We start from the raw sequence: 228,278 nt of genomic DNA on the forward strand, positions 1-228,278 counted from the left end.
AGAATGGCGCAGGGAGGTCGCAAAACTATTCAGATATAACAAAAAAATTAAAAAATAAGAAAGAAAAAAATCACAGCATGGTTAGAGACCAAAAGCCCGAGGGAAGCAGCAGGGCTGTTTGGCAGTACAGCATTTCCCTGCAGTTTGACATGCAGCAAGGCTGCTCTGTGCAAGCCCAGCCTTGGTGACACAGCCAGGGACTGCAGGCTCTGCCTGGGGCTGCCTGCTCCCTGCTCCCAGGCCTTGCCAGTGTTTACTTGGCCTGTGGATCCTTTGGAATCCAATGTCATGGGCATTTCAAGTGTACCAGTTGCTGCTGTAGCCTGCTGCCAGCTGATAGATGCTTTATGCCACTAACAGTGCCTGAGGAGGAGAATTGCTAAAAAGCAGTGGGAATATTTACTTTCTCCTGCTAATGCAAGTAGCAAGCAGAGGATTTCAAAACCCTTGTAACCTGTGTGTAGTCAGCTGTAGACCAAGCCTGGCTGGGGGCAAACAGAAACCACGGGATACAGCGCCATGGGGACAAACAGCCAGAGCACAACAAATGCTCAGGGCAGAGTGCTCAAAGACAGGCTGCAGCTCAAACACTGCACTGCCTGCAGGGAGTGACCGCGGAAGGGATGTGAGCCAGCAGGCTCATTGTCTTGGAAAAGCAGAAAGGAAGGAAAAAGAAAGGAAAACAAAGCCAATTAACTGTGAGCTGATTGCCCATTCCTCATCCCTGTTCTCCAGGACAAGACCTATAGCCTCTCTATGTGCATATATGCAGGCATATGTGTAAATCTGCAAACACACGCTCCCCCTGCAACTGGAAACCTTGCAGATTGCTGGGTACACTGCACAATGCACATCTGAAAGGTTAAATTGATTAAATCAACACACATCTCAGTGACTCCCGTTCTCTCTGACTGCAGCTCGCAGCCTCACACCCATCACTACCACAGCTTCTCAATCAAGCCAGCCCAGAGCCCTCTCTGCTGCCTCCACTCCCACGCTCCCACCAACAATAGAAACACAGAGCCACTGTGGAGGAGTAAATACTTGATATTATTTGTCTTGACACTTGGGGAAGCACTGGAAAGTTCAGCTACCTTGCTATTTCACAGCGCCCTGTTACCACCCATTGTCAAACTTCCTCCTCCTGTTTGTTTTACAATTGCTCATCCCTTGGGGGAGCAGCAGGAAGGAGACTGGGCACATGGAGCAGAGAGCTGCAATTTCACTGAGAAATAATAGCAACCCACCAAAATGTACTGATTGCATGGATGCATCAGCGCAAATAAGACAAGAAACATTCCCAATTGTGTTATTTCCAAATTGCTCCCTGCCAGTCCCTGTGCCTGTGATTAACCACGTCAGACTCAGCAGGCTGGGCTCAGCACTCCGTCCTTCTCCTGCTCATTAATTTCAGCAGCCATTCCCAGGGTGTGAAAGGGCAGCAAGTTGTGTTTGTTTGCTAAAAGGCTGTAAAGCTCCGTGGATGGCGTGCCCAGGACAGAAGGACACTGAGTCACACTGAACAGTCTGTTCCTGGGGCTGCACAGCAGCTCCTGTGTGCTCACCATGTCCCACACTCGCTGTGTGGATGCTGCACGTCCCCCATCCCCTCCTGCACCTGCTCCTCTTTGCCTTCTCTTAGCTCACATGCAAAAGTAAGGTACCTAAACTGGCCAAACAGGATCATTCAATTACTTCAGCTGAAAAGATTTTTTGGAGGTCTCTAGTCCCACCTCCAGCTCAGAGTAGAGCCAGCTTCATATTTAGGGGAGGTTGCTGTAAGCCTGAGCCTGGGTATTTGAGTGTCCCCAGGGATGAAGGTCCCACTGCCTCTATGGGTCCCATTTTCAATATTTAACCATTGGGAAATTTTTTAACCCCAAAGTTAGAGTACAAGTCTGCTACTGCTCATTTAGACAAAGCACTGAACAGGTTAAAAAAGCTCCTCTATTGATTGTGCTCTGTTTTTCCTTGTGGCAAAATAGGAGATGAAGAGTTAGAGCTGCACATAAGACGCGAGCTGAGCTCTCAGGCAGTGTTATTATCTCCCTACCATCAGTGCAGCCGTCCCAGCTTTTCAGCAGCCAAGGGGAGAGACCAATCACAGGATTTATCATGTCAGATTCTACTCTCCCATCAGACTGGATAGCTGAAAACCTCACCCCAATGCTTTTCTTTCTGGAAGCAGTTTTGCCTGCAGAGGCACCTGCTGAACACTCACACTGTGCCTTGCACTAGCAGGGCACACTCCTCCCACCAGCAGAGTGGCACGATAAATGTGTCCTTTCCAACAATATTTTATTTGAAAATATTGAAGAAAAATAATTACTCATGCTCCCCATCAGAAAGGCAAAAAATTAGAGTGGTGAATGATATTGTAGCAGTGCCTGTAATTAAGGAACTGCCAGCATTTTAATTATAAACTAATATCTTCTGTGGCTGACAATCCAGCTGTTCAGCAGGCACGATAAAAGTGAGATTGCCAGTTCCAGAGTTACAGACCAGCAATTAAAGTTTTAGGGATGTTTTCTGTACTTCTTGCTTATTAAGATGTGTTCCTTGCTTGTTAAAGACTTTGGGGAAATTTCAGTAAAGTCCTTACGTATATGAGTAGTGAGCTTTCCTGTCACTTTCAATGATTCCTCTGTCACAACTTTGGGTGGGGACACCCAGAGGCCAGCAAGTGTCTCACCAGGCTTTCACCCTAAAGCCAGCTCAGTGCTGCTTTAACATTTTCTACCTTCAAATCATTGGTCCAGCTATTGCCCAGGGTGACCAAGGAGCTTAGCTGAGCCCTTTTTAGAGGGTACTTCAAACACCAGTGGGGATTTATTTAGTTATTACATAAAATTTAGAACTACATTTTAAGCACTGAAACATCATTAAGCTTAATAAGGCTAAGAAGTCAGCATTTTGCAATATTAAAAATACTAAAAACAGGGTGAAGCTCTTCCCTTCCCCAGCTTCTGCTTCTGACCCTCTGCAGAACAAAACTGTCCTTCACTTTATGTTGTTCTTTATTCAGGAATTCAAAGTGTTAGGATGCAGATGTGGAGTCTCTCTGAGCTGACCTAAAAACCCTGAAAGGATTCCCAGTCTCCAAGCCCAGGGGCAGGTCAGGGGGGCAGAGAAGCCACCAGCTCATGGCCCAGAGGCCACCAGTGATGGGCCCTGAGTGTGCAGGCACCACACAGCAGGATTTTGCTGGCTGCTCCCAGGACACAGGGTTAGAGCAGGAGGTGCTCATGGCAGCTGGTGTTACCTGCCTGCAAGGCAGGAGTGTGCAGCCCCCTCCACCTCCTGACACCCAGCAATATGAGCTGTGCTGGCTCACAGGAGGGACAGAACCCCAGCCAGGGCAGCCCAGCCCCCTGCTCATCTCCCTGCCTTTTCCAGCAAGGTCTCAGTGAGGATCAGCATGCAGGCTTTTCCCTCATCCCTTGCCTGGGGGCACCCTGGGATGCTCACACTTCCCACAGACACGTTCACTGCCTGGAAAATCACCCACACTGGCACACACTTCTGAGAGCACATTTCCATCCTGCAGGCCTGGCTCAAGGGAAAGGGCCCCACAGAGCTTAGCAGAGGCAACCCTTGGGACTAGAAACCTGCTGAACAAGACAGGCTGTGTCTTAATTACATGGAATCAATATTCCCAGCATCACCAACGGGAAAATAAAGATGTGAAGCCTGTCAGGCAGTGAGTTTCCCACAATGCACCCAGTGCAGGGGTCCCTCAGATGGATGAGGCCCCTGCTGTCACCCACAGCCTCTCCCTTGGGGCATCACACCCCCCAGTGACCCCCACATCTGGCTGGGTGGCAAGAGAAGAGCTGTGATTAGGCAAGGGCAAGGTATCAACAGCTACAAGAGCTGCTGGGCAGAAAGTTCCAGCATCCAGCTCCTTCCCACTCCTCCAGACCCTGCAACTCTGCTTCCTCCAGCACTGCTGCCTTCCAGCCTGATGTGCCTGCCCTCCCTGGGCACTGAATCCCCCTCCCCTCTGGCAGTCCCTCCTAAAACAGCAGGAACAAAGCTGTGTTTTGTGCTCAGCCTCCACAGCCACATGGGCAGATGCTTTCCACAGTATCTCTGGTTTCCCAAGGGAAATGCAATCTCTCCAGGGAAGATTCCTGGAAAAGTGGTAAACACTTTGGTAGAGCTACCTTTACAAAGAGAGGATAAAATGCATACATTCTAGACAAAACCAGAAATTGTTCCAGTATCATCAACAGTAAATGTTTTGCTCCTGCATAAAAGCTCTAGGTAGTTCTGTCACATACATGAAAAGAATGATGCTGCAAGTTCTATGGACATAATCCCCACATTTCTTAGTGTATTACACTGTGAGGACATTAAGCTCAGGCACAAACACTTAACAGTAATGCAATCCCAGCCTTCCCCCTTTGCAGTGAGTCTGTTCTCTACTAGACTTGAATGTCACACCAGCAAAGCTTGACAAAAGATCTGCAAAACTTCATTATAAGGTTTTAATAATATGAAAATTAAATTCCATGGCAAATGCTAGGGCTGACCAGTGTTCTGAGATGTAGTTATGCAAAATCTGCTGCCAGTTCAAATTAACATATCTCATAACTAGCCCTGGCATAAGAAGTGATCAGCTGAGTGATGAACAAGCCCCAGTTTCTGTCCTTGCTCCTGACCTGCCTCAAGGCTAATCCTCCCTCCTTCACCACAGCTCCAAAACTGGTGGAAAAGGTGTCAAATCATGGTTCAGCAGGTTTCAGAAGGAAACAAAAGTATTTTTGCTATAGCTTAAATGTCATTAGTGCCTGCTAGAATCTTGCATTTGAAATGCATTTGGTGCCTGCATTCCTCTGTGGAAGGGATACAGAATCTTTCTGCCCCAGAAGAGCCCAGCTCTGGGCCCTGGGGTTATCTTTGGACAGCAGGTAACCTCACATGTATCTGTCATCCCTGTGAAGGAGTAAACTGGAAGATTTGTGAGGTACTGGGTGCTATAACAGACCCCTGCACATTTGGTGTTGGGGCTCTCCAGCATAGAAAATCATACTTAAAAACCTGAAGTTTAGAAAAATGCTTTGAAATGTTCAAAACAGGTACTTTGCATTTGTCTTCTAACCAGAAAAAAACCCTTGGACCCTGAAGCTGCATCTTGAAAAGACTGATGGCAAACTCTGAAGTCATTCATTTGTTCTGCACATACAGCTCCTTAGGCATCACAAGGTTCTTACCTATTTACTTCCAGCTCTTTGTTCAGGTCCCTTATCTCCTATTTTTAAAATAAAAATAACCAAGAATCAATCCTGTGAAATGGCTTGTTTTCTCTCTGCTTGTGTCTGTGCTGTCTGCACAGGGCTGCCTTGCACATTGCCTTGCCCTTGGCCACCTTCTCTCCACTCACATCTCAGCAGCATTTGGAGCAGAGCTCTTCCAGCATCATTCCCCAGCAGGAGGCAGAGATCCTCAGCTGCCAGTGATCCACCTGCTGCAGCCTGGCAGGCTCCTGTACTTGCTGAGTAATGACCCCCAGTCCTGAGTGTAAAAGAGCAGTAAAAAAACAGGAGAAAGATCGCTGCTCTTTGCTCATGCTAATTATGGATGGCACTTTTAAACACAGCACAGTGTTAATGTCAGGAAAGCACATTTCTGTCCTGTAGCTTCCTTTACTTATTCAGCACTCTTCTTAGGATACAGGAGAGAGCAACTCCTACATGCAATTTATATATATCTGTAGATATGTGCGAGAAATTTTTATTAAAAAGAGGATGACAGTTGCCACAGGAAATTATGAATACATGCATATATACATTCACTGAAATATGTACCCTGAGCCTTTGAGACCTTTCAATTTCTTCAAGGAAATCCTATTTAAAGAAGTGTGATGCTCCCCTGTTAGATCTCACTGAAACCAAGAGCTCAGCAGCACAAAAGGGGGTGAACCTGAGTCTTCCTCAAGAGTTCTGATATAAGAGAGCATGTAACAAAAAAACACATAAAGAGAACATTTTGTGACTTGGATATGTGAATAAGTTGTCTCCAAGTCAACCATAGCACAGCTACTCTAATAAATATGCATTTACCCTCCCATTACTGCAAGGTAGGACATGTGGGGGGTGACTCCTTTCTGTGACAACTGTGTGCATCAGCTGTCCTCTACAAGAGAGGAGAGTGGGGCTGCACACCATCCTCACTCTCATGCAGCTAACAAAGATATGAGGTAGCTCCACCTGAGATCCAGTCACTGACTCACAAATTACACTGAAAACCTTGGGCTTTTGTGCTCTTCTAAAACTCCTATAATTGCTACATGAAAAAAAAAATCAGTTTGGTGTCAGATGGTTCAATCAATCTGGCCCCGGGAAAACACAAAACAATAACTTTTGTGCAAGCTGCAGAGCAGAGTCCTTATTAAAAAACTACATCAAAACCTGTGTCCAGTCCAGCCTATTCAGGTCAGTGCTCTTGTTCTAACCATGCTCATACACCAGAGAGTCCTGATGGATTGGAGCTGTAGGAGGTAGAGCAGCAGATTGGAGAGGTTAGATGTATTTCTTTGTTAATGGAGCTGATGCTGTTCAAGGCTCCCATGAAAATTCAGCATGAAGATCTTCCTAAGCTCAGGGCCTTCATGATAATTCAGCCTTTAAGCAGATACAAAGAAAATTTTTCTCTGCCTCTTTCTGAATATATCCATCTCCTCAGAAGCAAGGGAAAGACTGTTATATAGAACTTGATAAAATTCCTGAGACAGCTCATTAATTCCAGTCACTTCAGCAGTGACTTCTCTGCCACTTGTGGCACTCAAAGAAGTTATAGATTGCCTTAGTAATAACAAATCCTATTCATTAGCCATGTCTCTGCACTTGCATATTAATATTGTCTGGCCTTGTTAAATTTAGAAGCCTATTCTCTTTAATCTGTTTTTAACAGGCATTTTTTCCCTAAGGTTAGTCATGAAATAATTGATCATGATAGTCATCCCACCTCCAGAAAGCTTGTGAAATTCCTTAAATGGCCTCTTATTGCTGCTGGGGAGCTGGGGCAGGCCACCTACCTCTGTAGGTACTGTGATTTTCCCCCTATTTTATGGGAAATTTAGAATTTTTTTGTACTGTACACTCTCTTCTCCACTCTATGGAGACATAACCAGCAGAACTTCTATCTCCATTACGTGTGTGCATCTAGACAGGATCCAGTGGTGAGAATGGGAAATACAACCAGTGCAAGTGGTGGGTGTGAAGGACTTTGCAGAACCCCTTATCCTGCCTAGAACTCCACACAGCACTGCCCAAGCAAGCACCACTCCTCACACAATCACAGGATGGCTTGGGTTGGAAGGGACTCTAAAACTCATCCAGCTTCAACTTCCCTGCCTTAGGCAGGCACACCTTTTACCAGATCAGGTTGATCAAAGTCACTCCCAACCTGGTCTGGAACAATTCCAGGGATGGGGCAGCCACAACTATCTCTACTCTCTACTCAAAAGCAGAAAGAATGGCAGCAGTAGCAGGTAAGTCGGTACCAAAGTCTCTTCTACAGGGTAAAGAGAGCTGTGTTCACTTATTTGTCTAAAATGAGAGCTGGTTGAAACCTCTCAGCTGTGTTCTACTGAGCAAGGCTTTTCATGTAGACAGAATTTTGAAGGACTTTGGAAAGAGGTGTGTTGAAGAGAATATTACTTTCTTAAAAACAAAAAACTTAAAGCTTTGGGGGTTTCTTATTATGCCTCTTGTGCTGTTAACTGCCTTAGGAACAGTGTTATACCATGAGATAGGAAATGGGATTTTCCATCTCTTTTATCAGCTTCTAAGATTAGTAGCTTTACAAGAATCTGGTAATTCCAGAAATCGATCAAAAATATTTCCCTCTTGCACTTTAGATTAGACATACAGAAAAAAAGGCTTTTTTTACTTTGAGGATAGAGGTGCACTAGAACAGAAAAGCTGGGATGCCCAAATAGCAAAATATTCAGGCAAAGTTGACACACAAAAACCTAGCTCTATTTTGAGATAATTTGACCATTCTGACAAGACTGTAGGAAAAGAACTGAAGACAGAAGCATTACAGGGGAACTCTCAATTATCAAGTGGCAGCCAAAACCTCCCCCTGTTACTGGCAGTGCACCACAAACCAGGAGCAGCTCAAAGCCATGGCTGCTGCTAAGCTCCTGATTGTTGGTGTGGCAGTGTTTTCAATATTTATTATACTGAGGAGTTCCTGATGAACTCTTGCTGCTGTTTATAGCACAAGCCCAGGTATAGCTCATTTTCCAAGAATAACTTTGGCAAGATATCAGTATCTGTTGCAGCCTTTTGACAGCTTATAAATATGGTTGAAAGTGCAGTCGAGCAGTTTCAGACAGCAGAGCAAGTAATTTCCCAGAGTTATCCACTAGGGCAGAACCCTCCCCTCTGAGCACCTGTGCAGAAGGGAGCATTCCCACTGCTCAAGTCCCTGCAGAGGATTTGCATGAGAAAAAAAAGCACTTTTTTCCCTTAAGAAAAAAAAAAAAATTCAGTTTTTGTCTCCTCTACAGCCTTTAGTGATTTTCTGCCTGCTAAAAATACACCAAAAATCCCAGTGTTCCTACGCAGCACAATTGTGACTGTCAAGCTGAGTCCCCAGGAGCCCACAGCTGTGTGCTGGAGCATTGATGGTGAGCACTTGAGCTTTTAATTCTGCAGTGTTAGTGACTCACCTTTTGTCTTCTGGCAACACAGCCATGACAAAAGTCCCTTTCCTGCTCTTTTGGGAGTCTCTGCCCACCCTCAGTACCTGTGCTGGATGCTTGATTCACTCAATTCAGATTCTATTAATCAGGTCCTCTGTGTTTTCTGGACCTGGCCCCTCATGGGGCTGCACAGACAGCTCTGGGACAGCAGAGCAAGGCACAACATCATTTTAATAATTTTAATAATTTAAACCATCTAAATCAGTGCTGACTTCAGCGCCAGAACAGCTGAACCTGCAGCCAGCAAATTTCACCACTAGGTTGATGCAAGACTGACATAAATGTAATCACAAGTGTGATTCATCACTTTTAGAAGCTGCTTTGCTGTGTTTTTCAAGAATCATGATGCTCTCTCAGACAAATTTTCCAAGAAATCAATTACCAGCTAGCTATTGCATTTATCAGAACAGGTTTCCAGTGATGCACATGAGCATCACCTTGCTGAGGCCATGGCAAGCACCAAGCCCACCTACACAAGCCAGGCAAGCAGCCTGTCTCCTATGAGGATGGATGGCAAAACATGAGCCTTGTACAGCTGACAGACATTTATGGAGGATAATTATGGGGACTGCAAGTATATCAGCTACCTTGACAGGTTAATGGTTTATTTTTAATTAGATGCACAGGCACAGGGGTGACTGCAAATAATTTGCTTGTGTCTTTACCAGGGCAGGTCCCCAGATGTACTTCATTCTGTGCCAGAGAGCAGTCCAAGTATGGGGAAGCTCTTCAAGCAAAATAAAGGCTGGGAACACCATCTGTGAAGTAAAGCTTAGCCCAAAAAACTTGTTTGCAAAAAACTACCCAGTTTCTGGTGGTGTCCAGCTTGACTCAAGCCCACACATATCTGGAAGCAAGGTGGATGTGTACAAAGCAGTTGGTGCTACAGGGTTTGGGTACATGGCTGCAGCAGGGAGACAAGCACAGATACCTGGGGAAGGGGATGATTCTGCTGGGGATGGAGGTGGTTTGAACAGGAGATTTATTATTGCCTCACATACTATTTCCAGAGTTAAAAAAAAAAACCAAACATAAATGCTCTTTTGCTTTTGACCTCAGATATGAATACCTCATAGAATTACCTTGTCATTGTATGGAATACATTTTTAACAACCACCTAGAACTGGAGGTCTGGTTTGCTTTATCAAACTTTCAAGGTCACTGAGGAGTGAGTTTATGAGGATCCAACAGAAGCTGCAGGTGTCAATGTACATGAAATGATGGCATCTGTAATGTGACATGAGGCCTTTCCATACAGGAATATTTTTAATCTTAACTCCTTATTTAAAAATCCCTTTTGCACACCCATCTGGTTTTCCTATCCTTCATACCCATCAGCTACACTTCACCAAAATTCAATCCATTTCCAAGAAAGTTGGACAATGGAGCAGTTTCCACTCCAAGCACTGCAGCTGCATTACCCAATCCTCATCCCCATGCTCCACATCCCCAGGAACTTCTCCTTTGCTGTCTGCAATGAATGTAACTGAGTAAAAAAGAGCAGTGAGTTTTAAATTGGTATTTAATCCCTTGTTTCTAGGAGTAGGATGCAAAGTTGGCTGCATTTCCAGAATGGATGCTGACTCAATGAGTTTTTCCAGTGTCCTGTAACAATCCCATTGGCAAACATCAATCCCTGCACAGGCACCACGAGTGCCTGGACACGTGTGAGTGCAAAACCTCACGGTTCCAGCTTCTCTTTTTTAACCTAAATGAGGATAAGGAAGCATGGCATGGAAAATCCCAGTTTTGCTGAGATTTAAGGCAAGAAAATCCCCTTCATCCCCCTGCTTGCCTCCAGCAGTCTCAACAAGAAACTGAGCTAATTTGTTTAGTGTCAGCTGTCCTCGCTCAGAAAGAAAATATTCTTTCAAGGCATACAATTACTACACATGGCACTCATAAACAATGCCATGTTTAGCAATTTGTAGCATGGAACATTGAAAGGAATTTTCTCTGGTGGAGTTTGACAATTTTGTAAAAAAAAAAATTATTTCTGTAAGCTGCAAATAGTCTTTAATGGAAACAGATTTAAATAAAAACTATAGTTCCTTCACACTGTGTTGTAAATCACAAGGGAAACATAATTCATTTGCAGTAGTTTTCAACAAGAAAACTTGGCAGTCTTTCAACAAGTTTCATAATTGCTCTATTTTAAACTTCATCCTGAAAAAGCTCAAGATAGCTTTTAGTTTTATTGAAAGGTTAATTTCACACCTACAGAAAAATATCAGCTTTCCATTAGATCTAACAGTGTTAAATGCAAAAATTACAGTCCTTTCCCTATGAATGTGTAAAGTTTGTTGAATTTTTAACCCACCCTGATTTTCCATTCTTTCCTGGTGAAGCCAAGGCATAACAGGCACGGGAATGCCTGGAGCACCAACACCAACAGCTCCTAATCCCAAATCAGCCCTGGGTGAGAGCTGCAGGACATCAGCAGCTCAGTGATTTGGGTGCAGCTCCACACCTGAAGAACACCCAGCACAGAAGGCAAAAGGGAACATTTCCTTATGAGAAAGTTTCAACAACACAAATTCTTCACAAATCTATGCCAAGGCATCTCAAAAAGCACCACAGCATCTCTGGGCTCTCCTTATTGCTGGGAAAGTACAAACAAGGAGGAGGTAAAGAAGAAATTTGCTCATTTTCCTTCCCATCAGTTGTATTTTCTGTGGGAGTGAAGCATGCCATTGGGAGCCAGCCTGATGCAATGCCCAACTCCCACTGGAGGGGTAAGATTGGGGCACAAACAATGAAATACTTCTGGCAACATCCCCTGCCACCAGAGTACAGTCCATCACTCATTCCGGGTGGGGCAATGCTTCCCTGGACCCTACCCTGAAGAGCCAGGGGAATCCCAAAAGGACACTTATCATCTAGGGCTGTGTACCTTGTAATTATTTTGTGGCCCAGCCTGAACTTCAGCCTGCCATGACTTGAGACAGCCCCTGCAAAGGCGATGCTTTTGCTGTTTTGTGTCTGGCAAGCCGCACTTCCCCAAAACCAGCACTTCCCCCTCTGCTTCTCAGATCCCAGTTTCCCAGCAATGAAACCCAGAGAGCACTGGCAGCAGTAGTTTCAGCTAGCTGTGATGGGTACAGACACCTCCTGGCTCCCAGAACCATCACTCCTCCATGCAACAAGTGCATGTGTGAGCGTGAGCGTGCGCAGCGCTGGAGGGGGCGGGTGCAGGCAGGGAGGAGAGAGTTTGTGCAGCCCTGTGCACAGGGAATGCCATTAGGGAATGGGTTTTGCCTCCAAGAAAACCATGATTCAGTCACTACCTTATGGGGGGGAAGTCACACTGAATTTCATTTAAGTATTTTAAAAATTCAGTCACACCAGGAATGACTTGTCAAGGGAAGAGGAAGAGGGAGGGGATCAATTTATCCCAGTGAATGTTGGTACCATGGCTCTGTGCAAGGCGTGTTTATCATTGCACAGTGCTCCCTGTCATTGCTAGGGGCTCCTGCCTGAGGAACAAGGGACAGAGGGACTGTTCCCAGGGCTCAGGGACCTGCAGAGCTGCCAGCCCCCCATCGGACTGAGGTGCAGCACAGGGCATGACACACCCAGCTGGGATCAGCTGTTCCCTGGCTGATCCCATTAATCACTGTTTGCAGACAAAGGATTAATGGAACAGAAGAAACAGGTTTATTGACTGAGTCACACCCCTGGCTGTGCTGCTCTGTGGCAGGGAGCTGCAGGGAGGCAGGGTGGCACAGCTCAGACACAAGCAGTGAAGCACCTTCTCCTCCAAAGCACCTTCTCCAAGTCCAACTTGTTCAGAAACAGCTCTTGGGTTTGTGGCAGTTTGGGGAAGTTTTGTTTCAAGCCTTAGAACCATAGCCCCAATGAAATAGCTGAGGGCATCCCGTGCCCCAGAGCTGGGCTTGAAGCCAGTTAAATGCTCCTCCCTGCAGCAGCAAAGCAAACCTCAGCATGGCAGAGAAAGCCAGGCCTGCAAACAGCTCAGTCTGAATTCATCACCACCAAGGGGATATAGAAAACAGCTTGGAGAAGCAGCTTTCAGCCAGGTGTGGAGGCTGGGAGCAGCCAGTTCCTCCTAAGATGTGCTCTGGGAGAGCTGGGACCTTGCCTTGTAAAGGCTGGGATGGCTGGGAAGTGAGGCACAGCCCTGATAAGAGCCAGGCAAGGCCGTGATAAAATAATTTGGTTTCTTTAGCTGCTTGCATCCTTTTTGAAAAAGGGCTATAATTTCTCTCCACAATTAGGAGAATGAATAACTTCGATGTCTTGGCTTCTGTTGTCTAGAAACAGCAAGAGAAATGTAGCTTAAAGAAGAAGTCTTTTCAAAAGTAAGGCTTCTTTTCAACATTTGCAAGTTATCAGGATTGCCAGGACCCTGGTAGTGGGTGAGCCATCCTGCAGGAGATGGATGGGCAATCGCTGAACAAAAGCTCCTGCAGTTTGGCTGAGTTAGTGGAAAGTTGAAAAAAAATAATAAAATTCAGTCAATACTGAGGGCAGCTCTGAAAGTGGCAGGTGAGCACCATCCCTCATCCCAAAGGCAGATAACCTTTATATTCCTCTCTGGTATTCAGTCTCTAGCCTTTAGAATTGCTGCTCTTCTAATCTTCCTTGTGTAAATCATCACACTTCCCCTTTTTATGATATTCTAATTAAGAAAACTGTGATAACAGTAACTAATTATGTCCATAACACATTTTGAAGTGCTCTCTCCGCCTGTCAACACTCAAAATGGGAGTCTAAACTTTGGCAAGGGTCCCAGAGCCAAAAAAGGGTCTCGAGCAAGATGCCACTAACCTCCTGTCATTAATCTCAGATAAAGAAGTTCCTATGAACAACCAGCAATTCCCTTGCCATCAGACTCTGGGATCCTTGTTCATCTTTTCTGCTACAGCTCAGTTACATTCTTCTAATCACTCACCCCAAAGCATGCAGTCATGGTCATTTTACTCTCTGATTTTCCTGAATAAGTGTGAGCTGTGTGGAAGGACTGAGAATTAGGATGGACTACAGAGCAGTGTTTTATCTTTTGGGAGATTCTGAGCTGTGTCAATCCTTTAAAGGAACCAAACTACTAACAGAGCAGGGGAATTGAAGAGCTTCCCCAAGTACACACAAACCTGTCATGTTTTGTCACCTCAGTGCTTTAGTTTAACATCACAGAGCTGCTCAGTGCAGGCACCAGAGCAAACACAGCCTGGGGAGCCCCTCTTGCTGTGGCCAGAAAGGAGAGCTTCCCAGAGCCCCAGGAGAAGGCAGGACAAGGATTTTCAAGGTTGAGGGAATGCAACTTCATTTTAGGATCACGCGACAGCGAAGTTCTTGAGCCATTTAAAATGTTGAGAAAGCAAACACACACCTCTAAATTTCAGAAGTTCCAGCAATTAGCAGGGATTCTCACACCTGCTTTACTGGGACTTTACCAGAGAGGTGGGGATCAAAACACCTCGTGGGAGCCATCACCGACCAGCCTCCTCTATCTGCAATTCCTCCTTGTCTTCCTCCACCAGCAGCAAGCTGGAGCTGTGACTTCAGCCTCTCCCCGACCAGTCTAAACTGGGACATCTGTCCCTGTTTCCAGTGCCTCCCTTCCCCACCACAAAGCACTGCTGGCAGCTGGGGCCCTGCAGGCATCTCTGCCTCCTGAGGGATCTCTGTGTTTGCAATGATGGCAAACACACTGCTGGGTGGCAAACAGGGCTTCAAGTTCCTCTGTAGCATCTCTGGCTAAAGATGTTGATACCAGCTCCCTCCTTGGTTAAATTCCTGAGAAAATAATTTAGCACACTAGATTTCATATGGTTGAAAGAGATGTAAACTGTTTGAATGCCACAGCCCCGGGCTGTACCTGCAACATCAAAGGAAGCCCATTTTGATAAAAGGTGAAATCTGCAGGTATCTGGCTCTCTAGACGGTGGGGAGTGCCTCTCTAGGGAGTTTTAATATTTTGGCCATGTCAGACCTGTGAATTGCAGCTTTTTGCAGTGAGTAAATTGATTATGTAGATTCATGTGGTCTGTAGGATCCGTGATGTGCACAGAAGGTGACATAAATACACATTACAGTGCCAGCAGCTTGTTTTATCTCAGTGCCTGGCAGGTTACAACTGACATTGGAGAGAACAGTGATGAGCAGCCACTTTGTGAGCCCTCCCTGCAAAAGGCAATTGCATCCTGCAGTGGGACTGGTGGGACAGACCTCCAAAGCTCCCAGCTAATGTTTTTATTGGGGATTGGAGCAGCTCTACACTGTGGACTCAGAGAGCAGCTGGTAAAGTGCATCATATTCTCCTGTGCTCACTGCAGTTAGGGATGAGTTATTGGTCATTTCTTTTGGATAAACTTGTCTGTGTAACACAGCAGAGTCCTATCTCCCATTTAGAGAGCAAAATGTATTAAAAGGACTAGGACTGGATAATAAGCCTATCAGCCATGCTAATCTCATTTATGTTATAAGGGTTAAAACCCACACAGCTATTGCCAAGCCCATGGGTGCAATTCAGTGTGTGAGAAACAGCAAGTGTGAACTCAGAACAGCCCCAGGGCAGCTCAGCCAGGGGCTGCAGGTGCTCCCCACATCTTCCATAACACTTGCAGAACACCCTCCTGCCCTTCTGTGACATACAAGGCACCACAAAGAGCTGCAGACTCAGAATCCAAAACAGCCTGGCTGGCCATGCTTGGATGGGGCCAATCCAGACATCTCCATCATCCCATTACTCTGGATGCTGTTCTGTGTCTGCACACTGAAATCTTTGCCCAGGCTGCAGCATTTGTGTGTAAAGTGGAGACAACACTGGGATGGAGGCTGACCAACACAGGCTTGCAAAGCAACAGGGGAAATACATCAGCACTGCAAAAATTATAGAATCATTCAAGTTGAAAAAAACTCCTGAGATCATCAAGTCCAACAATTAACTCAGCACTGCCAAGCCCACCAGCAAACCATGTCCCCGAGTGCCACATCTACATGTCCTTTAAATTCCTTCAGGGATGGTGACTCCACCACTTCCCTGGGGAGTCTGCTCCCACACTCCAACCCTTCTGGTGAAGATACATTTCCTAATACCCAACCTAAACCTCCCCTGGTATAACTTGAGGCTGTTTCCTCTTGCCCAGTCACTTTTCACCTGAGAGAAGATGCTGACCCCCCCCATCAGGCTACAGCCTCCTTCCAGAGAGTTTTGAAGAGCAATAATGTTTCCCCTGAGCCTCCTTTTCTCCAGGCTCAACAAGGATTAGTTATTTCCTGTTGATGCTGCTTCCCACACACAGTCATCTGTCATGGGAGGTTTTTTATTTCTTTGATTCTATACCATGGCAAAGCAAAAATAAAAATGTCCTCTGCTCAAGGAGTTTATAGCAGCAGTGCTGGTGCTGGGCTTCCCCTGGGAAGATGGAAATTCTGGGGGTTAAACCATGGCTGGGCTCACAGGGATGGTTTGGCACAGCCAGCATGCTGCAAAGGTTGATTTGTTTCTACACAACACACCCAGAGGGGTTTCACATTCTGATCCCAGCAACAAGAACAGGAAAAAGACTCTGTGGAGTCTCTCTCAGGGTAATTTTGCACTAGAATGCAAGAATCTCCTAAAATAGTGTTGGTGGTGGGGGGAGCAGTGGCCTAACTGGGAAAAGTGAAGGAATAATTAAAAGAAAAAAAATCTAGGCTTCAAAAGAAATGTACTTAATGATTAAAAGAAGCTAAAAAAAAAAGAATTGTTTTCTCCTGCTAAAAAACTAACTAACCAACCAAAAAAAATGCTTCAGAACTCTTTCATTTCACAAACAGAAATTATTGTCATACCTCTAGTGCTCTCTACTTCTTCTAATGAACTAGAATTTTGTAGAATGAGACAACTCTCACTTAATAGAAAAGCAAAATGTTTGGGGATAATTAATTTCTGGGAGTTTTAACCATACAATGGGACACAACACAGCATCTGCTCCTTTGGCAAACTAGTCCCTCACATTTGTTTTGCTATATCAACAGCTTTATTCATTATTAAGGATTATTCACATGCCAAGGAGAGATTGGCATCTCTGAGAGATGCTCACAAAATTTCCGTGAGTTTTAGCACATGCCTCCTTATTCAGTTTACACCAGAAATATGGCACCCACCATCCTCTTGTCCTTAAAAATATTTCTCTCATTCATCAGCGCATGGTTTAGATCAAAACCAGAAGGCAGGAACAATTCCAGTCAATGATCTGTGAGCTGTCCCTTGTCTGAAGCATACACATCCAGAAGCGATGAGTTGTTGATCACTTGGATTGAACAAAAAACAAAAACAACCAAACAACCCTGAAAACTCTTTTAAATTAGCTGCTTATTGAGAAATAGATCTAATTTGCAGCTCAGCACCTGACTGTGTCAGCTCCACACTGACTGCTGCTCCCACCTTGCTGGTGGGTGGCAATCTGCCCAGACTGGTGCTGCTGTGCTGATCCCAGCCTGGCCCAGGCTGTGCACAGACTGAGGTGTGTCCCCAGCATTGTGCACAGAGGGGCACAGAACAGGCAGAAAGGTTATCAAACATCCATAAAACCTGTCCCTGGTCTACAGTGAACTGTGCTTGAAATGCTGGTGTTTTCTGACACAGGGCTCTTGAACTCTTCTGTCACATCCAGAGGAAGTCCAGCTCCTCTGTACACAAACCTCTGCCTGCTGCTTCTTCAGGGCAGGGACACTGAGGTTTTGCCCAGCCACCATCCCCATGCTGGCCAAAAGACAAGACAGCACCACTTTCCATAGGAGAACTTGGCCAAAAACAGAGCAGAAGATTTAACTCTTCTCAAGGTGAGAAGCAACTGAGCTCCATAAAAGCCAGAACTGATTCAGAACAGGCAATGAGAGACCCTCCATCAGCAAAGCACAGGGCTGACCCTTTTCACACAAGGTCCCAGAAGGTGTTAACTGCCATAATCCTCTCAAGGATTCTTTTTAAGCCACAATTTCACAGATCTCTTAAAACCATATAAGTAATTTCACGATTATAAGCCGCACTGAGTATAAGCCGCACTTCTGGGTTTCAGCAACTTTTTGGTTTTTTGTCCATATATAAGCCGCACCTGATTATAAGCCGCATGTTACAATACAGAGTGTGATAAAAGGTATCTGATCTGTCACCATCTGTTGAGGGTGGGGACAGTGAGCCTTATCTCAACTGCAGATATTCTGCTAATGGGCCATCCATTGAAACCAGGCAGGGCATTGTTCTTTATCTTTTCACAACCCATCCTTCCTCCAGCCAGTCATTTTCTGCTCATGGCCATTGAGTCCCACTGTGTGACTGATAAAATTACTGCATCTCGTTGAAAGTTGCTCCAGCCAGGGGGAAGAGCCCAACATTTCTTACCAAGATAAAACAGAGGTTTTGGGACACTAAGGGAGCCCCTTTCTCCACTGGACTCCAGAGGAAAACCGGATTTCTCCACATCCCCACTGGAGTTCCAGAGGGAAACTGCACCTTGTACAGGAGCACTGCTCCAACTGAGCCACATCTGTCACTGCAGGAGGATGCAGCCACCATGGGATGGGACTGCTGCCAACACCCTGCCTGACGGGTGTCAGGTTGTACTCTGACTGTGTCAGGGTTTGGGGTTTGTTTCTTTGTAGTGCTGTATTTCTATTTTAATTTCCCTAGTAAAGAACTGTTATTCCTAATTCCCATATCTTTGCCTGAAAGCCCCTTGATTTCCAAATTATAATAATTTGGAGGGAGGGGGTTTACATTCTCCATTTCAAAGAGAAGCACCTGCCTTTCTTAGCAGACACCTGTCCTCCAAACTAAAACAGCAACTTTTCATTCTTTGTCCACATATAAGCCGCACCTGATTATAAGCCGCACTTTGGGTTTGGACCAAAATTTTAGTCAAAATGGTGCAGCTTATAATCGTGAAATTACTGTACTTGAATATTTTCATGCATATAAAGGTCTGCTTCACTACCCTTGTAGGATAAGCCCAGTAACCAATAACCCCTGTATGAAAAGTGTATCTGCTGGCTGCATCCCATTCCCATGGATTCTGTGCTGTCTCAGGCATCTATTGAGTGGCCACAGCTCCAAGCTCAGCAAATTGAGCCAAGTTGCATCAGCTGTGCAATAATGTGCTCATCTGCCCAGTGCAGCAGCTCAGCAGCTGCTCTACAGCCAATTGAGATGTCTCTGCCTCTGGCAGAGGAAAAAAAAAAACCCTACAAAGCCACTGTTTGTGAGTTACAGCCCAAGCACACAGTTATGCCAGGCTCTAAGTTAAATCACTGCAGGCAAGGGTGATCTTCTCCCCCTGCACATACATTGCCACATCCTCTCACTCTACTTACAGGATGCTCTGTTTGCATCCCTCAGCCCCAGGATGTTCCTTTTACCAGGTGTCACCCTTCAGCAAGCACACTCTCCTTTTCATTGGGTCAAGCACAGGAATTAACATTTATAAGCTTTCTCAGCCTTGGACACCTAAAGTATCTTTCCATGACTGCACAGGGAACCAAAGCCTTCTCCAATTTGGATCACAGCCAGCTGTAGCATGGTGGTTTTTTCATTAGACTGGCTTAAAGTCTGCATTCAACCCTGCAGGCAGGACTGCCAAGAGCTGAGACCCAGGGCAGAGCAGAAAAGATGCACATGCTGTTAGGGCTGTAGGGGAAATTTCTGTGTTGATCACCACTTACTGCTTTGCCTACCAGCTGTTTGCATACTCAGAGAAGTCTCCTTTTTGGAGCAGTGCTACAATATTTGCACACATGCTTTATGTTATAAGCAGCTTTTGGCATTTTCTAGAAGACATCTTAAATGAGTTCTTTGAAGACACAATATTGCAAAGGCAATGCTATTCATGTTTATATCAGGAATCATTTACCCTTCAGAGGAAAATATGTTACAAAGTCAAGGAAAAAAGTCATATATAAGGTGGGGGTAGAATCTGTTGTGCATGAGACACAGATTTCTGCAGTGATTTGTCTGTAGTGATTTAATTTAGCAAAATATGTTGTAGTCAAGTGTTTAAATTAGAAACCTGCTCTGAGCTGAGGAACTTTGATTAGACAAAGAGAACACTAATCACTTGGAGCACTCCATGCAAGGGGCAAGCAGCCACTCAGAATCCCTAATTTGTAACTTATTTATTCACTGCAGAGCCCACACACCTTATTGGTTTAGATGTTCTGCTTCATGCCAAATGACTAAACACTCCTCACGTGAGCAGACTGTCACTTACAGGTCATTTATCTTTCAAAGAAGCAACAGAGCAATCTTGTCCTCTCTGCTTGGAGCTCTCTTGAGACACAGGCATTGCAAGGTGGCTCCATTTCAATGTGAATCATTTGAGAACCTGCTGTGGACAAGTTCAACCCGGCAGAAAGTTGTAAAGGTGTTTTTCCATATGCAAACTGTGATTGTTATTTTGTGCTGTGAAAGAACTGACACATCACCATGCATGGTGACCATGTGAGAGCTGCTTCTAGAGACTGTGAGAACCCAACCACAGACCTCTGTTTCTGTCACAGAATGGTTTGGGTTCACTTTCCACTAAATCACATTGCTTCAGCCCCCATCCAGCCTGGTCCTAAACACTTTCAGGGGTGGAGCATCCACATCTCTGGGCAGCCTGTACCAGCACCTCATCACAGGAAAGAACTTCTTCCTGATATCCAGCCCAAACCTACTCTCAGTTTAAAGCCATCCTGCACTTCTTTCTCAAAGATAATTGCCCACAGTCTTATCTGGGAGGAAGAGGAGAAATGAAAAGCTGCAAACACCTTCCTGTGAGGCTGCACAGATACTGCTGTTATCTTTGTGGCAGTTTTTAGTGGCATCAGCAGCACAGCTGAAATCAGTCCTGTCTGGGATCAGCAGACAGATCTTTGCCTGTTGTCTTTGCTGGTACATTAGCACTTCTCACATTAATTCATCAAATTAAGAGCCCTGCAGTAAAGCAAAGAAAACTTGTTGGAGGGAAAAAAAAAGCTTGTTAAATATTCCCTACAATTTTGTTTTGGGTACTTCAACCATCAGCATCCCCACCCTGTGGTGCTGGAGTCAGTCTCTGGGACAAAGTCTGTGTGTGGGGAGTCATGGAACAGTTTAGGTTGGAAGAGACCTCTACCCTCATTGAATCCAACCTCTAACCCAGCACTGCCACATTCACCATAAACCATGTCCCTAAATGCCACATTCATGTGTTTTTTGAACACTCTCAGGAGTGGAAACTCCACCACTGCCCTGGGGAGCCTGCTCTAATGCCTGACCATCCTTCCAGTGAGGAAACATTTCCTAATAGCCAGGCTGAACCTCCTCTGGAACAACTTCAGGTTGTTTCCTCTTGTCCTGTCTCTTGTTATGTGGGAGAAGAGAGTGACCCTTCCCTGACTACAGCCTGTTTCAGGGAGTTGTAGAGACCAACAAGATCTCCCCTGAGCCTCCTTTCATCCCCCCAGCTTCTCCTCACCAAGCCTGTGCTCCAGACCCTTCCCAGCTCCATTCCCTTCTCTGGACACACTCCAGCCCCTCAATGCCCTTCTTGTGGTGGAGAGCCCAAAATGAAGCCAGGATTTGAGGCGTGCCCTCACCAGGGCTGGGGACAAGGGCACAGTCACTGCCCTGGTCCCACTGGCCACATGAGCACTGTGAAATCTCCCCACAATCAGTGATCCCAGACAGGGCTGTGCCCTCCCTGAAACCAGGATCACACAGGGCACCCCCAGGACATCTGCTCTTGTAAAGATCAACCCTTTGGAGCTTTGGACCTGTATTTCCAGACAGTCCCAGCCTTCCTTGCATCCCCAGGGAACCATTAGCTAATGAATAATTGAAGTAGATGATTTTGGAGCAGTGTCTCAGAGCTAGCACCACGTGAGCATTTGGCTCCTGCCACATGCAGCTGGGGGAGGGCTGGGGTGTGTGTCTGGAGAAGGAGCTGATGACTTTTCCATGGTAATTACCTTCAGCAAGGCACAGTCAGAGCACAGCAGTGTGTCACAGGCAAAATGGCAAAGCAGCAAGGCTCTGCTATCACCATGGCCCCCCTCCCTCCAAACTAATGGGCTAGATTACAGTGGAGGAGCTTCTGAGGAGAAAAAAAAAATACAGTATATTTTAAAAAAGTCGTGTATGCCAGGAAAGTCCCAAACCCTCATGAAATATTTGGTGCCCTTTGAATTCTAACTAGCAGGAAAGGAGAGAATGGAAGCATTAAGTTATGAATTAAACTGGTTTTGTACTCTTTGCACTCTCACTGGTAGTAGAGCAGTACTCAGCTCATAGATATTAAAAAAAAGAAAAAAAAATGTTTTTCAAGGATCCTCCACCACAGATGCCAGTCACAGCTGCCCGTGGTGGGTGACAGCCCTGCTCTCATTAGCATCAATACCAGAGACAAGAGCAACGACAATTCTGAGCATAGTTTAAAAGAGAGCCTGCTAAAGGTGGGGAGAGCAGTACTTGCAAGCTGGGGAAAAGCTTTGTGAGAAACAGCAGCAGGGAGGGACCAGGATGGCTCCTGGCAGAGGAAGGCACTGTCACACCAGCACAATGACTGCCTGCTCCCTTTAGCAGCATTTTAATGCCAAAGGGCTTTTAACAAAGCCTCTCTCCAAGGCACTTAAAGCTGCTAGGATGTCACAGGATGAGAAGGAGGATCTTTTAATGCATTAATAAATAGAGGGATTAAAAAACCCAAACCCCATAAGACTATGCATAAGCCCCAGTTTTTCAACAGAAAAGGATTTGTACTGCTCACTGTAGTCATAAGTGGCCTGGAAAGCCATTTAGAAGCAAAACAAAGTTTTTGAGTGAGGTAAGTCAGAATAGTGAAAGCTGGAAGAGATTTTCTATGTGTATATGCACGTATAGATATTTTGTACATAGCAAATGCATGTTAGTAGCTATATATTGTACATATTACATATGTATTATAGCTTGTGTACAGATAAGTCAAAATATATTACATATATTTTTAATCAATATATTTTATATACAAGCGCAGGTCTACATAAACAAATACCCCACCTCATTTTCTGCCACCTTTCCCTGGGCACCAGGCTCCAGGGCAGATGTGGAGGGAGGCAGCACAGCATCTCGTGGGGATCCATAGGAGTTCATCAACAGAAGCATCTTAGCACAAGTTAAACACATCCCTTAAAAGCAAAGCAAGTGCCAAAGCACCAGTCTGGGCTCCCAAACCTTCCTGCTCTCTCTCCCCTGGGGCAGCCCCAGCACATGAGGCAGGCAGGGACAGCCACCACACTGCCAAAGAGACCCTGAGCACAGAGCTCACTCTTGAGTCACTGCAGAGACCTGAGAGGTTTCAGCCATCCTTACACAATTGCTTCATGCATTCACTTATTAGCTGAAGTTCAAGCTCTCCCATTACATTAACAAACTGACTGCGTGCTCCAATCGATCTCAAGGCACCTCCTGGTCCCTGTTAGCTCCTGGCACTCATCAGGATGCACACATCTCACCAGGAATCTTGTTAGGAAGTAATTGTCAACAGCAAAATGCTCCCAGGTTGCAGCACTGCACACAGACAGAACAAGTGGCTTCAGCCCAAGGGGACAGTCCTGCCTTTCCTAAGCTGTTGCTGCTTACATAAAAAAAAAAAAGAAGAAAGAAACAGGACATGCCTGGACCTTTCTAAGGCTACCAGGATGCAAGTTTTGTGCTAAATACAGCTATACAACTCACTAGGTCATGGACACCAACAACCTCCCATTTCCAATTAACAGCAGCAGTCATTCTCTGGTAACATTAACACATCTCTAGGAGGTATTTCACATACCTGTAAGGCAGGACAAAACATCTCTCCATCTGCTCAGCCTGGGAAGGCCAACACCCTGACATCTCTCCCAAGAGCTCTGTAAAAAAAGGGTGTTTTCCTTTGATCAGAATTTCTGAGCTGGTTTGAAATATGTAGCAGCTGAGAGCTCCCAGTTAAATGTCTGAGGAAGAGATGCTAAACATTTCTCAGGGCTAGAAAAAAAGAGAGAACCAGAACTAAAACAGGATGAGGGGCAGCAGAGGTGTCCAGATCATGGCTGCCACCCATAAAAGCTACAAGCCAGTTTCCTTAGGAGTTCTTTGCCAATGTATTAGATCCAACAACATAAGGAAAATGGTCACTTGAAATTTCAAAAGTCTCCAGTCTCTCTTAGCCTTCTTTCAAGTCCAAAGCCCCTGTCCTGCTACATCCATGGTCTCTTTGCTCCCACAGAGGAGGTGAATCCCCCCAGAGCCTGCAACAGGCAGCACAGAGCTGCCTCTGCTGTAATCCCAGCTAGAGCCTGCTTGTCCCAGGGCATCAGCACACTCCAAACACCCCCAGCCCTGCACCCCCAGCCCCACTTTGCACCCACACACTGCCCAGGCTGTGGGGCAGCCCCTTGGGGACAGCTCAGAGCACCACTGCTCCCCAGCCAGTCCAGCATCCTGGACACAACACAGGCCTGGCAGCTTCTGGATAAATTTAGTTCCATGTAGAAGAACTTTACTTTTGGCCTTTGTCATCCTGTAACAGGGATAAGAAATCTGCAATTCTTCCACAATCTCAAGGGCTGGAACAGGTATTGGAGAAGAATTAAAGATTTCTTTAATTTGCTGTGCTTACCCACTCTTTCCTTCTCATATACTTGAGCACTCCCAGCATTGCTTGGCCTCAGGCTGCATTCAGCAGAAGGCTTTAGGTGCTCATTAATTAATGCTTAATTTGTGTGGGCCTTTGCTTACAATTCTTATGCAAATCCTTATCAAATCGTGTTCTGTTTTCAGCTGAGCTGGATCCAAGCCCTAAAAGAGGAAAGACAAATTGTGCAGGTAATAAAGCCTTTCTTGTCCTCAGAGGCTTTGCAGTAACCTTGGGTCATGTGTACTACAAGTATAAATTTAGAGGAGAAATAAAGAGTGCCTTAATGATTGAGTCTTGCAGAATGTACAAGAGCTGTTGTTGGAAAGCAACTACCAATAAACACTCACTGATTGTTGGTTATTAATGTAATGTCTTTATATAAATGCTTCTTCCACTAGAAAGAAGATAGATCTTTACCAGAGGAGAAAAAATTAGCTTTTTCTGTATAATTTAATCACTGTGTATGTTGCCTGGTACTAACACAGCATTTGATAAAGCCACATCTAGTATGATCTGTTTTTAATTTGTACTCTTTATTACAGTTTGTTGTAGCTGCCTAATTAAAATTTGTCAGGAAGTAATCAGCCTTATTTCTGCAGTGAGATCAGTTTAATAAGAAAGCAATTTTGCAATTTGGTTTTATTAATTAATTAGGCAAAACCCTATGTAAACCACATAGTGGTGTATAAACCCAGGGATGCCATGACAGCAGCTACAGTGTCCCAAGAAAAAAGGAATATTTACCTGTGGATATTCTATCCCCAGTGTGGTTTTTGACCCTGCCAGCTTCAGAGAAAGAAGCTGTCATATCATACTTAACCTGAATGTGCCTGCTAGTGCACATTCTTCAAACAAACCTCAAAAGAGTATTATGTGGGGATGGAGGCAGAAGAACTAGATCAAGAAAAATTCACCAGCAAATGCAGGACATGGGTCAGCATCTGTACATGGACTTCCTTCAACAGTCCCAGGTGTCAAAGTAAAGATGTCAAAGTGAACAAATCTCACTCTCCTGGGAAAGTAAACCAAAGAAAGAGTGGGAAGACTGTCTGGGCAACCACTGGAGCAGGAGGAAGGGTCTCAGGGTTGGGTTGTAGATTTTTCTGCTTGTCCCTGCTCTAAGAATATTCGGACTGCCCAGCTTCATTTCCAAACTCAAGCAACTGGCATCCACCAGTCAAAGCTGCCCTTCCAGAGAGCTCCTTTTTCAGTTGTAACATTCACTAATGCTTAACAAGGCTTCCAGTCACCACATGCAGCAAAACAAGACTCAGCAAAATCAGCTCCCTGATGCTTGTTCTCCTTTGCTCCAGTGATGCTTGAGTGCCCAGAGGCCAACCAGCCTCTGTGTGGGAGAGTTTGTGGGAGTGGAAGAGACCCTGGTATCCTGTACATCGTTTATTGATCATTTCAGGACAGTCAGTTTTGCCCACTGATGAGCTGCTGCATCTGTTTGGGCTGCTGGTTTTACTGGAGGAGTGGAAACATGATGTCCCTCCACCTGAGGGGTCCTGCCCTCTCCCTGATTCCAGCAGCAGCTTCCCAGGAGCATGTGCCATGTTTGTGTTTCTCTACACATCAAGATCCAGAAGGTAGCAAGCAGCCAAGAAAGCAGGATCATAGGAAGGGGAGCAAAAGGAAGAGGAAATCACAACTGGAAATTGGTGCCTTGGTTCCAGGGGTGGTGCCATGGATGTCAGAAATGTGAGGGCTCACAGTGCTATGAGTGAGAGACACCTTGGGCATTGGGGTCCTGCCTGCACAGAGGCCCTCAGGGCTCCAGGTGCTGTTTGAGACTCAGGAGATCTTTGACAAACAATCACACACTCATTTTTCATAAGCCCAAATTTGCATTTTGGCCCAGAGACTGTTGAACAGTATTTGCAGGTTACCTTTGCTGGATGAGGACTCAGTTCTAGGGATGTAAACTCTTATAGAGGGGGGAGGAAATAGCAGGTGAGCAAAGAGAGGAGACAGCTTCACTGAAACCTTGTAAACACTGCAGTAAAAGTCAATGCAGGATTAAAAACTGTCAATTCACAAAGCCATAAACCACTGCCTCTTCTACATCTATATTACCTGACTGAGCTTGAAACAAAGAGATTTTATTTTTTCAAGAGACGTTTCAGAGCACTCCTTTGAGGCTCACAAATTATCACACTTTGCAGAGAATACAGTTCTGGGACAAAGCTTTTCCTCTGCTCTGTGTGAGCTCCTAAGGAGTTGTACCACATAGCATCTTTCCAACACTCCTGGAGAAGGTTTTCCTGCCATGTAGCCACAATTAAACTACTTTCTCTGCAGACTACAAGGCAAAATTCTACCTCTCTCTGCAGAGATCTCCTACAACAACCACTTGAGTGGATGAGGCTGCTGAGAAGCTTTCATGGGAAGGACACGTGGCAGCACTGAGGTGGGGTGTGCATCACACAGGTACTGTCAAAGTGTGTGCACTCAGGATGAGTTTAAACTTACATGAAAAAGTTACACAACACTTCCTCTGAGGGACGAAGAGACAAGGAAAATGTCTGAGACTGCAGGGCTCCCTCAGGATCCAGACTCCAGTGCCCCAGATATGAGGTCTCACTGAAGGTACAGTAATAGCAAGACTGTTAAAATGTACTTTTCTTCCCTGAAAGACTTATAAAAAAATGTACATACAGTGTGCATGGCCCTGGGCTCCCAGAAGAAAGTTCAGCATGCAAAGCCCTGCCCTGACTCACCTCCTCAAAGGCAGTGCACTGGGATGGAGAGTTCCCCTGCAATCTGCAGTGCCCCTCAGAGATTAACTAAAGCCAGATTTTAAAAACTTTCTAAATTCAGCAGGCCAAAGAGTTAAGGCCAGACACAAAGTAAGAAGTCATGGGGAGAAGCTGTAGGTGTGCTAATTAAAGTATGAGAGTGACCCTGCCTTCCTGAGCTGGTATTTGGAAATGGAAGCTGAAGATCTGAGGCTGAAATTCTCCCTCATTTCTCCTCTGGCAGTCATCTGAAAGCTCATGGAACTGCAGAGATGATTCAGACTTTTCAGAACAGAACTTAAAGCTTAGATCCAAGGTCTACAGAAGCTCCCAAGGTTCACACCTGAGCACTCTCAGGGCACAAATCTCAACACAGCCCCAAGCACAGGGTCAGGTCTTGACTGCCTGCTCTTCATGCACTTGCACTTCTGAGGGTATCAGATGTGACAGGATGTTCCCACTTGCTGAGGCAGAGGAGCCTGCAGATTTCATCAGCTCAGCTGCTGCTCACCTCTCAGCACTCGCTGGGCTCTGCTCTGAGAAATCAATGATGAACTCTTTGCTTCCAACAGGAGTAAACCAGGAACAAAACAAAGCACAACAGGAGCCTTTTAAGCAAGCTCACAGGCAGCTCCCTGAGGATGCAGCCAGACATGCTGTCTGCACCAGATCAGCTTCAAAGCAATAGCTGAGAGTGCTCAGGGCAGCCACAAATAGTCTGAGTTATAAAAGAGCATTTTCCATAGTCAAGGTGCAAACTTCTGCCTGCTCGTAACTACAGGAAGGTGCTGGGGCTCTTCCAAGTATTTCCTTCTGCTTTCAGCATCAGGTGGAACTTACGAGGACTGATGCAGATCAAGCCCTGCACATCCCATTCACTTTGTTCAGAAACTCTTGCAGAAACCATCACAGTGCCCCAGCTGCTGTGAGGAGCCCAGTGCAGGCTGGAATCCAGCTCCAGCTCTGCTACGTGTGCTCACAAGGCATTTGGGTTATTGGTGCCTCTGATTCCCTCCCTACCATTTGAATATCTTTGCTATTGAATTGTTCAGAAATTGCTCCTTTGAATTTTCACTGTGCTTAGCACAAGGGGCCTTTGATCCAAGCCAGGGACTCAGGATGTTGCTCACAAGGCACTGAATTGGGATAAAAAGAGTTTGCACATGATGACAGAGTGATTTGATCTGATAAAAGACTCTTAAGTAATTTGTTCAAGTCATGCAAGATTTAGAAACATTTCAGCAATAGCAAAAACTCTGCTAAAACCTTAGAAATTTCAAAGAGCTTTTTCTTAATTGGCTTCACAATATTTTTTCCTTTCAGTCTCTTTTTTTTTTTTTGTGAGAGAGGGATATTAGGAAATTTATGCTTCCAGTATCACCAGTGGCTCCCAAGCAATCTATTCAGGGCTGAGCTGTGTTTTCTTTGCCTGAGTAATGGGAAACCTGCCTAGAGACTCACATTCAGTCCATCTTCCTACCCCAGAGAAGGAGCATCAGCTGATATTTTAGGCTTTCACAAATCTGGGCAAAAAACAAGGGGTCAGGGAAAGAGACTGAGTAACACCAGGGCCAGTATCAGTGTTAAACTGTGATACCAAGGTGGGTGATCTCACCCCTGGGAGGCTTGATGGGCACCCCATGGGAGCAGTGATCCTCAGAGCACTGGGATGTGCTGGAGGGACGTGTCCCTGAGCACACAGACAGACACAAATGCTGTGTGCTGGCTTTGGCCCCTCTTGCCCCTGGCTGGATGCTGCCTGTTCTTGCAACCCACCACCACAGAAGGGGCTTTGCTGTAAGAGGTTTTATTTGTAGTGGGACCAGTTGTGAATGTTCAGCCTCCAGACAAGGCTGTGTCCTGGCTGAGGTCCAAACCCAGCACCTTACCTGCTGAGCTTCATTTCAAAACCCACCATATCCATTTACATTTCTTCTCTCAGCTCCATCTCACACTGCAGAGTCCTTCTTTCTCCCAACAATTGGCTGCTGGTCTTCTACTGTAGTATTTCCTTCACAACAAAATCCATTACAAAACATTGTCTTAGCTCCTGAAAACACTAAGAGGTTTTTATATCAAAGAGTTAAATCTCATTACTCAGCTGGCATTAATTTCCCTCTTTTAACACTAGAGGGTTTGATCCCTTCCTGTTAAAAATTCATGCACCAAAGCTAAATTATTATTTTCTTCTCCTTTCCAGCTAAGGAAGAAGGAAAATTTTAAAAGGGTCCAACATTTTTCTGGCTCATTCATCCTGGTAGAGTCTTATTGAATCCTTACAGAGGCTGTTCTGATCCTGGGGTGTGACTGCTTTTTGTGTCCCACAGGGATGTCACAGTAGCATAAATGTTGGCTCTGAGCCAGGACTTTGTAGATAGGAATTGAATCAAATATTAGGATGATGAGCATTTAATACTGAGGCTCTGGCCCTAATCAACATCCCTCAGTTCCAACACAAATAATTTATTGACTACCCTTTTTTCCACCATCCCTGGTCTGGACCACCTCTTATCTGGTTTCTGCTTTCGACAATTTCATGGAACAGCAGATTCAGCTGCCTGGCATGTTTGGGTCATTCCTCTGCTCATACACTGCCAAGGATGCCCTGCAAATTCTGGACTTGAAATTCCTTCCATTGTGATCTCTAAGAACAGTTGGAGGAGGAAATAGAAGTAAACAAATGCTCCCTTCAGCAGAGTTTATGGTGGGAACCACACAGACTAAAATCAATTTTTACCTGGGGCAGCAGCAGATTTGTGGTCATTGGCCATTGTGAAACCAGGACTGGTAATGACCTGGGAGTGCCCAGGGAGCTGGGCAGCCCTGCCCCGAGGGATGGGGCTGCACATTTTGGCAGCTGTGTCTCCATCTTCTCCCACACTATCTCAGGGAGGGATGGAGAGGTCTGGGGGAGCATGGGCTGCCTGTCCCTGGCATTAAACTGGGCTGGGGGTGCCCCCAGATGTTGACTGGTCCTGGACCCAGCAGGAGCCAGACACTCCCTCCCCAAAGCACAGATTAGGGGACACAACTCCCTGAGCACCAACCACTCTCCAAGAGAGGAGTAAGTTCAGCCAGGTTTGGACACAACTTTATTCCATTTACAAGGGAGCAGCACAGGGTATCCAGGCACACAGTGGTATCTCTGTGTGTAGCTCACTCATGCTTTCCTCAAATGTTTCCAGGCCATTTCTTCTTTAAAATCACAGATCATTTCGTGGTTTTCACATTTTTGATCTCCTGCAGCAGGTCAGACATTAGAGTGAGACTGACTAACAAGATCATGAAATCTTCAAAATTAATTTTGCTCTCTGACTCCTCATCCAAGGAAGAAATTATTTCCTGGTATTTTGGTTTGTTTTCTTGACCCTATGGAGGATTTTAAATTAAAAAAAAAAAAAAAAAAAGAAAGAAAGAAAGCGAGCATGAAATTCCTTTTTTATTGCATCATTAAGGGGGAAAAAAAGACATATACCTATGTAAATATTAATTTTATTTTTCCATTCAGATTGTTAAGTCCACATTCCTATATTCATATTAGTTTTTCAAAAGGTATCCAAAGAAATTCAAACAGAAATATTATTGCAATCGGGCAGGAGAACAAGCAGTCCTCAAAGTTTCCATCAGAATCCAGAATATATCTTTTAAAAGACACCTAATCATGACTGAAAATCTGACAATGATGATGATTTAGCTGGTAACTGCTAGGAAAAAAAGGGAGCCCTGTGTCTTGATAAAACTGGGAGGAAGAAACAACCAACCGACCGATCATTTTAAATTTAATATTCAAATATATACAAATACATATTGTGAAGGTCTCAGGAAGTGTTGATTTTACAGGCATTACTTTAGTACTGCTACTCTTGGTGCTCTTGGGCATTCCTGTTTGAATGGATTATTAAAATTCTGTAATGTATCTATTATTTATATTTCTTTATTAAAAAAAACATGTTAGAGTTTCAGAGTAGTTTTTTTAGCTTAATAATTTCCAAACTATCTCAGGATCCCCAGCTTAATTACTTCCAGTGGTATTTTCAATTCTTTTTCAATAAAGTGCCTGGTTTCTAACTTGGTGCCAATTTCCCCTCCCCAACCAGTCATGTGATTCTGATATTTTTGAAAGTAAAGGTATTACCTCTTTAATTTACTTTTTTGAGCTTTTGTATTAGTCCTATATAGCTTTTCCTACCACTTGGTAATTTTTAATTTTTTTTAATTTTTTTTTTTTTTTTTAAATTTAGGGATGGGAAAAAAGCCCTGCAGGAAGTTTACAGCCACAAGTGCTGCTATGGTGGTTTTTCACCACACCCAGCCAGGTGAGTCAGGGTTTTCTGTTCCTGTCTCCCAGATCCCCACCAGTGAGTGCAGTGAGCACAGCCCTGTGGCACAGGGCTGGCCCTCAGTGCCAGCTCAGTGCTCTGGCAAACCACCAAACACCTCATTAAATGCCATGGGTTTCTTCTGTTCAGAAATCCAGCCTTTTGTCATGATCTAAGGGTTTTAATTTGGTTGTTTTTTTTTTTTTTTTCTTTAAAAAATCCAAGCACATCAGCTGTGATTTATTGCTGTCCCCCTCCTTTGGCCCTGTGTTAGACACAGGCTCAACATAAAGTCACAGAACATGTTTGTACCAAGTCCCTAAAGCCTCACTTGGGACTAGCCCATGGACTGATACCTGCCAAGCTGAGCTGTCATTCCTGCACCCAAGGTGCCCAGCCAGGGCTGTCCCAGTGCCACCCACTCAGCAGATCCCCTCACCTGTATGAAATTCCCAAACTGGGACTGCAGTAAGCTCTTGGTTTCAGCTTTGCTGAGCTTGCTCTCTTGGTCAGCATAGTTGTTATACACCAAGGCTGCTGTAGCAAAAGCCTTTTCAAGGTCTGAGCCTTTTCTTAGAGCTGGAGGGAGGAAAAGTTTATTCAAAAAAAAAAAAAAAAAAGCTTTTGAGATATAATTGAAAGAAATTGTTAGAACCATCCTGGGTAGGTGGAAATCTGTGTAGTTTCATTAAAGTTAATGAGACTGAAACTGTTTATACCCACAGAGGATCTGGCCCAGATTTTATTTGGAGTGGGCCAGCAACATGCCTCATATCCCATGCAATCACACCCTGAAGGAAGCTTTTCTTCAGACTGGGGCTGTGACACAGCAGGGGCTTGAGACCCATCTGGGCTACCCTGACCCTGCCACACCGTGGGGACAGGCATGGTGACCATCTCCTGGATGCACCTGGATTCCCAGAGACCTGCATCAGGGAAATCCTGGCCCATTTGGAAGCCTGGCTGCACAGGAACATCTGTGTCTGAGCATCAGCGCTGCATCCAGCGTTATGGCATTCTTGGGATTTGGGATTTCATTCCCCCGACTCGTGCATGACTCTGCATGCTCACAAGCCTCTGTTAGCAGAGGTTCCACAGATGATTTATGTTGGGATTTTTTAGGAAAAGGCAAGCACAAGAGATGTGACAACACTGGAGCACATGGCACAGGGACCCATGACACCCTCTTGACTTGCATCAGCTGAGGATCTGCACAGCCCCTGCAAGCCCTGTGGCATTGCCAGAACCTTCTGTGTGTGGGCTGTGAAAGACCTGAACCCCTGAGGGCAATGAAGGAGTCCCCTTACCTTTTATTTGATTTACCTTTTATTGACGCCAGTTGCTTGGCTATGGGTACGCTGGTGGTGAGAAAGCAGAGAGGCACAATTATCACTCGGTAAATTGTGTTGGGTGTTTCATTTCTCCATGAATGAGCTTGCTCATTTCTGTTTTATTTAATCACCCAGGAACTCAGGGCTTCCCAAGGGAGAGTGTCTTTCCTTCACAGTGGAAAGGAAAATGGCCTCTACAAGCAGCACAAGAACATACAGCTTCTAATCCCTCACCCAAGTGAACAGCCTGGAGTAGTTACTAAAGCTGATTATTAATTTTAAGTGAGGGACATTGCAACACACTTCATGTAATTTCTTCATGAGCATGAAAGATGTCCCAGAGGTTTCTCAGTTTTATACCCATTCCCAGGAAAGTAGAGAGGGATCTGCCATCCCCTCCTCAATGCTGTCAGTTTGGAGCAGGCACACAGCTTTTATTTCCAGCAGGACTCACATTTGTGAGAAGCCCCTCCCTGCTTTCAATCAATACCCCAAACCTGCTTACCTTGTGCTGAATTGCTAGAAACTAATTACAGAGTACATGATAGAGACAAACACACCCAGATAATGAGTTCCAAGACAAATGGCAGATCACCCAGATGCCAGAACAAAGCCATGACTTACCCCTTGGGCATGCCTGCAGCAGCTGTGGGGCTTTTTTTGGTGGAAGCAGGAGCTGGCTGGCTGACTGAGTACTGCTTGGTACTGGGAACACTTGTTCTGCAGCCACACATCTCCAGGCCAGGCTGTTTGTGATCTCCAGGCAACTGAGTAATAGCAAGCAGGTGGATTGAGGCTCTGCCCCGTGGAAGCAGCCTGCTTGTAGCCATGCCTATCAATAATGCAAACACTGCCTGGGAGCCCTGGAGCCAGTTAAATACACCAGTCTACAGCAGCCCCTGGAAGGCACTGCTGGGCTGGCAAGGAGTGGGGCTTGTATTTTACAGGGGAATTTGACAGAAACCAGCCAAACTCATAAAGGAACCTGGATCCTCTTAGACCTGTGGGGATGTAACTGCATCAGGAATAACTTCAACGCTGCAGCCATTCATCTATACAAATTATAATTGTAATGAGAAACTTTCCTGGTGTGGGATAATGCAACTTGCCCCAAGCTATAAAATGAGTTATTCCTACATCCAGAGTTGGAACCCAAGTGTTTCCTATTGCCTGATCCAGCATTTACCCTAGGTGAGCACACTCCTACTCTAATATTTATCCCATTTCCCTATCACAGTGCAAAGAGACCTGCTCTGCCTCCAAACCACTTCCAAAAGCAGCATCCAGCACGGAGCCTCTGCTGTGGTTCCCAGCCCAAGAGAGAGCGCCTGCTTCCAAAAGCAGCACGGAGCCATATGGCAGAGCAGTCGCACATTAGCAGAACTGGAAGGGCTCCAATGAACTTTGTTATTTATTGGCATGGATATGGCTATTAGAAAACACAGCTTGTCACACTGCCTATCTCCATGCACGGGCTCCTCTCTGCGGATCCCTTGCCCAGAGGTGTCTAGACAGGATAACTTCAACTTCAAAGACCAAGCAGCCACTTTAATTCCAGGGTGGTCTGTTAATAGGTAGTGACTTCAACTACCTCATCCAGGTGATCATTCCTGGTGAAAGGATACAATACTGATGCTAAAACTATCCATGATGAGACTTTATGTAACGGGACACACAAAGGAGACTGCAACAGATGGCCTAGAGAATTAAAATGTTTTCCTCATTTAGTAGAAGCTAAATTACTGAAGGCTAATGAATAAGGATGTTCACCACCTTACCGTTCCTGGATTTTAATTATCTTAAAAAGCATGAGAAAAGAGAACCTTTAATTTTCCATCTAAGAGTGTCATTACTCAAACAATTCAGAGCCTTTTTCTGAGAGGTTTAAGCTGTCTTAGATCTCTGGTGCATTCTTTAGGACTGGCTCATGAATAAAACAGAGCCTGTAATTGCAATGACGAAGCCAAAACACATATAATCAATGCTCATTATTCCATCAATTAACACACTAAAATTAAACAAGAATTCAGGCTTAGTAATCTGCCATCAGCTAAAAAAAAAAAAGGAAAAAAAAAAAAAGAGAGAGAGTCTTGATATCATGTTGAAGTGATAATTCCCTTTCACATCTGTTGAACCATACAAGGAGCCATGAAAAGCTTCACATTCCAGTTAATATGTGGAATGGAGATGTTTGGTCTTAGTGTCCAAGGTAAAAAATGGGAGTGAGAAACAGACCCAGTTGTCTGTTTATCAGTGGCAGGCAGTACTGTGAGTGGGCTGGCAAACCCAGCCCTCTGTGTTTTGGGATCTTTCCACCATAGATCAGATTTCAGCTCGCAGTTGTTTTAATCCCACCGACTTTGGAGAGCCTGAGCTCTAGAACAGGTGATTTGCTTTGCTGGGGTAGTAGCAAGTTCAAACAAACCTGGGTTCATTATCCCTCTAAGATTCACTAATTAGCAGGAGCGTTTGTGGCTGACAGATAGAGGGTAGCACGAGGATAACCCTTGTCTTTGCAGATGATCAGCTTTGAAGACAGTGAGATTTTGGCTGTGTGTGTTGCTCGAGTATTCTGGTCAGCAAGGTGTGTGTGGAGCCAGGCCATCTGCTCTGTAGCTATTTTGGTACACACTATTCATGTTTGAAATATCCAGGTGCCTTTATTGGTCAATTTTTAGCATGTTTCACACGTTAACAATCCTGTCTGCACAAAATACGCAACCTGCCACTTCAAACTGCAAAATCTTTACAGGCAGTTCACTTAAAATAATTGCCACTGCAAAAAGTCACACCCTCTGCTTCACTTTTGGAATTCTCCTGGAGTTTTCCCCTCCTTTGGTAAGGAAAGGCTTTTTCCATGCCAGGAAGGCTGATGGTGTGAAATGTGTGTGTGACAGAGCCCTGACTCTTTTAAAGATGACCCTGGGTGGGGCAGGATCCAGGATACAGCACCAGGGAATACCTGAAACAGGAGAGCCACTCACACCTCCTGCCCTCTCAGGCTTCGTTTCACCAAACCGTTCTGGAGCTGCAGGAGAAGAACTGCTTATTTGCACCCAGGAAACAGCTTGAATTTTTCACCCAGAGGAGCTGTGGCTGTCCCATTGCTGGAAGTGTCCAAGGCCAGGTTGGACAGGGCTCTGAGCCTGGTCTAGTGGAAGGTGTCCCTGCCCACAACAGGGGGATGGAACCAGATCATCTTTAATCCTGAAAATACCATTGCCAAGGAATTTTCCCTCTGATATATGTTTTATTATGGGACATTTAGATTTCAGAAAGGCGGCTATATTCTTAAAAATCTAAAATCTCAATAATGGGGGAACACAAAAGTATAAGAACAGAAACAAAATACAACAAACAAGATGCCTCCCTGCTGAACTATTAAAATTTCATATCAGAATGCTAAGGCCTCCATAAGAAGGATAGATGGCATTGACAAATGATGGGATAATCAGCACCAGATATTAACAGTAAAATAAAAATTATCGCTGAAGTTAGAGAATTCCAAAAGGAAAAACTCTTGAGTTTAGCAGAAGTAGAGAATAAAAAGAAATCCTAAAAAAGAATATTAAGTTAGGGAGAGCAGGAGCTAAGTAGACCATCCATTCACATACATAAGGAATTTTGACTCAAATCTATCTTATAACTAATGGACAAAGGACTAAATGCTTGTGACATGATATGGCATAATATGAAAAGAACTTTTTCAGAAGAGGATTAAATCATATGTGGCAGTTTTTACTTCTTAATCTGCCATATTAACCATGAAACTGGAGGTATTGTCAGGAGCAGACCATAGGGAGGTGCAGTGCACATTGGTGCCACTTCCTCTTTCATCAGTACTCACAGTTTCAGCCAAAATTGATTCAGGGCTATGTCTTGGATTGCTCTTTCAATTTAAGAAATGATTGACCTAATCAGGCCAGGCAATTGCAACATGAATTCATGCAACAAGAGCACAAACTTTCTCCCAATCTTAGCCATCACTGAGGTTCTGTTATGTGCAGCTCAATAGCCACACTGAAGGAGATTTGGTCACCAGGAAAAATATGACACACAAAAACCCCAACCCCATCTGGCCAGGGCAGAGCCCTGGGGGCTGTGTTTGACTCATCTTTGTCTCCATGTGCTGGGCAGGAGGTGAAGCAGGCTGCAGAGCCAGTGGAACCCAGAATTACCCTCCCTGTTCTCTTCAGCCCCTTCCCATGGAGAGCATTGGTGCTTCAGCTCTGCATCCCCTCCCCAGCCAAGAGCAAAGGGGAAAACCCCAAACCAGCAGGTGAATGTGCCCGTTCCTTGGCCTCTGAGGCACCTGCAGAGAAAGTCCTGTGCCTCTCCCTCCCCACACACTCACCAGATGTACCTGCCTCTCCCCCATAGCTTCACACTTGATAATGCAAACATGCTGCTACCTTGGGTAGCTGAGAAATGGGCTATAAAGAGAAACACATGGGAAAACAGGAGGGACAGCACAGAAGATCAAGGAACATGTTTTTTCTCTCCCAGGCTGACCTAGTTATTTAACTAACTGGCAGAGATACTAATGATGAAGTAAGGAAGCAACGAGGCTGCCAGCAGCAGTTTCATAAAGGATGCTCGAGTTTACTTCACTATTTGTCTTAAATCCAGGTAACATCAAACACAGTCTTTTTCATCAGTTGCTAAACACTTGGCTATGCAGTCACCATCCCCAGCTGAAATAAACTTTAAATTTCTCCCCAACTGCAAAAGGATGTAATAAGACTCAAATACCGAGGAAGAATTCAAATGCATTTTCTTACATAACACAGACATGTGTATGCATCATTTTTGTTTTCACTTTTGCTGCTGCCATACTTTATTAATCTGAGAAGCTGTGGATGAAGAGATTTTTCTTCCCTCCTAATTCAGAGTGAAGATTACAGTCCCTGAAGGGTAACAACCAGCTCAGCTGCTCTGTACAGCAGCAGGGAGCTGAGGTACCTGTGAAGATCTGACCAGCTGGGTAAAGAAAGGGCAAATCTTCCATGAAAACATGTGCCTCTTACACTGCTTTTTGTTAACTCTTCCACCAGTTCTGCCCTTCCTGAGAAAACCTTAGGCCTGGAATTACACAAATAGTACCCAAAATGCAGGAATAAAACAAAGAAAAACTCATTTCCATCTTTCACCATTGGATAGAAAAGTTTAGGAATGAGACCCTGTTGATTTGGGGGGAAAAGTTCATGAAGAGAAAGCTAGTTGACACAAAAACTACTTGTAGTGGAGAATCTTAGATATGGGAGCTTCGTTTGGGATATTCCTCATCAATTAATAGAAAGGGAATTTAAAAGAACAACAATAACAACAACAACAACAAAAAGGAATAGAAGCAGGACTATGTGGGAGAGGGTATGCAAACCACACATCCCATCACACCCTTTGCCACACACACAAATTTCATTTTCTCCTGACTTGCTGAATTCTAACTTTCTTCCAAGCTTAGAAGAAAACCAACCAACCAAAAAAACCCACCTCCCCAAAACAAGCACACAAAACCCCAAACAAACAAACAACCCCAAATCTCAAAAAAATTACTCAAACCAAAAATCCCCAAATGAATTAACCAAGAGCCAAAACAACATTTTTCATTAACCCAGAAAATTGTATTTTGCCCTCATTTGGAATAGGAGAACATTTAGATATTCCAGTTTGTTTTCTCTACAACTCACACACAGCTTTGCAGCAATTCTCAGAACTCAACACTCTATTGGGCTAGTCCTACTGACAGTGGAAAGAGAGGTAAAGAGGGAGGCAGGTATTAAACTGCACACTTTTAATTTTTTTTTAAAAACTTGTGATACTGACCTTTAATGACAGGTATCTGCAGAAGTGTTGTACTCCACTGTACATTAAAACAACCCCCATAAAAGTGTTGGAAAACAGCAAGAACATGACCAATAAGGTCAGGCATAGGAATAGTTATTTTTGTTTAATAGTTATCTTCGTTATTTGGCAGTGACATTCCAATATTAACATACTCTGAAAACATGCATTGTATGCAATAACTTTATTAGGGTCAAATAGATATCACAATATAGATTCATCCACTGAGTAGCCATAAATTGGTTACAACAATCATAGAAGAGACTAGGCTGTTTTAAGCTAAGATGCTTTCAACATTACAGCTCATACAATAAGATTATATACTGATACACTTTGATCTAGAAATGCAGATGATCAGTTTTGATTAGTACATTGTGCTTCAGGCTTTTGTTTGTGTCAATGCATCCCATATGCTGTAGTGAGGGAGGGTTGAATTTCCCAGGGAGGAATCCAAACAGGCTACAAGTCTGGCTCAGGCTCCTTTAGGATGAGTTCCTCTGAGCCTGGATTATTTGGTCAGTCCAGTTACATTCTCCATTAGCACCAAGCTAGCGCTCAGAGCAGCAATCTAACAGAGGGATATCTAACAATCTTGAAACAGCACGGACAGAAAGGTTTTCTTCTCATAAGAGGGCATAAAGGAATATTCATGCTTTGTAAGGTCACAATACGTGCGGTTTTCATGTTGCTGTATCAAGCAACAGGGCGTTTTCACATGATTTTGTGTACTGATATCTGCACCTCTGTTATCTTAGTTAAATAAATACCTCTGTAAACATATAACACAGTTACTTGGTCCTTATTCTCCACAGCTCACGTTAAAAGATTCACAAAACATCCATAGAAATAGTGATTTATAGAAGGAATACTTAGCTGAGTTAAATGGAATAAACATTGGTCAGGTACCATATATACTACTGAATGCCATTTCAAGGAAAAACAGTTTAGTTACAAAGCATTCAGAACTTGGGTAAGCCATATATTCAACTCTGCAAAATATATAAAAGATGCATACTTCTTTTAAACAGACATTTAACAAAATGTAGTGGCAGAAGTCGAGAAGTTCCATTTACACAGTCCAGACATTTGGTAGTATGAAACTGCTTATCCATGCACTAAATTACAAATGGATGACTCAGTTAACTGAAATAATAGTAAAATCTTCTGAAACAAAAATGTATAACCAAAACAAACGCTCTGAAGAGTCACAGACAGGCAGTTTTGAAAATTTAGGTGCAATGTTACATGCATGGATATACAGAATAATCTGTAGAAATGATGGTAAAACACTTTCGTTTTTCACCAAAATGCAGAAGGAAATTCAATTATATTATGCATATTAAATACTACAGACTTGAGGCTACAAAAAGCTTCTACCATCTTAACACATACAAAACTACCATAAAGTTATCTCTACAGTACGTACTACAACAGCAACTCCAGGTCACTGGCGAGGAGCACATCCCCTGTGTCTGGCTAGTCAGGGAAAGAAAGGCCAACTCCAGCCCCCTGGCCACCTCCCATCTGCCAAAGGAGGTGGGCTTAGACCTTCAATGGACATTAAACACCGTGTTGTAGCATTAATTTATGTAGAACCCTTAGAAAGCTGGCGCCACTGAAACTTGAGACCTGTTAAACTCTCTACTTGTGAGGGATGCAAGAGCTTGAGCTGCATGAACCCTAAATTTGATTAGCGAAGGAGGTTGGCCCGCTCTGCCCATAGCTCTGGGGCTGGCCATATTCACCCACCTGGCCATAGGAGCCTGGCTGGTTGTAGCCACCAGCTGGCCCATAGCTGTCTTGGTTGTAGCCACCTTGGTTGTAACCGCCGGGCTGCTTCTCCATGGTGTCCGCGGCGTGCCGCTGGCCTGAGGAATGCCAGCCCGTCTCCTTAAACACAAACCAAATGTTGCCTGCCCAGAGGATAAAGTTCAAGTAGCCAAAGACCTGGGGGGAAGAAGAGGAGCTTGTCACCAGCAGCCACAGTCTCACAGTTCAACCTGATGTTACAGATCTGCAGAAGGCAAAGCTGCTCCCAACCCCTCCTTCCCAAGGACAAGAGGAAATGGCCTCAAGCTGTGCAAGAGGAGGCTCAGATTGGTTATTATAAAAAAATCTCTTCCCTGAAACTATTGCCAAGCACTGGAACAGGCTGCCCAGGAAGTGGTGGGGTCACCATCTGTGGGTAAGAGTAGATGTGGCACTTGGGGACATGGTTTAGTGCTGGACTTGGCAGTGCTTGGACTGTTTAGTGGTTGGACTCCATAATCTTAGAGATCTTTTCCAACCTAAATGATTCTATGATTCTCCCAAAACCCGCTGGAAAATTTTCTCAGCATTGGAGCAATTTCCCAAATTCACTTCCCTTAACTATTGCTCACAAGGTATCTGCATTGCTTTTTGCTTCCAAAAAGAGGTAGAGTTTTTAGACCAAAATTTTTTTAAAAAAATATAATCTAGTTTAAAGAAATTGTAGAAAGATAAAATAGAAAGAAACTAATTAAAAAGAGAGATCTTAATTGCTCAGATGGCCTAGAGGGATTCTTTATGTTTGTTTTTTTTTTTTTTTTACATGCTGAAATCCAATTTCATGTTGTTTTTTTTAAGATTTTTAGAGGACTCTGTAAGGCACAAACCTTTCCTTCCTAAAGGAGTACACAGACCCCTTTGCAAAAGAATTTCAGTGAGCAAGTTAAAAGCAGAGGGGCAACCACTGCACTTGGACAGACACTGCCTCTTCCCCATCCCAACCCTGCACACTCATCCTGCTGCTGCTCCATGGCAGAGCTGCTGTGACTCACAGCCTGCCTTTCCCTGCAGCAAGACTGCGCTTCCAACTAAATCATGTCAGATAACTGGTTTACACCAGTCAATTTAGGTCAATACACGGGTTTAAAGATGAAAATACACTGCAAGCTAAGGGTGAACAGCAGCAATCAAAGTCACTTACAACCGAAGTGTTGAGGCTTGACATAACAGGGCTGCGAACAGGCAAGCATTTGTTGGACTGCTGTTTGCAGGCAGACATCAGCAGCAGCACTTCATCAGGGTCAGTTGCAACCTTTACATCTGACAGTCCTTTAGCCCAAGCAGATGAGCTCACTAGCCACAAGAATGAGAAGACCACTGTCACAATGAAATCCTAAAAGACAAATTAGTTAGAAGCATTATACTGGTGTGTCCATTGGAAAGGGAAAAAAAAAAATTAAAAATCACCAGAAAACTGAAAGCTTGTGTCAGAGGAGAGAAATACCAAGAGCTTGTTACTTAGTGGAAGGTTGTGTCACTGTCATCACCCACAGAGCTCATTTTCAGAAGTGCTTGACATGCCTAATGGGGCAGAGCCCCTTAGGTGACATTTGCACCTCTGGCCGTGAGGTAAGATTCCCACTGACATGTGGCTGGTACCCAGGATGCTGAGCTGCCTTGAAAATGCGGCTGTTCACAGCACCAGGCTGATGACTGGATGAATTACAAAATACACCTGCCTGTAAAGAAGCTGGGCTCTCCTGAGGGCTGGGTCTTGCCCTGGGTACTCCTACAGACAGTCAGAGTGGTTTTCCAACAGGAAGTGTTTCTGTCTTAGGGAAAACCTGAAATTGGCTAATCCTCAGGTACCAGATGAGGAGTTTTCTCACCAGCCACAGGTAAGGCCAAATGTCCCTGCTGCATAAGCCATGCAGCCACTAATTACAGTGGGTGAGAAAATAAACAGCAAAACTTGCCAAGCAGAGACTTCTCCCTGGCCTGGTAAAGCACTGGTTCCTAATTCCCATCCACATGAAAAGAGGGGAGAAGGTGTGGTGGTCCCTCCAGGTTCCAGCAGCTCTGCTCTGATCCACTCTGCTGACTTTCCCCTTGAAAGACTCTCAGGAGCATGCACAGGCATAAACTTCTCCTTGTCTTAGCCAGAACAAGTGGCCAAGTGACACTGTTGTTGTGTGGGTTTGGGGGGAAAGGAGGGAGGAGGTGTGATTTTTCAAGCTTTCTTGTGTCTTGCTAAAACAGAAGAGCCTTTCTGCTGTCATATTTCATCCCATCTGTCAGCCCACAACAGATGGCAGAGGTGCCAAAGTCTAACATACCACTAACTGCATCGCTGCGTCTTGATATCCCACCTCCCATGGGGCTGCTTCCCCTTCCCCCCTGCAAAATAAAGGTGTGCATGGAAGGAAGGCAAAGCGCTCATTAAGAACCCGGTGTTTCAGGTTGTTTCCCAAAGAAATAAGCAATGCCTAGGAAGCACCATTGTCATCTACAAGCACACCTGGCATTTGGGGCAGGAGCTCTCGGTGGCACCACGGGTGGAGGGCACGAGCCTCTGCCATGGTGGAAGAGGCACCAGTCAGGACAGCCATGAACAAAGGATGTCTCCACTAATGCAGATGGGATTAAATTAACTGTGCTTGGATGCTTTCCCAAAGGATACATCCTTCTCCTTTAATAATTTGTTTTCTGCAGGCCCATGTCTGCCACCGAGCTCCGAGTTCCTCTGACCTTCATGCTGCCCAAATGGGCTTGGAGAGCTTGCAGCCCACAGCTGACAACTCCCTTAACACCCAAAGAGACTCCATGTGGGCAGAGGCTTATAGCCCAGAGTAATTCTTCTGCTCAGGGAGATTTCCAGCAAAAGAAATTATTGTATCTCACATGTCTTAGCAGTGAATGAGAAACAGATTCCTGGAGGTAACAGCTCAATTGCAAACATTTCCTGAAAATTCCAGCTGGTAGAAACACGGGGTGTCTGCTGAGCTGTGGATGGTGATGGGAGATGCTCTTTATTTGCTGTGGGGTTTGACATGCTATCAACCCAGATGCCAAGCCCCCATGCTGTTTTGGACTGACACAAGAGATGGGGACACAGCAGAGTTTTGGGGACTGATTTTCCAAATGACAAGCGACCCTCTCCCAATGCCACCACACTTGGAGCAAACTAACTCCAGCTCTGTAATCAGCGCACTGGCAGTGCCAATTAAAGAAATGCATATCAGCAGGTAGAAATTTGATGCAAACAGAGACAAACTGACTAAAACTAATGCAACACAGGAAATCAAACTTGCTAAAAAGAATGACACTTTAAAAGAGAGCAAAGTTCTTGAAGCAAGTGACAGCAGCAGGGGTACAGAGCTGCTGTTGAGCTTACAGGCCCTGACCCCATGTTGGTGAGGCTCATTGCACAAATTATTGCATCTGCATGAGCCCCTCAGTCTGACTGCTGCTATAGCCATATCCTGGGCTCTAAGTCCTTCTAGAACATCCCACGGCACTGTGCAGTTGAGGGGATGGCCCTAAAGGCACACAGTATTTCAAGTTATTTCTCAGGTCTTTTTTTCCCCATCACACCTCATGCTCCAACCTTCTCCTGACTTCTTCTGCATCCCTGTGCCAGGGTGTTCACAAAGTCTAAAGCCCTGCCCTCTCTGCTACAAACTCCCCTATTTCAGAGCAGGTCAGAGCCTTGGGAAAAGGGTTCTTGCTCCTGGGGTGCAGCAATCAGCTCTTGTATAGAGGAACTCCCAAAAACTGTAAAGTCTGGCTGGGTACAAGAAACACACCAAACTAGAAGTGCAAGATGGCACAGTGGGACTCAAAGAGGAAACCCTGCAGCCTGTCCACCAGCTGGCCAAGGACACAGCAGAGAAAGGCTAATGGAACACTGGGATATTCTCAGTAGGTGTTCTCATCAAGGCTACATGGCCAGACTCGGGCTCTCAATGGACTTTTTGTCTGCTCTGTACAATGCAAGGAGCAAAATGTACGATTCTATGGCTAGAATCTTGGGTCTTCCTATTTATTTTGAATCTTTGTGAACCTTCAGCTTTGGCTGGAGCTTGAACCTCTCTTGTTTTCAAGTGGGTTTGCATTTCTGGCTGAACATTTTCACAGCTCTGGGTGGAACAGAGTTACAAGATAATGACATGCTGAAAATAAAAGTGAATTTCAAGCTAAGCTGTTCTGTGGCTTAATGTCTATCTAGGGAATTTCTCCTTGGTAATTAAGGCCAGAGTGCCTGCATACTAAAACAAATCTTGCACTTCAGTGTTTAATATCCCTATAGCATGGGCGAGTCTTTTTTTCCTTTGGAACAAAGTAATTTTTTGTAGCTGTCCTCTTAAAGTGGTATCTGCAGATCTCTTCAGTGTATATTGTTCTATGATTACTCTACACTCCTAATTGCCAAGTTTCTCTCTCAGATCTCAGCTGAGATACTTTGCTCTGCCTACAGATGCTTTTGGGAAGGAAGGAAAATAGGAATATATATAGATAGGCAAAAACTGAAATTTAAAATACTCTGAATATACAAGGAAGGACTTTTTAAGATCCCGAAGTATGTGCAAAAAAAAAAAAATCTTGCTGCCTTTTTCAAGTTGAAACTTGTTATTACTGAGTTTGCCAAAAATGCCTACTTGGAACAATTTTATATATTTTACATTTTAGCATAGAACTGTGAATGCCTTTTCTTTTCATAATAATTGAAATATTTCTCCTTGCTATCAAGCTACATACTGGAAAATTTTGCAAAATGCCCCCCTTTGAAAGGGGCAGTCACTTACAGTCACTTAAGCCTCCTGAGCACAGTTTTGGATTGCCCAGTGCTGGCACAGGCTCACCCAGCCAAGAGCCTCAGTAGAAGCTGCTCTTTCACTCAAAGGGATGTGTTTCATCTGCTCCAGGCTGGTCAGTGCTGCACCAGCCCCTGAAGGCTGTGACACACGTGTCCCTGCGTGCCCTCTGTGCCCTGCTCTCCCTCCCAGCCGAGTCTGGCAGCACAGTCTTGGGCTGGCATGGCTGGAATCAGGAAAAACCTCAGCTCTGGTCTGGCCAGAGCACCCCTGGCATCCCTCCTCCTCCACACAACTGCAGCTGCTGCCCTGTAACTGCCTCCCATGCAGGGCTCGTGCCACAAACCCTTTCCATTCTGAAAACCCTCTCACAGCCCCCGAGGGAGCAACTCCTCAAATGCTGATGTCCATAAACCCTCCTAGTCAGAGCACTGCCAACAGGTTTCATGGCCAGTCACGCAGCAACAGAGGGAGATTTCTTTACCCAGCAGAGGCAAACCACTCAGAGGATCTGCTCTCACAGTCACAACCATCCTGAAAACTGAAGAAGTACCCCATCAGGAGCCAGAGCCCTGGTCCCAGCCGGGAAAGCGGCCAACAGCAGATTGCTGCAGGCTGCAAACGCCTTCCTGCAGTGGCATTTTAGCTCTTTTTTGGTTTGAACCAGGTCCCACCCCAGATTTTCTGCCGAATGAAGCTTTGAAAGAATTACATGGTTCTTGCAATAGTGTAAGGCCTTGCAAGCTTGCTTCTGGCAGGGAAGTGCAGAGCCCTTTGGGAGGTACCAGCACGTACAGCAAGGTCACTCTGGCTTGTGCTTTAAAGGGAGATGACAAGAGCAGGCTGAAACAGCTCTTTGAAATGCAAAGAAATATTCAGGTTCTTCCTAATTTAATTTTTCATCTGTGAAAGACTCAGTCTTTGTTTTATAAATGGCTCTTTATTCTTTTCCTGTCTATTTTATAGATAACTGGGCAGTGGTGAGGAAGTACAACGTTAAATCAAAGAGGTGTCCAAAGAGCAGACCAGGGTGTACTTAACTCATTTGATCTGCAACATATGTAAGGAACCAAATGGCTTTCTGCATAATGTGATTATCCATGGGACTCCAGATGCAAAGGAAAGATCTCATCTTCTTAAGATATAAGCATCTTTATGTACCATAAGAATGAGCTTATCAAGTAATCACTATAAAAATGAAGTATCTCTTTTCAGGGCTATGTCAGTCACCTTTATTGGCTGAATAATTTTATGCTTTTATACTAATTGACTGGAATATTAATAAAGTGATTTACATTTATACATGAATGCATGTGGTTTCTCATGGCCAAGCTATAACTTCCCAGAGACAAAACTGAAGGCACATAGGGCTGTCAACATGTGGATTTTAAAGGGAACACACATGGGGTAAAGAAACCATAGGAAAAATAAGAAGTCTGAGTGATGGGGTCTGATACACATTGACTGTGACTTTTCTCTCTTTTCTGAGATACACATGGAAGCATCCTATCTGTGATCCCCTAAAATTTCAGCACAGCTAGGTTGGTTCTCTCTGCTTGCAAGAAGCTCCAAATATATAGACCTGGAGGAGAGCATCAACACAGGTCCCTGGGCTGGCAGCTCAGGGTGCAGCTGATTTCTGCTCTCATCACAAACCAGCAGTGCCTCCCCAGGTATGTGGTGTCAAACAAGTGGAAACCAGCTTAGGTTGGTTTGGTCTGAGACATGGGGATGTACTGCACCTGGTGGCTTAAAAATCTAAGTCACCACCTCCAATTAATTTCTTTTAAAAGTTTCTGGCTCTTGAGCACTAATCAGTCACTTGAGAAGCTGCCTTGCCCTCTTTGTACCCACCAGGGTGAGATCCCAGCTGCAAACGTGCACCATGTGGGAGTCCACAGTGGAATGAAAATCACAGCTGTGGTTTGCAGATCTCAGAAACACACAGCACATTTCTATGAGGTACTGAATCCCCTGGTGACTGCTCCTTGTTCCTTTAGAAGGTGGGAATCCAAGGCCCTCTCTTAGCTCATCTGTCTGTATGAACTCCCTCAGATGATCCCAGCCAGGGAAGCAGAGGGTGCACAGTGCAAGCACTCACTGCTGCCAGCCCTGTGGGAACGGCTGAGCAACACAACCAGGGCCCTGTGAGACCAAAAGGCAACAGAAATTATTTACTGCATAGTGAATAAACACACCACTGCCATCCAAACAGACAGGGAAGGAGTTAACTGCTTCTCCCACTGGAAATATTTCCTTGCTATCATGCCTCACTCCACACTGAATGCTAAAATATTTTTTTCAGTTAAAGTGATGCTTCATTGAGATCTCAGCACATGCAGTTAATTTTCCTATATCTGTATACACAAAGTAAACTTGAAACATCTGTGACTGAAATTTTCCCTGCAAGTTTCTTGTGACTTAATGGTCATTAAATTCCTTATAATTGTATTTTCTGTACCCAGTCAGGCTTCTGTAATTTGGTAATGCATTGACGGTGTTCTGACTGCCTGTGCAGGGGCTTTTTGAAAAAATATTATAAAATTTCAAGTGAAAGGGGGTTTTTCCTTTCTTGACTTCTGTCATACTCATTTTTCAAATCCTGAAAATTTGTCAGAAGAAAAGGCAGCTCTGAGAGGGTGCTGCTTAAAGGCAGATGTCCTCCCAGACTGAGAAATTATGAAGCCAAGAGGAAGTACAAGGCTTAAAACAGGAATGGTTTTAACTATGAAATTGCGATCAGGCACTGCAGAAGTGAAATGATCATCTCAAACTCTTCACTAAGAGGGAAGAACTGGTGGTCTGGATAAGGTGCCTGGTGATGAGACAGAAGGAGGGCTGCCCTGCCTCTGCACCAACACGTGCTGCAGCACAGATTCCTGCAGCACTTTGCTTGGAAGGAACAATCTCAGGGATGAGACATACTCACACATCTGATCTGATACACGTCAGTTCAGAGCAGCATCTGCCTGGAGCTGGAGGATACACTGCCTGCCTCCTTCACAGAGCACATGACACCCCTTAGGTGAGCTCTGCAGCCCTGAGAAGCTGGTTTTCACTCCAAGTTTTCTTTTTCCTTGACCACTGAATTCCTCCTGACTACAGCTGCCTGCTTTTTTTTCTCTCTGGGGTTCTGCATTTTCCCTACACCTCCACTGCACAGAGGGACTCACACCTGTCCTCAGCTGGCTGTGGTGCTGCAATCATTGCACTGGACAGTGTCCAGGGACACTGTGGATGTGCTCCAGGCAAAAAGGATGTGCTCCAGGCAAAAAAGGTTTTTGGGTTTTTTTTCTAAAAATACCAAATACAACAGAGCTTGCAGTGCATTTGTCTGGGGAAGATGGGACTCTCCTGTCAGGCACACCCTGACCATAAACCTCAGCCCTTCCCAGAACCACTCACCAGCAGGAGCTGCTTTTGCTGTAGGACAAACTCAAAAGTATCTTTATATTCTGAAAAAATTAGGTCATATAGCCTTAGTTTAAATACTGGGAAATTGCAAACAGAGACTTTGGTAAGAGTCAGTAGTTAAATTTAACCTGTAGATTCAATTACAATCCATTACACAGAACAAATTAAGTCAATGTGACACTAATGCTGCAGTGGATTGTGCCATGCATCCTGTGACACACACGACTGCAGCAGGAAAGTCCTGGACAAAGGCAAGTGGCCACACCATAATGTGACATATTAATACTCTTGTTTTTCTTTCCTTTTTCTGTTACTGCAGAGGATGATGTGGTTGGTCAAAAGCAAGAATTATTTTCTGCAAGAAAATTAGGATGGAAAAATTCTGTAACAAATCTCTTGATGAGACAGTTTGAAATGAAGAAGCAAGGTACTTTATTTATTTACTCTTTCTGCAGGGACCCCTTTATTTTGCCTGTTCTTTGTCTCCTCTGTGAGGATTTCCTTACATTTCCTCACCATGCTCCCAAACTAGAGCAGCCTGTCCTTCGAGGACTGCACCCCATGGATGAGTTTTGGGAAGATTATTTGCCTGTGGGAGGGACCCCACAGCAGAGCAGAAAAAGGCTCCTGTCCCTGAGTGAACAGAAAAAGATCTCCAGTGACAAACTGACCAAAACTCCCACCCCTGTCTCCCTGTGCTGTTGGTGGGAAGGAGCGAGAGGCTGCAAGAAAAAAGATGCTTTAAGGGTTTATTTTACTTCTTATTTAATTATTATCCTACTCTGACTCTGTTAATAATTAATGTACTTTATAGCTTTAAATTTGAACCTATTTCGCCCTTAGAGTGTTTTTCTCCCAGTCCTTATCTCAACTCATGAACCCTTTGTTAATTCTCTTTTTCCCCTCTCCTCTGCCCTCCTGTAGCAGAAGATGGTAAGCAAATGACTCTTGTGGGTGCCTGACATTTGGCCAGTGCCAAACCATGGCACTCAAAAACCCCCAGATGAAGAGAATTCATTTCCATTAATATGGAAGGAGAACTTTTTTGGTAAAAGTTCATCAGTTTTGAATTATGCAAACTCAAAAGCTCACATCTCCCTGAAGCAGGAAAATCTTTCCCTCAAACCCCCAAGATGTTAAGTTTACCTTTCTACAGAGAAACCTTTTGCTGGATGTTATTGTAGTTATTTCCTTTAATAGAGTCAGCTTTTCTGCACTGGTGATTTATTTTTTTCCCTGTTACATATTTCTGATATTCTTTATTGATATTTAGCCACTAAAGTCTCAGCAAAATGTCTGGTTTCTGTCAGTCATACACTTTAGAATTCTCTGAAATCCAGATAACGCTTTCCTTACATGGGTCCTTGATAAAGTCCCCCCACCTTCACACCAAGACTTCAGAGAAGTATTTTCTCTCCCTTAGTAACCTTCTCCTTGCAGTCATGGGGTTGTCCATGGAAGGGAGACTGTGCTGCAACTCCACAGCCCACAGATGCAGAGACCTGACCCAAATTCAGGTGGGGGTCAGCACTCAGTGCTTGGAAGCCCAGCAAGACCATGGGGTGAACCAATGCACTGACAGGCAGCAGACACCTGGACCAGAACAGCCCTCACTGCCTTTACAGCCTCCGTTTATGAGAAAATATATGCACAACAGATCTTGCTTTTTATCACAAGCCTTCAGAAATCAATGAAAAGAAAAATAAAAGCATGAACAGTCACAGCTTGATGGGTGCAGATGATTACTGGAAGGCTCATAAACCAGTGTGGAGACACAAACATGCTGGGAGCTCAGTGTCATGCTAAGAAAACAGCCACATAATTCTCCAAAGTAAAATAATTTGGCTTAATCCTGCAGTAATTAGCAATAAGCAATCTCCCTCGCTAGGCTTTGATCAGGGCCATGTTTTCGTCTGTCTGCTAGGACAATGCCTAAGATCTCCTCTTCCTTTTTTCCCCCACCAATGAAGCTCTGCTATCACAGCCATAGGGCTGAGATCCCAATCCTGCTGCCACTCAGCTGCATGCTCATTATTTGTGTGATCATCATCACTGTGGGCAGTGGGAGAGGAACACAGAGTTTCACAAGTACATACAGGACTAAACTCCTCCTGCATACAGCCTCCACTACCTTTGGTGCTAAAATATGAGATCACCATTAAGATAAAAAAGCAGGTGAATGCAGAGATGCTTTGGGCAGCAGGACACCTGGATCTCCCAGACCATGCCAAAACCTCAACAACGAAAAACAAGAGGTGAAGACCTACACCTGAAAACACTGCAAATGCTGGAAACACTTACAATTAAAGGCCCTCTGTTGTTTTCACGGTACTTGTTCTGGAAGAAGATATAAACCACGGTGGCAGCCAGCGAGTAGAGGAAGGCGAAGACCGCGATGGTGACGAAGAACTCTGCCGAAGAGGAGAAGTCCCCTATCAAGGCCAGCGTTTCCCGGCGCTTGCCTTCACAAGTGGGAGCCTCAAAATTCACTTGATGCAACCTGGAAAACATCCCACAGAGCAGCAGGTGAAGTACAGAAAATGGAAGGTGCTGTCTGAATAAAGATGAACGCATTTGCTCTGTCTCATTCCTGGTGAGCACTGATCCCTGTGAATAATTGGCAGCTGTGGGCTGCGCTCCTCAGAACCCCGAGTGCCAAGGTGAGACTGAGCACATGAACACATCTTTTAATCAATCCCAGAGTAAAGTTTATGTTCCAGTGGTTTGGTACAACCCTCTCCATCCTCTCTGGGGTTTTGCCATGGCAACAACTGAAAAAGGATAACATAAGAAACACTTTGATTCTCAAATTCTTACAATCCAGGCAGCAGAAAACAGGTCTTATCCTCTAAGCCCATGGGATACCCATGTTTGGACGTTCACGAATTGCTTGTAAAAAATTGTCTAGTGCAGAGCTACCTGTGGCTGTTAGCCCATAGGGCTGCCAGCCACATAGTGGTTCTACATTAAAGGTTTTTAAAATCAAGCTGCAGCAGAAATACACAACTTGGATCAAAGAAAAAGTCTATGTGCCCTGGTTTAAGCAACCTAACTTCATACTCACACATTGTTTATCAATGACTGAGCTAATAGATTTATAGTTCTGTCTGGAAGCTCCTGCGAGAGCCTTTTTTTCTGTAATAATTTTAATTTATGATTCAATAAAAGAAAGCAAATACATGGAGGGGTCATTTTGGCAGGTCCTGTTGCATGGCCCAGATTCACATGAGTGGGGATGTGGAGCCCAATGAGGGATCTTGTGTTCTGCCCCACACAGGGTGAGTGGAGGGGACAAAACCAGCAGCAATTAAAGAACTGATGATCTGGTGCTGAGAAAGGATTAGGCCTTCTGGGAGACATTCCTCTGCTCAAGGGCAATTAATGTGTGCAACAGCAAACCAATGGCAGCAGCAGCAGCAGCCATAACTATATTTGGCTAAATAAAAAGTTAATTCCCCACAGGAAAACAAAGTACCCACAGCAGAAATCACAGAAGACGGATTAATGGACATTGGAGGATTGGATGACTTTTTGCTTTTGCTGATTAAATGTACCCAAACGTAGGCAGGACCTTTTCATCAGCGGTTGATGAATAACGCCAGTTATTTGCCTCAGAGATTTTATTCCCTGTCACTGTAGTAGTGGTGGGATGAAAACAAAAACCAAGCTTCCCCAGATTGCAGAGATGAGCAGTGGCTGAATCGCCTTTCCTGCACAAAGCCAGCAAAGCCTGATGAAATCTGAACACAAGAGAGATCCTAATGCCCATGATCGGTTTCCTGACTTCACTGTTTCCTGGCATCACCGCACACACACTTTTCATCAGGACTTATTGTTCTTTTCTCAAATTGGGGGATAAAATGAGAAGTAAGATTTCCTAGTGTCTGTCATGCCAATTTTGCAGTCTGGAGAGAAAGTGGTATTGTTTTAACCACTACCACGACAATGGAAAGATTTGAAATGTATGATTTGCATGGTCTAAAAAGGAAGCTTTCTCTGCTTTCTTCTGTACAGCTGTGTATTGGTGTGACTGTCCACTACCTCAGCCCAGTCTCATCATCATTATCCACCAGCCTTTACAAAACGTGGTAAAGCAACTAAAACCATTTTCCTTTTTTATTTCCTGACTGCACCTTAGTTCTGAATCATAAGCCAGAAAAAATATTCATATATTAACACCGCTTGTACCTTCTCAGCAGCGCTTTTGTGACCAGGCACCTGTCAGGGATACTAGATCACAGAAATCTTCTTCCATCAAGTTATTTTTATTCACTTGCTTTTCTTTTTAGATTTCCTTGGTGTCTAAGAGGATGTGCAGTAATTGGTGCCTCTCGTGGCCACCTCACCTCTGTCAAAACAGCCGAGATCTCTGCTGTGCAAAGGGCCCCAAAATAGACCATGATTCAGACCTGGGAAGAGAAGCTGTGACAGGGAAGAGAAGTGAGGGAGCCAAGCCCTGCGGTGGTTGGGGTGGATGCTGACTTCACAGGATACATCTGTAAAGGTTCTTTAAGGCAGGGGAGGATCAGTGACAGAAAATACAGTTTCACTAATCGAAACCTTTTTGATCTGGCATCTGGAACAGTATCTCCAAGAGAAAACTGTTTTTTTCTCCACTGATGTTGCTGAGTCAGCCCTTCTGGGGGCAGGAAGGTTTGGTGATGACTCACAAAACATTAATTGCCTCTGCCTCCCACTTTTGATCTAATTCTACCTGTTCTGTCTCTTACTCACATCTTCTCTTATCTCTCTTTGTTTACACCTCACTTTTTCCTTCAAGTCACCCTTGGCCAGTGTCTTCCTTCTGCTGCTTTTCCAATTTCCAGCACCACTCCTCCATTCAAACTTTGAGTCTCCATTTGCTAAACAAAATCAGGAGCCCCAAGAGTGACCCTTTGCAATCACACCCTTTGCACTTTGTTAACATTTGTTAGGCTGCATTAATAGGAATGATTTTCACTGATTGATGGGCAATGCAAATAAGGAACACAACAATAATAAATTCACTTAATTAGGGAAACCTTTCCCCCTGTAAGTTCCTCCAGGGTTTTTTTTTGCCTTGAACTGCACTGAGTATTGCTATTAATTCAGAAATAATTTGGAATGGGAACCTGACTTTGGAATGTGACCTTGCATCCCACTCTCAGCAGGCTGCACTAAGGTCATCCTCACTGCCCATCATTGCACCACCATCCCCTTTGTTAACAGCAACTACCATGGCCAAAGCATCCAGGCCAAATTCCCTCAAATTCACTTCTGAAGTGAGTCCACCAAAGGCAGTGAAGTTCCACTGATGAAGTCACAGTAATTAAGGGCTTCTGAGGTTTCTTCCACCACTTGGCAAACTTTCATTGCCGTGGGAAATATGATGACAAGACAGCTGCATTGTCTAGCTTGACAAGATCAAAAGAGGGCAGGAATGTTTTACAGTGAAAAAGGGGATTTTTACATTGTTCCACAATAGCGAAGAGCAGTTACATTTTCAGATGCTAATTACCCTTGCTCTGAAAACAATACATGAAGCCAGACACATTGAACAAAGCTACAGCTGTTACATGTGCATGGGGGAGCAAAAGTTTCGCTCTCTCCATGTGAATGTGAAGTTGCCTTTTCTTCCTCAGCTTCCTCAGAACAATATACAAACCATAGTTTTCTTTTAATCATAGCCCACCATTTTTTTTGAGCAGCCTAGTTCCCCTGATGATCCTTGAGCATGAAAATGGTCAGAGCCAACTGCCCCAAAGACCTGTCTCCTGCACCAGCAGACACAGAAGGGCCCAAACAGAAGGGTGAGTGATCTAATCTTGTCTGATTCACCCCCTCCAACAGTGCACACAGGGCTTAGACTTGAAGCCAACATACAGTTAACACAAGAATGTTCTCAAATATTATTGATGAACCAGCACAGATTTCCTCTCCTGGGCTTTGATCAGTGTGTGGATTATTAAATAAGAGATAAAGTTCTGCCTCCAGAAATTCTCAATGGGGGTTAGTGTTTCCTTTACTAGGATCTAGTGAAAAACAGGCAAAATAAAGCTCTTTATTTGGCAGGTTGTCCTATTTTCTGAAAATAGCATCTTGTAATCCACCCTCCAACCTGTCTACAACATGCTGGAACAAAATCTGCAACACCCACACACATGCTTGCAAAAACCCTCAGATCCATTATCGTTTCATTGGGTTGTATTTCCCCCCAATTTGTTTAAGGGTAGTCAAACTGTCAATTGTCTTTAGTGTCTGCAAATCCCTGAGAAAATACATTGCTAGAAATGAGTTAGTGCAGTAGTGCTTGTGGAGAGGTTTCTTGAGAAATGTTTATCTTGGCTGATAATCTCCAAAATGATGGGAAAATGAAATTTCAAACCAAAAATTTTCAAAATAGTGAAATGCTGACACACACAGAGCCCCTCAGCAGGTCAAACTGCTTTGCTGAGGCACAAAAATGTGACGAGGATTTACATCTTCCTTTCTCTGGGATACAGAGTAAAGGTATTTCTTTTAGTTACCCTGAAAACACTGGAGTTCCCTCATTTCACACGACTGTCCTGGTGTGCTTTGACACTGGTGACTCCAGCCAGCCAGTCCCTGGGCAAATGTACCTTTTTGAGGTACCAAATATGGATTTTTGTAGGTTTAGTGGAAGAGTACAAATAAATGGGAGCCTTTCCTCACACAACAGAGCTCATCATTCCTGTAAAACTTCTCTAGAGATATTACCTACACTAAGAAAAACACGTTGAAAATCATCTCTATATAGTCAGGTCAAAGCAGAAATCTGCCTGCAAATGAGAAGTCTTTTCTTGAAGGAAATTGGGGTCCACTGACTCTTCCAACACTCTTCCCAGCCTGTTCTTCTCACTGCAAAGAGCACTTCCCCAATGCTGGGCATTCCTGAATGTTAGGTGTTAAATCCTGGCTATCTGCAAGGCTGCTCACACAGCAAGGAACAGTCTTCATGGGGATGGATGGAGTGAGCTCTGCAGCTTTCTCCTCCTCCTCCCCCCAGATCTGCTCTGCAAGGACAAACTTCTGAGTGGGGGGACCCTGCAGCATCAAAACCATTACCCAGCAATTCCCATAGGATCTGAATCTTTGCACCCAGGCATCCAGGAGCTGCTGAAGTTAGTCCCAGGCAGACAGCCTGTTATTACCACATTTGAACACCTTGAAGCCATTAATGCTGGGTTTTTCTCCAGCCCTTCAAAGTCAAATAGCTGAGATGTTATTCAAGCCCTGGACAGCTCTGGGGATGAGCAGCTACCATGGAGGTGACTGCTCCCTGGCCCTTCATCTCCCTTCAGTCTGTGCTATTCTGGTAAAATCAGAGGTTTCTACCCTTCTGCTGACAATGACAAGGCTGTTTCTCACCCCAAGCTGCTCTCCAACAGCTCTTTTCCCAAGATGAAGAAATTACTGCTCACTCAAATATTCCCATCCCTTTACCTTTTCACTGCCCATCTGCCATGATGCACATCTCAGTGCTGCCTGCACTTTTAAAGTGCACCTTTAAAAACTGAGATGCTTATCCATCCTTCCTAACTATCCCTGCAGTTTCCCATACCTCACTCTACCAGCTGCCCCAAAAAACAACACCCTTCCATCTCCCCAGCACCCAAAGGTGCCTTCAGTACCCTCCTCCCCTACAGAGCAGCAGCACATTTGTTTCCACCACATACCTGCCCCTACAAAATTGGTTCATTTTCCTCTGGAGACAGAAAACAAAATTAAAATTCTCCATCTGACTCAGCAATCCAAGCCTGGTCTCCTGTTTTCCTCCTTTCTAGAGGAAGAAAGGATAGAGTTGGCTGATCAAAGAGTATTTGAAAATATTTCACTTTGAACTTCTGTCCGCTCAATAAAACTTCTCCCTTTATTACAAAAAAGTGAATTGCAAAGCCCACATTGCTCTAGAATTATTCAACACTACCAGTCATTTCACACAAATACATGTATCATCTTGAAAATACTTATTCCTAGCTCCTATCTGAAGATCCTAAAGATCTCCCCTTTGTCACAGCTGACTTTAGTGGTTTATACCCATCCAAATCCATGTCCAGAGCAGCATGACCAAAAAAATCCAAAATCCAGAAGGTGCTGCAGGGAAGCTAACCAGGAAAGCTGTAGCAACCTACACTCTTTCCTGGTTTATGTCCAGTCAAAATAATATAAAATATTTCCCTCTTTATACCTTTAATTTGTTAGCCTGCCATGTCCCCAGCCCTCACTAGCACATAGCTGTGCTGCAGATGTTTGGCCAGCCCTGTTTTCCTACAGTACTGGTTTATCAGGACTGCCAGGCACAGCTGCTGTCCCAGCACACCACCCTGAGCTGCCCTGGGACTGGGGCAATCCCAGAGCAGGCTCAGCACGATGCCTTCCCAGAGCTGGGCACCACATGGGTCCCTCTGCTCCATCCCTCTCCCCCTCATTTCATTCCTCCTGTTAAGACAGTGAGTCTGAACTACACGACCCTTGTGAGGTAGGGTCTGAAGGTTTTGGAACAGGGACAACACTGGTGGTGGGGAGAAGGCACCAGTGCAGAGATCCCCCCTGCAGGACCCACTCCCAGGGAATGTGTGCACAAAGCTCCTGGGAAACAGCCTGCACAGCACTCCTGGGGGAACAAACATCCAGACTCATTCCAGTCATGGGAATCAGCCTCCCCAGGCTGTGCACGTAGCAGGAATGCAAACCCTACTACTCCATCGTAGCACCAAAACCCAACAAAAAAGGCTCCTTATAGAACACATGGTGCTGGGAGTGCTCAGAGAGCTGAGTGGGTGATCCCCACCCCAATTCCAAGCCTTTATCCAAGACCCAGATTTATCTCCCAAGATAATTTCACAGCTCTCCTCAGGAACACATGCTGTGCAAGCACAGCACAGTGCTCAAAGACATGTTCCACCAGTCTTTACAGCCCAAAAATCTTCCCAGATTGGGCACTTTAATTCTTTGTGGTACAGACTAGAGGCATTATACTCTGATTTCCCTTCACTGAGCTAGTTTCTTGGGACAAACTGCTTTCTAGTCTCTGGGAAACTTTGCTACTACCTCTGAAGGAAGGTAACTCTTAATTATCCTTAAAAAAAGTCATCATGTTCATGGAACAAGGCGAATTATAGGACCTGGAAATGCCACTGGCATTTACATCACCACACAAATAACCATCCAATGTTACCTGGTCCCATCATGAGATCCTGGCTGAACCCACAGCTCTCATGTTCCTCCTGCTGCCCTCTCCTCTGCACAGACACAGGGAACAGCTTCCAAACTAAGAAGCCCCTGTCAGAGCCAAACAAATCTCTCATTTGGAGAAAGATCTACAGAAATCTAAATATATACAGATAAAACATGAGCAGTAGATATCATAAAGAAAAGGCCTAAAAAAGTCATCCATTGAATATAATAAGAGCATTTATGAGAAGTGGATGTAATCAAATCCCTGGGCAGTATTTCTGGATGGAGCAATGTGGGACTGCTGATCCACTGTTCCTGCACCCCAACACATTCTGCAGGTGCTCACTCCACCTTCCCTTCCACCATCAAATGGGCTATGAACTCCATGTAAAAGTATTCCAAATTCTTGGGCATCACCTGGTGTTCAGGCAGAACCACCTGAAAGCACAAATACTTCACCCTGTGACAAGCAGTGTTCTCATACACTTTAATCCAGATCTCCTGACCCTGAAAGCAGAAATTTCACCGCCCCAGACCAACTGATATAAATACAACAGCAATTACAGAAGATGCAGCAACATTGACTCCTTTGTGTTGTATTTCAATATTACTTTGTATTTAACTATAATTTTCTCAAGTATATTGTCCTAATGTACTTAAAGCAATCAAATTAAGTTCTCTGTAGAGTTTTATGGGAAGACTCCAGTGAAACTCCCAGTCACAGTATGAGCATTTGGAAGGATATGACAAACCCTTTCCTCAGGGAGCTGCTGGGCTCCAGCACAGCTGAGCAGTGCACCAGGTAGGAGCCAAGCAGCCTTGTGGGTCTGCTGATGGACCTGCAGACACACTGGCAGCACCTTCACACCCTGAACAGCCCAGGAGCTGTGATCCAGAGAGGACAGGCACCGAGTGGGGCTGTGCTGCATGGGGGTGGATACACATCCTCTCCAGAAAATACTGAATGAAAAATATTGCATTTCTGTCCTGGCAAATAAATTAGTGTAGAATCCAGGTGTGAGAGGAAACCAAAGACATCCCATGCATCTTATTCTCTATAGTCCTGAGGAAATCTTCAGGGCCCCTGCACAGAAATGCACATTTGGGAGCAGGAAAAAGGGAAGGGCATGTGTTTGATTGTCTCCCAGCTGGGTCACCATGTGCCATCCAGGGGATGGGATCAAATGCCAGACAAAGCAAAGCCAAAGGGTGGCTGCTTTGGCTGCTTCTGTACTGACAGCATGAAAATGTGAAAAATTAAATTTGCAAGGGAGGTTGCCTAAAATCTGACTTCTAGGAAAAGCCTTTGTGGTAGGCACAGATAAAACACCATTACTGCACAATACTGGCAGAGACTATTCATGAATATATATTAAAAATTCAAACAGTGAAAAAGCTGCATATATTAACAAATCCAAAATCAACTTCTACTTTAAGAACAAATTTGGCCTAAAGAATTAATGAAGAATTTTTCTGGCACTAAAAGAGCATTAAACATAAAATATAGCCTCTGTGAAGAAAAATCAACCAGTTTGGATCAACTGGACCATCCAAATTCATGAAAAATCCAATTTTTGAGTGCCAAATGAAAAGCTCTACAATTTAACAAAGTTTTAGTAAAGTCTTCTCCCTTATCTGCAGCAGGCAGCATCTCCAGAAAGTTGCTATCACTTTCCTTCCCCCTCCAGCTGTGTGTCCATGAGCTCTGTGTTCTTGCAATGTCTGCACATGGACAAGAAGATAAGAACTGACCAGTCTGAAGGGCTGCAAAGCAAGACAAGCCTCCTCTGTGGCCCTAGTTCAGCATTCAAGGATGTGTTTGTTTTGAGTTTCAAGGGATTAAAAACTACAGAGTAGAAGCAGAGCACTGGTGACAGCAGCAATGACCTCAACACCTGGGGAAGTCATCTTGTCTGCCCCACCACAAAAACACTGCCTGGACCCACCAGCTTGTCCTTGGTTAACAATTGTCCTTGCAGTTAACTGGAGACTACATGGTTGTACAAATCCTCCTCAAGCACTGAGTCCCTGCCCACAGCCCAACACCAGCAGCAGGAAAGAGCAGAGACTTTGCCACCTTTGGTCTGCAGCTTCTTGGCTGTTTACAAACCAGTTTGACCCAGAAGCCAAGCCAGCCATGGAACTGGGGAGTGGTGGGTGGTCTCTTGCTTCAACAACACCCCTGTGAGTACAGCCACATGCACAGGGTCAGCCCCAAAGGGAGGCTGAAGATGTGGTTCAATCAGATTTCTGGTGGTTTCCTATAGATCTAATGCAGGAACAAAGAGTGACTGAGAGTATCTCTTGTCCCTCACTAGTGAGAAAAGGGAACTTGCCTTTGTCCACAGTTCCAAAAGTGCAAACTGGCAGTAATGACCATGCTTGGCCAATCTTGAAGATTTCTACAAAGTGGGTCTTGAAGATTGTGACTGGGGTCAGGAGCAGGCCCTCAAAACTAGAGAAGTCACAAAGTCATCCTTACTTCATCTGTCTTAATCAAACCAGCTCTAATTCCATCAAACTCTGACAAAGGAGTTACACTGTGCATTGTGCTCATGGGCAGCTGTTACTGCAGACCACAGCTGTCCAAGTGAAAAAGCTCATTTTCTCCCATTCTACTGTTCTCTTTGTCTGAAGACTATTTCAGAGTCAGTGTGGTCCTTGAAGACTTGTGGGCATTGGAGAACACTGATTGCAGTTTTCAATTACTTCTGTAGCCATGCACAAGCAAGCAAAAATCACATCAGGGCTCTGAACTAAGGGATGCACTCTTTAATCACTAGAGCCAGTTATAAAAATCTGAAATATTCTTTCCTACTACAAACTGTGTTCATTCAAAGCTGAAAAGTACTTATTCTGCAGACCTGGATCACCTTTTCCCCAGCCCAAGAGGCAATTTAAGAGCAAACAGCTCTAACTAAACCAACAGCTCATTGATCAGTGCTCAGTTAGGCTTTGCAAGCTCCATGTTCAGGTTGCTTCCAGACTTGTTTCAGTACAGAGACTTGACCAAGGTCTCTGATGCCTTCTCTGTCAGGGATGTGCTGGGGCCATACTTTAAATAGCTCACAAAGTCCTTGCATTCATGTCACAATGGCATAAAATCTTTTAACTGGTTTTCCATTGGGGGAAAAAAAAGAGATTTTAAAAAACTGAGCTGCAATTTTCGGGATAGGCCTATAAATTACCAGAATGTTAAATACACAACTGATAAAAAGGCCTATTTCCTAGTTAAAAATACATCTTAATGCTTCAATTTGCATCATTAAGTCATATTACATATGAAGATACTTTGTGAAGGTATCACAATCAGAGATATTTGTAATCTGAAGGATTTTCTGAATTTTACCCAGCAGGATACAACATTATCTTCCCCATTCACATAATTTCCTCTTTCCACTAGCAGTAGTTAATACTTAGAAGTCCTGGTTAGGTAAATTATTCATTAAGAGGTCAAAATTAGGTATAAAAAGCACTGCTGAGATCAGAGTTTGAAACAGTTGTGGAAAATAATTAAAGCCATGACTGAGCCCTCAGTGCCCATCCTACAGAGCCAGTTTATATAACAGGGATATTGGTGAAAATCTCCAGCTTAGCTGATGTATTACTGAGCGTTTTCCTCATCAGTTCAGCTCTTAACCCCTGATCTGTAGTGCCAGATGAGGCAGTCACAGTTTGGCAAGAAAAGGGATTAAACTAATGCAGTTTTCACACACCAGCCTATTGCAGAACCAGAAGGGGCCATTGTGACACAGCTTGTGGTCTTCTGAGCTCCATCCAATCGTCCCTGCCGCTCCTGCTTGTGCAAAATCTGCTTCTCAAAAGCACCAAGTTTTGTTCTAAGAAGTTCCAGGGTGGAGATTTATCCCTTCATTAAGCTGGAATGGGTCATTCAAAGTTTAAGCAGCACCTCTCACCTTCCCAGGGGCTCTGCCAAATCCGCCTGGGAATTGGGGAATCTGCATTTTGGCACAGGTTACACCTGGAGCCAGTGCACAGCTCCTGCTGCCTTGCTTTTGCTCCTGTCTATGCACAGGAGGTTTATGAGGCAACAGCTTGGTGTTGCAGAAGGGCCATCTTCTGTAAGGTGAAGATATCCAAAATAAAACATAAACCTTAAGGAGTTTAGCTGACTCTGTGACTTTATTCCTCCCTATCTCCAACCTCCCAAGAAGTCTGGGAGCAGAGCCCACCGTAGCTGCCTGAAAGTCAGCACTGTAGGCAACTACTTAGTTGAAAGAATTTCTATTTATCAGCAGCTCTCAGTCTCCCAGCCATCACAGACATTTATAATCTTTCAGCCAGAATGTTTTTCACTGAATTCTGAAGCAATGTTTACTACAAATGGATGACAAAAAAATAGAAGGATAGTACACACTGGCACAGAAATGTGCTAACATTAGCAGAGGCCTTTTCCAAAGAAAGATAGATGCAAAGCTCAAAAAGTTAGATGTTTTCTTCTTAATTATAATTTGTAGCTTCTAAGTAGGCAATTTAGATCTGGCTGTCATATTTCAAATGGAAGAGTAGCCTACCCATCGCATACAGATGAGGTGAACACTTCCAAGGGTGCTCAATGGAATGTCTTTATTCAAATGAGATGCTTAAAGTGAATGAAAAGCTCCCATAAAACAAAATTTCCTTTTCCTTCAGAAGGAAGAATCATATGAAGAGACAGCTTTACCAGCACACTGAAATGATACTAATAGGTGATTTAAAATAAAATAGAAAACATTTGTTTTGCTCACTGCTGTGATACAAGGATGTGCAAAGACATATTGGCATCAGGGTCTCAGGTTAGCACCACCAGGAAATCCTACTCTGTCCTTCTCATAACTGTGACTCAGTGCTCCTAACACCTCTGCACACACTTCACCTAACCACTGGCTTAGGTGAGTCTGTTTAAAATTTAACAATGTCATCCTCCAGGCCAATATTTTCCAAGCAGTTTTCAGGATGAATGCCCCAAGAAAACACAAGAGATACCCCAAATTAATTTCCACACAGCATTTAACTTGGGGATATACTGCAATGTAGGATTGGGTTAAAGCACCTCCAAAAGCTACAGGCAAAGAGATTTTAGTCCAGGGTCTGCCTCAAGATTAGGGGCTTGTATTGAGCTGGTTCTGTTTTGCCATTGCCCTGCAGACCCATGGGCTCCCACAGCCACAGACCCCACAGCATCAGCCACAGTTGGGGTCTGGCACAGGATTCCTCCCTTGGCCAGGACCACAAAGAGCAGCTGATGGCATCAGCACAGAGCACCTCTCCCAGCACATCAGCACAAGAGCACTTCTGGGATGCAAAAGTTCATTTAAATCAGTAGTTGAAGAAGCTCAAGTGTTTCAGTGCAGCTCTGCCAGCTGCAAGTAAATCATCAAGTTTGTGATACGAATAATTGTGTAGCAAAAAATCTTCAGTACAGACTTGGTAAGTTAAGCAAACAAAAATACTTGCTTTTAGGAGGACTGATGAAAAAGCATCTTAAAATAGTGAATACCAGTAACAAATATGTGCACAGTAGGTGTACTATTCAATCACTTATTATCCAAGTAAACCCAAGGAAAAACAAAGCACATGATAAAAATGTTGCTGGGATCACAGAAAATAACAAACAAATAGGACCTTCACTAGGACTCTCATTACAGACAAAACATATTGCTTCAGGGCACTTGGATAAGTGACAAATCCAATCTGAAAGGGTGATGGACTGTGAGAGTAACAAAGAATCCCAAGATGCTGGATTTTTTTCCGCCCCTCAAAAATCATTGCCTGGGTTATGGTCAAGTTAATGAACATCCTAATGTGTGCCAATCTGCAATAGACTCTGTATCAAGCACAGATCCTAGTGCTAGAGAAAAACTGCTGCTGTAGGGCCAGAGAAATTTTCCCATATTTGAACTTGTAAAACTTTCAAAATGCATATAAATGTATCCAGAAGAATGCCTGATTTGTGCTTTAAAACATGAGGAAGGAAGAATTTTTTTGTGATAAAACTAGAATCAGACCCAAATGAGAAAAAATCTTAGGTGAGTATTTGAAACATCTTTATAAATATCAGATTAGGCATGGAGGAGTCTGGCAGGATCTGTAGAAGAGTGTGGCACAGCTCCAGGAAACACTGTTGGAGGATATTAGGGTTTAGACTTCAGGTTAATTTCCACATTACAGGGTGACTACAGGATCATGGGTTGCAGGAAGCTTAAATGAATCAGTGTAATTGTGGATGGAAAAGCATCCATCCAATCTCCTGTTCCAGGAGAGATGGTGGAGCAGATTGGGGTCAATTATGTCAATACTGGGGGGACTCTTCAGTGGTTACTGCACCCCAGCAGCACGAGCTCAGAGCAGGAGCTCAGATGGGAATGGCTCAGCCTCCTCACACTCCTGGCACAACCACCCTGCACAGGCACCACCACATGGGCTTTTCTCCCAGGGATCCTGTCCCAGCCCTGCAAAAGCACCAGATTACTCTGGTAGTGGCTAGTGGTTAGTACACTTTTATGCTTTTCTTCACTTCTCCCTTTTCAAAGGGCAAATTAATCTGGGTCTGGAACTAACTAAGAAAGTGATTCCAGCAGAAATGAGAAGCAGTCACCTGGTGAAAAATGTTTCTTTGCGTTTTCCTTTTGGTGCTCCACAATTTCCTGCTACCACAGTTACAAGAGCAGTAAGACTACATTGGAGCCAAGCATAACTTCGCTATAGCCATAACTTAAAAAAAAAAAACCAAAACAAGAAAGAATTAGCATTAGTTTAAAGATACATTTCAAAACACCCTGTCTAATTGTACCAATTATTTCTCTTGGACTAATTTTTATTTCTTGCTGGAGACTTTCGCAATTTGTAGGTTGGGGATGAGAAAAGTCTCAATAAGCAGGTGTGAAGATGCTCCTTGGTTTTGGGAGCATCTGGAGCTACCTGCTGTGGAATGCAGTGCTGCTTCAGTGCATTCAACACTGGCCTGGGGCCTCTTGAATCATCCCACCAGCACTGGTTTTGCCCTCCTGCATCCTCCTTTCCTTTAGCTCAGGTGATTGGCCCCAGAAGCATGTGGTCAATGCCCATCCTTTCAGTCTGGAAAGCTCCCTCCCCATTCTGATCTTGCTTTAATAGGAATGTTTTCAGATTCCTTCAATCTCATTTCCAAAACAAGAAAACCTTCTTGGCTTTACCAATCTGTCCTGCTCAGCCTTACTACTTTGTTTACCAGTTAAAGCTCTTGACACTTGTCATCTCCTGGCCAAGGTCTAGCAGTTCATCTTTTGGGAGAAGAAAATAGAGCTTCAAATGCACAGCAACAGAAATGAAAGCAGCTGGTAGCACGACTTCCTTTGTTTCAAGTCATGCTGGAAGGTGCAGCTCATAAAAAGCAGCGCTCAGGTATTTTGACTGCTTCAGTGTCACAGCTGACAGCCCCAACAGCAGCGGGGTGTCAGATCTCAGCAGCTTCTCTCCTTCCACCTACACCTCCCCCAGCTGACAGCCAGTAATCAGGACTGTGAAGGCATTTGAAAGGAAAATGCCATGGGAAGATGGACCTGAATGCAAGACAACTGGTGGGAAATTCATCCTACCTAACAATGCCTACGAACCCATGCAGGGAGCCTCAGCCTGAGGAGCACAGTCTTGATTAGAGAGCCTCAACTTTCCTGAGCTGCTTTTTCCAAGCATATTCACTGCTCTGAGATGTTACCTTGCCCAACTAATCTCACTTCTGTTTTTAGAGCATCCCATCTCCATTCTGTGGAAGGAGAAAAGCAAAAATAGCAAACACATGAATAGTCACAGGAAAGTCACAGGAATATCTAGATAAAAAACTGAGATGGCACCAAGTTCCAAAGGTAGCAGATTTTCCAGGCACACATCTGCTGCCTCGTGCAATCTGCACATCTCTGGACACTTTTTGCATATGCCTCAGGTTTGCAAACAAAATCCCAAACTGCACAAAATCTGAGTATATTCATGCTCCTCCTGTAGCAGCAGCTAAGTGCCATCTCCCTTCTCACCTGCACATTTCAGGTGTATTTTCACCATGTAAACCACCCATTGTACATGCCACACATCCCATCTGTGCATGCTGAGTTCAAGGGCCAGCCACAGCCTCAGCTGGATCCCTCCTGCAAATAAACCCTATTTTGCATCATCTCTGCAACATGCTGGAATGTTACATTAGCCATCAATTACCTCCAGTTTTCTAATAAGTAAAACTGTGGGAAATTGCAGATCCAGCCACTTCTTTCTAGAAACAATGGTTGATGTGCCTGGTGAAACACCAGGAGACACTTGATGGCTACTTCTCTCTGTTCTATTTACTTTTAAAATAAAACACTATTTTATAATCATGAAAACTAAAAGCACTTCACTACAGGGTGTATTTGTAATGAATGTTGGAGAAATGACCTATTTGGAAGTGATTCAAATTACAAGCTCACATAACTAAATTTTCAGGATCTCTCCTATGCATACTAAGCAGAAATGAAAGAAAATGTGGACATGTTCAAGGCAAAAAATAAACATTTGTAATACCAGGAAATGTGACTTTTTGGAATAATAAATGTATGTCAAGCAAGAACAACATTTCAAGGAATCAAATTCAGCTCCCACTGTTTGGAATTTGCTGTATCTTAGAACATGTTGAAGAAATTGATGCTTTCAAGTCTGGTCTGTGCACAGCAATCATCAGCAAAACAGCATGTGATTTCCCAAGGAAGAAAAATAATTTTAGAGTCGTAGTGTACTAGACTTGAGATTGAATTATGCATTCTTTTCTTAATCATCTCAATTCCTTGAAGAAATCACTCATACAAAAGTGAGCAGTTTCCGCAGTGGACTTGACATATCTAAAAACAGAAGACTGTAGCTGCTCTTTTGAAGCAGGATCTTAAATGGCATGAATATTACATATATATATGTATAACTACACTACAGCTTGCAGATGTACTCAAAAAACATTAAAAAAACTATAAAAACTGTTTTCCTAAATCACTAGGTTTAAAGCATTCAGACACCAAGACATGCAAACAGCCAATTAATAAAATTTTCAAAAAGCATTTCAAAATCATGGTTCAAACTCATTTTGGTTTTTTGCTTCCCCTTCCCTTGGAGTGGCTATTTCAGATCCTTGCTACTGTGGATGGGAAACCTCTCTCATTTCCAGCTGAAGCTAATGGCTACACTACAGTTTTTCATCTTGGGATGATGTTTAGAGGAATGAGGGATTTGTCTTTACAAACAGGCTGTGGGTCTGCTGGTTGATAAGACTACCACTGAGAGATAAAAGAAACAATGGGAAGGATTCCACTGATTGATGAATGGAAAAAGATATTTGCCTTTACAAACTGTAGGTTGGCTGATAAATGAAACTGGATTTTGAAAGATGAAAGAAGCAATGGGGAAAACCCATGAATTCTATAAGACTTAAAAGTTAAAAGGGAGGGTTATACATTAGAGGGGAATCTCAGGTATCAGGTGTTTCGAGAAGTCGGTACCTCTCAAGTATCTCAGCCCATGGGGAAAGAAAGAGGGAAATTAGGATAAAAATGAGGCTGCACCCTCCAAAAATTCAAGATCCCAGGGGAATGCTGCACAGTCTCTCCCTTTATTCGAATAAAGAAAAAGGACTCTTCTGTCTTCTTTTTGGACATAAACCTCCGACGTTTGTGGATTAATTTTCCTGACAATGTGTTGTTTCATTTTCCCTTGCCTACCATTTTCCACTCCCCAAACTTTCCCAGCCCCTGGAATCTCCTGTGCTGCCACTCCCAACAGTTCCCACGGCCCCATCCACACCAGGTCTAACCAAATTCATTCCTCCTGCACAAAGGAAAATTCCAGACTGGTGCAGGAGTGCAGAGTGCTGTAAATGAGGGGAAGCCCGATGTGCTGGGCCAGCCCCACCGCGTGTCGCGCCGCGCCGGCGTTACCTGAAGGGGTAGGCGAAGGCTATGTCGATGCTGAGGTCACTCTCGGACTTGTTTGCACAGTCCACACTGAGGCGCAGCTCTCCAGAGTACCCGCCGCATGTTGCAAATGCAAAGATTGCAAAAAGCTGTTAAAAACAAACAACATTTTTATTTCATTTCATTTCAGCGACCACCACCAGCAGATCCATGCAGTAGCTCTAGCTGCAGCACCAGCCCCCTGAGGTCAGGTTATCCATCACTCCTTGCATTTAAAGCATTTAAAGCAAACCATTCATTATTCCTGCACCCTTCCCAAAAGCAAAGAACCATGACACATGAAGTTCTGTTGCTACACAGACAGACACATCGCCGTTTGTCCAAGCTCTTCCCTCCTGTCTTGAGCCCCATTTGGGATTTGCAACCCAAGCAGTTGTTTAAATCGCCCCATTGACAGGTGAGACTGGATATTGACTGAACATAATGAGTAATCTTTAACCCAAACAAAACACTGACAGAAATATTTAAAAGGTGCAACCAGAAGTAGCAAGAGCAGACCTAGACAGTTCACACAGCTGCCATCCCATTATGTGGCACAACACAAACTGAGTTGCCCCTCTACCAATTCATGTATGACTTGGAAAAAAAATACAGTGTTTTTTAAAATTACTTTTCCTAAATTACTACCATAATCCAAAGTGGACATAGAGGTGACAAGACTGCAAAGCAGAAAGAAATTCCAGGGTTTGGCTGAAGTCAGGCAAACTGCAAAGGAGAAAAAAGCTTGGGTGGTTCTGATGCAAACCCATAGCAGCTCTTAATCTTCCAGGAGAGAAATAATGAAGGAGGGAGTATGCAGGGCAGAGACACATCAGCTCTTATATCAAGGGTTCAAAGGAAGGAATTGGAAGCAGGCATAGGTATCTTCAAACATCATTGACATATGCTTCTTTGGAAGACCCTGAGAAGAAGTGGGGACAGTTTATTTATGCAGTTGTAATTTAAATTAAAGGACAGGATAGATTTTGTTAATTGCAGCACTATGGCTCTCCATTAACAGTTACTGTGAGATCTACAGAGGGGCAGATGAGGAAAATGGCAAGCAAATGACCAATCCCAGCCACAATTAAATAAACTAAAATCAGCAACCCAGAGGAAATGAAGAGTGTGGACATCTGGGAAAGAAACCATATTTTTGGACACTGAAAAATTATGCAGCAAGCAGATGCAATGGCAAAATAACAGACTGAAAACACAATAAATAGAAAAACTAGATCTTTTCTTGCTAAACAAGGCTTTGCAAAACATGCCATTAATCATAGTTCTCCCAATTTGCAGCATAAACAAAGCCCCAAGTTTCACCAGCCTCCTTGGAACTCAGCTTTGCATGTGCACCTTTTCCCCAGAGAGTGACAGATTACAGAGGTGACACCTGAGCACTGGGGCAGGGAGACCCTCCCTGGGTGCAGGGTGATGTGCTGAGCATGATGGAGCACAGGAATAACAAATGATGCAAGTTTCCACCCTGCCACTCACTTCCAGTGTGATCAGGGCAGATCACACATGGAGGATAGGTTTGCAAAGGTGTTTAGGTACCTAATGACAAGAAAAGTTAATAAAAACTTTGATTGAACCAATTCTTCTTGCTGAGCTTACTGCAAAAGAGGAAAGCTGAACTTCACTACGAATTGACTTGTTAAATATGTGCTACAAAATAAATGTTTTCACTACAACTTAAATAGTGTTCTTCATCCTAAATGAGACACTGCCTCTGTACACAGAAGTTTCTGCCCTTACATTTAGCACAGCACTGAAAATCAGCATTAATCACCTCAGGTTAATTTGTGAGGTGAGGTCAGAAAACAATATATTAAGGAGAACAGGAGAGAACACTGACCTGCTTTCTGGCCTAATTAACAGAGTTGCAAATGCAAATGTTTTGCAGGTACATAGACACAAAGATTAACAGTGATATATAAAGAGGGAACTCGAAGCCTGTGGTGTGAGACCTACCATAAAGGAAGAGCCATCACCTCTCAGCCACCACTCTCAGCAAGGGCACAAGCAGAGGAAAGAGGTGCAATTCAAATGCATCTCCTTTAATCATGCGTTAGAAATCAGCATAATGGGTGTCATCATGTTTTTTTCACCAAGGGCACAGAGCCATGCTCAAAAACCCAGCTCAGGCTATTCCTTCCCAGGAAGTATCTCCTCCAGAATTCCCAGTTTTTCCTCTCCCATATTGAGAGCATCTCTGACAGCAGACTCAAGCACCTGAAGCCTTGCTCCTTCAGATAGTCCAGATCCAGCCTTTAGTCACCCTTAACCCCACAACCAGCCCTTAACCAGAAGCTTTTCAGCAAACCCCTCCAGGCACAACCACCAGCTCCCACCCTTACCCAGCACACACTCTGCAGATGGGAAAAGGAAAAGGACCATGCTGCAGACTTTTCTACCAAACTCCAGCAGCTCCTCAGCCAGCTCAGTCCTGGCTCCCTGCTGGGGCTGGATCAGATGCTGCTGATGGTTGGGATCACCCAGCTGCCAGTAATGCCCAACCAGTCCCCACAGCTGCATGCTGAGGGCACGAAGCACCCTTAGAAACCATATTTTCAGTTTCCATCAAGGGAGCGCAGAGTGAGGGCTGTAAATCAATGCTATTTCCCTAAGGTATTGTGGCCAAGCAGCAGCATAATTATTATCCTCCTACTTCTGCATTTCCCCTTCCTCCCCCACCCCAATTTGCGCTGCTTCATGTTGTCAGAGGAGTGCCCAGAGCAACAAGCCAAGAATTACTAGCTGGTTTTTTGTGCACACAGTAATTTTGTGGCCATTTCAGGAATACTGTAAACACCACTGTATTTTATTATAGCAGGATTTGTGTAAATGGCAGTTGTAAACCCCATAATGGGAGCTTTATGGGTCAGACCCAATAAAACCTCCATCTGTGAGATAATTTTATTGAATCTGGCTGCTCTGAAATTGAAAAGTTTATGGAGAAAGGGAAAGTGTTTCCCCATGTTCCTATTTACTCTTTGCCTATAAATCCACACTCAGCACTGGGTCTATCGGCAAGTGTGCACACATCCTGTTTCTTCATGAGATAAATCTCCCCACGTGCAGTTACCTCTGCTTATCCCATGGCTGCTGCCTGCCAAGGCTCAGTCCTGACAGCCAGTCCTGTGCCTGGCTTCCCTGCAGCAGCAATGGGACAAACGTGGTGCCTTGAGTCAACAAATCCTTGCTGCCCTGGCTGTGCCAGGCTATTCCTGCCCACAGGGCAAACCCTGCTTTCTCCTGTGCTCTCCATCCCTCCTGCAGCTGCAGCTAGTGCCTTGCCACTGTTACACAGTGAAGGCTGGTGCCTTCACATGTGCCTGGATCCTTGCAGGGAAATGGAAAATGCCTGTCCCCAGCCTGGATCAGTGGTGCACATTCCATGTGGGATAACACACCAAGCATCCCACGAGTTCAGTGTGTTCTGGAAGAAATCACCAACACGCCCAATGAGGCCAAGACCGAAGGGGGAGAGAGGAAGAGATATTATTTGTGTGTCTCAGCACAGACTGGAGCAATGCACATCTCACATGTCCAGTCTAGCCTGGCTGGAAGATCATCCTTCTTCCTCATGGTCTCTGACACAACCCTGACAAGGCAATGAGTTTCTGTAAAGTCATTAACACCATTCCCAGATCCTGCTATGGTGATATTCCCTCTCTGACCTCCAGCCTTGGCCTGGACTATAGGTATATTTTTGTAAAGAAGTATAATCCCACAGTATAATTAAACTATCAGAAATTATATTTGTCTTGGTACTGTGCAACAATAAACCAGCCTTCCCCGTCAAATCAGACAACTGTGTTTTAAAGACCAGTTGGCTCCTTAGCACTTTGAGAAAAAAATAGCAAAAATAGCAATGTAATACCCAGCAGAGCACAACACTGCTTCTCACACCTGCACAAGGCAGGGAAAGGTTCATCATATGATTTAAGGGACCACCTCCCTTCTTCCAATGCCAGGGCTCAATGCAATGGCAGTGGATCCTGTAATTTGGCTTTCAGGTGCTGTCATTTATCCATGCTCAAGGCTGGTTCCTTCCTTTCCCAGCCCAGTGGCCAGGGGCTCAGGGTGTGTGATGCCCTGAGGGAGCCCAAGTCCCAGGTGTGAATTAAACAGTTGGAAATGCCTCAGCATGTGACCCTGGACATCACTCATCCCACCGAGGAAGGGAAAAACAGGATGATTTCCTATCACTTCTCCCTGTTTGGCTTTGTGACAATTCCCCTCAATGCCTGCTGAGCAACAGGCTCACTCTGCACACCAGGAGAAGGCAGAACAGCTCCTGACAAGGCAAGTTAAAAGGTTTAGTGGCGCATGCTACAGCTGAAACATCCTGGTAGGAAGACAACACTGCCATTTAAAATTGATGAAACTTCTATATAAACCACTTGATTTTTCTGGGAGCACGTCTGCCCTGTGCAGCAGCCTGCTGGCTGACAGGATGAAGCCGTGCTGGGCATGTACCCCAAAACTATCCTGCTGCAGAGGAGAGGACCTGCTCTGCCTGAGGGCTCCTTGGTGGGTCCTCCAGGAGGGCAAGATCTCAAAAAGAAAGTGTTAGTTTTGCCTGGAGCTGTGGTGGCCAAAAACAGGCTGTGGGGGATGCAGTTCACTCTGTGGTTTAGTCTCCAGTGCTTTCTCTTGGCACCAAGGAAGGAAAATGGGAATGGACCTGCTGGATGCTTTCCCAAACAGGTCCCCCCAGTCCCCTACTCCTGCCCTAACACTGGAAAGCAGTGGGGACCTCCTGACACTCTGACAAAGCAACCTAAAATATTCAAAATGCCTGCACTATTATTAGTCATTTTACATATTCAGAGTGTTTTAAAAGCAGACCTGTTTTTCTGGCATCATTTCTGGATCTGAGACCTCCCATTCTCCATACCACCATAGCAGAGAGACTGCAAAACCTTTGCCAAATGTTCCATTGCCTTACATTTCCCACTGTGGCCAAGAGCATGTGTGGAGTGAGGAGTGAGCACATTGCTCCAAGGGCTGTGGAGCTGTCCCCCCACAGCCAGCACTGCTCACCCCACAGAGTGCCTCGTTAAACTGACATTATTTATTTATAGGGCAGAGCCAGTAATTGAACATTATTATTAAGGCTGTAAAGGGAAGGTTTGAAGGCACTAAATGACTGTACGGGAAGCATTTACTGCAGAACTGATGGCCCAAAATATGTCACCAGTGAAGGATTAGGAAGCTCTCTCTCCTCTGGGTCTCTGCCTGTTTCTTTTTTAAAATCTGGCATTTTTCCTGCACGGATCTGAGCTGCAGACTTCCCGGAATCACTTCTCCTACATACAAGCCTTTGTGCACTGGAGATTATCAGATTATTGACTTTGGGATTCCTAATTATATCAACTTGACTGGTTGATGAATTGGAGGTGGATAGCATCACAGCTGATGCAGTTCTGGGGGGATGACAACTAGCTGGAGTAATTTTCCTTCAACAGCAATATAGGGAGAAAACTGAAATATATTCTGCTCCTGCTGAAAAACAAACCCTAAAGCCACAGTTCACTGACTGCTGGGATTTAGTGTCCACCTTACAAATAAAAAGCAGCATTGCTAAGAAGGTTCCTGTGCCAGCCCAGCCCTGGTCTGTGTGGAGTGAAAACCCTGGGGATGAGGGAGCAACTCAAAGTTTGGGCATGAAGAATCACCTGGAGGGGACCAGTCTGCTCCACGACCGGGCTGTGGGGTCTTCACGAGGCCATCTACAGCAATAAACCCCTGTCTGGCATTTTAGAGCACCCACAAAGTGCAGCCCTGGATGCCACCAGCTGGATGGAAAGACCTGACCCCAGAGCAGGCAGGAAGCCCACAGCATCCTCTGTGTGTTTAACACTTCATTTAATGCTTAGCACTTTTTTAAATTAAAAAAAATAACCCTCAAAAGCCAACAACTTGATTGGATTCTTAATGGAAAGATATATGGAAATGAAATGGGGGTATTTTTAGTGAGCAAAGATCATTTTATAATAACTTGGTTATACAATACTTTAATCCCAAGGAGACAATTTTCTCTCTTTTGCTTTGAAGAAAACCTTTATCTTTTCCATTCATCTTCCATTGATTATTCTAAAAATCCCATTTAGCTCCACCAAATAATGGTATGGTATTTTTTCTCATTATATTTTAATAGAATAAAGCCCAACTGTATATGAGAGGATTAGATAGCCATTTGTTGGGGTAAAGGACACTGTTCCTCCAGATGGCCAGATAGAATCTGTGTAATGCCTTTCCCATTTATTAAGTTTAAAATGTAATGCAAGCTGTTTCATCCAGTATTTAAAGGGTCAGCCATGAAGTTAAAAGCTAATGCTAAGGTTGGCAGCATGCATGGAAGAGTTAACAGGCAGAAAATAGAGACATATAGAGCATCTCTTCTTGGAATCAGTGAAAAGCTGTTGGAGTACAAAGGTACTTACACAATCTGGGCAGAGCTGCCAAGCCCTCCCAGCACCTCTAACCATTAGTCAAAGGTTTGAGGTAAGCATTTACAAGTACTTCAGGGTTTTTAAAATTTATTGGATGAATTGCTTTCAGCACATAGACATTGATACATTGGTGACATGTCTGCCATGGAACAAAAGACACGGATAAGTGCTACAAACAGGCTTGGGAGTACCTGGGGTAATTACTGAGTGCACATGGATTCATTTAGGATGTATCACAGACATACCTGCAGCCCTTTTCCCCTCTGGTTCTAGAACCTGGAAGTTATGGCTCTTCCTCTGCAGCTCCAGAGCTTCCCATTTGTGCCCTCTTCATTTAAGGACACGGGAGCACAAGTTGGACAGACATGTTTAGATTTGTACATATAATCCCTGAATGACTCATGCTGTGACATATGTCACTGCAGCAGAGATGTGCTCCTTTTTGGGCCTGAGAGCTTTTCTAGTCCCAGACTTCCAGCCAACAAAAAAAAAAAAAAAAAAAAAAAAAGAAGAAAAAAAAAGAAACAACAAACCAACTGTGGCAGTCTCTACCAGGATCCACATTGTGACAGTGCCCAGAGCATCACAAGTGCCCAGAGTTCTGGAGCAGCCACTCCCAGTCTGTGTCCCCTTCCTCTTGTCTCATGAGCTGTTTTGGCACCAAACACAGGTGACCATTGTAGGCAAAACCAAGGAAAGTCAGAAGAGAGCCACCTTTTCTAATAGGTCAAGTCAATTTTCATTTTACTACCAGGTAATGTGCAACAACCCGGCAAACACAGGTTAATGTATAAATGTAACTGTTTCTGCTCCCTCCAGAAAACAACAGGTTTTGTGCAGACTTTGCAGCCTGATTATATGGGATTTATTGTGTAACAAGTGTAAACATTTAATTATAAAACAAAAAATAAAAACGATGGCTGCTCATTTCTTCTTTTGCTTGGTGGGTTCGAATGCATCTGGGCTCAAAATGTCCATAATGTAATATAGATGCATACAGAGCACGATCCAAGTTATTACTGAGTAGGATTTTCTCCCTCTAATAATCACAGGGATTTACATTATGGCTGAGTGACATGCACACATGGGGAGCACTCTGTGAAGAGAAAATGCCCCTGAATTTAATGTCTTCAAACCCTGGCTGGCTGATACAGGCACAGGGGCTCATCCAAACCAAGGCTACACCCCACTGCAGCAGTGGATGGTGGGGAGCACAAACCCAGCTTGCAAGAGCCTTGTACAGAATGTGCACAACACCTGCCCAGGCTGGACAAGGCACCTCTCCCAGCCAGGGATCCCAGCCCCATTGCCAGCTCTCCCAGCATCACCACCAGGCACCACTGTCCTTTGGCAACACTCCCTGATGGCTCCTGGAACTGCTTCCTCGCCTAATTTGTGCCTTTACTCTTCCCATTAGCTTCAGCTCCTTTCCCAGCACTACTCCGTGGACCTGGGCTCCTGAGGAGAATTTTCCTGCTCTGGTGACAGATGCACAGAGCAGAACTGAGAGGCTGGAGCACTGCTCTGCCCAGAAATGCTCTGACAGCTGGGTCCCCGCAGTGTGGCACAGGGAGGGGGCTGCAACCAAACCTCCCCGGGTCAGCACTGACGGAAAATGATTATTACAGGAAAGGCTCTTGTCCTTCAATCACGCTGTATTATTTATGACCTAATGATTGCCCATTGACTAGCAGGGATTATACATTCCTGAAGATGTTTCTGGGTGAATGGAAGGGCATTAACCTCATTATTATCACGTCCATGCTCATCAGAGGCCATTAGTAGCTTCCTCTCAGCTCCCTAGGCTCCGGTGGAACTATCTGGTGTCATCTGCTGCCTGTCACCTGCTGTCCCACATGCCTGCCCTGGCTCTGTCTCCAAACATGGGGCCCACTGCCTCATCCCAAACCAGTTTGGGATGGAAAAATCCACTGGAGCTGCCTTTGACCTCAACACCCACCTCTGTGCAAAAGGCTGGAATAAGAATTTGCTCCTGGTTAAATATCAGCCCACATGGTAAAAATAATTTATTTTTTAATAATTAAGATGATGGGCTATAAATGAACATTTACTTTGCTGAGCTCTGGGAATTTACAGAGAACATTTTGAGCAAGAAACATTTTTAAAATTAAAACCTCCCTCTCCTCTTCTTTTCCACCACTCCTCTCATACTCTGTCCCCAGAGATGGTATTGCTCTCCTTCCCACACTGAAATCATAAAAAGCAACACCTAAACACAACATATTCAGGAAATGCTAACAACATTGTCCTTATCTCACTAGCTCTGAAACACTTCGTCTGGACAGGTTAAGTTGTCCTGTTCTCCTACATCCTCCTGTTCCCGTGCTGCTCCACACCTCTTGCCTGTCTCCTTTTTATTCACACTCCTTAATTCCTCTTCTCTAAAATCTATACCCATACCTGCTTCCAAACACAAAAAGAAAAAAAAACATTTCAAAAATCTTGCCTGAAAGTTCTCCATTTCCTACGTGGTTCAAAATATTTGATTTTGAGACAACCAGTCATCCTTCCCTTTCTCTCAGATGCCAGCAGCTGCTGCAAATCTTCTGTGCCACTTCCCAACGCACTTCAAATCCTCCCAGAGCCCGGAAAGGAAACAGACTCTTGTACAAAACCAATAATGCATCAATATGTTTTTGGCTGTTGCAATCTTTGCATCTGCACTGCTGGAGATGAATATCTAGCTTTTTTTTAATCTATAGACTCTGGCTTGTGGAATAAAGCCAGGATCACTAAAAGAAGGAAGCAGAGAAAACACAAGCAGAATGGAAAAAGCAATTGAACATGCTATAAACTTAGAATCAGGTGAAAGCTAATTATGGCCAAGCTCACTGAAAAGATAAGGACACAGTGAGGGAGATAGACTTATTAATTATTTGTGTTATGGTGCCACTTAGAAGCCCCAATCCTTTATCTGGGACTAGCTGTACTATACACGGCAAACACTTAGATGTATCTTTGGGTACTGGTACAGAGTTTTAAGGAAAATGTGCAAATGCTCTCCTTCTCCTTCAGCAGTTTCTGGTTTGTAAATGCTTTTAAAGGAACATGAGTCCACCATCAGACTCATTCTGAACAGCTCACAGGATGGTCTCATCGGTCAAAGAACAAATAATTCAGCATGAAGGCAGCCTGCACTCAGGGTTGAATTGGGCAAACCCCAGGAACGCCCCCAGAGTGGGCATGAGCTGCACCCATCGGGGTCCCCATCCCCTGCTGTGGGGCACAGAACGCTCCCTGCTACCAACAGAGACGTTTATCCTCATTGGCTCTGTGCAACTTTGATTGCTTTTCTAATTAAGATACATTTTATGGTAATCTACCAAGCCCCTTAGACTAAATCACTCACTTAATCTGTTGTTAGTGCCCATATGTTTACAGCTTTACAGCCTGCTGCAGCATATTTGCTTTGCCATGGCGCCGGGGAGTTTCGGTGACAGATGAGCCACTGCAGAGCCCTTCAGGTGGCACAGGGCTCTCCCACCCGCCCAGCCTGTGCACAGACAGACACACAGACAGCCCTGACACACACACACACAGCGCTTTGGAAAAGAGAGGAGAGGGAAGGCACAGCACTGCAGATACCCCATGCTGATCACCTGTCTCTGTCTCCACAGACAGGCTCAGCACATCTTTCTCATTTTCTTTTCTTTCCTTGCTATTACTTTTTTTTTTTTTTTTTCTCCAAAATAAGAGGTGGCACAGGACAGGAGAGGACTGCTGAAGAGTTTCACAGTACTGTCACGTCTCTGGCCCCAGAGTTCAGTTACCAAGGAGTTTCACTGCAGGTGCAAGGGTTCTTTGCAACCTTTTGGTCACATCTGCAAACTAAGGACGGGCAGAGCCAGACCCTCCATGTACACTGGACACAGAAGGAAATAAAGGTTGAGCAAGCTCCAGGGTTCTACAGGGGGATGTGTCACCAGCCCCGACCTCACCTGCAGCCCAAACACATCCATGAGCTGTTCCAGCTTCTGCAGGGCTGGCACTGTGCCACCACCAGCACAGCTCCGTGTCCCCATGGCTCTCAGCACGCCTGTCCTGTGTGCAGCTGGCAGGCAGCAGCTTCACCTCCCCATCTCACATCAGCCTGCCTGCTCTGGCTCTGGGTGAAGGAGCAGGGATGCACTGATGGAAACATGGCCCTTCCCTGTTCCCAATCCACGGCTCAGCTCCCAAATGCTTGCATCCCACAGAGGTACCTCAATCTCAGGAGGGACCCAGAGACCCCAGTTCTGCTCAGACCAGCTGGGCTGGGTCTCCAGCCCACCATGCACAAACGAGTCAAATTCACAATGTTTGAAACTGCTTGTGCTCAGCTTGCTGGGCAAAAGAGAGCCCTTAAGCAAAATCAGGAAAAACCAAACTCCAGGTTAGGTTGTAATCTAACATTTTATGTTCACAGAAAAATCCCATGGAAAAAAATTGTCATATAATTCTATAGGAACTCTTAATCAAGAGTAACATGAGGAATAAAGTGCCACCTGCTATCACCAGCACTGACAGGCAGCTGCTGCCCAGTATCGATACAAATACCTTTCCCCCTGTAGAGTTTCTATTTATCTGAACAGGATCAACAGAGGTGAGGAAAGTACTCATTACATCTTCCAAGGACTTGGCTAGAAAAAGTGTATCAGACATTCAGAAGGAGCCAGATATTTAAGAAATTAATTTTTAAAGGGTTTATGGAATTTCTCTAGGAATTGTTTGAGCTGCTAGAGGAGCAGCCAGGAAGGCAGGTCTCAAAGGAAATGAAGCTCCTGGGATCCAAACACCTCTAAAATAATGTTTCATACCCCTTTCAAATCCTGATGCACCTCCCAGCAGGGACAGTGGTGCCTCCTCCACTGGCACAAATCTCAAATTTTCAGTCCCAAGGCTTGCAAAGCACCATGCTGTGAACCCGTCCCTGCAGTTGCACCAAGCTTAGTGTGCACATCACTCTGAAGTCATCCTGCAGAGTGGGTATCACACTCCTGGGAGGTGATGGAGGCTGCTCCAAGGTCTGAGAGCTGAGTGGTGGTTGGTGCTAGTGGGCTGGGGAGCAGCTGCCCCCAGACCTGCTACCACCAAGCAGCTGGAGATGAGGGATCACCACACGTTGCAGCATGAGGATGGGCAAAAGGACAGAGGCAAAAGCCCATGAACACTGAAGACTTCTGTATGTATGACATGATGAGCAGGGCAAGCTCGCCTGTCCCCCTGAGTTTGTGTCAGCCATACCCTGTAGAGATGTAGGGCTGATGGGATCATTTCTGCTCAGCCAAAAGCTCCTCTGCCAAGAGAAAGTCCTTCAGCAATGTACTTAACCACATTTTCATTTGTACCTTAAGTCCCTTGGCTGCTGGCAACCTGCTCTCAGGGACAGGGATGAGATTTGCCCCTACCTGCAGTCAAACCAGCCATTTCAAGCCACTTTTCCTGCCTCAAAGCAATTAGGATGAGACCAACTGCCTTCCTTAATAAACCACAACCTGTCTTCAGGGCAGTCTGGCACCCCTGCTATGATGAGTTACGTGGCACAGAAAAAACAGGCCTTTAGTTTTGCAGGGTAGGAGCAGGAACTGTGCTTTTCAGCCCCTTCCCCTCCTGGGTCACCCAAACACATTCTCTGACCATCGCCCTGCTCACCTCAAGGACTGCACGGAGCCAGACACCAGGGCTGAGCAAAGTTAGCAATGCCCAACGCTGCCCTCAGGCAAGCAGCATTGTGCTTAAAAAGTGTGTGAGATGTGCATTGCTCAGGCACCCATGCCCTCCACACCTGAGGAGCTAAAGGACTGTGAAAAAGATAATTATTGCTCTGTGCTTGTTCTCTAGCATGGTGGCACACGGCACATTTTATGTTCCATGTTTTCTGTGCCAAGCACACGCGTTCAAGCTATGCAGCTGCTCTAAATATGTATAGTCCTTATGAAACAGCAATCACAAAAACACCAGAGAGCCTCTGAACTGAGTGCCTATTAAGTACATTTTCAGGAACAAAGCACATGGGCTTGCCTGTGGAATGCCCTGGCTGCCTATGGGATGCTGTGCCCCAGCCAGGGCACAGACCCAGCAGAGCCTGTAAGCCACTACTGAGGGGCACACCACCAAATATTCCCATCAGCTGCTCTTCAAGCAGGTGAGAAGGCACATGAACTATTACTTAAATTAAAAAAATAAAAAAAAGGAAGGGGGAGATGGACAATTAAAGCTGTCTGAAAGCAGCTTAAAATGACTAAGCAGTTATTGCCAATCTGAAATTTCTCTCAGATTTTAGAAGAGTTTAGCTTGGGCTTATGCAACATCCTTACCTTCTCCTGTGGGTTTAATAAACTCATTTACAGCCTTCTAACATCTTATTAAAGTACACTTCATATATCTATTAGCATACCCTGGTATCATGAGAGTAGCAGACTATTCTAGGTTTAATCTGTTGATTTTTTGAGCAGATACATAATTCAAATATGTTCTCATAGTATCTCAAACTCGTGCTACAGCTGGAGTTCTTAAAGACTTCTGGAGCACATGGATACGGTTCAAGTATGAGAGAATTAAAGTGTCAATAAATTAATCAATATAATGCTGCAAACTCAAGAATTAGGTAGTCAGAAAGTATTAAAGGTATACATCTTGTTTTCCTCAGCCTACTATTACAGTCCCTGATTTGTGCTGCCTGGAAAGCTCACCAGGAGCTGTGATGGGAAGAGAGAAATAACTGCACCTCACTGTTATTCACAGGTAACAAGGAGGTCTCCAAGTTAACCAAGAGGGCTGAGGAATGAGGCTGCTGAGCTGTAAAAGCAAAGGCAGGGAGCAGAAAGTCAGAGCAACAGTCTATTGACTTGTACTAATGATGTTACATTGCTGAAAAGTAAGCTATTTTCTTAATTAACGATTTTCTTTATTTCACTGACATATTTTGATGAGGAGCATGTTGCTGCCAAGCTGTCATACTTTAGATTGATCTAAGGTAATAGGCAGTCAGATTTCATACTTCAGCTCGATCAATATTAAATAGCTCTTACTGATTTTTTTTTCTATCAAATATTGCAGCATTATTTTGGAGGCACCTTTTGATTTAAAATGTCAGAAGGAACACCATAAATAAGAATTCCTTTTCCCTTTAATCATCATTGTCCATGTTTCTGCAGTAAAATGAAGTGCAAAACAAGTTTTCAAAGCAGGCATCCCCCTCTGCAAAGCCACATACAAACTGAAAATATTTCAGCGTATCTAAAAATCACAGAACATTTTGGTTCAGCATGAGACTACAAAGAAACCAAACCTAAACACAATTTTGTGGGCTTCACGATTCCTGAAAAGCCCCACTTCTCCCCCAGCCAGAACAGTCACACAAATAAATAGAGATGCATATAACTTACCGGAGCAAATATCACCATACACATTTACAAAAGGATTTATAATCCAACTTGCGTCTCCTGAAATAAAGCAAGGTTTGTCTCATACTAAAAATAAAGGCTCCCAAAAGCTTCTCACAGGAGAGAGAGAGAGGGAGAGAGAGAGAAAGAGGCAGAGAGAGGGAGGGAGAGGGAGCAAGCGAGCATCAGCTCCTTGCCTCGCTTTTTATGAAGCAAATAAGGAGAGCAAGAAAATCAATGCTGAGAGAAAGTGAGATGATATACCAATCAGGCAGCAGCCTCAGACTTGTTTGCAGAGGGATGGCAAAAAGCTCATATTATTAGGCACTGACTACACACAGCCTGAGTGGAGAAACCGTTTCCCCTCGGTGAGGGGCTGATTGCTTTGTGGTGGTGCAGGTAGCACCACAGTGGGCTGGGAGAGGCAGCCCCTTCCCACCCACTGCTCATGCAGCATTGCTCGTGTGCGTTCCACAGAAAAGAATCAGCTCGCAATTTTGGGCTGAAGTTGAAAAAAGCAGGAAGATCCTCCAAACTGTTATTGGAGAAGTGTTTCTTTATTTGGGTTTGGGGGCTGTTTGGACTCTGTTACATTTTGAGATGCCTTTCCCTGCATCTCAGATAGCTGACCTGCAGCTGCAGCAAGGAACCCACCCAGACAGGGGAAAGACTTCTCAAGTCTCCCATACCTTCATGTGTGCTGAGCTCACCCCATGCTCGCACAGGACCAGACCTCCAAAGCATCCTGGAATTTGAGTTTTTGTCCCTTTTTGTATATCAGAGAAAACCACAGGTTGCCTTGCACCAAGAGGGAAAATTTTTGTGCTGTTAATTCACCCCAAAACACCTTTTCTGTGGCCCATGTGTGTTGGAAGGAGGAGGGATGTACCAGGGGATGAGCTCAGGTACCTCTCTGTGAGCCAGACACATCAGTGGCAACCAAGCACCACTTCTTTGGGAAGGTGCCACCTCTGCTCCTCCAGCAGCTACACACAGACACAAACCCCACACCTTGCCACAGCAAACTTCCTCACAAGAGGGGTTTCAGGCCAGTCCCACATCTCTGCTCTGCGTTCAGCATGCTAAGAGCAGGAACGGATCTGCGGATCCCTCTTGGAAAGGTGTCTGCTCTGCACTTACCAACACCACTCAGTGTAACCCAGACTAAACCATTCTGTGCTGTTTATTGATCCATGCTGAGCTGATCACTGTTTTACCCTCCTTTCTACACACAGCATCAAACATTTACAAATACATGTAACATAAGGCAAATTTCCCTTTTATTAGGAGACAGAAGTTACACGCTGGTATACAGATACATTTGTGGGGTGACAACAGTTCTCTGCACTGCAAAATTAGAGCACAATTGCTTTCCCCCAGTGGCTTGGGATTTACAATAAGTGCTGGAATTCACCGGGAAAATCATGAAGACAAAAGCAAGGAGGCTGAATTCATCTGATAATACAGTTTATCTGTTGGGGGCTGGCACTTCTAGCACAATTCAGGCACAGAGGAGGCTCTGACAACCCTTTATGAGCTCAGTACTCCAGGCTCCTTTCCCACAAGCAGGAGCTGCACAGCCAGGCTGACAGATGTCACTGCTGTCGATGTGGCCCTGTGTTTCCAGCAGATACAGCCTGATGCTTGTGGATGCTGTAATGAGGAGGTGCTGTGATGCTCAGAGAGTTCTTCAGGCTGAAGCACTGCTCTGCTGCGTGGTGCATTTTAACACACACAAACACATTCACCAGCTACCTGCACACTGCCTGAGCCTCAGCCACAAAGACTGAACACCACAGTGACTCTGGTCTGCAGAGCTGGGCAGCATTTGCCTCCCCCTGCACTGTGAGCAGCCCTTTGATCCCTTATAAATGCAGGTAGGAGCTGCACTCTGCGGTCATGGTCATGTTCCACATGGTCAAAGGTGACCAAGGACCACACAAAACTTACCACCCACTGCATCAGCACAAAGAGTGATGCTGGCTCTCCCACAGCCCTGGGAGCTCTTCTCCAGCCTGTGGGTGCACATTGGCAGGAGGATACTCAGCTTGCCTCAGCTCCCCAGCTGATGCATCTCACTGCTCCTGGCCTTCTTCACTGCATTCAGTTCTCCAGCTGGCACTCAAATGCGCTGTATCTCATGGTGACCAGCCTCTTGCTGCAAGGTGTGAGAGTAAGTGAAATGCAAACACCTCTCATTTCATTTTCCAGTGAGAAAATTTATTTTCCCTTCCCACAGCTAACAACTGCTTACTTAAACTCAACAAAGTTTTCTGAAAACTTTGAAAAAAAAGAGTTTTGCTGAGGTGAGAGCTGCCATGTCTCAGCCCTCTAAAATACGTGTGCACCTGGGCACCTGTGTGGGATGCAGGGATGCAGCTTTAGCCAGAGCACAATGGGTTGCAGCAGACGAGGACCTGTCCTGTCACACACCTCCAAATGACACTGTAACACAAACTCCACAGTACACAGAAACCAAGGGCTGCTTTTTCCCCCTAACTAGTAACACAGCATGAATGCTGTGGATTAGTTCTAACAATGTTTATAGTGAATGTGCTGGTGTTTGGTAACAAGACAAAACACTTGTCAGGCTGCAGCAGACCCTGCAGCACTGTAACCTGGTCCTTTCTCCAGCTTTATTACATTCCTTTTCAAAAATTCATCTGAAATACTGGATGGGGCACTCAGCATCACCAAGCACAAGAAGAGCTGCTGCCAAGAGTAGCACTGCTATGCCATGTTTCTGTGCCGTATCACAGCTTTTTACTTCTGATTTTTGGGTTGGGAATTTCAAAGCAAACTAAAAAACTTTCTGGGATTTAAGCCTCAAACTACTTTAGGTACAGCATACATTTAACAGATTTGCATCAATTTTGTGCAAGGTTCATGGCCAGTGTTGCTGAAAGGGATGCAGTGGCACCAGCAACAGGACATACAGCAGCCTGGGGAGAGACTTATCCCCAGACACAGCAGGACTCTGGGGAGGCATCTAAATGAGGACAGCTCAGAATTACAAAAGTTGGAAAAGACCCCCAAGATCACTGAGTCCAGCTTCATGCAGCACTGCCAAGTGCACCACTAACCACATCCCTAAGCAGCACACACATGTTGTTTGAACGCTTCCAGGGATAGAGGTTCCACCCATCTCTAGGCAGCCTATTCCAGTGTTTGGTTACCCTTTCAGTGAAGAAACTTCTCCAAATATCTGGTTCCCCACCACTCTTTGCTCTCTTCCCACCATCCCCCAACCCACCATGGAGTATCCAGTACCCGCACAGCAGAAGCCCAAAGGCACCAACTACCCTTAGACCCTCTCATTGCTCCACTGCTTTATTCTTAACATGCTTGCTCACACTAACCCAGAACCCCTGTTTATGCCAGCCCCTCTGTGTGTGTGCAGATTTACAGACACCCCTAAAATCACACACTACACTGTGGAGATGGAGTTTCATCAGTCTAGTCACGGAGCACCTGAGCTGGAGCTTTCCCACATCAGAGTCCTCAGCTCTGCACAAGGCTGGATTGCACCCTTGTCCTGCCCAGGCAAAGCCAGGAACAGGCAGCACCCCCAAAGGCCCTTTGGATCATGCTACTGCATCAGTGGCCACTCCACATTTGGAAAAGTTAATTAATAATATTAAAGTGTCCATCCCACCTGTGCTGCAGAGAAAGCATCAATCAAGGCAGCAGAAGTGTCCAAGAAGGCTGGAGCCTGGCAGCAGGGCTGGAGCCCCAGCTGGGAGAGGGTAATCAGCCTACCTGGAGCTGCTGCTGTGAACAACCCACCAGTACAGGGAATATTAAGATAGGCTCCCTGTTTGCCAACAGAGATTTTCACATTTCCCTCTCAATCTTTATTTAAATTTGGGAAGACAGAAAATTAACGAAGTCTGAGATCTAAAACTGGAAACCATTTGTTTTTCTTGTGGAAATGGAACATTTCCTAATGAACTTCCCCTCCCCCTGTGCCACTCAGATCCGGATGCAAATATTGCCGCGAGTTTATCAATCTGCGGCTTGTTTCACGCGGTTTGCAATGCTAATGAGTAAACCAATTTTGACATATTATGTAAGCCAGTTTCTGAAACAGAGATTCTTGGCAGGCCAAATGTAAACACAGACACCCTCTTGCATCCAATTTAAATGAGCATGTTTCTGAAAGCACTAAGGGCTTGATTCTGTTGACTTATTCCTGATTTACTCCAGTGAAAAAAAAAAAAGGTGGGGGGGGAGAGAAAAACTAACAAAAATACCCCTTCAATTCAATTACTAGTGCAGCAGCAATTTGCAAAATGGATCTAATTTTGTAACAAGGAAATGTGCTGGAACAAGCTAATACAGGGTGGTGACTCGGGCACTGTGTGAGCATCAGCACAGCACACGCCCGGGAGCACACATGCCATTCCAGATGGAACTGATGGGGGAGATGACAGCTCTCCTCTCCCTCATCCCCCCAAGCCAAAATTAGGTCCAGGTAGTAGCCCACGGGTTGGATCAGTCCCAGGAGGTGACTCCTTCCAGTCTCTTGCTCTTCCACCAGAGTTTTGCAGAGGTGCATTGCCTATGGGGGCAGCAGACACAGCCCAAGAGCAGCACCAGCTGTTCTGAGCTGTCCCTGTCCCTCACACAAGGGCCAGTAAGAACCCAGAACATGAAAGAATATTTGTTTCAGCACACACTAAAAGTCTGCACTTCACCAGAGCATGTCCAGGTGTCAAGACCTCAAGCACTATTCACTGCCTTGTCCACCTGGCTCAAACCTGGCAACACAGAAAGTCAGACACTGTGATTAATGGATTATATCCACTTTTTAAAGACTAGCACCACAAAAACATGCTGGAAGGTACCCAGTTTGGATGGCAGACTGCAACAACCAGCAGAACAACTCCCAGTGACACAGAGATAAGCTGTAAGTCACAGGCTCAGATGTGGGGGTAGGAAAAAAAAAAAAAAAAAAAGAGAGAGGGGATATATTTTTTAAAGGCCCTAAAAAGAAAGGCTCTACCAGAGAGATGAGCAGAATTTTATTAAAGTGAGGAAGGGTCGAAATCAAATCTTTCATTTGCACTTTTCCCAGTACCATCTGGAGCATTTGCATCTGCCAAAAGCACGGCACATTTCTTCGACTAGTGGAACCAAATGGGGTAGAGGCAAACCTGGAGGTGGCCTTTGCTCTGCTATCAGCTCTGGGCACCTCCACGGTGCTTTAAAACTGAAACACGTGTGTGAAGTTGAACTGTGATGCTCCTACCATGACAGAGAAAAAGCAATAAAATCAGAGACATGCTGTGCTGTGAGGTCGGGTGTGCTGCCACAGAATGTATTTATTGTGTGTCAGAGATCCCACCAGGCACCAGAGCTGCAAAGCACCACCTCGCATTAAATTCCCTGCACAACATCACAACCAGGATACCATTTATCACACGTGGCTCTTTTACATTACAAGGTAAAGGAGAGCAAAAGGAAGAATACTTTTAATCTCCAAGCAAATATCCCATCCTGAGCTTTCAATAGTGAAAGCCAGCCTGAGAGTTCTTCCCCTTGTGCTGTGCTGTGCTGCACTTTCAGGCTATGATCATCAGCAGCCAAATGCCACACATTTGTTGGCTCATTAAGTTTCACCCTGCCAGTTTAACAACTGTATATTTCTAAAGTAATTCACTTTTTTTATGCTGTAAAAGAAAACTTACTGCTGTCTAGACACAGAGGAAAAAAAAATAAAAAGGACAGTACTTGAAAGGAGGGCAGCAGACAAGGAAGCATCACTTGGGATGTGAACAACAGGGACATGAGATGCCTGTACAGCCCCAGCATGCAGGGCACAAATCCCAGCACTGCAGGGCTGTGCAAGAACAGCAGAGACTGGGAAGAGAAGATGCCCTGAGGATCTGAGGGACCTCACAGATTTTTGTCGTTGTCCAGCTCTTTGCCAGCCAACAAACACCCCCACTACTCACACTGCCATCCCAGCACGGAGCCCAAGGTGGGAGTGAAGCCCAGAATCACATCACAGCATGGACTCCCATCCCAGCAGGAGATGAGGACAGCAACCAGAGCATACTGATGTGCTATAGCACCTCCCTCCATCCCTCCTGCTTATCTACACCCAGCACATTATAGTAACAGACAGGTAAATGGGGATTTAATTCCTAACATCTCATTTTTTACTGTAATTTTAAATGATTTGGAATAACTCCTGTGGTTAGAAGTCCAACTGTTATTCAGAGTGAGTCCATTTGGAAAGCCCTCAGTGTCCATTCAAGCATCCCTCAGATTCCTCATGCTCGGAAGACTGTTACTGCCATTTCCTCATTCCTAGTGCTTTCTGCATTTTTTAACATTGTCCCATTTCTGCATGTCTTAAACACCAGATACTAAAACCATATAAAGAATAATCGGAAGGCCAAATGGGTACCGACTGGATGATGAAAACAGCACGAAATAAAAGAGAATCAGATTATTTTCTGTTGTAATTTTTATAGCTATTTAACAGGAAGAATGGAAAAATCTAATTACTGTCAACTGTAAGTTTTCAGCTACCCAGCCAGCAGCGCGCTGTTATTAAACTACTGTATAATTGCCTCTTTTACTCTGCTTCCCACAGAAGTTGTGTTATTTCACTCATAGTTAAACTCATAATATTGGCTTCATAACTAATCCTGTCAATCGAAATCCCCGGGGGCTGGTGCAAGGATAAAAATAGCAAAGAGTTGTTTCTTCCCTCAGCTTTCTCCCAAAGCCCATTTCTGCAGGCACTGGGGCTGCAGCTCAGCAGTGCCACAGAGTTTGGCACCCACCCAGTGTGAATGCTGCTCCTGTGGCTCAAAGGAAGCACAGAGGGGAGGGACAGGTCCGTCCAGCAGGAGATTCAGTCCCTTGTGCTGTGTCTGTGCCAGGAAAGGCCAATTCTGCCCATCTTTCCCTCCCAACCCAGGCAGTTCAAGTAAGGTATTTGATGTTGTGTAGCTGAACCACACCTCCAAGCCCGGCTGTGACTGCCTACTCTGGGACTGCTTGCCAGCCTGGAGTTGAGGTAACACTCACAATGTCTGAGGATACGTGAAAAACATGGGTTTGCTCCTTCCCCAAACATTGGGAAAGAGTTTCACATGAAAACTCCATCAAGACACCCAGTTACCTGCTCAAGCATCAAAGATAGCCACTGAGATGTCTGTTGTGCTTAAAGGTCTTTTCCAGACTAAATTATTCTGTGCCTCTCCAAGATGAGCACAATTTGTCTGTGCACTTCTAAGAAACTGCAAAATGCACAAGATATTCAGCCATCCAAATAGTTAAGCCCTGTCTGAAGCCTTACTTGTTTCCTGGATTGATGTCCCTTGCTAGTTCATGGTGTGGTCCTTTCCTGGAGATGGCACTGGGTTTGCTGTAGAAGCCACAGCCAGGGTCTCCTGCCTCTCTTCTCCAGCATGTCCTTCCTTCCCTGTGGGATACTCCCCTTGCCCAGGACATAGAGGGCCTAAACTCACTATTCAGCTCAGGTTTGGCATGAGGTGATAGGGCTGGAAGGGGTGAGGGAAGATGGATTTGACCTCACACTCAGCCCTACAATCTGTCTCTCTGGAGACAACCCTGTGCTGGGGTTGCTCTCTGGTGGGCACGCACAGAAACTGCTGAGAGCTGGCAAGGAAAAGATGGGAAACAACACATTTCCCAAAGTGGTGTCCCAGAGGAAGGTGGCCATGCCAGGACAGACCCAGTGCCAGGGCTCTGCATGCACCTGGACCAGCTCCAGAGTCATCTCTCTTGCCTGGAGGAGGCCCTCCCTTTGCTGGGGCTGACACACACAAACAAGAGCACAGAGCACATCAGCTCACTCACTGCACCACCAGGTCCGTGTGGAAATCATGGGAGATTGGTTCATCTGAGGTGTTGAAGAGAGCCATCACCCCATCTACTACAGCCAGAGACAGGGGGTACAGCATCCCAGCCTTCACTCAGTCTGCTCCTGGAGCCATCCATGGGATGGACAGCAGCAGTGTCCATCAACACAGGAGTGAGAGAAACAGAGTACCAGTTTAAAAATGTGTAAAAAAATAAAAAAAACCCCTCATCCTTTCTCCTACCCCACAGCGAGGATGGACCAGCTCCAGTACAATGCTCTGCAGCCACAAAGGAAACTATTGCTTCCCATACAAGCCTGAGAGAGAAATCCAGAGGGGACCCAGGGTTAAAAATCCCTTGTGTGTGCTGTGAGAGCTCTTTCCTGAGCTGCATTACTCTGTCCTTCCCATCACTAAACTTGTTTCACTGTTTAAGAAAAGATAGAAAAATCATTTTTGCCATTGCTTGGGTTGCCAAGCAGTACCATGATGCTCTCAGGCAAACCAGGAGAGCTCCCACCACATCCAGCCTGGAGAGCCCTGGTTCTCCAAGGGCTGGGGGACTGCCTTGGCTGACAGAGCTCTCAGCAACCCTGAGATTTAAAATAAACATGGCCCAACACAGTGTTAGATTTCTCACCCATGGTGTTTGTGCAAATGAACCTTCAGGCTGACAGACCCCCCTACTCAGAAAGCTGCAAAGACACAGAGAAACTGTGTCGTGGCCAAAGTCACCCTAGGTGTGACACTGTCAATGAGCTGCCACCTCCCTGCCAGCAAGCAGAGCCCACAGCCTCAGCTGTGCCAGGCACAGCAAGGACAGAGGAGGGAAGCACCAACACATCAAGGCTGAAGCAAACCCACCAGCATGACTGAGAACTATTCCTGTGTCCAAGTACAGGAGGACAGTAAAGGACAAACAAGGAAAACTGAGGCTGCCAGGCACATGAGCAGCAAAATCTCCAGTTGTTCCTACAAGTGCTGGTGATGACACAGCACATGGAGGAGCTCATAGCAACAAAACAGATCTGGTGGCATGAGCCAGCCTGCCTCAGTGGAGGTGACAATGTATGTCCTCTCTTTGGATGCTCAGCCAGGTCCTCAAGGAGAACGTGGCAAGGCAATCACTCTTATAAACACACAGGCCTTAATATCAAGACCAACATCCTTGGGGTCTGATTCTTCAAAGTTTGCCAGAGCTCTCAATCTTCCTCCATCTCCTCTTGACTATACTGCTTGTGGTGTGTCCATTTAAAACTGTCAACTCTTCATCCTCAAAGAAGAGGAACAAGAGTCCCAGGCTGTCCTACGTTCCTCGTGAAATGACACAGTGTGTTTTAAAACAGCAGTAGATCCTTCAGGATGAATCTGGAAGAGGAGAGCAGAGGCTGTGTAAACAGAGGGTAAATCAAGGCCAGCCCAATTTTCCCATTTGCACAGTGGCCCAGGCATGCAGGAAAATGTGTGCAGGTCTCTGTATTTCCCAAATTAAAGTACTATGGATAAAAGGAAGAAAATGCATTTCAATTGACTTATTGGTCAGGGAAAAATTAAAAGGAAGTACATTACTGCTTCCATAAGTTCTAATTATCAGTGAATTTTAGATGCAAGAGCAAAACATTTATCTTGCTACCTATTTTTTATTAAACATAGTTCAGTCAAAGAAGCCATCAACTTTCCTAGATGGAAGTAATTAAGGAAAGCACAGGCTGTTGTGTTTGCAGCGGAGACAGGAGCCTTCCCCTTGGCAAATCATATGCTCCCAGATGCATCCAACCTACCAAAAGCTTTCAGCCAGCTGTTAGCCCAAGGCTTGTTCCCAGATGTGGGGCACCCTGCTGCTTCAGCAGTCAACCCACCCACTGCTCCAGCTCCATGGGATGTGCGAATCCTTCCTCCCTGCCTAACTGTGTCTGTTATGGGAAGAAAGCACAGCTGCTTCTGAGAAGGGCACACCATACCACAGACCTGCCCCTGTGCCAGGTACAGGGGAGAGATGTCTGTACGTGCCCATCTCATGCTGAAGGACACTTTCACTCGGCTCTGTAATAGCTTTTGTCACACCCAAAGAAGGAGGTGGTCCCTCGTAACACAACCAGGGACCACTGAAGAAAAGAGAACAAAGCTGAAGGAAAGCAAGGGTTGGGCCATGTGGTGAAATGTTACACCTCTCCAACTGCTGTCCCCAAAAGTTCAAGTGTAGGATGATGTGCTGGGGACATCTTCAGTTCTGTCTGAGACATCTGTGTCATCACAGTATCTCATATTGTCCTGATGCCCAGAAAAACCAGTCACGCCCCTCACAGAAAGTTACATGGCCAATGCAAACACCAGGCAATGTCCTACCTGAATCACATCAGCAAGGCTCTTTCAAACTTCAGCTTCAGGAAGGCCAGGGGCTGAGGTACTGTATTTCCCCTGTGAACGAAGGCGAATGGTGCATGTTTTCAGTTTCACGTTAGGCAGCCACACAAGTGCTTTAGGTTGACGTTCCCTGTGGATCACAGAAGACTGTCCTTGTCCGACCAGCAGAGGCTTTCTGTGCAAAGCAGCTCACTGTCCTTGGCTTTTGCACATTTTGTGTGTGTAAGATTCAAGTATTTGCCATTGTTTCTTGAAATAAGAACCCCCCAGAAGCAGCACTTGGTTTACATGGAAGACAACATTCTCCCACACCAGTCATTTCCAGTAAAGTATTCCACAAAAGTCTGGGTGTTCAGTACATGCTTGTTGGCAATTTATGTAAATCTAGTCTACAAATAATCTTGACAAATAATGCTAAGAGTGAATTTGAGCTGAGGCTGTCTGAGATCACAGGTGTTAGTTAGGTTATCAGACACAGTGGGTGGCATGTTAATGTGTTCATGTCTTAACTAGTGGGTATAAGTGAGAGGCTTGATCTACAACTGAAAGAAAAAACTGAAAGGAAAATTGAATATAGAGCACAACAGATATTGCTGAACAGATTCGCATGTGGGCACTTGATTTATCACAATGCCTACATAAATATGTATGGAGCAACTGTTTCAGAGAGGCCCCATGCATGGACAAGCCTGTAAAATTAGTTTTTCTGATCTAAATATTAAAATTGGCCCTTGGCAAGTAATATAAGTAAGAGTCTCTTACAAAATCACTGTTTCAATTAATTTTACTGGCATCACCTTTATTTGTGCAAGAAGGAGAGAGAAGCATCAAACAGCCCTGAAAGCCAGGAAAATAAATTCAGAGTTATTTTCAAGAGGTCTGCTCGTCTCACAGTTCAGAAAATTCACCATGAGATGGAAAAACAGGTTTAAGTCCCATCTCTGCCAGGGTCTAATTTTTCTCTGTAGAAAAGCAGGATGTATTTCTTGCAGCAAACACAAAGTATTTTCTCTTACTTCAATGAACAATCATTTTTTCTCAGCAGTTGCATCAAACAACTTGCATTTTTTTGCACCCTCCAGTAGCTTTGTTTTACTGGAATTGTCATTGTTAAAAAAAAAAAAAAAAAGTACCTTCCCTCTTCCTTAAACCGATTACAAATGTCATTCACATTACCCCGTGGAAGTGAATTGAACTATTCCCAACAGCCACTCAAAAAATACATAATCACCATAATTACTGGTGGCATCTAATTAACATTCAGCTTCCTCTCTACAGCAGCTACAGCTGGACAATCCATTTATTTCAACCTAAAACTAACGCTTTCCTAATTATTTTCCATCTCACTGAGCAGCCCACCTGTGCCCATTTTCACCGACGGCTCCGTCTGGCGCAGCGCGAGGGCAGAGCCTGGTGAGCTCAGCCTGGAACAGCCTTGCTAACAACTGCCCAGTGCAAACCTGCTCCCACTAATTATACAGCTCCTGGCTCTGTAAGCCTGCTTAACAGGATGCACAAAAAAATAATAATAAAAAAAAAAAAAGGAACTGGAAAAGGCTGCAGCCACCCCAAGGGATTTCGTGCTCTGCGTTTGACAGGATAGGGCAGAGGATAAATGAGCCCATAAAACACACATGCCTTGCATGTTTGATGCTGTGGACTATCTTCCAGAAGGGCATGGGGTCAGGGTGGGCACACCAGTGGTCCAAAAGGCTGGCACATCCTGGTGCTGGTCTCCAGGCTGTGCCAAACTCTCTGCTGCCACCTTTGTTCTCTTTCCCTTGCCACTCTGTTGCAGCAACAGGAACAGAACTGCTCAACCCAAATACTAATTTAAAAATAAAGACGGCTAGGGATTACACAGATATCCACTATCAGTCACTCTGAATAAAATGAAGTACATGCAAATCCATGATACCTTAGTTGTTTCAGTCTACTCCTAGTCCTTTCCACCCTCATATCACTAATCAGGCAACTTTTAAATTCACTTTTACTTTCCAGACATGCATCACCTCTTGTTAGGAAAAGTAATTCTTGCTGTTGCCATCTAGATGAGCTCCAACCCATTAGCTCTGTTTCCTTCCAAAACTCACTTAACTTCCTTTCTGCTCACTCCTCTCTCTTTGCTGTTATGTTTCTACTTATATTATTTCAGCCTGTAATGATTGTAGCACTCCTAGGAATGATGCAAAATTATCTTGTAATTGCATTCATGTTTGAACTTTCATCATTACAACTAAATATATAAAGGGGGATGAGAAGGAACCTGACAGCTACTGGAGGAAGCTCTGGCTGAACTTCTCCTGAACTCAGGAATTACTAATGCTTCTTTCTTTTCCTTCGCCCCCACTTTAGGGAAAAATCTAGGGAAAAATCTCTGAAGGCACCAAGAGGCTTCTGCTCAGCCCAGCCAGCTGGGTTCACAAAACCCACAGTGAACACAGAGTTTACCCTCAGTCCAAGTGGGTAAGACAAGTAAATGATGTTCAGAATCTGTGGGGAGAAGGAAGGAGCTCAGACAGCACAGTGATGTAGATGTCACTTGCTTCAGAGATCAAGGAGGAAAATCCAGCAGGTCAAGAGAGGTCATAAGAATTGCCAGAGTTGGCCAGAGCAGCAAGGGGAAAAAATAAATCTGTTCATGCTTACTGGAAGGTTGTTTATGCAATAGTAAAGTAGTTATGGTTTTGACACCAAGGTAAGAACTCCAAGCGCCAGTTAAGAAATTCACTATCTTCAGGTTCTGTGCACAAATTTTTCCCCTCCTCATCACCTGCTGTAAAGTACCTTCAAAGGGAATTGTCCAGACTTCCCCAAATAAATTTTCAATTCCACAAAAGATAACTTATCTTGGCAGCTGACCTGTAAAACCTTTTAGATAGGGCTATAGGCAGAGGACCAAATTTTATGAAAATGTCCTAGCTCTTATCAGTGCAAATCAAGCTAAAACAGACCAGAGAATTGAAGTCCCAGCATTTGCTAAACTCGAGAGTTGCCCATGTGCTCCCCTGGCCATCCAGGAGCATTCATGTTTGAAGGACTAACTGCAAACCAGTGTATTTTTCTTTGCAATTTTTCCAGAAAAGAATTTATCAACGTTAACACAAAGATCTCCAGCCAGCAGAACATTGCTAAGGTTTCCCAGGTGAACCTCTTGCATCTCATTTGCCTTCCTGGTGAAGCCCAGGTTTGTAGACACCTGGTTTTTGGGCTGCTGGGCTCCCCACACCAGCCAGGCTCACACTTCTCACTGCACATTATCTCTCCTGGAAAGGGCACGCAAACATCAACAAGGAAAGAGCCCTTGCAAACTCCAGAAGTTCACAACTGGCCCAGCAGAGGAGGAGGGATGGGTGGATTCTCTGGAGTCCAGATACACACACACCATCTCTGCAAGTACTCTCAGCAGGGGCAATGTGGGACTTGGGGGGGTTCAATTTATTTTTTAATTTAATTTTACAAAACTTGCAGAAATTTAGATTGCTTGAAACACCACTATCCTGCCCCATCAAGCTGAGGCTGTGCAGCAGGTTCACAATGTATTTGTACCCCTTGTCATGCTGCAGGATGCCAATCACAACCAAATTATTTCATCTGATGCTTGAAGACAGGACTTAGAGTTGATAAAACATCTCCTTCAAGCTAATGGCCTCTCCAAAAGCCAAACAGGTAGTAACTTACCATTTCCAACCTCAGCTAGCACTCGCTTGCACGCCTAATTGCTTTTAGCCTCTTCTTGAGGCAATTAACTCCACACTCACCCCCTGATACTTTCTCACTCCAAAAAGCAGTGCCCAGTTTACTGCCACAGGGCTCTGCATTTGGATCTCAAGCTTCTGTCTATTCCCTTTCCTCTGCAGGGCTCTGCATGTGTTTGTGTCTGGGCACGTGTTCTCTCACCCTGATGAATTCATTATTTATGGGGCTGAAAGAGCAAAGCTGCTATAATCATGTAGCTCTTCTGCACGTCTCCCAAAGGCATACCAAACATAATAGGAAAGCAAATATCAGGCTAAGCGGGTTGCCTGATGGAGAACAGAGAAATGAACGTGGGGATGCTGAGCAGCAGGTATGCCAATACATGCCATGCTTTCCTGCCTGGTGTGGGGCTAAAACCCTCCTGTTCAGTTCCAGCTGCTTGTGGGGATGCCCAGAGCAGCCTGGAGCAGCACAGATCAGATGCTCTGTGTTCCCTGGCTCACTGACATATTCAGCTTTACCAGATCTGGCAAATGGCACTAGAGGGCAGAGCTGTTTACCCTCAGTGGAAAAAAACCCATGACTTTCAGGCAGTTTCTGAATTCTCCACTGTCCTGTCCAACACCAAAAGCCTGTTAATACATAAAAGCCACCAAATATATTTCCACTCAGAGTGACAAGCACAGGCATAACGAGCCAACTGAGAGCCTGCAGTTCCCTGCTCTGTCTTTACTAAGACTGAAGACCTGGAAGTGCATGACAGCCTCTTCAGGGCAGCAGCAGCTCTGCCTGGGCCTGCCCTGGCTCTCTGCATTCCAGGGTGCACAGGGCGAGACAAATAACACGGGTCCCTCCACAACAAGGGTGGGTAACAAAGCCTGTGCTCTTCCCATTACTGATGTGGATGAAAAAGCTTTATCCATCAGGAAGCTTTGATTACAGAGACCAGAAATTATGGAGCACACCAACACTCTGCTGCCCAGGCTTGCTGCAGAGCATCTCAACAGATGGAAAGTGCTTCCAAGGAGGTGAAACCTTCAAGGTTTTAGCTTTTGTTCTGAGCAGATGACCCGAGGCTGAGAGAACTCCTGTAGATGGGCAAACAGAACTGTTTGAATGCACATCAACCCCATGAAACCACAGGATTTACATTCCAGAAAAGAAATGTACCTCCAACAGTCACCATTATATCACCTGGACCTCAGCTCACTGCATTTGGCTCAGGAGGGGTGGGAGGGACTGTAATTCCCAAAATTGACATTCTTGTGCTGTTATATGCAAAGATTTTTGGATGGCACGCACCTGCTAACTTCAACAGACTTTTCCACAGTGTCTCTGGTATTAAGAACTCCCTTGGATGAGGATTATGGCCCAAAGAATCCCTCCCACTCCTAACCACTCATAAATCCTTTTCTTATTATTTTGCCAGTGCACATAGTGTACTTTTCTTTATTATTATCAAGATCAGTTATTCTGCAGCCTGTTTACTGTTGAGTAAGGAAGCAAAGGAGTCTTGCCTCAGAAAGTCACTGTTCTTTCCAGAGTCTAAGGAACTTGATCTTTAAGTACCACACTGCATCATATCCCAGATCTGCTGCCAATGAGGGTACTCCATAACAAAATCTCTCAAGAGGGGAAGGAAAATACCTGAAAAATATAACTCAGAGCACAGTGCATTAATGGCTTAGGCAACAGCTTAGAATAATGTTGGCTATCTTAATACCATGACAAAAAAAAAAGAATTAATATTTGAAGAGAAGGAAGGAAATAATACTGGTTTCAGGTCTCAGTCACATTTTGTCCCTTGCCACAACCACTTTATTCCACATCTCTTCCTCCTGGGCACACCCTGCATCTTCTTCTTTGCAGAGGAAAGGCAATGCATTGTCTTATTTTTGTGCAGAATTTGATTTCAAAGTCATCACTGCAAAGAGGGTTGAAAGGACCCTCAGAGCAGAGGCCAGGCAGCTCTATCTTTTCTGGCAGATGTTTATCTAACTTCTGACTCCCAGTGACTCCACAACTTCCTGGGGCAAATCTACCCCAGTGCTTCTCCATCTGCTTCTTAAAACTGTATATCCCTTAATAGCATTTCTTCTCCCCTGACCAGCACAGACAAGAGAATTACCCATTCCCTTCTTTTCCTCTGCAGCAGCCCAGGAGAACTTAAACATGATTTTACCTCCTTCCAGTTGCCTCTTTTTTACCCCTCACAGTAAACAGCCTGAACCCCGCAATTTCCTCCCCACACCCTCTACTCTCAGTTCATTTTTACTATCCCCTTCTTGACTCTGTTTTCCCAACTGTCTCCTTCTTTTAGGATGAAGCCCGAAATGTGATGGTCTCCCAGAGTCTAACCAGCACACAGCAAGGCAGGAAAAACTGCCTCACCTGCCCATCACTCAGCTCTCCCAGTTTGCTGTAGCCTCCCTTACAATCTGGCCACTTTGCAGAAAATTTACTTCCAGTCTGTGAAACAGCCGGTCCTCACTAATCCTCTTCCTCAAAACTGCCTTCCTGCAGAGTTCCAGTCCAGGGAACTTGTGAAGTTGTTCCTGCACCTTCTCAAAGGATGCTTACATGGAATCAGATGGCTCCAGATATTTTCTCTGCATCAACCTCATCCCTTAACTTTCCTTAAGGAGCAGCTAGCTCTTTGCAATGGCTACACAGAAAAATCAGACTACACAGTACAATTTACTAAGCCTAAAATCTCTTGATTCCCTTTTTCACAGACTTACCTTGTCCATGTTTTCAATCCTGCCCCACAGATCTGCACAGGAATTGTAGAGAAAGCAACAGGAAGGACCAGGCTTTCCTGAGCACATCACCTGCTCAGCTCACACCTGCACCAACAACTTTGTCAAAACCGATGCTCCTTCTCTCTCCCTCCCCTAAAAGCAATGGCTGTATGTGATTAGCTGTAACTAATGATGACCTCCTAAACTTTCACTTGGGTTGGCCTGAGCTCACCTGCACTGACTCCAGGCACGCTGGGCTTGGTGATTGTGTCCATGCTCACAAATCTCAACTGCACCCCAGGTGTGACTGGGTTCTTTCTCAGCCCATCAATCACTGCTCCTTGCTCCTTCCCTGGACACTGGCTATCTTCACCAAGAGGCTGTGTAGAGCAGCTCGGGGGTTGTGTAAAACCTGAGCAACATTTAGATTTGTAGATAAAATATCTTCATTCTGTCTACCTAACAATTTAATATGCAGTTATTGTCTTCAAATACAGTTGAGAGAACTAAGATGGATACTGTTCCTATTCTTCCAATAGTTACTACTAAATTATAGTAGTATACTAATATTAGAGATATTTTTTTCTCTAGCTACATGATCATCCTTTAACTGTGACTGTGGCTGTCATATACACTGGTGTTGGAGCACTGTGTTGGGCTCATTGAATTTATACTTCATTTCTAAGGTCTGCTGCAAAGTCTCATGGCCAGCATGAAAAAACAATACTTAATTCTTTCATAGATGCTGACTCTGAAGTATAGATCACACAGGGAAAAAAAAACAGCTTATGAAAATTAAAAGTGATAAACAGCACACATACATGAGTAACAGTTCAGAAACAAGATAAAGCACATAAAAGCACTAGCTCTCTACCAAGGAAAACACAAAATACTAACACCCATGCATTAAATGGGTTTAAGAAGGTTTAAGCAGCATTACAAAATCAATATCCTTTTAATGTCATTGACCAAATCTAAACCTGGTTTCAGCCACCCTCCAGGTTTTTAGCATATTTTAGTAATTCTGTAGCCCAAACATACATGCCAAACCTACCTGGATGCATTTACAACTCAGACGTGGTTGTGCAACAAAATGTCTGATTTGCACATGCAAATTCTCATGAAAACCACAAACAGACAATTGACATAGACAATTTTTCAGTGTACTCAGAAGCTGACAATTTAATCATTTTAAGTGCAAACCAGCCCTTTTGTTACTGTGAAACACAAGGCCTGTCATGAGGTTATAAATGAAACACATAAATTGCTATCTGATGAGTATGAACCATCAGAGCCAAAGAACACCATAGCCTGGATGGATTTAAAATAAGAGCAAGGCTGACATGAATCAATAGTGGTAAACAAGAGTCTTCAAATGATTTAAAGGACAAATCTCTCTGTGTGCATTTAACTATACATATTACCATATTAAACATGACATTTATAGAATCACGGAATGAATCACAGGCTGGTTTGGGTTGGCAGGGACCTTAAGGATGATCCAGTTCCAAGCCCTCTGCCATGGGCAGGGCTGCCACCCACTAATGCACACTGGTGTGATATTTTGGTATAGCTGGCCATGCAGGAGGATCCTGTGGAGGAATGTGTGCACATGCCTTGTCATGTGAGGTTTCCCATGCCTGTAAAAGCTGTCTCTCCCAGATCCTGTGGATGCAGGCAGTGCTGCCTCCCATGGCAGGGAGGAAAGGGATCCAGCTCAGGGTCTCTGGGCCTTTGGGCAGACGATGGATTGCTCTCCTTGTGCCCTGGGTCACTCCCTTGATCATCCCTCTCCCTCTGCAACTCACTTCACATATCTGTAACTCACTTCTCATATGGCTCTCAAGTATTTTTAAAGAATTACCTCATCGGCTAACATTTTAGTTGACAAACACCTTATATCTGCAAATCCAGATAGTTAACAAAATCTATTTTCTTCTATTGTGAAAGTATTTTTAAGTTCAAGAATACAAGCTTTAATAAATAGCACATTCTATATGAAAGAATAAGAAGTAGCTTTATTTGTAATCTAACCAGTTGATTCCCTTTTTAAATATTTGCATAGGTTTGTTTAATTTTGTAGAAACTTACAACTGAGACTGAGATCAAAGAGAATGATTTCACAAGAGACAATAGGTTTTATAGAGGTCTACAAAGTTCTACCATTGCCTGAACAGATTTTAATTCAGAAAAGACCTTTACATTTCCAGCCTGCCAGTTTCAGTTAAGACTAATAATTACACTTGTAAACGGACTGCTGGCTCTTACCTTGAACTGTGATTTTAATACCCAGTTTGGAGGTCACATCTTGCTGTTCATACTGGACACTTTTGGGCTAGGGCTAGAGATGTTTCTACGAGCCAGGTCACTTCCAGTATGTTGTGGTTTGACACTGGCAAAAAGCCAGGCACCCAGGAAAGCTTTGCTCACCCTCTCTTACTCTCAGCTGGGCAGAGGAGAGGGGAAAAAAATTAACAAAATGCTCATGAGTTAAGATGAGGACTGGGAAAAAACACTCTAAGGGCAAAACAGGTTCAAATTTAAAGATATAAATTAAATTTATTATTAACAGAGTCAGAGGAGGATAATGACAATAAGCCTTTAAAACACTTTTTTACCCCCAGCCACTCTCTCTTTCCCAGTGACAGCACAGGGAGACAGGACGGGGGAGTTTTGGTCAGTTTGTCACTTGAGATATTTTTCTGTTCACTCAGGGAGAGGAGTGGTTTTTTTGCTATGCCATGGCATCCCACCCATGAGCAAACAGTTGTGGTGTGGGTCACTCATCATGGGTTGCAGTCCTCAAAGGACAGGCTGCTTTAGTTTAGAAGCAAGGCCCCTCTCTCTATCTCTGGAAGCAAAGTCCCTGTCTCTCTATCTCTGGAAGCAAAGTCCCTGTCTCTATTTGTGTCTCCCACTGGATCACAGCTTTCTCTGGCATCCACCTGCTCTGCCATGAGCACTTTTACCATGGGCTGCAAGTGGATTTCTGCATCCCCCATGGACTCCATGCATTCCAAGGGCACAGTTTGTTTTACCTTAGTCCTCACCATGGCCTGCAGAGGAATCTCAGCTGCAGCACTTGGAGCCGTCTTCCCGTTCCATTTTACCCACTGACCTTGGTGTTGTTTTCCCTCACACGGCCTCACTGCCTCCTCTCCTCAACTAGAAGAAAAACTACTGCTTGTAGGCACCATTGCCATCAAGTTCCACTAATTCAAAGATTCTTGCAAGATCCCACGGTGCTGAGAAGTTGATCTTGTCTTGGTACTGCACTGGGGAGTCACTCATCACGCCTCCCCTGCCGGCCAGGCCCCGCCGCCATGGCGCGGGCAGTGGCGGCCGCTGCGGCGCTGGTGCTGTTCGACTCCTCTCTCTTCATGTGGGAAAAGCCACCATCAGCCCTGCCCTGCTGCCTGTGGCGTGGCTGGCCAGGGGTGGCCGAGCAAGTGAGGCTCACCATGGCCACACTGAGATGACGCCGGCCTTGGCAGCCATTGCCGTGTGCCGCACCCAGCAGCAGTGCCTCACCACTCCTGGAAAAAACCGCTGTGATGTTGTGACTTTCTTCTTAAATGTCATCACAGAGGCATTACCAACCTCTCTAATTGGGCCAGCAATGTCCATCCCCAGAGCCATCAGAGATTGGCTCTGTCAGACATGGTAGAACCTTCCAGCAGTTTCCAGAGAAGCCACCCTTGTGGCCCTCCCCTGCAACCAAAAACAAGACTGTGCCAAATTAACACTAACAATAGGTGACATCAAGGATCATGTTCTGGAGTAATTCAAACTGCAAATAACTAACAGTGGCCAGAGAAGGAAAAAGTGAGAAATAAGGAAAAAAATCTGCACGTTTATATGTTTAATTCAGCCCAACACATAGTATTAGTATACTATCTTATTAATTTTTCCCCCACTGTTTCTAACTAGAGTTTTATGACAAAATTCAGTAATATTTTGCAGTATGTGATTTCAAACATACACAAGCTTAAACAAGACTCTGTAGAGAGTGACACTGAGGGGTACCAAAATGATTGCTTTTGCTCAGCTTCCAGGGAATCAACACTGATTTATGACTAAAACCAATTGCATTGAAATCAAATGGAAGTCAGACCCTGCCCACAGTTCTATGTGCATTAAGTGCTGGGAGGTGATTGGGAAAATGGACCATTATTCACATGATTTCTGAAATAACCAAGGCACTGCAAAATTAGGTGATGCTTACCCTGTGGTGAGCAACAGCCTCCTCCAGAGCCTTTTTGCTCATCAGATGCCTCATCTGCAGATCCACCTTGTTCTCCCCAGGTTTCTCATTAACTCTGGTCCCAGTTTGGGGAGATAGGGCCAGCCTGAGCTTCCCACAGGAAGGTGTGTCAGCTGGGGCACATTGTGGAGCATGTGGAATTTTAAAATAAAAGAGCAAAGGCTGCCACTTCCATAGAGCTTACAACACAAATATCACAACAGTTATTTAGCAATCTTGTTATTGCAGGCAACGTTACAGCTGAGTCCTGATGGTGCTTTGATTTTAAAGCTCAATCCTTGTAAACACATTGGCTGAATTAAGGATATGGATAAAGGCAGTGGGAGGCTTTTCCCCTGCAAAGAGCAGAAAACAGTTTGTCTTGAAAAAATGAATCACAAAAAACATGCCTCTATTTAAACAATTATTTCCAAAATTTTGGAAGGGATTTCATCTCTCCTGGAACTCAACATTGCATTTGGGTTAACAAGCACCAGAAGTAAAACCAATTAAAATTTTACAGTCAGTGAGGATAGAACCAACAGGGTATAACAGCCTTCCAGATTTTCATTGATATGGTGATGAAACACAAATATTTATGAGTTGAACACTGTTTCTAATATCATTCAAGAACAGTCCTTTTAGTGTTCCAACTAACCTTTCAGGATTACAAGAGAGCGGACTTACAACAGATAAACTCTTCACCCCAGCTCACCCTGAAAGTACTTTATCACCACGTGTATCTCTTCTTCATTACTGTTAGGCAAAGGAGAATGAAAATGTGAGACAGGATAATGCTGCTTGTAAAAAGAAAGAATGAAAAATCAGGAAATAATTGGAAGTGATGGATCAAACTCATGCCATGCTGATTTTTGCCTTTTTCTTTTATGTAATCTCTGTATTCTTTACACATATATTTCTGGCCTATTATTGCATTACTGGCTAGTTTTCCCAGTAGTTTTTCATGCTCTTTCCCTAGGCAGAAAGATAAAACACATTCCAAGGGCCCCTATCCTAGCTTGGTTCTCCCTAGCTACCAAGGTTGAGAACAGCTCTTTGAGACACTGTTTCATTAACAAAGTACAGTCATTACTGAGGGGAGGATCCAGAAAAGGGTTGAACCAGAAGGGGAAATTACCCCATCACCTGTGCTCATTTGCTAAATTTACAGAAACTGTATTTACCCTGTGTGGATGGGCTTTTGTTGACATTTTCCATATCTGCCCCTGAAGGCCTTCAATAAAGATCAACCTTTATATTACCTCCTATAATAATATTATCTTGAAAGTGTGTGTTGTTTCATTTATAGGTTCCTTAAGGCATCAAACTACTGCACAGAAATATGCAAAATTTATTTGCATCATAGCATGGAGGCTGGTGCATTATTAAAAGGAACAGCCTTGAGCTCCTGATAGAAGAACAAAAGATCTACTTATTCACAGCCAAGGCACAAGAAGGAACTGCTTGCCAGCATCTCACAAAGCCTGTGACCCAGCCAAGAAACGAGCCCAGATTTCTCAGAGGCAGTCCAGCATCATGAACACATCCTCCCTGTCAAAGGAGGGCTGGAAAAAATGCCCTGACAGTGCAAATCCATGAAAGAAAATTAAATCTAACTAATCAAGGAAACGCTCCTCCGTGTCTGTGAAATATATCACTCCAGGTCAAGAGAAATTTGTCTCATCTCATAAATGTCACACACATGCTTCACACTGCCCTGCACTACCTCAGCAATGTGCTGGAACCTGGAGAAAAGTATGACAATCACGGCATAGCACGAAGCACTCACCCAAGGGCATCTTCCACAGAGCAAATGGGGTCTGCCCAAGGTTCCACCTCAATGCCCTCTCTTCCCTCTCAGAAATGACCTGTGCCAGGTGGCACTTTAGAAAAGGGGAGGGGAGAATGAGAAGCCAGGACTGTTCAATATACAAATGCAGGAAGAACTCTGTAATAGGTACAAGGGCTGCATTCTTGTCTGAGATGGTGCAGGACTTGGATTTTTTTTCCTGCCCGGGGTATTTCCTTCTCCATATAGAAGAAAGTAGGTGCTGCAACCTCTACAAAATACAAGCAAGAAACTTCACTTTAAAATACAGGAAGGAGATTCCAGCTTGAGCCAAAGGGAAGAACCGAAGGTTACTTGTGATGCTGAGCAAAAAATCCTTTACAATCACTGTATTACTTTGCTCATTTATCAGTCTGCAGTTTTGTCTAACTTTCATAAATCAGAATTTGTTATCAAGCACATTATTTTGTGTATCTGTCTGGGTGACATATGAATTGAAGACTGAAATGTGTCACAAAGCCACACCTCACCTCTGTGGTGGCTGCTCAGCTTAACACCTGCTCAGCCCACATCAGCCCACAGGTGCCAGACAGCAACAGCAGGATTTCACGGGCAAGCTAAGGAGTGTAGCGCTGGGAGAAGAACAGGACTTTTCTGATCATCAACAGTGAGAAGGAAACTCATTTGATGCACTCCAGGAGAGCAAGGAGTGCACCTGTAAAGGTAGGGAGTTTGTCACAGTTGCTTAAACAAATATAGAACAGAAAACATATTAAGGGACCATAACTTGTGCACTCACTGAGAAAACACATTAAAATACTTTTAATAACTATGAAGACTGAAATAAAGCTATACAGAACAATGTCAAAACATAGGTAACAAGGAACAAATATTTTCAATTACAATTCCCTTAACCTGAATTGATATAGAATATCCAGAGGCAAGTTTCCCAAGGTGTGAATATGGGACCTCTGCAGCACCAGTCTGACTTCAGGGAGCGTCTCCCCAGGTACTGCTTTGCCAGTCGAGCCATGAAAAACTGGCAGTGCAGAGAGGCACTTACCATGAAAAGCCCAGGAAAATGAAAGAGTGGCAGAGAGTTTTGCAGAGTAAATCTGCAGCAGTTGGGATGCAGATGGTGTCATGCTACCTGCCAGACCATGGGCATGCTGTACCATCTCTGCCTGCAGGGAAAAGGAGCAACAAATGAGGAACACCAGACTGATGCTTTCCTTGTGATGGACTCCAGATGGGGCTTCTTAGTAGCTTCTTAAACTCACTTCTGACTTTTCTGACTCTCACAATGTGCACAGCATGAGGTGCTTTTGGCACACACAGATAGCTTGGTGTGGGATAATTTGCTACGCCCAGAAATGTCACTGTTCACCTCTTGATGATTTTGTATCCTTCCCCTGGCACTGAAGACAACTGGGTAATAGAATAGCTTGGAACACCAAGGAGCACAGAAAGAAAGTCTATTAAAAGCAAGGGAAATCTCCTGAGTTACCAAGCTGCAGTCACTGCAGAGCCCATGAAGGACAGACAGTGAAGTTCATTAAAGAGCTCTCAGCAAACATTCCTTGTGTCAATTCCACTCTAGAGTTATCCTCCAGCTCCCATCTATGCTGCCTGTACACTTGGCTCTTGTTGAGTGCTTCCAAGAGGAGCAGCTCTCAGGAAAAGGCACTGCCTGTGTGCTCTGCCCAGGACATCAGCACCCTCAAAGCTGGGATCCATGCTGAGGCACAGCCAATTTAGAAGAGTTTGACTTTCTCTAAATACCTCACAAGCAGCAGCAGCCATTCCAGCAGCTGAGCTCAGTCTGTTACAGCATTTCTCCGAGAAAACAGCATTGGATCTGTGCTGCATCAGGAAAGACATGTTTGTTCATTTAGCACTCTCCATCCATGAAGACAGTCCCCTCTGGGCCAGGCTTCGAGCATGATCACTCCAAATACACACACGTGTTGAGGAATGGCTGAACACAATCCTGCTTTTTACCCACAGCTGCTCATTTTCCAGCAGTCCTCACTGCTAAAGAAGATCTGGCTACCTCCTCACTCACCTCTGAACATCTGCATTGATCCCTTTGTACCTGCCTTTAATTATCAGGGTGGTTGATATTCTCCAGATAAACATAAATTCTCTTCATAAGGAACTATCCCCCATGCACAGCTCCCCTTGTGACAAGAGCAAGAGGCCTGAAATGAGTCTGAGAGCTGTGAACATTCAATATAAGGCTGAGCTTTCCAACTTCCCCATATTTCCTTTCTGGTTTTTGTTTTGTTTCATCAGTTTAGTTTGGGTTTTGGGGGTTTTTGCTGGGGTTTTTTTGCCTTTTCTATATTGTTACACCATGGACAGCATCTGCATTGGGGATGGGAAAATAAACTGTGGCAGCAGGTGAACAGGCAAAGGAAAGGAGACTGAGCCATTTGCCACATTGGATACTACTGGACAAACCATGCAAAATCTTGGGTTTCTAAAATCCTTATGACTCCACAGCTGCTGCCAAGCACAGGAGATTGATCCCAGCAGGGAGGAGTATCCCAGAAGAGAGGTGATTGCCACCTCAGCATCTCAGTGTCTCACTGCAGCAACACAGCCCCTTCCACACTACTTAAAATATCATTAAATACCACTCTGGCCATACACTACACATAAATATGCACTAATCCATGCACAGGAATACCTTTGGTTGTCTTTGATACTGGAGCTATAACTGATGGCACAGCAAAGGGGACCAGTGCTCCTCATAGCAAATAGCTTTTCCTTGTATTCAGCTTCATCACAAGTAGGCTTTTATATGCTAAATTTATGCAAACAAATGCTATTTTGGCAAATTCTTTTGTCAGCATTTTTATGACAACAGATACACACAGAATATAATGACTCCAGCTCACTGAAGAAAAAAGCCAGCACTTCTGAGAAAATTAGATTTAGGAAAAAATATTCTGGTCTGGAATAACCATCAGTATTTTCATAAAATTATTCATTGCTTCTTTCACTGGTGAAATGTATTGCAAATAAAAATAAACAAAACAGAATTAAGGAGAAGCAAATAAGTTTCCTAACAACCTGCAGATATCCCCTTGAAGTTTCCCTGCCATTCCCATTTCAGCAAGGTACACAGGGAAATCAGGGTTCTGTCACAAGCTTGTGTAGTGCATGACCACCAAGCACCAAAGCTGTTTGGAAGCTTTCCAAGGCCCTGATTCACCATCACACACATCTGTAACACATTAAACTGTGCATTTGTTATCTTGGAGCTTTGAGATAAATAATGTTTCCTATCTGACTAAATAAAATCACATTACTGCTTCAAAAGCCATCACCGTAAGGGCTCGAGACCCAGGCAGATCATGTTAGTGGAGCTTCTCAGTCCAGTCCCTTGCAAGGGCAGAATCCCTTTGATCAAGGCTTGGTAGACAAGTGCAACCTGTTGCATCTGGAGTTTGCTCAGGGCAGAGATATTTGGATACCCTCAGAGTAGGACATCGTCCCCCTGCAGTGGTATTTTGCAGCACCTGCCACAACCAGTGGCTCTCTGAAGTGGTTTCTAAACCTGCAGCCCTCCAGGGTTCTGTCCCTATTTCTCATGAGGGTGGCAAGGTAGTTGGTTGCCTAGATAAGGTCAGATATCTGATTTTCAATTTGTTTGCTTTGGTTCTTTTTCCAAATATACCATAATCTGTTGATCTGTGCAATGCAGATTATAGACTCTGCTTACACATAAAAATAGCTACTTGCTTGGTTAAAATACCACAATCAACATTGTCCCAGGTCACAGACAAAAATGCAACATCTTTCCTTAATATTTTTAAAGTAATTAAAATACTGTCTTTCATCAACCTGCGGATGCTGTATAAGCTGTTCAAGATGAGAGATGTTTTATGAAAAATAATGCTGTATTTGGAGTCCTCCATCCATGTGGCATAATCAAATGACCTGGAAAAGTCTTTGCAATTATGATCCCATCACTGTTCCCCCTAATATGTAAGGAAAAAAAAAGAACTAACACTTTTTTGTTTGCTTTTGTCAAGATTTTATGGAATCCAACACGAATACAGCTATCTGGGCAAAATCAGGAAACTCCCATTCAAAATAAGATCAATTGCCAAGGTGACTCAGCTGCAGCAATGCACAGTGAAACACAAACCAGAGAAGGAAATAACTATTCTCCCTCTGCTTCATCTTCCTGATGTGTGCCTAAAAGGCCATCTTCCAAACTAAAACTGGGACAAACTGCCAATTAAAGATGGGTTTTTAGATCTTCATATTCCATCTGAATAATACAGTATAGAAACAAGCTGCAGTGATAACAATTTTCAGTACTTAGTATTTTCACCTTTATTGAGATGAAGCATTAAAAAGAAGTCTCTAATACAGATTCAGAACAGTTCCAAAAATTTACAGCAATTACAACATTGATCTATGTGTTATAGCAGATACACTTGGCCAGTGTGTTATTAAAAAAGTCACCTAGAGGGGAAATATTATTGTCCAGAAGCCAGATGAGCTCAAAAAGACATCTCTAAGTGTTTAGACCAGGAATGCTCTTTATTGACTCTTTCTGGCTAGTATACACAGACTTGACCTTGAATGGAACCAGTGGTCATCTTCATCCATGCACAGGCTGAGCTGCACACACACTATTATAAATGTATATATATGTTAAAAAAAAAAAAAGCATATCCCTTATGGTGTTCATAGATAGATAGATAGATAGATAGATAGATAGATAGATATTACCCTGGACTTCACAAAATAAGCTTATACCAGGACATGCCTCCCCTCAGCACCACAGTAACTACACAAGATGTTGTACACTTAATAAACATGGTTTCACTGCTGTACAGAAAACAGCAATACACACAAAAATGGACACACATCTATATTCAGCCCACCAGAACAAACAAAAAGATATGTAAAGAACTGGAAAACAGGGAGATAATGAGCTGTCATAGTGAGTAACAGTTTGGCACCAGTGGTGCAGCTCTGAACAGTCACAGTTACCAAATAATAATGTTTACTTCAGCATTTCTGTCAAGATCAACTTGATGCCTCAGGCAGTTTGGGGAATAATCACTTAGCCAACAAGCAAAATCCAAATCCAATTGGAGGAAACTAATTAAACTGAGCATGAAAGTTTTCCAAAATAATAAACTGTGTCTGAAAAGACACCTTAGTACAACTGAACTGACAGGATTTTGGAAAAGTCTCTATTTCTCTGATTTTAAAACACCAGGATCTTAGGCTGTCCAAGAAATGTGTTTTATAGTTCATGTCTTGCAATAAAACCATCACTGGGGAAGGATAGCAGCAACATTACCTTCCTGAGAACCCTTTTGTCTCGTTTCTCTGATATAATGCCACTACACCTCTGAGATGTGACTGTAAAGGATGAAAAGTCACTTTAAAGGAATCTTCAAGGATCTTTTAATTGGTTTTCATTTTACAGAGTTTTGGGAGTGTACTTTTTATTCTTTGAGATACACAAGGATCCTGACTGCAGCCTGGTTGAATCTCTCTTTGTCTCTGCAGGGGTGAACACCAGCCTGAACAGTGGTGGTTGCACAACCCAAACCACTGCTCCATATGTGCACCATCCTGGCAGCAACAAAAGGGTCCAAAAATCCCCTAACCAGGCAAAGGTTTTCTTCCAGGTTAGACTCTGGCAAGTACAGCAGGTATGGATTAATGCAAGCATGTTATTATATTATTTTGAATTGGTTCCCTGTGTAAGATGATCCACATACTCACCAGTGATACAAAACTTAATAATTCTGATGCGTAAAAATAGCATTTATTTTGTCCAAAGTATACCAGATAAAAAACCAGTTGTCCTTGACCTCTGTTACAGTCTGCTCTTCCCAAAATTTCTCATCCTCTATAGATGTCATTCCAGATGATATGAGACTGGGGGATCTGCTAAATTCCAGCAGCAAGGCAAACACACAGATGGTGTCAGGGACATGATCCCCTGTGCACAGGGGAGCCACAGACACGGAGCCACAGCAGAGTCGGGATGCTTCTGCCGCTGCACACAACCACCTCACACAGCTTTTATCCCTGCAAAACCTCGGAAAACAGCAACTCTGAGGTGGAGCATTTTGCCCTTGTGAGAAAACAGCATTAATTCCGCAGCAGCCCATTCCCAGGGCAGTGACAGAATCTGGGTCAGGCAGAGCCCGGGTTTGGCCAGCGCCCGCCACCAGGTGTCACCAACTTCTTGATCAACGCAGATCGGATCCCAAAATGCGGCTCCATCAGCCTGTTTATCACCCACGGGCACGACTGCCACACGTACCACACATGCACCCAGAAAAGACCGGCACTTTCCCCTCCCAAACCGTGTGATATTCATCTCTGCTCCGGTTCAGGGTCTCTGGTTAACTCCCCTGTGTTTACAGTCACTGACAGCTCCACTCCTTTCACTTTACAGAAAAAGAGAACCTAACTGTGATGTTTGAGTCCGGTTCCCATGAAGGATGTGGGGGCTTGAGGGTGCCAAGGAGACCCAAGCCTGCCCCAGCCCATAGGTAAACCTACTATTCCAACTTTGGCTTTACTATCAAAAAAACCCCCACTGAACAGTTATGGTCTAGATTTCCAGAGGGAAAATGGTTCCGGTCAACCCCACAATTCCAGCTGAGGAGCAGTTAGTTACAAGGTATAAGATATGAAAGTTAAAGAATATCTTGTAGAAAGATACGTGGCAAGTGTAAAAAGCACTGTTACTTATCCTGATGTCCAAGCAAATGGTGCTGCCCAAAAAGTGGGAGCAACACTGTTGTAACCCTGTACCCAAGATGTATTAAGAATGGTATGTCCCTTAATTCCTGTGACCCCTGTAAATCCATGGATTGATCCTAACCCCTCTGTTATCCTATTGGCAGGACTCTTTCTTGACCTAGAAAAGACCCCAGACTTTGGGAAACTTCCTCTTTGTCCCCTGGAAGCCATGAAGAAACAAACCAAGGAAAACCCGGGGAGAAAGAGCCTCTTTGTATCTCTTATAGTGTTCATGTTATCCATCCCAGGCTTGCCATGCTACAGAATTGCCAGTGAGCAGAGAAACATCGGATGTAGTAGCACAACACAAAGAAAATCTACTCAGATGGGGAATATCATCTTTCCAGTCTCATATCTTTATGTACATGCATGGCATTTAACAATCAATGCAAGAACTACAGAGAAAGCATGAGTTACTAATACTTCTGCATCAGTTACAAAACTTTGGGGGAAAAAAATGTCATCACAGGAGATAATCTATCCCAGGCTCCCAGGGAAATGTCATACACAGAGCAGGGATACACAAAACCAGCACCCAGCACCAGCACTGGGAATGCTGCCACTATACTCGATGCCTACAGACATTGCCACACTCTGAAGATGATCAACGAGGAAATATTCTTGCAGCATCTGGACACTGCCTCAGCATATGAAAGACATTCCCAGAGGGACTCAAAACTCTCTATTTATTCTGATTTGAGCTGCCATGCTTGCAAATGTCTCTAACTGGGAATAGACCTTCCGTACTGGTCGATAAGCCCCAGGTCCTTCGGCTGAAGCAAGTAAAGCCCTGCTGAGTGAAAAAAATTTGTGGCTTTGTAACCTTCAGAATCATCTGAAAATCAGGACTTTCTGTTCCTCTTCTCTATTCCTCTGATTATCCATCCCAATGTCAGAGCCTTGTCAAACACCTCAGAACTCATAGCATCCATCTGGCAGGTCCTCATGTCATCATATTCTTTCAGATTGTCACTATAATGTCAGCTGAAGGCACCATCACAGCACACATTATCCATGGGGGTCAAAGAGGTTGTTGTCCTTATCTTCATATAAATTAATCCCTGGAATCTGATTTTTTAAAAAATTTATTTCACAGATTAGGCCTTGCAGATGCTGAACTCAAGAAACAGACACAAAACCAGAAATATTTTATTATATCACTTTAGATGGCATTCATATCAGGAATATTTTCATTATGGATAGCCACCAAAGCCCTGTATCAAGTTTAAGTTAAAATCTTCATAACAAGGCTGCAAGAAATGCTTCAAGATTTTAAATTGCATTTAAAATTCTGAACATTTTCAATTCAAAGGAAAGCTATAAGTAAAAATACCTCCAATCCGTATTGATTTCAATGATGTTATGGAAAATCTGCAGACCAATATTGCCTAATAGCAATGAAAAATCTCAAGAGTATTGTACAAGATGTAAAAAAAACCCCTTGTAATCTGGGACAGTGAAGATTTTCACAGCCTGAAAAGCAGAGGTGCTAGCTGTGGTTTTAGGACAGGCATATGATCTGAACTGTTCTAGTGAGATCTTTGCTAGGTAAGTGACCTTGGTGTGTTCAGTTGATTTATCACCAGGAGAGTCACAAATCTCTGCCCTCTCTCTGGTTCTCTGCAGAGTCACACAGATGCTGTATTCTACACAAGGATTCTGCTGTGAAAAATGTAAAACACCACAGAAGTGCACAGTGAGTGAGGCAGAAATGTCCCAGGTTTGGTCCTGCTCCCACGATGGACCAGGGCAGCTTCTGCACAAGCCCAGGATCAGGTCTCTGCACAGGGAGCCTCAGAAAGGGCTGAGCCATTTTTCCCAGGAAGGCGTCTCCTCCTCTGACAGTGCCTGGCTCAAACAAGCAAAGAGGGCTTGTGCTCTGCCTTGATTTTGTATCTCATTATCCCACTCTTCACAGTGAGCAGATGTGAGGAAGCTTTTCACTTTTTGGAACATTGCTGCATCCAGACTAGACAGAAAATACTGCACAACACCAGAAAACTGCCCAATTACATCAAAGTGCTATATGCTCTTATCCCTTAACCTACTGGTTTAATCTGGAAGTAATTCCAGACCTCCTCAGAAACCCTGGATTAAATCCCCCAGCTCAGACACCCATTCCTTGCATAGCAAACACCAGCCTTTCATGCCCCTTGCTTTCATGCATGAAATAGAGGTGGTTTCTATAAAGCAGGGAGGATGCTTGGCAGCCTTCACAACACGCCACATTTCAATACAGCAAAGGGTGAAGTTAGTGCCTAACTCACACTAAAGGGTTTTAATTGTGTTTTTATCAATGGTGAGGCACTGCAAGTCAAGAACTGTGGCAATATACCCTAAATCATACAGGATTACCACATTGTGTCAAACAAACATATAATTAAGCAGCTTTAATATGTTAACTGTTTGGAATCAGATTAGTGTTGTATTAGGCTAATAGAGTTGGTCCCCATTAATCCAGATGAATTGCTCAACTCTGTTTACTTGGATTTTTTTTCCCCAGAAATTTAAAAACATAAATCTAATTCTCAGCAGAACGTGCACATGCTGTAGGGTGGGATGAATTAATGAAGATATCTGAGCACATGGATAAACCAAGTACAGCTGAACTGGTTCAACCATACAATGAAGAACTAAACACTCTAATTTCCTGTGATGAGATTTTTGTACCATGAGAAGAGACCATGTATCTGGGCCCTGAGCAAGGTGTTTGCAAAAGGCCCTGAGTACCTGTGGCTCCACACACCCAAGGAGCAGTATCAGAGTCCAGCACCACTTCATGCTTCAGAAACGCTCCACAGAGGTAATGCTGCCTTTGCACACAAAATGCAGGGATGCAAGGCACAGATGCATGTAAAACCTTCTGCCCAAGCTTTAAATACAGAACTTTAGGGATCACACAAATCATGACAGCAATGCTGGGATATCTGCACATATCCATGATGCATGAGCCCAAATATAGAGCTTAATATAGCCAGGTCAGAAAATCTTGGTGATTTCCATTCATAGCTTACTCTTAAGGATGCAAGGAAGCATCCAGGCAAAAAGAAATGTGAATAGAGGGGCATGGAGAGCAACCAAGGTCAACCCATGTTGCTCATGACCTGTAGCCTCATCTAATGCAGCCCACTACTGGCACACCCACACACCAGCAGCAGAGTGAAATCTTGTGGCATTAAGGTTTGGTTCAGATGTTGAACTCAGAGGTGACACTTCAAAGTCATTCCAACACAGGCACCCTCTACTTAATTTCTATACATGTGCATGCACGTGTATGAGTAAATACATACATTTTTCTCCCTGTATATATGTCAAAAATATGTAATCTATCAGAATGGCTTGGGTTGAAAGGCAATTTAAAGATCTAGTTCCAATCCCACTTCCATGGGCAGGGATGTCAGCCACTGGATCTATATATAGATGTATCCTATATTGCAGCAGGGCAATGTCAAGATTTTATTTAATATGACTATGGCAAGCACACACATTAAAGATGCAATTTCTTTTCAGCCAACTCTGTATTGCTTTATAATCACAAAACATGGACTAGATTTACACAAAATCAATGTCTACTTGTCTTACACTGATAAATTGTCACATTTTTCTATAACCATGCAAACAATTCATTTTAACAGTCAATTTATGCTAATAAGCAAGGCAGTTTCTAAGAAGACAAATTCTGTTACTGTCTACATTCAAGGTACCACTCAACCAGCAAGAGAAATTTGATTTACATTGCATGAGTATTAGGAGTCACCCAAGCACCCATAAAACAACTGCACACATAGAGGTTGAGTTCCAAACAGTTAATTCATCACACTCATTCCAAAGCCTGTGTTGGAGGGCAGGATGCTGTAGTCACCTGACATGTGACACCGAGCTTTTATTCAAGGCAAAATGTTATTCTCAGTAGAGATTACCAGGCCCTGATTTACAACACATAAATCCTAGTTCACTGTGTTTATGCTACTGGGGACAAAACGTTTCCTTAGAAATATTGCTGAGAAAATGTCAAGCAATGAGTTATCTGTGATAGAATGACATGGAGACGACAGGTTTTCACTGAGAGTAAAATGGCAAAATACAAAAATGCAAAAAGGTTTGGACAGCACTGCTTCTTCTGAAGTCTGAAGCTCAGCACACAACACTAAAATGAAAACCCACTTGCATCTGTTCCATTTACTCCACGCCATGAAGTCATAAGCAGCAGTCAGATACTTTTTGTTTGCCACCAAGCAGTTATTGATGTGTAGCTCAATAGAAAGATATTTTATCACAGTGCAGAGACTCCATCAAGCATCCTTGTACCACCAGAACACACCACTGTGCCAGAGCAATATGGTTTAACACTTCACATTTATTGGTATTTACAACATGCAGCAGTAAATGACACAAAAATCCCCATGGCCACCAACCCTTACCTTCAAGGGCAGCTTCAGAAACACAGCTCTGCCCCTCCTCCCCACACTCTGATGGCCAGGCATGTTCTGTCATTAATTGTAGCTACAACACCAGTACTGAACATAGTGCTGCACATGGGCATGTTCCCCCCTGAGGGACAAGGGGCTCCTCTCCACTTGGGAACACAGCTCTGGTAGGGTGCACTCGCTCTTGTCCCTCTGCCCTACAGCTGATACACAGGTGCCTGCTGCTTCTGGAGGAAAACAGCAGCACCCATGAGGAGGCTCTGTGCAAACCTCTACTCTCCAAGACTTGGCATTTCTTCCAAGATCACCTTGTGAACCCTGTTTCTTCCCAAGAGCTGCCAGCCTGACCTGTGTCCCTTCTTTACCTCTCCAGCTGCAATGAGGAACCTGCACAGAGCCAAGGCTGCAAAGCTCCTGGCTCCTCAGTTTTGTCTTTGCATTCAGATGCCTCAACATTTCTTCACTACTCAGCAGATAAAGCCACATGTCCCACTGGGACTGTGACAGCAGTGCCATCAGCCACATCACTCTGACATTCTCCTGTCAGGGGGGTTAGTGGTGGGAGATGCTCCTGAAAATTGCCCCAAATGCTGTGGGGACAGCAGATGATCCATCTTCCCCTCCCACCACCAAGAGACCAGCTGACTGAATCCCAAGAGGAATTGTTATTGATTCTCAAAATACACAGGTCTATAGTAGTCCTTTCCTTTTCTATTAAAATTGAAATAATGTATGTAATGATGCAACTGGAAAGGAAAGTCCCAAAGAGCTGTTATTGCGCATGTGTTTTTCCCTTAAAGCTTTGATTTGTCCCTGTAGACAGGAAGGATGACATGTTCTCTACAGAAATTTATTACATTGTCAAAATCCTTGCTCTGAGTTTTCAAAATGAACAGTTTTGCTTGAAAAATACTGTGTTACAAAATTTATACACACATGCAAAAGACAGTGTAATGCATCAAAATCAAAGTACTTCAGTTGACCAGATCTGAGTTTTAGGGTGTTGGTATCTTTTTCAAGGCAAACAGACTTTCAAGATTTAAACATTCCTTCCTGACTCAAAACAGACAAAATTTTGGCAGTCTTGCCTTTTTTCAGTGAGACGTGAAGACTGTTTCACACGTGGCTTTGCCAAGCATCACTGAGGCAGAAATTACCCTCATGTGTGAGGGCAGATTTTTCTCCTCCCATGCCCCACACCCTGACAACATGGTGGTGACCACACAAGGAAATGCCCAGCTGTGGCAACATCCCATCCCATCCCATCCCATCCCATCCCATCCCATCCCATCCCATCCCATCCCATCCCATCCCATCTCATCCCATCCCATCCCATCCCATCCCATCCCATCCCATCCCATCCCATCCCATCCCATCCCATCCCCTGTGTCCTCCTGGCTCTCAGAGGGCTGGAAGCAGCACGAGGGTCACTGAATATCCATGCTGCTGAGGAAGCACAGCACCAGCACCTCTCATCAATTCCTTCTTTTCTCACAAACCTGCCTTTGCTTCTCTTCTTCCCTGCGTGCTGGCAGAGGAGCTTTGTGCTCCCAAAGGCTGCAGTTCTCTGCAGGGTGCCTGCAGCCACACCAAGCTGGCTCATTAGCTCAAACAGCTGTTCTCCCCTTCATGTATCTAAACAGCAGAGTTATTTTTAAGTGTGCTCATTACACCTGAAAAACCTTTTGTCTCCTTCTTGTACAGCAGTTTCTCATCACACCAGCACTTTTCTGTACCTTTCCCTGTTATCAGAACATTTAAAATCCAACACCAGGCAGGACAGCTCTCCTTGGCCACTTTTGCTGTTTTCACAAGGTGTGGGCCAACCATACACGTGTATTTTCACAAATAGTGCTTAACCTCTACAAATGCAGAATATTTCAGCCTTTTCAGTGTGGCTGCTAACAGATTTATCACCTTCATCTATTACCTGTCCCATGACACTTCAGATTAATCCAGTTTGTTGTACATTGAGAAGTAGACCATGCTGAAGATGAGTCTTCCCCAGAAATCAGACTTCTAGCAGCATGCAGGAGAAAGGACAGCTGGCAATCATCCTGCTATCTCGAGAGAGCCAGGCGTGGGTGTCCACCACATTCCAGCACCCAAATGGCTCAATTCCCAAGGGGAGACCAAAAGCCCTTACAAAACCCACCACAAACTTCACAGTTTTCATGGTCAGCCTGGAAAAAATGGGTTTGTTTTCCTCATAAGCTTTTTCTTCTGCACCTGAAACATGTAGGAGATGCTGTGGTGCCTCTGGAGGCAGGATGTTCCTTACACCAGGATCATGAAACCCACAGCCAAACATTTTATCCCACAAAGAGGCAGAGGTTGTGGCCACCGTGCCCAGCCCAACCTCTCCTCTTTGGCACTATTGTTTGAGTAAAATGAGACTTTAAATTATTGCTTTTCAGACTCTGCCACTTTCAAAAAATCAGATGGCATCTTGGTTTGGTTCTGTATTTTGGGAAGGAGGAGGGAGGCTCTGATGTTGCCAAAATAAAATAAAAAAATCAACCACATTAAAAAAATACCTACATTTGCTTATCAATATCAGTAGCTTGAACCAGCATTTTATTTGTGTTTGTATACAGTGACAACATTCAGGTGAGACCAATAATAGAGTACTAAGTGTCACAGGTTCAGGAGTAATGTTTTCTAGGTAAAAAGCATTTATGAAGAAAAATCGGCATCACAATTCCATTCATACTCAAATGTGAGGAAATGAGTTGGCACAACTGACAGCTCCATCTTTTTGACATATTTGTACTTTGCTTTTAAAAAGTAATGCAAACACAAAGTAAAAATGTTCAACACAGAGGATAAAGAAACACACGATCAATGTCTCCCACTCCCCACAGCTGGAGGCAACACATTCCCTCAAACATGGTGTTTATCTTGGCATTTCTAAATTATTCACTCTTATTACTATTTTTTTTCCTGAATACATGCCAAAGTATTACTTTCCAAATTATTGGCCTCTACTGTTGGTTACCTGCAATTCTTCATCTCCCGTGTAAGTCGGGGTAGTCTCATGAAACTAAAGGCTGAAGTGTGAGGGACAGTTTGCCCAGGAAACCCATGGCCTTGAGGGTGCCACAGCTCCAGGACTTCTCCAGAAACACCCTGTGAGAGCTGCTGCCCAAAAAAAAGGAGCTGAGATCAAAGGGAGGGGAAGGGAAACCAAGTCATGGAGCTGCTACTTCCCAGGGATTGTCCAGAAGAGCTGGGTGAGCTGTTCTGGCTCTCCACTGACCAATTCCCACTTTCCCCCAACACCCCAAAAGAAGGTTTTATGAGGAATTCACCACCTTGCACATAGCTACAGCCTCTGCAGAACATGTCATTTAAACAAGGGACAATTGTTTGGAATTTGTGAGAAATGTGGCCAAGCCCCTTCAGAAAATGCTGTTTGGAATCATGCTGATGCATCATCCTCTTGCCACAGTATTTTTTGAGATATCTGTGATTTCTAGCCCTTTCCAGGGTAGGAAAAAAATCCCACTTTGGCCACCATGGGCATATGTCAAGGGAAAGCAGCCACACAGGCACCATAATATGATGAATATGTAGCAAGTGCTGGTACCCTTTTGCTGTAAAACAGAGGGAACAGACACACAGAGCATTTGGATCCAGATCTTCCTCCAGGTACTGACTTTAAACACTTTGCAACAGCTAAAGCAGCACAAGGATTCCACATTCAGTTCTGAACTTCTCCCTAACCTTTGTGGTGGCATTAGCATAAGGCAAGGAGACATATTTTGACTCCCATCTGTGCAAATCCTCCCCGTGCTGCAGAATCAACATTCTGTCAACCAATTATTTTATGCTGTATCACAGCACCGGGGTGTGGGGGGGAGAGATGAGGGGGAATCATCACACCTACAATCAAAAGAGCAAGGTTTTGCAACATAGCATGTACTAAAGATGTCTGTCTTAAGTCAAACTAGCAGCCATATTTTATTCAAGAAGCATGTAAACAAATCTGGCACATTCATTATAAAAAAATTGTGTACCTAGCATGTTCATCACATTTCAGATATTCCATTCCTCCCTCCCCACTGAGCTCCATGGAGACAAGTCAATCAGAGTTAACCATCTGGTAATCCTTAGCCCAGGCTGTGCAGCTGCTACCTACCATTTTTAATCAGGGCTATGTCTTCCATTCATGCTAAATAGGAGGCATGAACAGCTGCTTGGCCAACACTTTCAAGCAAGCTCTCTCTCTCTCTTTAGTATTCCTGGCTTCTCTTCCTTTCAGCTTTACATTTTGCCCATGTTTTACAAGTATTCACTTAAAAAAAAAAAAAAAATGGTAATTGTGAAACAAGGAAAACGCTTCTGGTCATTAAATCTTTAGAGAGTATATCTGCTCTAAACAAGTTCCTGGGGGACACAGAGTCCAATCACAGTCTCTGATTTTAGAAAATAAAAATTATTTTATCCATGGAAATACCTTGTTTGGGTTTTTTTTAACCTACAGTTCCCTGCAGAATGGTTCTCCATTGCACATTTCAGGTAGGGAAGTTTTAAGCATGTGAGAGGTAAGATAAATTTAAATTAAGAATATAAGGATTTTTTTAAATGGGCACAATAATTCCTTAGCTTACAGGGAAGGTTTCCTGCAGGCTTTCCTGTATCCCAGCACCCAAGCAGAAGCTTCCTTGCCTCCAGGAGATGCAGGGGAAGGGCACTTGCCAAAATTACCACCAAATCAGGCTGTCTCACCTCCTTTGCTCAGTTCCAGAGGAGATGCTTCCCTGCAAACCATGCCTTAAGCTTCTGCCATCACCCAAAATGCTTTGGGGTTATTTTTGTAGAAAATCCAACTGAATGGCAACCAAATCTCTTCCAGAGATCAAAAAATTCCAGCTCAGCACAGCACAGCAGTATCTCAGCTACAACTGCTCCAAAAGCAGCAGGTATCCTGCCCAGGTGATGGGTACAGCCCTGCTCCGTGCTGGGCACACACACTCATCCCTCATTCTCTGCCTTGGATGTGTGCAGAGCCATGGCTGTAAATCTCTTACCACAGTAACATGAGAAAAATCAACTTCTATCCACTGCCAAAGGCAGATTGGCTGCAAAGTCAGGGAGATGGGTGATGACAACCCATGGTGATGCCACCTCACAGGAATGACTCCAAGAGAACTGGTACCTGGCCCAGCCAGATTTCCACCCGGATTTTGTGGGTGCAGACACTGAGGTGCTGGCTAAGCCTGCTTGTTCAGGCCAACTCCTCCAGCATGGGTGCTTCTAGAGAACACGTTTTCACATCTCTTTTTTTTTCCTGAAATCTTCCTTCAGCCACAAGATGTTTTACATATATTGGTTTTTCAGAAGAGCAGAGTCTTGGGAGTATGGAAATCACCCATTGCCTCTCTACTCCATGCAACAATAATCACAATTTATACCCCAAATGTTAACTGTGTTAGAGAATGCTTTAACCCTTGCTCCACCTAACAACAGACAAAACCAACATGAAGGTCATACTGAAAATAATAATAACTTTAAAAACTCACAATGTTATAGACATTAGAAAACATTGTCTTTATTCATGACATGTCACTGGGGATGTAAAATCTTGCATGGTTTAATCAATTAATTTGCCTGAACAAAAAATAAACACAGGACATTTTCAGTATATAACAGTACATAAAGGTTAATGCAATCATGCATTCCTCCAAGCCCACCACGAATTCAGCATTTAACTTCCACGAATTTGCCACAAGTGAAAAAATAAAGAAATAAGTTAGATGACAGGATGGTGTTTCATCTTGTGGAGGAAAAATTCCTCCAAAACACAAACATGTCAGAGCAAATTTTAAGAGAAAAATAGTCTAGAAATGTGGTAGAAGGACCCTGAGAAAAAATAGCTCTAGGATAATGAGTGCCATCAAATCGATAAGGTCCACTTCTCCTCATGGCCTTTATGCACACATACACAGAAAATTACTGCAAACATTCTGCTATAATGGCATTTTAGTTTTTCATCAGAGATAAAAACAGTCTTTGCTGTATCTAAATGTGCAGATTCACTTCCACTCTTGCATCAATCAGAGTGAATTGGAAGAATAAAGTATGAATGCTATGTTAGCCTTTCTGGGAAGACTTATTTCAGCCAAAAAAATCCTGCTCACAAGTGATGAACTAATGCATGTACATCTCTAGGCAATGATCAGGCTGAGGGCAGTGAAAATGGGACAAGAGAGGTGTGGAGAAAGACAGACAGTGAAAAGCACAAGTGCAGATGATTTCTTGACTGGAAAAATAATGCATAAAAGAGTGGAACAGTATTCTGCCACAAACTAACCCAATGAAAGTGGAACCATGGGCTGTACAAATCAAACTGGACTTTGCTGTCTTCTGCTTGTGGGTCAATATTCCCAGCCTGCAAATCCTGTGTATGTTCTCTGATAACCTCTGATGCACCCTCCCTCTTGTGCATCCCCTCACGCTACAGAAGTGAATACAATTTAAATTTAGGATACAAAACACAGTGAAAGCCAATCACAAATTTGCATGCACTAACCAAAGTAGAGGAGTATTAAAAACCATGAGAGACAACTCATTTTATGGCACTTGCTCTGATTGTGCCAGCTGCTCTGTGGGCAACGCTGTGAACAGCAATACATTTCCAGAGGTCATGATGTGGCAGAAACTCAGGCTCAGCAACTCTTACACAAACTAGCACACGCCAAAACAGTGCAGAAAACACCTTCTGTGACTCAAGTGAAGCTCAGAAGATGTCCTCAATTGCTGTAATGCTACAATATTGTAAAAAGCCAAGCTTTACAGCCAAAATATCTTATGAATTAACCTAAGCAGCAATGCCCATGCTGTAGCCAGCAGTTGCTACTTCTGGCAGAAATGTTGATTATCTGATGACTGCTACACAAAAAGGGAAATCTTTTCTGATATGGAACCATTTCCTCCTCCAATCCCTTGATTCCACTGCTACAAAGTGAGGCAAGAGATGTTACCCCTTCTCCCAGCTAGGGATGTCTCCTGCAATTGGGAAAAGCTCATGGCACATTAACTCCTTGATAGGGAAGTGGAATCAGTGAAGTAACATTAATCCTCACAGGAATTAACTCAGTATGGAGCAAGCCCTGGACAGACACACATCCACCACTGCTTTCACACTTGCACACAATGTGCACACCTACCTCAGATTTTAAAAAGTCCAGTGTGCTAATACAGGATGTGCTGGGATGCTGAGCCCTAAACCCATGCAATTGAGGGTTTAGTTTTAATAACTGGAAGGGTTTGGATTTAATAATCCAACAGATGGGGGGTTTTCGTCATAAAGTAACACCTTCTCTTTGAGAAAAATCCAATTTTTACAGAACATGGTCACAATAAAGATTGCATTCTTCCTTAGATTTACTCCCAAAAAACCCCAGCCAATTCACAACCTGCTGGGTATGATTTATAATAATGGTGGTGGTGATGATTTTGTTTTCTCCCACCAAGTATATTAGTTATGAAATAGAGACTGAAAGGACTGAAAGGTAATTTCAGCATCTTCAATTCAGAAAACAGAATGAACCAGAAATCTGGAAAAATAACTTCTGACTAATATGCAGATTTTATCAGCTTGTAGATCGGAAGCCACAGTTTGCTGGAAGTTGTCTCCTTTTCTGCTAATTTGCCTCAGATGAAAAAGGCACTTGTGTTCTCTCTCTAAGTGAATACTTCACCTCAATGCCTCTTCAGCATATGCTCAAGCTTGCAGTTACTATTGATAGAATGGGAAAGAATGACAATTCTCAAGATTTCACAAAAATTCTCCTTAAGCCAAAATGCTGCAGAATTTAATTTATAATTCAGATATTTACACTCAGATGTCAGTCCTGAAATCTTCCCTTGCAACGCTCCTACCATAGGTGGAATTTAATTTTAATAAAGGCTACAATGTTATGTGTTTAGACTGTGGCCTCACCAGAGCCTGTCATAAAAACTGGGGATGACCATAGAGCAGTAGAAGTGTTCAGGCTATTTTAGGCCAAATTTCCAGTGGGATATCTGAAAACTGCTAATTTGGAAGAGGATAGACACGTGATTTTAGAGCAGGAAGTGTGCTCTGTGGTTGTTAGCTGAAATCCTGGGAATATCCATGTGGGGAGCAGTGGAAGCTAGTTTAGCAAAAGGGCAGAGACTGGGAGCAAAGCCTCACAAAGGAAGAGTGACCATACTCCTTGTACCCAGCATTTTCTGAACCCACCAGCCCCAGTGCTAAGGCATTGTAAGGTGAAGTCATCAATCATAATTTGTAAAAGGGGAAAACCTGCATCACACGGATTATTCCTGAAGGATCAGAGTCTCAGCCATAGGTTTCTGCAGCAGTCAAATCCTTGCTTTTCTCCATCCTAAAAACCACATATCTCAGAGGGTCTGTGATGGGTGGGACATGCCCTGACAGACCATCACCCCTACCTCAGGTGTCAGTGCAGCACTGGGGGTTTGGAGGAGAAACCACAGGAGATGATGCATCTGAACCTGCTCTGCTCCTTCCACTCCTCCCCTCTGACCCCACAACCACTCCACAGGAGATGAGATGTAAACAGGGAAAGTGCAGATGGGGCATTGCACTGCCCATTTCTCTACTGCTCTGATTGGAGAATTTGTGAAGGCATTTCTAGCAGAAAATGGTAACTAACTGGGATCCCATCAGTGTACAACAGAATACAACTCTGATTTCCATGCTCTTAGGCATGCAATGGACTAAAGGCACCACAACTAGGAGTTACATGCAGATAGCTATAGGAACGGCTTTGGTACAGCTGAGGACTACAGCTATGATTTACACCAGGAAACAAAACGTCCATTTCCCAGGTTTTTCCTAAAGCACCATTGTATGGATAGAGGCAGGTACAGGAGCTCACACAATCTCTTAGACAAAGGGACTAAAGCTATCAAAATATGTATGCCTGGGTAAGCAACATGATACTGTCATTCAGTTAACAGCACCACAAATGAGAATCTAACAGAAAATGTATCCCTGAGGAGTGTGAAAATACATTAACTCCTTGATGCTCTTCACAATCCATTATCAGCTACAAGAGGTAGACCATAATATCCATATCCCCAGCATCAAAGATTAAAGTCACAATACACAGCCGTAATCAATTTTAATTATAACAATCACCCTGTAAACAGGTCAGGAGCTAATTGGATCAATAACTGAATTCCCAGCAAGTGCAATGAGCTGCACATTCAGCAGCCTGAGTTATCTCTGCCTATGGCTACAGAAAAAGTTTGTTCTCAGCATTATTGGGACAAGATCACTTTTTAAATTGGCTGGGGCTGCAGATCCCAGCATTGCCAGCCCTCTGCATCCCAAAGGCTCACTGCAAAGGGCAAGTCCTTCGCAGAGGCTGCAGAAAGCTAAGCACCCACCACAGAGGTCTTCATTATAATCGATATTTGAAGCATAAAACATTCAACAGCAGGATATTTTAACTCCTAAAACCAGTCAATTATGTTTGGTGAATGAGCCTGTGTGACTGAGTTGGTGAGTGCAGTGAAGGAATAAGAGTGAAACAAAAGCCCTGTTTAAAATAGGTCGCTCCTTTAGAAAATTTTGCAATTACACACTGCAAATACATTTGCATGTTCAATGAGTAGTACATGTTTCTTGTGATGAGAAAGCCTGGAAGAACTTAATCAAAGTCTAGCTTATCAGCAAAGGCTAATTGGCTTCCATAGCACATCATCCATCAGAATCTAGCATTAGTGCAAGCTTCGCCAACCATTAGTTGGCAGAAAATCCCAATTTATTTTGATAACAGAGGTCTTACCTCCAGGGGTTTCCATGACCACATAATCAGGTGGTGCATCAGTGGCCCGTCCCATGCCCTCCAGTCAGCATCACCCAGTTAATCAGCTCAACAGCCAGGGAAGATGGGAACTGACCATGATGCAGAGTAATTTGGGAAGAAAGGAAGGTACAAGGGTGATACATAATGAGTTGGAATCTTTTTCTTTTAAGAAAGAGTGCAAAATAAAAACTAATTAATAAACTGCCATGAGTAAAGCAACCCAAAAATGCAAAATAATGATGGACTGAAGTTTTCCCTACAGCAAGCTGTCATCTCAGTTTGTGAACTGTCAGGCTGATTTCCCCAGCGTTATGCAAAGAAACAGCCCTTTTTTTTTATTTAGACTTCATATTTCAGCTGCTGAGTCTTCTTTACACTAAGCTGGGTTTGCAGGCAAGGAATAAACCCAAGCCTTCTATTCCTGGCCATGATCTGCCTATGTGAAATCTGGAATTATTTTAGGGAAGCACATCTTAGTACTTCCAGACTTGCGTTTCCACCACCACAACACATGACTACAAATGACAAAATCTAAAGAAAGTCAGACCTTATGGAGGGCAGAGGCTGAAGATTCATTTATTAATGTAACACCTCATCTGAAATCATCTTACATCTGTGCCACAGCTTGCAATTCTTAAAATCAACCTAGAAAGTAGAAAGTATCACAAGATGCCATTGGCTTGGTGCAAGACAACAGCAAGGAGACAGGACCAGAATTTATTGCCACACCAAACCTAGCACACAGGAAACATTATTGCCATTTCAATCCAGTGACTAATTCAAGGGTGAGGAATCAGGTCCTGCCAGGATCACCTGTGATCTGCTGTGGCTGTGTGCCACCAGCTACAGACAGATGCTGGTTGTTTTGGAGTCTCACACAGTGACCAAAATGGCAATGAGACAGCTCTGTAAGTGTCACAGATTCATCAGTACAGCACTCATCACTGACAGCCCGAGCTAATGAGCAGTGCCCCACTGGCAGCATCACACTGGGATCCAACCCACACCCTCCACATGGCACTGCCTGGGGCTCAGAGGGTCCCTGGGGCTCACCCAGAGCTGGCCAAGGGTGACACGAGGCACATGTCCCAACTGGGCTTGCTGCTCAAATCACCCAGCTACAAAACTCAGCTACCACAGTTAAATACAAGCAAAACAATCTAATGGAGTGCTTCAGAAGATCAACCAAGAGTCCTCTCACCGTCTATAAATCCAAGAGCCAGACCTGGGCGATTAGGACCGCGTGTTTCCTAGGTGATAAGCCTTTCATTTTTCTGAAAGACATTTGAAATAGAGCATAGGAAGATTAATGCTCCCCAGAGAAGGGAGAGTTCACTGACTAATTTCTCTTGCATTTAGATGTAATAATTAGGCGTATTGAATCTTCTGCTTTGTTCCTTACCATTATAATGAAATAATTAAGACAACTTCAAGGAAATATTTGAAAGCTCATTTCACTTTGTCTTCTCAAACGTGGGCCACATAACACTTGCGTGCACAGTCAAAGGGAAAAGCAAAGGTAGAGTCTCGCCTTATTTATCTCCGTAATTCATCAGGCATCAACTTCAGGCAGCAAAGTGCTGCCTCAGGCTCCACTCCATTTGCTGCCTATCATGACTATGAACAGCAGCACAAATGAGATCCATCTGGTGGGACCAGGACACACATTGCTCTGCTGAGCTCTCACAGCAGCTTGTTATCAAAGGGGACTGGAGAGAAGTTGACCCCCTCCAAGAATTATGAAGGAAAAAAAAGCAATACTCGTAATTCCCCTTCAAGAGCGTTCTTACAAAATATTTCGCAAATGTTATTTCCAGTCCAAGTTTTTTTAAGGTTCTTGGAAGATAATGGTAAAGTGTCTACACTGAAGAGCACTCATGATCTCTCCAGTCGCTCAGACAGCAGCACAAGAAGGTTTTTCAAACACAAGAAGGACATTATCCATTAAGGACTCAATCTATGCATCCACAGGAGAAAAACGTTAGATAAATGGTTTGGGGGTTCCTGATGGTCCTCAGGGATGTAAAGTTTGGCTGAATGGATCAGGGCCTGAACAGTGTGCACTGTGCACATCTGCATGGATACTCAGGGAGTGCTGAAATTGGAACAATTATGAGAGGGATGAATGAAGATATTAAACATGCAAAAAGTTCCAAGAAAAGCCACTTAAATTGAAAAGGATTTTCTCATTTCTAATTCAACATTACTAATTCAACAGCTGATAAGAGTTCTCTGATCTCTCCAGCATGTCTCAGATTTAAACAATTTTAGGCAGTTTCATATTAAATAACCTTTCAAATATTAATCTTGTAAAAACAGAGGGAAATGCATATGCATTTTAAAACATGCTTTCTTCACACATACCACTAAAGCAAGCTGATATAAAACCATGGTCTCAGTGCTGCCCCGGGGGGCAAAGGCAGTGAATGAAAAGAAAGAGGTCACTCCCTCAAAAGCATGCAGATCTGCTGGCCTGGAATGTGACACCACACGTGTTAGATGGGGATGAGTGTTTAGGTCCAAAATGAGCACAGAACTTTCCAGAAGTGGGGTATTTACTGCAGACTGGGATTGAGCACTGGGGTGCATTGACTCAAGAAATGACAGAGCAGCCTTCTCCACATTCTGCTCTTCATGTAAAGCTCACCCAGACCCTCGTGACTGATGCAGCTCTGGCACAGTGTGAGCTGTTAATGTTTAATAGGCGTCTCCTGTACCCAGTGGTCACTGGGACAGCAGGGAACCAATGTTTATGATTCAACACTTCAAACGAAAATCATAGATGTGGCTACCTCTCAACAGGAGGAAACATCTGAAGAATGTGTTTTTCTGATATTTTTACTTCCTGAGAAATGAAGGGTGCTTTCTGTATGACTCACATCCATGTTTTTCACTTGTGATATTTTTAAACTCTGAGATCCAGCACTGATTGGAATGCAAAAAGTGTGACTTTTCTCCCGTCCTACCCCAAAGGGCCGTTCAGCCAGGGACAGGTGACAGCAGGAACTGCGAGTGGGTCATCTCCAGGTTTACAGTGGGGGTAGAAAGCTTAAAAGAAACAGCTTTAGAATTTATGAATGTCAGCCATATGCAAAAAGTAAAAGGTTTGATGAAAAATAAGTACACAGACTTCTTTCCTGTGAGAACATCGTGTGTATTTGAAAACAAACAGATAAACCCAGAATAAGAGCTCCTTTCTCTCCTCTCCAGCCGAAAATATCTCTACAGTGTAGATGAGAGCTAAATGTTAAAAAAATGCAGTTAATTAAATACATAATTCAAAGAGATAGCCTCATGACAAGTGATCCAATGCAGATTGTTTACATGAATTTCCTCCCACTGCACATTCCTTCTCAAATTCTGCATACTTATATTAGAGCATTGTGTAGAAACCCACACCTGTCCTAGCAGCACCCAGACTGTGCAGATCTAAATTGTCCAGTCCCAAAAGAATCAAAAGATGTAAAAATCAATTACAACAAACAATGGTAAAAGAGTTTAAATGCTCAAACTGCTCCCCAGAGCCCAGGTTCTCTTTCAGATTGGAGAAGAGTGAAGGGCTCCTTGCTGGACCAAGGCTCACCATAAAACCTCATTGGCTGGGCTAAAATATCTTTAGCATCAGGCCAATGTAAATGCTGCCTTTCTTTAAGTACAGTTTAGTTCCTTTAAAGCACCATTCAAGAGACCTAAATGCCAGCCTCCAGCTCAGACACAAGTAAGTGTTCAAAGGAAATTCACAGGCAAGGTTTTGCTCTAGGCAAAAAGATTTTACTAATGGTTTCGCAAAATTTTTTTTCCTCCACAGGAGCAAAAAAGCAGAGGGAGGTTGAGGCAGAAGAACCACACAAGCAGAGAATGTGGAAACTCAAAGGTAAGAGAGGAGTTTCTGCCCAGCCAGGGGGAAGGTGGCTGCAGATGCTCACAGGATGCAGGAGCACACCAGGCTCCTCTGTACTGCCAGTGTGAATAAATAAGAGTGAATCACTGAAACACCTGAAGCACCCTCTTTTAAAAGAAATAACCTGCAAAGGACTGAAAATCTGACTAACAATTAAGATCAAAAGGGGTAACATCAACACAGAAAGCTATTCAGCCTGTACAAAAATGTCTCCAGCTCTCCAAGTGACAGGGAACACACTGTTTGCTTTGCAGCAACCCAGAGCTGTACAAGATACAGAGTTTAAATACATTTCCATTCAGATAAGCTATCTCTTCCCCTCCCCACCAGCAGCTTTTAAAAGATTCATCTTGAACTTACAGCACTGGAGGGTTTTTCTTCTCTGATTTTTAATTCACTGGCATCATAAAGACCTTTAGCAATTTACAGTGTGAAGAGCACTTTCTCCTCAGATTGCCCTGCTTTGAGCCAGTTTGTACATTATGGTTACTTCATTACTTACATTGCATTACACAGGGGCAAATGCAGCAGGCACTGCTCTCTGCAGCAGATGTGCCCCAGGGCCAGCACGAGCCAGATGTTTCCCAGGGCCCCACATCAGGAGCAGGGGCTGGGCTGCTTCACCTCAACTGCTCCTCTGCAGTGCTGAGCCTGGCACGGACCTCTTACCTTCCTTCTAGTCTGAAAGGGGGGGTAAATCAGAGAAACTGCAGAGGACACAGCAGGCTGCACTAATCACAGATCAGTCTTACAATAAGCAAAAAAATCAAACAAACAAAACCCAAAACAAACCTCCAAAATCAAACCAAACAAAAAGAAATAAAAACAAAAAAACAAACCCCCTAGCCAACAAAGCAAAAACCCTAAACCTATGGGAGACACCCAAATTCTGTTGAACTGCAGAAGGAACACTAGAAGAACCAGAATATATTTATTTCTTCCTGCCTCTTGACATGATGGTCTCAGCTGTTTGTCCTCCTGTAAGTCAGAGGGATGCAAGCCAGACTCCTCAAACCCTCATGCCACATTCCCTTCATGTAGTTTTGGTGATAGTTGCATTGGGGTAGAGTCAAAAATTACAGGTTTAGCAACTGTGACTAACCAGTGCACAAAATTTTCACCCTGCCACTCAGTTACTGTCTAACAAAATGGCACCTGGGCCAGACAATCCCATGGGTTTTCTTTAGACATGTTCAAGGCAGAGCATTCCCACACCTTGTTGCCTGACTTCTCTTTTTCAAAAGCACTTCCCATCTCTACATGCTAGTTGTTGGCTTTAGGCATCACAGACAAATAGAGGTATCAAAAATCAGAATAGACTGCAAGAATCTCACCTTCCTCTTTGAAGGCACCTGCACTTTCTTGGTGGGGTGGTGAGCTGCTGCAATGCCAAGAGTCCAGTCCATAGGAATATGTGACCACTATATGTGGCATGTTGAATCTCATTTTTCTGCGTACCACCATATGGAACAGAATCTCAGCAGCATCAAACGTTTACCTAAACTCCATTAATGTCTTCTGCAAGCCAATATTTATAGCATACACACCAGTAGCTGCTGTCAGAGTGTGTATAAATGTTAAACTGAACTGTTAAAGAAACATAATGACAGATGTAGAGATGCTGAAGAGTGCAATCTATTCTAATTTATGATAATTTATTTCCATCATCTGGAGCCCTATTCAGAAGAGAAAGCTGAATGCATCCCAAAGCGCATCATGGGGTGGAGTGTAAAAATCCCCAGAAAAAAAAATAAATTCTCTTTTAAACGAAGCAAGAGTACTCTTGTCCTAACACCCAGGACATGCTTAGCAATCTCTCTGTGAAGCAATACAGATGTGGGGTACTCAAGCCCTGCCTCTTGGCAGCCCAGTGACACATGGGTTTCAGTGCAATTTGGGAATAGCTGGGAACTCTTTGTCCCATGAGAGATGTCTGATCACTGCTGAGTCACTACTTTTGGGGGATTAAGCTGCACAATGAGCATTTATGAGCTCTGTCAGAGCCCCTCCAGCTGCATGAACCAACAACACCGCACCCATGGGTGCCCAGCACTAATGAGCACATACATTTGAAGAGGGAAAGGAATTTTTAGAAATGAGTGAACTGTGCCATGGTGAGATATACAGCAGAAAGAGCTTTTCTATTTGATTTCTCAGCAACAGAAGCTGTGCTGGATCAGTTCTGCCATGAGACTCGAACCCAGTCTCCCCTTTCCTGTTGCTGTAATTCTGCTGTGAAATGGTGGAGATGATGAAAAAGAGGAGGGGAACAAAGGTGGTGACAGCACTTGTCTCTGCAGTGGGGACCACCACTGGGCTGTGGAGGACCACGGGCAAGGAGTTCATTTCCATGATTTCCATGGCATTGTCCCTGCCCGGGAAGCAGCAGTGGCAGGAGGCTCATACCCCGTGGCACAGCCAGCATCCCCTGCATATGTCAGCCTGCCGTGGAGCCAGCTCCTGCTGCCTGCCAGGGCCTGGCAATCTGGACAGGCACAGATTTTGTGCTGGAGCAGGCGCCCTCTCCGCAGAGCTGCCTGCCACGAGTGACAGGGACCGTGCGCAGCCCATGGAGCCAACGCAGCAAAACAGAGGCTGAGGAATGCTGATTCTCTGCTGAGTGGACTGTGCCACCCCTGCACAGCTCTGAAAAATTCCACAGCCGGCCAGAAAAAGGGCCAGGCACACAATGTATGCATAGACCACAACACCAGCATGCACCCGTGGACTTAGGTGTCAGATGACAATTTTCTATGAAAAATTTTCTGCATTTTAGACTCACTTGGCTTTTTCCAAAAGAGTTGTCATCTCTCAAAAAAAAAAATCTTGACTTGGGTTTGCCCCCTCACACTGCCCCTGCTCTGGAAATCAGGTGCCACAGTCAGACTACACCATTCCAATGGGCAGAAGGGTCCCATCACTGGCTCCTCCAGAAGGAGTGAGCCTGGGGCATCTCAGCAGGGTGTGCAGAAGGGGAGAATACAACCATTTCTGTAAAGAATAATTCTTTACAGCAATATTTTGTGTTGAAATAGTTTCTGTCACAAATATTCCTCCATTCATGATCTCACCAAAGAGCCAGTTTTCAAAGGAAATTGAGATTAAGAATTAAATTTCTTTTCCCAAAGCAGCTCTACCGATGACTTCTTTTGATGTAGCAATGACAGTTTCTTCCCTGACATCTTAGGTACAATCCAAATCACAAAGGACAAATACTCCACATGATCTTCAATCACCTGCCCCAGCCTGTAATCCACGAGGAAACTCTTTCCAATACCTTTCCTGCTGCTCTGTGCCTGGCTGCAAGGAAAGTCAGCTGCCTGCCAAATGCTCCCAAACTGGGCACTTGGCTGGGATTAATCGATGGATGTGCCCATCCAACAACATCCAGCATTGCTTCTGCTCTCTGACTGAAGAATCAAAGTTTATTAATTATTCCACTTGAAATTAAATCCCTTTTGCAATAAAATCTCTTGGCCTCAGCCCTACTCAATGAGTAATTCCATCAAGGAAACTCTTCTTGCAGCACCATTCACAGAAGATTAGAGAAAGGGAGCGAATGTGTTTAGAGAGAAACTCTACTGAGCCATACTTGTGAGTAATCCCTCTGTCCACATGCCCATGGGTGACCAGTTGGAAAAGGCAGCTTGCAATGCAGTCAGTACTTGGCAGTGAGCACTTTTGCACTTTTATCCATCCTCAAATGCATCCTTGCATCTGTGTGAAGGATTAGAACAAAACGCTGCAACGACACAACAGCACACACCATGTGTATCAGCTCACCAAGATCAAAGGCACACAGCAGAGAAGAATTTAATTAAAATGTTAGAATTAAACAGGAAGGCATCCATTGTTTAATTTTTTGGCAGGCATCTCCTTTCAGACCGGGTCCTAATTCCATTCCAGCACGCTGACTGCCCTTGGAGATGGCAATCAGGAGAGCTCTGCCGGATTTATCAGCTGCTGCATTTGGCGGTGGGGGAATCCCACACTTGCTTTGGCTTTCAAGCACAGTCCCTAAAAAACACTAAGAGAAACTGCTCAGCTTCGAAGGATATTTATTGATACAAACTTATTCTGCAGTAATAAGGCAATTTCCAGTATCAAACCTAAGCCCCTTGGGTTGGACACAAGATACACCCAAGAGCATCATTCCCCCTTGCAATCACAACAGGGAGGTGGGACCCATGTTCAACCACTTCAAGACACCTTTCCCTCCATACAGAGGCTGTTTGAAATGGGGTAAACAACTGATGCAAAGGAGTGGTGTTTTGTGCGCAACATGGCTTCTGCTGGGGAGACCCAGGGGTACACAACAATGTGGTTTTAGACTTGCATGCAGATGCAAAACCAAACAAAACCTTGTCTTGTGTTGTAACCCTGTACTCAAGATGCATTAAGAATGGTATGTCCCTTAATTCCTGTGACCCCTGTAAAGTCTATGGACTGACCCCTCTGTTATCCTATTGGCAGAAATACAAGTTTCCCCTCCCCTTTCCTAACCCTAGAAAAGACCCCAGACTTTGGGAAACTTCCTCTTCGTCCCCTGGAAGCTATGAAGAAATAAACCAAGGAAAACCCTGGGAGAAAGAGCCTCTTTGTATCTTTTATCCTGTTCATGTTACCCAGCCCAAACTTATCTTGCTACAGAATTGCCAGTGAGCAGGGAAGCCTTGAAATGAGGTAACAGTGTTGTTTGGCTTTGCTTTGAGCATACCCTCCAGCATACAGCCGGGGAGAAGATTATTCTGAAAACAGTTCAAGTAATGCTCAAGTTTGCTTGTTCAATAACTGTGAGATATTTCCTGGCTTCCTGGGGTATTTTGGGCTGAATGCTTAAGGCAACCCTAGACCATACAGCTCACCTCAGGGAGACTGAACCAAGAAGCCAGGTGTCTTCTTGGGTTTTGGGAATCTAGAAAGAAAGATTTTGCTACTTCTTTAATACTATTTGGGTGCTACAGAGGATTTTCACCTAATATGAAGATTGTCAAATGCAGTATCAAACATGGGGTCCCAATACAAGCACCCAAAATGCATGTGACAAAGGATTTGAGCTGGGGCTTATCACTTCAAGCCAAGTTGATTTGCATCAACAGAGAAATTACACAGGAGGACAGAGCATTAACATCAGGAAAAGAGAAGACTGAGGACAAAAACAATAAACTTCTCTTTGAAATTCAAAGAGCTACTGTAGAGCTGTTACTATAAATTACTTTCTGATGTATCAATGATCTTGCTGATGTTGGGTAGCATTTCATTTTGAAATCTTCTGGGCAGAATTTCACCCTCAATACTTCAGACTTTTGAGTACTTCTAGTGAATATTCAGTCAGGCTGTTCACAGTAGGCTCTGATATTTCTTATAGAATAAGGATCAAGTTGACAGGTTGGGACTTTTGCAAGAGAGTCAAATCAGATTTATTTCTGACAGCAGGTCTAGGACTGTACACCTCTCCTCTGAAAATGTATAACATTCCATCGAAATCTTCGTGTTTCCGTAACACTACCTCCCTCCTAGGATGGGGTCTTCTTATTACAGAGGCTTCTCCAAAAGCCCCCTATGTCTTGGTCTGATCACTGAAAACATCCTCACCAACTTCTGCCTTGCAATGGCCCTACCAGACTGGGCTGGAACATCTGCACCAGCCCTTCCCCATGACCTGGAGCCCTCACAGCTCCCCACAATGTTCATCCCAAGCCTCAGGCTGCAGCACTTTCTGCTCCCCAAAGTATTAGCTCACAGCTCCCACAGGCTCTGCCTCTAACACAGCTTTCCCCCAGGTGCTAAGGCATTCTGGAAAAGGCACAGACAGAACAGCTTTCTCAGAGAAACACATTTATCAGTCTATTAGAACATCAGAAAAAAGGAAAGGTAAAACAACAAAGGGCAATGAGCACATTACTTTCAGCCTTTCCTGAGCCTTTTTCCTGGGTCATGCACCCACCCTGCTGCTTTAAGGGCCAAAGCTGACATTCATCTTGGGAGACCTTTCTGCTTCGCTCTCAACACTGAGGTCCATAACATTTGCTTCATGCCACAGATGGCTGCTCATCTGGAAAACCCTCTCTCCTTAGGGGCCACACCAGTCTAATCCTCTGCTGATCCTTCTCCCCTGGCAGCATAATGAAAATACTTCACTGCACCGAGCTGTCCAACACAAGACTCTGTTCCCTCCCATCACAACCAACCTCTGAGCCTGACCCACAGTTCTCCCCACACCACCCACTCCAGCTTAGGTTTGAGCACTTGCAAAAGCAGGCAAATATCCCATCCAAAAATCTGGAGCATGCACTCATGGATGTGCCTGCATCCATAGGCTGGTAATAACACAACACCTAATATTTTTGTTATATAAAATATTCTTAGAGAATACTTCCTTACTTAAATAAATGTTATATATCAAAGCCTTTCAATTACATAAATAATAGCTACAATTATAATAATTGGGATCCCCATCATTTCATGAGATTTAGGATTTTCCATAAGAATGGGAAGCACTGTTAGCTTTTTTAACTGAGTGAAGTATTCAAGCTGCTTCCAAACACACACCTGAAAAGTCTCTACAGTGGCCAGAAGATAAAACTGTGCAAATTAAAGCAAAAGCTTACAGTTTGCCTATATTCAGTATTCTCTTGCTTTTGCCAAAAAGCAAGCAAGCTGTCACCTTAGCAACAATGTCACACTTTGCAGCACATATGCCACTTTGAACAAACACCTTAAACACAGCATCTCCATGCTGTATGTTCCTTTCTATAATGTTCTTAACAGCACTCTGTAGATCTCCCACCAAGAGTAAAACCCATGAAGACCCCTCTGGCAGCTGCTGGGTTGGACAGACAGCCAGACAGCCAAGTGCTCTTTTCCACACTGCACCCCAGGCCCATACTTAGAAGCATTTTTATTCAGTGCCCAAGGGGAAAGCTGGGCTTGCAGAGGTGCAGCTTTGTCTTCCACCACCAGCCCTGTGCAGAGCCCAGTGCTTGCTGCTTCCTGCCTCTCCTCTTTCCCTGCTCAGGACAAGGTCCTCTCCCCTGGAGCAGAGTGGAAAACTTCACCAAGCAACATCTCCTGCCCCTTGAGATCACACCTGCCATGAATGCAGGTTAAACCAGGGACCTGAGCATCCAAATAACAAAAAAGGTTTTATCAGGAACATCTCCAAGCCTGTCCTCTCCCAACTGCAACATCTGAATCCAGAGATGTCAACATGCAGGGCTTTTACCCGGAGCTCCAATTATGCAGATGCTGATTTACAGGAGTGATGACTGAAACATCGCCCTCATAAAAATTGTCAAGGAGACTTTAACTGTGTTTGTCTAATAGCAGAACCCTCTATCTCCACTCATCTTATTGCTAGTTTGAAAGTCAGATCATTTTTGTTCTTCTTTTCATAGAAACCTGGTTTGCATATATAATCAAATTTAGCATTAATGAGTCTCTTTCCTCATCTTCTATTCCTAATGCTTCAAACAGCCACACTCGGATAAGAGCAGCCATTGAAATGTCTTACCATGAGATTTTACCAGTTTCTCCCAGGTACTTCCACAGCAGCAGCTCCAAAAAGTTCTGCTCCTGGAGCCCTGTCTCCAACCATATGTGCTAATCCTACAGAACTGTTTTATACCAGGTCACACTGTGGGCTGCTTGAGAAACATCAGGATTTAAATGAATTATTAGGCGACCTTTTAAAATCAGCTCTTCCATGATCACATGGGCCTAAAATGGAAAATGGTAGGCATTTTCCAGATGAAAGATGTCATTTATTTGCAATGTGGTCAGGCACTGCTGACCTTTTCTCTTCCCCTGTATCAGCATTTGTACCATTTTAACAGCAACTTGCTGATAAGCACAGTTCTCAGTTTCCAGCCAGATACACATGCAGATAATCATGGATGTGAACAGCAAAACAGCCAGCTCTCTGCAGACTGCATAAAACATGGGACCACAAGACAGATTTCCTGTTCTTTCACTTTTGTTCTGGGTTTAGAGCTCCCATCTTTCTTCTTGATCTAAAACCACATCTTTTTTCAAAGCCAGAGGTTCAGAGTCATGAGACTCGTAGAAGTTGAGACTTTAAAACACCGTGTAGGCACTGCTAGTGCTTCTGCTGCCTTTGTGCCAGTCCCACTGCAGTGACATATGGTTCTGTGAGACTACAAAAACTTTTCAGATCCTTCCTATTGCACACCGCAGAGCCTGATGTCTAATGGCAAAATCCACTTACTGGGTTCTTCCTAATAAAAATAACTTGTCTGACAGAGTTCCCTGCCTGCACGTTACCCCAATAAATGCTCAGAAGTTGCAGGCCCAAAGCCAAGGACAAATAAAGCCTGTTCCCACAGCTCAGGTCTCTTAGATGTTCACATCTTGTTGGTTCATCGTGGCAATTTTTGCCTGCCCAGAGCTGCAGTGTGTTTTGCATGCATTATGCTAAGCTGCCTGTAAGAAATCATCCAATTAATGACAGCTTACAGAGAAGGGTTAGTTACACGGTAATTACCTTCCTAATATTAAAATACCATAGAAATGGATTTACATTTTTTTGATTTAGTGGCACATGTTTTCCTGACCTGACACTACACACCCAAGACCATTGAGGTAGCAACTGGGACACAGTTTACAAGAACAGCTAAGTACCTACATCCCCAGACAGACATCAAAAGACTTGACAATACGTTTTTAACATGTGTATGTGCTTCCTTAACCTCAAGATGGATGGGCCCAGCACTAAATGCAGCATCTGATCCTGATATTGTGTAAGCAAAATTACCAGGCAGTAAGAAATATTACTTTATTTTGAAGGCTTTTCTTTCAATATGCATACAGAGAAGATCAAACACCCAACTCTTCCGCCCTGCATCCATGAGGAGCACTAAGTTTCAGCAAGCTAACCCTCCTCCATCAACCAAGTTTCTGTCCATACCAGAGCAGCCAGTAGCCTTCTGGTTAATCAAAAATCAAACAAATATATGCAAATGTGATGAAGAGTCTCAAGTAGCTATAAACATCTCAGGCCCATAATACACTAGACAGAGCAAACTACTAATCACACATGCTTCATGCAAGCATAACCTTCTTATTTCTTTCCCATTTATTTTCAGCATCTCAAGATAGCTAGGCTTTTCTAGGGCACACTTGAAAGCACGCAGCTACTTATGTCCATTCATATGCATGCAAATATAATCCAACAAAAGCACTCCACGGCCAGATGAGCAATCAGCACTAGGACAAAAGACAAGACGTTATCAGTCTTTCAAGATTCAGATTCGCTTTGCCTTCTGAGCACACATCTGTGTGCAAGGCAAGAGGTGCTAACCCTTTCAGAATCTATACCATCAAAGCAAGCTCGGCTCTTGCCAGGCAGACAGCAGCCTGGCTTTTTTCTGGCTCACCACCCAAGTGATCACTGCGTGAAGGCAAGGAAGCAAAGCAAGCTTGGTCCATGTGCACCACACACAGATTTTTCAAACCATCTTCATCCAATTTCCCCCAGAGATTGTTGTCCAAATGCCCTGCAATGCTTTGGAACTCTTTGGTACATCCCTTGGAGATGCTCACGAGCAGTGATGAAAGCCAGTCGTGTAAGGCCTGCAATGTTTGGGGGTTTTTTGCATAAGGGCAAGAAATAAAAAAACTCAGAAACATTTGAGTTCACTGAACGTCCTAACATTCACTTCCAAGTCATCCTGTTAAGAAAAAACATAGTGTCCACGAGATTTGTCTGGCAACATAAATGATTCCCAAGTGTCCTGATAAAAGTTGCACTGGGTTTACACAGAGTTACAGTGTGGCCTTTGTCCCAAAAACACCCCCTGGCCATGGCAGCCCAGACTCAGCTGCAAGTTGGTGGAGATGGGAGCTCAGTGCAAGCTATTTTAAAACACCAACCTATAGATAACCATCGAGGCAATCACAGCATCTCCTGACTGGCACAACGGTGGAGTTTCTGCATCCCTGCTGTTTATGGAGGAACAGACATTATTAGACAATATTTATGGAGGAAAAACATTATGGACTGCACGGCAGCTCCTGTTACTTTACAGGAAACTGGACAAATATCAGGTTGCTTTGGGTTTGCAGAAGGAAAGTTTGTGGCAATTCACAATGTAATTAAACACACACACCCACACACCCCACCACCACCACCCATGTCTCCCCTCTGCAACATAGGGATACAAAGTTCTCATTTTTACAAAAATATTTTTGCCTGTAAAAGCCTGAGTACAGCAGGTAGTTCCTGTACCCCTCACACTGCATGGGGAGAGCCTTGCTTTTTTCCTCTTAATTTCCACTTCTATGGCTCCAGAGAGGCAGCAAGAGCAAACAAATAGGCTGGAAGTGACAAACTTGCTTGTCTTGCTTGCTTTTTGCAGACCCCAATAAAAGCAGTCTAAACACATGCTTCATGCAAGAGAGTCACAAGACTGAAATTAATCCAGGGAGAAGAATGAACATATTTCTTCTCTTTCATCTTTCCTTATTCATTATTGTCAGGTGCATGTATAAGAGAGCTATTTTTCAAATGAAGTTGCAAGAGTGTTTGTGACATTGCTACTGGTTGTAGTGCCAGAGTGGATTATCTGAGAAATAAGCTTCACAAGAACATTCTTCTCATGCAAAGATCTGTGGAGTCACAGCCAAGGCACTAAAGAGGAGCAAGAACAAATACAGCTTTTAAACAGCTCTTCCCTGCCCCCAGCATATGCCATGAGTTGACTCAAAGCTGGAAACACCCAGGCCTCACCCAGTACAGTTGTGTGCATTTTTCCAAGCTCAGTTTTGTGATCCATATGCTCTGTTGCCTAAGTAGAGTTCAAAAAATGCAACTCTTGCATAATTGTTGCAAGTCGATTTCTTGGTTTCTTTTCTTTCTCTAAACCTTTCCCAGGCCTGAGCCAGTTGTCTCTTAATGGCTTCTAAACACAATTTCTTGTCTGTAAATAAGATTACAATGAAATACAAATGAAAACATGTAACAGTGCTATGAATATTCAGAAGAATCAGCCTTATCTCAGCAGTTTCTCTCTGGGTGTTAGGTGACCATCAAAGTAGGAAATTGAGAAGGTCAGATAAGGTCCCTGCTCCTTAAGACAGGTCTGTGTCTGAGCCAGAGCATCTGGAATCTGCACACCTAAAGATTAATTCTACAACAGTTACAGTTTCACATCTGACAAACCCACGGCCACTTCAGTTGCTTCCAGACCCACAAACGCGTGCACCCACAAACACACGAATTTCAGTAGCAGAGGATCACAGATAAAGATATGCTCACCCCAGAGTCACCATGAGCCACCCCAAACCATCCACTCAGAGTGAAAATTCAAGGCTGGACTGCATGGACAATCTGAGGACATTTTCAGCCTGCACCACCTCCACCCTAGCAGCCTTTCCGAGGAACTCCCACAGCTCTGCCATCTGTGCTGCAACACCACAGAGCCTCCCCCCAGGCACGAGAGCCACCCAACGCCCAGAATCGCTGCGTCACCAGCTGGGCTATGAACTTTATTTCCTTGCAGATGCAATCTAGGACTCAAGTGGGAGGTGTTAGGGGTGGAATTTGACTGTTCTGATCAAGTGCAACAAGGTCTGTGAGGCTGCTGGGGGACATGGAAGTGGACACAGAATTGACTGGAGCATTTGGTCTTCTTTTAAAGTTTAAAACTATGATTAGGCTGATTAAAGGAGTCTGAGGGAGAGGTGGACAATTAGTTGAGAGTGGAAATGGTAGAGGGAGGTGGACAGCAGGTTGGAGGCATGGTGAGAAGGAAGATGGGAGCAATAAGATGAATTGAATAGACATGGAATTTCAGCAATTCAAAAAACCTGTCAAGTCTAATAAAAAAAATGTCTTCCACACTCCGAAATATCATAAACTAAACTGTGCTTAATTCTACTTACACATACATGTCAAATGGAGAGAAAGTAATTTCGCAGGTCATCTTAACACACTCTGCACCCTTCTCCTCATTGCCAAGGACTGGCCCACTTTGGCCGTGTCAGAGGAGCTCTGTTTACACCCAGCCGCGTGTGCACGTATGTGTACACACACAGGCAACGTGCACTCGCAGCAGCCAGAAGAGTTCTACTTGTGGCTTCCAACCATGACAAAGGCAGCTTTTATATCTGGCTGTTGGAAGAAGTTACAGACCCAGGGAAGTGCCAAGAGAAGAGTTCCCACTCGCTGTCCCGAGGATGCCAACGCACTGACTGGGGCTGGAACAATTCTCTTGATGGCACAGCCCATGCCCATCAGCCCAGAGCCCTTCCCAGAAGGGCTGGCTTCCCAAGCTCCATCAGACACAGCCTCATCAGGCAGACAGCCAGGAGACCACGCTCCCAGTGGCTATCTGCCATAGGAACAGCTTTGCTCCCTGTTCTTCTGCCCTGCAATGAGCGCTGCAGAGTGGCTGGAGCACCCCCAGACCAGCGCCTGGGGCTCAGCCCCTGTGTGTCCTGACTTCTCCTTGAAGAAGGAGCAGCAGTGCTGGGTGGGTTTGCAGAGCTCTGGGCAAAGAACACAAGAGACCTTGTCCATTCACTGGCACATGCAGGCGACCCCACTGCAGGGCCACCCTGTCCCAGGCCGTGGCACCACCATGTCCCCATCACCCAACTCCACAGGACCTGATGCTTCAAGGTGCCCAGCGGGGAAGAGACGTGAGCAGGGACAGAGTCTGGGGTGAGCAGCTACCCCAAGCACACCAAGCCCCCACTCGGAGGCACCCTGCACGTTGCAGGTGCCAACATGTGGATAAACGCACCGCGCAGGGATGCGCCCCCCAAAATACACGCCTTACATAATTCCCCAGCCAGTCGGCGTTAGGGGAATGTGATTAATCCTCCATGACATGTTCTGAACTTTCCGTTCAGAGAGGCTCTCTGCTCCCGCAGACCTACTGGCGATGGATGTCATTTGACCTGCAGACTTCACTACGAATGAGCATCAGAGCAACACACAGTGACATTGCTCCGCACACCAATTATCCGCCTCCTTCCCCGCTCGGCCCAGAGACAAGTTTGCTAAATGCATAACGAGGATTTTATTTTCCTCGGTGTCGTTTTTTTTTTGGTTTGGGCTTTTTTTTTTTTTTTTCTTTTAATTCTTTTACAGGCAGCACAAGGATGGAGGGGTCACCCACAAACCAGCCCGCCCAGCCCACAGCGCTGCAGGACGCGAGTCCCCGGCCCCTCGCCCCATGTCCCTGTCCCTGCGCCCGGCCCAGCTCCCACCTGTTCCGCCGGGCGCGCACTTTGGCGACAGCCCCCCCGCAACCCCTCAGAGCCCGGGACTCACCCACTCGAGCACCCTGAGGAAGGCCAGCGGCTCCTTCACCACGCGGAAAGTGCCCGCGGAGGCGAGCTGCGGGCAGAGAGAGGGGTCAGCACCGCGCCCGCTCCGCGTGCCCCGCAGCGCAGCCCAGCCCGGCAAAGCCCAGCCCAGCCCAGCCCAGCCCGGCTCTCCGCGTACCTGGTCCACCGCCTCCATGGCGCCGCAGCCCCGCGGAGCGGAGCCGAGCGGCGGAGCCTGCCTCGGTCGGTCGCTGCCGCCCGGCGCCGGGATGCGCGGCGCTGCCCCCGCGCAGGCCGGGCGGAGCAGCCGGGCGGGGCCCGCGCCCCCCGCGCCGCCCCGCGGAGCCGCCCCGGCCCTGTCCGCGCTCCTGCAGCGCTGCCAGCCTGCTCGCGATCAGCGCGGTTTGCTTGGGGTATTTTTTTTTCTTGTTTTTAAATTTTATTTCTGGTAGGAAGGAGAAGGAAGATATCGGGGAAAATAAAATTAGAAAGCAAAAAAAGAAAACAAACTACCTCCTCCCCGCGCGCACGGGCGCTGTGAATATCTCAGGGGTGGCACCCATCACCCTGTGCTCGGCCGTCCCTCTCCCCCTCCCGGGACGGACTCGCTCGCCTCCCCCGCGGCCGCAGGGCTGCAGCGCTGTGCTCTCATCCCTCACTCCCTCCTGCTTTTCGAGCATTTCCTTGACAGCAGAACAGCTTTTTCTGCCTTGCTGTTGTCCTGGCCTCGTTTCCCAGCAGAGCCTTAACAATTCTAGTGCATCCCGGGTGGCACAGCCCGGCAGGAGAGGAGGCTCCCCGTGTCCAGCCACATTCTCTGACAGCATTCCCAGCTCCTCGTGACAGTAAAACGGCACTGGGAGGATTTTGCGATGGAGCAAATCCCTGCCCCAGTAAGGGCTCGGGACACAAATCCATCACCCCGCTTAAGAGCACAACAGCCTCTAGATTGAGAGCCCGAGACTGCAAACATTTGCATATTCAACTTCCCTGCCACCCTGATAACCGGTTGTGCCACCAGAAGGACACCACTGCTCAAATAGGATTTCGGCCATAAGTAGGTCAGAGATGTGCCTAAAAAATACCTGAAGCTTTTACTCCCTGTAAGGAATCAGCCATCTGCAAAAGTTAAATGAGTCAATTAGTTTTGCTCGAAATAAATGTCTATTATAAAAACCCCAAACAATAATCTAAATGCACTCTTGGAGTAAATAAGATGGGGGGAGGGAGAGTTAGATGATGAATTTATGAAGTTTTCACTGGAACTTGAGGCAGGCGATTTTGTGTCAAAATCACAGATCTGGAACAAACTCAGCTGAAGTCTGGTAGCAGTGGGACTGGGTCCAGATTATTTTAAAAAATAATTTTTTTAACCATATCAAAAACAGCTTTCAGGTCAGAATTTTTTTTTTTTTTTCAATTAAAAATTCTTGTATTTTCTGTGCTCCTTTCTTTCCACCCTAGGAGAAAAAAACAGGAAAATAAAATGGGTAATTTTCCTTACGAAATATTACCAAGCATACTTTTATTTATTTATATAACATTCTCTAGGAAATACAAAACACTTCTCAGCAATTCTAGGAACTGCCTGCTGGTGGCCCAGTGCTGTGGGAGGCACAGTCCCCTCTCAGAGACAGAAGGACAGAGCATTCATCGATCTCCAAGATGCACAAGCAGGCAGGGATGCACAATCATCCATCTGACTTTCAGCCAGAACTTCTCCCACTGGTACAGAGATGCAGAGCCAGGTCACTGCAAACCACCTGCTTTCAGTTCTCATGCCTGAAGAAGAAATTATCATGGAATATCCCGCGTTGGAAATGACCCGCAAGGATCACTGAGTGTGAATTAGTCTGGTCCCCAAGAGCAGCAGGGTAACCATTCTCCCTCCTGCAGAGATTTCCAGCTCTGGTGTCTGGTATTCCCACCAACAAAGCCTTTGGCTGTGGGAAGTTTCATCACTTGCTGTTTGCTGTGACTCTCATGTGCTGTTTCCTTTAATAGGTTTCTTTCATGGAGAGACTTACAGCTGTGGATGTATTGAAGCAGTTCAAAAACCTCCTTAGAGATTCAGAAAATTGCTGAAACATTTAGTGAAGCCATAACTTAGCAGTAGACTGGGGAAGATATGGAGAATATTTTTTCCCTAATTTTATTAGTAGTATATTCTGGAAAAAAACATCTCCCCCATCTCCATTGACTGCCACAGACAACTGGAAGCCCAATTCACTAACCCTTTATTAAAATTACCTCCAATCATAAACCTGAGATTTTAGTAGCACTTGACCTTCAGTTTTCAAAAATTGCCAAAGAAAGGAAAACAGAAGCAAATGCTCCCAAAACCTTTAGCACTGGCAGGTTGCAAACTGGAATGATTTCCCCCATTGCTCTCTAGGCCAGCACACTTTGGTTTTCAGCAGATACAGGAGCTCCCACATGCTGTTTTTGGGGTTTTTCCCTCATTTCCTCTCCACCGTCCCAGCTGTGTTTTATCATGATGCTCTTCAGTGCTTGGCAATCCCCACCTCAGCTCCCCCATTGGCTGGAAATCCTTGCAGAACCGTGGCAGGAACCTGGGTTTATAGCCAGTGTTCAGTACCTCTTCTTGCCATTATTAACTCTTCCAGACAGCTATCAGGATTGGTTTTAGATAGGGCAGAGTGTCTTTGACTTTCAAAGCTGCTTTCTCTAAATACTATCCCAGTCAGCTCAGAAGTAGGAGCTCCTCCATCCCAGGTCTTGAGCATCCTAGTACAAACCTTGCTCTGAAAATGACATTAAGCTCCACACTTTTTTGATCCTACGTAATAATACACACTCTGAAATGTATATTCAGGTTAGCAGATGTGATAAGTCTGCAATTACTGGTGATACAGCAAGAAATTGTACCCCAGGGCACTACATTATATTCACTCTTCTCACACCTGGATGGCATGCATGAATCAATAAAAGACAGAGAGGTGCAGTTGCAAATCTCCATGCTGAATGAAAAATAGGCTGGAAACACTCAGAGTATTTCATAGACGCAGAATCCCACACACAGGAGGCTCCTGCCCTTTCCTTTCACTGGAAAGAGTCCAGCAGTGCTGTAAGGGGAAGCAGCCATGCCAGTCCTATGTCATTGCTGGGAGCCAAAATTTTCCACAGGACACGAGAGGAGTTTTCATGCCCATCAAAAAAATAAATTTAATTGGCTCAAGTCCTAACAGGGCAAGTTTAAAGCTAGAGTCCTAATTTCAGGATTAGCATTTTGTCCAGCTACAGACAGTGATTTCTTTCCTGTTCCTAGGAAGCACAGACCTTGATTTTTCATTTGGCTAGAAGGTGGGAAGCTTCCCTGATTAATGGCAAGTGTTAGAACTGCATCTGTTAGATGTTATGTGTCAGTAGGAAAAGCATCAGTACGTGCCTACCCCTCATTTCTACCTTGGAAAGGTTTTCTCAAAGAGCTTTGCCAAGAGATGTGTGTTAGACTTCTCCCAGGCTGCCTGAACCTGTGTTGTCATAAATAATCTCCTGCAGGGTGGTTTAAGCCCCAGACCAAGTGAGTTTAGGCTTCTGCTGCACACCCATGGACTGCAGACCACACAGGTTTGGACAGCAGCAGATCCATGGAAGCATTACTGTGCCAGCACCACTGCTCAGCACATGGCTCTAGATCAAATTTTCCCTGTGGGAATGGAGAAATAGCCACTGCAAAGTGGGGACACTAACTCAGGGGATGGTAGTGTCCCACCCCTGCCCAGGACTGCAGCAGTGAGAGCCATGCCAGCCTTGAGGGGCTGAAAAGGGCACTGAGGCTTTGTTTTTCCTTGGGATGTCTTTGATTTAAATTTTATTTCCACTTGCTGATGTGGAAAGGGTAAGGGTAATCTCTTGTTCTCCTAGGCTGGACATTAAACATAAGCCAGGTGTATCTGCACACAGGTGTGCTCACAAAGGGGGAACAGTACAAAAATATCATTCCTTGCATGTGGCAGAGCACAAAGCCCAAGACCCAAGGGTCATCCAAGCTGCAGCAGCAAGGGCCAGATGGTGGGGTCACCCAGTTTGAAGCAAATTTAAGGCAACTGGTGATAGCACCAGTGCAGTTTTTTTGTGAGCAGTTGGGTGTGGAAATGAGGTCTCGCACACGCGCTAGGAGGACCATATGGCACTTAGCACACCAGATTTCCCAGCTCCAGCCAGGCCTCAGTCTCACACTCTACCTGTCACTCTTCTCGAGATCCACACTGTCGAGGGTCACTTCATCCTCCCGGGGTCTCCATCAAATTTGTCTGCAATACATTATGTCCTAGAAAGGAGAGCTTGGTGCCATCTCTTGGATCTTTCTGTTGTTTTTAAATCTCCCAGTCATTTTGATTAGGTTTCAATATTTTCCCCTGGGGCTGTATTCTGCACCAGGGAGCTTTTCACCTTTTTCTGGCACAGAGTTCACTCACCCATCCCAAAGCCAATTGCCAGTCATTTCATGGCTTGACTTTACTTTTTTGGTGTGTTCATTCTAAAATTTAATAACAGAATTACAACAAAATATGAGGCCTTTGGATAGTCAAGAATTGCCTTCCATGTGGCCAGGAATCACATATGGTGATCCATGGGAGAGACCAGACTTCAGTCCCAGCCGGGTTCCAATACCCATAAGCTCCCTCCCCCATTGCACTTTCCAATCCTAGGTGTAAACTGCTGGCTATAAATAATCCTTATTAAACCTAATTTCCCAGGGAATCTCATTTCTCAGTTTTCCCTGTGTGCAGATGATAGGGCCAAGCATGGACATTAATCTCCCCTCACTGTATGCTAGGGTAAATAACTTGAAATGCCACAGGACTGCAGAATATTCCACCCTCAGAACCTGAATAAAGTCTGCCTACAGAAACCCGCATGTGCTTGTTTTAGAGCAAAATAGCTTGGAAAAAACTGCACGTCTCAATGTGTTACCAGACAATAAAAAGTTTTCAGGATTCAAATCAGCAGAGCAATGAGGCTATTGCTCATTATTGAGCTAAAGGTACAAAAGTATTTTTGAAAGGAGCTTTGTTGAATCAGCATTTGTTTTTCTAGCAACATGCATAATTTCTTTAAACAGGGTTATTTTCAGAGTACGGCATGAAAATAATTATGGAGTACTTTCTAAAGGTTCAGTGATTAAGGCAAGAGCAGCCAGCTGCTTGGCTGCACAGCTGATGTTGACCAAAAGTATCATATCTGTAAGTCAAACTATCTTAGTAAGATTTCTAGATCACACACAAGGCTCACAATTATTTGTTTCCTGATCTCTGAGAATAGATGCAGAAATAATCTTTAGTTTTTCTTTTTGGATTTCAGTTATATGCCTGTGAAATAAAATTAAAAATTATATTATTGAAAGTCAAGTTCTTCTTAGTCCACATGGTTTGCCTGACTTGGCTGTAACCTTTGTTCCATGTGCAAAAAGTGATCCGGATTTGATTTTAAAAACTAATCAGTCATTTTTCTTTTCCTTCCTAATCTTTCACTGCCATCCTGTCTTGTCATTTTTGATCCTAGCTTCCAGAGCACATTGTCTGGCTTTAATCAAAAGCATTCTGTAATTAGGTCCCAGCTAATTTAGCTTAGACTATTTAAAAGTAAAAAAACCACCTTACTTCATGGTAAAACCCAGCTAAGTTTTAAAGGAGTTGAACGGGGGTAGCTTCATTTCATAAACGTATCACTGGCAACCAAATTCATAGTTAAAATCATGGGGATATAATTTGTCCTGGGCATTTTGAGGGTGATTTTATACACAGGAACATGGAAAGCACAAATCAGCATGAGAAGCACTGCTGCAGTCATATTCAGTCTCTCCCCAAAAACCTGGGTCTGGAGCTCTAGAAGGTACACTGTCAGGGCTGGGATCCTTCAAATCTGACCTACTTTTCCATTTCATCCTTTACCAGAGCAAATGTGTAATGCTAGAATTTTTTTTTTCTCCTTAAAGGAAGAGGGGAAAATGTCAGTGCACTGGTTCCAATGAAGAGCTGCAGAAACCAGAGCTGCTTTGGGTTAAGCACAGAGGAAGGGGCTTGTACCACACCCCACATGGAGATGATGCCCTCAGCTGTCCCAGCTGTCCCATGGAGATGTTCCCATGCTGTGCCCTGACCCAGTGCCCATTTAGGGCAAAAGAGCAACAACAAAACCCACCTTGCTGCTGGTTTGCATGAGAAAAATCTCTTTTAAGGGTAAGGAATTAGAGGGTCAGGGCTAGTGGAGGGAAGGGCTCACCTTGTCAGCTCCAGGACTGAAGGAGAAATGCCACAAACCCAAACTTTGCTCCTCAATACTGATGTAAAGCACATTCACACCACTTATATGCTTAAGGAGGGATGAGGTAGGCATACTGCATACACATCTCTGTATCCCAAGAGGTATCTCACCCGTCCTTTCCTTGCTAGGGGAGCATTTATTTACTCCTTCAGTCTGGATTAAAGCTTTGACAGCATGGTAGGTGCAAATCTCCTGTAACACAACATGGAAAATACAAATCTACCAAAATCCCCAAATTCACACCAGCACAGCCCTGCCACTTGGAAGGTGTTTTTCACAGCTGGCTTTGTAAGACAGCTAATAAAAATGCAAAGGGAAACATCCCAAACACCATCACTCTCCAGAAAATACCCATCCAACTCCCCATGCTCCCACAGCCTGGAGACAGGAGCTGGTGCCCCATCACTTCAGAGAACAGCAACTCCTTCTCCTTAAAACTACTGCTTGCTGGTCTGAGCTCTCACACAAACCATGAGAGGAAAATTCAGCCTCTTCTCCAGCCAGGGAAAATTCAAGTGCACGTCATCCTTTCCAGTGGTGCCCCAAGCACAGGGCTGCAGATGAGGCCAGACTGAGAGGCAGAGCATCATCTGGTGTGCAACCCAGCCAAGGTCACAGCAGTGAGGGGGGATGCTCCAAATCACATCAAGACACTCAGCAGGTTCCACTGGTGAAAGCCTGGGCATGTAAGGCATTAAAGAACTGCTTGGATGTTCTTGTAAAAGTCACCTAATTAGTACTTGATGGGTGGATAGAGGAGTTTCAAGCACAGCACCAGTTCCTGTCATCTGCAATAGAATTTCAAGAAACTTTTAGGAAATGAGCAGTTCTCTGCATCCTGCTTTTGGGGATCAGAAACATAAAATGAACTACACAAGTGTAAATTATGGGAAAGCAAGAATTGGCAGCCCTCAAAATTCTGCCTATAACATCCCTGAACATCAGCCCCCACTCTTGCCCTCCTTGCAGGCAATTCACACATTATCTTTGCTTTCCTCACACTGACTACAGTTTTCACAAGTGCTTTCCCAGGCTCTGGGGTTGAGCAAGAAGCAGTGCTGTGAATTTTCAGGTTTTAATAAAGTGGTCTCTGCATCTAATTGGAAATTTTGCTAACCATTTGTCAGCATGCACTGAAGTCGTTATTGGTAACACCTCAAAACAGGAGATTACTAATGTCATAAAACAAACGTCCTATAATGATAGAGAATTTTAAAAATTATATGGGGACCTTCCTTTCCATAACAATGAATATAACAACCCTTTCTCATGCTAAATGTTATCTGAATTTCCTTCAGATTAGCAATCTGGCTAAAGCTGTTGTACAAGTCGTGCTGGTTGCTGATGTACTATTTATAGCAATGTTGAGAACAGTGGAAACGATTCTCTGCTCCCAGGATGGTGTGCTTTTAAAACTGGGTTTCACTAAATTGGAACTAATAAACAAAATAAATTTTAAAATCAATGGGTTTTTTAGGCTTGGTGGAAAGATAAAAAAAACCTGAAAAAGTACCTTTTTTTCCTGGTCATTTCAACAGCCTTTTCAGTTCACTTTGCCTTGCAAGGCACTTACAGGGAGGAGTGCAGCTCAGCCAGCACAGAACCAGCTCTTCCCAGCCCAAGGTGTGCTGCACTGAAGTCTAAATCCCCACCAAGGACTTCACAAGAGCTTCAAGATGCCCACAAAAAATGGAGCAGAGACTGGATGCTCACCAGTGGTCAAACCCTGGTCAGGCTCTCCTGTGCCCCAGAGACAGTGTGAAAGGGGGAAGATCCTGCTCTCAATTTGTTTCTGAGAAAGTTGTCAGTACTTCTAAAATTATTTTAAGGGCTGTAAGACAGAGAGAACCAGTCAGAGTATTATTTCTGCTTACCAAGCAACACCCAGTTTTCATAGTAATAATTATGAGGATAATTTAGCCTTCCCATCTGGTTAGAAATACCCTTTTAGAGTTGTCCAACCACCCATCAGTCCCTGATGCTACAGAGAAGGTGACTGTTGGGTTTGTTTTGAAGAACTCAGACCCCACTACTTTGTTGGAAAGAGAAACATCAGGAGACCCTGCAGGACAGAGAGCAGGCAGGGACTACTAACACAAAACCCACAGTGAGAGGGTGTTACCAAACAGAAGAAGCAGCATGAAATATGAAGTGAAAAATATGGATGGAAAAATATCAAAAAGGAATTTAAAACTCAGAGATATAAGCAAAACAGTAATTAAAAAGAAAGCAGACACAGCCCATCACAAAAATCCCAAATAGCTGCAGTTGAGCAGAGGTAGAGAGGGTTGTGCCAAAGAGAGAGATTATATTGACTTTACTTCTCCCAAAGTCTTGTTAAGTCAATCAGCAAGGGGTAGGGAGAGCTCTGGATAGCCCCCAGCAGGATTATTGCCTGTTTTTTGGAGGAGAGATAAGAGGTAGATAGAGCTTTGTGTAAGGCAGCATGGGTTATGCACAGAGCTGTTCCTAAGTCTGGATAGAACTGCTGAGTGTTTCCTAGCTTGGTCACCTCTATAGCTATATGCCTCCCAAGAGATATAAATTTTTCTTTTCTTGCTGAAGGTCATTTTTCTTAGAAATGGCAAAAACCTTGAGTTTTTAGACCTTAAAAGTAGTAGCAGAAGGGAATTATGCAGCATTTTCTTTCTTTCTGTTCTTCTGCTCGTATGTTATCACCTCTTGTCTCTCTTCCTCAAACTTTAGCTTTTGACTAAATTTCCTCCTTCAGTTTTCATAAGCATTTGAAGTCCTTCAAGGACATGTCTTCAGGTGCAGAAGGAGCTGGGGGCTATGGCAGCTCTCTCAGAATCATTCTGGGGGATGGAAAACAAAGGCCTGAGCCTGTGAAATAACTTATCTGGGAGAAATGATAAGCTCAGGCTGTCTGAGAGCATTTGCTAGGCCCATAGAGAAGAATGGAAGGCTGGAGAAAGAAATAAAAAAAGTTCTTTTACCCCAAGGCTGTTGTCAACAAAACGTGATGTAGTGATAGTGCACTGCTTTTTTCCAAATCTGCCCTGGTAGGAGCAACTTCTAGAGCAGTCTGATCTTTATGAAGGCCATAGAGTTTATTTCAATGACCTCTGTATACCAGAACTTCCTGGAGAGGCTGGAGATCTGTAGAGAATGATACATGCTATATCTATATGCACAGAGAATCACAGACTGGTTTGGGTTCCAAGTGACCTTAAAGACCATCCAGTTCCAACACCCCTGTGAGGGGCAGGGACACCTTCCACTGGACCAGGTTGCTCAATCAAAGTGATCTTGGACACTTTCAGGCATGGGGAAGTGTATATAAAAAAGATATATATATATGTATTTACACACAGAGATGTATATTTGTACCCCCTACCTTAGTGGGTGACAGTCTCAGCACTTAGAAGGAACAGTGACTTCACTGGCAGTGTTTCCCCATAGCACTGTAAGCCATAAAAGGGCCATGTTTGGCCAAATGACCAAATCCAACTGTTCTGGTCCTAAGCAGGGAGATCAGCCAGTGTCACTGGAAGGGCAGGTGCTGGCTGTTCATGTGTCAGATAACAGCTTTGGGCCAGTGCTGTGATGTGGCCATGAAAAGGCACAAGTCTCAAGCTCAGTCTCTTGGCCAGGAGCAGCAATTCCCACGTGTCTGCTGCTGGTCCCTGGTCCAAGAGGCTGTGTAAGCATCCCTGCACATCCCTGGAGAGAAATGTGGTGTAGGAGCTGGCAGTATAGGAAAAAAAATGGGCAAATCCAGGTTTCAATGGGCAAATGTTGGTACTTTCAGACAGGGAGCTTGCTGGGTGGTTCTGCTCTGCTCTTTTCCTCCTGACTCTCCTGCAGCTGATGAGAGAGAACCTGGTGAAATGGTGGTTGTGCAGTGAGAATTTAGTGCTGGGGTTTTGGTTTGAACCTGAAACCACGCCTGGCTGAATGGGTTCCTGATACAGAGGGGCTCTTTGGAGAGTGTTAAGATCCTCTACTGAAATGCAGGCTGTCTTATGGTTTCTCTCTGAGGCTGGATCTGAGTGCTGGTAGTGTTTAGACTGAAAGCTCAATTGTGTTTTGACAACATCTTTTCCTGGTGTGACGGAGAGGAGCATATCCCAAAATCTGTCTTCGTGTGCCCAGACTTGTTCCTCAGCAGTATTTAATATTCTAGGTTTGGATGCTCTATAAATAAAGCAAAAGCCTCGTGAGTCTCTGTGGGACAGTCTCCTTCCTCTCCTCCTGATTTTAACACAGGAACCCTGGAAATTCAAAATCCAAACATGGGCAGGAGAAAATTGGAGTGTGGCATCCAGCATGTTCTACTCCCCAGTCCTGCTGTTGCCAAAAAGGACCAGATTTGGGAGAGGCAGTGACTGAAGACTCCAGGCTCTTTTTGTCTCATGTGTTGGAGGGATGAGACATCACGTGAAATGAAGGAAAAAAAGGATAAATTCTGAGGAATTTGTTAAAACAAGGAATTTTTAATCTTAAAATATTAACGAGGTCTTAACCAGAGTGGATGAACATGTGTGAAAGTACCTGATCCAGTCCTCTTGTCCTGGAGGAAGGGATTAAAAAAATAGATCATGGGCAGGTAACAGACTGAAGGAACAAAGGGCAGGACTTCCCCAATTTTTGCTCACTCTTGGAAGGTTTGAGCCCTCAGGACCAGGACCAGCTACATCTCAGAACAAAAAAATCACAGTATTTACTGTGAAAAGTTGATATTAAATGTCTTATTGTGATCTATTGATTTAAAACCAGGACCATATCTACAGTGTCATACTAAACTAAACACTCTACTAACTCAAATAATTGGATTAATCAACAAATATAAGGTCAGGTGGTTTAAATGCTTTTCAAAAACCGTTTCATAAGACATTTTCTTCCTTTGATGGGAAAGCAAGGAGAAAGCTCTTTTAATCTTGCTGTAAAATCTCTATTGCCACAAACAACCATATCACCAAATGAAGAATGCAATTAAGCCACTGAATGAACAAAAATAAAACAACATTCTTTTGTTTTTAAAGGGCATTTTCTCTTTTTACAAGCCTTACCAGTAATGAAAATTATGTGCACTTAACTACAGGATGGAAATAGATTCTTAGGGTGATTTTCACAGGTCCCAAGCAGGACATCTAGTGCAAAATCTGCTCCATGTGAATATGAGAGTTGCAGGGTTTGGGGTGGTTTAGTTGTCATTCATCTAATATTTTTACACCAATTCACTTTGTTATCAGGAAATCCATGTTTGTCTTGGAAAAGCAAAACATTTAGGTAGTGGGGGGAAAGCATAAATTGATAACTATTGATAAGCAATAAACATTTCAGTAATACATATTAAAATTCATGAAATTTGTATTTTAATGTGGTGTTTCTCTTGTATTTGAGCTATTTTTTTCTATCTTTTGTAATTCAGGTGAAGTATAATTCTAATTCATAAAACAATAGTAGTTCATTCTCAATCCTCATCTATATAAAAGCCTTTTTACACCTTTTCAGTAAAGCAAAAAAGGGCCTAACACTAAGATTATTTTCCTGTCACAATATGAAGAGTGAATTATGAGTGAGAATCAGACCCCTTACCTAAAATATGTCAGAAAAGGAAATTTGCCTGTTTTCCATGGAGACAGGATAATTTTTGCCTGTAATAGCCTAATTATATATGCATATTTACATGTTAATCTAAGTTTGCCAGAAAGAAGTTCAAAGCGAAAATCAGGGAAGCCTAAAAATTTAAAAAATGTTAATATTTTTTGTTTGTTTTGTTGGGCAATTTGTCATAGAGGATATTATTTAATCAAAATAACTTTATGTTGCCATCATAATGCCTTGAAATGCCTGACTACATATTTCAGTCACCATCTCTGTTCCTTGAGCCAGAGGGCACAAGGGGGCTTTCCTCCACCTCTGGTTTTGAAATTCTTAATGGGTTTGGGATAGCAAAGAGCAAACAAAAAAAACCCCACAAAAAAACCCCAAACAAACAAAAAAACAAAAAAACCCAACCAACCAGCCAACCAAAAAAAACCAACAACAAATTAAAAAAACAAAACAAAAAAAGGAACAATGTCACCCAAAGGCTCTAAATCAGTGATGTGAGCTCCGGAGGGAAGGATCTTGAAACCGCAATTTTGGAACGGAGCCACAGATGTGTGGGGTAACCTGTTCCCTTCTCCCAGTGGGATTTGCTACCGGGTGTGATGTGTGTCAGGAGGTTGGGGCAAGCCCCATTTCTGCTGGGGATCAGGAATTCCTCTGCTCTGTGCATCCCTTGCAGCGCAGTGAGCCGTGCCCAGGTGCGTCCCTGTCGGGGCATCCCAGGGATGTTCCAGCTCCCACCCATCCTCCGGGGCCGGTAGCCTGGAGCAGCTGCAGCCAGTCTCCTCCTGATCCCACACGGAGCTAAATCTGGAACAAGTCCTCTGAGATCAGTGGTGCTTCCCTCGCATAAAGCCACTGTAGGGAAGGCAGATTATCCCAGACCAGATGTCGCTTTCTGCAGCCGCCGCGGCGCCGGCACGGAGCGCGTTTCACTGTCTGCACCTCCCAAGCTGTTCTTGGGTTCTTGCCTTCACCTCAGCTTCAGCATGAGGATCTGGGAGAGCCAGCCAGCTTTTATTGATTGTCTGCCTTATTTTTTCAGGAGCTCAGTTTTGTTGTTCCTAAGCACAGGTCTGGCACCTTAAAAAATGTTTTGCTAAAATAAAGCTTAGAATCGTCACCGTCAAATTTAGCATACACAGGGATCAATAGTATATACAATCTTAGGGGTGAAATCTTTCATCAAAAAACCTGGAACTGTTCCTCAAGTAACCACAACTCTAAAATATCCCTAAGTATTTCAAAGCTCATGATTAAGTAATGAGATCTGTCAGCACCAGAGCGTGCGAAGCAGCCCCTTTTAATCTCTCATCCAAATGTGATCATTGTTTTTCATCTCCCATTCCTTGCTCTGGTGCTGGCCACAAATAAACTATTTTCTCCTATTGAACAGACTTTTCAACACCACCAAACCACCCTGAAGTTCCAGGTTCCTTCCTGGCACGTCTCTGCCTCTCCCAGAGGATGAGTAAACAAACTTCATACTGTCCAAAGCTTCTATCTGGGCAATTCATCTTTTCTTCCAGAATGAAGAAAAACCTTACCTGGTTCTGATGAGCATATGATTTCCAAAGTTGATTGCATTTAACTCAGAATGAAGCAGAGACAGGGTTTATTACTTGTACTGGAGAGTAATTTAGCCTCTTGGTCATGTGTTGGAGGATGTGGGAATGGAGAAAAGCCACTTTGTTTGAAAGCTTTACTAGGAAAACCAGGTTCACATTGGATGTTTAGCAGATTTGACATTTGATTTTCTTCACAGGTAATTGTGTTGCTGCTGAGGGAGAAGAAGGGGTTCTGTAAGGACTTCTGTGCAGACCAGAATACATTTGCTTGTGCAGGAGCTCTTGAATTTGCACAGATAAAAGCTTCTTCCTAAACGTCTGTGCAGTCAGACCCTGTCATGCACATTATTGTGAAGAAAGTGAAAGAGAGAAGGTGATCCAAACATAACTAGATTTGGAGATTGCAAATCATTTGCACATCATTGGTCCCACTCTAATCTGCAGCAGAGCATCTGGACCTCTGTTTTTTGGAGGCTTAGAAGAACAAAGTACTTGTATATTCCTATGAACTCCTCTTGCTTTGGGTTCAGGCATAGAAAGCCATCTACACAACACCAAGCACAGCAAGTGGCTAAAATATGCATAATTTTTCATTGTATGGGCTCCTTAATGACACTATGTATATGCTTTCTAGAATACATGTTATAGCTATGACACGAAAAGCTCTTTGGAGCTATTTTGTGCAGGTGGACTAATTTGGGGAGAGAGAAATGGAGAAGACATCTGTGCTCCATTACATAGCTCGAGTTTAATTTTGAACAGAGAGAAATGGAGTAGAGGAGTGTGTTCTTCTCTACAGCTTGAGTTTACATCTAGAGAGAGAGGTTTTTCCCTGGAAGTTCATTCCTGTTTTGCCACCTGAGAGGGGCAACTTTTGCCCATGTTTCTCCAGGCCTTGCTGTACCCTGATGGTATAAAACCTCGTAGGGAAAGGAGCAGGAATATCTGACATTCTCCTCCAACATGTGCTGTATTTCACAGCAGGAGTTTAATACCTTACCATAATATTTTTTCTATAACACAGCATGTAAGTCAAAATTCCCAGTACTTTCAATTACTGGACACCTGAGTGGTGAAACTGCTCCTGATAGGATTAGCAGTGGTGCAGGGCAAGTGGCACACAGTGACCAGTGAGGACCTTGGAGCAGTTCCAGGAGCTGGTTTGTGCACAGGAGCAGGGCTGTGCAGTGAGTGAGGGGTGGCCAGAGGCCTGGTGATCATACCAGAGTGAGCTGGGCAGCTGTGGCTGCTGTTTGCAGCAGCCATGGAGTACTGGATGCTGTAGGAGTGTGAGAGCAGTTCCAGAAACTCTTGCTGACAGAAACGGGAGTCCCATGAATTTTCTGGTGGCTGGGCTGGGTCTCTGATTCACTGCATATTTCAAGCCAGATATTTCATCTTCAAGCTGCCACTGAAGGAGACAACCTATGTTGTCTCTTTTGCTTATAGATACAGCAGCATGAGATCTCATCTGATGTGATAATATGCTGCTGGTTCTGGGAGCTGCAGCAGGTCTCCATCCATGAGTGAGCATCTCATAAATGTCAGGCTGCACCAGTCATGGCATTCCTCTGAAACGATCCTGCATGCCATGGTATGGAACTATGAACAACAACCCAATTATCCCTCATTCAAGATAAATGATGTGATTATAATGACCACAGATAACATACAAGAGGTATCAAAAGGGAGAGCACCAGACAGCTCACACAATCCAGGCTTCGTTTGAATGGGAGTGTGGTTTGTGCTCCTCATTACTGAGTGTGATTTAAAGCACAGAGAAAAAGAATGACTGATGCTTTAACACTCTGGATCTAAGAATGAGGACTGACAGTAAAGGTGAATGCACCCTGGAGCATCACAAGGCAAAGCAGCTCACCTGAGGCAGGAGGGACAGAAATATCTGACTGCCACCTTACTGCATCTGAAACTGTGGAGCCCCAACTATAATTTGGGTATTTGTATTTGCCTTTCAGGCAAAAGCTGGGTGATAACTGGTGCAATGAGTTCCCAAGGAGGTGCAGTGAGGACTCTGAGATGTGGAGGGGAGGCAGAAAGGAGGAAAATTGCAGCCCACTTGCTTCGTGTTTCTCAGAGTGTAACCGCCAGAGGAGGTAAAAAACTTCTGCCATCTTCAGTTTCTTATCTTCAATCAAAACACAATCTAAAGACATTTTTATTACAGTAAAAAAGTATCAAAACCAATATCAGAGTGTTGTAAGAAACAAAGAGGGGAAAAAAAGTGACAAATACCCACAGTCAAATAATTGGCATTCAACAGATAATATCACCTATTTCAGAATTTACAGTGGTCATCACCAAATAAAATTACACAAATACATGAGTAAAAAATGCTTTTTGAAAATAGTTGCACTGGGAGGGTGCACAGATCTAGATGCTGAGGGGCAGCAGAGCTGCTGTGCATCAGCGTTTTTTCCTAGACCTCCCTGGTACCAAGGTGCTACTGGCTGCCCTTAGGTAGTTGGATGCCTTTGGGGTTTCACTGGAATTACTGGTCTGCAATCTGTGTTCAGGAAAGCTGTGATTCTGAGAAGTCTGTAAAGTTTCCTTAGTCCTGTCTTAGACAGTAGCAGGTGGTTTGTGCTGGGCATTGCATCTACAGGCATCCCCAGGCTGCTCTTCAAAAGTCCTTTTGCACCTCTTTCTTCCATTTGCCTGACAGAAAAATGAAAAGTTTTCATGACTAACAATTTGAGGTGGAATAACTCACTCCTGGTTCACCATAGAATAACCTGAACTTGTAACATCACAATAGGAAGAGTTATACCCCCGTGTTTAGTAAGTGGGACACTTCTTGTTATTGCTCTGTGGGTAGAAATATCCTCTCAGATGCAAAATCTGAATTCCCTCACAACCAAATTCAGCAATCAAGAGTTTGACTAGCTCTTAGTGCTTCCAAAATGGATTGCATAATTAAATGATTTAAAGCCTGCTGTAATCAGGAGTGCACAGTCAATGAATATTCAAGCTGTTCTCATTGTTAGGGATGATAAAGAACATCTTCTCTTTAGGTGGGTTATTATTTATTGTCTAAAGAGTCATCCAGAAGATGGTGCCACAGTTCTGCCTGTGAAATGAGCGCCAGCCCAAATGACAGTCCTTGCACAGGAGAAAATATTTCATAGAAATTTAAGAGCAAACTTATTTTCAGGGGCAGTTCAGAGCTCCAAACCTGACATTAAGTCTGTATTAAGGCTCTTGTTGAAAACTAGGGCAATGTATCTTCATTGCTTTTGCTCTGTGTCACTCCAGGCAAGGTCAGCCAGCACAGCAAGAGAAAACCCTTCCCATCTCCGCATTCCCTCCTGAAAAAGGGACAGAATCTTTGGGTATTTGTTAAACTGCTTGTTCTGGGTAGCAGAAGACATCAAAAATGATAAATAAGATGAGGATAAAATAAGCCTGGCTCTGAATGTTCACGAGGCTTCTGTGGCAGCAGGAAGTGCAGCATTAAATAGAGGCTGTGGCTGTTTCTGTTGGTTAAGGAAGGACAGTATTTCTGAGGCTCTCTGTCATTGAAGAAAATGATGAGGTCAAGCCTGTAGATCCTTATAATGAGATTAAATAATCTGATTTCCATTTCACAAAGCCTTGCGCTAACAGAGAAGGGGAAAATGAAAACTGAGATTGGTACAAAGCAAAATCTTTGCTCCTACCAAAAGCAGGCATTTAATTTTTTCTTCCATTACAATTTTCTGTTGTCTGAGGTCTCTTCTCTGTAGCTCAACCAATTTGTCATCCGATTAGTCTGATGAAGCATAGAGAAGTCATTTGAACTGTAAATTTTCTGCAGGCAAAATAAAATGCAAACAAGAAGAGCTTCCTGTGCCTGCCAAAGTGATGATACTCAGAATACAAATAAGAAAAAGCCATGCTGACAGCATAAGCTATTTTTATATTCTGTCATTGGCTGCCGGGCATGGCAGTTTGAACAGGACCGCATCTGTATTCCCAAACCCAAATAAACCATGTAGTCTTAAGTGAAGTTCATGTCTTACAGAACAGCTCTTTAATCATAGTGAAAGGATCCATTGCAGGAAGGATGAATCATGATGTTGATTCACACTCAAGCTGTACGTTTGCTGTTTGGATTAACCCGGACACAACAGCTCCAGAGAGGAGGGTTTCCTGCTGCTGACAGGAGACGTGCAGGAGGAGCCAGCAGGGACTTCTGTGCTGGCAGCAGGAGCTGATGACACTTCACAAGCGTGGCTCAGCCCTGGACCTTTTAGAAGCCAACATCACGACCTGGCTTTTTGTGGTGGCACAGACACGTGAGGGTGTTTGGGTCCCCTGCCACCCTCCCACAGTGACACCCCATCCTCCCCAGGGTGGCTGTATTTATCACCTAAAGGTCACCTCCATGGCAAACACTGACAGCCACCACTTCCTCACTTGGGTGTCAGGGCTGGGCAGAGATGCTCAGCTGGGGCTGTCCTTTTCCACAGCCTTAGCAGCTCTCAGCTTCACTCTCACGTGGCTCCTCTCTGAAAAGCAGCTGTGGCCTCATTCCCTTCTATAAAACCTACAGCATTTAGAAAACACAAGCTCGTTCTCAGCACTCTTACACTGCTGAATTATTGCACAGGCATACGTCACATACTCGTTACCTGCCAGGATGCTCTTAACAACTCTGGCTAATTGCAGTAACATCTTGCTTTTATAAACTGTTTGCCACTGCTGGACCTCAAAGTCCTTTGGGAGGTCAGTAGCATTAGCAACAGGCAAGATTTCCCACAGCAAGTGGAGCTGAAAGGAGCACTAATAGGACTGTAGCTAGCAAATGGACCGTGCAGTGACACAAAGGCCTCAATCCTGCAAGTTCTTCCAAAATAATCCTCTGGAAGATATTAGTGGAGCAACAGGAGACTTTTATGATGCAAAGGAACTGCTGCTTATGAATTTCTGGAAAGTAATCTGACTTTCTCTAGATAAGCACCACAGGGGAACTTCTGCCAAGCCAAGGAGTGTTTTACTATCCAGGCACTATTCATTCAACACACTACAATATTAGCTAAGTAATTCTCTCCCGAATTAGAAAATTACTTTGATCTCTACAACAAATAGCACAGACATTCCCACAGCACTTTGCACTTCAGGAAACCATCCTCTGTTTCAGCAGAGCTTGGAGCAGCTTATCTCTGGGGCTGGGTTTGGCAGGGGGATGAAACCCCCTGTTCAGTGACACTGGGGGTAATAACCAATCCTGTCACCAAAGTTAAATGGAGTTCTTGCCTAAATTGAGAGTAGTGGCTGAAGGCTTTGCTTCTCCCCTCGCTGTCCCCAGCATTTGCTGGGCTGACTGCTCAGCAGCTGCTTGGGCCATGTGGTTTTCTGGCAACGGAGGGTTGTTCACTCAGTGAGGGGCACCACGGCCACGCTGTGACGGGATGATTGATGAACTGATCAGAGCCACGACTGTGTTTCCACCCACGCTGCTGCCAGTCCCTTCCAAGAGAGAGACTGTGCTGTATGCTCTGCTTTGATGAGTGAGTACAGCAAAACACTCAGCAGGATGAGTCCATCAGGATTTTACAGCTTTGGACAGGCCTGGCTACGACTTTATCTCAACTTTGCTTCTGAGCAGCTGAGTATGGTCGGGGATGCTCTCAGTGCACCCCAAAACCAGGAATTCCCTGGCAAAATGCCTCCACCCTGGCTGCCCAGGGTGGATATCAACCAGTGTTTAAAAGACTGGTGAGGATGTGAAAGGGGCAAGACATAAGTCCTGCGTGAGTGACCCAAACCCGTAACACCAGTGATCTCCCAGGCCCCAGAAACCTTGTAGAACAATCCAAAGTAGATAACTCTGTGCTCCCTTTCTGAGGAATTGGAGCTTTTTGGTGGGAAAGAAGATGATCAATGGATTTTATTTTCATTTTTGTCAGCCATTTTGCTGCAAGAAGAGGTGAGATAGGGAGTTGGGAGGATCCTTTCTGGTGCTGGGCACTGGAAGGTGCTGCACTAGGAGATGTTAATGTTGTGGTGACTTAACCATCATGCAATGAGGGCTTATGGGAGAGCTCTGAACTGTAAATCCACTTGCTGAAACCCACCTGATTCAGGCTTGAAAGAAAGGAAGGAAAAATACTACCCAGATTATTAGCATTGACTTTTGCCTTTTTCATTAGGACTTCTCCCTGCAGGAGAAAAAAAAATGAAGGCAGAACTAATGTCATGGATAAAATTGCAGCCCAAACCTGATTTTCATGCTCTATTTATTACAGCAGATCAGAGGTTTTGTATGAGATCCTTGGGAATGTGAAGAACAGTGAGTTTGTTGCACCAAAGCAGCAGTTGCATATTTCTCCTGCCTCAACACAAAACTCAGCTGTTTTCCCAAACTGAACTTGACCCTCATCCAAAAACTGACCTCAGGAATGGCTGAGAATCCAAAAAGTGACCTTGTTTCTGACTGGGAATTGAACCCCAAATACCCCACACAAGTTCAGTCAGCTCTGGCTGGCCTGGAGAGCAGCCCCTGTCCCTGCACTGGAGGGAGGATGCATCACCCCAGGTGCTGCAGGAGGAATTATTTGGTGTTCAGGTGGTGCTGGTGCCAGTGCCAGCCTCTCCAGCAGTGAGGACAGTGAGAACCTGGATCACCTGGAATCCCCCAGGTTGGGTGGGCATGCCATGAGAAACCTGTGGGCACTTTGCAGAGCTGTAGTGTGCCACACTGCATTGTGGCAGTGCAGGAGGGAGTCTCTGAGCCCCTTCCCTCTTGGCCCAAATGCACCCAGAAATAGAGCCCTGCTTCCTCCCTGCAGACAAGTGCTTTCCCCAGCAATGCTATTGTTTTTTGCCTGCTATTTCAGATGCGTGGTAATTCACTGGTGCTGCAGTTAGGAGCACGCATCCGCTCATTTTCTCTTTTTGGGATCCATCTGGGTGCCTTGGGGGTGTTAGAAATCCTCTAACAGGAAATTAAACCAAAATTCCCAGCTCCCAATGAGAGGGCTGTGTTTCTAGCCCAAGCTTTGTCTTTCAGGGAAAATGGCCCCACTTACCAAGTTATCTGTGAGAATGACTAGGACTCATGCCAGGAATGCTATCGGCTGCCTGCTGAATTACTCACTATTCAGTGACCTTTCAGCAGATTATTGGAATTATTTTGAATTTCAATGCAGGATGCTGGAGCCTCCTTGCTTCCAGGCCAGCTCTCTGCCCTCTATTAAATCTCTGAACTGCCAGCACAAGCTACTGGGTCCAAGGTAATGGGAATGGTTCTAGCTGGGTGGCTCATGTGATGGTTTTCCATGTGTGTGATTCATCAGAAAAGTTGTGCTCTGAATCCAAAAGCAACAAGACTGCCATGATCAATATCCATCAAAAGTGAGGTTTTGGTTTTCAGTAGCAGAGGTGCAGAGTTTTCTCATGGGATACCTCATGTTGAGGGAGATGCAAAGGAGCTGATCTTTTCTTGAGGGGGCCTGCATTCATTGCACAGAAGAAGGAGGGTTTAGATTGATATTTCCTTACATGAACATAACAGAAGGTGAGGAGGAGAGAAAATAATTAACAGATTCAATCACAGAATTGCTTCAAGGCTCTTCAGAGGTACTAGAGGAAAAATGTACCTAACTAATGGGAAGATTTTGAGTGTGCTGATGGTAATAACAAATGGTCGCAGGTTGGCTGAGTTTGAAACATGGACCTCTAGTCAGAGACAGAGCTGCTTTCCCAGCTGGACAGATCCCTTCTAACCATGCCAAGAAGCCAATATGTTGTTGATGGATCAGCATACAGAAGAGGGAAGAGAGCTGTCAGTTGTGGCTTGTGAACCCTTCCAGCAAGAACTGCTGGAAACTTTCTCCTGTGCAACTCTCATAGGTTTTCTTATGACTTTCTGCCCCATGAAGGTTTCTTGAGTGTGCTTGAAACTGAGCTGAGCTGTGCTGTAGAGACTTGCTGACAGCAGAGCCTGTTCTCTGCTCTTTCCCACCTGTCCAGGCAGCATTAGAAACCAGGATGTCAAGTATCCCAACTATTGATTGATGGCAAACCCCAGGACAACCCTTCAATGCCAGTAACAGCATCATGTCATGCCCATTTTCTACTGTGACAATGTTCAAGCGCTGAAATACTCACTGGAGGTTTCTAATCCTGTAGTTCATGTGATGGGAAATACATCTAACAATCCAACATTCATTTTGTACTGAGGGAAAACAATTTCAGTGTTTCACTTGTGTCCCTGCTTGGGCTGTGCTGGGTGAGGGTGATTTGCAGCCTTTATTGGTAGCTAAAACCAACATTTACCAAAAGAGTTTAATTTGTAACCCACTTATGCAGGAGGTAGGGTAGTTGTACAGTCACTTGTGTGAGAAGAGACACATACTGTAATCATAGCTACATTTCTAAGAGTTACAGTACATAATTTCATGTATAATGCACTACAGTATCACAAACCTGGCAACACTTTCAGGGAAGAACAGTGGTTATAAAAGTTGTTCCATGGGAAAAAAAAAAAAACCCAATTAATACTTATATTAACTGAACTTATTATTGCAAAGTGAGTATTTCTTATGTTTGCCATTGAACAAGTGCAACTATTTAAATCGAGGCTGTTACTAATGACCAGCAACATTTTCATTCCCAAAGCACCTAACTCTGGCTGGGACAGGGCAGTAGGAAAATACACAAATATTTAATGCTAAAGTACACACAGTTTAGCTGAGTTTTCCTGCAATTTTCTCAGCTGCCACTTGATGGGGCCGAACGTCTCCTTTTGGGACAGGAGCCGCGGCTTCCCCCGCCGGCCGGGGATGCTCAGGGAGCGCTGGGAGATGGATGGTGGTGGTGCTCTTCAATCTCTGCCTTTTGAAACCATCACCATACTGGGAGTCTGTCACTCCTTCCCAAATCTCACCGTACCTCCCCTGCTTCCTCCTGTGCTAAGTCGTGGTTGCACATAAAATTGCTGTCTAAACTCCTCGGCTTTGCCCAAGGAAAACGTGGTACCCGTCCTGCAGCATCTTTAGGACAGGCCAAGTGGCCTCACAAAGTGCACCTGCATGGATCTGACTTCCCAAAGAAGCCAAGGGAAATAGTCTACTTGCTCAGTATGTCCAAAATCTTTCATTAAATCCTTCCCAGCAGAATGGAAGCAATCTTCGTCCTCCCCTCAATGCACCTGATGTAAAACATGCAGTTTGGGTTCCTTCAGTTGAAAAGGAGTGTGGACAAATAATAGAGGGACTCTTAGAGAGCTGATAAGATGCCAAGGGTCTGGGGTACACACTAAGGGGCAGTGTACTGGACCACCATATCCTGTAGGTGTCTGTGCTGGGGGTGATTCTAGAAGGAGCTGTTGTCTCCTGCTCCCTTATTGCTGGAGCCAAAGCTGTGGAATTTCAGGATATCAGCTGGACTGACCACAGGCCTTGCATGTTCTAGAACTACACAAAGAAAGATGTGTGTCAAGGTAAATAAGAGAACCCAAACCAGAATCCAAACCAAAGCCTTGTACAGTTATACCTGGGTGGCCCAGGAAAGCCACACATTCAGGGGATGGGGCTGCAGAAATGGCACCACAGCACTTGGAATTACATCTGTCTGAGCTGGTGGCTGAGTCTGAGGCTCAGATGTACAGAAAAAAAACCACAACCAAAAAAACCCCATTATTTCATTACATGTACTCTAACTTGGAATGTGCTTGGCTGAACTGGCAAATATGTGAAGGTCATATATGTTCATGAAGAATAAACATCTGAGGACATGAACCAAAAAAGAAGGTTGACCAGTGTCTCTGCACAGATTGTGAGTGTTTCAGGCTATTGCAGCAGTTCCATGCTCCAGGGTTACCTGGCTGTGCAGCATTCATGGTCTGGCTGAAAGTGAGGTCTCCAAAGCTCCCATTCATGACTTGGCATCGCTTTGGGAGCACAACGCCCAGCGGGGCCAACATTGCTGTGCTCATACTCTGCTGTTGGTAAAGAAACTCCTGATATTGCACAAACATGCTGTATGCTGGCAGGCAAAGCAGTGGTGCTAAATTGCATCAACTCTGAGTTTAAACATAGAGCTCTTTTTATAACACCAGAAGCATCTCCACGTGGTAACTCAGAGATTGCAGCTCATTACCAGCCCATAGGAGGAACAAGGCAGGATGTCCCTGCTGGGCCAAGGGACAGCAACTTGTGAAGGAAGGGTTAATCAAAGGCTTTTTTCCTTCTCTATTTGATCACAGATACTTGCAGACAAGTGCTTCTAATTGCTTTCACCAAAGTTTATTACTTTGAGTTACTCAACAGTGAATTGTGACCTTTTCTTGGGCAGATAGTGATAGAATAATGGGGGACAGTTATAAACTAAATCAGGAGAGATTTAGATTTGATGTTACAAGGAGATTCTTTACAGTGAACGTGATGAGGCTCTGGCCTAGGCTGCCAAGAGAAGCTGAGGATGTCCCCCATTCCCTGAATTGTTCAATGCCAGGTTGGACAGGGCTTGGAGTAACTTGGTCTAGTGGAAGGTATCCCTACCCATGGAAGAGGGGTTGGAACAAAAACATCCTTAAGGTTCCTTCTAACCCAAGCAATTTCATGGTTATGTGATTCTTGGACTCTATATCTCTTTCAGAAGAGGTTGATTTGTAATACAAGTGAAATGTGGCGTGTTTAAGAGATTTTTACATCCACAAGCTGCTTTGTGATGGTGTCCCCAGGAGATATTATTATTTGTTATGATAGTTACAACATGATGATGTGAAAACTGGATGATGATTTCTAAAAGTTAGTTAAATGTGAGCAACCAGCATCTTTTTAGCACAACAGCAGGTTAAAGAGACAGTAAAGGTGCTGTTCCTCAAGGAACAGCAGAGGCCTGAGCCTGTTCCATGTATTCACAGCCTTTGAAAACAGTGTAAGGTTATGAAGTTTGGCAAAGAAAGAAAGCTTAAGGCATTTTCACTACAAAGAAAATCTGACCACTGGGGAATAAACAAGGGACATAAATAACTAGAATCAAAACACCAGGTAATGCTTTTAATGAGCACTTCTGCTGTAAGTCAAGGGCATATTGTTTGGAACCGCTTGCTCTCCATCTCTCTGCTGCTAACAGGCTGAGGGATATGAAGTATGTATGATGGAAATGGAAAGGATGTAGCAGCAGAGAGTGTCTTGTAATCCTATCATGGATCCAATGGGACAGTGGTGAGCCCTGATCTCAAACAGAGATGTCCTGAGTGGGGATATTGTGATGCTGGGGACATAAGAGAAAGGTCAATGAAAACTCAGCTGTTTTTGCCACACAAAACAAAGGCTGTGTACAGTGTTTAAGGGGAGGACCTCGCCCAGAAGCCCCAGCTGAAAGTGGCACAGTGCCTGTGGGACCTGCTTAGCTCAGAGCACAGCTCTCTGCCTCAGCAGGTGATATGGTTGGTGACAAGCAGTGTGGCACAGAGGGGCACAGAATGCCATGTCACCTCCCTCGACCCCACTGAGCACAGCTCTGAGTGATGCTGAGACCTGAAAGCTTTGCTGGTCATGGCTCTGTGTCCAACAGGGAGGTCCCTGGCAGTTTGAAGCCCTGAGGGGCAGGGGTAAATGAGAAATTAGGATAACTGGCAAAAATAAGGAGTTGTACATTAAATACAAAAGAGCAATACTTGGTTGATTAACTTTCTAGGACAGTGAGATTGCTGCAGCTGAAGGGGTAGAGCGAGTGCCTCTTGCAGACACCTCAGTTCCACTCCCAGGTATGGGGACACTGTTGTGCTGGCAGCTCAGACCATCACCTCATTCTTCAGAGCCTTCTGTGCCTCCCTCCCTTCAGGCAGGGGGGCTGAGAGGGAAAAGTCTCCACAGAGGGATAAACACAGCTGTGTCCTCATCCAGCTACACGAGCAGTGCCTGGGGGCTTCCAAAACCCAAAATCCCTGCGAGGGTGATGCTGGCTCTGCTCCTTCCTCCTCACACTCCTCCTCACTGTGCAGGCAGCTCCCACTGGCTGGGTGCTGCCTCTGGGAAGGGGAGGGATGCAGGGAGCAGGGAGTGAGGCTGGGTGGTGCTGCCAGCAGGGCTGGAGAGCTCTTATCAGTGCAAGACAGAACCAGCCATACATATTCATTTCATCCCCAGTCATTTTGATTTTCTCTGGGTTTGAGAGAGCTAGCAGGGGACACCCCTTTGAAAGAAAGTCTTAATAATAATCTTTTTCCATTTCCTCTGCCTTTGCCTCAGAAACAAAGGATTATTTTACATATTTTACACGATTTTCTTGGTAGCATAACTGAGGCTGACATGGAAATTAAGACATTTTGAAAAGTAACTGGGCCTGTGTTATTCCAGGTCTCTGACTGGATTATAATGCTCTGGGGCAGCACACCCAAAACTGGAGGGGTCTGTGGAGGGGTGATTTTTATGAGAGCAAATTTCAAGCTCATTCCATCCAGAGGAACTTGAGCTCTTTCAGAGCGTTTGATGAAAAAAAGCTGTATTATCCCTATCCCTACCTCAATTAAATATGTAGAAATTATTAATTGAATAGAAACCTCTAAAATTTTTTAGCATTCACAGAAGCTTCTATGAGCCTCCCTGTCACCAACTCTGTCAGTGCTGGTGGTTTCCTTTAGTTGCTGCAACTTTTTTTCTCCAAAATGTTCCCAAAAAACCCAGCCCTCTGGGAGGCAAAATGCCAACCCCTGCAGGGCAGCCTTGAGGGGCTGATGCCAGTGAGGGGGGTTCCTGTCAGCTTGACATTGGGCTCTTCTTTTGATGTGCCTGTGCTGATTATCTGAACACAAAGTCCTGTATTTCCAGGCACATTCCCCATTATATAAATGTTTATTTGTTAAGTACCCTGTCACATACAGTACTGTCCCATTGATTTTGATTATGCTCAAAAGCAGTTGAGCAAAAAGTAACTGTGGAATATTTTAGAATTCTCTCTACAAACAGCATTCAAATATCTATTTGTAGCAACATTGTGCTGAGTTTAACAAGATGAGAGGTTCATGCTCTAATGCATTGAGAGCTTGCACGAACTTTCCTTCCCTAAACCTATGGCATGCAATGCTTTCAGGGCTTTGAGATTTTCATGCAGGAATGTGTTTTATATCTCACTATTTTAATGAACCATCAATTTAAAAAGTTAAGACAACATAAGCTCGTATCTTGTCTAAGCATTGCTTGAGTCTGTTGTTTAATCAATAATATCCTTACATAAAGAGCACCAGCGTGACCATTTCTCTACTCTGTTTTGGTTTGTGTTTCCTTCTGCTCCCTCATCAGCTAGGAATCACCTCTTGACATTTGACAGCATTTTGAGGTTGGCCCCTTTTGGTCTCTGAGAGTACAGTGCAGTGAAAGTCTACATGTGCCCAGAGTGAAAAGAGAAATTATTTTTTGTTTTGAAACCTGCCAAAATTTCCAAGAAAATTCTCTTGTCAGGGAGAGGTTCACATCTTATTTCAAAGAAGGCAGCTTGGTTTCAAGACAGTGTACTTGAATTGCCCCAGCTGAGTGACTGCAGGATCCTTGATGGGGATGTGGGAATGGCTCTGGTCCAGGGCACTGCAGAGGTTTGCCCTGGACTTGTCTCCAGGAAAGCCAGGTCTGCCCTTCTGGGTTTTTTGGTAGGATGTTGCTGCCTTCATGGAAAGTGTTGCAATCAAAGAGATTCTTGTGCCTACTTTGCACAAAACACAGGCTAAAATACCTTCTAAGAAAGCCCAGTGTTTACAAAGAAATCTAGAACAGGAGACTTCTGAAGAGTTGACATTATTTCCTTCTTTGAGGCACAGTAATATTTGAAATAAAGGGGAAATTCTTTGTCCATAAGCAGACTGCATTAATTTTAGACAATGATTTGTTACTGGGAAGTAGAAGGAACCAGAAGTTGAGGAGAGGGTCACTCTCTCCTATCTGCAAATTAATTTTTTGCTTGTTTGTTTACCAGAATGCAAATGCAATAGAAAGGCTCTGAAGATCTAGATTTAGTTCAATTATACCTCACTAAGAAATACATTTACTCCATTTGGAGCATAATTCATTTGTCATATTTTAATTTGTTTTAATTTTGATGTATTTATTGAGGTAAGCAGGTGTTCAACAAGCTTAAGTGAGGAGTTTCACAGGAAAAGAACTGCTATGCAATAACCCACATTCAGGTACACTTGGGCTCTTCAGAGCAACCTATAATGTTACAGAACACTACCCTTGACCTGTGATTTCTCTGCTTCTTTGGAATATAATATCCCAATTCTCTCTGAATACTCAGTTCTTCACATGTTGATGTTGCTCTCCCAAATATGGGAAGCTGTTCAACTTGCCGTCTCTTTCTTGACAGATCTCAAGACCAGCATATTTTTCATATAAAACAGTACAAACATTGCAGTACAAACAGAAGACAACTCAGAAATACTGAAATACAACCCCAAAAATCCGCAGGGATTTAGGAAGCAAATAGACAGACATGGCACTACAATGAGCCCCAGCCATATGAGCTGTGACATGTGAAAGACAACTGAAGGGAACTCGGGAAGAAGCATTAAAAATACTCCGAGAAATTACGAGGATGTCTGAGATGATGAGAGCTGCTTGGAAGGGTAATAAAAAGGAAATATATTCTAATGAAAGATGGAAGAGAGAAGCAGTTTGCCCATTGCTGCTGGCGCTGCTCAGCCTTGCAAACCGACCGAGGTTTATCCCCAGCCCGTGTGACGCTCAGGCACTCAGCACCTCCACAAGCTGATGACCAAGGGTGTAGATCAGGGCAGAATTTTTTGTAACACAGGATCACACAGCACCCAAGGGCACTTTTCAAACCCAAGGGGACTTTGGCACCTGTCACCAGCGTCTAGGAGAAACATTTCCCCCTAGCTGGATGATTGCACTTGACATGATGAAGGTGTGACAGCTGCATGTGTGAAACAACACCAGCTTGGCTGCATCCTGGAAAGGCTGATACAATGGGCACAGCTTGGAATGCATCTGAGAAGAAAAGGAGAAAAGATAAAGGTGTCATTAAGTCACTTCAGTATTTTACACTTAACAAATATCTTAGAAGGTTCCTGCTCTTACACATTTTCAGGAAATGTTTTTAGGAGAAGATTAAATATGACAGCAGGTGAAAAGCTGATTTTGTGGCATTAATTTAGCAGGGTAGTAAGCCTCTTGGAGCTCAGATGTGTTAGGATGTGCAGAACAGCGATTTAGCTCATGAGAATCATGGGCTGAACCAGACAGCAGCCACAGGGAGATGTGTCTGAAGCCCAGAGCAGTGTGGCTTTGGGCAGGACCCAGGCTGTGCCCTCCCCTGTCCCCGCAGTCACACACTGGGAGCTGCTGCCAGCACAGCTGTGCCACATCCTCCTCTCCTCTCCTCCTGCTCCTGCAGGCTGCTCTGGAGCAGCCAGCCCAGCTCTGCCCAATTTCAGGGAACCAGAGTGGGACTGCAAGGACTTTCTCAGAGAAGAGGCAGAGAAGAGAAGGGAAAAGCAGCACCACTGTAAAATAAATCTCACCTCTCCCTCTCCTGGCTGCAGCAGCTGGGCTGATGCAGAGTTGGTACCTGCAATCCTCCTCCTGCTTCCTACGGCCAGCAGACAGATCTGGGTGACAGGAGCTGTGGAGACAGCCCCTAGCTGAGCTGGTGCTGCTCTGGGAGGTGCCAGGCACTGCTGAAATCCGGGAATGTACAAGGAGAAGTGGGAACAAAGCAAGAGCGGGCAGGAGATGGTCTGGGGGATCAAAGGCTTCTTGTGTAAGGATACTGGTCTGGGGGAGAAGAGGCTTCTTGTGTAAGGATGCTGGTGACTGAGGGCTTTGCTTGCCTTTGCATGCTGGGTGCTGAGGTGATTGGGAATGCCTGTGGTGGTGGGAAGTGGAACCTAGCTGTCCCAAAGGTGTCAGGGACATCCCTGCAGCAGGGGGACAATCAGCTGAGGTCACGACGCTCATGTTTGTTTCCAAGCATATCTGCCCATAGAAAGTTGATTCTTTCTCAGCTTCCCAGGCTAGAGGATGTTTGTTCCAGACAACATCAGGCAACAGGAATACCTGAGGACTCTCTGGGGTCAAAATCTGTGTGTGGGGAGGTGTGGGTTCCATGGGGGTGCTTTATCCACTGCAGACATCACCCGGGGCATGGCCCCAGACTCCAGGCACTGTGCTCCCCTCTCCTGCCTGGGGAGCTGAGTCCTCAGGCTCCCACCTCATCAAGCAGAATTGGGCTAAGAGCTTTTTTCCTTGCATGAGCTGTTTCCAAAGCCTGGAAACCAGGCTGTGTTTGGTGTGTTTGTGATGATGCTGCAGCTCTGTGCTGCTGAGGGTGCCCACAGGCAGCACAGGCCACAGAAATGGGAACCTTCTGCGTCATCCCAGGGGCTACACAGGCACCCACAGGCTGTGATGGTGCTGGTGACTCCTGTCAGGTTGGTGAGCAGCCTTCATCAGATGTTCATGTTTAATTAAGCAGCAGTGCTTTATAAAGAGTACTCCTAATTTATTTTGGTCATTTTTTCCGATACCTCTCTGCTTTTTCCCCTCCAAGCGCATTTTTTACACTTCATGTTAAAATTTACAATGGTGGGATAGCTGCTATTTATGAACAGAGTGCTGTTGATTTAGTTTTAAAAATTCACCATCAGTTTCATGACATTTTAAGAATTCTGCAGTTATATCAGGTGATTAAGAAGTACATGGCTCTTCTCAGACTTGCTCTGTACTCTCTTTTCCCATATCTGTGAAAGAGCCAAGACAGTCTTCAGGGTCTATGTTAAGATTATGCAGCCTCTTCACAAGTCTGCAGGAGAAAACGAGCCCAATTCACCTGAAAGCCTGACAGGACACTCACCCTCATTTGCAAGCTGAGATAACCAGCATTAGCAGAATTTCGGAAACCCAGAGCACAGCAGATGCCTCCTAATCTTCAGGAAAAGACAACACGTTTTCCAGAGGCTGATTTTTCACTGCCCAGCTCTGTCCAAGTTTGCATCTTCCTGGGTAAAAGAATTTGGTCCCTGAAGGGACTGGGTGCGAGAAGAGAGCTCTGGTGATGCTCTCAGGTTTGCACAGTCTGCACCTCCCTGCTGGCAGCTGCCACATCCCCAAAAGCAGCGAATCTGGCTAATTATTATCTCTATTATCCTAATCACCCTGGGACATGAGCGGCATTGTTGATATCCATGCACCCAGATGGCTCCCAGCCACCAGCCCTGGCTCCCTGGAGCTGCCTCCTCAGACCAACTGGCTGCACTGGGCATTATCTCAGAGACACAAGAGAACCAGAAGACACAGCAGACACTGTCCAGAAGTAAATGAATGCCCAGGCTGTAAGGTGCTGGAGTCCAGGCAAGACCTGTCCTTCCTGGCAATAATGTTTGGGTGGGGCTTTAAGTAAAATCATTACAAAAAAACTGGGATTTTTATTCCAGAAGCACATTTTGCATGTGATTAAGAGTCTCTATGACATGACTCATATTTTATGTCTTTATCTGAAAGAGAAGTGAGAGCTGGGAGTGTGTCACAGTGGCCAGATGCTGAGCCACAGCTCCATGTCCTTGTCCTGAGCTTAGCAGGCAGCCTGACCCCCAGAGGGGATTCCCATCTCATGGACCACACACCTCTGCCAATTCAAGGCAATCCTCTCACAGAGGACAAGCTGAGCAGATGGGGGATCTTATATCATCTGAATTTCAGGAGAAATGTAAGGTTTTCTGTCTTTAAACAAGCAAACTTCACTTTTTTAAATGTTCTACACAGTACTTGTGAGCAAGGGATGTTTTGGTAGCACCCTGGATTCAAATAGAAATCTCTGTTCTCACAGTTAATTTTGTGAAATTTTTGGCCCTAGTTTAGGTGTAACTGTACAGTTTGCCAGCTATTTTATCAGTAGATGATTTTATTTTGCAAGAACTACTCCTGTTGCACTTGTAAAAACTGGGAAGCACAGCTCTTCCCTCCAAAGATGTGACCAATCCATTTGGGCTTTTTATTAAGTTCTTTTTTTCCTCGATTATGAAGTCTCCCCGCTTCCACAAGTCTCTTTCCATTTACTTTATGGATTCCAAGACTTCCTAGTTACAGTAACATTATCTCATATTTTAAGTCTACTCTCACAGCTATTGACATTGCAGTTAACATCTGACCACCTTTATTTTGCTGTGGTGCTTTCCTGGCTCTTCCTGCCTTGCTTTGAAAACAGCAAACCTGCATATAACAGGGTATTTTCCTAATTGACAGATGACAGCTCCCCTCTCTGTCTCTTTGCTTTGGATCAATTTGTTCAGTGGTTTTATTTTGGCTGTTAATTATCTTATGAGCACTTACAATAATGGTCCCCATTATGATGGTTTTTTGTCACTGCTGAGGATAAGGACACAAGTGCTGCCCTGCAGGTAAAGCTCATCCTCCTCCATCTCTGTCACAGCTGTGCCTGCTGCTGCCTGAGGCCAGAGGAGTAGAAATAGTTGCCTCTGAAGTCCCTTCAATCCCAAACAATTCAGTGATTCTGTGATCTACCCAAAGTAGAATCAAATGCCCAATATCCAAACATACTTCACACAATTTTTGCTACATAGAAAATGTAAAAGTTTTCATATGGATGTAAGGAGAAAGAAAAAGCTAGAAGGTAGAATTGCAGAAGGTATTAACGTGGCTGAAAATTAGCACCTAACCCAAAAATTGCAGGATTTTTGAGTGATCTTAAGTTTTAAAATACAGTTGAGGAAGGGGGCCCATCAGTTTCCCAAAAGACCAAAATTTCCATCCCAAGAAACATAGACATCAGCAAAATATCCAGAAAACATGGGAAGATATGCAGTGCAACAAAATCCTTCATGTTTTCTAAAATCTTTGCAGTTAGACACTACACTTCTGTAAATGACTCATCCTCAGATTTCCCTTTGCACAACACATATGACAAAAATGGGGAGCATTAGAGACTTTAGATAAATTATCTTCGTGCTTTTTCCTCCACAGATGACATCTATCTGACCTGGACATTCAATATAATGAGGGAGGGTGCTGCTGACCCAGAAGGAGCATGTTTCCAGCAGCTGTCTGCGTTCCCTGCACAGATCACAAAATTACAATCATTCGGCTCCCAAACTTGGTTAAAAAGTTTCTTAAAATCTGTCTGCAGCATTGTGCCATTAAATCTAATTAACGACTGTGCTGTGCACAGGGTAACTGCTCAGATCAAAGCTGCAGCTATTTATTTTCTCTGTTGCAAACAGCAGCATCTGCAGAGCTCCCTTTAGTGACTCCATCTTTATTCAATAGGCAGAGCCTTGGCTGCCGTGATTTGATAAATTGAGGGGCAAGCTGTAGGTCGAGGGGTCAGCTTGTATTTCCAAACACTCAAAACAACCACTGGTATAGTGATAGGAGGGTTGATAATTATACACCAGTACATTAACTGGCAGAACATTGATGGCAAAGAACCAAATACAAGCTTATACTCCCTCTGGATAAGAAGGTAAATTGTGTTTATAATGATATTATTTCTCTCCTTTAAACTATCATTTAGATACCTCAGCTGTGGTCAGAATCCAACCATGCTCTGAAGAGGTTATATTTTAAGTTCCTGACATTCAGAATATTTCCTGCAGTCTAGGTTCTGTCAAGACAGAAGTGAAGCTAATTGGGAAAAGGTCCATGTGAGTGTATGGAGGAGTGTGAAGTGCAAATGTGAAGATTCCAGGTATATATTACTATGCAGCATCCTTCCTAATATCATCCCAAGTGCTTGCAGAAGGTGTCCCTGTGAGGTCCCTGGGGTGTGCTGGGCAGCAGGGTTCTCCCCACGGGCAGTGGGACAGGGTTGGGTGCTGGAGCTTTGTCTCCTGTGATGCCCACACACACAGTGGGTGCATGGAACAGACTGAATAAGGACTGGGCAAAAACTGAATGTCCCCTGTGTATTGTGCACACACCTTTGTCACCACAAAAACAGGCAGGTGGGGACATAGCAGCATCTCCAATGATGGCTTTAAGTGGGGGGGCTTCCATGCTCTGCTGTGCAGCAACTCCAAGGAAAAGCATCCCTTTCCCTTTCCCTTTCCCTTTCCCTTTCCCTTTCCCTTTCCCTTTCCCTTTCCCTTTCCCTTTCCCTTTCCCTTTCCCTCTCCCTTTCCCTTTCCCTTTCCCTTTCCCTTTCCCTTTCCCTTTCCCTTTCCCTCTCCCTCTCCCTGTCTCTTCTGGGCCCTCTCCTCTGCCTGTCTCACCTTTTTCCTGTGAGTGCCTTTCTGCCTGCTGGACCAGCAGTTCCCAGCCCATTGTTCCTGATCAACATGTGTCACCACAATTAACAAACATGATTAAGAAGTGCAGAAGTGCTGGTGTTGCACCTTGTCACTATGGCAGCATTTTCTTTTCTCACTGGGTGTTATGAGCTAATAATTAAAGCATTAAATTTTTAGCAGCTTTGTGCAATTTCAAACCAATTTTTGTGGTGCTCCCTGATGTTCTCTTTGTCCTCACGGTACCTAGGCCTGGCTGCTGCCACACCAATCAGTAGTGACTTTGCTGTTAATTACTGCATCTTAAAATGAAAATTACATTCACAAGTATATTGCATAGAAACATACTTATGTTCAACGCACTTTTCAGGCTAATAGGAATGGGTAAAAGAAACCTGTCCTCCTCATTCCTGGTTTTACAAGGGTTTTAAGTTGTTTTCATAGTAACATAGAACAGCCCAGGTTGGAGGGCACCCTCTTGGATTATCTGGCCCAGCCTTTATTCTTTAATACCCATCTTTCACGATATTTTGCTCTTCAGACAGTATGTGGACATAGCAATAAAAATTGGTTTAAATAATTATTTACAGAAATAAACGATCTTGGGTCCTACATGGATGCATAACTGTAAATTAAGCTCACAAGAATAACTTATGAGAGTTTTGGGGCTCTCATTTAAGACTTTAGGGACGGTGAAGGGAAGCGAATTAAACAAACTGGGTAGCAAGGGGATCTAGAATGCTGTTTCACCTGAACTTAAAAATACAGTGATTATTGCACTGGCCAGGAAACATTGGGCCACAGAAAAATGAGTTTCTTACTGCCAGAAAGAAGTCAGTTGATTCAGGTGCAGTATAATATTTCAGCCTAATTTATTTACAGGTGAGTACAGTCATGGACAAATATGAGAGTATTAGAAGGCCAAAGTGAATTAGCTAAGGAAGCCTTCCAAGATTCAGAAATGACCTCTTGTTGCAGCAATAACCATTTCTAAAGAAAAAAGCCAGTAGCCCCCATGGCCCAAGGGGCTGCTGTGGATCAGTCACTTAGCACGAGCCTGCACTTTGTCTTTTTGTCAGATATGAGTCCGCTCTTCCCTCAGGTTGCACTCCAGACAAAGGGGTTTGTTATCTGCTGCAGTCTGATTAAAACAGATGACAGACTACTGCACAGGACCTCATGGACTTTAACTTGAATTTAATTATGGATCTTCCCAGTGCAGAGTCCTGTGACAAATATTTGCAATCAAGCTCCCCATCCAGCCAGGCCTGCACACTGCAGCCACATTTTTGTGCTACTCCATCAGCTCCAGCTTCAGCCTTCATCTCCGGATGCTCTGGTCTAGGATGGTTTACTTACAAGGAAAGCCCAGGTTGCCCATGAGGTATTAGGAAGCTTCATGCATAGAGAATTGGGGGAAAAGATCCCCTTTCTTCTGCAAGTGCCTTCTTTTGAAAACCCAGGATGGGCTGAAATTCTCATACTTTTCCCAGTTTCAAACAGCAACATCAACATCTGGCTCATTCTCTGGGAGTGCAATGTCTTGTTGCCCAGTGTGGATTAGTGAAAGCCTCCATTTATTATCATTATGTCAGTAATATTCCTCATCCATGCTCTTTGCTAACAGCTCCAGCAATTATCCCAGGATCAGCTTGGATGGGATAAGAGGAGCTTGTGGGAGTGCAAACCCTTGGGACCTGGTGACATCTGAGGGATGCAGAGCCTGTGGGGTGGAGAGAGAACCTTCATCAGCAAAGTTAATTCTGGCACTTTTGCATGCAAAATAATTTTTATGTTAGCACATACCCTGCAATCTCATGTAAAATCCTCTATAAGTTAATGGATAAGCATAGCTGCAACTGCAGTGAGGAATTAGCTAATAAAGTGTAGGAGGTTCATTTTACTTTGGTTGGTTTTTTATCCCCATATTCACATTTCTGTCTTACTTTGTCATTAAGAGCAATTTAGGTGATTCTCATGGCCATGAGGGGTCTGTTCCTCACTATTGCTTTCCCACCACTGCTAACTAAGTCTCCCACAGTCATGAAGACAGGTAGACAAAAAAAACAAAACAAAACAAACCACAGTGTGTAGCTTAGCTGTGTACTCAATGCATTTAACACAATGGATTTTATAAAAAAACAGTCTGGCTTAACCTTCATCCCCATTTGTCAGGATTTTAGGGCGTGAAAGTAATGATCTTTGGATCAGGTGAAGGTTCCTGGGGTGGGTGCTTACAAAACCACAGCATCTCTAGGCTTGAAACACCTACACTCCTCTCTCCAGTGACCAGTGACAGCAATCTTTGGCAAGCTTCTGAGCAGCTGTCAGAACACCTTGCACAAGGGAAGGGAGAGATTCCAGTCTAGGTCAGGATCTGGTGGCACTGCCAAACCCAGCTCTGTGATGGCACCACGGCTAAGAACTCAATCTTACATAAAATTTTTAAAATTCAACTTAACCTCTCACCCCATTGCCCTTTGTACAGAAACCACAGAGTGCTTCAATTTGGCCAGCACAACTTTCCTTCCCTCCCCAGCAGGGCACAGAGCCAAAAAGCCAATTGGATCTATCATGGCCAGTGGATTTTCTCAGTTGTGTTGAGTTTTGCAAGGGCAATTGGGTCTGGGAGAGAAAATATGACAGGAAGGGCTCTGAAGGCTGCAGGACCAGGCTCACCACACAGGCTGGCTCTGGCACACACCTCACTGGGCTGTGGTACCTGCTGCACAGTGCCCATCAAAAGGCACTGCCTAATTCCTGGTCTACAGCTTTATGTTACAGACTGTCAGTCCTTTGTTCTCAGCCAGCATTGTTCTAAATACTGGGTTTTGCAGGGGCTTTTTATGAAAGTGCTTCAGTAACCGAGTTTGAGTTTAAAATAACCTTATTAGTAACACTTTAATGATAAGTAGCCTTCCTACATATGATTTGACTTCAAGGCATTGCTTCAGCTTTAGGTAATCCTCACAGTGGCTGTTTGAGGTGGGTGCTGACTGCAGTATTTTGAGATAGTTCTGGTAAAAATGGAGATGATCCAATGAAAATTTATTGATTCTTAGGTCTGGGACCTGCTCAGTCCTTACTGGCATGAGGACCATTCTCTGCACTTCACTCCATCAGAAGCTCTTTTGGGATTTAAATCTGGGGGAGCTTATCTTTCCAAATTGATATTAAGATATTGACATCCTCCCACAGCAGTGAGCCTGCTTTCCTCCGTGCCAGTATTTAATTTGAATTCCCTGGAGGTAAAACTTAGATAAGGAATAATAAGCTTTGTGATTCATTGCTCTTGCGTGTGGAGAAGAAAACGCCAGTGCAGAGGGCCCAGCAACAGCACCCCAGAACTGTAACTACACCTGCAATTATGGGGACTGACAGGACCTGGCCCAGCCACAGAGGAAAGCACAAACTTATTTTCATCCATTTGCTCTTCAATACCTTTGTGATGGCCCTTACTAACAAAGAAACCTTATTGCATCTCTAAGTACTTCTCAGGAAAGCTGGCCCAACACAGGAGCTGGCAGTATTTGCTGCAAATGCAGAAGCATTTGGGATTTTCCTACCGTTTGCTTGATCAATTCTCATCCATTTTAATTCTTCTAATCGCCTCCTGGCACTTTGCCCCCAGGCACTGTGGGAGCTGGACCTCATTGTGACTCACCCCATGCTTATAGAGAGGGAAATGAGTGGACAAAGTTATTCCCATTGGTGAAAGACAGGAAGTTTTCTACATCTCCTGGCATTTTCTGAGTTTTTTATCCAAATAGAAACATTCTTGGCTTGTCAAGCTGAAAGGAGAAGTCAGCTCAGGGCCAGGGAGTTAATAAATTTCTGCTAGAAAGAAATGCTTCTGAAAAGACCTTTGCATGGAGAAGACTAAGGAGATAAATTATGTGGACTTGAAGGATAATGTTTTTTCAAGATTAAAATCAAAGTTGCACTTTGTCCAAACATAGTACTGCAATGTCTACAGACCCATCTTGTCATTCTTTTTGTTAGAAAAGCTTTCTGTTGCAGGCTCCAGTTTTGCTGAATCACTTGAAGAAAATTCCAAGATGATTTAGCTGGCCTTTGTTCCCATTGAGTTTAACAAGAGATAAAATAAGTGGACATGGGAGGGGACATGTGAGGGCACTTTGCCAAGGCCTCTGGGAACCCAGCCCTCTCTCACTTCCAAAAGTGACTGTTCCACCCCATCACATTTGCTATGAACTGAAAAAACCAGCCCAGAAGTGGGGAACACACTGCTTTGCTTGAAGACATCCATCACTGCAGAATTCACACTCGTGTCCATGGCATTGCCCCTCATGTAGCCCAGCCCCTGGATGGTAGAGCCCCTCGAATTCTCAGTGCCAGCCACAAGGTGACCCCCCTCTCACTGACAAGCTGTTTTTTGCAGGAAGGTCCTGTGCTATACCTTCAGAAAGGCTTATGCTGAATGCGTCACAGAATAAAAACAGAATATGGCACCGTGACTCATTCCATATAAACCTGTTAGTCCTAAACACAAAGACGTGCTTAAAATTGTTTGCTGGAAAGTTTATTTCCCTTCTCACAGAGCTGAGCAAATGTCACAGCACTGCACAACCCACTGTTTTGTGCATTAAGTTTTTTTTCACTTTTTCTCTGCCGGTAAATTAAAATGGAAAATACCTGCAGGAGATCCAGCAATTTTAATTGTGCCGTGGAGTGTTGAGTGCATTGGAAGGGTGACCTCTGAGACTTCCAGTAATATCAATGAATTGACCCTCTTTGAAAGCCCTATTAGCTCTGCATTCTAATTCTTGAGTGGTTTCTGCAAAATGAAAATTACAGCCCCCTGAACGGCTTAATGCAAACACGCAGATCCTTTTGTTGTAGCCACACATCTCAAAGGCTGTTTACAAAGGTGGGTTAACCCTGAGGTTTTCTGAGCAATTGAGAAGTAACGAAGTGAAGACACGATGTGTGAAGCCAGGCTGTCCTCCCTGATCAGAAAAAGTTGCAGCTGTTTGTTTAAGAAGGGATAGTGAGGGCACAGCCCCTCACCTTGAAAGGTTCACCCACATCTTCTACACAAACAGTGGGCTCCACCTCTCCTAGCATCATCCTGGGTGGCACCTGAACCCCTGGGAGATGTAACCAAGAGGGTCCATGTAGGCCCCTGGAGAAGGACGTTTACAGAGTGAAGCAGTGTGACAGGACAAAGGGAAATGGCATTAAACTGAAAAGAAGTCATTAGGAAAAGTCTTTCCTGTGAGCGTGGTGAGGCATTGCAACAGGGAACAGAGAACCTGTGGCTGGCCCATCCCTGGGAGTGTTGAAATCTAGATTGGGTTGGGTTTGGAACAACCTGATCTAGTGGAAGGTTTGCCTGCCCATAGCGGGGGAGTTTGAACTAAATGACTGCCGTATCTCTTCCAACACAAACCATTTTACAGTTCTGTGATTCTATGACAGTTTTGGTTTTAGGACATGGAACCTGCTCACCCTTGCAGGAAGGAACCCATAATTTCTTCTACATGAGAGACATGAGGATTTTCAGCTCTAAACACAGAGCTTATGGAAACAAAAAGGCAAAGCAGATTTACCACCCTCTCAGATCCCGATGTGGACACTCTGGGAAGGAGTGTGCCCGAGGTCACTGTTAAAACCTCCCTCATCTTGCACAGTGAAAGCCAAGGTTCTGATGCTCTGATCCTCCAGGTGCAGCAAGGAGAGAGACGGAGGGACATTCTCATCACACATCTTCTGGCACCATCACCCAGGGACCTGATGTCCCACCAAAAGCTGCAGAGCTGATACTTGAGGCAGAAAACCCAGAGAACCTCCACTGGGACAGAAATTGCTATTAGACATGCATAGAGAAAAAACATTAATTTAAACAGAAAATGAAATTAAACAGAAATTTAGAAATGCGGGAGATGGCTGGCTGTCTCACCAGGAAATTACTGTCCCTTAATGCAGTTAAGCAGCCAGACCCCAGGGCAGCTGGGCAGATCGCCCAGAGCACTGAGAGATTCATAGAGATGGATGCTCTGGATGAGTCCGAGCGTTGGAAGGGGCAACATGAGCAGGCACATTTGGACAGTGGATTGTTGAATGTTTTGAGGTGGCAGACACCTCCACAACGTCAGAGCAGCCTTCTATTCACCTGCAGACTGGTGGGAGAGGGCTGATGTTCAGCACCAGCAGGTGAGGGTCCCTGCACAGCCCCAGAGGCCCTGAAGAACACGGTGCTCTCTGCTCTAGACATCTCCCTGGCATCTCCCTGCAATGCTGCTCGGGGCTGGGATGTGAGGACAGGCTTCAGACACAAGTTCAGGATGGGTCCCCCTCTGCAAACACATCTCTGCAGTGACCACATCTCTTCTTTGCTCCTGATGTTTGCTCTAATTGGCACTTTCGGGGCCCTCAGTTGGTGTGTGTCCTGTGTGCTTTTTGCTGTGCCATCTCTCCAGGGAAAAGGCTGAAAATTGGCTTCTCCCAACCCAAGGAGCTGTCACAAGGGAGACCTTTGCACTTTGCCAGGTTCATACTCCTTCTCCTCATGGGCAGCAGGCACCATCTAACCCAAACCTCACACTGACCCTTTCTGCATCACCCTCTGGCTCTCCAGCAGTTTTAGCCTTGAAATCCCCCAAAGGAGTGCAACTACTGAAAGGCTCCCCTCACTCTTTCCTTGTAAGGCTGAAAATGTTGAAGGCACTGGAGAGAGGGCTCAAAAAGGCCTCTGAGTGCAAATGTCCATAAAGAGAAATAAATGGATTTAAAAAAAAAAAAAAAGTTTAGCTTTATTCTTCATAATTTGCAGCACAGTCTAAGCTCTGAACACCTCCAAGGACAAAGTGTATTAGTGATAACCCTCAGGAACAGGGAATGAAGTGTATAATTGAAAGCAGTGTCATCTTCACAGCTAGAGAGCAGAGCAGTTAACTCAGATGGTAAAAAAAATGTCAGCTCAAATGTCTTGTCCTTTTAACTGTAGGTTGTTTAATGCATGTTTCCTATAAGAAACAGCAGGCAATTGTGAAAAGGTCTTCCATCAAGTTCCAAGCTTTCTGTAATGTTAGATTATATCTCACCAGTTTATAGCTATGTTCATATTTATGCTATTAATCCCTCTTAAATACCAATTTTTACACAAATTTTAGAGGTTGAAATTAATTAGATATTTGTGTAGATGAGTGCTGAAGATCTGAGAACTTTAATACCACATAGTGTAGTATGAGAAACAGCAAAAACCTGATAATATGACTGCATAGTAAACACAATGGAAAGGAGCAGAGAACATTGAATCCTTAACACAGCTGCTCCGGAAGTGTTACAGACTGCCTTAAATCTGCGGGTAAGGAGGTGAGCGCTTGGCAGCTCCTTTATGTGAGTTAAAGCAAAAGATGTTAAATTATGCATTTCAAGATCCAGAGAAATCAATGAAAACATCTTCATAAGAACCCTGAACTGTCACAATTTCCTGCTTCCTGTCTTTTGCCTGTTCTCACAAAATATATCTTTATCCCAGCCTTATCTTTGGAGAAAATTTGGGTTTACCATACATTTGCAGAGTTGGTGGTGGAAGGCAATTAGTAAAAGAGCTTGGGCAGAGGCCATCAATATTGCACTGCTTAATTAAAAAAAGCATCAGGAGCTGGCAGTGAACTAGCTTGCTATTGGCAGGGGTTATTTAGTGCATCCCTGTTCCTCTGCAAAACTGTACATTTCCTCCACTATCACAGGGTAAGATCCCTCTGGGACATGGTTTAAAAAGTGAATATGAAACTATGTAAGATCATGACACTTTTCCAAGAGATAAACCTTAGATGCTGCTGGCTCCCTGGGTTTGGTACAGAGCTAATTCCTCCAGGTCTTTACAGAAATCAGCAAGATAATTCCAGAAGTGTTATTTGACCAATTATTTACTCTAATTAAAATATTTTTAAAAGATCAACAAGCTCTTTAGGTACTTGCAACAGTGAGGACATCAATTTCTAAACCCATGGGATCACCATTTTTAGGGAGAGCGGCTCTTCCTTTTCAGAGTCATTGACTTTGTATGATTTTCTTGATTTGTTTATTTTGTTTATTTTATTATTCTCCATCTACCTCTGCTGCTGTTTATTATTTTTAAATTACTGGGGTGTTTATCCATACTGCTCATCCTGGTGACAAAATCTTTTCTTCCCCATTGCAATAAGGTTTCTCTCCACCATCCTGTATTTGCTTGTGTTTTGTGTCTATCACGTAGTCAGGGAGCTGTGATAGAGCACCATAAATTAACAAGTAGCCCTGACCAGATTCAATTCAGAGGAAAGACCCCAAAAGGCCACCTTAAGAGTAGAGACTGACTTTGAGTCTTGCAAGATATTTTGTGTTTTCATTTAGCGTGGCTCCAGCAGCTGAACCACTGAACGTGGCAATCTCAGGGGACCCTGGTCAGGTTTTCAGCTATGAAGAATATTCTGAGGTTTGTTTTCGTTCTAAATGGAAAAACACACAGCTGGGAAACAACTCAAAATTTTCCTGTAAACACTTGGTTTTTTTGTATTTGATTTGAAAACACAGGAGCATTTCTTTTCATTAACACTGGATCATGTTGTTGTGATACAGAACTGCATTTTGTTTCAATAACATGAAAAAAAGCTACAGTCTAGTACTTATTCTATTATTACAGCTAATATCCTGCTATACCAAGGTCTAGGTGAAACAGCTCAGAACTATTACGAAATAAAGTATTTTAACACAATAAAAAAAAAAAAGAGTAAATCAAAATGATTCACTTCAAATTTCAAAACTTCATCTGAAGCCACTCTCCCTTGAAAAAGCATTTCTAATAAGAAACCAGCTACTTTGGAATTATTTATTAGCCTTAAAATACAACCTTTTTTTGGCAAATGCAGTCTGGAGGAAAGGAGCCACATTCCCAAACTCTTTCTTCTATTGCATCAGCTGTGGAGAAAACCAGCCCAGAGCTGAGGACGTGGATAAATGGGCTCAGGAGCTGCAGGTCCTGCTTTATGCTGGGGCTGCTCCCAGACTGCAGAAATATCCCATGTGGCTCCAGCTCTGCAGCGGAGGAAAGAACAGCTTGGAAATTAATAATGAGGTTTAATCTAATTGAGAAGATCATCTTTACCTTTGGAAAGGTTAACGTCCCAACTCAGCCAATGACCTTCAAGATCTACGCTGGAAAGCCCAACAGCTCCAACAAAATCATCTTTCTGAACTGCAGAAAAATCTCCACAGTTAACACAGTTTAGTAGCTAAATTTACTTTATTGTGTTTCACACAGCCCTATTTACACTTTAAGGACACTTTCTTTCTGTCTATTAGGATACATATTGATTATTTCAGTTATAGTGTGCTGCAGAGCTGCTTGCAGGATTATTTACTACAGAGAGAAAGCTCAGGGGTCCTGGAGGATGCTCTATACTGCTGGACCCAAAAGACTGAATTTTATAATAGTTAATAAAAGCAAAACCAACGTGGAAAATGGCATGCAAACAGCCAGTAGCCAGTCTGTGGTAAAGGTTTATTTTCTAAGCATTCGTGTAAGGGATCCATTTAATATTCCAGGGTCCCAGAGAAGGACAAGAGGTCACTCCCTGCCTTTGAACCCCCAAAAGTGATGCAGCAATGTGACTACAGGTGCCTTTAAAGGCAGTGACTTTGAAGCTGCCATTTGGGCTTTCACATGCCCTGCTTGCTCACTGTCATTAATTATTAACTTTGGCTTCAAAGAGGATATTTGGAACTGAAACATGGCAAAAAATTCAAGGATTTTTAACCCAAACATCTGTTTAAAGAAGAATTAATAATTTTAGAAATTAGTAAGTAAATTTAGCTGAAATCTTATGCAACTTCTTAACGTGAAAAATACATGCTCTCCAACAAAAAAACATAATTTACTTTTATCCTCCTTTCTTCCCAATCAAATTGATGATTAAATGTCTAGAAAGACCAGTAGTATTAATAACGAACAGCATCCATCTGCAGTGGATTATTTCAATGTAAGAAAGGTCAGGAATCAGAACTGACTGAGATACTCTCTCTGCCTATGGAGAACTTGTGGGTTGTAAGTGAGAAACTGAAACCATTTCCATGGGGCCTTGTAGGAGTTGTTAAAGTTCTGGCCCTTTGCATGCAGCAAAAGTTGTCTTTTGGATAAGGATCTTACTGAAACAAGTATTAAAATCTCTGCACAAGGTGTATTTCAAAGGGGGAAAATTATGAAATTTCTAACTGAAAAGAACTGGGGGAGTGGAGAATAAAATAAGGGAAAATATGAAGTTTTGGCAATTTCCAAAAGAAATATTTCGGGAAAGTTAGAGAACTTTGCTTTATTACTTCCAAACTGATATCAGACTCTTCATTTGAAAGACTAGCTTTAAGACTTCCTTGTAAAAACTGACTTGAATTTTTTCAATGAAAGAAAATAATTAAGTTGTTTACAGTGAATCAGAGCTTTCAATTCCAAGCCAAACAAAAGTTTCAAGTATACCAATTTTTTTTTTTAGTCGTTTCATCTAATGGTAATTGTTCTCATTTTGGTTAAATGTGAATAACTTTGCCCTTGGGAGGAAAAACACATTTCCACCTCCAGAGTTTCAGAGAAGGTACATGCCAACTGCACTTTTTTTATGAGGAAAAAGATAGGAACTGACAGTGACTTAAAACTTGAGGTTTGCCTGGGAATAACAGAGACAACAGAGAGCATTGCAGCAGACACTTACAGTCCCACCAATTTTCTCATTTGCTGTTCAATCATGTACCATGACATTTCTTTTTAAATCCCTAATTTTAAGTAACTCAGGTTCCTCTGAGTTCCTGTGGGTCTAGGATTCTGCTAGAGCTCTTCCCCACCCCGAAAATCCTTTAGTCTGGATCCTGGGTCCTGCCAGCCCTGTGCCATGGGTGCTCACCAAATCATGCTGTGTTCACAGGGTCATGCAACAGTCAAAGGTAAAAACAGCAATTTAAATGCAGATATTGGGATACATGTAAGGGATTGGTATTTATCTATCATAAATGGCACCAAATTCTTCTTCAGAATATAGTAACAGCTCGGTTTGACTATATTAGAAGATATATTTGCATAGTTAAGGGCAGTATTTGGCACACATTACAGAGTCTTTGGAAATACATGCTTTTATTTGCTTAGTATCTGAAATATAATGGCACACCAGAGCCTTGTACTACATATGGCACATGCAATCCCACACTCTGTGAAAAACTTTGTTGTGTGATCAAAAGGCTTGCTGGTGTTCACCATTTAATCTGATTCTTGGGGTACTAATGAGCTCCTGGACAGCTGAATGCTTAGACTTGCTACTACACAGCAATTCTTTTTCCCAAACACAAATATTTGCATTAAGACATAAATTCTACGCAGAAATGCCTTGCAATATTACTGATAAAACATGGTGTTCTTTGCCCCAAGTTATCTACAATTTTAACATAACATGAAAATAAAAAAGAAACGCAAAAATGAGGACAAAGTTGTATAGAAGGAAAAGATGATAAATTAATTTCTGATAAATTTCTGATGAATTTCTGATAAATTTCTGATAAATTTCACAGTTCATTTATCCATGGATATCACACCTCACAAAAAAAAAACCTCATTGTTGCATTGTGTGCAACTCAAAAATCCATGTAGACTGACATGGAAATGCCCATGGAAATGCCCATGGCAGAATTCCTGTTGAAATCCACAATACTAATATGGATTTTAAATAATTCCTTTGCAAAGCACAGAAGATGGCAATTCATGTCCATGATCAGCATGGAAACTCAGCTTTCTAGAGGGTGCAAAAATCTGAGTGGGGACAACCCACAGAAGCTACTTTGCTAAATGAAAATTGAATTTAAAAAAAGAAATATTCTGAAGGATCCTGCCTGCAAAAATAAATGCCATGTAGGAAGCGGCAATGACAGAAAAATTGAAATTGTCACAGATGACTCTTCCGCACTGTCAACACTAAAAAGCACTTGGAAAAAGGAACCCTCAGCTCAGCTCCCAAATCTTCTCTGGAAATAGCAGCCACAGTAAATTTTAATAACTGCACTGATTGCATGGGAGAAAGCAAAAGCAAGAACTCTTCCCACAGCTGTTGTTTCCAAGCCCAAAGGTTTTGTCATCAGTTCTAGACTTTACACTTCCATCAGCATGCAGGTCAGACCCTGACAGGTGCTGTTCTCCTAAGCCACCCATTCCTAGGGACAAACCAGGAAAGAGGGGTGAGGAAAACCACTGTGATGTGCCCCAGGTAGGACTGAGCCCTGCACATCCCATCTGAGCTGGAAAATTGAACCCCACAGAAATAGACAGTTTTCATTGATGGCTATTGTAAGTAAAAATATTAGGGGACTTTGATCCTCCGAATTAACTCTACATATTTTTACTGGGTTTTTTTGTTTTGTTTTGTTTTTGTTTGAGGGGTTTTGTTTGTTTGTTTTTTGGGGATTTTGGGGTTTTTTTTGGTGGGATTAATAATTTTGCACAATTTTTTCCCCTGATGCTACCAGGCTCGCTCCCTTGTACAAAACACCATTGATTGTGGGGTTGTCATGGGGTCTTGGGCCTCCTTCCCAAAGAAAACAGTCTCACAAATATGATGCCAGATATTTTTAGAGTTTCCCTTGCTATTACCCTAATTTACACCACACCACAGAATATTACAGCCCCAAGAAGGAGGAGCCCATGCTTCCCCTCCTCTCCCACCCACAGAAAGCACCCCTCTGTGGCACTGCCTGAAATACAGCACTGAGCTGCAAAAAACATTCTGGAGATCAAGTACTTCTGACAAAATTCCCTTCTCAGACCACTGTAGATGAAAAAGAGAAAAAAAAAGCATGAGAGATTTAGATAACCTCAGAGGGATTGGTGCTGGCTCTCTCACACCCATCACTGTGATAGAGAATGTTCCCATACTAGTTTTGATCATGCAAATTTCTGCTGGTTCTGGGGATGAACTACTCACATGATTGAGAGCATGAGGAAGGCTTGAAAATAAATCCCCATGTATATATGCTGATAACACTTAAAGTATATTCCCAGGTCTTTATCTGGAGAAAGTCTGAGCAAGCCATCATGCAGTGACAAGGTAATGATGTTCTGCTCTTCATTTTGCATCCTCAACCTGCATCACCAGCCGTGTCCAGAATCCAGCAACGTGCATCAGGCCTCGGGACAGCAAAGCTCCTGAGAACGTTTGCTCTGACCCTCAAATCTTATATTATCATTACTGGGACATAGGTAGCTGCTTAAGCACTTTATGGGAATTGACTTAAGCAGGAACTTACATGCTGTGCTCCACCAAGACATAAAGCATTTCTGAAACAAATCAATGAATTTTTCTTTTCTTTAGGCACACGCATAAAACGTGGACCTGAGGTGAGCACTAAATCAGAGGGTACTTTCTCTCCCTGTCTGAGCAAATTCCTATTTGTTCCATGCTCAGCTCCTGCCAGGTATTTTTCATGTCACTTGCACTAAGAGGAAATATCAGTCTCAGTTTTAGTGTTTTTAACCAAATTATTCTGGCGGGCATGATGGAACGCATGCTGCATATGGCACATGGAGAAATAGGTACACAGTGCTCATTGAAATACCACTTTGCCACAGTGAGGCTAATAAAATAATACAAGTGGAGAAATTAGAATCATTAATCTGTCTCTAGGCTGAGACTTTTATCAGTCTGAAAAGTCTGAATTATGAAGCTTTCAGGAGTGCACCCTGGTAATAATAAATTTGCTCTCCCCCATCTATTTTTAAGCCCAGCTGTTTGTTGGGTATACAACAGGCGCTTCCTATCACTGCTGCAGAAGAGGTTTTGTCAGCATTACCATTATTAAATCCTGTTTTCAGAGTTTTATATCTTGTCTGTGAGTATTTACTCTAGGCTCAGAGTTGATATTTAAAGTGTCACCTCAGAGGAGATTAATTCTTGAACAGTATTTTCGAGTGTGTAGAGTTAGGAGTTTTGAAAGATGCATAAAAATTGAGGGAATTGGAAGTTGACATGCTGCAATACTTTTCCTAGTAACAAATATTTTCTGCCCCCTGGGGAACCATCTAGGTTTGTTTTTATGTAAGGCATAGTCTTTGTTCTGGCTCATCAAGGACTTGATTGAAACCAGCTTGTTCACTTCAGATGAGCCTGTGTTGGGGTAGAAAATGGCTGGATACGACAGGTTTCCATAAGGCATCACTCCACATGAACAGTAGTTCCAACTTCCTGTGCAGAAAATGTTCCCTACAGCTTTTAGGGATGGGATGGCTCAGTCCAGACTGCCCAGCCCTGTCTGTGGCAGAAGGGAGAGGGGAGCAGACTGTGGGCAGCACCAAGGGCAGCAGGCTGCAGGTAAAAACCACATGACAGATTTGTGTCAGGTATCTGTGCCTGGTATAAGGATGGAGGAGAAAAGATCAGCTGTAAATTGGTGCCATTGCATGGCTGTGTGGTTTCTGATCCTGACTTGAAGCCTCTGTGTTGACACTTCTTCCCATGAGGCTCTGGCCTCCACCTGTATTTTTCTTCTCCAAAAGTATAAAATCAGGGATCTCAAGTATGATTTTCTGTGAGGCCCCTGCAGTTAACATTTCTGATGCATGAAGAAAGGTCCTTCAAGCCTCCAGCTGATCTTGCAGCTCTAAGATGAGTGTTAATTTTTCCCACCTAATAAAGCCTGGATGGTCAGACACGGCTCCTGCTTCCTCAAGTGATTTATACACCGGTGTCCTCAAACCAAGGAGAATGTTTCTCTTCAAACTGCACAGCTTCATGAGAGCCTGATGCTGATGCAGCACCTGAGAGAGAAACTGTGATGCTGTTCCTGGAGACTGCAGGAAAACCAAGGCTCCATCCCTCCCTGGCTCACTTAAACCTCCCTCTGTCTTTCCCTGTTGTTGTGACACAGCCTGGCCTCTCACAACACACTTGCAGGATATATCTGCTTTCTAACATTACCCTCCTGCCCCAGACGCTTCTCTAATTGTTTTTCTTGATGTGAATTTAAATCCACCCTTTAGCTGTTCTTTGTGAGGAGCTCTCACGCCTCTCAGAATAGTGTATTCATTTGTATTTTATGCTTGCTTAGGAACAAACTAATTTAGCCAAGGCCAGTCTAAATGACAAACTAATTTTTTCTCTAGTGGGCATTTAAACTTTGAAAAAAGCATAATGATTGTCAAGGCTGTTTAGAGCCAAGTGTCTGGCAGGTGTGGCATTTGTCACAAGGGAGACAAGGGCCATCAATCCAACTAAATTGCTGTGTCTATATGAAATTCTTGGCCATAATCAGGCATTGGAAAAAAACTGAAAACAAGCACAAATTTCAAGCTTCACCCTCAGCTTTGCAGGAGCAAAAATAGGAAATTTCTTGTTGTGCCTTTCCCTGTGCCATTTTGGGATGTGTTCTTGGCAGAGGTGGACATTTCCCACCACCCACAGCACAGATGGGGAGGAGCATTATCCCTGGCCAGCTGCCTGCAAGGGAGCAAGGAGGGACCTCTCCAGAAGCAGTCAGGGAAGGATCACTTGGCAGCATTGCAGCAGCCACAAGGGTCAGGAGCCCATTTGCAAAATTGTGGCACAATCCCCAGAAAGGGTCCATCTCTACAGATCTGTCCCAAACAGAGGATGGTAAGGAAGGAGACAGGAGTGTGGAGCTGATCCAGATTTCCTGAGCTGGAGACATCAAACACTCCCCAGCTGGGTGTCTTACAGGTCCTAGGAAATGTGAAACTGCCTTCCTCTTCCAAATGATCATTTCTTGCTGGTTCAAATGGCCAACTGTTTCCACCCAAAGCAGACCCAGTGCTGCTTCCCTGCTGCCTGCCCTGGCAGAAGCTCAGGAAAGCTTCTCCATGACAGTGAGCGTGGAATGTTCACCTCAGTGCAGCAGAACGAGGGTGCAGAGATCATGCAATGGTTATATATTTAAATCCCTCTGATGGGAAAAAAATCCTTCCTCCCCAAAGCGTGCTAGAAGGAGCCTGACTAAATCCCATCATTTTACATTTTCCCAACACCTTCCTCTCCTGTGCTGGGCTCTGTGAGTGGATCAGCTCATGGCAGATGTTTTTTTGAAAACGCTGCTGTGCAAGGGAATATGCAGCCAGGGCATGCAGGCACCTTCAGCCAAAATATCCATGCCAGATACAGCCAGATACTTCAGTAAAGTCCTTTTATTAGAAGGTTTCCTTATACCCCTTGCATGAAGCCTGTGCTAGATTTTTTCTTTGCTAGAGCAATGTACTCTCTCCATATTTTTTTCTCTGTCCACATTTGCTGGCCAGGCTGCTCCCAGGGGGACAGGGCACTTCTGCTGCTGATGCAGAATGGCTGCAGAGTCCTGCGGGAGGCTGCCCTGATGAGTTTCTCTCCAAATTATATTTTAAAAATGGCTTGTGGATTATGGTTCCTGATGGCTTTTTCCTTCTGTTCCCTTGCCTTGCTGAATAACAGTATGTAATTTCATTTTAGTCAGGCTTACTCTGCTTCTGCATATTTGCTTTCTCTTTTTTTCATTGTCCGAAGTAGCTGGGGAGATTAGATTAGGATTACTTTGAACATTATTCACAGAATTCCAGCTTTGTCCAGTCTTCTGCTTGTGTTTTATGTCCCATCCCTGTCCTCTCCCTCAAACTGCCAATCTGATTTTAATTGATATCAATAGTTTCCTCGTACTCACTTTGTAAATCATACTCCCTCTGTGGAACACTGTCAAACGCTTCCCTGCAATCATGATGGATGATGTCCTCTATTACACACTTCTCTAGTAATGCACTGATGTACTCAGAGAAGTCAAACACATTTGTCAGACAGAAGCCTTCCTGGATGAATGCAGCAGTCACTCAGGAAGCCTTGGCTATACCTGCTCCAAGCTTGGAGGGCATCTATCCTGCTGCAGATTGGCTGTTTCTGGGGTCTGATATGCATCATTTCATGGAGCTCCATTTTTCAGTTGGTGGAAAAACAAACAAGGTGAGGTACTTGGAAGGACAGAATTCTTTGAAAAGAAAACAAGGACAAACACACAGATGCCAAATGTTACTTTTACTATTCCCAGCAGAGACAAATTACTGCTCACCCAAGCTGTCCTTTTCATCTAGAGGATTTGTGCATGGCCATCTCACCAGCACTAGTGACAATGTGTTCCCCAGAAAGTGTGCAACACAGGAAAGATGAGCAATTGAGTGTGGAAAGGCACATTTGTTGAACAAGACCCCACTCAGTGCTGGCCCTCAGGCCCCAGGGGATCCTGGTGTCAGGGAATCCTACTGGCCACCATCCCATTGGCCATGGTTAGAAGCATCTCCAAGATGACAAACTCAGAACTGGAAAGCCTCAAAAGCCCTGCAATGTGTAGGTTTGCATACTCTACCTTCTCATATGGTTGGGTTGCACTCTGAGTGACAATGCATTCACATGTAGAAATTGCTGTAGACATTAGAAGTGCCACCTGTGTCCCTGTGTGACAACTGTCCCTTGTCAGAGCCTTTCCCACAGGTACTGCCTCAAACCACCCTTGTCACTCACTGGCCATTGCCCCCTGGAAACAGTTATCCTAACTGTTCTGGAAATTTGAATAGAAACTCAGTCTTGCCATGTTTTTCTTCTCCTTTTCTCTCACAGATTTGACTCAGCAGCAGTTATCATGATTTAGTTTCAGTATATTTCATACCCTGAAATATATTAAAAATTAACTTTACAGTTACCCATCTGGCAGGCCCACTTTTGTTTCATCAGCAGTTTGGTTTAAATGATCAGGTAGAATGAGGTCAAAGAAAGCCAAAGCAGTGCTTTCAGAACCTTCTTTGGAGACCTCCACTGATGCTTAGCAGGAGGAAGGATTGCTGCAGTCACCTCCCTCCCAGCTGTGAGAGGAGGGCACAGTGATGCTGCCTCAACTCAACAATGTGTCCTCCAGGATGGCTCTTGGTGGTGAACAGATTCCACAGCTCCTCTCAGTACATGTGCCTGCAGAGAGATTGAGCTCCTGGACACTCTTGGGGGGTAGAAATAGAGGGTTTGCTTCTTCACTTTTCTGAAGGTTCCTGCTGCCTACGATTGCACAAGGCAGAGGAGACAAAATGGAACAGAGCACACGAACTGGTTGGCACACCCTGTATTATTGCTATTTTTATTTGAAGCAAGACACATACCAAGGCTTTCCAGCCTGCTGGGAGAGATGAACTTCTTCAATTCCCAGTGCTTAGAGAACTTCCCAAAGAAGCTCTTTAGCATGCAGCTTGGCATGCATGGAAGAGTATCAGACAGACAGACAGGTGTATATGAGACATGCCTAATCTGAAAGCTGCCCTTTATCTTTCATATGTGCTTTGCCTGGGAGTCACTGTTAAAAAAACCTGACAGTAACAATACCTAGATATAGCCTGGATTGGCTACACCAAAACATAAAGGGCTTTTAGACCAAAACTGCACGTGGCCTGAGTATGGATTGCTGCTCCAGGGGCAGGCCGGGGGAGTTTGGAGCACCCTGCTTAGGATGGCAAATGAGTTCAATATCTTCTCGTGTCCTTTGACCTGAACTAGACTGTCCTTAGTGCAACCTGTAAGGAGCAAACCAGGAACACTCTCTCAGAATTCTCCTCTGTGAACTGCTGTCTTTGGCTCATGTAGGGTCCAAGGACAGCATCCCACTGAGGTGCCATGGACAGGAGCTCTGGCTCTGCTCCCTTCTATGCAGCTGAACACTCACAGCTCAGACACTGCTGCTTGCTGGATGAGCCCTGATATTCTGCCTTCCCCATATGCTTCACAGACACCCAAGGTGGGCACAAATTAATGTGTGGAACATGTAGTTTCACATAACTTTTGGGAGCAGTTACTTTGGGAACAGAAGTGCATTTTATTGACAGATAACAAATTGAATTTTAATGGGAAACAAATGCTGAGAACTGTATCTACCACAGCAGTCTCACAAAGAGACTTTTGACCTTCTGAATAAATGCTGGTTGATTCTCTGCATTAAACCAGCAGTTGTTTTGTACCCAATCCCCACAGATCCACTTTTTGGAGCACCACCTCCCTTTTCTGGATGGATACCACACTCCTCTGATGGACAGGGAATCTTTGGATAAGTTCATGTATTGCTTTAGCTCTCATCAAGTGACCAAAAAAAGAAGACCAATTAAACAAAGATGTCTAGTGGAAATTTTAATCTTCTTTATTCTAGATGTTGATGGATGGCAGTGAAGGATGTGTGGGAGAGAAGATCCCTGTGCTGTGTCTATTGCTATGAGCAGTTGTGGGTTAACAAAAAGTTTATCTGGCACAAAGCACAGTACTTTGCAGGACCAACCCACAAGACCAAACATGCCTTCAACTTTTCACTTTCTGCAGTGAAAATGTTTCAACTTTTCATCCTTCTATGTCCAATTGATTTCCTGTCCTCTGGTACCTGTCTCTATTATTTACAACACAGGGAAAAGCAGTATTGAGCAACAGTTCCAATACCTGTGTCCAGTGCCTGGTTTGAGCCTGGTTTTCGAAAACCTTTGTTGGTTCAGGGGTTTGTTGAGGTGTTTACCAAAATTATTTGTGGATAAGGTTATGAAATCGAGCATTTAATGCTATGTAGGAAGATATATACCTCCTCCTTGCCAAAAGTACCCCACTTTCACAAATTTGTTAAAGCTTGCAAAGTACATTATTATTTTAATTCAGCAATTTTTAGCATACAAAGGGGCAGTGTCCCACCTTTTGATCAAAATCTGAATAGACATTTTTGGTGACATCCCAGTTACTGTGATCACATTCTAGTGACCTTGTGAAAATCAAATGCATTGCTCCATGTTTCCTCCAAGAAAAATCCCAGCTGGTGGCTCTCTGATGGCTGAGTAACAACTGAGGAGGACCATGTAAGGAAGGCACTGAAGATATTGCTGGCAGAAGGACTGAGCAAAGCAAGGCACTCAAATAAACATCCTGGTCAGACACAAAATTCGTGGCAAAGCTGATTCGTTACAGAGGAGAGCTGTACAGGAACATTCAAGCAATGAAAATTAATTCAGGATTTGAAATGTAGACAGTCTATTTCCAAATTGACATGAAAAGAATACCATCACTGTGTATAAAGGCAACATATTCCTGCTCCCATGCAAAAAACTTCAATGGTAAAAATGGCTCAAGTTCATAGAAAAGCAAAGATGAGAATAAAAACCTGACAAAAACTGAAGACAATGATGTGAAGTGCCAGATGAAGTGCTCAACAGAACTGCAATATGCAAGAGAAAGCTTGTTACATGAGGCATTAGACACTAAAAAACAATCAGATGGAAGATTTTCAAATTTTTAGGACTGGGTTTGGGGGTGGGGATGCTCAATGAGCCTGTGAGGCTGAGTATCACCTTAACAATTGAGTTTGTTCAGCAGAAATGTCAGAGAGTTTCTGGGGAGAGCTAAGATCTGCATAACTTAGCAATGATCTTACACATAGATCTTCACTTCAATGATTCATCAAAAACCCTCTAGACAGCTACAAAATATGAAACTTCAAACAATCTTCACTGTTGCTGGTGCCATTAGCATAGAAAATTTAAAGCAAATGTTAGTCATTCATTCAGACGTGGGCAAGAGGGTGCTTGGTACGTGGTGCTGTGCTGGGACCACCATATGCTGAGGTTGTCCGAGACAAGGTATTTACACTGAGACCTTTTCATTTCCAAAAATCCAAAAATCTGTCATGCACAGGATCTGGGTGAGCAAGGACAAGTCTATTTGTCCAAGCTTAGACATTTAAAATACCTCTCACAAGGCAGATTGTGGCCTGGGATGCTGGAGTGGGATCCAGCATGTTTGAAAGAACAATCTATTCCAAATGCAAAAATTGAGGCAATAATGCTAAAAAACACATAAATCCTAGATGAATAGAACTTTCTGGAAAGAGTAGATTTTACTTAGCAATGGCAATCTCCTCTTTCACTCTTCTTGTTGAAAAAATGACCAATCAACAATGAGCAAAGTCAAAACCTTGTCAAGCCAAGGTTTCCAGATGTTATGCTCAGTACGGTGCCCAGTCCCTCCCTCTATGCTGCTGCAAGCTTTCAACCAACTGTGGTGGGTTTCCATCATTTTCTTCCATGCTTGCACAACTGCAAAGCCTTCCATCAGTACCCCCTTCCAGGTTTTTGTTCTAGCAAGCAATTTCTTCTGTCATGACTCACTCTGCAAATAACTTCCCTGTTTTGGCTGCTCTGAGCAGTCATGCCACTGCAGAATGACGGTGACCAGCCCAGGCAGGAGTGAGGGAGGGCTCATTCCACCATCCCTGGCTCCTCACCTACAGCACTCTGGGCTGCAGAGAGCCCAGGAAGCTCATCTCTTCTTCACAACACCAGAGTATATCCTTCTTCCAGTACTCTTTCCTTGTGATGCATTACAACAATTCTGTACTGAATAACAAGGGCACTAAGTTTAATAACCATTGGACAGCTCATAAAAATATAAACCAAGCCACGAGCTGGGAGTGGGGCAGCTGTGCCTGGATTTAATGCCTCAGCCCAAGAAATCTAATTTGCAATTTTCTCTCTGAAACACCCGAGTGCCTTTGTTTGATACAACCACAGAGTGAGCTGCTGGTTCTGATGGCTGCTCAGTGCATCTCCCACGCTGCTTTGGGCCTGACATCCCCATGTCATGTAAACTGCCCCCAGTCCAGCCTGCTGATGTCAAGAAGACCTTCTTGAGTTTCCAAGTAGCTGACTGAGACTAATGGGAAGGCAGAGCTGCCAGCAGAGGGCTGCAGGGAGACACTGCCCAGTGCCAGTGCCAGTTCTGTACCTCTGTGCACTCAGGAGCAGGAGGCTGGGACACATCTGGGGTGACAGAGACCACAGCACCTGTGGGTGCAGCTGGGGCTACAGTGAGTGCATGGACACTGCCCCAAACCCATGGCCCTGCTGCAGCTCCCTGAGGTCAGTGCATGCCTTGCTGCTCATCTGCTCTCTGGGAGAACAATCCCAGTCCCTGGAGAAAGCAGACTCACATCCAGGCAGGGCTCTTGCTTCCCTAGGGAACTGACACCCAGCCTCAGAGGCTGCAGGGCAGGAAAGCAACTTCAATATCCATTCAGTAAGCAATGCTGCTTGTATTTAAAAAATTCAGAGAAAATCATCTTTGCTTGAGGAGGGCAAGGGCGGATAACAATTGTTGCATTGCTTGTGTTGCATCACATTGATTCCCTCAGGCTAGCTCACAGCAGGAACCCAGACCAAAGGCAGAGAAGCCTGTTTGTTGATTCCATACTTCTGTATTTTTCTTTTCCAAATTAAGCAGAACGTTTTATTTGGAAGTTCTATTCTTTTATACAGAATAACAGTTTAACAGCATTGCATTTCTCCAAGAAGAGTGGCATTGACAGCTCTATTTTAAGCCTCAGACCAACAGGTTGGTAGGACATAAGAGCAAGGTAAACCTTCCTGAGGATGTCAGACCACAGAACTGTACATTGTACTACTTGAACATGCCAACTGTGATCATAGAAACCCAAGATTTTAAGGGGCTATTAACTAGAGAGTCAATAACATTTGTTATGTTTTATGAAAAGCACTATTTCTCTCTAACTTTACAACTGATGTGCTGTGCATGACAGGAAAGGAATGGCAGAGCACTAACAAATTATGTAAATATTTCTAATTACACAAAAATAGAGGAATGGGAAGTTCCAAGAGTCCTGTATGCATCTGGCACCAGCCCCAGTATTTACAAGCTGACAGGACATACTTGGGGTCTTGAGAAAAAAGGGGGTTTCCAGTGGGAGAAGGACCCAGACCACTTTTGGACAATTCCACAGGTATTCACAAAGATTCTGCAAATTCTCAGTTTTATTTGCAAAGGTAGTGTTTGTATCTTGTATCCCAAGTTCTTGTAAAACTGACTGCAGAAATGAGTGCTCATGAATAAATTGCATTTCTTGGAAAACCCTGATGACTAACATCCCAATTCAGATGAAAGGGTAAAATAAATAAAAGGATAATCTGAAATTCAGCCCAGTAGTGTAATGCTCTGTGTCTGAAGTTCTGCAAGTGGGGTTCTGCTTCTCCCAGCAGCTGTGGTGTCCTCAGAATTGATGATACAGTGAGCAGGACAGTGACCTTTCCATGCAGAGGGTTAGAGGAATACTTTTGAAGACTGGTAGCTAAATTTCTGTTCCTAAATTGATGCCTAGGCATCTGAATGTTAAATTATAATACAGGATGCAAAAAGCAATAAGCAGAGGAGATTTTCCCCAGCTGACTGATTACTGCCCCAAAGGTATTGCAGGTAAAATCCATATATTCATAACTGTATAACTGATAATACGCGATTATCAATTGTCTGTGGCTCCAGACTGAATACAAATATTTCTGGGATATTCCTGTGTCATCCACAAATGACTACAGGTTTTTAATGAGAAGATGTTTCACTGTATTCTCAATTTACATTGAAGGGTGTGTTTGTGTGCATGTTCTGTTGTGTTATTCCCTCTGTGCTAGGGGCCCTGACACACAACCCTTTATTCCTCAGCTTCTGAGATGCATTAACAGCCAGTTACTCTTAGCTCTTAGAAAATGAGAGATTTTCTAAGAAAGACATTTTTGTAACCTCTGTGAAAGAAATCTAACACTGACTTGCCAAAATTGTACTTTCAATTACACCCTTTTGGGAGTCTTGTCATGCTTCAGTCAAGTGCCCCAGAACAGAGCAGACAGTTCCTGAGAAGTGGATAAACCACAATATTGAATGAGATTTAAGGAAAACATCTCCCCAAGGGCTTACAGTGCTCATCCCATGGATGAAGAGGAGCTTAGAGCAGCACAGCTCCTGCTCCCAGCGCTGGGCTCTGCTCTGGCTGTGCCTCTGCAGGGCAGGAATGAGTCATTCCCTGTATCACTGAAAAAATGGGCATTTCTGTACACCCTGATGGTACTCAGACAACTGGGTGTATTTACTCATTTCTTCACTCCTGGCTCACAATGGGACTGGGAAAAAAAGAGTGAGGAAGCTTTTCCTTTGTAGGTGTCCTACTGGCAACTGCAGAAGAAATCTTGTTTGAGTTTTTGTATTCAATTTTTCAAATTTCACATTAAAGTTAAATCTGAACATGAATTACGTGGTTTAATTATACATATGCATAGTTTTACATATATTACCTGGAATAAACATGCATATTCTCTGGAAGTAAGTCTTCACACCTTAAATTGTTTGTGGGAGAGGACCAGTTCTGCAGGATTCCTTAGCTCAAAACAGAGGAAAAAGTACCTGGAAGTGTCCAAATATTTTGGTGCTGGTATTTGTCATGTAGTGCAATGCTGCATTTCACCCTACAAGCTTCAGCTTCATTCAGCTAAAAAAATTAAATAGTGGTTGATCCTGAAATGGAGTGCTTTCAATAACCTAAATGATTAAATAAAACTGTTCACCTAGTTTCACCGAGATTTATGGTCAGGTTTTGATAATTAGTCCCAAGTTTTGTAATTGTATTTATGTAATGAATATTTATATGGAATTATAAGTGCATAAATATATATTCATGGAAATATGTGCATGTGTGTGCATTCATATTATGTGCAAATACACATATACACATACATTTAAAAAGTGATCTCTGAGCAATGTAGCCAACCAAAGAATCACCTGGATACAAATCTGGATCCTGATGCCATGCCCACATCTGACAGGGTGCATCTGTGAAGAAAAGGTGATGGTTGCTCCAGCTGCTCCCCACTGAGCTGCTCCACTCCAAGCAGAGGGAAGGTGGGTTCCAGGCTGGGATTGGTGTACTTGAGCTCCCAGACATTTAACTCTGTGCCCACAGTCGCTGGGGTATGTTCAGGAAATAAAATTATACAGAAACAATGCATGTGGATCAAACAAAAATGCTAACACTTCATGAGCCACATGTTTTTCTGTGAGATACGAGAGGAGGAACACAACAGTGAAGGCATTGCAGGCTTTGACAGGAATGGAAATGAGAGGAAAGGAGGAAAAACAGGATGGAGGTAAGGGAACAATATCCAGAATAGGGAACAGCTTGCCAGTTTCCACCAAGGGTAACAGGGGAAGTGAGAGATTTTCATTAATAGGAAACTGGCATTCCCCTGCTTTTCAATTTTAACAAACCTTCTAATGATAATTGTAGACTTTCTGTATTTATAGCGACCCAGTGCGTCTGTAGACAATAGCATCATCTACCAAGTCCTTCTGCCATGATACAGTTCCAGCCATTATCTTCCATGCCTTTCATTACAATATGAAAGGAGATAAGCAATATTTGGCAAAATCATTTCCCAGTAGTAGGAGGGGAGGATCAGAACCAACTGGAGCTAAGGAGAGCCAAAAGGAAAACTGAAGGGCACATTGGAAAGAAAGGTAGGCAGAGCTGTGCCCACACAAATTCCTGCTGTCAGCACTGGCTGGTGCTTAGGGGATGATCAAAGGGGGAAAAAACGAGAAAGGAAACACAAGGTTAATATTTTAGAGAAAAAGACACACTGCACTAAGGGATCCTGTCTGCAATGGTCATGCTCAGCCAGGCAGGATTCCCACACAATCCTTTTCCTTAGTCTTCTCCAACAAACACCTTGGTAAAATAAAAAGTTGGACATTTTAAAACTCCTGTGTTTAGCAGAATTAGTCAAGTGCTTCCTGTTTGGATTTATGGAGTAAGTTGGGGCACAAATTCCAGGTTTCAGCCCAAAGGACCATAGCATGCTTTAGCCAGATTCCTGAGTTTTACAGAAGTGCACATTCCTGGTTATGTTTAAACTCTTTTTAGACCACTATTAAAAGAGATGCAAAAAATCAAGTTTTTTCCCGTTGTTATGTAATTTTCCTTAGTGACTTAATATTGGTGAGGCCAAAAGAAGTTTGAGAATATTGATTTTAAGGAATTTCTACCAACAACTGATACCCTCATGTGCTTTCAGACACCTCAGAAAGACTCAAAAAATTAATGGGAATTATAGAGCAAAGTGTCTTATACCCAAATTGTCAGTCATGTATTTTCACTGGCACACCAGAAAATTTTCCATGGATCCTGGATATTTTTTCCAAAGCTCAGTCTGCTGGCTGTCTCAGAGTTGTAAACCAGAGCATCATTAAAAGGCACTTCAGTGTTGGCTGTAATTTTTATATTGCAAAAAGCATTTGGATGATCAATTTGCATTAAAATAAGTCATTGAAAATTTGGCAATTGCAGCCTCAGAGTTGTATTGGAAATTTACTGCAGATGATGAACACTGGTAGAAATGTGTCTAGGGAGGTGAGCTCTGTATCCAGCTACCTTAATGACCCACAGGATTTTCTTTTTTTTTGGCTTGTGATTTTATTTTTTTAGTGTCCTGTGACAAAACCATGACCATGTCTTAGCTCCAGCCAGCCAGAACCAATCTCCAGATCTTCCCCTTTCCATTTACCTAAAGAAGCCTCCCCATCCTCCAAAACATAAATCATTGTTCTGGAGAAAAGCCACCCAAAAAAGTCACCACAGCATTGAAATGTGTAATATTTTGCTTACTTTGTAATGTCAGTGAAAATAAAAGGAAATGGTTTACCATTAACTTTCTATGTGCTTACATCTTATGTAAAGTAATTTTTAGTAGCAAGGAAGGCTCAGAGGTATTTTCTGTCTCTGGAAAGCAGTAATATAAATAATTTCAAAGAGATGATGTCCTACAGCATTGAAATTGATTTTCTAGACGTGTAAATGTTTTCATGTTCCCTGAGTGATCCTACCCAGGTGTGGTGGTCTCTTTTGAAATGCTAATATTTACTCCTGACACCTGGAAGAATATGCAGCAAGTGGTGAGAAGAACCCCTTTGGTGGGGGAAAATGGGAGGCAAAAGGAGAACTGCCCTGTTCTGCTGAAGTGCCTCTAGACTTTGACAGTGTCACATCCACTGCAGCAGAGATGAGGAAGGATCTCACATCCTCCAGAGAGCTCTGGTGGTTTCTTTGCAGTCAGGCATCGTGTGCCATGCTCCACTGATGTCGTTCATCACCTGCCCTTCAACAAGGCTGTCTAGTGATAGAGCTTCCATTGATATCCCCCACAGTCACAGCAGAGGACTTCTGCTGTTAATTCTTCAAGAATTGGTTAAAAATAGCAATGGTGTTACAAGGCTGGGCAGGAAGGCTGTGAGAGATCTTATGGGGAATTGCTAATCAACATCTCCAGTTTCATTTCTCAGTCTTTGAGACTGAACTGTTGTTCCTTTCTCATGAGTTTTTAAACAGAAGCACAGTGAAAAATTTGATGGTCAAGTTAAGGGAGTTATAAGTATTTTCTACTTTCTGCAAATTTTAATGGATTTTTTTTACAGAATTAATTTTCCGTATGATTTTGCCTTTTTCAGAAGTTGTAAGTGCTTCAAAGCTAGCTGGCATTTCCATTTCTATTTAGCAGTTGTCCACCTCATTCTTCAGTTTGCATTTTACTAAAGCTACCAGGGGAGGCTATTCAAAATGAAAACTAACTCGTGTCCTTTCTTTGCTAAGACAAAAGCATTAAAAGGAATCCAAGCACAGAAAATGAATGTGTTATTAGGGGATGACATTTCTGAGCAGTGAATAATGATCCTTGTGGCTGTGGCTTACTCTCATGAAAGGAAAGCTCTCGCTGCTGTAATCCAAATTTTTGTGACCCCCATGGACCACTCAGCAAATACATATTGCTTTTTTTTGTCTTGTCCATAGAGGTAAGGGCTTCCTTCATTTGCTCCTTGGCTTCCTCCTCCCCTGCAAAGGCACCAGGGGTGGGTAAAAGCAGAGCACAGGGGGAAGGTGGACAGAAGAAAAATGCAAATGCAGATACACTTGTTTGAATGCACAGTTCATATTACAGCTATTGGTTGGTGACTTTGTTTCATATTAATTTAAATATGTGAAAAACAGTTTCCTACAGTGGTTTTGCACAGGGATGTGCTCAGGTACTCTGGGTTGAGAGAAAATCTCTGGATAACAGGGAATTGCCAAGGTGGAGTGAATGTAAATGTTCATGGAATCTGAAAAGAGCAGAATGTTTTTCCAGAGTATGAGTGTGTCTCAGTGCAACGCTGTTCCTGAGGCTGCCAGGGGCAAGGCAAAGGCAGCAGTAGCAGCAGTGATTTTCCTCCTCTGCTGCTCTGAGTATGGAAAAGCTCAGATAGAAGATTGTGCATTTGCTTTCTGCTCCCCCCACGAGTGCCGTGGGCTCCAGGCTGGTTGCAGTGGCTCTGGGCAAGCCCTGCCAGCTCACCAACAGCACCCTGTGCTTTTTTCTTTAGGGCTGGGAGGCTCAGCCCAAGGACTCCCCTACATCACCCCCTGCTTGCCTGCCTAAACTCTGCCAAAAATAACATTTTAGCTGAGAAAAGCAGCCACGGGTGACATTACCCAGCGCAGGATGAAAAACACCCTTCCATCCTCCTTATCCCCTGCATCATTAGTTTTTAATTCCTACGTGATTTCATTTTCTTCCTCAATATTTTCCTTCCTTTGCTGCTTCGTGCAGGGCTGCTGGATTGTAATGTTACACAAGCACCGCCAGCCTCTGCCTCAGGGCAGCTCACCGTAACCCAGATGTGTCACATGAAAGGAGAAGCTGGGCTTATGACACTCAAGAAATGCTTCTGCCTACATCTAAAAAAAATAAACAACCTTCCCAGCTTTATCCTCATAGTAGAGCTCAGAGTAATCCCTGCACAGGTGTCTGAGCTGCTGAATGAAAAGGATTCTTGTTGCTGTTTTAGGGGTGCTTTTCTAACAAGTTTTGGGCAATTAGAAAGGGAAGACATTTGAAAAGAGCAGCACCTAGAAGGTTGATGCATCACTGCATCCCACTCCAAACCCCAGTGCCAGTCACCAAGACTTGATCAGATATAAATTGCTCGGTCATCAATCTAAACTGATTTTGGTCAAACCCCCTATCAAAGCCTTTGTAGGGCTTGATCCATGTTTTGTCATACAAGAGAGCTCTAATTATGCCACTGGGTATGGCAACCCATTCCCCATAACCAAACTAGAAATGTTGAGAAAAGACCAGGTGTTCTGACGTGTGTATCCCAAGGCACTTGGAAATTCAGGCATTATATATATGGTACAATGAATAATCCAAGACGAAAAAACCCCTGGAGTGTAATATAAAAGCGAAAGAAACATCAGAATACCTTACTACATAAGCCAGTAAAATGAAATTCAGGCCAAAACCTCCTTGAAATCAGAGAGTCTTCTCATGGATATAGTGAATAGGCTTTTAATCAGATTGTAAGTGAACCTCTGTGGCTGATGGATGTCAGAAATAGGTTTCCCAATGAGAAAATTAGGAGAAAAATAAATCCAGCTTCAAAATATTTTCCCACAATTAACACTTCCATGCTACTGTGCAATGTAAACAAGTATCTCTGATGTTTAATATGTATTTGACATGAAGTTTCAAATTACTTTTAAGGAAAATATGTCATCACAAGCTCAGCTCTACATGTCACTGTAAGTTATTTCTCACCTAAGACAATGACTTCTGATCCTATCAGCCTGTGAGTATAACAGGCAGATCATACTCTTAGGGCATATGTCCTTAAAAATAAATGGACTCCAATAAAGGTCCATCTTTTTTAAGTGGTAGGGGACTCTGTATGCACAACAAAAATTCCAGGTTTAAATGACCACATGGTGCTATAATTCTGGTCATCTTCAGATCCCTTTGCTGGTTGCATTTGCAGTGCAGATAAGAATGACTGACAATTCTACTTTCATGTAATAATAATATCAGCAAATAAATTCTTTCAGCTTCTTATTTCCTGATATCATAATCAGTGGTGTCACTGTGAATTTACATGCACAAAACCACTTCCAATTCCATTCAGTTTCTCAAACATAAAAAATTCCTTGAGCCTCTCAAGCTGCCAGTGTGAAGATCTTTAGTCATGCCCTCCAATTTATTCCCCTGAACAATGTAATTCCCAATCCTATTGCTCCATACATTTCCTGAGGATCAAGGCAAGGAGACTACAGCTGACAGGCAGAGAGAAAAGCTCTGAAGTCACCAGGCAGAAAGGTGATGCACAGATGATGCCTGTGCTCTGATATCCTGCAATCATCCATCTCTCAGTCCATTATGAAATTCTTCTGCTTCACTTTGTTCTCAGGACCAGGGGACACAGACATGACAAAAATTGATAAGAACTTGATTTCCACAAGGGAATGGGATACCAGGGCAACCTTAAAGGCTTGTGATTTTAAAAAATACTCTGAACAGGAGGTAACCCTGCTTCAAGCTTTCAGCCTCTAACTTGGTGCTTGGTTGTTCCAGTCAGAGGAAGGAAAAATAAATGTATGAAATGTACCTCTCAGTGACATATACGTTCCTAGGGGAATTTGTGAATAAATTGGCTAGAATTATCTTCAAATGCTGCAGTCCTGGCACACACTATGACACGTCATGGCTGACCTGACCCACAGGCAGACAAGCCTCTTCAGAGCTTTAACTTCAGGATGGGGATGATAAAAAGCAGAGAAGGATGAGTTCCACTCTCTCTTGACAGACCTGAGTCATTCACTCGGCTCCTTCAGCCAGGATGGAGAGGTGTTACACAAAGAGTTTGGCTTTTCACATGGAGCTTGGTGGTTTTTTAGCTGCAGAAAAGACATGCTTTGACTTTCCTTGGTCTTTCAGTTGGATGCAGTGGTGGGTGGACAGGCTGAGGCTCTGACCAGGATCAGGTCAGCCAGGATCTCTATGATATAACTCTCCAGCCTTCCCTACACACAGGCTTTATTTGAGGTAATTTACTTCCCATTTTCAGAGGGCTGAGGGGGTCTGTGGGAATCAATCTGGCAGCAGCAGGCTGGTGCTGGCTGTCTCTGCAGGACCAAAACTGGGAGAGATAAGGCATCAGTGTGGCAGGATGGTTGTCAGCAAGGGACTCTCCTGACACTCACCATGTCTAGGACTCAGCCCAAGAACTCCAGGAATCAGAAAATCAACTAAATGTGATTGTGAAGCATTATCTGATACTGCCTGGTAACAATCCAGTGGTGTCCCCTACAGTCTGCATCAGTCCTGAAGGGCTCTCTTTTTAGTCTTCAAAAAGCTAGAAAAATGCATTTTATCATGCGTGTCACTGGGAAGTTCAGGGAAAGCTGATGTATTAATGAGACTTCCCAGAAGTTTAATTAATGACTTCTACAGCCTTGGGATGGAAATGCAGCTATTACTATTTCCTCCCATGCTTTTTGTTTGGGTTTGTTTTTTGGTTTTGTTGGGTTTTTTTGTTTGGGGCTTTTTTTGTTTGGTTGGGGTTTTTTTGTTTGTTTGTTTGTTTTCTTGCCTTTTTATCAAAAGAGAGCTATTTGTACATCACTTGTTAGCAAGAGAAGAATCTTGCACTCAATTACCACTTCACCATTATTTTACAAAGTACAGGTTTACGATGAATCCACCAGTGATTGCACAATCTTAATAACAAAAGCTGTGTGATTAGGTAAAGTAAGGAAGGGCAAGGATTAAATATCTCCTTAATTCTGGTCTTAACACAAAAGCTATATGAGTGAAGAGAGAGAACAGTATCATTTGACTTTAAACCTGAGATAATTCACGACTCAGTGGAGTCTCTTTGACTTTACTTATTGGCATTTAAATCATAGCAGTGTTAAACTAAAACATTTGTCCAACAGAAACTGAGCAAAGAGCCCAAGCCATTCAGTGAGATATTGGCTAATGCATCCATTTAATCCCCATTTGTTCAGCTCAGCCCTGTGGGAAGTCCTTTGTGTCTCTATGGATTTCAAGGGTTTTTTTCGTCCTTCATTCCTGTTTTATCCCAGGAGTTGTGGTTAGGCAAGGTCTGCCCTGCCCTGAAGGACTGCTGGCACTGAAGGGTTCTGCCCAGGGTTTACATTAAGGTCTCCTCAATCTCTGGAGAGGAGAGGGGTTTGTCTGGCCAGCATTGCTGTGTGCTGAGGTTGTGAAGGATCTGCAGCCACATCCTAAGTTCAGGAGCTGGTTTATTTGTCCTGCCATGCTAATGCCTTGTCTTGACACCAGCACAATGTTCTTGCAATTATTTCTATGGAAAAAGTGGAGTGGTTGGTAATTCAAAGGAGGAATTATTTTAGCTTGGGCACCTTCATTCCGTGCAGTTTCCAGCTGCTCAGCAGATTATTATTTTGCATTTTAACCTTTACATCCCTCTTCAGATACCATTGTATCCAAAAGAAAATGCTTTGAAAGAACTTGCAGACCTAAGCTGGGTGAAAGGCTTTAAGTAATGTAAAGCTGTTAAAGAACAGAGAGTTCATTATGTAGGTTTAAAACTGTTCATTTATTTGTAACCAGATTGTTATAGAAAAATCTACCAAAGTACATTAATATATATCACTGCCTGAGTAGCCCTTACGGGGGAGGGTTTTTGTTTTAACATTGCACCAGTAAAACAATCCCAAGTAACTCATAAATGCAACAAGATTCCCAAGTACTCTCACCAGACTGAAATTTGGAAATGAAAACTGATGCTGATGGAATGAGAAATGTAAGAATTTAATGCATGATACACATTTGATTTTACTTTATGAAGCATTGCTTTTTTTTCCTGAGATAAACAGCATATTTTAGCTATTTATTTACAATGTAAACATTTGTAAACTGGTAGCTATGACTCAGGCTGTCGTTATTTCATTGTCTTTAACATTTGATTACTTCAAGGGCTGTTTTGTTCTAGACATGAAGCAAAGCTGAGGTCTATACTACCCTGAACATTTGTTCAGTTGAATAAAATCTTTTGTTTAACATCAAAAAATGGGTCAGAAGCTGCACACTGCCTTAGGTTTCTGAATGTATTTTATATGGCAAAATGTCAGAACTTGGATACAGGTAAAATGTCAGAACTTGGATACAGGTAGCAGATGCTGATCCTGCCACAGCAGTCAGGATTTGGGACAGACCTGTGGCTGAGGTAGATCAGGAAGTTTCCTTGGTAGTCCCACACTCCCCAAGGAGAACAACTCCAAAAGTTCCCCGTTCTAGAAACAGCACAGATCAGGTTCTAACAGTTTATTATTTATTTGTAATTTTGTTACTGAAGGCAGCCATTAGTGGTGCATTAGGTAACCTGCTTTCTCTGCAATTCTGTCATCTATTGGGCACTTCTCAAGATTAATATTTATCATTATTGCTGTGTTTTCTAGTGGTTATTGATACTGCTGTACTTATTTTGTGTATGATGAATTTCAGTATATTAACTTCTGGGGTTGGACTAGGCAAGGTCTAGCAAGAAATGTCTGTGAGCTACATGTTTTCCAAATGCTGCCCACCCTTTGCTGTGCCTTTGAGGGTCTTTGAGGGCTGAGAAAGTCCTGCCCTAAGGTCAACCAAGACAGGCACAAGAAGAGATGATGCATTCTTTGTTCAAGAGAAAAAAGCATCCCACTTTGCACAGATACTGACCACCAGGATGACTGAAGGGTATCTTCAGACTGAAAGATTTCTCCAGCATTTGGCCAGTTCAGCAGCCAAAATGCAGTGTGGAGATGCCCATCCAAGCCTGGTCCTTGGCAGCTATTGCCACCTGCCCTTTGCCAACCTCACATCAGGATATTGCACCCACATTTCTGATCAATTAACTCCCCAGAATTGATCTTGGCTCTTCCATGAGTGCTGTTTCAGCCAAACCTGCAGCAGAGCCCAAGATTTTGAGCAAAATGAAATCTGGCTGCTGACATGGCATCAAGTAGCAACTTGGCCACCACAGCTGGGAACAGACTTCTTTTTATTTTACTTTTACTTACTCAGCAAGAGGAATGGTTATCAGTCTCAGCTCATCTGTGAGCTCCTCTCTGTCTGCAGCCACAACTCAGAGAAATTTCTGAGCATCCCAGCTGAGAATGACTTCCAGCTCAAGCAGGCTCAGTGCAGAGACAGAACCAGGGACGAGGGACCAATTTTTGATGGAGGTGAGCAGTCATGGGTGCCTCACCCAGGGTACATCCCTGGTCTGGAACAACTCACAGAGTACCTAGCAAGGGTGATGAAGATTAAACTGTTCAGCGTGTTCATTTATATCTTAGGCTACAAGGTCCCTCACTTTTGTGAATTCTTTCCTTATTTAGTGTCAGTTAAATTATGGGATCTTGTTCTGAGCTTGACAATTTGTATGATATCTTATTTCAGGGGATTGCCTTGTATTCTGTATAAAAAGGAACATCACCCAGGAATCCTTCACTGTGGAGCTTAGGTTAATTGCAATGGCTCTTGGTGTGACCTAGCTAACAGCAAACTAAGCCATGAGCCCATCAGGCCAATATTTCACTTAAACACTTTTGTTAGTCCTGCCCGATGCTTGCTTTGGCTACTTTGGGACTTTCTTTTTTGGAATATAAAAAATATCAAAAATGGGGAAACTGCAGGGAAAAAAAGAGAGGAAGTCAATTCATCAAGGACATAGTAAGTCCATACCAGCAATTTCCCACATTAACACTTCTCTATTTGATATACCCTGATGTCAAATATAAAGACACCACCCTAAATACTATTCCTTATTACCTCACAGGTGTGTATTGTATAAAAAACTAGAACTATCTCTATTCTTAATTGTCTTACAGGAAAATCTGACAGATATTTCTTTTGGTAAATTCTGAGTCTTCATTACAAACCATCAATACCAAGGAAAGTCCTGCTCTCAAGAGGAAAGGAAGAAATTATTTCTTGGTCATAAGTTACCAAAAATGTGCTTTATTTTCCAGCCTTTGCTGCCATGAATCATCTTGACAGTGTCCCTCAAACCCATTGGAAACCGGTCAAGCAAAACACATTAACAGCAAATGCAATTTCCTTGGGAGGTGATTGACAGAACTGAGCACTGCTATTTGTTCTCCTTTCCCGTTTTCCTTACCAGATATACAGAACTTGGTTTTGTGCTCTTAGCTGGGTTCTCTGCATGGCCATGGTCTGTCTCACAGGGGAAGCAGCCCCTCCCAGTCTTGCTGTGCTTTCCTTTGTACTTTTTCCTACAATGATACATGAGGTAAACAACACTTGCAGAAATTCAGGTCAGACCATGAGGTGTGAGTCCTCAACTTTCCAGCACAGACAAAATTTTCTGTTTCCTCGGCTTAATGAGTAAAACAGGAAAGCCCTCTAGGATTTAGATACTGCCCTGTCTCATGCCCTCTTCAGATTTTATGGATTTCCATGAGCTGCTAGTTTCACAGGTCTCACATTCTGCTAAACAACTTTCAAATGTTTAAAAACTACTACAAAAATAAAAAATTGAAGAACAGATGACCAGCATATGAAATTATGAGACCAAGATCCTGCAACCCTAGCCAAGGCTTCATGCTCCAAGAGAGACACTGCAGAGGATCACTGCTAGATGGAACAGGTGTTTGCAACAGGATTTATTTTTTATTTTTGAGCATTTTTCTGACAGCAAAATAAGGATGAGCACATGGCTGGGCTTTGACAACATCATTGCCCCTTCCAAAGAGTATCCACATTCCTGGTCCTGGGCTGCCACTTTCAACCTATTGCAGGCTCAGCCAGTTGGGAATCCATGGCTTATGATCAGACAAACGTGCCATTTGTACTCTATTTGTATCTTATTCATCATCAATACACAGAAGAATAAATAAATCTGTCAGTTACAGAGTGGAAAATGTTTTGTTCCAGCACCTTTCCTTCCTTAAGGAGATTAGAGTAGGTATATTATTTTTTATTCAGTGTGTGAGGTTAAAAGACAAATTAAAATAATAACGTGTTCCAAATGAGATTACAATACATGGATTTGGTTTATTTAATTTGATTTCTATGACTGGAATATTAAATCGATTTGACTAGTCACATACTTAACAGGGCAGTGAATTATTCACAGGAAAGTTTGAATTGGAGTTAATTTAGCCTCCTGCAAACCCCAGTGAAACTTGTGTTCATGGAGGTGACTCAGGGTCTGGAGAGCTGCCCAGACACCCAGGTTTGGGTGCTCTGGGCTGTAGATCTGCAACCTAAAGCATTTGGTGGTCCAGGGGCCTGTAGGGATGAGCACCTGATGTGAAACTGAGGTAATCTCAAAGGGAATTATTCTGCCTGACAGAATTATGCAGATACTGGGTGTGGTTAGCTTTTGGTTGAATAAAGTCTCAAAAATAGCATCTTGTGTATCAACATGCTCTCAGTGCTTCTCGAAGTTAAAAGCAGCAGATGCTCAGCTCTGCTGAAAATTAAAGTGGTTTTATCCTCCGCCCAGACAGCCCGGTACAAAACAACCCCTTGTGGCAACAGAGACAGATTTCAGTCTTTTTAGGGAAGGGCAAGCCCCTCCTGCTCCATGCCTGCTACATCCCACTCCAGCTTTCCTCTGCTCCGTCGGCGTTGCCAGACCCTCCGGTTTTGTTGTGTTACATGGGAAAGTGAAAAATAAAGCAGTCAAGTTCTGCAGCTCCAATTTTAGCAGTACTTTCACAGTTCCTATTGTGTTAGAGCTCCACATGACACAAAGAAATCTAGTAGGTCAGCAGCTTGAAAATAGAGTCTAATTTTATATTTCAGTAAGTTATATAAGCATTTGCTAATCACTTTTCTTAATAGAACCTGCTTTTTCTCTAAAGCAAGTTAAATCTTTCTCCCAGAAGAGAAAAACACACACAGGGCTTGAAAGGTCCCTTAAAGATAAAACCTGAATTACTCATTATTGCCCTTTCCAAAGAAGATTTCCAAGAAATGTTCACAGGCCACATCAATATTTAAAAATAAAATCAAGTGCTATGTTTGAAAACATAGTGAGGAATGTGTTGGGTTTTAAGCAGCACAAGATGATAATGTTAGCACCTCTGCTAACAAAATCTCTGAAGCACTTGCAAAGACCCAGTTAAATTAACAGGGAGTTTTTGTTTTCTGCATTTCATGCTGTAAAAGTAATTTGGCTGTCCTTTGCTGGTTACTTCAATGGAGCTGAACCAGTAACCAATTTGTCAGCTATAAAAGAGAAGTGAACATTTTTAAAAGCTTTTGGTTTTCACTCTACGTGAATAATTAGTGGAATTGCTTTTGGAAAATATGTTAAATTCAGTGATGTGTCTTCAGTCAATGGGATAAATACCCCCCAGGACAGTGAGATAGATGTCTGCTCCTGGCTGGAGGGTGAAGCAACAGGCTTTACATGACTCGGTGTGGCAGGATTGGAAAGGTACACATCTCTTTTTTCCTTTGTGAGAGATCAGCTCAGGCAGAGCAGGAGGATGATCATGGGGTGGCTGGGCAGGGCAAGCACAGGGCTGCACTCGAACACAGTGGTGGTGTGGAAACCATGGCAAACACAAGTTGTCATTTCATTTAATAGTGAATTTATAAAGAACCAGCTGTTTAAGAACAATTAATCAGTTAATCTTACATTAGAGTTTAACAACTCAAAAGCCTGTTTTAACACCACAGTTAATAGTTACCAATACTGCAGCCTATTGATGGGCTGTAATAACCATCAATACCAGACACTTGCTGCCTGGCTGTGCTTTCAGCTACAGGATTTAGCTTCGAGCTACAGGATGAGCAACCTGCCCAGCAAGCCAGCTTTCATCCAGTATTAGTGTCTGTCTTACAGGAGATCTTCATTAGCTGCTCATTGCAGAGCACAGGTAGAGGTTGCTGGATGTTTCCTTCTGCAATGGCCCTGAGAAGCAGGACATGTTGTCTTTCTAGTTCAGTAATTCTGTTGCTTGCAGGCTTGGCTGAGCAAAAATGTTGCTCTCCTCCTCCCTTTGTACCTCTACTGTCATTAAGGACTTTCAAATCCTTGCACCACTGCTGACAAATTTGGCTGCCTTCACTTGTTTTATAGATTTCTCTCTTTCCTCGAGGTTCTGGGTCTATTTAATTAAACATCTTTGTTCGTTTGCACTGCTTGATAATTAAGTCCTTTTATTTTAACCGTCTTTCTTCAAACAGAGCATTCATATGCATGAAAGACAGCTCCCAGAAGTGAGGAAAGGAAGCTACTGAGTGCTTTGGCCACATTGCCAGCAATGAAAAATATAGCTTTTGATTGACTTGCAGATACCCTTTAGGAGTCGTCAACCAAGGAAAACTGTTAAAACAGTGAAAAAAAATTCTACCCAGGCCTTCATTTCAACTAATGCATTATTTATGTGACTTCATTAGAGATAAATGACATTATTGTTATACCTTCACCTTTTTCAGAGAGAAAAACTGCCCTTTCCAGAACATTCTGATTTTTCTCATCCTTCCATTTTGTTCAGTCTTTCCTTCTCCAAGAGATCTTTAGTCTGTGCCACCTTCTGTTGTGTGGAGCTGATATCCCCTCCCAGAGCTCAGTGAATTTTATCTGCCATCATCTGAAAATGAAAGTTTCACGACAAACTACACACAATAAACAGACCTCAGTATCTGAATAGATATTACTGGCTACCACTATCAGAGTCCATCCATTAATGAAAAACTTTTCAATATCTTGCTGGCTGAAGAGGGGTTTAAAATGAGTCTGAGCAATAGTTAATCTTCTCCTGAGGTCTCCAGACCTACTGTGGGACTCCTCATTGGAATTCAGCCTGCATCCATCACTTAATTTCCTAACCAGATGAAGCACAGTGGTTTCTGGCCTGCCTGGCTCTGGAGCTTTCACTGCAACAGCAGCCTGAGCATTGAAAAAAAGAAAAATACCTGTGAGATCTTTTCCAGCCTAATACATTTTTACTAGAATTGATAAAACATACATAGTTTAATAGATGAAGACTAATTGTCTGAAAAATATCGATGTGGTAGTGGTGATAAAACTATTCACATTTCCCCTTTTTGTGCTTAGCATTATTGGTGTAGCTGTGAATCACCTCCAAACAGGGGTTGGGAAAGCCAGTATGGCTCCCACAGGCAAAGATTTTAGCTGGATATGTAAAGGCTCTCTGTGGTTTATGGTTTTCTGGGAAGTATTTGTATCAGTGTTATTTTTACCACACTGAGTACACAGAAAATATGAGCAATAACAGGCATCACATTGAGGCTGCAAAAATTAACTTCAATCCATGCTTACCACAGATGACAAAGAGAATTTATGAAGAAGACCTCTGATTTATAGTGAACAGATCTATCCTTGGGAAAGTGGAGAATTAATAACATCCAGAGAAACTGTATAGATTTAAACCCGTGGTGATATAAATCAATGGACAGGGCTGCAGATCCAGAGGGGGAGACCTGAAGGGAAGAAGGGGTCAGACAGCTTCAAACTAGCAGCCACAGCTAAATCCAGCAAGGTCTGCAAATCAGAAGAGGTTCATGACCCAAACCCTACAGGAACACCACCAACAGCTGGGATGTGGCAAGTGAGCCTGCATTCCTTTTCCCTTGCCAAGGGTAGCCTGGCAAATTAGTCTACATTAGGGACTAAAGCTGTGACACCAGTTCATGCTGGGGAAATGAAGCAGGGTAGGAAGTAGTTCAAATATTCTCTTCTGCAAATCATAATATTTAAAATTTTTTTTTAATTTACTTCTTTAGATTTTACTTTCTTTCACTCTTCATTTCTATCTTTTTCCTTAAATTCTTAAATTTGTTCCTTATTAAACACATATAAATCTTACCTTCATAAAAACCTTAATGCCTCTTCATACAGTTTGTAACATTTTTTTTTCATCCCTGAAGATGGTAAGTTCATATTCCATGCTTTATGGTGCTTTATAATGCCAAGCTGGCTTGATGAATCTCTGTGCCATGGAATAAAACTGAAATCAAACCAGGCTGCACTCAGGAAATTACACCTGGTGGAAAGATTGTTGTTTGATGGGAGTTAAGTAAATTATTACCATCATGGTTTGTGCTTTTCCCGTAAAGCAGGTTAGTTACCAGGGTCCTTGTGTATGGGAAATAGAAAAGGTACAAGACTGTCAGAAAGCCATGGAAAAGCAAATCTCAGAGTAATAGAAATGCAAGAAAGCTGGGAATGCAAAGTCAGGAAATAATAAAGCTATGTGCTGTGTAGAGAGAGGCCTTAAAAATATGTTAAGCAAGATAGTAGAATTATGTAAGTTTAATAATGAAACTTTATCCATTACTTTAAACCATTGCGAGTAAGCATTGTTGCAAGAGGTGTGTGTAAGTATTCCAATTGGCTAGAGGAAACACTTGTCAGCTTTTAGTATTATCTTTTTGGCTAAAAACCTTTTAAAAGACCTTGTAACTAAGAACAACTTGTCTGCTGGTGTAAGAGGCTGAAGCTGTTTCTGTCTCCCTTGCTTGGTTCTGCAAAATGAGGCTGAGGGCTGTGATGGAATAAAGGCTTGGAGACAGCTGCTCTGGCAGAACTATCCTATTGTTTGTGAGTATATATATGTAAATACAAGAGAAAAAATACCCCAAACCCAACACCTGTGCACACACCATGTCAGCCTAGTGACACAGCAGGGATGTGTTTGTTTTAGGTGTTATCAGGGAGCAGAGACCTGCTCAGCCCTGCTGAGCTCCAGCACAGGACACCCCTCACCCGGTGTCACCCTGCTGGATGCTCCCAACTGTGGTGACATAGGGGGAGGAACAAGTCTTTGCCCCAACTTCATGTTTCAAAACATGGAGCTTTGACTTCATGAGGAGCTGGGGGGAGGTGGTCTGAATCCCCCCTGGGCTCAGCATTCCGTGCACCTCGTGAATGGTTCACTACCTGCTAAGGACTCACCCAGACCGAGGAGCAGGGGCTGCTGGGCACTGCTTCAGCAGGAGGCAGAGCATGTCCAGGCACCAGGAGAGAGGCTGTTCTGTGTTGGCATCTGTCACCTGCCCAGTGGCAGCAGGTGGGAGGAGGTAAGGGACAGGGAAGGTGACATCTGCAACCTTTTTACTCTTCTGGGTAAATTCTGTGGTGCATCACTGCTATCCTCACTCCAGTGGAGCCCCTCCATCCTAGCAAAGCTGGAAAAACCTCGAAAAGCCACATTCACTAGAAACTGGAAAGGACTTTATTTATTTATTTATTTATTATTTTTATTTATTTATTTAAGAAGAATGTTCATTGTTGTGATAGAAGATGACAGCAGTACTTCTGGATGATCAACATGGCTTCTTGCACATTCCTATGAGCAGAAAGCCCAAGCCTATTATGCAAGAACTGCTTTAAATTCACAAAGTTAAATTGTTTCATGTTTGTGTTTGGAGAGGCAGAGCACTAAGTAATGTATTTCAAAAGGGAAGCTAAGTTTACATTCAGGTATTTCAATGATAAAAATATTTTATTATACAATGTGATTAAATTTTTACTCATTGAACTCTTCCTTCACCATCTCATCATCTCTTTTACCTCTTTTGTAATTCAAGCTCTTAGCTCATACTCCTCTGGGGAATGTTGTATGGTTTGTTTTTTTAAAAAAACAGGGAAAACTCCTTAAAAAGCATTCTGCCTCCACTTCTTTGAGTCTTACCTGTAACTGATATAAATAGAGGTATAATTAGACATTAAAAAATCAACACATTAAGCTTCTTAATTAATTATGATTTGCCTATTGACTTAATGTCCTCGTAAATTATTCTGCAGGAGATGTGATTGCCTTTTCCAGACATAATTGCATTGTCTATCCTATAGAGGTTTTCCAAAGAGTTCTGTGGAACTGAAGGCACTTGCTAATTGTAATAACAACCAATTCACAAAACAGGCATTTGCACTCTCCTTTCTTGCTCATAACTTCCCAATCTGCAGGCAATTTACAAAATCCCTTGAATTGTCTATTTGCACCTCAGGCTTTTTTTTAAAAAAACCCTAGCTATAAATGTCTTAAAAATCAGGTATGTAGAGTTAAGTATCATATTCCATGACAAGCACCTTTTGTATCTCACAATTTTAGGTGTAGTGTCTTGGCTCCAATGTTTCCATAACTCAGGGCACAGGTTAAATTAGTTAGATCACAGCTACCCATAGCTACCTAAAAGCATCACTATTGCATTTTTGGCTATTTCCCAGTGCCTCAGGAAACAAACAGGCCTGATTATCCCAGTTCAGAGTAAGCAATATTCCCTGGGAGCACACACACAGCATCCATCAATGAACACTACTAATTTACAGGGCACATATTTCTGCTGCCTGATATTGCACAGAGTTTTGTGATGAGTGATTAACTTTAAATAGCTTGATAATCAAGAGTAGATCACGAGGGAGAGGGTTTGTGGTGTTGGATCATGTTGATCTCTTCTCAGATCTCTTCTCTAGTAACAGGTGGCCCAGTGGCTGCCTCCTGTGACCATGCTGTGCTCACAGAAGGGTGGATGAAGGGGGAGGGGAAGGAGGCAGAACCATGGAGGTGTGGGGGAACTGTCCTCACCTCTTGTGGCTCCTCATTTGGTGCTCTCCATGCCCCATGCTGGGCTGTAGAAGCTGCACCTCTGTCATGGCTCACATAAATGGGGCTCCTTTGCCAAGCTGCCGAGACACTCAGCCCCTCACCTGTTAAGAGCTGGGTGTGATTTGCTCCCAGACTGTCAGGTGTGTGCCCCAGCAGGGCCTGGGACCAGCCAGGATCTGACCCCAAAGCCATCCAGTGGGAGGCTCTGTGCCAGCCCAGTTGCCACGTGGGAATTCACATACAGTTGGGTTGTGCTGCTTAACAGTGAGTTCATTTGTTTAATCCAGCTCTTTGGATGTCTTTGCTGGGCCTTTGCACAGCTCCCAGGGAAGGGAAGTCACACCTTTGCCCTGCTGAATTGGGTGGTGCAGGCAAATTCAGGCGATTGCTTTTGCACAAGCAAGGCTCCATCTCCAAGAGCTCAATGGAAACCCACAGCACTGATCTAGGGGAGTGGAAAGGCTATGGCAATATCTGTTACCTCTGCAGGGTCCCTCTATCATGCTTTTTGTTCCCTTTTCTTCTTGTAAGAATACATAGTTTAAAGATGAGAAACTTCTGAAAATCTCTCATTCAAATTCTTTCTATTTCACCTCTCCCCCTCCTCATTTCCAAGATTGTGTAGGTTTGCAGAGCCCTTTGCTTCTTCCAGCTGATTCCTTCTGCATCCACAGTGCTATCTTAGCAGGAAAATCCTCCTCCTCACATCCTCCTCCTCTTTCTTTGCAATGTTCAGAAACCGCAGTTGTGGGCAGGACTCATTGCACTGAGGTTCGTGGGCATTTTCTGTGGTCTGACCTATTTCTGAAACTAAATTATCTTATCAGCTCTTTTTGACAGGGTTTGCTGGGTGTGTGCTGAAAGAAAACAAAGACCAAAATCTTTGAACATTCAGAGAAAAGTCAAATGGGGGTTCAAGCCCAGGTAATTCCCCTGCTGCAGAGGGAACCTCCCCACCATTCCCCCATGCCTTGGAACAGCTCTTCCTCTGGCACCTGCCTTCTCTCAAATTGCTGTGCAAGACGAGCAAATGTTATTTTCCTTTCTGCTGTCAGCTCTTTTCTCCACATCAGCTACTACTTCAAATAACGCTTTGAAAAAAGAACTCTGATGTCTGCTTTCAGATGAAAAATGACAATCCTTGGGTAACCTGTTCAAGAACATTGATGGGGAAGCTGTAATTTCAGGATGACATCTTTCCCTCTACAGTCATGAGATTTATTGCAGATGAATAGAACAACTGAGAAGTAATTTCTTACTCACAAGTTTCAGTAGATACACAAGAAAATGCCCTGATCATCCATTGAGGATCTACATTAGATGTTAATTTGTGTGAGTGCTTTCATGGCAGTGTAACTGCCTTCATCCTGGCATGAAGAAACACCTTCATGAGCATACTTTTCCAGGAAATCTCAGAGGTTTACTTTATTTCATTTTGGTTTTGTAAGATCTGATAGTTTCTCTTCTTTAGGGTAAACTAATGTGTTCAAAACCATTTTTTTTTAGGCCCTGCATATTTATGTGCCTTTAAATAAGGCTATAGACACTCCTGTGCACTGGAAGGAATGCCATTCCTGCTCTCTTCCTGCAGCAGGGCATTCAGAGGGAACCAGAGAAATGGAAATTAAGCCCAGGAGTGCAATGGTGCCAGAAGACTCTGGGTACCCACAGGGGCTGTTGCACATCCCATCCAGCCAGCAGCACATGTGGTGGCAGCTTTCAATTCAGCCTTGGGAATTTCCCTAACCTTTCACCTAGGTCTAGGTCATAAGTTCTGTTGAAAGAAGCTTTTGACAAAGAAATCATGCCCAAAGAGTATGCAGGTTTTTCACTGTTTAGAAATGTGAATTTTGTCTTAAGAGGTGGTCAGCCAGTTGATTTTGCTGAAGAGCTGGTTGTCATAGACATAAAGCTCCGTGGCACACAGGGCACAATAAAATTGCTGGCAGCCTTTGAACATGGTGCCATTTATGCCAGAGTTACGATAAATGCTCTGAAAAACACTTCCAGTTATTTTAATTTACTTTTTCTCTGCATCCCTGAACTCTGATCACTTGCAAATTGAAGTGCTCTTAAAAACTTTAAGTACTCCATTAATTTTAAATTGCGCTAAACTCTGCAAGCCCAGAAACCCAGAGCACTCTTGAAAATCTGTAGTGCTGCAATTACTTCGAATCACTCCAAATATGTGGGTTCAAAATCCATTTTGTGTGTTTATTTTTTTAATGTTCGTATTTTCCCCTGCAGCGCAACAAACACAGCGGAGACATAAATTCTTCAACCCACTAGAAAAAAACCACATAATTCTAAGAACAAGTCTTCATCCAAGCTGTTAAAATAAAAAGGGAGCAACTTTAGAACACTTAACAACACACGAGGATTGCCAGAAAATGTGTGTCTTTGCACACTCCTATCCATACTAAATCTTAGGTGCAGGCATCTAAAAGTTGGTTTGAGATGAGCACCTCAAGAGATTGGCCAGTGCACTGGTCTGGCTGGCAGCTGTACATGTTTCTTATTACATCTGTACCAGTGGTTGCTGGACCCCATCCTAAATTCCCCGCTGTGCACATCAGGCTCCTGGGCTGGTCTGACAGAGAAGAGGCCGGCTCTCTCCCCTGTCCCTGAGGAGTTTCGTGCTCCCCCACAAACTCCTGCCTCCTTAGCACAGCAAGGGTGGCGTTCAGATAAGCTAATGTCCCATCAAAAGGAAACAGCCTTTTGGCAAGGCGTGGGAGGAGCAGCACAGCACTGGGGACAGATCACTGAGATCTCCAGCTGCTGGAGGAGAGGTGGGGATGACTAATGTGTAATAAAGCAGCACAACAGGTTTGTCCCCTGGTAAAGCCTTTGATTTCAGTGGTGGCAACTGACAGATGAAACTAAGAAATGCTTTTCATGCTCAGATAAAGCTGTCTGAATAAAAAGAAACTTTAAACTGACTTTTCCTTGGAAATAATAGCTGCGCTGGAAAGCTTTTGGGGATCTTTGTTAAGTCATTTGTTTTACATTTGTTTTCCCAGAATTTTTTAAACACAAAAGATAATTCAGTCACAAAATAAATAATTCAGTATCTTTAAAAAATATAAAGTATCTGATAATTCCTTCCAAGAAACAGTATCAAATATTTAGTTTCTTTACTTCTTTAGTTTCTAAAGTAATTGTTCCCATCACAAGTTTCTGGCCTCACCTGTGGTTGAGCAATGCAACACTTTCATCTTCAGTCAAAATAACTATCCTACTTCTGCATCTCTTCCTGTCCTAGGCAAGTCAGCTGCTTAGAAGGTCTCTACTTTCTAGGCCCTGATTTCTCTGTTATGCTGGGGGTGGGGAACTAAAATTCTAAAGACCATTGTTCATCTCTCTGGGGAGATTTTCACTTGGGGTTCAGCATCCTTGCTTGGCTTTGGCCCAGCCTGAATTACACGAATACATGACTGAGCCAGTGCGCCCTGCAGTGTCCCCCTGGCTGTGATCAGGGAAGAATGTGCCATCAGAGGACGCTGGGGAACCCTGCATGGGATGGCATGGACCTACCAAAATGCCTTTTAGCCAGGGCTGTTTTTTGGAGGGACTAGCAGCAGTCCCAGCCGGCTCTGGGGTGCAGAGGTTTGGTGTCTCATGGGGACACTGTCCCTGGTCCCTGTCACCACCAGTGCCCTGTTACACAGGGACCACAACAATTCCCCAGTGAGGTGAGAGCACTGGCAGCTGGGCCCATGCAGTTTTTCATTACTACTTCTTTATTAATGCCATATAATCCGTCAGCCCACAAGTGATCAATAATGGCTCTTATTGCCCTTTTCCTCCTCCATCCTCCCCCAGCAGATGCACCAGACCTCCTTTTACTAATCACCATGTATACCCCAAGACACTGAGGGTGTCACCTCTGTATGGGTCTTGTCCCCTCACTGCCTGGCTCTGTGCTGGCACCCAGCATAAGAGTCGCTCACAGGTAAATGTATCCTAAAACACTTTAGCCATCATCACCTACTTATAACCAAAAATCCATCATTACTGTATGGAAGCTGAATGAAGAATCATTACATGTGCCAGCTATTAAGTGGTGCATGATGAAGTTCAGCAGTTGATCATGGAAAAGATGAAATCACTCTATGAAACACAGAGGAAGGGAAAAGACAGAAGAATCTGTCTACACTAAACCAAGCCCTTTCCAAGAGATGAAACACAAGTTTTGTTGTACTGAAGTAACTTCTAAAAAAAAAAACCATTGAACTTTATGTTGGAATAAAATAGAGGTCTTGGTTCGATAGAATCTGATCTGATAATAGTGGTCAGTCTCAAGCTGTGCCATCACTCTAATAAAAGATACTGTTTTCCAGTGCAAAACCTGATGAAAACATTTTCACTGCCAGTGGATACACTTCAGCACTTAGGAGCATGCTGCTGTGGCCAGCAGCCTCGCAGTGCTCAGTGTTTCAGAGACAATTGACCCAGGCTCCCCTGCATTAGTCCTTTAGCCATTTTATACCTACAGTAATTTTACGATTATAAGCTGCACTGAGTATAAGCCGCACTTCCTGGTGCCAGCAACTTCTAGTTCTTTGTCAGCCGCACCTGATTATAAGCCACATATTACAATATAGGGTGTGATAAAAGGTTTCTGTTCTATCACCATCTGTTGAGGGTGGGAGCAGTCACCCTGCTCTCAACGGCAGATGTTCTGCTAATGGCCCATCCATTAAAACCAGGCGGGGCATTGTTCTTTATCTTTTCACAACCCATCCTTCCTCCAGCCAGTCATTGTCTGCTAATGGCCATTGAGTCCCACTGTGGGACTGATAAAATTACTGCATCCCATTGGGAGTTGCTCCAGCCAGGGGGCAGAGCCCAACATTTCTTACCAAGATAAAAACAGAGGTTTTGGGACACTAAGGGAGCCCCTTTCCCCACTGGACTCCAGAGGAAAACCGGATTTCTCCACATCACCACTGGACCTCTGGAGGGAAACTGCACCTTGTACAGGAGCACTGCTCCAACTGAGCCACATCTGTCACTGCAGGAGGATGCAGCCACCATGGAATGGGACTGCTGCCAACACCCTGCCTGACGGGTGTCAGGTTGTACTCTGACTGTGTCAGGGTTTGGAGTTTGTTTCTTTGTAGTGCTGTATTTCTATTTTAATTTCCCCAGAAGAGAACTGTTATTCCCTAATTCCCATTATTTTTTGCCTGAAATCCCCATGACTTCAAAATTATAAAAAATAATTATTATATATAATGCACTATGGGTAGGCGGGGCCGTAATGCATTATGGGTAGGGGCCCGCCGCAATGCATTATGGGTAGGCGGGGCCGCAATGCATTATGGGTAGGGGCCCGCCGCAATGCATTATGGGTAGGCGGGGCCGCAATGCATTATGGGTAGGCGGGGCCGCAATGCATTATGGGTAGGCGGGGCCGCAATGCATTATGGGTAGGGACCCGCCGCAATGCATTATGGGTAGGCGGGGCCGCAATGCATTATGGGTAGGCGGGGCCGCAATGCATTATGGGTAGGCGGGCCCGCAATGCATTATGGGTAGGCGGGGTCGCAATGCATTATGGGTAGGCGGGGTCGCAATGCATTATGGGTAGGCGGGGCCGCAATGCATTATGGGTAGGCGGGGCCGCAATGCATTATGGGTAGGCGGGGCCGCAATGCATTATGGGTAGGGGCCCGCCGCAATGCATTATGGGTAGGCGGGGCCGCAATGCATTATGGGTAGGCGGGGCCGCAATGCATTATGGGTAGGCGGGGCCGCAATGCATTATGGGTAGGGACCCGCCGCAATGCATTATGGGTAGGCGGGGCCGCAATGCATTATGGGTAGGCGGGGCCGCAATGCATTATGGGTAGGGGCCCGCCGCAATGCATTATGGGTAGGCGGGGCCGCAATGCATTATGGGTAGGGGCCCGCCGCAATGCATTATGGGTAGGCGGGGCCGCAATGCATTATGGGTAGGGGCCCGCCGCAATGCATTATGGGTAGGTGGGGCCGCAATGCATTATGGGTAGGCGGGGCCGCAATGCATTATGGGTAGGGGCCCGCCGCAATGCATTATGGGTAGGCGGGGCCGCAATGCATTATGGGTAGGGGCCCGCCGCAATGCATTATGGGTAGGCGGGGCCGCAATGCATTATGGGTAGGGGCCCGCCGCAATGCATTATGGGTAGGCGGGGCCGCAATGCATTATGGGTAGGGGCCCGCCGCAATGCATTATGGGTAGGCGGGGCCGCAATGCATTATGGGTAGGGGCCCGCCGCAATGCATTATGGGTAGGCGGGGCCGCAATGCATTATGGGTAGGGGCCCGCCGCAATGCATTATGGGTAGGCGGGGCCGCAATGCATTATGGGTAGGGGCCCGCCGCAATGCATTATGGGTAGGCGGGGCCGCAATGCATTATGGGTAGGGGCCCGCCGCAATGCATTATGGGTAGGCGGGGCCGCAATGCATTATGGGTAGGGACCCGCCGCAATGCATTATGGGTAGGGGCCCGCCGCAATGCATTATGGGTAGGCGGGGCCGCAATGCATTATGGGTAGGGGCCCGCCGCAATGCATTATGGGTAGGCGGGGCCGCAATGCATTATGGGTAGGCGGGGCCGCAATGCATTATGGGTAGGCGGGGCCGCAATGCATTATGGGTAGGGACCCGCCGCAATGCATTATGGGTAGGCGGGGCCGCAATGCATTATGGGTAGGGGCCCGCCGCAATGCATTATGGGTAGGCGGGGCCGCAATGCATTGTGGGTAGGGGCCCGCCGCAATGCATTATGGGTAGGTTGGGGCCGCAATGCATTATGGGTAGGGGCCCGCCGCAATGCATTATGGGTTTTGGTCCGTGGTTTTCGGGGGTGTGTGACTTTCCGGGGTGGTTCTTGGGTCGTCCCCACTCAAATTTTGTGCAGTTTTGTGCACGACGGACGTTTCCAAGGAGCCACCGCACGCCAGTAATTATCGCTAACGAGCTCACGGTTATCAGAGGCGCTGCCCCGCCCCTCAGTCCTCCCCCCACGGCGCCGAGGTCGAAGGCTCCGCCCTTTCTTCTTCTTCCCGCCCCCCCTCCCGCTCCTCCTTTTTCTCCTGTCCCAGCGAGACCGTCCTAGGTCAGCCCCAAAACCGCCACGTTTTACCCCAAAACTGCCCGCCCGGCCCAGGGGGGCTCCGTGTGTGTAGGGGTCCCGCTTTTGTAAGGTCCCGTTTTTTAGGAGAAGTCCCCATTTTTGGGGAGGGGTCCCAGCCTTGTCGGAGCCCCTCGGGCACTTTACGCACACCCTGGTGCGGGCGCTGTCCCCCAGCGGGGGGGGAATCGGGAGGGGGCTTGGGGGGTGGGATCAGCGGGGGGGCGGCACTGCTGACACTGCCGGGACCCCCCCGCGGCGAGGAGGTACCGGGCGAAATGGGGAGGGGGCTTGGGGGGCGTTTGGGCGGTGGTATTATCATGGGGGGAGATCATCAGGGGGGCGAGGGGAGGGGGTTTGGGGGGATGGGACCACCGGGGAAATACCGGGTAGGGTTGGAATATTGGGGGGGATCCTGGAGCAGCTTTTGAACCCCGAGGATGGGGAGGGGGGTTGGAATTTGGTGGGCGTTGTTTTGGGGGTCCCGAGTGCTGGGGGGGGCGTTCTGACATCCCCTGAGCCCCACCCCCTCCTCCCCCCTTTTTGGATCCCACATTTCAGGGGTGGTCGGGGTGCACTGGGGGGCTTTGGGGGGGTCTCTGTGCGTTCTGGGGGGGGTCGTGCCCAGTGTCCCCCCCCCCATGACCCCCTGTCCCTATCCCCAGCTCAGGGGGCTCTGTGGGTCCGGGGGTCTCTGTGGATTCTGTGGGAGGGTCGTGCCCACTGTCGCCCCCACTGTGACCCCCTCATGACCCCCCCGTCCCCCTCCCCAGCTCGGGGGGCTCTGGGATGTCTCTGTGGATCCAGGGGGGCTCTGTGGGTTTGGTGGGGCTCTAACCCGGTGTCCTCCCTCTGTGACCTCCCCATCCCCCCCCAGCTCGGGGGGCTCTGGAGGATCTCTGTGTGTTCAGGGATCTCTGTGTGTTCTGGGGGGTTGTGCCTGCTGTCCCCCTCCGTGACCCCCCCCATGTTCCCCCCCCCGTCACCCCCTGTCCCCCCTGAGCTCGGGGGGCTCCGGGAGGTGCTGGAGCAGCTCCAGCTCCGGGCGCTGTCGGTGTCGGATGAGGAGGCGGCGCTGGACCAGCGGACGTTCTGTTCACCGGTGAGTCTGGGACCCCTGGGAACCCCCCCTGACCCTCCAGGGGGTCCCAACCACCCCCTGCCCTCCCCAGGCCGGGAATTTTTTGTGGGAATTTTGCCCTGAATCAACCTGCGAGGGGCTGAGGCCGTGGCTGACGCCTTCAGGGTCAGACCCCCGGGGGGTTTGGGGGGGGCTCAGATCCCCTAGGGGGGCTGGGGCGACTCTGGGTGGGGTTTGGAGGGAATTTCGAAAGGAATTTGGGGGTTCAGACCTGCAGAGGGTTTGGGGGGATCTTGGGGAAAATTCAGGGGGCTTTGGAGAATTTTGGGGGCAATTTGGGGGGGCTTTGGGGGCGGTTTGGGGGGCGGTTTGGGGGGGCTCTGGGTGGTTCAGACCACCAAGAAATTTTGGGGTTTAAAGCTCTGAGGGGTTTGGGGGAAATATGGGGGGGCTTTGGGGGAAAAATTTGGGGCACTTTGGGAGGAATTTTGGGGCACTTCAGGAGGGCTTTGGAGGAAAAATTTGGGGCACTTTGTGGGGAAATTTGGGGGCACTTTGGGGGAAAAATTTGGGGGAAATTTGCGGGGGCTTTGGGGAATAATTTTGGGGGGCCTTTGGGGAAAATTTTGGGGGGGCTTTGTAAGGGAGTCTTTTTTGGTTTTTTGGGTTTTTTTTTTTTTTTGGGGGGGGGGGTTTCCTCGGTGTCTGCAGCAGTCCCAGGGGGGTTTCTGGGGGTCCTGACCCCCACACACACCCCCTCCCCAGGACTTCACGGTGTCCACGGTGCCCATGGGGGGCGGGGGCACCTCAAGGGCTCCCTGAGCATGGCTGACCCCCAGACCATCGCCCAGGGCTGCAGCCACGGTGCCCAGCGGGCCCTCAGGGTGGGGAGGGGCTTTGGGGCAGGGGGGGAAATCCCAGTTTGGGGAGGAGGCTCCCGGAATTTGGGGAGGGCTCAGCTGGGAGCTGCACGTCGCGAACCACGGAGCCGCGGATGAAGCGGTTCTTGACCGACAGCTGGGCAGGGGGAGACCCCCCCCAGCGGGCCCCAAAAATCTCAATGAGACCCCTGAAGGGGCCCCAAAATTCAGTGAGGCCCCAAAAAACCCAGTGAGATGCCAAAAATCGAGGTGAGACCCCCCAAAAATCTGCTGAGACCTCTAAGAATCCGCTGGGATACCCAAAAACACACTGAGACCCCCCAAGCAGCCCCCAAAAACTCAATGAGACCCCCAAGCAGGCCCCAAAATTCGGTGAGAGCCCAAAAACCTCTGAGACCCCAGAAAGACCCCAAAAACTCACTGAGACCGTTAGCGGTCCCCAAAAAACCTGGTGAGATCCCAAAAATCCAGGTGGGACTCCCCAAAAATCTGCTGAGACCCCTTAAACTCCACTGAGATACCCAAAAACACACTGAGACCCCCAAGCAGCCCCCAAAAACTCAATGAGGCCCCCAAAACCCGCTGGGATCCCCAAAATCCCGGTGGGACCCCTGAACAGCCCCCAAAAAACCCAGTGAGACCCCTAAAAAACCAGGTGGGACCACAAAAACACACTGAGACCCCCGAATTCCCCCCAAAATCCCACTGGCACCCCCCAAAAACCCCCTGAGACCCCCGAACAGCCCCCAAAAACTCACTGAAACCCTCTGAGAACCTCCAAAACCCCCCTGCGCCCCCCACCCCGCTCCATGTGCGGGTATTCTCGGGG

At 44.3% G+C, this 228,278-nt stretch overlaps 2 protein-coding genes across 3 annotated transcripts; both read right to left on the reverse strand.

Annotated features, from left to right (window-relative positions):
• Nucleotides 1-30,176: 30,176 nt before the first annotated feature.
• On the reverse strand, nucleotides 30,177-33,678 carry SNTN (sentan, cilia apical structure protein). The gene is made up of 4 exons (XM_033071739.1): nucleotides 33,349-33,678; nucleotides 32,717-32,751; nucleotides 31,833-31,972; nucleotides 30,177-30,443 (listed from the first exon to the last, which is right to left on the reverse strand). The coding sequence occupies exons 1-4, from the start codon at nucleotides 33,552-33,554 to the stop codon at nucleotides 30,285-30,287; spliced, it is 540 nt and encodes a 179-aa protein (XP_032927630.1). The 5' UTR covers nucleotides 33,555-33,678; the 3' UTR covers nucleotides 30,177-30,284.
• A 5,059-nt stretch (nucleotides 33,679-38,737) lies between these two features.
• SYNPR (synaptoporin) lies at nucleotides 38,738-142,704 on the reverse strand. 2 transcript variants are annotated; one of them, XM_033071530.2, is made up of 6 exons: nucleotides 142,611-142,704; nucleotides 142,437-142,502; nucleotides 67,649-67,773; nucleotides 50,847-51,045; nucleotides 41,519-41,710; nucleotides 38,738-40,515 (listed from the first exon to the last, which is right to left on the reverse strand). In XM_033071530.2, the coding sequence occupies exons 1-6, from the start codon at nucleotides 142,626-142,628 to the stop codon at nucleotides 40,249-40,251; spliced, it is 867 nt and encodes a 288-aa protein (XP_032927421.1). In that variant the 5' UTR covers nucleotides 142,629-142,704; the 3' UTR covers nucleotides 38,738-40,248. The 2 variants fall into 2 exon arrangements, with proteins under 2 accessions (XP_032927421.1, XP_032927422.1); XM_033071531.2 differs by lacking the exons at nucleotides 142,437-142,502; nucleotides 142,611-142,704 and adding an exon at nucleotides 81,516-81,852.
• Between the last annotated feature and the right edge of the window lie 85,574 nt (nucleotides 142,705-228,278).

The sequence above is a fragment of the Catharus ustulatus genome, chromosome 13 (assembly GCF_009819885.2).
Source record: "Catharus ustulatus isolate bCatUst1 chromosome 13, bCatUst1.pri.v2, whole genome shotgun sequence".
Classification (NCBI taxonomy): Eukaryota; Metazoa; Chordata; class Aves; order Passeriformes; family Turdidae; genus Catharus; species Catharus ustulatus.

Bases quoted from the DNA above. Each gene is read 5' to 3' on its own strand.
- SYNPR (XM_033071530.2), bottom strand. The intron at 67,774-142,436 runs GTGAGTCCCGGG...TGTTTTTAACAG, and splicing joins TCCTCAGGGTGCTCGAGTGG to CTTTTTGCAATCTTTGCATT. The intron at 40,516-41,518 runs GTAAGTGACTTT...TCTTCCCCCCAG, and splicing joins CAAGCCTCAACACTTCGGTT to GTCTTTGGCTACTTGAACTT.
- SNTN (XM_033071739.1), bottom strand. From the start codon at position 33,554: ATGGCTACAAGCAGGCTGCTTCCACGGGGCAGAGCCTCAATCCACCTG. The intron at 32,752-33,348 runs GTAAGTCATGGC...TCTCACCACCAG, and splicing joins GCTGCAGGCATGCCCAAGGG to CGTACCCATAGCCAAGCAAC. The intron at 31,973-32,716 runs GTAAATCAAATA...TCCTCCCTCCAG, and splicing joins GCAACTGGCGTCAATAAAAG to CTCTAAGAAAAGGCTCAGAC.